At 43.2% G+C, this 288,358-nt stretch overlaps 10 protein-coding genes across 17 annotated transcripts; 5 read left to right on the forward strand and 5 right to left on the reverse strand.

Moving 5' to 3' along the window:
- Positions 1-90,395: 90,395 nt before the first annotated feature.
- LOC117600331 (irregular chiasm C-roughest protein) lies at positions 90,396-232,625 on the forward strand. Of its 2 annotated transcripts, XM_034315636.2 has the most exons (14): positions 90,396-90,535; positions 117,567-117,699; positions 195,180-195,523; positions 212,006-212,238; positions 221,316-221,516; positions 221,958-222,085; positions 223,596-223,747; positions 224,335-224,645; positions 225,281-225,521; positions 226,463-226,621; positions 227,478-227,725; positions 228,900-229,135; positions 229,877-230,006; positions 230,310-232,625. In XM_034315636.2, exons 2-14 carry the CDS (start codon positions 117,572-117,574, stop codon positions 230,406-230,408), a joined length of 2,610 nt encoding a protein of 869 aa, XP_034171527.1. In that variant the 5' UTR covers positions 90,396-90,535; positions 117,567-117,571; the 3' UTR covers positions 230,409-232,625. The 2 variants fall into 2 exon arrangements, with proteins under 2 accessions (XP_034171527.1, XP_034171529.1); XM_034315638.2 differs by lacking the exon at positions 90,396-90,535 and having other exon boundaries at positions 116,759-117,699; positions 226,475-226,621.
- Positions 232,626-240,013: 7,388 nt separating this feature from the next.
- Positions 240,014-241,528, reverse strand: LOC117600332 (Phosphatidylinositol glycan anchor biosynthesis class M). Its single transcript, XM_034315639.2, has one exon. It carries the CDS (start codon positions 241,375-241,377, stop codon positions 240,229-240,231), a length of 1,149 nt encoding a protein of 382 aa, XP_034171530.2. The 5' UTR covers positions 241,378-241,528; the 3' UTR covers positions 240,014-240,228.
- A 123-nt stretch (positions 241,529-241,651) lies between these two features.
- LOC117600333 (cx9C motif-containing protein 4) lies at positions 241,652-242,586 on the reverse strand. 3 transcript variants are annotated; one of them, XM_034315641.2, is made up of 4 exons: positions 242,517-242,586; positions 242,213-242,299; positions 241,980-242,116; positions 241,652-241,900 (listed from the first exon to the last, which is right to left on the reverse strand). In XM_034315641.2, exons 1-4 carry the CDS (start codon positions 242,569-242,571, stop codon positions 241,883-241,885), a joined length of 297 nt encoding a protein of 98 aa, XP_034171532.1. In that variant the 5' UTR covers positions 242,572-242,586; the 3' UTR covers positions 241,652-241,882. The 3 variants fall into 3 exon arrangements, with proteins under 3 accessions (XP_034171532.1, XP_034171534.1, XP_034171533.1); XM_034315643.2 differs by having other exon boundaries at positions 242,436-242,531; XM_034315642.2 differs by having other exon boundaries at positions 242,213-242,365; positions 242,436-242,526.
- Positions 242,587-244,808: 2,222 nt separating this feature from the next.
- EMC6 (ER membrane protein complex subunit 6) lies at positions 244,809-246,044 on the forward strand. The gene is made up of 5 exons (XM_034314959.1): positions 244,809-244,956; positions 245,297-245,457; positions 245,534-245,626; positions 245,719-245,738; positions 245,825-246,044. The coding sequence occupies exons 1-5, from the start codon at positions 244,920-244,922 to the stop codon at positions 245,853-245,855; spliced, it is 342 nt and encodes a 113-aa protein (XP_034170850.1). The 5' UTR covers positions 244,809-244,919; the 3' UTR covers positions 245,856-246,044.
- Positions 246,045-246,535: 491 nt separating this feature from the next.
- Positions 246,536-255,310, reverse strand: Eaat-2 (excitatory amino acid transporter 2). 3 transcript variants are annotated; one of them, XM_076692466.1, is made up of 11 exons: positions 254,667-255,310; positions 254,429-254,510; positions 248,841-249,103; positions 248,693-248,780; positions 248,420-248,618; positions 248,147-248,357; positions 247,809-248,090; positions 247,466-247,699; positions 247,187-247,381; positions 246,980-247,114; positions 246,536-246,897 (listed from the first exon to the last, which is right to left on the reverse strand). In XM_076692466.1, the coding sequence occupies exons 3-11, from the start codon at positions 248,909-248,911 to the stop codon at positions 246,690-246,692; spliced, it is 1,623 nt and encodes a 540-aa protein (XP_076548581.1). In that variant the 5' UTR covers positions 248,912-249,103; positions 254,429-254,510; positions 254,667-255,310; the 3' UTR covers positions 246,536-246,689. The 3 variants fall into 3 exon arrangements, with proteins under 3 accessions (XP_076548581.1, XP_076548580.1, XP_034170849.1); XM_076692465.1 differs by having other exon boundaries at positions 254,429-254,712; XM_034314958.2 differs by lacking the exons at positions 254,429-254,510; positions 254,667-255,310 and adding an exon at positions 249,290-249,464.
- On the forward strand, positions 250,264-254,096 carry LOC117600034 (transforming growth factor-beta-induced protein ig-h3). The gene is made up of 13 exons (XM_076692464.1): positions 250,264-251,251; positions 251,324-251,422; positions 251,495-251,559; positions 251,637-251,782; positions 251,841-252,020; positions 252,091-252,391; positions 252,461-252,670; positions 252,734-252,871; positions 252,936-253,051; positions 253,120-253,310; positions 253,498-253,669; positions 253,737-253,859; positions 253,921-254,096. Exons 1-13 carry the CDS (start codon positions 250,983-250,985, stop codon positions 254,059-254,061), a joined length of 2,151 nt encoding a protein of 716 aa, XP_076548579.1. The 5' UTR covers positions 250,264-250,982; the 3' UTR covers positions 254,062-254,096.
- A 7,254-nt stretch (positions 255,311-262,564) lies between the features above and the next one.
- LOC117600016 (uncharacterized) lies at positions 262,565-265,541 on the forward strand. 3 transcript variants are annotated; one of them, XM_076692416.1, is made up of 8 exons: positions 262,565-262,730; positions 262,910-262,986; positions 263,264-263,342; positions 263,399-263,879; positions 263,943-264,930; positions 264,988-265,116; positions 265,185-265,346; positions 265,411-265,541. In XM_076692416.1, exons 1-8 carry the CDS (start codon positions 262,725-262,727, stop codon positions 265,436-265,438), a joined length of 1,950 nt encoding a protein of 649 aa, XP_076548531.1. In that variant the 5' UTR covers positions 262,565-262,724; the 3' UTR covers positions 265,439-265,541. The 3 variants fall into 3 exon arrangements, with proteins under 3 accessions (XP_076548531.1, XP_034170827.2, XP_076548532.1); XM_034314936.2 differs by having other exon boundaries at positions 263,735-263,879; XM_076692417.1 differs by lacking the exon at positions 262,565-262,730 and adding an exon at positions 262,803-262,820.
- Positions 265,542-265,594: 53 nt separating this feature from the next.
- On the reverse strand, positions 265,595-266,350 carry lsn (vacuolar-sorting protein SNF8). Its single transcript, XM_034314937.2, has one exon. The coding sequence runs from the start codon at positions 266,348-266,350 to the stop codon at positions 265,595-265,597; it is 756 nt and encodes a 251-aa protein (XP_034170828.1).
- Positions 266,351-266,677: 327 nt separating this feature from the next.
- On the forward strand, positions 266,678-267,995 carry Roc1a (Regulator of cullins 1a). The gene is made up of 5 exons (XM_034314938.2): positions 266,678-266,820; positions 266,990-267,017; positions 267,130-267,251; positions 267,362-267,447; positions 267,612-267,995. The coding sequence occupies exons 1-5, from the start codon at positions 266,728-266,730 to the stop codon at positions 267,622-267,624; spliced, it is 342 nt and encodes a 113-aa protein (XP_034170829.1). The 5' UTR covers positions 266,678-266,727; the 3' UTR covers positions 267,625-267,995.
- Positions 267,996-271,894: 3,899 nt separating this feature from the next.
- Positions 271,895-277,044, reverse strand: LOC117600186 (proton channel OtopLc). Its single transcript, XM_034315254.2, has 11 exons — positions 276,739-277,044; positions 275,465-275,532; positions 275,192-275,350; positions 274,561-274,787; positions 274,325-274,494; positions 274,068-274,229; positions 273,569-273,835; positions 272,862-273,112; positions 272,648-272,781; positions 272,350-272,582; positions 271,895-272,274 (listed from the first exon to the last, which is right to left on the reverse strand). Exons 2-11 carry the CDS (start codon positions 275,491-275,493, stop codon positions 271,984-271,986), a joined length of 1,923 nt encoding a protein of 640 aa, XP_034171145.2. The 5' UTR covers positions 275,494-275,532; positions 276,739-277,044; the 3' UTR covers positions 271,895-271,983.
- Between the last annotated feature and the right edge of the window lie 11,314 nt (positions 277,045-288,358).

Here is a 288,358-nt window from a genome sequence, read left to right on the forward strand (position 1 = left end):
CTGTTAGTCGTGAACGAAGTGACAAGCTATAACAACAACTCAATGATTACACGTCTTTAGAGACTAAATTGTCGATACGAAACACCATTGTCCTGAAGCAATGGCCATTAAGGTTGCATCACCAGTTGCATCATTGGTGTTGGTAAGTTGCAATGCAGCTGCAGCTCATGATTCGGGCAACAGCGTCACGATGAAGTTTCTCAGAAGATCTCGAGGATCGGAATGTCGATCGGTCTTCCATCTTGGACGACGATTTTCTTTCTTGCGCGTCGCTGGACCGATATTACTGGCAGCTGTCGCGAGCGTCACGATCCATCGCGTACTCACGGCCGACCGGTCATTTTAATTATTACTCGATCGCTGGATCGCGCTACGTGCCGCGGCACACTTTCTGTTCTACAGCCGAAACTTTATTTAGACAAGCGTTCGTGTAATTTTCAACCCGTGCGTGTTATTATCGAGGAGGTGTACCACAAATCTGTATAACAAATACAAATCCAATGATATAAACGTGATGATGTATAACAACTAGAAGCGTTACGGAACATCCTTTCCATAGGTAAAATGAAACCGCAAAATGCAGATTGTCGAGTATCAGGAGCATCATTGAAGGGTGCATCGTGTCCGACACGTTCCGAATGATTCTCAAAGTCCAACCGTGTAATCCTGTCACGAACATGATCACGATCTCAACTCTTTAACACGCGATAGTAACAATGTGGAGGTAATGGGACAGTATTTCGATGAGAATATTTTTTACAGCACCTTGCAATCTCATGCAATACATCAAGCAAGGGATCGTCTTTGAAATAAAACATCGTCCGTGAAGGTAACGAGAATGTAATCAGCTTCTTTGAGCGTTACGAATTCTCTTGGTGGTGACTCATCGAAAACCATAAGGTTGGTTAATAACGAACCCATAAGAGTCCTCTATTTCATAAAGCTTTTACCGTAGCGGCTGCTAGAAATAAAGCAAGGGAATAAAATGAAAAGTAGTCTCTTGAACTCGCATCACCGACGACGGACAGTTAGCGCGGAAAAAATTGACAAAAGTCGTCGAACGATCGTTGCTCGTTATAACAGAGTTGTTTGGTTGACGCGTATCTATCAGTGTGTACTTTAGTTTATAGGTCGACGATACGATTTATAGGTGACGCGTCCCAACACTCGTATACAGGACAGTTTTGGACGGTAACTTCTCCAATTACGATGTCACGAGTTGTCGCGAATAATGGCGAGAAAACGTCTCGTTCAACTTTTCCAAAGGGCTAACGTTCTACCGTAGCGATGTCTCTCCTGAGTCACGAAACTTTGTGACACTGGTCGAAATATAACTTTTCCTTGGCGAACAGTACGTGTCATTCGTGCGAATGCATGCTTGACAGAGTGCACCGGGCCCCGTTGTGTATGCAGCATATAACGTGCAGCTTCGAGCAGAGAGTGCTCTCCCGTGAATATGAAAGTTTAATGCCTGAAAGATAGGATCAACTTGGAAATTTAATGACGTTTTATCCGTGCCGCTATGGCCGGTGTCTGGAATTTTTGTACCGCGAGTGGAAACAGTCGCGTGGAAAGAGTCGATATAATGCACTTTTCTTTTTTTCAGAAAAAAAAAGCTTCTATATAAATCTCTTTTCCTCGTATCGTTCCGATACATCGATATCGTTGAAATCTACCGAATCATTCCACTCTGACGATATTTAATCGTATTTGTCACCATAACGCTGTCCTGGAAAAACTTCTGTTTCAAATAAATGAAATAAAAACGAAAGATAGTACGTTGAAAAAATTTACTGATTTATATGTTTGAAACGAATTTCAAGTGTATTCGAAAGTATTAAAGATACAGATGTTCACGCGATGCGATTAAATATTTATTTTTTTTTTGTTTCAAAATTTTTACAGAAATTTCATTATGTACATATATTGTTAAATGCCCTGGATTTGAGTGATACTTTCAAACGAATCGAAAATCCCATCTGAGGGATTAATAACGATAATAGCGGCAACGAGCGAATATGGAGATCGCTCCGAAACTTTATTGCATATTGCCGTCTCCATTTTTCCCCTTGTAACTATCGCAATTTCGGCGTGTAAGTTTGAAGATAAACAAGCAACGTACAAGTAATGAGATGCTCGCAGGCATGTTACATCGAGCAGTGACACGTTAACGTTTTCCGTCCGCCAACCTGGAACATTAACTTTTCCGTCGGTTTCGAAGCGGTACGCTCCACTTGCGGCTCTTTCGGTGACAAGAGAGACAGACACGACAGAGACAATACACCGAGATTTGTGGTCGTTGCGATACTTCTATAGAGGAATTTTCAAAGTTTCATACCCCATATAGTCCGTAATTTGGAGCAGGTATTTTCAGGTATCTCGTTCGTGTAATTAAATTTAAACCCCGCGATAATGTCATCGACCCTTTTCATTCGCTGAAAATTCTGTGATATTATTGGCTTTGAAAAAGAAAGAAAATGTTAACCCAGGAATTTAAGCGCCATCGCCATCCGTAACTGTCGAGAATCGTGTATACGTTTTAATTTGCCTCGTAACAGTTTGATATTCCGCAATTAAATCCTTCGTGTTGATATGGTCGAGCTCGATGGCACAATTTTCCGCGAAAAAGCTCTCCTCTCTCGTAGGAATAATTGGATCAACGTATGTAAGTAGGTTTACTGTAAATGTTCGTGGTTTGTACGCGTAAAAGGTTTGATTGCAACGAGATGGCAAATTGGCCCGCAAATAACGAGATAACACAAACTGGGAGACGACTTCTCTGAAATCTCATTTCCGTTAGACACGTAATTATTTTTCGATCCGTAATAAATGCACTGTCTTGGTGATCGATTACCTTCACGTTTACCAGAACGCTATTAAAAACAAGTAATCAATTTTAGACGGTAAAACTTTAACGAAATTTGATAATTTATATTCACGTTAAAGAATTTTTGTGTAAATGTAAAATAAAACCGACGCTTAATTTGCACCAGCTACATTTTCAAACCTCTCTCGCGCACATTATTGAATGTACCTACTTAACCGTGAGGTGCAATTAATTTCAATATTGTTCAGCTCGTTCACTGTTCAAATTAAACTTTTTTCTTGATAATGCATACTCTGTAAAAGTATACTGTGACCGAGTTAAAAATATTATCTAACTTTCAATCGCTTATACATATATTTAGAATGTAACTCGAAAAGTGTAGATTTCTTGAGGTATAATAAATTCAAAAATTTAATTTGGTTATTCTATATCCGTCAATTCCAACGAAGAACATTTCTATGTCATCGAATGGTGTCAGACATTCCATGTTTCGAAATCAATATACAGTAACCTAATTTAAGCGACTCACTCGTTCGTTTCTTCAAAAAACTCCGTCAATGAATTCGAAAAAATGTCACGTTGTTGTTCGATCACAATACACGACATGTTCAATTTGGATAATAACGAGCGGTCAGTACAGAGAGCGAGAAAATTGTTGCGATGAATTATCTTCGCACGCAAAGCTATTTCACACTTGACTTTTTTCGAACATACACGCGAAATTTTCACGCGTTCTACTCCATCCTGTGATATCTGTTTTCAATAGCGTTTCAACCTCGCATCCTCCGGTGTCCTAAACCGACACCCCCGCCGTAAAATCGGTCGTTGCTGATGCTTGTATGTACACAGGAGAAACGTAAATTTGATTAAAGCCGCGAGCACAAACGTAGCTCTGATCCGATCGGCGTCAACGAAACACAAACTGAAACCGCCAACAATCTAATTTTTCTTTTTTATTGCGTGTACACACATTGATTATAAACCTGTCTGACTCATAGTTAAGCCAACTGTGTTACACCGAATTGATTCCAGTGGCAGCAATTATTATCGCGCCAGTTGCAGCTTCGATTTTCGGTTCGCAGCTCGTTCGGCCGAGAAGAAGGCGGGAAAAAGAATAATAATCGTTGAGGAAGCGGGCGTGGAACGGATGCGGTGGCAGGGCAATCTAGCCCGTTTACATAAGCAAACTAATTTCAATGAAATTTTACGTCGCGCACGGACATTTGAATTTTAATTACTTCATAGAACGAACGAACGAACGGGCGGGCGTGTGTTAGATTTAACCGAGGCACGTGAGCCGCACCTTTCGCAATCTTGCTTCCGTTATTAACGGTGGGATGTCTTTGAAAATGGACTCACGATTCGCGGCTCTTGAAACGGTCTCGAGGAGGGATTTAAACGTGCCTGGAGTAAATGAAATCGCGCTAGATGTAGTTAAACGGTATTATGCCTTGATATACACCGAATAGAATGGAGAGAGCTGCAGACATTACGGATCTAACAATGTTCTCTTAATTTCCCCGGCAAGCTTAATCGTTCGTAGTTACGCGTCAGAGGGCTTGGCCAACACATGCGTTTATGCTAGTGCACGCGACGATGTTTTAGGAAGTATTACGGTCAGGTAAAACAATTGCGAAAGGAAATGCTCGCTCGGTTTCATCGATCATCTCATGGACTCTTAGTTAGTAATTAAAAGCGTCGGGACTTCGCGTTGCTTTTAAGCAGGCGAACTTACGATTTTCGCCTGTGCTTACTTTCGGCGATAAAGAATTTGTCAACGTTCGTATTTTATTTCGTCTCGGTTTTTTGTTCTGCTCAAGCAACCGATTAATTGCCTGGAAATTGTGGCTGGTTGTACAGTGATGAAGAAATCGATACGAAAGAAAGTTTTTTGGTACTTTAGAAGTTTTTATAATAATTTAAAGTGAACTTTTGAAACATGAAAAATTCATACTTCAATATTTATTCAATTAATAACGTGCTTTTTTTTTGTGAAAACGCAAAGATGTTTCGTAGAAATGTATCTACATAAACAAAGATATTACCACGTTTCTTTCGGTTACCATTAGGCTAATTAAGAAGATGCCATCTACCTGGTATAGTGCACTAATTTGGATTACCAAGTAATCCTCAGGCAACATTAGACCTGTAAATATCTCGTGCAATAGCCGTCAGTTTCATTTTACGTGTAAGTCTCTTGATCGCCTGTGGCAACGAACGTTCTTCGTATAGCGTAGCAGCTACTAAGGTTATTAGGTATGCTTTCAAGGATACCGAGCCTTTTCTACATCAAGTGGCTGTAGATTTAAAATCTATTTCCTTAGAAACTTCCCTCTTTTCCCTGTTCTCTCGAAAGTTACCTCAATAGTGAATAAATTAACAACGAAACATACCTTATGAAATACCGCTGCGAGAAACTACGAGAAACTTTCTGCCTGCTTAATCTATGCAAATGTACTATGAATAAATTCGAGAATAGATATTAACGTGTCGAACTTGTCAATTTTCATTTCAGTAAACGATGAAATTACCAACGCAATCAATAACGATAACGAGATTCGTTCGTTTTTATTTACCATATTATCGTCAATCAAATATTACAAATCGAGTAATTGATCCCCTTTCAACGAATATAATGCAATTTATTTTATCGTATCATATGGGCGTTTACTCTGAACTTATATTATTATATCACAGAGTGAAAATTTCATTTTCCAAACAACATTCACACCGTAATGATATTGCTATTAATTCGCAGTTAAGCGATTAAAGCCAGGAACAAAAAGCGTTCGTATGTTTAATTAGCTAAGCCTCGAGGACAAGTGCTCGGCAAAGAAGATAAGGATCGTCAAGTTGAACCGCTAGGCAACTTGCTCCCGGCACTATCGTTCGCAATCCTGAAGCGATCCGTAAGGATATCCAATGTCCTTCGTGCATCAATTGTTCGAGTTCCTTTCTTTTCCAACCTCCCCCATTGACGTTTATTCTTCGCCGCTTTTATTTATCCCTTATTTAAAAAAAAAAATTTTTTTTTTAAGGTCCATTACATGTAATAGTGCAATTTGTGTAATAGCCAGACTCGGCACTTTCCGTTGCCGGTCGGTTAGACTCGGCCACGCGAGCAACACGCGATCGCCAACCTGCCTGGACCAGTTCGAGATCTTCCAGGTAGGTCTGGTGGGGAAAATAACCAGCCTGATCCCCGTTGTGCGTGTGACTCCACGCTTACGGGTGTACGTGTCCGCTACTTTTTTACCAGCGTGCTGCCGGAGAACCCGAAGAAGAACGGGGTCCAGGATAAGGACGAGGATGGTAGCAAAGAGGATGGAGAGCCGTTCTCGAAGATGCCGGGAGGCTTGACCCCGGCAAGAATCTTGCATCTGCTCCGTCTTTCTCTCTTCCTCTTCTCGTTCGCTTGTTTTCCCTCCTCGGCCGCTGTATCTTTCTCTTCTGTCTCTATCCAGCGGCTTAATCCGCTCCGATCTTTCCCTTTCCCCTCTCCTTTCGCAACCTGGTGCTGCTCAGGGACTAATTTACCGACTCGAAGTCGGTTCTACCTGCCAGCTTCGCAGCATCTACGGATACGGGAACAGCATGGTACTTGCACGCCGATGTGTCGGGTTTTAAAGGGGAGGAGCTTGGATTTATGTCTCAGAGAAGTTGTAAGGTCGAAGGTGGGAGTTTCATGATGCTGTTTGGTAAGATTTGTTGTCGTTTTGAGTGCGAAACACGCAATCCGTTTCTCCCGGTTAATAACTGTTGCCTTTGCAAAAGGATCCCGAAACGGATGGTTGCTTTTCTTTTTTTCAGCTACTTAACGCGAAACAAACGAACATCCATTCATCTTGTTACCGAGCGTCAGGTTAATTAGACTAATACAACCGTCGACATGTTAATATCATTCGTTCGTTCGACGAAACTTTGCGCTCATCCGCGGCACGCTGGTCCCGCTCAAAGAAACTGACGTCCTCTCTTTTCCGGCTTTTCTATCCGTTGTTCCTTTACTCTTTTCCCTCGAGTTCTTTGGCGAGATCGCAAACGAGTGCAAAGAGAAGGCACGACGAAGCGAAAAGAAAAGGAGGAAACCGCGTACCATTCAGGTGGTTGTACGCGTCTCTGAGCTCTGAACTGAATAAGCACGGGCGACGACGGATGGGAGCTTCTCTTTAATTCATTAAAACTTTACGCATGACGTTTTAGATATTTATCTCGGCAACCCCTTTTATCCGCCATAACTCTCAACACTTTGAGTCTGCCACAGAGGCTTGACTACACTTTTATTCCTGTGCTGCAGTTCCTTTTTTTCGCTACCCTTCCTATATGGCTCTCTTATTTCACTTTTCTTTATCTTCCTTTCTTCTCCTCTGAGTTTTACTCCTGTATTTCCTTTCACTTGTTCCCGTTCACCTTTCATTCCGTGTTTTTTCGTCTTTCTGTCTCGTCATTCTTCCGTTTCGGTTGTCTAATTGTATTTCAAATTCTTCCGTGCTTCCGCGCTTATTTTCCATATGCGCAGTTGCCACTGCGCAGCAAACTTCAGAAGCGTTTGCGATCGCTAGTCGGTGGTGTGGTCGCGTCGATTTTTCCAAAAAATCTGTGTTTTAATCGTTCCCAAGCACCTCAATGTAACAAAAGAAGGTAAAACAATCACTTTAATTATTGGTTAATGAACATATAACAAACAATTGAAGATTCATGATCAATAATACAATTTTCTGAAACGACGCCATTGAGGTTAGATTTTGCTAATTTGTTGCTTCGAATTCGCATGCAGGTGCCAGACAAGATGTTCGTGTACGTTCACTAGATGCTGTACAATCGAAAATTCCTGCTTGAACATCGCGAATTGAGACGTTACGACGGATTTCTGGCATTGTATCTTCTTGCATGGGTAAGTGAAATGAAATTTCAATGCTCTGAAATGGTAGACGGGAGAAGGCGTGGTTCCGATCTCACGATTTCTATTCAGATTTTCAATCGGTGTTATTGCCAAAGAAAACGAGTTTGTCTCGTGATTTTATGTTTCTTTTTGCGCCTTGTTGTTTCCCTTTGGCCCGTAAACGATATTTACAGTTCTCTCGCTGAGAAGGGTACATCTGAAACCACTTCTCGAGCGTACCTACAATCGACGATTCGTTCGTCGCTATTGAGAATTGTTGTATTGGTGTACCGCGAGAAAACGGGAGAGACAAAATGGCGTCTCTTCCGTATAAACCACTAACCCAATGTATCTTTGCAATCGTTAAACACAGAAACGTGATTTTCGATTTGAAACATTTATTTATAAATGGAAATTAAGCTTACAATAATACGAGTACATTACGAATAAAACATCAATAAACAGAGCTTGTTGTGTACAGTGTATACACAATAAAGCATTATTTGATACAGGATGTATATTGCATGCATATCTTTGACAACAATGATGTATTAATTTATATGTATTATCATGTGGGTTTACAGTTATATAATATAGGTATGTAAATAAATACCTAAACGTCTTTCTATACGTGCATTTCTGACTTCTCTGCTGGTTAGAATTTAACACCTTTTTTATTGAAACTTTTATAACCAACGTTAGATTCTTTTTATTCACGGAAACGAGTGTCACTGCGGCTAATACGTTTTACACAGTCTATTATAATCGAGCATAGGAGACATGAAACTTTTACGGAGCCTTTCAACTCCTCTGCTCTTTCTCGTGAATTATGATAGTAATTTCAAAGCTTTTTCATGCGATGTGTTTCTTTACGAGCTCAAATTTAGGTGCCATTCACACGTTTAAAAGAATAAAAAAATACCGAAAAGATCATTGTAGATGGGAAACGAATTACAGCGAGATTCAAAGAAACGTTAAGTAACGCTTTGAATCGTTTTTGAATTGAGGGGCCCGATGGAAAAAAGGTACATTACATTTCCATCAACTTTTTCATATTTTCGTACCATCTTTTAAATTCCACGATTCAACAGTTTTTTTTCGTAAATAAATGCGTAGGCATTGCAAGCATGAAAATATTTTTATCTAATTACCATTTAACGGTGAATTTAATTTTATCCAAAAATGGTAAAAAATCGTGTCGTCTGGAGGAACTTGGCTTAATTTCTTTTTACCTTGTCTAAATGCGACTTGGTAGATTTAAACGCGAGGCATACGATGTTCGATTCGTTGAAGCAAAGCCTCTAAACGAAGGACGAACGAGTTTCTTGGCAGTAACCTGCTGTTATGATCCCGTCGAGGGTTTAGCCGGTTTTGCAGGTTGAAATTGGCTAGTCGTTCGTATTATGGTGTGTCATTACGTTGCTCCTTTTGCGGCAATCCGGTTGCTGACTCGAAATTCGAGCTAAGGATAATACAACATTGCCTAGAGACGAAAAGCCCAACGATCTGAATAATTATATCTTTGCACCTTCGCGAACGTTTCATCTTGCGTCGAGGACCCGTTAATTCCCTCGAAAAATGATAAACGTTCACATCCATCGTGTGTGCCGTGATTCCTTTTGAGATATCCTCGATCGTTACCTCGATGCCGGATCGAATTCAATTTCGACTTGTTTCGCAACGTAAAAGCCGTTTTATTAGTCAGCCTAATGATCGTGCCAGCTCTGTCATTAACACGATCCTTTTTTTATTTTCGCTCGAGTCAATTTTCCGATGTTGGAAACGGTCCCCGCGATTGGTAGACGTTCGATGATTAAACGGCAAATGTCGGCCCGTGTAAAATATTCTATGTTAATATCCGGGATTTGATTGGAATTACGACGTGAAATCAGCGCTAATCAATTAATGAATGGTACACTCATCCTTTGGAAATAGTATGCACGCGTGCGTACCCGAACCGTGTTTGATAATATTACAATTACGCGTCCAATTATTTTCGAGCCGTTTTACCGCACCAATTAATCGGTATCTGTGGATAATATTATGGCTCATAATATAATGGGGTATCATTTTATTGGGTATTTCATTTCCATCTTGGTGTTTTGGAATGTTTCTATTTAATATAACAGAGTAGAATATTCCAAACGATTAGATTCGTCTATTCAATGGTATTTGCTTTTCAACGTTCAATCGAATTCGTGGCTGGTATCTCGAGGAGTTTTCACGTATCGGGAAGGCAACAGGCTACGGGTTCGCGTGGTGTTTAAAGGCGCGGAACGTGCTTATACGAGCAGACGGTTATACCAAGCATTCAGCGTCGCGGCGCGGTTTTCCTCGTCTGCCATGAAACGGCACGTATTCAGACTAATCGGCCTAAAAGCATTTCAAGAGTGACTCATCGTCATTGCGACTTTCGCGAGCGCTCGCGAAAGAAGGGTTGGAACGAAAGGAAAATAAACAGGAAGGTACGCGTACAAAGTTCGAATACGCTAGCTTTTCCGAGCGTGTTCCACGCGGCTGGAGAACTGTTTGAAAATCAGCCCCTTACGACAGAGATTTTTCTCGCTGCCTAGTATAAATCGACCATTCATTGATCCACTCGGTTACCTTTCCTATTTACTTAATCGCGAATCCTTTTTTCTTTGTTCACTTTCGGAAAGGCAAGTGTTCCTCTCGCTTTTTTCCTTTATCATACGAGCAAAGACAAAGCTGGTTTCTTTTTAAGTTGCTTATGTGGTACATACAGTAAGGATCCTTTTCCCTTCAAACGATTCAGAGCTAAATCGAAGACTTGTTTATGTATCCAGTCTAGCTATGTGTAACGTGTATTCGAACTCATCCAACTATACATCTTCCTTTAGAAACTCGTTGATGAACATTATTCGCTTAATGAGTCCTTTCGTGCGGCAATTTAGTTCGTTTTATTACGCATAATTCAGGAGGAAGGACGCTTGTAAAGGGAACAAGGCAGGCACGTGCAAATAATAATCAGAGGGGCCGTGGATCCTTTTCTAGGTTTCGTTCGGAAACATTTTACGATATTTCGTTGAAAATAAAGAGCTCCCCAGAGGAACAAAATGAAACCGGTCAGGCCTATAATTTCCCTCGATCGACCCGCTTTCTTCGAAACAATTAAGGTTACGCGTTCACCTTCACGAACCACGTCACATCTCGCAATCAGCTCGTTTCCCCTCCAAAGGTGATAAATTTAACCATTTAAGTATTGTCAATTTGTATAGTTTAAAATGAAAATTTAATTTTGTTAAATCGTCGAAATATCGCAATATGTAAGGGTGAAAACTAAACATATTTCGAGAAGAAATTTGTATTTTTTCCGATACTCGTTGCTAACTTCTCGTCGAGTATATGTCGCATATCGAATCGCAGTACTTTCCACGAATGTAACGACCCTAGTAGAGCAAGTGCACGTACAGTTATGGCCGTTCGCCTATCGGTTCTCAGTAAAACAGAACAGAACATAGGCACCGTTACGCGGTGAAAACGGACTTTTCCCGTTCCCTTAAACGTGCTTATCTCTCAGAAATTCAGTCTGCCTCCTTCTGTCGTGGACCTATTAAAGCTATAGAGATCGATAGACTCTCCATGTGGTCTGTTTACATCGTTTTCAATTCCGTTCACCGTTGTAGATCGATCTCATTCTTTCCCACGCACCATCGACGCGTAATTTCCGGCCTGAATAAACATTTATCGTCGTTCGAAAGTTAAGAGAACAAGTAGTTTAGCGAAGAGAACCGTCGATTCGTTGCTATTCAACGCGACGATATTCGCGCACGAGTAAATTTTCTATGAAAAGGTCTATCTAGATCCGCGGGGTTCTTGCGAATTGTAACGTGAAAATTTCTCGCTGCTCTCTCTGATACGTGGATCGCTTCCGTAAGTACAGTAAATACCGGTTGGAAAATTTGCATTAAGATTTACATAATCAACGTACGTACATTTGCCGGGATATTCAATTCGCGCCAGACAATTTCGACAATATTCACATAGAATGGGGGATCGCGGCGAATCGTGGTGGAAAGAAGGGTCGCTAGATAGGTAATCGAGGGGTTGGTCGTACGGAGGTAAGCAGAATTAATTCTTTGTGGTCTGACACATTTTCCGCGCGGAATTTGGCTGGATTACCAAAACTTTCCGTCGCTGGTAAACGAATCCACCGCGTCGCGCCGAGTGGACTGATCTACCGGAGATCCGTATGCACGTGGCGTTGCATTTCATTAAAACGCAAGGATGGGTCGCGAACGAATCCCGGAAAAAGAAAGTCGCGGTCCGAGGAGGAAGGAGCCGTGTGTCCACGTTGCTCCAATTACTACCCTACCATCCTCATGAAATTCACCGACCATCCTCGTTAACAAAGCCCCGCGCCCGTCGCGGGGGAATATAATACATTTTTATACCTTCTTTTTTCCACACAATTATAATTTGAACCCTCTGAATTAACATTCGCGCGGCGTCAAAATAGTATTACGAACCTCTGTTTCTGGCTCTCTTTAAATTCACGTTTCACGATTGTAACGATATTAATTAGTTGTCCAGCTTCCGATTCATCATCAAAAATTTTTTAATTTTTTAATAAAATAAAAATTATTTCCATGCAAAATAATGTTATGTACACACACGGTTTATTTATTCAGAAATATTCACCACTGAAGGGGTTAATGTCATGAGCTTTGTTCCCGCCTTTTTTCTAGCTCGTTACTACGTCCACGTAACGCACACAGTTGATGATTTTATATTTTGTAAAGGAGAGGATAATAACATAACATCCGTGGGTAACTTTCGACGTGCAAAGCTTAGCGAAACAACGCGGCAATTTTCTTTTCCCCTCCAAAGGGTCATTCGGTCGTTTTACCGGCTTACTTTTACGTGTTCGCATTTTCCCCACGAAGAAACGAAAGGAAAATAAATTTTTTTCTTTACAACGGTCGAGTTCGCGGCGGTGGAAACTCCTCGTATCGACTTTTCCTAGGAAATATCGAATAGCATACGTGGTTAAGCGCGTGCTTTTTCCCTTTTTTCTTCTCTTTGCTACAATTACAACCGTAATGTATACGAGAAAGAAGGTGGTCTAGGATTATTCGTGCGTCGAGAAAACTAACTTGCATTTAGTTCCGTCCTTTATTTCGACGGTATTTATTTGAAAACTTAATTATTCTCACAGTTACTTGGGAACTTGAACGCACAGGGTGAACGTGTTTGTACCGCGTATATTTACGTTGTGATGCCGTTCCAAAAGTTCTTCTTGGCATTCGATGATGACACGAACTTTGTTACTTCTCCGAGGAAACGCTACGCGAAGAATTATCGTATCTGCAGTCGTATTTGTAAATAATCGTATCAAAGTCGTAAGTTTGAATATTAAAATTATTTTCACTCCAAACGATTATTCAAATGAAATTCCTTGTTCAACGTAGTTTGCATTTTGAATATAAATTCTTTTTTCCCCATTTCCTAACTGTCGAGAAATAATGTCTAGTCAGAAGAGAGCGGGGTATCGATTTTTCAGTTGGTATCTTACGTAGTAACACGCGAGTCCACTTGCCTGGAGAAGATATCGTGCTGCCACCAGAAATGCGCCGAGATACAGATTTAAATATTCATACACCGTGAAAAATGGAGGAATAGTATTTATTACGAGCCCTATTTACCATGTACAACGGCCGTCTGTATGCATGCTTTACACCGGTTCTTTTCGTATTAACCGACCGTCTGAAAGCGTCGAGACGCCTTGCCGGTTGCTCTTGTTTCAACGAGAATCTCGTAGAAAAGGGGCTCGGAACTATTCCCTGAGTTTAAGGAATTTACTTTGAAATCCTTTTGTTCTTGTCGTGTGTTACATTCCACGCGCGTGTGTGTGTGTGAACTGTGTACAGACGGACAGCGGTTACCTTTGAAAAATGGATTCGTCTCTGCTTTTCCTACCTAACGTGGACGCGTTTAAAGCTCGCGAAACAAAACGTTGCGAGGCAACAACAATAACAGGCCCGCCACTTAGAGTGAAATTCCAAGTGATTAAGTAACGCGTTAACACAACGCTCGTGTCTCGAGTAGAAAACAAAGCGGTAAATGTTACTCACGGCGCGAGCAAACGAAGACCGATGAGAACGAACGCGTCTTTTCTTTTTCCCTCGGTCGTCCTCGAAAAGGTAAGACCGGATACGCTCGGTCGAGTGCGTCGTTACAGAAGCTCAGGTGAGGCGAAAGCTCGGCTTGCCCGCCGCCGGTGCTAACGGTAGAAACGGCCAGCAACAGATAATGCTCGCGTGAACGCTAATGCATTACTACGGAAGGTGGAAAAAAAAAATTTTAACATCCTGTTTTCGACGATAGTTTGAGACATCCTGGGTACCGAGATCTATGGTACACGGTGCTTCCCAACTCACGCGATGTTTTAGGTCAATTGATCACCAATGTCGTTGAAACACACATCCTAACATGGAACAGTTTATTTTCTTTACCACATCCTTCTTAGCTTCTAGAGTCTTGCAGTATCGTGAAATAAAATAACGTAATCGTGGCGACTCGATCTTAGAAGGTGCATTTTACAGAAGTAAAAAAACTTTCGTAAGGACACGGTTTGGATCGTTCGCCGTTCTCCTGATTCTCGATAATGTCCCTGGCGGAAAGGAAATTCGTATTATGGCAAGTTAATTGTCCATGGTGCGATTCTGGGCTCGACGCAGCGCGCGGAATTCGCACGGCCATCGAGACAATGTCGCTGATACGGCGAACGAAATCGGCGGAAGCTGTAGCAACGTTTACAAGCGGCTAACAATAAAATTCTCATGAAACCAGAAGGTCTCTTCTCTCGAAAAATCTTCTCTTTCTTCCCGGCTTTGGCATTGTTTCGCCTTATCATTTCGCTTCTTCCTTCGTTTCTCCCTCACGATTTCTTGTTAAGAAGCTTACTTTCAATACAAGAAACTGAAAAGTTGTACGGTTGAAAGATTCTACGATCGTAACCGCTCTTTCTCGTTTCATTTCTGATCGTTCGACTTGTTCCCTTCGTTTCTCATCTTCCACCATCGCATTCGATCTTTTGTCGTTTCTTTGCGACCCTCCCTCATCAGTTCCGCGAACCAGCCTACTTTTCTACTGTTCCCTTACCCTTTTGTCGATCTCACTTATTTCAACCTGTTACCGTCTCTACTCGTCGAAACTTTCGACGGCTCTGTTTTTACCCCGTTATCGCATTCCCAGCCGGAGTCTTCGTGATAAATCGTTCACCTTGAATTCAGAATGATGCCTGGATATCTCTTTTACTCGTCAGCTTTTATTTGTCCACTCCTTCTTCCTCATCGACTTCGACCGCTGTCTGTCATACAACGTACAGCCTACCATCTATGGCGAGTTCTCAATTACGATCGTTGTGTATTATCGCGTTAAACTTTCGCCGCAGCTAAACGCAATTAACGAGCGTTTTCCTTGGGTTTCTTCGGTTACGTGACCATCGGTAGGTAGCAGTTGGTTCGAATCGCGTTTAGAATCCATGTGTCTCTTACTTGTTGCATGCTCGCTGGGCACGTAGAGAACCAACGATTCCCAGCAGCAAAGTGTGGCAGAATACTACTACTGACATTCCTATTTACTTCGATTGTCCTATTTCTGATACCACCACACGTACTTCTATCGATCCGTCCAACTTCTTATTTTCCTCGGTGAATTTCATAACATTCCTCATAGTTGGCCGAATAATCCTTACTTCGTACTGTTTGCCCGCAACTCGAAGACAAATTGTTCTATTACATATTTGAAGCCCCCCGTGGCTTTGCTGCATATTTCCAAGTTCAGCGGAGTCCTTTATCCGACGTATAATTTGAAGTTACGTTCGATTGGGCATAACTTCTTTGGCAAAGAACAGTGAACTGTTAACGGGAACAAGAAGCATTCTCGTTCGCTTAGGTAGAAAACAGGAATATGTATCTACAATCTCTTGTCCACGACTAACCTCGGATGTTCGCGTCGTTAATCATAACGATCGTTTGGAATTACAAGTATAATGACTAGAATTTGTTGGCAGGAAGAAAATGGTGGCCGATAATTAGCAAGTGTTTTTAGTGTAATCGAGTACGAACATTCTTTATACTTCCAGTAGTGAGAAGGTATTAGAAAGTTTCCTAACGAGGCTCGACAGTAACCCAAGTACTATCTAAACATTAGAGCCAACATACCCGAGAAAATTACAATTTTATTATCTAGAGATATTTTAATAGATTGATAAATTTGGTATTTCCCTTAATCACACTGCCAAGGTAAAATTAATATGCCGAGACACGTAAATGGAAACGGTAGAGAGATGGTAATGAATTAGGTATATCTTAGTTTACTGAAATCCATAAGACAAGTTGTTAGAATTAATGTCGATTATAAGGTTCGTGCGTTGCCGACCAGGCTGTTTCTCCGTACTATTAGGGGAGCAAGATATCTTCCCTTGTCTCTGGACAAATTCTTGGTATTTTGAGGGGAGAACGGTGCGTGAGTCCATAGCAAAGGAAACATTTCTATTTTAGAAAATTGTTTACGAGGTTCACGCAATCGTGTTATCGTCATCTGACGCGTGTCTATATTCACAGAACTTTGTATTTAATGCGACGCCCGGTTCGTTGTTCACGCGATCATTAGAGTTCCGCCACGCTGATGTCTTATTACCCCAAGCTCTTTCTACCGTTTCCATTTACGTGTCTCGGCATATTAATTACCTTGGCAGTGTGATTAAGGGAAATGAGGGTAAAGAATTCAAAGGTTCTCCTCTGGTTTAACTCGATGTTCCGTAAACTCGTTCATTTCATCTTATCCGTAGAATATTTAATATCGCACAGACTCCGAGTATTTCAAACATTTTCGTGTTAAAGAAAATCCAGTCAAGGATGATTGCAGATTTCGTTGAAGCAGCCGCATTAAAGCTCACGATGGCTGGTGTTCTGAACGCGCGAACGAGGAACTTTAATGAAAGTGTTTAAACGTTTCGTCGATCCGTGGAAGTAAGACAAGCAATTATACGATATTACACGGTGTTCTCTAGTGTACAATCACAAGGAGATGCTGCGTTGAACACGAGGAAAAACCATAAACGCGATTTGTAGCTGGAATGGCAATATATTCCCAGCGTTACACGATGCGAGGACGAGTGGATGATATTTTTTAATCTTTCCAACGATGCCGTTTTCCATTTAATGACTCCGTGGATGAATCACACCGACGATTATTAATAACCGTTATATATTCTCGTTACGGAGCGAACAGCACTAATAATTCAATAACGTTGTAACGATGCGACGTGACAAATGAAAATCTCCTCCCTTATCGTGTTCGATACTTCCGGTACTAAAACAATGTCTATTTTGTTTTTCGAACAATCAGGCAGTCGATTCGTTTAGTTGGCAAACAACGAATTTTCATGCCTCCGGAAAGTCATGTTTTTAATGTTCATACAGATGTACAGCCATACATACTCATTGTGCCGACATTTCGAGGCTATGTTATTCGATACAAGCTGCATTGGATATTCTGGAATTTTGCTCGACCGTGCGATATGCACGAGGAACACGATATCCTTGTAATAATATTTGCTCGAGTGAATCACCGATGACAGTGAGAAAATGAGCAACGACAACGAACAACCCCGTAGTGTCTACATCGTTCGACGTACGCGAGCTTTATCACTTCTAATTTGTCTTTCGAACCATCCATTGAAATGACGTTGCACCTTCCAAATAACACTTATTTTATTAACAATCGTGTATGGCGCGTCTCGAAAACTACACAAAGTAAAATGGGGAAAATAATTGTTATTTTGTATTCGTTCTTGCGAATTAAATTTGGCTTTAATTCGTAAAACTGGCGAACCGCAAAAAAACGATGCAATCGCGTGAAAATTAATGCTTCAAGTATCGTGTAATAATTTTCTCGAAATTGCAGTCAGACTGCAAGCCATCGTAATACAATTTTCTATTCATTTTTGTTTTCGCTCATCTTTCTCGTGATTTCTCTTTGTTTATGGGTCGTTGTTGAGTTAAAAACTAATTTCAGCAGAAATTCATGCGTTGTTCAGGCCGGTAAATTACGATGTTACGATGAACACGAAGTTGCGATGGATATTGAAACAAAAAATACAGGTCGACCAAGTGCATTTTCGTATACGTCAACTCGTTATGACGGAATATGTTAAAACGTTCGTATTTGTTGGCAATCAGTTTGTTTACAGGAATTTCACACAATAGCGACTCGTCGTTTTGCAAACACACGATACTGTCCATCAAATGATACCGGCTCTTTCGGGGAGAATTATTGGCTATCTGGGAAAGTAATGTTCTCATTTTCTCCTTTTTCCTTTACCGTGTAGTAAATAAATTCAAAATTCCACCTTTATTCGATCGGCTCTGTATTTTTCGCTGTTTATTTACAAAATTGCTTTGTCGATTCTGTTATATGTATTATTTTCGTAACATAAATATCGCAAATTTAAATTTTTCTCGGACAGTTTTTAAATCTGCCAACATTCATTACCTTTTGTTATTCATATAGAGTATTGAGATGTGCGGAAATTTTATAATAGAATTTAACAGAAAATAAAAAAAAGTGTGGTAGCTCAAAGAGTGAAAATTTACACATTTATGAGTCTCTTTTACCAAATTTCCTGGCTACCGCGGACCGTCCAGACAATTTCACTGGTGACTTGGTCGGAACACCTTAAACCCTTTTTCAGCCTTTGGATTCCTGCGCGGTTACTCTAAAAATGCAGCATCTTGTAAATACAAATTCAAATAGAATGAAAGAATCGTACTCCCATTTTGCAACGATGCGAGACTCAACAAGGCACGCGCCATAAAATATTCATCAGGACACGAGCGGACATAAAATCTCAAATTCGTCGCGATTATTGTGTTAATGAAGCTATTTTATTCGAACGTCGAGCGGGCGATAAACAGTCGTCGACGATGAAATTGCGATCCTCCATACCGATACGATGCTTTTTATCGCATCGAAACGCTCGATCGCGCGGAACATTTCCTCGTGGATCTTCCTGAAAATCCTCTTCAGGAACGGACCATCGAAAGCAACCGCGCGTAAACTCGCCAGGAACGCGTCCAGAGGAAAATGTTTTTAATGGAAATACCTCGCGAAGGGAAAACGAAGCTGGCGAAGTTAGCAACGGGAAAAATTGGAGCGACAAAGCTTTATAGAAGTGGTCAATACAAGACGGATGTCAAAATCACAGTCGACGGTGTTCCGGAGCGAGTTCAAAAATGTATGGGGGTCGATAAGCGGCAGACGAGTTCCGACGAGTTTCTCGAGCTTTCTCTTTGCTGTCGTTATACCGGTGAAACATGCTTCACATAAGATCACTGGCACGAGAGGAAAACTTCTTGGAGGAAATGTTCCCTCTTGCCACGGTGTGTCTCTTGCTCTCGATCGTCAGACTGCAATTTTTATCGGTCCCATGGCTCGGTATGTAGCCTACAGAGCTACACCAATTTGCATTCCAATGTCTCGCATCGACATTTCGGATTGCTTAACATCCTGCTCCGTATTCTTGTTTCATCGCTGTTTTCCATGTGTCACGACGTCTCGACAAGGAGAATAATATCGAGATCTTGAGACTGTTAAAACGCTCCCAACCCTTCTTATACAAGAAACTTACATGACTTTACCATTTTTATCCGCGTCACGAATCAGCATCAGACTAATTGACTAATGAGATGCGCGACGGTTTGAAACGTCGCTGCCAGACGTTTCGATTCCTGATTACCGACTAATTATGTATTAACGGGTAACGTGAAAATCGCGAGCAGACACGCGTTAACGATCGATCGGAATTGTTCGTCGAAACTTTCGTCCAAGTTACCTGCCTTCTTCGTTCAGCTCGATTATCTTTGATTCGTTTACAGGGTGCTTGTTCCCCTTTTTCGTCGCTCGTCGTACAAAGCCACCGTGATTAAGTTTCCCCGTTGTAAATTACACGCGAACGAACAACGCTGCTTTGATTAAGGAATTCGCCAGGGGGGATCGAGCGAGTCGTATAGAAACAGAATAAGTAGACGAGAGGAGATGGTGTAGGAGACTGGGCACGAGAGAACGAGGAGAGAGAGAGAGAGAGAGAGAATTAATGTAGCCGGGTGAAATCACGAAGAAATAAATTAGGATAGCAGGAATATTGGACAGGGCCAACGCGAACTTGTGATTTTACGAATAATAAATTCCGATATCTTTACGAGTGTACATAAATTTAATAGATAACAGTACCGTCTCGAGTCTAGCCCACCCGGTTCCTCTCTCCACCGATCTTCCTATAGATGGTGTCTATTGGTCGTTGGCGAAACTACGGTAACTTTAATTCAGAAGGTCGCTTGATATCGTAACTTTCGTGGTTACACGGCCTCGCAGCACGTGTCCCGATGATGTTCTTTGAAATCTCGCGCGATATACGCTTGTTAATAGACCTATTAACGATCCCGATTCGAAGCCGGTTTCTCGAATTATTCCCTTTCAAATTACTCGATCGTATCGTACCTTGAATCTTTTCTTAATGCTCCAATCCGACCGAGTAATTAGTACCTGTTCGGCAATTTAACCCTCTTAGAACGTTGGAATTTTTGTTGAATAATTTCCCTACATTCCAATGAAGAATATTGTGTCCATTTTATATCATTACAGATTCTTATTTTCGTTATCGCCATCATTTATTGGCAATTATTCGATTTTTCCACGCGAGTTCCAAGTCGTCGGGTCGGAGAAAAACTAAGCCGTTGGAAAGAAGAAGCTCGTGTTTTATGACGGTCGTTCACGAAACGAGCAGAAATTTTGTAGAAAGGTCGTTTCGAAGATCGTTAAGGGATCTTGGAAATGACATTGGTACGTCTAGCTGGATCGCAGGATCGCGAGCTGTATTTAAAGGTCCCCGGAGGCGTGTCCTTGGCGATGTTGCCCTTGAAGAAGTCCTTTCGTGATACAGACTGATCATTACACAAACACGTGGTTCGTTCGAATTCCTCTTCGCTAGGACGATACAATACCTTCATTTGTGGTTGATGGAAATTGTTATCAATCTAAACGACGATTCTCCACGGGAGTACGCTTCGCCAATTTACAAGTATCAAATTATTACCAGTCTGCTGTCGTATCTCAGTACGGAAAATCCGCCTGAAATTAACCAAAGTATGCTCGCCATTAAACGGCAATAATTGCAGAACACCTGCGCTACCGCGTAAATCAGTTTCCCTGGATGCACCGCGCAGAAGTGCAATTCGCTCGTGCATTAAAATTTCTATTTATAACCTTCGCGGTTACTCCACTTTACAATGCATAATGTGCAAGATGGTTCGGTTCAGTAATATTTCATTGGCCTTTCGTTCCGTGAATTCCAAAAAAAATATTATAATCAAAGGCAACGAGCGGAAACTATGGAAAATATGAAGGAAAAAAAAAGTCGGGATTCGAAGCCGGATCTTCCGCTCGTTATCCTATTGCTTTATCAATTTAAGGCTGTAGGCAAATATTTAATACGCGACTGTTGAGATTGAAACGACTGCCGCCTACGATACAATAACCGATGGACCTTGCTACGCTCCGCTTACCACAAATTTCAAAGCCGTACAACGCCCGTGAGTATCGTATCTCGTATCGCGAGGACGAGCGACTAGAAATTACCCTGGCGAACGAAATTACGAAGAGTCCTAAGGTACGCATTAACAGAGCCGGTTATTTTCCCTGTGCGCGACCACAATTTACATTCTTCTCTATCCCTCTTCTCGTCTCGTCTACCGATCGCTTCGTGTACACACATTGCGTTGCGTAAAACACATCGAAAGATGGAGCAGCAGGTAAAACGATGTGTATAGGATACGTTGGGTGAGAGTAGAAGAAGAGTCGCGATCAAGAGAGGGAGCACTGGTGATAAAGTAGAAGAGAAAGTACGCGAGAGTCGATGAAGGGAAAGAGAAAGATAAAGAGAAGGAAGAGCGCAGAAGGGGCGATAGGTTGTTGCGCACCTGCTTACCTCGAGGCAGCACAGAGTACTTCTTGTCTAAGCTGCTCTTCCTTCTTCAGCAAGTATACTCGACTCTCCTCCCGATCGAAGAGCAGAAATCCTCGTTCCTTTGTCGCGATCTGGTTACGCGGGATACAGGATAGAACGTACATTGATCCATAGATGCGTTCCCGGTGATGTTGTCTCAGCCATTAGCACGGCGTAATACAAAGTGTAGCAGCACATTCGACGCGTTTCTATGGAAGATTAAAAAGCATGCGTGGAGGAATCGGTCGACGGTGGCCACGTTCAATGCCTGATGATAGGTTGCACGGGTTCGAATGGGCTTCAGCGAACGTGAGGACATTCTCGATGCCGGACTCGAGACACCCTGCTCTCGGCTAATTTTCGATTAAGCGGATGGTACGTTCTTTCGCTGCAGGGTTCTGTTCGAATCGAAACGGTACTCGTCTAAGGGTGAAAAGATCGGGACTGTGATGATTAAAGACACTGCTTATGTCTTGTTATTATGTAGCTCGGATAAAGAAAATTCCACTTCCACGATTGAAAAAATCTTCACGTCAGCACATTTTCATTTTCTCCTCCTCGAAGGGATAGAAATTGCAAGTACAGATATTGTAATTTTATAACGCATATTTCGAAGAAACAGGAACGTATAATTAACTGAAGTAAAGCGTAATCGATGTATGCAGAAACATGAATATCGATACACTCGATGCTTACAGATTCAAAGCAGTGAAAAATATTTCCTTCCGACGTTAATGGTAAATCAGGATGAGTGCATTTCCATTCCAGCTTTTTCCTTCCGGCGTTTTACAAGGTTGCTGTTATGCAAACATTCACGCATCCAAAATCGAGAGAATAAAGGGTAAAAAATAATAGAACTGGTGCGTGTATGAAGAAGGTAGACGGAAAAGGAAAAGCTCGGTTCGAAAATAAAGCAAGTACGACGCGGATGTTGGCAATCAGTTGGTTGATTACTCCAGTGCGTCGTACCGCTTTCAGATGAGCTAATAAGCAGTATTAGACACCGTTCGCTCGCTGGATAAATCATTGAATTGCGGTTAAATCACAGGTTCCAATAGTGGAGCTTGGTAATTTCTCTGGCGTACAGACCGAAAGAATTAATCGATCGACGCAATCGCGGATTTTACATGTTTCGCAGGAAAAGCTGTGTTTATAAACTAGTTCTCGCGCAGATGTTCCAGTGTTTCTTCAATATTTCAACCGATTCCCGAGTCGTTTTTGCTACCTAACACTGTTAACAGCACCGTATTAAATTTTATTGAAATCGTATTCCCGTTATCCGCGATTACGTTGGTACGCGAGAAAAAGCGCGCGGAAGATCCGCGAGCGGAATTTCCGATCTCTTTTCCATTTTGTGATTAATTTAACGCTATTAACTTGCTTCGAGCTAGCGTTTTAATTGACGTAGAAACGAGTTCTTTCGATAATACTGAGAGAAATTTGATTAAATAACTTTACGAGAAAAGAAAGCTTCTTTTTTTCTTTTGCAAATTGATTAAGACAAAGAGACATTCTTCATCTTGTATTCGTGGAAAGTTCTACGCGCGAAATTGAATGACTCTTCCTACTTATACGTAAGTTTCTTCTCGCGAATCTTTGTAACAATTAAGTCGACGATCAACCCTGTGAATTATCGCCCGAAACGTGCTCGAATCCGAAATCTTCCCTGCGAAACAGCAGAATTTAATTAAAGCCAGACTTAACTGCTTCTCACCTACACGTTAAGGTAATGTAATATCGTAGATTCGTGTGCAGGGCGTGATCAAAGGCACCTATAGAACGTAAGAAAAGTAAAATTAAAAAATTTTAAATTCTAAATTCAAAAATTAGCTAACCTCGATAATTAGAATTTCGCTCGTGTTGACCGCACGCGTCACAGATCTCTCCGTTATTTGTTTCGAGGAATTTATTCAATCGTAATTGATTTGTCTCTTATTCAAATAAGTTATTACGAAATTTAAATACTTGTCACGTTGCTTCTCTTCTTCCCTCGTTTTGGGTCCAGTAGCTACGTAAGAATACAATTTCTAAATAACTCGTTTCCCTACCGCTTATTCATTTAGACTCTAATCACGTAATCATGTTTTCGCGAAGACCAGAAACAGCGGGACATTATTCCTGGATATATTTCTTATTTTCCACGACGGTGTTGTGTCTTCTAGAAAAATGAGAATGGAAGATCTCCGCGATTCGATCAGTTATCCGTTCTGTTCGGTGCAAATTAGCCGTTACGTTTTTATTGTGTCACCGTGGTGGCTCAGCATTAAGATTTACGATTTTATCTACTCGCCGGTATACTCTCCGAGCGTTTTCTACGTAATTAACCGAGAATCAATGGGAAGCGTTCATCGTCGGTTCTTCTGCAATCCGAAGGTCGCCAGCTATACAGACGCGACCGCACCTTGATTCTAAACGAGCTGTTTTTTCGCCCGTGATTGACAGGATAATCGTATCAGGGTGAAATTATGCGTTACGTTTTGTTGGATTTCGAGAAATGAGTGAAAAAACGAGCAACGTGGAGCCGAGATCAAAGAAACTGACGCAAGGTATGATCGATGTTCTTGGAATTCAATATTTGAAATTTAAAGTTTTTCAAATGTTAATTATTAATTAATTATCGTTCGTGAATCGTGACATTTATAGAGAAAAATAAATACAAAGGTAGGAAGTATGGTGTTTGTTTTCTCGCTCGTCAAGGGGTTTAACATTCCAGCACGAATTCAAGTTTGGCAGATTAGCAACCATCTCACGCGTTCACGGTGGCAATTTCGTTGCTAAAGGCGGACTTCTCGGACGGTGGCAATGAATTTTTATCGGCTTAACGCCAGTCATTTGTTCCGGCTTGAAGGTGGAACGGTAATACTTAATCTCGCTGGAAATTCAACCGCAGTCGGTTCACGTAGATCCCTTTCTCGAAAGGATATTTAAATGTATTACCACGGAAGCTGGCGGGCCCGTGAGAAAATTTCCGAAAAAATTCTTCTTGCTATCCTGACGAAGCCCAGACAGAATTGTTCCTTCCTCCGGTTGTCTACGCCAAAAGCTTCTTCTTACGCTATCGTTTCCAGAGCAACATGCCGAATATTCTCTTTGTCCTGCAACAGAATCCTTCGAACGAATTTGAAATAAGATTAGCATCCTTCTTCTCTTTCCTCTGGGATTTCCTTGTCGTCGAAATTCCTCTGCATTTCGCTCTGCAACGTTTCTCCATCGACGTTATTCAGTTCCTTGTCATTTTCTTTTGCTCGGATGATCGATATCAGACTTTTACCTTTCCACGGCAATAAAATCACTCGATTCGTAAGGTCAACGATGGTGGAGATCCTGAAGAGGAAAAGCTAAGGGAAGAGAATCGCGAAGAAGCGCTTCAAGATGAAAGTTTCAGAAGTCAAAGTAAACGGCTGGCTTCCAGGATGTTTAATTGGGTTCACCGAGGAACTCGGCAGCGTACGTGGTTGCGACGTTCCATCGCGTAGCAGAGAAGGGTGGAGAAAAAAAAAATGAGGAAAAGGTTCGTCAGATTTTTCAGCGACGGATATTGATTTCCGGAATGCCGGCTCTGGTATTCCTGGCACAAGGATGAAATTTGTACCAGTCACCGTGTACCTGCCAGGATTTTCACTTTACGGCCTGCTACGACTCTTCAACGGCTCCCACTTTTCCCTCTGTTTTTCTTTTCCCGGTTGCGCTGTTCATTCGCGCGTTTGCCCGGCCATTATCTCGGCTCGGCCCGTTCTGTTCTCCTCTTATTGCCTCGACGAAACGCGGCCGTAAAGTGAAACAAACGATTCCCTGGTTTTTACATGGCTTCGAGTCCTTCGCGGACGAGGTCGTGTTAAGACGAAGAGAAGGGACCATTGAGGGCAGAAGTAGCCGGTGAACTCGTAAGTCACTCTGCTAATTTCGTTTGCCAGCGAAGATTCCAACCTGCCATTCGGAGGGATGAAGATTTATCGACTGCTCCGAGCGTAGGTCCGTCACCCCTTCGGGTGTCTTCGCGAGACCGCTTTAGCGTCGAAAATCTTGAACACCCTATGTATCTACAGCATCCCTGTGATCGATTTTCCTCAGGCGTCAGCGCGATGAAAATTTCGTCCAACTTCCAAAAGCGAGGCTGCTTATCGTTCGTTAACGAGCACCGGGACCTTTAAATCGCCCTCGTAGTTGGGCTCGTTTAAGCGTGCAGGTTAATGGAATTAGTTGGAAGCGCGGCTGACTTTTATACCGCAATAATTGGCCAGATTAATTATGTTTAGCTTATCGAACCCACCCACCCTTCCCTCGATCGTGATCCATAGAATCCCGTATTCAAGATGCGACAGGCCAAATCCTGAAGACTTTAACCGCAACTTCGCTCGAGAGAGGCTCCGTTTCGAGCGTGTCATTAAACATTCTCTGTTTCATATCGAGCTTCGATTGAATATTTTATCAGGCTTTCTCAGAATGAATCGAAGAATCCTTGATGAAGCTTGAAAAAGTTTCTTGCTCCTTTTTCGAACCTCGTTACCCCTTCTTTTTACGCGTACCCTGGCTGAGGATCTGTGCTTTGTACCGGAGACGAGGAGAACACTGTATTGTCCTCTAAGACACGGACAATCTATTATGTGTTAATTTTAATTAGAATTACATAGCGGCTGCGTTGAATAGACGAGTGAAAAATTGAGTTTGTCAAGCGAAGATACGTAGTACACGAAGGAAAGGATTTTTTTTCAAAGCTATTTTATTCATACATTTCTATTAACGCAAGCAATGATAATTATTGAATAGCAGCTGTATAAACAAGCCATATTCACGCAACAATCCATGCATATATATGTCCACATTTATTGGAATTTGAATACCTTGCTGGTGATAATGCACATACGGGTTTGATTATGAGTTTACCGCCGCGACTGCGTACATCATGGAGCTGCATTAATTAACGCGAAAATGGATACAAAACGTGAGTTGTTCCGTTCGATTTGAAGTGAAGGGAATGGAACCGGAGGATGGAGAAAGGGACGGGAAATGTCGTTTGAAAATGTGGGGCGCACAAAGAGGAGGGTTTCGTTTACGTTGAAATTAATTACGATGCCAGCATTTATTTCAATATCGAATTCTTTTTTTCAATAGAAAGGATACTTGGCTTCGTTACGATCGTGAAGGACACGTGTTACCTGATAAATGTTATCGACTCACAATCAGTTGCAAACGGTGTACGTGCTCGGTTGTCAACGCAAATTTTTTCCTGATAATATTAAAATACGCACCGACCGAATTATGTATCCAATTTTATAGATCGTTAGCTCTGCGTGAAAGATTAAAAAATCAAATAGCAAGTGCGTGACCGAAGGCCGTTTCTTATCACGAGCGTCACGTCTCGAAACAAATTAGACGATTCCTCTCCCTGAAATTAATCCGGCGTTTGAGCGATTTAATTGAGTTACATGCAGATTTACAGCTTGTTATTTTGTCCCGACTTCTTTATATTTATTCCCGAGTTTACCCAGGCGAAATGCTTGATGAAACTGGTTTTCCAGGTGTTAAGTTTGCACAGGTATCGCGCACCGCAATCACGTGCATTATTGTCCTTTCGTTTCTGTCCCTTCTATCTAATCAATGGAGGAATATCGACGGAAATATCACGCAATAACACGATTGTAAGCAGAAAAACACGGTTTGCCAAGATTTCTATCTGCGCAAGTGAGGCTAAACTATTCGAATAGGTAATAATAATTCGTCATTTTCAAACAAATTACCAGGTTTGACGATTACCGGAAACTCGCATCGATTCGCTCGTTACCGAAAGAAATGGCAAGACGCGATTAAAGGTGGAAAGGAGAGTCAGTTTATGCAAAATGCAGAAACATTCGATTCATTCGTTAATGATTTGTAGCGATACCTGAAAGATTTATGTTACGATATCGGGTGATTAATTTGCTATTCATTTGCACGTTACATTCGTAAATCACAGTTATGTAAATTTTATGAGCCACTGGAAGAATATTTTCAATTATCTAAATAGTTTAACTCTTTGGCACCAAGAATAAACGTTCAAGTACGTAGAGCATACAGGTAGAGACGATCAACAATATGTCAAAATAAGTTATGTTACTTTCAAGAAGTAATTCTAATTACTGTAATAAACTTCATCGCAAAATTCATTAGAATAAATATCGCGTTTATTCGTCGCGTGCACTGCATATGTCGGTGACATATTCGGTCCATAACGAATACATTTTGTCCGTACAGCAGTCCGATCGAATATTTTTCTTTCTACCTATTCATCAAAAAATATTTCTTAGGAATATTAAATTAGATAGTACCGTCTGTTGGAGATATGAGTCGCTTAATCATTTTTCAAATTCGCGACACCGTGACAAGTAGTTAATAAGTTTCTTTATAAAAGTATATCAATGAAATTGGTTCACTTGATGTTTGGAAAGAAAGGTTCGTATTATATGGATATTTCTGTCTTCTATCACTGCATGATTGAACCTTGCTTCGGATAATTGCAGTTTATCACATCAGTTAATTAGATTGAATATTCATGATTTCAATGTCGTCTCGCGATGGCGATGTATGATACAGAACTTACCAATATCGGTTAGCGATCAGTAAGCGATTTTTATTTGGGGTGTTTTAATTAAGAACGCGTGCAAGTAAAAACGAATATTTATTGCCTGTTTATCGTAGTATGTTATAAAAAAGCTCGATCGAATTTCCATTTAAGTTTATCGTCAAATTGTTAGAAAATTTTTAAGTAGAAGAAAATTGAAAAGAGAATTAGCTCGTGAAGAGGCAATCGACAGTCATTGAAAGTCTTTTAATTGTCTACGTAAAACGTATCGATTCTGTCAAGTTTATTTCCATTCGATCTGCATAAATCCATAAACTGTTTCTAGACGTCGAATAGGAAACTACAGAGAAATGCAGAAGCGATATGTATCTGTGTTGGTCGAAGTAGCAACGTTTCACAGTGTCCCGTGTGTAGAACACGAGTAAAAGAAAAGACTTCCAAGAGTTCTCTGCTCGGATAGAAAATGGATTTTTCGTGACGGAGGAAATAACACAAGAATCGAGCGATGTTTCGATCGGACGTTTGTATTGTACGTATATACGATGACCTAAAAACTTGGGAGCAAAAGTATTAACTTCAAAATTATACTTCCATTAACTTCAATATTTTAAAGCTTAAGTGCGTACTAAAAAGATTAGATAAGAAGGAACTAAATTTTTTCAAAATTGCACAGTTTTGATAAGTATTACATCCTTTTTGACCCTGATTTTTGCCAACACCCTATATAAAGCGTTCTCCACTTAAAACGTACTGGAGCCGCGTGAAAGAGAGAGTGAAAAGAGCATGATCGGGACCAGGAAAGAGAGATAATGAGAGACGGAGGTTGCGTGGTTTGCTCGAACCGCAAAGGATCTCTCGCCATTATCGTAGAAGCCACCACCTGTCGCGATAGTGAAAGACAAGCCGATCGAAAGGAAAGGGAATAACGAGGAAGGGAGAAGGGGGAAACGGAGGAAACTGTGAGCACCGTATAAATGAAATTTCAACGAAGCACAGAGCAAGGTGAGCCACATTGTTACCACTGCTTTCTCTTTTCTCGATTTTACCTGGGTTCGCGCCAACGGAATGGGACATTTCGAGTTCGTGTTTTCGAATTTTTGTTTCTTCGAAAGAAGTGAGACCAACTAGGATCGACTTTGATCGGGAATGTAACATTCGTGTAAATAGTTAAGGGCACCGAGAATTGGGAACGAAACAAAAGTGCAAAAAATCTTGGACTAGTTCGGTAATCGTGATACAGAGGGACAAGTTAACGACTGCTCGCGATAACGATTATTGTAATGATAATAGGAACGGCATGGTATTGGCTGTGTCAGTTGCATTTAGCAGAAAAAGAAAAAGAAAGTAAAAAGGTGTGCTCGGTTCGTATGGGTTAACCATGAGCGCTAAAGTTTAATCCAGCCTACACCCGTTCCATGGAAACTAGAACGAATGTTACGGTAGCAAGAAACCGTGTTGTTTTAACTCGTCGATAAACGAACGATTGTAGGGGACAACTATTTAACTATCCGAACAACCATAGAATAGCGTCGAGGTCCTTTCGGCAACCGAAATTTTAAACAGAGAAAAGGTTTAAGTAGACGCTTATTCGATAAGTAGCGATAAATGACATTTTGGATGTGCACCGCGAAACTTTTCAAGTTAAATCAGACATCTTTTCAATTAAAACCACTTCCGTGATTCTTCCTTTTCGCATTCCCTTTTCCAAGTGGCCGTTCACCGAGGGAAGAAAGTTGACGGCAAAGTGGAAATTGCGTTGTATTCTCACTTCGGTACCGGAATCCGGCTACGAGGGAAATTGCGGCGCGTAGCGTGCATCCTAAATATTTACCTAGCTCTCGCCGTTACAACGTGCAAATATTCCGTTTGCCACCGAGAAAACACGCACGTCCAACCGTTTCATGAGTTGTCCCCGTAACCGTTCATGCGGCCTTCTATGGCTCCTCCAATGGCTTGCTTAAATACTAAAAGGTGCAAACAACTTGCCTGCCTTTCGGCTATTGACTCGTGATCACTTGTTTTCCTTTGATTAAGACTAATGAGAACTGTTCGTGTTTTTGTCAACGATACCTTTTAACACGGCTAAACGAGAGTTTCACTCGAACCGTTTTGTCGTTGTTGAATCTACAGAGTGGCAATAGAAAAAGGATTTATTTTTGTATTCCTGTTTCTTCGACTATTATCCACGTGTTTACTGTTTTCATTAATTTTGATGTTACAAACGAAAGGAGAATATGCCTTCGATGCTAGACACGAACGGATATTTTATGAACTATGGTAAAGAGACGAAATTTCACGGGATATTTCATGGCTGATTATCCTATCGTTCACCAAGTAACATGGACATCGTTGATATCAGACACACTCGGCTCCGCGAATGGCAAGCCGATTATGTAATTATCAATCAATTTTAATGGGTTTATCACAAATTCGAACTGCGAGTAAATATAACAGCTCGATCGTTATTCTAACGAGGCTGATTCGATCCAGTTATCGGACCAAAACTTCGACCGTTCTACCTCGAATGTAGGTCGACCTCCCTCGATATCTTTTTCCGATAAATTATTTCCATTAGAGCAATAACCTCACGATTTATAATCTCTCGGAGCGAACTATAACCCGATAGACTATTCTTTTATTTTCGCGGTATGTAATGGGTAGCAAAGTTCGTTCCGATAACATTTAGAAAATTAATAGACGAATAATATCGAGTATGGGCAATTTTAGACTACCGTAGCTCGGCGCTGTTGTTGGAGTTCATAGAACTCTTCTTTGTATTTAACTCGAATCTATGCATCTTAAAGGGAGGAAGTTTTACGTCAGGCAAAGCGTTCACCCTCCATATCGAGCAATCGAGCTAGACGATCCTTTAACGTCAGCCAGCATCGTTTCCCGGACATAATGATCCGAGCCATGATGGTTCGAGATTATTTCGAAAACCGCCAGGTCACCGAAATCCAGCCAGTTCGGTCTATGCGTTTTCTTCGCCGTCGGCAGAACTTCGGTTAAAGTGCTTGCGTAATGAAAGCCTTTTACTAGCCGCCGTGACACTACCAACTTCTCGACAGGAAATTCGAACGGTTACTTTGAGGGATATCTCGAAGCAGAGCAACTTCCAGGGAGCTTAGGTCAACGGCCGAATTAATGTGCAAACTTCAACATAATAGTTGCTCCTCTTAAAGGTCTTAACTATCAGTTGCTTCTCTAAACTCCTTTAGACAAGTTCATTAACTGTCGGGATACGTTATGCTCTTCTTTCTTCCTCGATTCTATAATAATATATACATTTATTCTTTGCAATTTTCCCGATTAACGGAACGTCGATAATCTTCTTATCGGGGAGGATCGTGAATGTTTCATTCGACGAATTAATGTTTCAACGGCGAACGATTGATTCATGTGTATTTCATGGATGCAGTTGTTCGCCGTTGGAATTATTGCGAGCATCGATTAATTAGGTTTTTAATAATTTCATTAACCATAAGTACGGATTATTAAAGATACAAATAGATCATTTTCAAATTTAAGCTTTCACTTTATTTACCACTTTGCATTATTAATATTTATTTAACAATTATTAACGGTTCGGTACTCTTTACATTATACGATGGTAGTACATAGATCTTGGACTGTTGAGACGTGCATTTCAGAAAGTTAATATGATATTAACGTTGATTAAATTCTATCCTCTCTTTTTTTTTTACTAATTATCCGATTATACAACGTTTGAAACACCGGTCACCGGCGATTTTTCCTATTCAAAGATTAAAAACGCAAACGTTCTCTAGAGAGGTACAATGTATTTAGTTAGTTCTTGTATGTCGGCAGTTATGAGTATGTTAACGAAGATCAGAAGTAGCAGAAATTGTGCGCGTAATTTTCACGGCAATTATGTAAAACACAGGAAGTTTCGTGAATGGGATTCCGTAAACGTTTCTAGCCGAGGTGAAATCAATTATGTCCGAACAATGATCGCCGATGCGTGGCGAACATCGTCACGTGTTCGAAAATTGTTTATTATGTATAAATTCGAATTAACGGCCGATCGATGCATCCCGTTAACCATCGAAGCTGACGAGCTAGGAACCCTTTTCATCCGGTTCTGAACGCGTCTCTGAGTGGCCTGAAACGTGAAGCTCTATCGAGAGATACCAATAGCTGCAATTTATCGGCGATAATTTCATCCACCTAGCTTATCGCTGCCGCGAACTCTTCGACAACTTTAATAGCCGGATGCATCGGTACTCTTCGGTCCTTCATTTCAATTTCACTCGTCAGAGAGCATTCCACAAATAAGTAGCCACACTTCAGTTAATTTGGATACTCGTTTCATGACGATCTCAATGTCACAACGTTCTTCCATCATTTTTTTATACAATTCGCATAATAATGCGAGGTGTACAAAAATCATTGTATAATTTTAATGAACTTTTTTGCAATTAGCAATGTGAGAATGATAAACGAAATAATTTTGAAGTTTGCTGTGAGTCCATAACGTGGATAGGAAAAAAATTTCATTGATGAAATTAAATTCAGCGAGCGCGTTGAAATAATAGCGTTACTAGGACGAAGCAATTGTGCGCGTCAATTTTTTCCATCGCTGAAATATTTTCCCTCTATTCCGTTTCATATGTCAAATATGAACAAATATTTCCGCGCGCTCATGCGCGAGCTACAGAGCACATTTTAAAAAATCAGATTTATATTCGATGTTTAATACCACTGTGCGCTCGTCACGGCATCGCCATTTCGAATATCGTTTTTTCCCGATACTCTCGTGAAATACTAACGCGACTAGCCAGCCATTTACGTACGCAACGGCGAAATTTAAAGCGCTCCGCGCTGTCAAGATCCCGCGTTTATTCGATATCGTATCGAGCGATAAAAACGTAACGGATGAAAATAATTTATCAACGGATACAACTCAGTCTCTTTATGCGCTTGAAACGATTAACGCGACGGTAACAAGCGACGAAATACTTTAACCGAACAAAACGACCTCTTTCAACGATATTTCGTGTTCCTGACGTGTCCGGTCATGATAAACATTTATGGATCAACGACGCTTATTAAACCGTGCATTTCGCTTTCAATCGGGACTCGCCAATCAACAAAGTTACGGAGATCTTAATGAAGCTCCGTCTCATCGAATTATACGGTTAATCTCGAGCGTTCAACGGAATTGTAATTTTCACGCGATTCGATACCTTTCGTTTGTAAATTTCCCCTGGAATTACAATCTCTCTTTCTGTTTTTTTATTCTTTTGTTCACGCTCGTTTCGAATCGAATACACTCTCCGTGGCTAATTGTTTAATTCCCGTTTCGGTTACGGATATACGAGTCGTTGCCGCGAAACGCAATCTACCCGTCGGTTGTTCGTCCCCCGTTGCTTTTCTATTTCTGTTTTTTTTATCTTTTTGTTTTATATTTTGCGTTTTCGAAACGAACCATATACGCGACCGTGCTGGTAGTACAGAAGGGGAGATATATAAAAAACAAAAACGTAAAAAAAAAAAAATGAAAATCAGTATTCCAATGGCAAACGTACGCTCTCGAGCGTAAGAGACACGCAGGGTGTCAGCATCGACGCATTCGGCGCGTCGACACGTTTTGTTTTCTGGCCCCGTGTCAGCCCAGTCAATTAACGTACGCCGTCTTTCTATTTCATTTCCGTTGGTTTTGTTTTGCACCCAGCGCCCCGTATCCATCCCAGCATCCCTTGTTGTCACGGGACCGCACTTTGTTTTGATCACGTCACACCGGCAGCACGCGGATTGTAGGCTTCCCCCGGGGATACATGGCGTAGCTTTTAATTGCGCCCCCAATTAGTGCACGCGCCCGATCAAGAAGTACTTCACCTGCGGCTGTGTTTCAACGAAACACGTGTCCAATTATCAGCTCCCACGATCCCTCAATCACCCGATAGTCTTTAGTTCTGAACCTTTTAATCCTAGTTTCCTTCTAGTGTTTCACCAGCAAGGATATTGCTTGCTATCGTCTATCGCTTTCATTTGTTCCTCTCGCTTTGTTCTGTAATATTACTGTACTCAATCCTGATTCGAAACGATTATTTCTTTAAAATCATTTTACAGGGTTTACGTAAGAAATTGATGCAATCCAAGAAAAGTGAGTTTGTTTTCAGTTGAACGTTAATTTCTTGAATCACTCTTGTTCAAAGAATCGGACTGCAGTTTTCGTTTTCTTCAACCGAAACATTTATCTTTTAATATCGCTTATTGAAGTTACCAAGGAGCAGGCCTTAATTCCTTCAAGAAGAGGTAGAAACGTTGTTTACAGAGATATTGTTGCAAATATTAAAAGAGATTTTTCTTCTTCACCCGTATCGCTGGTCTGCCACAACTTTCTTAAGAAACTTTTCCCTTCTTCGCTGCCCCGCGGTGTGTTTACGGCTGTTACGGATCCTCGGTAGGATTAAATGGATCAGCCCGGATGCCTGGGGAACGGTAATATTAAATTTTATTCCAGAAACATTCTCTCAGGTTTGTAAATTTCCCTCAGAGACCCTGTCGTGCACCTTGCGCGCCCTCCTTCTCGCGTAAGCAGCTGCATAACTCCGGCAACCTCTCGCCGAGAGTATTCCCTTCCGATGCAATAAGCAATCGATGGGTTCGCGAGGATCCTGGTATCTTGTAAATTTCAACTAACCAGGGCTTTTCGACGTTTTAACCGTACCGACATGATAACTGATCGGTCGGTAGCCACTTTTCTCACGCGAACGCGCGAGTTTTATTTCCCCTCGTTACGGTATTCCCAGGTGATTCAACGAATTCCTTCTATGGCTCGCGTCATCTGCTATCCAACGAATACCTCCCGCAAAGTATAAGGCACCTGTAATCGAATAACTCGATGCGCTTAATGCGCAGGGTTACCCCACTTGCATTTTCCAACGATGCGTGTCGCGATATTCTCGATCCTACTGTATGGAATCCGATACACACCACGTGGAAATATTTTATGAAATTACAGACATGGTGTTCGAGAATATTACACCGTTCCTTCCGATCGACCATCCAAACCGTATCTTGTCCAGCTCTGCTCTGTAGTGCTTGTATAATGCTACTTCAGGTCATCGAATGCAACATGGATACTGCATTGAGCGTAGTTATCTCTGATAAGTCGGCATTAAGTGATTTATCTCGATCGAAGCACCTTCTTCCGAAGCAAAAAAGCGTAAAGACTTGTGAAATAAAAGAGATCATTAGATCTTTGGCACGAACGTTCTGCGGCTAACTAGCCCGCTTATTATCGCGTACGAGACGGATAAGGGCGGCCCGGCCGTAGGACAGTGTTAGCCTCGCAATGGCGGATAGTGGAAAGGCAGCAAGGAGCATGGAGGGTTAGAGGGGTTAGGATGACATTAACAAATGACTGCATGGTTGAGCTTCTGCCACCGTTTCCCCTTCCGCTACCCTCCGTTACCTACAGAACCCGACAACCCCTCCAGCTCGTCTCTCCGTTGAACCAACCCTGCACAACCGAGCCTCCACAGCTTAACCGAACCGGGACCGCGCATTCGCGAAATCTGGGCAAACTTTCGTCATAAATAAAGGGTAAACAACGCCGCCTACCCCTCTGACGTCGTGGCTTCAGCCTCGTAAGTCACTTGGCTCCGCTCCTCGCGTCCTCCGCCTTTCGGGCTTCTTCTTTTAAACCGCGATACCGCTCCACGAACTTCCCCGACTCTCGAAAGACTCGAGGCTGGATGTTGGAGGTCGCGATGCGTCGAGACATTCCTTAACCTGTTAACCGACGTGACGCGGGAATGACGACTTTCTTTGTCGATGGAAAATTCTGTTAAAGGTTGCATTTCTATCCCGCCTCTACAAATTTGCAACGTACAACGGTTAACAGGTTAATTGATACGATTCTTTTCCCAGTCTAGTCGGTGGTCTCCCTTTACTCGCGTTTATTGTTCTTTCGCGGAATTCGATCCATGGATCGGTGAATTTATAGTCGACGAGAGTGCAGTTACTTTTCTAAAGGATAATCATACGGTGGCGTGCGGTTGCATTATCCTCCAGGATCATTGTTTGCACGAGATAGATTTTTTTTCCCCGGTAGTTGGCTCAAAGAACGAAAACAAGGGTCGTTGTTGATGAGTATGACAGATGAGTAGGGACTAATGAGGATAGGGCTGCGTATAGGAATAGCCGGAGGAAATCGTCGCGAGTCAGAGAATAACAAGCTGATCATCGACTCGTAAGAGAATAACAAGTGAGGCAAGTTTCTTTATTAAAAGCAACTGAATCGTTGTACGAGCGGGAATATTCAGAACATGGCCGGCAATCTTTGACCCGGGAATCGTTGCGACGTAAACGGGATGCTGTAGCCGGTAGCCGAATGAAAAGTCACGGGAAACCGTCTTACAACGTTGCCACTCGGAAAAGGTAGACTTTCGTGTCTGTCGCCGTTGTGTCGCGTCACTTTGGCGGATTAATTCCTGGCCGAGAGACAAATAAACTTGCTCTGAATGCGCCGCGATCTTCCATCCGCATTGAGCGGTCTATGCAGATTAATTGAAGCGTAGCAGTCGAGGCAGCCCCGTAATCACGCCGAGCGAAAGGGATGACGAGGATGAATTCGAAGAGAGATAGAGTGAGAAAGAGAGCAGACACAAAAAAAGAGAAAGAAATGAAAGAGGAGCTAGCCGGAGATTAATTGAAACGCTCTTGCCGGGACGGTGGCGCAACTATCGTGAAAACGGTGTTACTCGTCTTACCAGACCAGCATTGAGATCTCGTTTTAAAACGTTCGTTCGTTTTCGATCGATCGAACGAGTCGTACAGAAATACACGTTTCGCGAATCAAGAGTACTAGGAGTAAAAGGGGAAAGCATTTCGTGTCTCGTTAATTTTGTTTTCACTGAGCAAGCCTCTCTCGGTCGATTCGTTGTACCGTCAATTATCGTTTTTTTTTTTAGATTCGGGAGGAAAGTAAACCGTGACCACTTATAGAACGACCGATTTCATAGGTCGACGGCCAGGAAATACATCTGCGTTTGGTTTCGACGCTGGTCAGAGCTTTCCTCTCTTACGAGAAATGTAGTTACAGAATGGATACTCGGTGGAAAGTATGCACTCGAATGAAGTTACGAAAATGGGTGGAAATTCGAGTGGTACAATTAAGATTGATCGTTGCATCGTTGAACCCTCCGAAACGATACAATCGTAACTTTATTTCGATTGTTCTCTACTCTCCTTTCTCATCGATGGTCGATCGCGTTCATTTTCTTAAGTGCTCCTATTCGAATGCTCGAATTGGCTGAAATCTCGTCCCACTCACGTTATTCCGCGGAACAAGTGCCCGGGCACGATAGAGTGGAACGTAATTTTGATAATGGAAGCCACCGAAATATAATAAATATCGTGACGGTGGCATGTCGCGATCATTTCACAGCGATGGAACGCGAAATTAAGCTTTATTCAATTGGTGTATTACGCTCGGTCTTTTCTTCGCTTCAGATCGTTCCACTGTGATTCTCTTGCCATCTTAATTACCGCGCAAACCTATCTTTAAATCTGTCGACGATGTTTAACCGGCTAATTTATATTTTAATCTCCGCTATTACGGTATTTCGCATCGTTTTCAGCTTTTCTATTCATACCCTCTCGAGTAGACGCTTTACCGTCCCGTAAATGACCTGAGTTACGTTTTATCTGGTACCTTACAATCGCTATAAAATGCTTCATAGGATGATGGCTATCGAAATTCACCCAAGTCTGCCGTCTGAGAATAAACACTCACGGATATGGCGCAGAAATCGAAGCGTCGAATAATCTCTGAAGCTGATAACAAACGTGTGAATTGTCCGAGCGTTTGTTCGACGAGAAGAATCAATTCCTGGCGTCTTTTCGAGAGTGGTCGCACCTGCGATCCGACACAAGTTTTCCTTGCCCCGGATAATGCTTTTATCGTGTCGCAAGACGAAAGGTCTGGAAAAACAGGTTGCCCGAATGACACGGGTAGAGTTACACGTGCGTCTATCCTATCGGAACCGTAAAGGGAAAGTTGCTTCTTCCTGCGGGCGCGCAATTTTTTCCCTATTAATTTTCATCGTTCTGCCTTGGTATGTGGTTAAGGGTACACGAACACGGAATCAAAGGTAGACGAAGCAGAAGGGAACGGGATCGTCCCGTTTTGTGGTCCGTGTTGGCATTGTGCGGCCGACCAGTACTTCTGACAGCAGCCCTTTCAAATTCATAACGCTTTTCCAATATTCGTCGAATGACGTGCCGTCACCATTACTCCGGGTTCCCGTCCCATAGCCTGCTTCCTTTCTCCCGTTCCCGCGCTGCTTTCGAAGGGGACGACAAATTAGACGGCAATTTGCACCTTCGACGCGCCGCGCCGCCTCGTTCTACTTGTGGCTGAATACCGAAAGAACCGGAGGGTTTTCAAATGAATATAGCATCGGACGTTTGGTCGATTGTACGATTCGAAAATTGCACTGTAAGACCGGAATCCTGGAATTAATCCGTTCGCTACCTACGACCTCTGTCGTCGTAATTGTTTAAAGCTAATTTATCTTATAGTCAGATTCTAAGTGGGAAAAATGTGTAAAAAGGGTTTTGAGGATGATATTGGGTTGGCAGTGACTTAGCAGGCAACACGGAATTTCCGATGACCTTAGTCCCTTTTCTCCAGTATCCCATGGTGTTTCGAAGAATGTTTGACGACCAGGGTATAGCCCTTGGAGCGATACGGGTATTTATATTAAAATGCCAGAAGTTCCTTTGTTACCCTCCGATATCGAAGTTTAGATTTATTAATTCGTGGTCCCACGCGTGTTGAATAAAAATTCGTCGAGATTTATGAAGGCCGGGTAGGCACGAATTGCCCCCGGGGATCAAGAAATGTTATTCCGATAGGAGAGATTCCTCGTTTCGGGGGGACTCTCTGTTTGCGCGGGTCGAAGGTCGAAGCCCTAAGAATATGACGATCCTTGCGGTGAAAAATGAGGCTTCGCGTGGCTGGTTCGGCATGATCCAACACACCACAATTCTTCTTTTATTCCCGGTCATTACGATCTTCTTTTACTGCGCGATATCGTGACGATCATCGATGAAAAATACGTTGTTACCGGTGAAGAAATACTTGACAACGATATTTATTCCACGTCCACGACAAATAGTATGTATAATTGATCATTTGGTGGTGACCCGATAGATTTTGCCGTTGAGTCGTCTGCCGCGTATAAAATTTTATTCTAACGAGTGTTCGTCCATTTCCACACTGGCTAAGCTTCTTATCCTCTGACGAGTCCGTTCCGCCAATTAAACTTTCCATCTCGTCGACGAATCTCGACTAACTATCGCGTACCATCGACGTTCCGTTTCCCTTTTCTTCCTTTTCGTTTACTGTGACTTCGATTTATCAACCCGATTAATTAGCAGCGACAGCTGCAAACGATCAACCTAAGAAACAATCGATTCGATCGGCGAAAGTTTACCCTTTCAGAAAATCCATTTTCTCGGATGTGGGCTCGATTTCGAGACTTCTTAAGCCCTCTCCGCGAACGAGAGAGAAATACTGGGGAAACTCGAAGCGAGAATAGTTGGACGTCTAGGTCGGTCGAGGAAAATAGTTGCCGGGATTAATTTACGGCGAGTAGATGGGTTTGTAGCGATATCACCGACGATCAATTAGTGGAATGGAGCTGGTCTTGGCTCGCGAGGGAAGACCATGTTCGATTTTCTTTTTTTCCCCCCCCCTTTTTCTCTTTGGCTTCGGCTCGCCAGCTGTCGCGAATCAACGCCGGATCGGCCAGGTTACTCTTCAGCTTTTTTTTTTTTCCTACGACATCGCAATCGATGACACTCTGAAAGGAAAAACCAGGCCAAAGGGCACGGACAGAGGGGGTTGGCGAGGAGAGTCGAGCTTTTACGGTGAGAACAGAAGAGAAATAGGGAGCAGAGAAGTAACCAAGTGAATCCAACGTACCGTGTGATATCCGATCATACTGATTCAGTGTTTCCATCAAGACGGAACTGCAGGAAAGGTTATCGCGATGATAAAGTTCCGGGGCGAGGAAGAATATTTTGCCGCTTGTTCTTAAACTTGTGCTTCAAGAAAGATCGTAGTCGAAGAAAAATAGGTACTCGAAAAACGACGCTGGATGCGTTCGATTTGTAAGGGAGAATCTTCCGCGAGTATTTTTTGGCAAACTAACCTTTAACCCTCGAGAAGTTCGCTAAATGTAAAAAGTTTAGGCACATATTTTACTTGTAAAGTTTTACCGAATCGACGAATGTTTCTTCAGGTCGAGAGTTTAAGTTTACGCTGTTTCAACTTTCGATCAAGCTCTGTTCGTGTTTGTCTTCCAATATCAATCCGATGGGCTAATCACCCGTTCAATGAAAACGAGCTAAAACGTTCGTTGCTATATCGTAATACGTTTCCGCTCCAATTTTCGGTAGCATCATCGCTTTAATGCACGGAAAATCGTTCAACGATCGCCGCTGATATTTCGCACGAATTACTTTCCCCTGCATCGATAAACGCGGCGCGTTTGAAACAATCGAGAACGCTATTGTATAGATTCTCGACCCGTTTCGCGGCACGGGTAAGCAATCCAAGTTGTCACGGTCAAACAACGAAGAATAGTAGAGCATAGGTGTGCTTGTTTGCCGCTCATTCAAGTGGCCGCAACGAAGTTTCGAAGCGGAAACACGATTAACTGACCCCTAAAAGAGAACGCGAGGATCTCGAGGGTGGTTGACAGTTACTACGTTCGGATAGGCGGACGTCGCATCGCGTCGGTTGGCTACGTTCTGCTTAAAACCGATTTCAATTAGAAAGCCCGAGACCGGAGCGTTTTAGTTCGTTTTTGCCTTCCATTTTAAACCGGTTGGCCGGAAAATGCATTTCGCCGCGTCATTAAATGCGCAGCATCGTTGCTGTCGCTTTCGCTTTTAGCGAAGGCTGCACGGGATAGAAGCAGAAAGCGTTTCGTTCCTGCTATCATCTAGCCAAAGCATGTGTGCTTTCTCATTTTTACATTATCGTCGGCCACCCTGGCGTTATTCCTTTCCTTTCTTTTCTTTTCTTTTCTTTTTACCCCTCCTTTTTTCCTCCCCTCGACCAAGTCAAACTGGAGGGAAAATACAAGCTCGTTGTGGCTCCGTAAATTCACCCGTTCGTTTCATTATCCCTCTTTTTATTTCCCGCAAACGAAACTGTCGAACACACGCTACGTTAACGAGCTGAAATTGTTTACAGTTTGCGCGGAGAAAAATTGTTTCAAGCCATTGTAGAATCGCAAGGAATTGTTCCACTCGGTCATTAACGTTTCTTGAGTCCCGAAGGCGGAACGTGTTAACACATTGATCACCGTCGGGGTTACCGATGATTTACAAAACAAATTTTACATAACTGAATAAACGAAAGAAAAAAGCTAAAGGTAATGCTAAGTAGCATTAATATTACATTAATTTCTTAAGGTAATAAGTGAAAAGTTTAAATTGGAAAATGGAACGTTCGTATTCTGAATAATTACAACTTCGTTGCGGCATGTAAACTGGCTACTTGAATATCCATTAAAGCTTTAATATTTAAAACTTTCTATAAATTGACGTAAATCGACGTAAAAGTTCGCCAAGAATTCAGAGTGGTTCTCCAATATTTTCACAGGAACGTAAGAAATTTCTAAAAGAAATACAGAAATACTTCTCTCGAAACTTTCTGATCTCCTTAACTATCTTCCGCCTACATTTGTTTGATTATCCGTAGGAAACGAACGCATCGTATGTAGATACATTACGGTCGCGTTACTTTAGCGTTTTCGAAATCGCAGCTGTTCGATTTTTACTAGTGAACGAACCGAAAGGTATAGATTTACCTTGATGGGGATCGACCGATGCGTCGAGTAACTCGTCCCGTTGAAAGCTCGTAAAACGAAGGGGTTACATAAGCTCGACGAAAGCACCTATACACCCTCGATGTCACCGTAAACTCGTTTGCCATCGATGCAGCCTGCATCGGAGTTACGGGCTAACGTATCGGAATCAAGGTATTACGATACGCGCAGCCTGTCCTTTCACTCTTCTGTCCCTCGAGTTCTCGTCGTTTTTCTTCTCTGGCTTTTCACCTGGTTGCGAAAGGAATTCGTAATAACCTATCAAACGGTTCGATGAAAACTGGGTCAACCCTTATGCGGGACATTTATGGGTTTCGTACAATAGGCGAGCGTAAAACTTTCGAACTAACGTTTCTCTTCGGCGACGGAGAAAGAATTTAATTTCCGTTCGAAGAGTTCGAATATGACGTTTGATTCACGATTACCTTGTGAAATCACGAAATCGAGGTATTAGCATGAATGTTATAGCAGGAAACGAGACCGTAATCAAGGAGAAACGATTGCGTGAAAGAGTTTCGAGTAATTCTTTGTATACTCCCGATGAAAAGCGATTCTTTTTCTTTTTTTCCTCGGAGGAAGGTAACGAGGCTATCAAGGATGATCTACGATCGGTAATCTGGGTCAGTAAACAGCGGTTGATCCGTGAAATATCGTTATAACGAAACCGTTATGGGTTTCGTGTATCAGCGTCGCTCGATCGAAGGGATATCGTGATACTTGAGGCTGTTTCGGCTCGTAAAATCGTGTACGCGTAATTTCAGGGGGCATGTTTCGCTCGTTTGAGGTCAAGCCCTTAAGCTTGCGGCGGCTTAAATCGTTTTGCGCCCAGGTTACGTTAAGAAGAGATTGCGACCGACAAGCAAGGCCTCCTCTCTACTGACTGCCGTTTGTTTTGCGCCCGTAATTTTCAAAGGTTTATCGTTGTTGTCCGTGAAGCGGCATTGACGTAACGACGAAAGACCTTCGCGGGGACAAAGGGGTAATTTTCGGTCCGAGAGACGGCACGTTTGTTTCTGCGATTAAATCGTGACCCGTGCTTTTTACGCAAACGTTACGAGATGGTGGAAAAAAAAAAAAAAAAAAAGGGCTTCAACCGACACTCGCCGTGAAATTTCTCCACTTCTCTTGACCCGTTCCACCATTCAAGATGGCACGATTTATGCCAAATGAACGTCCACTGCCGTTCTTAAGAGCGCTCTTTGTTTTTTTAGAAAACAGGGGGACAAAAATAGGCTAGCTGTTGGCTAAACATCAAAGTAGTCGTTCATTTTGCTTTTATAGCAATTTATTTTAATAGAAATCCTCGCAGCGGTCTTTCATAATTATTTCCTAGAAAATGAGTCCACGATTGTCATGGACGGTGGTTGCAAGTGAATCGAGTTGAGAGTCAAAGCAAGTAAAAACGTGAAAAAATTGCCATTCGCGCGACGCAATGCAACGCAACGGTTCGAATTTGAATTCACAGTACTGTGCCGCTCGAACAGGATTTGTCAATGATATTTGCAGCTGACCGTCGTACAAAGCCAACCGGAAATAGGCTAGCAGTCGGATTCATTGTGCACGCGAAAGGCGGTCGAACAATGAAATAAATAAAGGTAGGGGAGGGAAGGGAATAGTCAGTCGTTCGGGGAATGTTAAAATTGCTTTTGCAAGAATACGCAAGACCGAGCTCGCGATACCGTGTTTTCGAGACACGTGACTGAAAATCAATTATGACGGACTACAAAAGCGTCAAGTCATTCCATCTGCAACATCGCTCGAGACTGTGTCGTATGGGCGTGTATCGGTGCTCCTAAATGATTAGAAACTATGAATAGAACACTTTTCAGTCTCTAACTAAAGATTTGCTTAATAATTGTTTCGTCATCGTTCCCTCTTTCAATTACATCCTAAAATAATTCAGTTGTTGTTACGTAGAACAGTATTGTTTGGGAGGAAACGATACAACGAAATCGAGGTCCCCTTTGGCGACGTCTGTGCACACGAAGACACCTCACACCCTCGAGTTGTCGGACCATTCTCGCGGCCATAATACGATTCGTATTTACCTATTCGCTGTCGTAGCAGTCAGCATCTTAGACCCGCCAAGTCGTCGGCCGGAGGTCTCGGCAATAATAAGAAATTGATAGTGAAGGGGGCATAATTCCGAGTATACCGTCTCCACTCGCCCCCCCTCTATGAATTTTTCATGAATTCCCGGGGCTGTATGTATGCAAATCGGGCTATTTTCACGATTCCGAATGCCTTAAACGGTTTAAATATACGGCCGGGAATAGACGCGGATATAACGTAACACGGTTTGCCTCTCGGGGCCATTAAGGTTTCACTTAACCCTGCCTTTCTTCCATTACCTCGTGTCACAATGCTCTCGAAACTACCCTGGCCACTTAACAAGCTTCGATCAGAGAAACTATTTCTTTCGTTCGACCAACATCTTTATCCGCTGAATTCCTCGTTTTCCTTTCGTTAACTCGCTTCTTGCGAAAGCTCGCTTTGCGTTTCTCCAAGTACGTAGGAGTTCATATTTTCCCAGAGAAGTTGAGAAATCAAGGCAGTTGGCGAGCGTTCGACTACTTGCAAGAATTATCCCGTTCGAAATTCGTATCGGATTTCGGCCTCGAGCCTGGAAGCTCTTGGGGATTCTGTTAAGATACCAGCAGTCAAGGCAACAGGATATCCTTCTTATTAATACATTAGGAACAGGTTTACTTATCGCTGACAGAAGCAGACAGCTACGGAATGCTTTTTCGCGCGTAACTGTACGACGTTAATGGCTCGGTTAGGGTACAGGTAAACCATCAAACGCGTTTCTGACTGAGGTGTATACGCGTTAAACGACTTCGTAAGGATGTACGAGAGACGCGGGGAAGAGGCAGTGTTTTATTGTCAATAAACTCGGCCACTTTGGAAGACAGAAAAGGAACTTTTAATAACTAGATGGTAGGTCGCGAATGGCCGATAAGGAGATTCTCCACGGGATTCGAATATCAGTTGCAAGAACTCCGCTTATAGTATTTAATCATCCGATATATTAGATTCCGAACCTTGCACAAATACCGAAAGAAATTTAAATCTGCTGGACACAATTGCTGATGTAATTTTTTTAAACGCATCACTTTCACGACAGTGTTTCGACGACTGTTTTGCCGGATCGAATCCGGGGATAAAAAAGTCCCGACGGATAAATAAAACGGGGACACCCGGTAACTTTTAAATAGTCTCGGAGAAGCCGATCATCGAACCTTCCAGCACCGAGTGGAAGTTTAGCCCGAGGCACACTTTTCGATACTAACCAGGAAGATCTATAAACGCGGCGATCTTCTTAAGGCGTTGTGCAAACCCAGAATCCTTCAGCGACTAGGGTGGAGGATTATCGAAGGAGAAGGGCTGGTTGGATCGAGGTTAAAAGCGGTAGCGATTAGGGTAAACGATCCCGAAGGGTTTTCAATCCCCCCTCCATTCAATGTTCGTCCCAATGTTGTTCGGAACCTGGTATTAAAGCTTCCTCGAAGACTAAACTCGCTCGTTTCCGAGACATTTTCACGCTGACTCCCCTCGATTCTAATTTTGTGTATCTATCTCGATCAACCCGTCCTCTGTATCTTCTCTTCCCGGAAACTCCATGCTCCTCCTTTTCTTCGCGTTGTCACGTTGTTCAGCTTCTTTTGGTTGTTCACCACTTTCCACGAGAAACTTTTCACCACCGCAGGCCCGACGGTCTAACCACCAAGTAGGAAATTTATCGAGCCGTTCCTGTTTCAAACATCGCTACGATCATGCTTGCATCGCTACCAAGTGGCGGATTACTTTGTAGCCGGATAGGCAACGTGGATTAAAGAAGGATAGATGGATTTCGTTGAGTATTTTAGAGTACCGGTTCAAATATTCGCAAAGGGAAGCTGGTGAATAAAAATTCTATGCTCCCACCGAGGCAGGCGACTTCGAAATGCAAATCTTCAGACTGCGATATTAACGTTACGCTTCCTTGATTCAATAAACTTTCGTTTCGGTTTTATGATGTTCATTGTTAAATATATATTTTGTTTCTTTAACAACGATGAAAGTCGCTATTATGAAGTTCAGTGGTTGCAAGTTAAGGGGATAAAGTTTTTGTGATTGTTGCAAAATTCATCTTGCGCATATGAAAAGATGCAAACGCGACTCCAGAGGCTTTTTTTCTCTTTTTCTCTTTGCTAGCGAAACGTAATTTCTCTCGTTAGAATAGAGATATCTTTGCATAAACTACTTTAGAAATTAAACCTGTGGTCATTGCATTCAATTCGTAACTCGGTTGATTGATCGTACGCGTAATTAAACCTCAAATATCTTTCAACTTTAGTCCTTTGAAGGGGCGAACGCGCTGGGAAAAGGAAGGAATTTCATTCTTCCAAATTCAATTTTCCCAATGTATTTCCGTAGCTACGGCACTGAGCCATTGTGCAAAAGATTCTTTTCTCTCGTACAATCAAGCCCTCGTACGTGTGCACAAGGCCGAGCTCGTAAGTTTTGTGGACCATTTCTTTCTTCCCCCGTTTCCCTTTCTTTTCTTCCTTCATCCCTTCTCGTTTTCTTCTTCGTTTTTGTGTGTCTTTCTTTTACTTTTGAACGCGATATGCATTGCTTCCCTGGGAAAAAACAGTGAAACCGCTTTTGTGCGAACGAACGACGTTGGCGGGCGAGAGAGTCAGCCACGGTGTCTCGTCTCCGGCTGCAGCCAGCCTTCTGAAAGTAAAACAAACGTTTTCGCAATCACAGCCTTTGTGACGGAGCAAGCTCTCCTTTTTTTTTCTTTTCTAGTAGAAAAACTGGGCTGTGTCGAGAGAATTCGTTTACCTGACGGAAAGGAACGCGGCGAGAAACCGAGAAGAGAAGAAGAAAACACGCGGCTGCGTCTTCACCGCGACCAAGGAAATATCATTCACGAAGAGTTTATGAATGGAAACAGCGGCGAGCCGCTCTAATAGGATTCCATATCGGATCTGCTTGGTAAGTCTTGAATATTTCTTTTCGCGAGAAAGAGAGAGAAGCAACGAGCGAAGTTGAGAATGGCTTTTGTACTCGGAAAGCTCGCCACCACCGAAAGAATAGCGATATTTATGACTCGATGATAATATTTCACGCGACCGGGACCGTCGTTAATAACAAATATTTTCTGATTATTTCGCAATATTATAGCCGAACAGAATCGTATAAATAATACATTCAGCGGGAGTTCCGTACTGTAATACAAAAGGGAGCCAGAGTCGAGACAGCTAATTTATGAAACGAAATTTCACGGAATTTCGAGACGAAAAGAATCACGGACGATTTTCACGCGGATATCTTATTAACGCGCGCTACTAGATATCGTCTACCGTGATTTATCGCACGCTCGGTTCGCACGATTCAATTAATTAAACGAAATCGCTCGTGTGCATTTAATTACAATCGTGGTCGTATGTAAAATACCATCCTGAATATACGATGTAACGTTTCATCGAATAAATCAATATACCGATATGGTTCTCACACAAAGAAAGTGGACAATGAGGGGTTTTCGATAGCCATTGTCTCTGTCGTTTGGTAAACGGTGAATAGGACAATATTATACATCTGGCTCGTTTATTATTTCAACCGATTCGCGGATAGCAAAATGTAATATGAATACACTCGGTGTCGGTTATCATATTCCCACTCGATGACGCTCGATCCGAGTAATTTTCAGTTTATTAGTAAATTAAGCGTGATCGCGATTGTAATTTCACGACTGAAAACATCTTGAAACGTTTGCTCGCAAAAGCGATGTATGTATGTTCGTATACACTGATGCGATGTTCTTAAGCTTTCGACCCAGTTTTTTTTTCTCATAACACAATTAACTTGAGAGCACACGCGTTGTAGTGAAAATTACCTCGGAGGTTTTTACAACAAATATGGATAGGTGCAAAGTTTTGCTTTTCACCTACTTTTATAACAGAAATAATTTTCTAATTAGATAAAATATTTCATAGCGTTACTTCAGTTAGGATAAAAACTACAATATTTTTCGAGTTTGTCTCGTACACGGTTACGATCAATATTGCAGCTATTCGATCGTGCAAGGGCTTTCGAGTGGTCCACACGATTCTCCTTTTATTTTCAATTCGATTGAAGAAAGTCAATTTCGCGATCAATTTATACGCGTAGAAGGTTTGAAATGTTGCCAGTTAAAATGTGAACGTTTCCGTATAATAAATAGCAAATCAATTTCGGTGTAGTGAATGGGAGATTCTTCGTTCGATCGTCGTTGCAACCCCGTTTCAATCCTTCCAGTCATACGGTACTTTGCAAATCGTCCATTCGCTTTGACGTTAACATTTTTAACGTGGCCGCTCCTTTGCAACATGACGAAAAAGAAACTCATTAACCATAGAGCGTCTAATTTGCGACGAATCGCAACGAAACGGCAGTCGTTCGGTACATGCATTCGTGAAAACAAGAGTGAGAAGTCGAGGCAAGAGAACGAAAGGAATTAAAGATAATTGCTGAAAGAGCAAAACGCAGGTCTTAATTAGTCGTCGCTTTTGCCAGACGATAATTACGATTCATTTGCTAGACGAGAAATTATAATCGGAGCTTCGAATCTTTTCTTTTCCTTTTTTCAATTTACTTGTATGACTTACAGATTCTATACTGTTACGCCCTTCTGCGTATTTATTACCTGATATGGAATTGAAAATGAAAATACGAGAAGTGATAATTTTAAGGTGACTAGGTAATATTAGTATATAATGATCCGTAGTAATCAGTGCGTTGAAATTTAACTCCCAAGAATACGTAACATGACAAGTGAAACTTATCTCGTTGATTATAAAAATCTAAGTTTATTCGATACTTTCAGTTACGATTTTCTCCGATAATAAAATAGATATCATTTTCCCTATTTTCCTTGTGCGAAAAAAAATAGCACAGAGAAGGATATTAAAAGGAAAAAAGTTGGGATGGTCGTTACGAAAGGAAATAAGAGGTCGAGTAGGAAAGCGTGTTCTCGACGCTCGAAACGAAATTTTCCAGACGGAAAACGACGTCGCGTTTGAAACAAAAATTGTGTTAGGTTTACACATAACAAGGATACTTAGCCTTTGGAATTGATATTAAGTCTCCGAGGTAACGTGGACCGCTATCAGCGATCGCAAACTGAAATTAAATGTCCACCGACAATTTCATTTAATTTCCCAAAGTGAACCCGATGAAAGGTACACAGCGACGAGTAAAAGGATTTGATGTTGCGAGTCGATGGCATTGACGGTACGCGAAGAAATGAAACGTCCCTCGACTTTCCACGAGATACAATCTTATTCGATGACATCGAGGCGGATATCGTTCATTGTACGATGCGCTCCAATTGTACTGCTTGATAATGATATCGATTCAGGAACGCGTACATCTTATATCCTGTGTGTATCGTATAAATTTGAAAAATGCCTTCGTCTGTACGTCGTTTGCCTCGTTAAAGTGTCAACGGGTTTCCCATAAATTTCACGGTTAATTTAACGCATTCAGAAATGCGAATGCTCACGAACTCGGACTCGATAGTTACTTTTTATTAACCGATTTCAACTCACGTTCAGCCGAAGAATTAACTTCAGAATTTAAAAAGGTGCCGAGCATCCGTTGAGTTTATTAATTCCTCCGAAGCTCGAACCAATTAAAATTCGATTGAACGTTATAAACAAGGAACGGTGAAGAGTTAACGCGACCTAACGTTGTCATCAGACCTTACTGTACCTCGTTTAAATCGACTTTCATAACCAAGAGGTGCATCGAGTGTCGGGTTCGAAGAAGCATCGGGTAAAAGGACACCTTTCGCAGGAAACACGGTTAAGGGGACGCTAACTATTTACTCGAGCCAGGGCTTTCTCGCGTCAGTTTCCATCTACTCGACCGCTGTTCCTTCTTGTTCTCGCCTCTAAACAGTCCCGATTATGAAAACGGACGTAGCAGAAAGCCGAATGAGGATAGAAATCATTGGTAAAAGCGAACAGAAGGTGGAAGGAAAGGGAACGCGAGTAGCGGGCTCTTCGTGGTTATCCGAACAGGCTTTATAATTAATTCCATTGTTCGAGCGAACTGGGATATAGCTTGCGTGTGCTGTACACATAGACCGAGGCGCACGGGTGTAGAGTAGTGCCAATAATTACGAAGGACGATCGTGGGCCGCCTTGGCGTTTCCTTTACGTGCCGTAATACCGTTAATCACGTAACACCGCGATTGGCTGAATCGAGCTTCGCTGGTCGCCCCGTACCGCGTACCGCCGACCCTCCTGATCGCCATTTCACGTTCAGGAAACATTTTCATTCGAGCCACGCCGGAAATGATCGCGTCCCGGTTCGCTATTACGGAACGAAGGGCGCGAAGTAGGGAAACGCGATATCGAGAGGATAAACACCACTTGGTCAATGAGGTCTTGAAAAATGCGGGAAATTGCCTCGTTATAGTCACGCAATACTTAAAAATATCGTTTTAGTTTTGTAAAAAATGCAAGGAACAAAGAACCACGTTGCTTCGCGACAAAATTTTCGTCCGATTTTGATGATATCCTTAAATCTCCTTGGAAATCTTGTTCAAAGCGTGTTTTATCCAATCTAGCAGAGCGCATCCACCAAAACCCCTCGCTTATACAGTCGGCTGGCATAGAACCGTCTCTGGTTCACCCTTTGCCAATCCGTTCAGTGCTTGTTGGCTCGATCCAAACGTGGTCGAGCTGCAAGCAAGCTTCTTAACACAGTTTTCGTAAGAATCTCGTAAACAGTGGTCTTGCCAGCGAGCCAGCGAGCCAGCGAGCAACGAGAAAGCACGCACGTTCGAAAAGTAAGATGGGGTTAAGTTGAAGAATCGCGTGTTACGAAGAAGGGTGGAAAGGGTAAATGGAGGGCGTTGGAAGCTGAACGAAGCAGCAGCATGGGATACTAAAGGGAGGCTGAGGCTGGGTGATGGAGGAAAGGCAGAGAGAGGGTTACAGGGAAGAGGATATGGAGGCTTCGTTCGCAAAGGAATGATGTATGATCTATCCGTGCCACGCTCTGTGGTGGTGAGATTTTCAACCCCTTCATCTTCGCAACCGGCCGTATGCCGTGGCCAGCTATCGTCCGAATTGATGGTGACGCTTTTCGTAAAAATGGCCCTAATGTATTTCTGTCCGAGAACTTATCCCTGCTCCCTCGATACATCCGTTCCATCCGTTTCTTCGATCAATTCGAACGTGAATCGATAATAGGTTAAATTTGAAAATTTACAACGAGTTCGTTAAAATTCTTCGTAGATCATCGAGAAACAGAAAGGTAATGGCGTGACAATAATTCCACGTGCCGCGTAAAATCTCTCGTTTCCCATAAAATAATCGCTGTCAAGCGGATGTTCTCTCGGTGCGGTGGCGACATTCACCGGGAACGTTTAACGCGGTTCGCTTACTTATATTTTCCATGCCGCTTAATTTGATGACTAACAGTGGCGCGGTTCGATAAATCGTGCTCTCGCGGACGTCCGTTTGCACCCAGAGAATTTTATCGGTTCGCTTGGCCCGCCGTTGTCAGCTGGATACACCATTAAAACCGTGTAATTGAACCGGTTATTCTAGATGCATTGCAAACTTCTAACAAACCGTGTTGCATAAACTTATTGGTGTACCACTGTGTTTCCCCAGTGTATTTCGCGGTTCAGCTGCTTTCAATCGGAACAAATTCGCCGTTTCAAATTGGCCTGGTTCAATTTCTCACTTCTTTGAAAGGCAAACCACGTTCTCTGTCACGAATTAGATGTTTTCCGCTCGATGAATTGACGATACATAACATCGCATCGGTTGTATCTGATTCCGGTGTTGTTTCGCGTTTGCCGTTGAACGCGCGAGCAATTTACTATTCCACCCGACGAGCTTTAATTTCATATTTCTTTGAAAGCGATCACGAACGTTGCCGCGTTACCCGGACAACGGACGTGTTACAGATTTCGAATCGCGACAAATCCGTTGTTCCGGCGGGCGAGTTTTAATTTCGTATCAGCTGGGAAACGAATCGCAGACGAGTTAGCGCGAATTAGACTGCTCTTCGACGACGCGTCGTTGATTTTATCGTCAAAAAGCAGTGAAAAAGGCGAGGATTTTCAATTGTTTCGAACCGTACGAATCCCAGAGCCGTCATAAAATCTGGCTGCCAGTTAATCACAGTTGATTAGTCCGTTTGTTCTCCAGATATCCGTCAATCGATAGCGTGCAAATCCTGTTCCCTGTCCTCCATAAATTCCAATGGGAATAAACGCGTCAGCATATTATATTGGCGTTCCGCTGGCATAGAGTCGTTTTTAACATCCGCCCCGTGAAATTGACAATTCTTCTTCCCGATTTAATGGACAAATAACGGGGGCGTAATGAAGTTTCCGCGTACAGGACGCCCGAACAATAATGGCGTCCCTGGCGAGAAGCTATCGTTGCGAGCTTCCAGCCGATGCGACAATTGTTTTATCGTATTTCAAAAGTAAAAGTTCCAACCGCGTTGCTTGAACGTGGCCCGAATAAATATCGTAGCCCCCTCGATTTATACGTTCTGTCGGCTATCGCATTATCGAAGCGACCGCCTGTCGGCCGCTTCGAAACTTTGCCAAACTCGTCGACGATACGAGAAACTCGTTCCCGTCATTTATACCGAAACATATTTAAGTGAAAACAATGTTAACATCGGTAATAATATTAACCGAGTAAAGCGCGAAACTTTGAGGAATCAAGGCGGAAAGGCGAGATTTGAAAATTCTATATTTCGTGAACGGGCGATTAACGAGAACGAAAGAAAGAGGAAACAGGAAAGAGAGGTTTAGCAGATATACGGATGCACACAGCGTAGAGAGGACACTCCCGCACAAAGAGGCGAATCTTCAGGCCACCGTGAATGAGTCTTTGGAGGGACGAGAAAATGGAATATAACCCTTTGTGCAACGCGACATCAGTGTGTCTCCATTCGCATGGGATTTGCGCGCCGCGTACAGCTAACATAATACAGGAAGATTGTAGATACAAGGTACCTGTAGGTCGCTAGGACGTGTAGCGTATACCGGTGTGGCCTGGCGTGACGCGGCGGAAGGGGTGGTCGTCGAAATGTCGGTGGGGCGAAAGGGTGGTTGTGCAAGAGGATAGAGCAAGGGGTTGGAGTGGTCGCCAGGTATAGGACGAGCAGGAATGGCATAGAGGTAATGGAATCAGGTGCCGCGTGCCGTGAATCGTACATGTTCTAGGGGTTCTCATTTGCAGACGAACCCTTTGCCTCTTAACCAATCGAAGGATACCGTCTAATTATCCGAGCAACTAACACGGCCGATTAAGAAGGAAGAAATTTTACAAATACGATTCTGTTTCCTTGATTAGGAGACTCCGTTCGCTTTGATCCGTTGCTCACGAGTTCTTCGTTCGAAATTTAATTAGTGAACGTGTGAATCGTGTAATTTTAAGTTTGCAATCTGTATTGGAGTAATATAATTAATTGCACAATGGATTTTACATATTCACGAAAACTCACTGACAGTATCCGTACGTAAAGGAAGTTAAAAAATTCAACCCTCGAATGGTAAACCTGCAACTCACTCTAGCTCCAAGATTACCATCGTTCGTGTCAAACGAAACCCCGAACAGTATATTTAATTAAAAAAACCACTCATGATTGATAATCTCTTATGATTTCGAGCAGACAGGTCACTCGTAGCGGTGTTTATCAGTGCCTTTGTACGTGAATAGTTTTCAGGGTTCTTCCGAGCGTTCCAATTTTCCTCGGTGGTTCGTTTGAAAATCGCGCAATGTTGTTTCACGATACGAAGATACGGATCGTGCAATAGAGGAATTCTTTAAAAACGAGAGCGAATTGACTCGCGGATGCGGTGTTCGGTTTAATCGCACCCTCGAAGCGACGATAACCTACATTCGCGGAACGACAACGGGTGCGCGACGTTCTTCAACGACAAAGCACCGAGTCTGATTCGATGACATATCGAAGTTTTGACTAGAGAAAAGCTCTTTCGGTGCAACTAGAACGCGAAGCCTAGCGTGAAACGCGATCGTGCGTTCGCTAAGTGCACTCGTTTACGACGTCGCTATTTCAATGACGGACCGATCGCGTGGAAGCGTTTCGTGACGTGCCAGTCATCCGCTTCGAATACGCTCGCTGTGAATCGCACGTTCTGGTTTTTCGACCCTTTTTTTTTTCGACTGTTACTTATCCGTGGACGGCAATCCTCGACGCGTCGAGCTTCAATCTCGCCCACGTTTACAATATCGTCCCCGCTGGAAAGTTTATTCGTTTACCGTTTGCGATTGATTTTTTCTTGTAGTTTACGCTTGATTGACGTATCGATAGGGGTTTAATTAAAGCGTCAGTGTGATTTGGCACGAGGTTTTCAAGCGGTTATCAAATCGTTAAATTTATGGTTCCTTCGACATAGGAAAATTTGACCTGGAAATCATTCGTCGCATCTCACATCATAACTGTATAACTATTTATCAAAAAATTGACTATTAAACTTGTGAACTCTACTTTGCGACAAACTTTTCGGGAAATTCTTCGAGAAACTGTTCACTGCGCGAAACAGCGACGAACGAAACGTTTGTTAGCAAAGCGTATCGCGGTGTGCCTAAGGTGAGGCACGAAAGGGGTAGGTATATCTAAAACGCGTTACCGCAAAGCGCACTGTTTGTTTCTCGAAGGGTTGTCGTGCCCGTCTACGGAACCGCAGAAAGGGCCTCGCGTGAAACGCGGAAATGGAACTTTACGAGATATACGGATGCCGTTTAAACTTTAACCTACGATTTCGTCCGGACATCCTTTGGGCACGAACTTTCTCGCGTACCTTAGATCGCAACACAGAAGTGGATGTACAGAGTGCACCAATAAAATGTATACACACTTTGAATGTTACCAGCAAACATGAAAATAGTCTGTTTTCGACGGCGCTCCGTACACATACGTGTTTCATAATAACAGAATTAATGCAGTTATATAATTTCACCCTCGCGTTCATCTGAAAAATTTTGTGGTGGTTGAAAGCAAACAAACTGAAAAAAAGGGAGCGCGAAATGAGAGGGTAGGTGGACGGAAGCGCGCAGCCGGCGTGCAAATAAAACCCGGCGCCGCTAATAAAACTATTATTTTATATTATAAAGTTTCACAGCTGTAAACTTCACCTCGTGGAGCGTTGGTATAAAAGGGGGCAGGAAGGGAACATGAAAACTGCAAATCCGAAACATTCGGTCTGGCCCGGAATGGCTAGCTGAAATTTAAAGCCAGAAACTTTCGGGTTTCCGACAGGAAACCGTCCAACAAAACCCATCTGGGTATCTGTAGCTCTCCGCTTTCCGTATATCCTTTGCCCGGCAAATGATAAATTTTCTTCTACTAAATGGGTGTCGCGTTAAACGATGAATTTCCATTCGCTCTACATTTCTTTTTTTCTATCACCATTTCATTGAACATTTTACGACAAATGTGCCTCGACGCGGATACGTTCAGATAAATCCTTGTTACATTTTTACGACGTAATAAATAGCGAAATGTTTGCTTGTCCCGATGGTGTGACGCAAGCTCATAATACAAATCTTCCAGTAAATATATTTTAATATTTGAAATGCCTAAACCGTGTCACGGTATAACCGTGTGTAAAATAGACGTGTAATCAAGCAAACGCGACTAGTCAAGCATCATTTCGCTTTGCTTCGCTTCGCAGCGTCGCGATTCGCAATGGGCTGGCGGTGTCCACAATTTCCGTGTCATTGACATTATTCCCAGCGAAGACTATAAATAGAGGGAATCGATACTCGAGCTATTCATACAGGCCATGAAGCGCAATTCACCAAAACTGTCATGCCAATCTGTACGTGTACGCTCGTTTCTCGACTGGCATTCTTCATCCCCGTACGGTTTTTCGAGATTACACGGTGATCTAACGTTAGTCGAGTTACGTAAGATCTCGTCGAGGAAACGTTGTCTTCTTTGATCCTCGGTTACGCGGGGTATTTCGTGGCTCTGTCCGTCCCGGTCTCTGTCTGGCAAAAGCCTCTTCTGCTTTTCCTTGCCTCTTTAGTATTCCCGGGCCTTCGTCGCAACTGGAGCGAAAACCGAAACGCGACCCATAATTCCTCTGTGACCGCTTACCCTTCGTGTTCCACGAACTTGCTCTTTTTCCTCTTCGACACGACTTTCCTCTTTCAAGCGTTTCCTGTTACGCGATCGCTCACCACCGTGAGAGACCGGTCTCGTAAAAAGTGCCAGTTTTTCTTCTATGCGCTTCTACGCGTTTCGGTTGCGATTTTTCTACAAGCGCAAACGAGATGATTTCTTGTACAATGGCGAATCGAAAAGGTGGGACATCGAAAATGATTCTATATATATAGGTATTTGCAGCGAGGCTACGAATGTAGTTGCAATTTCTAACGTTTCTAAAGACGGCACACAATCCGGAACACTTTCTTACGGTTCTTATGAAACTGTCTTTCATCGAAGTCCCGATAGAAAAGTGTTTCCCTCGGAGCACGTATATCCGGCTGAATTGCAGTCACTCGAGAAGAACGGAGCGCCATAATAACGCTGGGATTATTATCCCATCGGATTGTTGACGGAGGTCGTGTTCGCGTCGACGACGTCCGAACACCAGCTGCTCCGACCAAGTAACGCCGCGTCGCGTCGTTTCATTTAGCCCTTATAATCTGTCTGCTTCCTTCCCAGCTCACCACTCTCTGATACTTCGAATTTCCCTTCTTCTCAGCCTCTCTTCTTTTTGTCTTTTCTTTCTTTTGTTTTTTTTTGTTTTTTTTTTCCTGTCCGCGCATTCACGTTGAATCTTTCCTCTATTCGCGAACAATGTTTCATCCGATGAATGCGTTTCACGCCAGACGACGCGAGTCCTCGCGAAACTGGTACCATTTCATATTCGATAATCTCGGATAATCCCAAACTGGAGCAACTATTCTCGATTAAGAGATTTTCCGTTCTAGCCGGAGGAACGCGTTATTGTTCGCGCCCGCCGCGACGTCTGCTCGTTTTCGCGCGTAAACTTTCAAGTTGCTTGGCAGGAAAGGAGAGAAACGGACGGTAAAATCGATAGGAAGCGGGAGGAAAAAACACGGAGCATGGTCAGGATTTTTCACGCAACTTCGGGGAAAAAATATTCGTTTCTGATTGTTCAGGAACGCCGACGTAGCTTTTCAAGCTCGCCGTCTCTCTTTCTCACGTTCTGTATCTCTCTGATCGTGCGGCACATCCGCTGCTCAGTTTTTCATCCCGCGTCAGGGTAATCTGCCCCGAGGTACCGCCAGCCAGAGAATTCCCGGTCCTCTCTTTTTCTTAACGTTTTCTCCGCCACGCCTTAGCGTTCTCTTTTCCCCGTATAATGTACGCGGAGTTAATTGGATGAGGCAGCCTCCTTGTGACTGTTCAGGCCACTTCTGCGACTACCGCGTAGGCTAAGCCCGTGAAACCCGCGATTCTTAAACGCGTTACCATCTTTTATCGATGTTAAGCCGCGACTCGATGAAACGACCTTCAAAGCGACGTTTCGAGTAGTCAAATTGAACATTTTTTTTTCTTTTCAACAAATAATTTGTTAGCAAGTAAAAAGAACGACATTAGATTTAGAAGAATCTAAACGATAATAATACTTGATGTTAGTTTAATGACTCAATGTTTTGTTAATCGGGTCTGATTGAATTTCACTGCCAGTACGTAAACTCGCGCGGATTTCCGTTCCGTCTCGACGATCACTGGAATCAACGAAACTTTTATCAGTTGGTAAAACGCAGCGAAGATAAATTCCCTTTTAATGCGTTGTAATCGCTTGATACGAAATTACCTCGCAGCTCGAGCTCATCGTCATCGGAGTAAATCCATTTTAGAGAATCCGTTTATTTCTGATTCAAGCGGCGCTTACTTGGCGCACGGATTTCTTCCTTTAACGAGCTGCCCAGACAAAAACCGACGTTTCTCCTTTGGATCGTTTCTCATCGATCTACTGTACGATCACTCGATCCCGGAAAGTGTTATTCTCTTGGTTCTCACGATCACACGATACGAACTGCCTTTTTATGACATTGAAGGTGATTAAAACATTTGCTTTCATACATCTCAGAGCTTTCTGTTAACGAATTTCAATCTTTCGCATCTGTCATTTTATAAATCACTATTTGTTAGCATTTTGAAAAGTTCGAGCACCCCGCGAAATAGCAATATGTAGTCGCGCCAAAACGACAACCAATCAATTTTTCAATACCCATTCAAAGTGGTTTCGCTCGTTCCTGTTAAACTTCACGTCTATATAAAAGACGAGCTCGAATTTTGTTTGACATATTGTCGTTTATCAAGCATTCGCATCGATATAGACACGGTACAAATCGCTTTAGCTCTCGTTCCTTTCTTTCTTAGGAAAATCGTATTATGTAACTATGGGGTTGACCCAATAACGGGCGACGCGAGTGTGAAATTTCATTCAATCTCTTTTTTTCTGTTTCAGCTTCGTCCCGGTAGCTGGACCGCTTTGCCACAGACAAACTGACCTGCTGATTCCTGACGCAAGTTTGTCAGCGTGACAATGCTCACCGTTGTTACACCGCTAAAGTATTGGGCGGACGTGTTTACATAGGCAGATCTCGTAAGCGTTCGATATCAGCCGTCAGGCGTCCGCGTTCAAAATTGCTTCGTGACGTGTTTACTGTTTCGTTCGTTCGTTCGTGTGTGTGTGTGTGTACCGCGACGAAATCACGACCAGTTGGTGGATGGGGTGCGAACCGGAGTCAGGACAAGGGACCGCGTGTTCCGAGGTGGAACGCGGCATGGAAAACGACTGGCTCTGCTCGTCGATCTGGAGGCGCCGACGTCCACAAAGGATTATCGTCGCTTATCATCGGGACGAGCTGCTTACTCGGTGAGTCTTATGCTTTGATTTTATTTTCGAAAATAATTCCAACTGACGCGTTCCACAACGGCCATACTTTGCACCAAGCACGCCGGAAGGAAAAAAGGAACTGCTATTTCTCTTATATACAACTTATTATTAATCCTTTCGCTACGACGAGCGACTATAATCGCTGTCCATACGTTGCCTTTGATATTACACACTCCGTATCTCTCTCTGAATTTGTAGTTTCGATCTTAACGTCTTTTCTCGGATATCATTTGTTAAGAAATCATAAGTCCCTCTTTTATGGAAAGCTTTTTCCCCCGAAAATCGTCTAAACAACTTTAATTGCGGTAAGGTTTAAATTCAATCATTGACAACTAGCCTAATGTATACACTTTTGGAGCTGTGCGCCGCGGCGTCTCGTTTAGAAGAAGCTTTACGGCGACGAAGCCGCTCGTAGCGAAAGGGTTAAACAATGCTTTCAACTCGATTGCATCGGCGCTCGCGATGAAGCGGTAAAACTGTTTGCCGGTAGATCGTTCGAGTACTCGATGGTCCGCGAAACGTTGTCGTTTATTTCTTCTCGCGATGTGTGTTACCTACCTATGTACTTGTCTCCGAGTCTAGAAAGAAAAATCGGAAATATCGGCAAACTTACGGAAACACACACGCTGGATCGAGTGAAAATCGCGTGTTTCTACGGTGAAAAGGTTTCTCGTCAATCATCCAGACGCAATAGTAGTCGAGGGATTATATTATCGATGAAATCTCACGGCGGTTAAGACAGATGTACGAGAAGAAGATGCGCATCGATTTATCTGCAGATTGAAATCTTCATCGACGAAAATTGCCGCGCGGTACAAGCCTGGGATCCGCTTTATTGAAACGTTCGCGTGTTTGGAGACTCGACCTTGATAATCCACGTACGGATTACCATCGATTAAGCTGTTAACCGATATACGTATTTATTAGGTATCGACGACGTTCTTTTGCCGTTGTTAGAACCCTGTTTACGATCCATCGATAGGAGCAAGATTGTCGATCGCTATCGAGCAGGGAAATCATAAGTAGATTCTAGCACAGGTGTATACGGATACAGAGGGCTGGTTGTTTGTGATCTTGAAACGGGAAACAAGGTCGTTGACTGTGCTTGTTACGTGGCATTTGCGAGTGGGCTCTTCAATCTATGTAGCTTGTTACATCAATGTCGATGCGTGTATTAATTTATGGTGCAGAGCGTGCAATGGCCGTTCACAGCTCGTCCATTGATACATTATGTTTAGACGATTACGACACTTCGCTTAAATGCGAATGTTCGGCGTTGAACAATACCACCCTCAATCCTAAATTCTTATTTGCACGGTTTAGGTTGCATTTTCAAAGTGATTTCGTCCTTCTTTTTAATACATTCTCTACTTGTTATATCTTAAACAAACAAGAATTTATATATTAATCAGCAAAGAATTCGTTGCTGCAAATTTGATTTCAGCGGTACACACGTTTTACGCTAAAATTTGTTGCAGCAAAAGTTAACGAAGTGATATATTCAGTACAGTAATTAAACATAGACATGCATATTCGCATTAACATACCAGCCAATCGTATATAACCTTTGCAACTCCGGCAACTCGAGTACTTTCATACTTTTCAGGATAATTAACCGGTTGGCTGTAATTTTTTTTATCCTACTTTATGACGCAAACAGTGGTCCTCTTTCGCAGTTTTACGCTTTGTGGAAAACTTTACGCCCCAGAAAACAATTTTTTCTTTAAACGATATTTAAATGGATACTGAATTTCATGGAATATTGTTTTCGTCTCGTCGATAAAAAAGTGGAAGCGAAAAGCATGACAGAAGCAATGATGCGTTACAACAACGTAATAAAGAGCAACACGGTGTTACAGGGTGACGCGTCGATTAATCGAATTAGTTAGGACAGCATGTTGTCAAAGTACACCGCAAATCGTGGCTCGATCACCGTAAACGCGCTCGCCAATCGCGTTTATTTTCGAGTTACAATTCGTATCGATGTTTCTGCCTCAATCAACGCTTCGGATGTTCGATTCTCGCGCGGCTGACCGTGGCGTTGTTTCGCGAAAGGGTGGCACTCGCCCGAAATCACGGCAAAGGGGTTGAAACAAGGTCGTAGGGTCAACAACGATGATGAAAAGTATTTTAACCTTTTTGTCGCGACGAATGGCCATTGTAACGACTATCCGTGAAACTACCGTCGTTTACAAACCGCAACTATAGTGGTCACTTACAAAACTGTGAAAAGAAAAGAAACAAAAGAAAGAACTTTTGTGGACACGTGACTATTTTTCCTGCAATTTTATAATTCATTTGGTACCACCTGTTCAGTTGTAAGATAGAGGAATCTGATGGTTAAGTGAAATGATTGGTAATCCAATAACTGGATGTCCCGTGGAAAAGAGGCGAGATTATCAGCGCGGTGCGGTTATCGGGCGGTCGGTGCTGTTGATTTACATCTTCGAGCGTATCGACTGGAAATACGGTAATAAATCCGCAGCTCTCCCTTTCCCTGCCATGCATATTAATTTACGGGATTGTTGTTTTAACCGAGTTCACTGAAACTTTGCGTAATAACCTGGCGCGGCCGTGGCAAGCTTAAGCGCCTTGGTGTTGCGTCGAGGTGATTAGAGTCGCCATTGCGCCATTATCGCTTCCCGTCGAACCTATACATAATCTGATCGATGGGTTGTTCTCTATGCGTCGGGCCATGGAACAAACGAAAGAGGTGATCGTAATCGTCGCGATAACCAGCAGAAGTGAAACGATCGATCGACTTAAAGGGATTTTCCATTCCCCCAAGAGGATTTTAAAGACGATCCTTTCGTCACCATCGGATCACAATAATTCTGTGTACTTTACCTTTGATTCGTTGTCGATAAACCATCCAGACGATTCAATCGCTTTAGTATTCATTTCCTCGACGTCTCCAATCCCCACGATCAATTTCCGCCACCCTGGAAAGGGATCGATATCTATTCCAATTGACAATACTCGAATTGATCAACTGTGTCTTGATTATTTATAATTGGGAAATAGGAAATAAATTAATCCATCGTATGTGGTATCGTTTAGCTCGTTCGATTGATTATTTTCAGTTTCGTTATGTCTATAACTCATCGATCTTCATTTACGCTCGTCACACATAATTTTCCAGAGTTCACAGTTAATAGCATCTAAAGTTAGCCAGCCGTGCAATTAATTACATCGGTAATCGAGCACGACCGATGGTCTTTTTCAAATACGCACAGATACACACGGTTGGTCAGCTGATCAATCAAAAAACCGGAAGAGGTCGCTTTGTCAACAAAGGCGGTACCATTGAAATGCTATCTCCAATGTTTGAGTGTTCAGCTGGTTAATTAAAAAGTGTGCTCAGTGTAATCGGTGGCTTTCATATCCTCAATGAAGTTTAATTGTTGACTCATTTTGCGGTTCAACTACCTCTTCGGCAAGTACTCATGCTTATAAGTACTTATAAAATTACAAAATTATTAACATTTCGAGGGGATTGTTATTTTAAATTACAAAATTATACAGCTTTTTTTATCTTTCGTACTAGGATCCAAGCTATGAATACATAATTTTAGTAAACTCGATTGCGTACAGAATCGTAGAGCATCGGGCTAAGAGCGCAGCGTTGAAGCTGGCCAAAGCATCGCGTCGCGTTGGTTCAGTGTTAATTTCAAAGAATAATTAAGTCGTGCGTGGGAAAAGCACGTGTTTTTCTCAGTGGCGAGTTAGCTGGCCGTAAAAACGAAGCTCTTTTCTGTTGTGTCGGCCGTAACGAGGCGCAACGAGATGCAACCGCACAAAGTAACGAGAAAGAGCAACACGTCTTGGACCGCGTGAACGTCCCTCGTAGCCCGGACACAAAGGTGGCCCACGATTTGTCGCGTGATCGTGCGCGAGTTTCACAGGCGACACACGTTTGCCACAGGGATTCAGTAAATGCAACACGGATAATTTCCGCGACACCGGTGACCGGACAGTTTGCTCGTGATTCCCGTTGTTTTGTTCCCCACGATGAAATATCGTGAGATTTTCAGCAACCTTTCCTTCTCCTCTACTATTCTACTACCCTCTTAATCCTATAAACAACGAATTTATAAAAGTCAGTTCGTTTCATTTTAGAAGCGCGTTCTTTACGCAGGTTTTCTGTGTTGTTAATGAAGTTATATGATACTTTTGGATAGGGTTCAGAAAATTCAGAGACTTGAATTCCAGACTCAGTAATTTGATTCGTTCTGTTTTTAATTAATAATATCATCTTGTCAAATATTTAAGCCTGAAAGCATATTTAAAGTATAATTCCAATATACGATAGTTAAGAAATTTATTGTGTAGAAGAAAGTGTTCTTTTTAAAGTAGAACGATTTTCTTCTGAATTATTTGGATCGCTAATTTTAAAGCTTATACTTTACTGTAGACGTCTGTGTACGTAAGTACGCAAGAGAGTGTTGGAGCAAACAACTCGTTATGATCGCTAAAATTTATCGGAATTTAAAAAGTTTAATCTTTTCCAAATGATCCCGTTCGACGTGCTTCCGCGGCAAACGTGTTTCCTTGTCGGCCAAGAGTTGCTGTTCCACAGGGAATTATCCGACAAGTATTTTCGAACGAGCGAGGAATGTTTCGTAATAAAACAAGGTTTCTTTGAAAAACTTTGCTACGAAAACAACGTTCGGGTGTATCGACGCGTTTGCTGGGTGAATGGACATAAAGAATGGACTTTATCTTCAGAATTGATTTGTCTTCGTTCTGTCAACTTTTTATTCTGCTTTTACTTAAAATAAAAAAAAAATTACAGATTATAAAATACAACGAAATTAATTTTCGGACACTTTTTATTAAATATTTAAAAAGAACCCCTTTTCACGTCTTTATATAAAAAAGTTATCGAAGAATTTTCATAGAGTATTCAGTGGAACGTAAAAAATGATTCGCGCCGTATCATCAAACTGCACCTTCGAGCATTGTCGTCGTTTCAGTGGAAAGTTGGCCGAAAGTGTCGCGAAAGGAAGGAAGGATTTGAATGTTAAGGATGCTTAGCGAGAGATTAGCGAAATCTCAGGGCCAAAACTGTACAACGATTTTCGGCTCTTAGCAGGCGCCGGTAATCTACAGACAAGTCCGTGGAAGAGAGCGGAAGGGAAAGACTCTTTGCGCTCGGGAAAGTCCAAGTAAGTTTCAAACTAAGTTAGTAACGTAGATCCTATTAACTAGTAGGGTAACACAGGCCAAGAGTCTTATCATTGAAATTATCATCGCTTTATACGATTCTTTTTTAAACTCTCTCTCTCTCTCTCTCTCTCGCTCTGTCCGTTTTCTTCGAGAAAGTAATGCAAGATTCTTAGAGTCAATGCTGGGACACATTTCCCTTTGAGCACTCTTCAGCGCGTAAATTGAATAGACGCGATTTATCGTACGCCCGCGCGACCCGTAATTGCGAACAAAGAGGAAAGACGTAATCTCTTGGTTCGAAAACCCCTTTGGAGACGAAGAACAGAGCTAGAAAGGGTAGCAGAGGTAAACAAAAGTTGAAAGGGAACGGGGTAATTTAATTTTAGGTCGAGCTGTGTAGTCAAAATTATTCCCGACTTGCACGACGCGATCTTCTTTTTCTCTATCCGACACTCGGCTAGGCTTTTCAGAAAGTGAGAGAACATTATTCCCTCGGCTGCAGCCAAGAATACTACTCTGCATCAAATTCGCTTCTCCTGCTAGAATTGAATAAGCAATTTGTCGTAACAGCACGACCGACACTTCTCCGACTGATTTTTACCTTGTATTTAAATGCACGGGCTAACTTTCCTTCCTATCCGCGTCAACTGATTAATCTCGCTTGTACAGGTGATTAGTTAAAATTTATTTTTACCATTTGAATGCTATTTTTGTTATTCGGTAAAAAAGAAAAACCTCCACTCGCGATCGTACAATATCAGGGACAGGATTTTCCAATCTTCGCTCAATTAAGAACTCGATTGCCTCGCGGTTTAACTTTCAAAGAGATGTTGGCCGCCAATGTACGATAATAGAATATTCCATAAACGGTGAGGCCGGTCACCGGATAAACCAGAGTTTCTCTATTAATTTACCTGGAGACCGCTTCCGTACCGCGGCCGATCGAACGAAAAGGCAAGTTTTTCCGAATGGTCGGCGACCGATGATAAATTCCGATCTTCCTCGGTCCCCGTAGTACTTTTGCACGCGTTAGCTGTCCCAACCTCGGGCACGATCCCGACTGTCGGGTAGGATTCATGGTGACGCAGGTGGCGAAGGAAAAAAGTGAATTTTCGGCGTGACATCGGTTATTCCGGCCGTAGCTACGGCGACATAAATCGTAAGCCACCGACTGCCGAGCAATCAATACCAAGTGTGTACTGTGCGTGTGTGTTTGTTATATCGTAGGTGCGTGTCTGTACCGTGTCCGTGTGCGGATCCCCGGAGATACGAGCGGGCAAAATGTAACCGGGGAGAGTCGATCATCTTCGATCTGCTCGCGTTGGATTGTTCCAAGTGCATCCATATACGATCCGCTGACGCAAGCCTCTCTGATATATTGACGTTTCGATCGCAAACAAGAGGAGACATTAATGCATAATGCTGAAATCAATGCTCCACGTTATTGAAAGAAACTTGTTTCTTTTTTCTATCCTTATGAATCGTTGTTTGAAAAGTTGTCGTGTGCTCGATATCGTTCGTGAAACGAAACACGTAACCAGAGATCAGATCCAAGTGGGTTGCAAGTAGATTTAGGAATATGGGTCCTCATAAATGAAGCTTTCGTATTAAAATCGACTGGGATTTGCGAGTACACGTATTGAACTTGATTCCATCCCTCCAACGCAACAGTCGCACGAATCGAAGAGAGTCGAGGTAATTATTGAAGCGGGTGGACGAGGGTGAGCATCATCGAAGTCGAGACGTCTCGTAAGCTCGTTTCGAAGTCATCGTTCCCCTTTTCATTAGTCTCCTCGAAGCATTTCAAGGAAATCGTCAGAAGTCTCCACTTCTGCGCGCTTTCTTTCTCTTCTCACGTCCCCGTCACCCCGCCGCCCCATCCCCGTGCCCGTCGTCTTCGTTTCCCCGACACTCGAGCAGAAACGCTGCCGCGGCACTCGCCACCCTTGCTCGCCACTCTCTCCAGCCCTTCACCACCCTATGCCAGCCTCCGAGACCCTTAACATCCACAACCGCGCCACCGCCTTACCAACATCGTCGTGTTAACCCAGACTAGTGTCAGTCAGCGTCGTCGACGCCGTTACCAGGGCTAACACCCTCTCTCGACGTTTCGAGCCCTCGTTCCAGTCACCACTAGTCATTTCAGCAGCGGCCACTCGCGCTATCGAGCACGGCTCAGGCGCGTCTGAAACCTCGCCGACCGACCGTCTGCGAGCTTTTTTTTGCGATTGCATCGAAAAAGTAGAAACCCCTTGCGCCCTCGTTGCACTCTCAGCGCCCTTTTCTTTTTACCTCGTTCGTTTCGAGCTCGCTGCTAAACGCGCCCTGCTAAACGTCGAGGGCGAGCCACCGGGTCGAGGTTGTTTCGTAATTGGGAGATTATTAAGCTGCCACGCTGGTCCGTTACAATGCGCTCGTTTCTTTTCCTGCGTTCTTACCTCTACCTTTTTACAAAAAGTCCTTGCCTAGACGAACCACCGGGCATTTTCTTAATTGAAACGTACGAAGCACGGCTATCAATTCGAGTAGGCACGCTTAAAACGTTGATCCCTGACTACAAGGAAGTCCGCTTCATCCGCGTTAATTGAGACGAAATGGTGCTATCTACCCGTTGCCCATCACCCCCTTTTAACTATTCTTACGACCGTGTAATTTCATTCTCCAAGTTACGTTTGATACGCCGCCGAAACGAGCAAACTTTTTTCATTCGTATTCAACTTTGGACACCGTTGCTTCCTAAACGTTTATTCTCGTTAAAAGCGTAGCTAGTTAATCCTTCCCGCCTCCTCCACTTTTAAGCTCTCTCGAACGAGAACTCTTCGACCTTTCAGCGCGGCTTATTTATTTTACAGCGAATTTGACGGTCACGAGAACGCGTTTCCGCTGAGATATCCGTTTAAAATAGCCGTTTCGGGCACACTCTGATCGGTGATTGCTCTAAAGCGGCCAGATTAAATGCGTTATCTATTTAAACGCTCTTCGATTTAACCTATTGCCGCTAATCGAACGATGGAAAATCTGTCGAGAGTGTGTTTTTCCAATGGACGAGTAAAAAGGAAGTACCGTAAGTAGTTCGAGATCCTTTTTCTTCCAACCTCGTAAGTACTCGTAGTAGTCTTTGCTAGTCCTTTTGAAAATTCATTAAGCTTAACAATTTTTGGAAACGAAAACAGACATCGAAAATATAAGGATGTCGGTCTGAAAGAAATGCAGGTTCGAAAGTTCACGGACGTAATCCTTCGAGTGTTCATTGAATGGCGTAATCGGGTCTCGTTTGAATTTAAAATGCACTCTCCCGGGGAGTGTTTTTCCCGCTATGTGGTACGCGCGCCAAAAAGGATCCTACGACCTATTTACCGGTCGTACAGGTGTGCAGGACAAGGAGAGCGAAAAAGGAAGGGGCGGAAAGTAGTGTCTGGATCGTAGAAACCTCACGAAGCTTCCGACGTTTCTCTTTCGTGCAACTCTAGCCGGGCTCGCTATCTCTCCTCGTCGCTATTAAAGTAACCACCGGTTACAGCGCAGCGGCGCGATTTGAATACTAGGATACATTTAAAAGTTTACGTTCCGAAAGTAGACCTCTCTCCTGGACCGTATAGGCCCTGAAGCAACAAAAAAATGTTCCCGAGATGAAAACAAGGTCCGTCGATCGGTTTCACAGAGGGTCTACCAGGTCCAGATCGAAAAGTCGATATGATTGCAATTTGCATCTAAATTGAGACGCTTTTTTTTCACGTTGCTTTTTCGGAGGCCACGCAACGAAATTTTTTTTCCGTGAGTAACTATCGGGTTGCTACGATAATTTGGCCCCGCTAGCAAACCTGAGACGGAAATGAATTTTCAAACGCTTCTTCCTTTCAGAACTGAACCTAAGTTGATTTATTGATGATACCAGGAATTTTGTCAAAATTAAAAAGTTACTTCTAAACTTAATAATTGATTATGTAGACAGACACCTGCCTTTTCCGTTAGTGATTTTAACAAGAACTACCAATTGAACTTTCCCTTGTCAAGAGGATCTTGAGTCATCTCACGGTTGTTAATAACCGTGAGTTGACCAAATCTGAACGCCTGGATCGTAGAAGCCTATGTTGTACAATTAGGCGACCAGTTTTTTCATTCACGCTCCTCATCAGCTGTCTACCTTAGTATAAAAGCAACAACTTTGATTGCTTAACTGATTTATCAAAACATGAGATCGCAACAATATATCTTGATGCTTCTTATTACTTCTACACTACTAGTGCTATCTTTTTCATACCTCGTTAACCCTTTTTCGGTTATCAAGCAGGGAAAGATTATCGCTCGACTTCGTCCGTCCAACGGACGCATCGTCGCGTGTCTATATTCCGCTTATTTATGACGGAAGTGCTCGTAAATAGAAGGAAGTCGCTCATAAAACGTCGAGTTGTACGCGATTTCGATGACAGGATACTCTCTTCGAATCGATTTCGCGGTCGGACATAGAAAATCCACGCTGCTTCTGTGGCACGAACACGCGATCGAACCCCGCTAAAACGCCACGGCTGTCGAACGTTGTTCGAGTTTTATCGTGGTAACATCAGGTGCACCTGTTCTTTAAGTCGCCGTTATTCGATTTCTGACAAACAATACTCGTTTCCTTTAAAATAGCTGCGAAGCAGACGTCGCGATGAAATTAGAGTTTGTTTACTTCAACCACCACCATCTCGACACGTGCGAAACGTGCGAATGGTATTGTTGCCTTCTTATTCTGAACTAACTTGAAGTTATTGTCGTTATTTAATTTTTACGCTCTGACAGTCGTATATTTTATTAAGTTTCATTTTAAGTACGCTGCAATATCGATCATTTTTCGGTCCCTGAATTGTTTCCAGGGGCAGTGCTGTAGATAATCGTCATTCGAGATAAGTTATCGGAATTTTGATAGAAAATTTTATATAGTGAGATGTATTATAGGACATCAGCATTAAGCAATCCTACGAAGCTTCGCTGGAAAGTATTCAACATAAATCTGAATGGCTCGTTTTTCATAGAGGAAGCGTATGGATAGGGAGTCACCTGAATAGGATGGCACTCTGAAAGGACTTAATATATTCACTTTGACAAATCGCAGACACCTTATGTTACCATCTTTCTTCGCAGAAAAATCGGTAATTCTGATGAATATCTATCATGTTTAAATTACATATTTTCCTTCTGCACGACAATTGAAGACGAACGATCGAAATGGTGTTGGAAGCAGGTGCTCGTTCGGTGAAAACGAGATATGTTTGGATATAGTTGAAATCTAGCCGACGTAGAAAGTGTCAACTCATTCACGCGTTGATTCCCTCGTTCCAAGAAACAGGAGGGTGATGATCGAGGCAAAGGATGGTCAACCCGTCGAGGTCAGCCCCCTTTTTTTCCTATGAAAGAGAGGACAAGATCCCTCGATAAATCCTTCGCGAAAGACCTTTGACTCAGCCAATGGTTGTACAGTCATTGCGAAAATCCAACCCCTGTGGCCCTGTAAAGACGCTCGCCCCTCTATTATTGATCCTGCCGCGGCAATGGGATGAAAATCCCATTGACGTAAAACGTCGAATTTGCGGGAATTCCCGACGTGACGGACATGTCACGCACGCCGCAGAATTCCACCGGTTCCATGCTCTGATAAACAACATCGCTATACCAAGATTTATTTATTTTCAACACTCGAAACACTCGTCGGTCGAGGAATTCGCGAATGAAATCATAGTAACACCGTTTAACCGAGAAGAATTTTAGTTTTAGTAGGTATAATCTGACGCAAGAATTTCTATGAGTTTCACGTTTTTCTGAAAGCGAATATCATGATCCATGGGGCTGACCAATTTAAACACGTTTCGCTGTATCATCCAATAAATTTGAAGGGAGTGACATTACACGAAACCGTAGCCTCTAGTCACGAAGGTTAACTTCGGAAAGAAGCTCAAGAAAGTTTCGGAAGCACGCTCTCACCAGGGAACCTAGTGAATTTGATTCAAACTCGCAACTTGCTCGGCGTTTTAACGATGGACTTCTCGCGTTGGCGAAATTTCGGCGTATCGTTCTCGTATTAAATCTGCTGCCAAGCCTCCGGCGACAAATTCAAGTTTGTATCTCCCAGGAACAAATGAGCGTTGATCTTTCGTCATTGTTCCATTTAAAATTCAATAGCAAGGCAATTAGATATTAACTTGGCATGCAACAATTAGAAGCCCTTCATTGTTACACTCGAGAAAGTAGAAGTGCTCATTTAACTTTGCAATTCATTTTTGCAACTTTAACACTTTGAGGGGCAGTGGTACGTATTTGTACCACCTCTTTGTTTTTAGTTTTTTTCTTTAATTCGGAATTAATTTGCAGATATTTTTCAACATGTGAATACTTTTTAGATTCTTGGGCTTCCAAGTTATATAATTTACATGGAAAGCTGTATAAATGTGTTTTCTTATAATTAGTTGCAAACAATTAAAACACAAAAAGCTCGGGGTTTTTCAGAATAAATTCGGTTATTCTTGAAGAAATTGGTGTACAAGAGTTCGCAGTGTTTCCTTGTTAATTTTCAAAATTCATCTGGGAATGGCGTAGTTGACTTAAAACTTTGTGGATCCTCGGCCGTTGGTACCGAAAGTTACCGAGCGAAATCGCGCGTACAAGGGAGAGAAGATTTGTTTCGAAAGCGCGGCTGACACGGCCACCACCCCGCTGGGAAATGGGATCTCGATTGAATGGAAATGACGTTCGACCCAGACACGTGTATCCCGCACAGAATGCACGGGAATAGCGCTAATCGGTGTCTATGGCAAACGGTCGTGACTGCGTGTCCCCTTCGTGGAGTGTTAATTTCGGAAACAACATTCAGCATGCCCTTACACCTTGTCGTACAGCCACTAAAGCCTGCTCAATAACGATAATGCCGTTGCTTTTCCACGGCTTCACTGATAATGCACAGAACATTGTATGTATCCATTTGTAGACCTGTACACGGTTACGTTTCGACATTGTTGAATAGTACGATTGTTCTTCGTTGTTTCGTTATTGAAAGCTATTTCTTGCACGAAAAACTGTCTGAGTCTCTAGTTACGATTTCATTCTCCTTCAATTTTACCTCATTGTTGCTTACTGATCTCACTGATTTGGGAATGTTAACTGTAAAAGTGTTTTCTTATTATCTTAATGTACTAATTACGTCATGGATAATAGGATTATGCGATTAATTATGCAAATTAGTGTCTGAACAAAATGAACTTTCCTCGTCTTAAATTATTTAAGACAGTTTTTGATATTGAGGAGTTATTTCAATCCTTAAATTAAAGATTTAAGCACATTAAGTACCCTTTTAAGAAGATTAAAATCGATACTTGTTAATTAAAAATCCGATATTTAATATGTGATCTTCATGGATGAAATTGAGCGTACAAATTCACATCTGGTCGTTTCCTCCTGTTCGTTCACTGTACGTGTCAACCTCTCGAATGACATTTTCGAGGAAGGATCACGGGTCTCCATGTGTTTCCCCATAAATCAAGTCGATAAGTCTTTTAACGCCACCTACTGTTGTCGACCATCACGATCAATTTTCCCGAACGGCTAGCCATTGTAATTGAAAGATTTCAAACGATACGAAACAAAAGTTTCAACGAGATTTGCGATTTTCGAGCATCGGAAGACGGAAGGATGAAAATCGATCGGGATTCAAGGAAGGTGCAAAGTTTCCAATCGGTGCACGATCAATTTCTATAGCTTCCCGAAGCCAAGGAATCGCCGATTAAAAAGTGCATCGCGCTGTACGCGATAAATATGGTAATTCTATGGATTCAAAGCAATGATTCGTGAACAATTTTAACACTCAATCTACAAATCAACAATCCCTTTTTTTTCTATCAGATCCATCGAATCATCAGTTCAAGAGATACATATTTCAGTAATAGTCTCTCGAGACGGAAGTAATATTCGTTCGTAGGAGAAGCCTAATTAAACCATCGAAGAAGCTTCATCCAGTCGTGGTTAACACGCACAGACAATGTAACACAGTTAGCAACGTCAATATTAATTTGTGCCGATGTGCAATTTGATTAAGTTCCTGGGTGCTCCTGTTAACACGCTATAATAGCAATATGCATTAACATCCTTGTCGTGAGATCTTGTCGTAGTCGAATGACGTGGATGGATGCAAAATGATTTTTAAAAACATTCCATTTGTAATTTTGAGATCCTTTAAGGTGAACGTTTCCACATAGCGAGCGTGGATGTTTCTATTTGCATAATTTTTCTTACTTATCTATTCTCAACTTGCGTGTACGATTCTCCGCATTAGAGAGCAAAAAAGTTGATTGGTAAAAACTTTCCTCAGATCTCGATGCAAGGCTTTTTCTCGTCGTTACGAGTTGGACTACTCGTTAAAAGTTTCTTTTCTATGTGGATACTAGACGACGCGACGCGACGCGCGTTCCTCCGCTCTCGTTCGCTTTGATTTCGTTCCGCGTCCTGCTCGAGATCTTCTCTAATGCTCGCGTCTTGCTTTTTGCAATCCATCTAGGTACCACCTACGATAAAATTCACTTAGTCACGAGTCGCGTTACATAATTCGCACGATTTCGTCAGACTTTCCTTTCGCCTCTCTTCTTCTTCATCCTCGTTAACCATTCTTCACGCGAAACCCGGCTCACGTATTTCTTCCTATCTTTCTCGACTCCGTGGAACATTTTCGAACGAGATTCCTCGTAAAACATACAGACCTGTGACTCGTCCCGAAATGTCGTTTCTCTTTTTTCTCGTCGCACTTGAACGTGTTTAAATGGATCACGCCCCGTTTTCGCCGAACTCCTTGCAGAACGAACAACTTGTAAGTAGGATGATAAACAAATTGTAATTGTTTTAGAGTTATAGTTGAACTTCGTAAGGAATGAATTTAAATGATTGTTCGAATACGATGAGTGTGTTTAGTAAAAGAGATATATTTTTCTCCCTTGATCTAATTACAGTCCAAATCCGTACTATTTGAATGTTAAATCCTCCATTTCCTCGTTACAGATTTATAGTTTAATTTTAGACGATCTACGTAGATTATAATTATACACAGACAGCAACCGTTTCCCCCAAACATTAAGATTCTATAGAAAGCAGCCAGGAAGAAAAGACTAAAATAAAAGTGTGCTTTCTCTCCAATTTTCCTGTCCTCTTTCGAGCCTTTCTAGTGATATTTTTTCGAGGGCCGCGTGTCAGGATAAACACCGCGTAAGGGAGAGAAGGGCTTCTACGTGCGTGCACGTCCAGGACACAGCTGCTATGGTGTCATGTTACTCGAAAAATCTTTCTGGGCCTCCTGCCCTCTCCTCTTCGACCCTTCGTCCACGGCCCGATAGCTCGAGGTTCGGAAATCAGTCAGCGGAAAAAGAAAGCATTTTTCCCCCCGCGAGATTTCCACCCTTGCACCGTGGTCGGCTCGTTTAATGCTCTTATCTAAATGCTAACTACTTTTAATCTTGGCCGATTTCCACGAAGGGCGAAACCACGGCCGGATATTGGCTCTGTACCGGTAACCAATGGTTCTCACGCAACTGCGGTTTCACACGATATTGGAAACGCGCATAAGCCCGTAAAGGAGCCGTCGGTATCGAGGAGCTCGTTGTTCAACAATGCAAACGTACTGCTTCCAATTGAACGGAAGCTGGCGGGAAAAATTAATTTATTCTGGCTGAAGGATTTATCGGCCACGAACAACTCGTACAACGGAATTACGCTGTTTGTTTGGTCCGTTTAATGCGTGAATTTCTGTAAATGCTGTACCATTCCTCGTCTTTTCACGAGAGTTATCAACCAACTCTTTGTTTCTATTCAATGCCTGCTCCATTCTTCATCCTTTCTTTCATTCAATTGCAATTTATCCTCATTTGCTCGATTACCCTTCTTACGTTTACGTCAAAGATTAAGAAGGTTAAGAAATATATCAGATGCACAATAGACAAGTTTAACTTCTGAAGCAATTTACATCAGTCAAAATTTTGCACTTCCTACAACCATTACTTAATTACACTCCATTGAACTCTAAATTAAAACACATAGCGTATAGACAATCTTCATGGAAAGCATCCTTTGTATCGGGTGTTTGTACCTATAAGGCAAATTAGGGAGGCGTTCTTTTTGACGTCATAAAAATTAAAGAATCAAGTTTGGGGCGGAGGAATTTGGTAAGTCGCCAAGACTAATTATCGAGAAACATTATCGTCGAGGCGGAAAGAATTCGTAGACATTTAGCTGGGCGAACGACGAGCGGAATATTGCACGGGCCGTTTAATGGTGAAATAATGCAACCTTTTGTTTGGCCCGGTTATTATCATGATTGAGGAAGCGACGCGTTAGCTACTTTACTCTCGCCGCTTTTTAATTACAAGCCGTAATGAAGCGGTGGGTGTGGCGCAACGAAAGGTAATAGTCGTCGTGTGGCCTTTAGAAGGCAAGAGAAGCAGCTATCGTTTTATAAATCAGATATAAACAACGATCGTTTATATATATTTTCAATTGTTTATCTTGAAAGGAATCGGCCCTTCCTCAATTGTACCACGATTATCTACTAGGACAGCTTCTATTTACATCCCTTCCGGCGAAAGGGTTATTACGCTCCGTCTCTCTGATCGTAATTTATTTCGACCGTTTCGTTGATAAGGTCGAACTAATTAGGAGGTTTATCGTTGACCCAAGATAATCAGATCAAGTAAGAAAAATGAAGACGCTTTATCTTATCGTGGAAGATTTGTCGCAAACTTGTCCTTCGTATCACGTCCACCCTCTTTCTCTTTCTCTCTTTCTGTTTTCCAGCGTTCATTGAGTTTCCATTAAAGGCGTCCAATTACGAGCGTCTTCCTGGTATCGTAACAGAAATGAATGACCGTGTCCCGTCTATTTCACGCAGGCCATTCGCGTTCGCGTTGATTAATGCCTACTTTTTCACTCGTGCTCCGTACGCCGCTTTAATTACCGCATTAATAGACGACGATGATTAAACATCTCGCGATTAAACGACGACCGAAATCATCGTATTCCTTCGAAGGATACAGGTTGATCGTTCGTTATCCTGACGAGCGGAACATTACTGTTTCACGCGTAATAAAATTACGAGCATCATGCACCGGCCAGACTGTATCAGCATCAGTGTCATCTCAAGCCGAGTCGACCCGCTCGCATTAATCTTCCAAGTTGAAGAACGTTCTCGTTAACACTTTGACGTCCGCACGATTTATGAGATCAACTGCTCGAGTTATTTCAAAAAGAACCTATCGGAAGAATTATGTTTGCTGGAAAAGTACTGATTTCTAAATTAGTATGTATCGTAGCGAATGCAATTAGGACTAATATGTGACGGCAGCTGTCCGAGTTCACGCCAGAGAAAGTGGGTACGTGGTCTAATCTGATCGATACTGTCTGCACCAGTCATTCGACTCATTGCGATTTCCTGATGGCAATTGGGAAATGTGGCGTGGATAAGTGATTATTCGCGGTGCAAATAGGAAATAAAGAGTCTACCCGAGAAAGACGAATAGTGGAATTACTATTTCACGGTGAAATCCTATTTTACTCTTGCCCAATCGAAACGGATTCACGAGTACATAAGCAGACCCGATCTCGTTTGTACTTTCGATCACCGCTCCAAATGATTCTGTGAACCCCCATGGGTACGAGCAAAGTAACTCAAATACATAGAAGCGTGTAACTTGGCTCGTTAGCCAGAACGAAGCGTCGTCGAAAAGGACAAGTTCGACTGGTGGCTGATCTAAAGCGCGTTCGTGCCCATAATTCTCTGCCGTCTCTTTCAAGAGTTTCACGTCCGTACTTACGTAGAAATAGCTGCGTCGACTAAGTTCACGGTCAACACGACTACGCCCAGACCTATCCCTATGCAAAGTCTATGCGCTAGAGCAGCCGTCGAGCTTTCAGCCTCCGAGTCGAGGCTGTTCCCTTGCTCCCTTTTAACTTTCAAGCGTACATACTCACACATCCTGCCATCTAACCCGGACACGTGTGTGCAAGAGATAGTCGAACGTATATAGTCTGTCTTCTGTCGGGGAACATCGTCACATCCGTCGCATCTGTGCATCACCATTCAAGTCTTTTTTTTGTGGGGTCTTCCCTCTTCCCTTGTCTCGTATACCCCACCCACTTACCGCCACATGACGCCCTTTCCTCCTCCTACGCGTTCGACCTCGAATAGATGGGGTCGAAATATACATACACATAGTATGGTAGGTACTTGAGAAGGTCCGGCGTTAAAGAACGCGTACTCGGCTACTGTTTAACCGGTTATAAACTTTCAGAATTTAGATTCCAAGTTTTATTGGAGACCGAGGAACCAGAATCGAAGTTCTATGCATTAAGTTTTAGATTTTTGCCCTTCAATGACATCGGATGGATAAAGTACGGACTTGGAAACTTTTTTCCTCGGTCTCGGTACCTTCAGTGTTAACCCTAAATGTTCCATCGGCTCAGAGTGTGCAGGCCCGTACAAAAGGGACGCTAGCACTCGAGTTTTCAAAGAAACTTCCAATAAAGAAGAAAGCAGTCCTTTCTGCGAGCCCTTATTCGCACCCTCGCGACGGTGCTAATGCTTTTTGTCGACCACGATGATAGTAAGCTCACGTTGCACCTGTAATAATGCTGGTTGAATGGCTGGATTCAAGGTCCCTCTCTCTTCTTTCTTTATTATTTTAAAAAGCAACGAAGCAGAATTGCTTCTGTCAGGTCCCTTGCATACGTTTCTTTTTTTTTTCATGAATATTTACGCACGGTTTTTTGCCATCACTTTTAGCCCTTCATAGGTGCATACCCCACGAGATAATTACCGACGAATGCGCATTGAATTCATACCCTTTTCCCTGCTGAAAGATTTATCTCGTATTCGATAGTATTAATCGTTGCCTCTGCAATCTTTATTTCACGATAATGGAAATTGCAATTGAGTCTTTTTTGATGGGAAACGTTAATGCGATTTATCGATAATAAATTCAACTCTTCGCTCGTGTATACTTTATAATAACCAGGAAATGAATACTGTTAGAACACGAATCGAAATATGATTCAACCACCGTGATCAGGAATTTCAAAGTCGCCTGTCTTGTTCATTTAGCAATTACTCTTTGTTACGGAAACGAATATTTTACAGAGGGGGAAGTTTCAAGCAGCCACGATAAATAGGCTGGGCCGAAATGAAAAAGCGCGAAAGTTGGATGACAAGGGTTTGCTGGGTTACTTGTGAAAGTAAGTTAGCACGAACACCGGCGACGGGTGGAAAAAGAAGGCAAGGGAGAAATTTAAACGGGCCAGCGGGTAGTCGGTAGACATTCGCTTTCATGGAAATGAATACGGCGACGTTCGTATTCGCCGGCGTGCCACGAACTTTCGGCTGCATTCGATTTATCTGCATTAAAGCTACGGGGTTCCCTGTACACAGAAATTCGTTCGTTTTTTTCCCGTTCGTTCGTTCGTTCGTTCTCGTCGTACGAGTATGTATATACACACGAGATACAAGCACGATATTATTTCCCCTTCGATGGGTTGGGTCAGTTTAATATTTCAACGATGCAACTAGTAGGCGGCACGGTTCCGTGCAAACGAATCCGTCGGCCACTCCGCCGCGATCCAGAGCATCGCTTTAAATTTCCATTTTCCCCCGAAGCACTCGCGTATTATTTCGTTTCGGCCGTCGAGCAGCATTGAGTTTGGGGAAAAAAATGTCGAACAAATGAGCGAAAAAAGGGGAATCGGTTCGCCTTTGATAGCGATTTTTCGCTTCGATGGCCTTTCGCGTAGAGAGAGGCTTGCTTGCTTTTTTTTTTTGCCCTTATATTCTCTGCGTTCTTGCCACCAGTGTCGTGATATTTTAACGTACAACCCCTCCCCGATTGATATTCGGCGGGATTATTTTTGAGCTCGTTCTCCGGTGAAAGACTGCGGAAGAAGCTAGTGAAAATAGAGGAAAAGTTGGTCGGATGAGGTAGCGGAAAAATGTCAGGGAAATATTGCATCTCTGCAGATGCAACGACGCGATATTGTGGCAGGTTACTGCTTAATATTTTAACGAAACACTCGGTAGATGCACTGCTCTACTATCATGAACGTGGTATCCCTACGAAGGGCAAACTGTTTCGTATCTGTTCATGGCTTTTTGCAGCGTGCATTGCCTTCTTTCAAGGCACTGTAGGACCGTTTAAGACTTGGTTATTACCGAATTGCCTTCATGTTTAGGATACACGTGCCCCCCAGTTGCTATACTTACATTTTTTATTATTGTTCTTGTTGCGAACAAAATTCTCTTGGTTTTTAATTTTCCAAGCATTTGGAAGAGAAAAATGTTTCAAAGTTAAGTACACTTTGACCCGATTTTCAAGGGAAACAAATGGTAATCCGATAGAATAATTCTTTCCGCGTACATTTGCTGTCACGCGAAGTTCAGTATTAGCTCGATGATAAATTGCTTCTTCTTAGTTGACTAATCCTGATTCTATGTAATGAAACGTTTTAATTTAACCGGTTGAATAGCAATACCGACGAGAGTTAATGGTTTTCTTCAAATAGTATTTTCTTTGTCTTGATTCGCAACGCAAATATTTTATCATGAATATTTTTTGTTTCGAGGTTTAATAGTTTGAACGTAACTTTCCAATTAACAACAATCGTAAAGTTTCCATTACAAAGATTAAACCCATCAAAAATCTCGCTTCCTCGCTTTTGTTAGATTAAACCCTTTGAATACTTTAGCCTGTATTTCTGTTCCTCTTAACGCTCGGTTACCGTCAGTAGCAGTTAGTTCACGTCAGTAGCTCGTCAAGTCGACTTAACCTTCGAACTCCATTATCGCCCTCGTTATCGTTGGAAACTGTTGCTGAAATATATTTCACTGTTACAAGGAACTTGGAATCTTATATTCCCTTCTCAACAAGTCTCTTCTCGGTGCAATTGTTATCCTTCCAGGAGCATTATTTTAATTTTACACTTAGCACTCTGATCTTGAGTAGATGAAGATTACCATTAATCCTTAGAGGATCTCGTTGCGTAAAGGATGTCAACGTAAACGTTGACACGAATTATTTTTGTTATAATGCATTCGATCGGTAGGATAAAATCAGAAGCGAAAATTGAGAAAACTGGAAGGAATTTGAAAAATCGCAGCGTCGACGTTTCTCTGTGACAGGCTGGTAGAAAAATTTGCCGAGGGAAGTTCGTTACTTTCGTTTCCGGGTACTTCCCTTTGCCTTGTTTCCTTCGCGTTCTTGAATAACCGTGCCCGAAAATAATTCCTCGGTTCCTGGGAGGTCGACGACCATCTATAGTCGTTTCTCGCGAGACGTCGAACGACAACTGCAGGAAATGAATCCTCCAGAGCACGCTAGTTTCGTGAAGGAACCCTTCAGGAACTCTTTTCTATGGTCGCTAGCCTTGCACCGGCTTACTGTGACTTTTTTTTCTTCTTCTTCTTCCTTTTAAAGAAAAGAATTTCCCTTCGTGAAATTATTGGAGTTACCTTCTCCTCTCGACCCGTTTTCTCTCGAGATCGTAATGCATGAAAGAACGTTATCGACGAGATTGCTCCAATCAAAAGGTCTCTGTATTCTATGTATTGTCGTTGAACGGCGCACGAAAGAGTAGCAATAATTTGTTCGTTTCGATGAAGTGGAAAAAAAGGGGGGAACAAAGGAATAAAGGAAAATACTATTACCAGGGTAATAACGAAACCGTCAACTGGTACGTATCAAATGTGGTTGAGCGGTAAATGGAAACGAGGAACTGCCGCGTGAAAATAAAGCAGTAGAAAGGGTCGGCGAGGGAACGACTTTATCCAGCGTGCGCGACCTGGCCGGCTGTTTATTACATTTTGAATACAAAGTGAAACAAATTGCCGCGGCGCACTCGACGAGGCTATCGATCTTGGCGAGCTGTTGGCTCATTCGCATGGAACGGGATAAAAAAAACTTTTCGGCTACTCGTTGCGTTATATTTTTCACGCGTTCTTTCGTCAGCGTTTCAACGGGAAACAAACAGAACGAAAGCCGTCCGTTCGAGCAAAGAATCGATTTCATCGTCGCGTTGTGTGCAGGCGTCTTCGAGGCTTCGCTCGGCAAACAAGCGAATCAACGAAGGCTTGCCACGGTCTTAAACGGCGCGCGATTAAATCCGTCTGAGTGCAAACATTTGCCTCGATCCTTGACAAGCTCTTTCTTCCGAGCCACAGATTTTTAAACGGCACCCTTCCCTTTAAAGCTTTCCCTAGCTACCTTTCATAAATAGGTAAAACCGACGCGTTCATCCGGTGGTCGATGGATGAACATTGACGTAACTAGAATTTTTTGGGCGAATATTAGGTAGTTTTACTTGTTTCAGTAATTTTAAATAAGGGGGATGGTAGACTCAACCTGCTCCCTATTTAGTTACGCCAATTAGGATGAACGCGATGAACCATTGATAAAGCCCAACTGCGTCTTCCTGTCATTCCTTGTTCAAAACGGTGAGGGATTTTCAACCGGAACACTCTACTTCTAACCCTTTTATTCTTCCTTATCCACCCAAGCCGAGTCCCGACTTCACTCTTCACTCTGTAACTCGTCATTCGTGAATTTTCTCAAGGACCTTCCTCGAATTGAGGAAGGTATCTTAAAAGAAGGACATTTTAAAAGAAAGAAAGAAATCGAGGGAAATAGGATGATAAAGGGAATGGCTGCGAGGAATGGCGAAGAACGAACAGGGTGAAATAAAGGAAGAAGGGAGAGAGGACGCAATTAATCTCGAGGCTGAAATTTTCTGGTACAAGTCGGTCAGCTAACCGGGCTGAGTGAAAGGGTTCCCCTTTGTTTTAGCTAGAAAATAATAAAAAGGGGGTAATGGTCCAATAGGGAGAGTTGAGCTCCATACCGAGTGTCGGCCCTGTCAGTTGTACGCCATCCACCCTCCCCCCATTCCTATCTCGCTTCTCCATCTTCCACCTTCTTTTTTTTTCTTCTTCCTTTCTTTTAATGCTCTCCTATGCTTGGATATTACCAAGCCGGCCTATTTTATACTCTGTATATTTATCCGGCCGTTCCGTTTCCCTCGAAGATGCTCGCCGCTGTAGTTTCACTGTTTTATTGTCCTACGTTCCGCGTTGCAACGCCTTGAAAGACGCCGGTGAATCGCTTCGCCGGAAAAGGAAGACGTATGCCTCGCCGTTCCGTTGAATACACCCTCCAAGAACAATCGACGAATACAGCTCTGTCCCTGTTAGGAAAAAAAGAAGCTGAGAATTCCTCGCTCGAACGTTTCTAGGCTTTGTGTTATCTATGCTTCTGGATCGAACGGTTTCATCAAGCACCGATGATCCTTTCATAATTAGATATTTAACGAGAGAATTAACTCTTCCGCTTCGAGGAGCGTATATGTATACATATATCGAAGAGTGGATCCGCGTAATTATCGACATGGAGTATTTAGTTGGCTTCGTCATTTATCGATTACGAAATCGTACGTCCTGGCCGGCTTGTTTCTGCTTCGGCCAAGTTTCGCGTAGCTCGCGTTCGAAACTAACCGACGCTCGGGGTTGCAATATAATTTGCTTAATTCTCGCGGCGCACCGGCAACGAGCTAACTTACGTCTCAGGTGTAACGACCTAACGATAACTCGGTTTCCACAGGGAGCACGTCGCGTCGCGACCGGTCAGCTCCACTGAGCTCCGCTATCCGATAAGGCTGTCCGTGCCCGCGATGAAACCGACCGACCGTTTTCACGTCCCCCAGATAATTCACTAATAATTAATGGTCAACTCCCTCGGCTTCTTTGAATCAGAGACTGATAAATCTGACTAATCGCGAGATAGTTTCTACTCGTGAGATTCAAAGCTATCAAAACCTGTAAAAGTGTTATTCCTGTTTTTAACCGGCTACCTTGCTACCTTATCACTCTGTTCACATCGAAAAGTTTCAATATGTTTCTATACTTCTTGTGAATATAGCGCATCGCGTGATCTCCACGCGCATCGATGGATTTTTGGGCTATCGGAATGCAGCGTTGCGCTAACAGGTTGTTTGGGAAAACAGTGAACTCTGCGTGGTTCCTTCTTTACGATGTGTCTGCTCCTTTTACGATAATATCATTGGGATTAGTTCGGCCTGGGTCGAGTTGTTGCGTTGCTGTTCGACTCGGAGTTGCTTAACAGGATTCTGTGGGAAGAAATAGGATCTTATCATACCGCTGGGAGTGGGAACCTCGGTTTAACCAATAGCGGTTTCGACTAAGTTATCGGGACTGTCAACGAATTCTTAATCTTTAAATTCAACCTATGAATGTACAAGATTTCCCTGTAAACTGTTTCGTGTTCGAGTCGGAGTTCGCTTATGAAAGCGGATAAGATAATTACTTTTATGGAATTTTTATCTTCACCTTTCAACGTTTCTATTTTGTTATATTCGCCCGCGTACCATTAATTTATACGTGGACATTTTCACTGTCCCCTTTCGTTCGTCTACTACATTTCATGCGGGAAAATTTCTAGATTTATAAATTAGATTTAGTGCAAGTTCTTATTTAGTTAGAAATCGATATCGACCAAGTAAATTGCATCAAATATCATTCAATTTTCCTACTAAGATTTCCGTAAATATTACCGTCCTTGGCTCCGCTTTAATTATTTTAAGACAATTAAAGTCATGCCTTACCGTTTATAACTTTCTCGTAATCATTAATTTTCGATGAAATTCAAACGCGCCACGTTCTGATACTCACAGGAAGGAACGTAATTTCGATGTAGCTTTAAAAAGCACCGATCAAGGCGGAAGAGGAAAATTGAATTCGCGACGAGGAGGTAGACGAGCGTCTGCGAATCTATCGCTTGAAATTTACCAAGTTCTTTCGCCATTCTAAGAAGATTTGTTTAAGTAGTATCGTTTAATCCAACGGGTTCGCCTCGATGGAGGGAAGGCAAGAAAGAAAGAAAGTGGGACGGATACAAATATCGTTTCGCGAAAACGGAGCAGCTTCGTTGATGGCAACGAAAATTCCTCGGGTTAAATCGACTACCGTGGACTGGCTTTATGCTCGAACTTTGATACAATGCATTTATATTTAACGTCTACGCGGCACGTCAATTACCAAGTTAAATTGCTTCGTTCCTGCTCCTCGTCGGTGTCTTTTTCTTTTTTTTACCTTAAGATGGATTAATTACCAAAGACGCTGCATAATGAGTCTCCGAGCAGAGAAAGAAGAAGGGCGAAGGGCAGCGAAAAAATGAAGGATCACGGTCGTTGAAAAGAAAAAAAAAGTAACAGAAGAACAAGAATCGGAGAGTTGATGGGAAGAAAAGTGGGGCGAAACGAGGGAAGAGAAGGGATCGTTGGAAAATGAAAAGTCCAGACTTGGTTCTTCATATTCACGGAGCATCAGAATCTTCGTAGTCCGTCTGAGGAAACGACAGCAGACGCTGGGCCCGGTTAAATTCGTTTAATTACCCTCATTATCCATTTCAGCTTTGTCCGATTGAAACGTAGGCCACGCTTCGTCCCTGGAACATCCTTCCAACCCGTCGTAATTATACGTCGGCTTTATGGCGTGCTACCGAATCGGGTGCAACGTTGCACGTACAAAAGGCTTTTTGAAATTGAAACTGCTAGCGCGACGATAGAGCAACTCGCTCGATCGTGTCGAGGGAAGACGGGGCGGATTGTGAAGCCGACTAAAAGAAAAGGGACTAATTCCATTTCTTTTTCCTTCTTTTTTTATTTAATAGGAAAGATGAACGTGTGATGTAGAAATTTTTTTGGCGAATTTGATACAGAGAGACATCGTCGTAAAAATAAAATTATGTAGGTACCCTCAAGAAGAAAAATCACGGAACCGTCATCTGAAATATGAAATTCTGCATTTCGAGAATGTAAACGGGGACAAAACTTGTTTTAAAAAGGTATTTTTATAAAAGTATGTTTACCAGAAATTAAAACAATAGCTTCGAGCATTTCACTTTGTGTATTCACGTTATTTCGACATCAAATGTGTCAGCCTATGCGTCACATGTTATTATCATATAAATAAAGCAGGAAAGTGTAGGTACTCTTTTATTAACGGAAAATAAAATACGAAGTAATAACGCTGATCGATACATGGTAACCCCGCGGGTAAAATAATTGAAAATGCAGCTGGAAAATCAACAGTTTGTAATTTCAACAAAAATTAACGTATGAAATTACTGGTCGGTGAAAGTTTATTAACGAACGTTCAACAGGAACATGGAGATCAATAAAGGGTACCGGAATATTGCGGTAAATACCGTATAACTTGCGAAACGTTTATTTCACTGGAAACGTTCCTAGGAAAACATTTGCATAAAAAGCGAAGGAAAAACTAAACGAAGCTACACAATTTGTAGAGCTAAGCAAAGTGAAATGTCCGTTATTTTAAATAATCAAGATTTTACCGTGACCTTTAAAAAAGAAAAACATTTATGATTTTCAACTATTCGCTCCAGTTTCTACATATTTTTACGAAGTCGAATCGAGTTCAAGCTTTTTTCAATTCAGCAACGAACGCATTGTTTCCCCGTTTCTCTCTTCGTTTTCAGACTGCCGATAAATGATGGCTTGCCGAAAAAAAAGAATGGCCAAATTGTCGCTGAATGAGTCAACGACGGGTAGAATATCGTCATAACCGGCGTGGCCTGTAAAAATACGGCGTTGAATGAGGAACGTTCACCCTAGGCATGACTCACGATTTTCGTAGCACCCGCACACGTTAATCCGTCGAGAGGTCCGTACGAAGTTCCGGCAAAAAGACCGACGAAATAATTACGTTACCGTCGACGGTTTGGCAAAGAAAAAAGAAAACGAACCATCAGAAAGTCCCTGGAGGTTCGTTCGTTCTTTCGACGTTAATTTACTTCTGTTAATTTTCACATCGATCGTATCTACCAGTAGCTAATTAATCAGAACTTCATCAAAGACCAGTTCTAGTCTGGCGCACGATTGACGTTACGTTAAATTTTCCATGATCTGACATTTTAAATCCAAAGTGACGTTAAAAATCAAAGCTACGAAGAAATCCAGCCCCTCGATTGCAGGCCAAAGATCTCGATTTCGTACCACCACCCCCAAAGAGAATTCACGTTTCCAATAGGTACCGCCTACAGCGATGAATCGACCCATCGCTACCCTCCTCGGATTAGAACAAAGACGTCTCCTCCCGCTTCCTTTCCTTCTTTCAATTGTAAACTACAAGCTATCCCTGGTAAACGCAAACGGCGACGATTAATCTCGTGAAATCACGACAGCTCCAGAATTTTTATTCCTTTGCAGTTGCAACGTTTTTTCCTCGGAATTTTCGTTCGTGTCGCATTTTTCAAGGGAGTCGTCTCCCTTGGAACGCGTTAACTCGAAAATGATCATACGGTGCATTATCTCAATTCCCTTGGAACAATCCAACATCAGTATTCGCGAACAGTGTCCGAACAACACGCGTTCCCCGTTATGACTCATTATTACGTCCCGTATATACATAATACGCTGCTAATGGGCCGACAGAAGGAGGCGAGCTACGGACAGCAAACCGCCTGTAATCACTTACCACCTCCGTTGGACGATAGGGGTTGCGTTCGAGACGGAAGCTAACGGGGGTGAATCGTTCGCGGAGGGCTGAGTCAGAGCTGTTCTTGTTGTCACGCGCGTGACGTGTTGTACGATTATCATAGAGAAACCCGGTGGACATCACGGTTAAGTGACACGCGACACGTTCTCGAAGGTTGAACACCGTGTCGTAGAGGGGTGAAACTCAAAGACAGCCGATACGGGGATGATTTGTTAATCAGGTTTCTTCTTAAAGTTAAGTTTTGACCATGCAAAGTTGCTAATAATGTCCCACGATATGTAATTGTTAGTTAGTTTCTTCTCCTTCCTTCTCCTCCCCCGTGGTATCGACGAAATTTAACCTGATTTTTCGTGTCCTCGTTCCCAACGGTGCAACGCGTTAAGCGATCGCAAACACAAGAAGAAGTATTACACGAGGTAAATCCGGCGATAATATCGAAATTAAATATTTGAAGAGAAGCAGCAGCAGCTCGCGGCACAGTTTACCCACGATATTTCAATCGGATTCAAATTGTCCCGTGATAGAAAAGCGAGGAAAGACGCTTCTCCTTGTTCGAGTATCCGGCTTCGTTTTCCACCCTCGTGGCTTCTTTGTGCACTCTAATCCCGATCGGCACGTTGATGCAGTGCCTCCTCTCCCTCTTCCCCCTTTCTCTTTCTCTATCGGGCCTCGTTGTGTAAATATTAATAACGCACAGAGGCGGCTAAACTTCGGAACAGTTAGCGAAGCGGAATGGCGCGCGCGTACACGCGAAAGTATATTTAGTAGCGGTTATATTCGAGTTAACACGATAAAGGTGGTCAGGCGAGGCTGGTAGCCGAACGCCTCGTAACTGCTGGATCTAGAGGCGGATTGTTGCTACGAGGGGACATCATCGATTGATTCAACAGAATCGATAACCCGTTGGTAGGTAGCCTGCTGCTCTCGAGAGTTTCTTCGGTCGTTCGTTCGAAACGATACCCCGAGCCGTGTTCCTTAGAGATCAATTCCGCGATCCCAACAGCGAACCAGAGGATTTATTAACACTGTAAACGATCCAGGTCCTTCCGTTTACGTAAGATTTAATGGCAACCCGTTCGATCGGCGAATAAAAGGTTTTCATCGATCGATAACCAACAGAGAGGGACATGGACTTATTTCTCTTTCTCTCCATTTGTACAACACGATTGGACGGCACGCGATGTATCCTGCGGAGATTTTTTTTTTTCTGGTTCACCGTTCACCGTTCCGTTCCGATTCGCTTCGTTTTCATACCGCTGATCGAATCAATTTACTCGTGTCTCATGTATATTCGCGTATTTATTAATTGGCCGAGTCCAACATATTTGCATGGAAAGGTTAAAAAAATCCAAATTGGTCGAATTATCTGGCGGCACGATCGCGTAGCTCACGGGTCATAATTACTTTACACGGTAAATGTATTTTCTTTGGCCGTGCCCGCGTAAAAACCGACGTTCAGATGAGAAAGTGAAGATACAGAGGACGAGGAAAAAAGGCTATTAAAGAGAAAACGAGGGAAACGAGTTGCGTTAAAGGAAGAAAAGCAGCGGCCGTTTTAATGGTGCGCACGTTCCGTCGCGCATATTGTTTTTCGTTTTTCTTCGAAGACTGTCGGCATTGCGGCTGTCAATCGACGCGTTTCAATCAATATTCAGGAAGGGACGTGCCGTTCGTAAATCAGTATCCAATTCGGTACACAGAATTGCGTTCGATCTTGGAAATTGGTTAATCACTCGTCCTGGAAATCTAGTCGCTGATAAGTCACGAACACGTTCCATTGCCAATTGAAATTTTATCCAATGAATTTCGTATCGTTCGGAAACGAACAACAATATACGCGTACCTGCTCCAAAGTAAGTAGAAGGTAAAAGAAATGATAGAAAATCGTTCGCTGACGAAATTTTGAAACGTCGCGGCGTCGATGTCGTGGGGCAATCGGAGAAGAAGGCGATAATAACATCTCCTCCGACGGTATTTCGATCTGCACTGGCAATATCGCAAAGTGGCGAAAGAATTTCGCGCGGATTTTCGAGGATTTGTCGGGGTAAGGCGAGGACTTCAATCTCTTCGTTTGGTGGGCTGGAACAACGTATTCCAGGCGCGTGTATGTATTCGTGTTCCTCGACGGCATATTCCAGGGAAATGAAAACGCGCGCGACATCGGCTACGCCCTGACGCGACGTGTTCCCTCGCATCGAGAAATATTCTCGCGAGCCTTCTATTTCTTCCCCTCTTTCCCTGGCATCTTCTAGTTTCGTTTGCGCCAGAGGTGCAAATTATTCGCGCCACCAGCTGCAACGGGACCCTACCGCGAAATCCGTCGAAAGTCGAGTGTCTAACTCGAAGGTTATACTCTTACGAAGCATACGCGTGACGTGTTCGCGACGAGACGTCGGAGAAAAACATCGCACGTCAAGGAATTTTCTTGCGACGCGACGGGGAAACGCTTTCCACTAACAGCTGCCTGAAACACGAATCTACGGATAGACGATGCTCGATCTTTCCTTTTTGATTCAAAAAGTTTCAAACGTTCTCGTGATTGATTGATTTTCGGTAAAGAATGCCTGAAATGTTGTAAAAATTTTCACTGGGATTCGTGTATTTACGCGTTTTCAGTGGCTTTTCCTACATACAAGAAAATTGTCCGAGTTGTTTGTCGCGCAACAGGGAAAGGTGAAAAAAATTGAATCGAAACTGCGAACAATCGGCGGAATTTCAGCGAGGGAAAAAAAAGCCCATCGTTGTTTCACGTTCGTTTGATGAGTTTATCGGTGACGGGTTTTCGTACGTTTCGATACCAATAGATCCGAAAGTGGTGCACTTCGTCATTTCCCTGATTAAGCCATCGTGCCGTCGGCGATGTTTCGTGACGATGCAGCTTCGAACAAGATTCATCGCGAAACAGACGTGTAATTGCGACGGGCAGAACGCTCTTGCGTTTCGTCTCGTTATCGCGGCATGGCAGTTGCATCGTGAACACGCTCGGAGAATTCTGCTATTACGCGGGTATCTGCTCGCGACCATCGCCGAATTGACAGTTTCTCGGGAACGGAGGAAATCGAGCTGTTTCGTTCCTCGCTCGTTTCTCATCCGGTGTTCTTCGAGCGAATGGAAAGCTGCGTTGTATCGTTTTCCACGATAACGATGCTGCAGGGACCGAAAAGGAACGCATCGAAGGAACCGTCGAATGCATCGCGAACGTATCTCTTTGCAAATTGTACGAATCGATTATCGAGTGCATCAGGATTCGTTTCCAAGACGGTTTTAACGAAAGTTAAAACGTTTGAAAGCTTAAACAATTCACAGGCTACAACACTGATGAGCCACCTGACACTTTTATCGAGTCGAGAAAGTTTTACGGATAAAACATTTATTTTTTTCCCAAGGTTAAATTCATTAAAACGTTTATTAAAGAAGGGAAAAAGAATCTTCGATTTTTCACTGACGCTAACATTCCTGCCACGTTTCGGTGATTTACTAAGACGTCAAAGCGATCTTGCTCGCAAGTGAAATGACGTTTACGTGAAAATGAATGATTTATTGATAACACGCGTTCAGTGTGGATAGGTTCTCTGCTTGGAATGAAATCGGATCGGATCGCGATGGAGAACTAGCCATTGGTTTGCTCCATAGATGATTTTGAACGATGTTCGTTGCCACGAGTGGAATGGCAAATATCCCGCGTACAGGCTCGTTGCTCTCTCAACTTAGCCGATTGTTTTTTCTGCCCATTGTTTCGCCATTAGCATCGAACCGTTCTGCTGGGAAAGTTTCGTTTTCGGTAGACGAGCCTGCGAGCTTCAAAACAAATGGTCCGTGCGCTGCTTTAACTTGCTCCGATATTTTCCGATCGGATTTTTTTCCCCTGCGACAACAGCCGACAGCTAGAAAAATCGACCGACAGACGTTGATTGTCCTCGCGCTAGCCAGAATTCGATTTTGTTTCCTCCCCTGTCGACCTGCTTAATTGATCCATTTACGACCTGACGCCTAGGGAAAGTTGATTTCTATTCGTTCTCTTGCCACTGTAAATGTTTTCTCTTTCATTAGCATCACGGTGCATTTTGCACCGGATTTTGCATCGACCGTTCGATCGTCTGAGCGGTATGTTACTTTTTATCCGTTGGCTATCCCAGGTTCCCTAGCCGGGAGCCAATCGGCGCGCGGCAACCGATCCGGTGCCCTGAAGTTGGTTGTGTGTTGCATCGCCATTTACCGCCATTATTGCGTCATTACTTCTTTTGTCTTCACGCGTTACGTGCACATATAAGTTAAATAAAGGTGTTAAAATATCTACAAACAGTTCTTTTTCTATACTAAAAAGCGATTCAAATATCGCAAACTTACCAGGCCCCTCGAAATACAAGAAAGTCGCTGCAAACATCATCGGAGGTAATTTCTAACCTCCAAAGATTTACTATATACATTCATTTGTCGTTCATCAAGATAGATTAATAACGTATTTCACCATTTTGTTTCAGAATGACCTATTCTGGAAAACTTATTCGATCAATTGCTGAGACACCCTGTATGTCAACGATCAGTCTGGAGAGTCGGCGATGCATGGACTGTACTTCCATTACCTCTGACAACTTGACACTGAAAGATGCCACGATAAGGATCGTAAAAGACTCTACCATGTTCCTATCATCGGTGCAGAAGTGTTTCAACGTTCCCTTCCTGCCTGCTGTGAGGTAAGTCATATAGAATTTCATATTTCATCATTGTATGCACGTCGTTCAGCTGTTAAACGTTAAAATGTTGCTCACCGATCGTCGATATAAATGAAAAGCTTTCGATTCAGCAACGCAAGAAACCTCTCGGTCAGTTACGCGCAAGCACTCGGAGTTAGCTCGATGCCAGAAATTATTGCTCGTGCTCGACCGGGTTTCGAGTATTCGGTATTTCGAGTGGCCGAGCATGCGTGCTATTCGCGGTGGCTGGCGTGCGAATGAAATCCATCGAACGCAATTTACCGTAATATCGATACCTCGATACGATGGACCATGATATTCTCCCTAGCAAGCTGTGTACACGCAAATACGTCCTCTGAATACATTTATTAACGCATTATGTACACGTTTACGGCCGGTTGTTCGCTACGCGACGTCTCGTCGTATATTTCACATGAGTTTTTGATGGCCTACCTCGTCGCGGCTGCTTCTTCGCTCGAGATACACCGTCGCGGAAGTTGTTTACCCGCTTTCTTCGTGCTCCTTGTCGTCGACTGTTTCCCTATTCACGCTCTTCACCGGCTTTTCTATTCCGCGTGGAAATTCATGGCGCGTTCGTTTTACCGTCTCGCTGCGTCGCTCGTCCGAGAGGATTTTACTTTCGACACGACGCAATGGCGCCTATTACTCTTCGCCTTAATAGCGCGTAACGAGATTTCTCCCCTTTCCCTCTGGACCCGATAATTGAATCCTTGGCCGTTAACTACCCGACAAACGCAAACACACAGATACAGACATCGCAATAGCATCCATCCGGCGAAGCAGTCCGAGGAATCGCGTAAATCCCTGTCGCTTTATCCGTCGAGGTGAAGCAGCAGGAACGAACCACTCGATGTCCGACGCGTCGCGTCTCGACGGTTCGAAATCTCGTCTAAATATTTCACCCTTTTACGACGAGCGACGTCGAAACTCGGTGGCCCGTGGAGCGCCACGGGATTAGGTAGACGGGGCTCCATAAATGTTTTCCGGGCTACTTAACGGGGCTAAATCCTCGCTCGTACTGTATTTAAGCTCGATGCTACTCGCTTCGGTATAACGCTAATTACGAACCACCGTGTCCGTAGTAATTAGAATTTACGTTCTTCCTGAAGCTCGTTCGCGTTACATGCTTGTCTTCACCGAGACGTCGTTGCGATGGGATACAGGGCTGCCGTCACATTTCCTCTCTTCGTGAAAACGCGACGTTATTGAGAGATGCAACACTCTGAATTCACCTTTGTGAATTTTCAAGATGGTATTTAGGGTGAAAAGCGGCCCAAATTGGGAGGGATCAATAATTGTACTCGAAATAATTCGAATCGTATTCGATTGTCTCCTTTTTCAATGAAAAATTCATTGTTTCCACGACGAAAGCAGTCGCCTCGATTGGTGAAATTTCCATCGCGAAGAGTCCGGGAGATGGAAATTGAAATTCAGAAACGGAATATCCGGTGCAAACGAACGCGATTGAAAAATATTAAATAACTCGTGCACAGTACTGATTCGTGTCTGATCTCGCGGGCGGACGATAAACGTTTGCCCTTTGTAATGGAACGAGAATGAAGAACGGGCACGGTTCCAAGCCCTTGATTTTCCTAGAATGTAGAATTTCCAGGCTTAGCGTGTCGTTCGATGTTCGTTTCTTCTCGACGAGACAAAGTTATCGAATCTGGAGTAATCTTTCGAGAGTTCTCAACCATTCGCCAATCGCATTGAAATCGCTGAATTTCCTACGAGACGGAGTTACAAAGTCTTCCTCTGATCGCTTTTTAAATATTTTCGAAGAGAATAGGAAAATTCCTCCGGGGATGTTGAATTAAAAAAAAAAAAAAAATGAAGACGAGACAAGAGAACGGAAGGTTTGCTTTATCAACAAACAGAATTTCAACAACTTGCTCCGGATGCTTTCGTGCATCGTCGAAAGCAAGTAAGATATTTTGGACGCTCACGTCAGATCCCTTGCTTTAAAGCTGAGTGCGATTCGTTCTCCCGATCAAGCTTTTCATTCCTCGATCCTACATTCCGCTTCTCTTATTTTTAAACAACTCTTCGTCGGCTCCCAAACGATCGAAGCAACGGATAAGTAAAGGCACAGTTTGGTTATCAAGCTTTCCCTTCGTTTAACCACAGGATGGTGTATCCAAGGTTTACGTTAACCTTCTTCTTGTACAAAATTTTCATTGCACGCTTGCCATGCTGAAATATAACATAGAGTTAAGTCTGAATCTGGAACGGGCCAGCATCCGCCATTGGAGGTGGGTTAACGCATTCGTCGGAACGTTAAGGCTTGAAAGGGAGCGAAGGGTTAAGCGACCTCGAGGAACGGATTCCGTGGAAGCAGCTGATCGGTTTAAACTCGTAGGGGTCGTAACGTCTGGCCCGGTTATTTTCGGAGCTCTCCGCGCGAAGAGCGCGAGGAAAGGAAGCCGAAATCGTAGACGAAGCGGGAGAAAGAGGAGACCGCAAGACGGACGCAAGCCGAATGTCTCACGGATTTCCGGACAGCGAAACGTTCGTTTCTAACTCGCGACGGAAATAAAACCGACGAGAAGGGATGTACGTGATGTCCTCTACGCGAGTCACCCTTCTTGCCAGCTTTACTTCTGCTTCGTGATTCGAACGCATTCATTATCTTTTGAACTCTCGTAGATTTTGATATTCTTCAGAATATAAAGATTCAATGAATTATAAATTTTTATGAAAATTTAATTAGTTTCGAGCTAAATGTTATTTTAATCCATTTATCCCGCATGTTAACATATTAAAAGGTATTTAAAATATAGTTAAAAATTCATATATTTCGCGAATAATTGAATTTATAATGAACGAAAGAAATTCCATGCATTACTAGTTTAACCCGTCATTCGGACGGAACGGTTTCGGTTTTCGCATTCATCGTTCGATCGATCAATCGATCACGACTATGAAAGTACCAACAGAAACCTGAAACGTTCCACGTTCAATTGATTTCGATCGGTAAAATTGAAATGATTCCTTCGATCGGTTACATACGCCCTCGTATCTTGTTCCCTCGATTTTGCCTGCGTTCCCGTATCCATATCCACAACCAGCCTACGTTATTATCCTCGATACTATCCCTCGTATGTATTATTATATTACGTATTACCGTGCAGAATGTCAGAGAGATTCGATTTACCGCATCAACGCCTATTTAACGAGACTTTGACAACATTTAGCTAACTAGACCGGTATAATCGTTGCCCGTTCGCAACCGTCGATCGTCATTTAGCGTTGCTCGACAAATCGAACAATGCCGATTGACGACAAACTTACTCATTACCGAGTAGTTTACTATTTTCAACCAATTATGAATATAATTTAAATAATTCATTATCCCGTATTCGTGGTAATTGAACGCTTCAATGTGAAAATTAACTATTATTATCCTTAATAATTAGACACACGTTTATTTTCACTGGAAATCGACTGGCTCACCATTAGCCTTTTGAAATCTCAATTACCGTTTAACGTAATCAACGAATTGCAGTTGTCACGATAACGTATCGTATAGCCTGTAATATCGGTGGGCGTTCTCCTCGTCAACTCAACGCGTCTACTCTTCAGCACTCCTCCCTCTGTTTGTTTATCTCCGTTCATCTGAATCGGCACGGGACCGTGCCTCGTCTCGATTCGAAATTCTGCCAGTGACAGCTCGTCCCGATCGCTTGACTCGTAATTAAATGACACGCGTGCATCGCCGGTTTATTCTGTACATTCGATGCGACCCGCTCCGAAATCCATTTAACGGGAAACTTTGTAACGCGATCGCGAGGCATACAGCAACACCGTTTTCACCATTCTCTAATCAAACCTTTCGCAATACCGTTTGTTGCCCAATAATTACGAGTCCATTACTAAAACTTAATCAGTAGCAATATGTAATGACATCAATATCCGACTGTGCAACCAGCAGTTTGAAAGTAATTTAAGATAGTCCTGTGTATCGATGATGATTCTCAGGAAGTGTATATATTGCTGATTACAGCGTTTCTTCACGCGAACCTGGCCCAGTTTCAGGAAACTGCTTTATTTTAAACTTTAGTAATGATATTTATCGAGAGAACAGGAAAGCGAAATCCCCATTATTCGAAAAATGTATCGTGATTGTCGGAGAGTATCGATGCGCGATTACAATTTGAGAAATTGGTTGCAAGAAGGAAAGGAAAGGGAAGATTATATTACCGAAACGTGACAAATCCCACGGTAGGTCGCCTTAACTTTGTTGAACTCGTAAAACCGGTGAAATGATTTTATAGTTCCAAGTTATCGCGGCTTACGCCCGCTCGGTCGGTCTTTGCGAAAACAACCCCTTTCGATTCTCCATTATAAACGTATCAGCCATCTTTCAAATAGTAATCGCACCATCGTTTAATATCCATCTTCGTACTGCCACAAGCGTTTTCACAAATTGTCAATTTGCCTGTCGATCAAGCGACCCGTTGAAAAATTCAACTCCATTATCCAGTTGGAAAACAATGCAATCGATTAACCTATTTTTCTCGCACGGGAGTCGAGCTCACGGATGAGAAAAAAAAAATACATCATAACGTGCTCGGTTTTAAGAGAGAACTTTGTTCAACCCTCCATCCTCGTTTGGAGGAATGGAAAACCATTTTGTTTTGCGAAATAATTGAAACTAAATAATAGTTATTGGGTTGTTGCATAACAAATAGCCAATTTCGATGTGCAAAGTCTAACTCGATTTGATGACATAAAAGTTTTAAAGTTTAACAAAAATAATTACATAAACCTTCCATTAATACGATCATTCTAACGATTTACACGAATAAGTAATGGCAACTGAAATTCTAAAGCTACATGTGTTGAAAATTCCTAAGTAAACCAATAACTGAAACCTGAACTGCAACCATCAAGTATTTAGAATAAATCGATTCCTAACATTGCTTGAGATTTTCATGTATAAATCATGTTTAAAAGAAACCTATTTCCAACGTTTCAAATTTACATAGGAAATTTAACGACGCGGTAAGAATATATTCGGTAGCCCTATTAAAGATGTACAAGTTCATCTCACCCTAATCTTAATTTCGTTGAGTCAACAGCGAATGTCAGAGAGAGAGAGAGAAAGAGAGTTCACCAAATGTGAAGAGTTCATCGAATCTTTCAAACAGAAACGTGGAATTGGAAATTAGCAGTCGCGTTGGAATTTTCATAAAACCCCATACGGATCCGTCAGGTTCGTCGTCGACGGAAAAAGCTGGAAGAATCTCCCTTAGATTTACTCCACCGACTCTCCGCTCAATTATTCCAATCTTCTTCGTTCTAATCGCGATTCGTCCTAGCCGTCTGGTCCGCTGGAAGCCTGAAATCTCTTGGCCACGCGTTAAAACGCCTATCCATTTGCGAGGGTGTCGCATGGAGGCGGAATACCAAGTGCAGCAGCTCGCTGAACGAAAAGAAGAGAAGGAAGCAACCGGGAAAAGATGGTGCTGGAGCAGGAGGGACAAAGTTTATCGTCCGACAAACGACACGGACTTCGCACCGACGAAAATATCCCGGAGCAGAGGAATTCGTTACCACGACTCCCTGCTCTCTCTCTTTCTTTCTCGGTGTGTGGCGGACGTTGGTTTCGCGCAATTTTAAGTCGTGACCCTCATCGAGGCTGGCTCTTTGATGAACGCTTTCCGTCATTTTTTTATGAGCCGGTTAATTGCGAGCGTTCGATAAAAATACGCGAAAGGATACCAGATTAATCACCGGGTTCGACATTTATCGAGTTAACCCCTGGTGTTGCAATACCAAGTAGGGATGATTATAGTTTACTCCTGGCTCCGGCTGGAACCCCTTTGCACGGTTGTTCGAAACGTTGCAACAGAGAGACTCGTTGAAAGAAGCCCGGGCCGGATGTGGATCGGAAAAAAGAAGCCGAAGGGGAAACAGAGCGAGGAAGGGTGGCCTAAAATTACTTAGTCGTCGCCGGGATTCACGCGCAATCCCCGGAATATCTTCGTTCCTCGACAAACTATGTTTCTAGCCAAAGGATCCATTTTTTTCCCTCTTCGACGTTCTTCCAATCTTTATCTTTATTTGCGTTTCGTTTGGAAGATTGCCAATAATGCGCGAAAGAACGAGTTAGGCGTTCGATAGCAGGGAATTCCTGTCGCTCCTTAGCGAGTTACTCCAGAATTCCTTCGATCGGAGGAATTCCCTGGTTGCCCACTACGGGCCAAACCAAGAATTTTACGAAGTGGAGTCTCATGACCATGCGGTGAACGCAAATATCCGTTTTGACGAATGATTTTCCGTGGTCCCCTCGAACCCTCGTGAAATCTGAGTTTTAAAGTTTCTTCAAGTTTCTCAAGCGAAAAAGGATACTCTCGTCGATTCTCCATTCGAGATTCCAGCAAAAATGTTGCGATTCGAAAACGATCACACAAGAATAGTCGGCGTCTTGTAAATACCAGCGTGACGTCCGTTCGTTACGCAGCTCTCGTCGCCTTTTAAGGAGAGTTCTCTCGTCACTGGAATCTGTCTTTTGTCGTCGTACGCCGCGTCTTCGCACGATGCGAGAATAGAAACAAGCCTGCGGAAACGTGAAATAAAAGCCGAGGACTCGATGACGTTTCCGGAGAGACGGAAGGTTTGAACGAGCGGCAATGCAACGCGAATTCCGCTCGATACATTTGAAAAGTGCGCCAGACAAAGATCCCCCGAGCTACGAGTGCAATCAAACTTTGACTGCGTTCAAGTTTTTAGTCAATCTTCCGAGCCGTTGCGCGGATAAAACTTGCGAGTAGCTTTGAACCGACGCCACTGTAAAGATAGCGTTATTGGTCTAACTTTTTACAGCTTTTTAGAGAGAAATTCTGATGTTTGGGACAACGAATCGCTAGTTTCTTCTTTATATTCTACGGTATACTTTCTATTAGCAGACATCTGTTTTATTACGAATTTAACCTTTGGGAAGTTACGGAAAGTTATTTAATTGCCCATAAAAATAAAGAAAAGAGTGAACGTGAAGTGTTTAGCTTCTATTATTATATCAGTTTAATGTCTCGACGACGATTATTTTTGCTTACTGCTTGTCGTGCACGTAAAAGGACGACGTTAGAGAATGCAGTTTATTCAAAAGTAAGCTGGATTATGACTCCACGCAATCATTTATGACCGCGCAACGCGCGTGAATCCGCCTGTGTTTCTGTAGTTGCTAACTGTGCAAGGTATTCGGTTTAAGCAGAAGGAATTTACAAAAACAACGACGGGTTAAAGTTTCGCTCTCGGTTCAGCAAACTTCCCCGTGAAAATTTAAAATAGTCCTTGTCTAGACATCTAACCATCACTTGGAACGTACAGAGTGTCGTCTTCTCTGATACGTTCTGTATCTGAAGTACCGATCTAACGTTTAAACCCATCAAATGTCTTTTTTTTCCTTTTTAACGAACAATTAAGAATAGGAAGTAGCACCAGGTTGCCAGGTAGCTAATCATTTTATCTTCTATCTATCGCTCTACGATATTTTCTTATCTACGGCTCTCTCTCTCTTTTCAAGATGCACTACCATAAACTTAAGACGGAGGATCGCTATAATGGAGATTTATAAATACGATTCTTCACACATACGATTCTTCACACATATCACGATCAGAACAATTTGGAAACGATCGATCGAGACCCTTGATTCCATCGCGGCGTAATTTCAGCCGGCTGATCTACGAGCATGGTGCAGGTAGCTCTCGATAATTAGGATCCCATAGGTAGCCGTAACTTCTCTGCCTCGGTTCGTTCTATCATTGCCAAGATCTAGCCGTTGGTCCAGCGAACCGTGTTCTCGCTGCAGGGTGAGGATGATCGCACAATGCGTTACCGAACCGCGCGTCGTCCACGTTGAACGCTCTCGATTCTCCGAAGCAATTACTCGTAGATGAAAAACCGAGTACAGAGCGCTCCGCTCGACGATGAATTTCACGCTTTTCAACAGGTTGCTTTCAACGACAAAAACCCGATTCCTTGATAATCCATGCGGCGATGTCCCCTATGGACTAGAAATTTTTAGCTCGAAGAATAATCACCGAGCGGATAGTATAGATCTTAAGGAATCGCGCAAAAAACGTGGCTAATTAACGCGAACGGTTACTATAGCTACCGCTTTCGTCCTCTCTTGCTTGGAAACCGATTCAGCCTACCTGGAGGAGTGTATGGTCGATAACGTCTAAGAAGTCCCGCAAATGCTTCCGCCGCGCACCGGCGAGAACATCGTCGGTCGACCGCTTGATAAACGGTTAACCTCCAGTCAAAGAGGTTCCTGTGCTCGCCCAGTGGCCGCTCGCGAACGGAAGACGAACGTGGCACGGATGAGTGCCACTGATCCGGTCGACCGGTTGATTAACGATCCGGCTGCACTCTCAGCGCCGCTTCCGCGATCTGAAACGGAGAAACGGATTAGGATCGCTAATCGGTTTTGATGCACGATAAATTGCTGCACACCTTGGCCCGAACGATACGTTCGTTTCTTCCTCGATCGACGGTTTGTTTTCTCGCGACCACCGATCGACGCCATTCTCCCTTTCGTTCTGATTCATCTCGATTCGCGAAAGACTTTGTTCAACGCATCGATGATCGAGAAAGTAATCAATTTTCATTTCCTTGAAGAACGCGTTAGGTTAGTTAGTTTCTTTCTGCTCGTATCCCGGTCGCGTAATTGAAATGTTTCTCGGCTTCTTCTCGTAATCGTATTGCGCTATTTCAAGAAATTTGCTTCTTAATACATAATGAGGATTTTCTGTTCGAAGAACAGTTTCAGTTTATTTTCAGTCTGGGTTACAATAATGAGATTATTCACGAAATTGTATCTTGTTTCAGACTTCATTTCGAGAAATTTCATTTTTAAAAGAAGAATATAAATGTTCAATTTAAACGTTTTAACGGTCTACATTTCAATGGCTATTGTTACATTATAATTTCTCTTTATATCGAAAAAGAGAGTACTGTTCTACTGAATTATCAGTTCTCAAAGCGGAATTAGTACGTAATACTTAAGTAAAAAGTTACATGTCAAAGTTATGAATACGTAACATCACCTGTCGAATAAGTTCTGTGCTTTAATAGTATTAATTTGTACAACTGTCTTTTCTGCGAAATTATTCTATGGACTCCCACGAATATTGAACATCGAACGGCCACGTATACGTTGAATAGTATAACTCTAAAGTAACCCGTCGTGTAAATATATTCTTCTTTTACGTTTGAGGGATTATTTTAAACTTTTCCTTTTATCTTTGCTATAGTGATCTTATTATAGTGAGCATTCATTTCATAACGAAGCGGTTGTTTATGTTGTCTCTTTTGGTTTACCAATAAATATTTCATTTATTCACAAATATTATTTCACGATTTGCATGCAATATTTTCAACAGAGAGAAAAATCATTGTTTTTAACAGCGGACAGTGCGTTTTATCGTTAAACGTTTTATTTGCTCACAATCAACAATGATCGGGCTCGTTTGCAAGCGTGGAAAAGTGGAGACATTTATCCAAAGAAATTCACGGTAGTCTGTAAATCAGGAAGAGTTGATTGGCAGCATTCGGAACGGTGTGCGGTGGTTGGTTGACGGACTCGGTTCTACCGATCGTAAAATACCGTCGTTCCCTCGGGGGTTCTAGCGAGGATCGATACCGCGATGGCTAATTAAAGAAGAAAGTCGACGGTACCCGGTTCAATATTTATACTTGTTTGCCGCCCTTAAAAAGGCTGAAACGAGAAGTGAAAAAGTAAAGAAAAGAAAAGATGAAAAATCATAGGCAAAGGGAAAGATAAAGATCGTAATTAATGATTATCAAAACGACGAAGCATCGTGTGACGTTGGAACAATATTGTACGTATAGGTAGATGTTTGATATGACATGTACTGTTACCGCGTTCTGACGAAGCTAATAACTCTATTTAACCAGCACTTGAAGTTATTTCAATACACACACCGCGGCTCGGGCAATCAGGCTGTCGCGCGTTTTATACCACGGAAAACTCATTTCGCTTGGCACGCTCTGCGTTCACCCTCGTAACATTGTTTCGTTTATTAGCGGGATCAATGCCACACGCAATATCACTAGATTTTCCGCGACAGTCCCGTCACTACTACAAAATGCAATTAATTTATTTATTTCGCTCTTTCACGTATTGTGTCCACATTGTTACTGCCCGGAATCTCTCTATTTGCCTATCAATTCTCCTTTTCTGCTCTTATTTCTATTTCGTTACCAATTTTAACGAAACAAGGAAACGATCGTAAAATTTCATTCAATCGTCACGGAATCGATGATGTTTCAAGTTATGCTTATTATTAGTCCGATTTTAGTGATATTTAAAATTATCCTACTGCTTTTATTTTTGAATTATTTATTCATTCAGCAAACAGATTAGCCATCGCCACAATTATTTCATCCGAAATTTAAATCAGCCCTTTGAAAACACCGTGTATTTCGACATTTTTAATCCGCTTTTTCTCGTTGTACGGCAACAGACTGTGTTCTGTGGATATTATTATTGTACACCTGCCGCTGGCATTTAGAGAGGACGGAGACTCGCTCGGGGCACGGTCCGCTTTGAATCACAAATAGCGATTATTTATTTAAAATATTTGAGTTGCGGAATTTAATTGTTGCGAGTTTAAATAACTCGTACGCTTTCTGATAGGAACACTTTTTCAATGAACCAAACGAGTTTGGTATCCTTGATTGCCGTGTTTCAAATTGTCCTCTAATCGCTAATTAACTGGCTCGATTGCTGCAGCGTGTTAATAATTCGTATTATATAGAGTACCGTGTTAAACACAGCTGTTTGCATTCCATCATCGTGAACAGGACGCGTCAAATTAAATTTATGGATACCGATCACACGAATTTGCGCATTAAGTATCGATACCCGTTCGATTACCTTCACGGTCTATCCAGGTGTTGCAAAGAATACGCATTGTAGCTGAACAAACGAAGAAAACTAATAATTCCGGCCTCGAAACGTCGCGGTAAATCTTCGTTGGACGATTTTTGCAATTACCTCCGGCCTTCCTCTTCTTCGTTAGTTGGTGTGAAGTACGACGGGACTTCCGGTGAATTACGTCTCTCCAGCGTCCGGGCCGCGATCTTTAACCGAGAGTCTTTCGAGGCGCGAGAAAAGACGCCAGCTAATTCGCTCCACAAATTAAACCTACTTGTCCCGGTAAATTCGTAATTAGAGCGAAGCGATGCGACGAATGGAAACGAGCCAGATGAGAGAGCGAAAGGGTTACCGAGATTGCGCCGCTGAGAACACTTTGAAGATCTCGAAACATTCGTTATCGCGATCGATAAATCTTTGTACCACGTTTCTTGTTGGAAAAAAAAAATCTGAGCATAAAAAGAGAGTACGGGGTGTAACGAAGAAATTACGAGAACGTTGGGCGCCGTTTTAACGCGCTGAATTTCCATTAAAACCTCCGATTAATTTTCATCGCTCGCACGACCAGCTAGGAATATTTATTGGACAGGATCGAGCGAAAAGTGGGTGGTTCTGGAGGAAAGGGTTTCCGTTGCGCGTAAATAATATTCGTCGTGCGATATTACCTCGTAAACGATGCGGTTACCTAACGGTTAGCATTTTTACGAATCGTAGAAACCATTCGCCGTTTGTTTAGCGTGAAATAACTTGACGGTGAATTATGTGGAAGGTGAGAAGGAAAAGTGAACTAATAATACAGGGTAGCTAATATATGCCGAAACTCCGATAGAATGTCTCAGGCCGTAGGCAAGGAAACGAAAACAAATAATCCAACAACGATGCGCTTGGAACTCGCCATGAATATTCAAGCTGATTATTTTGCAGTTATTCATCGGTTAAGTTCGGTAAAGACGAGACTGTTGGCAAGTTAGTTACAGTGGTGTAGTTAAGAAGTTTTCGCCTGTCGATGGCAACCAGTGGTAGTGTCTGGTTCATTGTTCGGCATACCGAGGTCAGATTTAGCTGGGCCAGCGAAACCGCTTAATTTATCTTGATCTAATATCGCAACGACGCGATGGACGGACAAGTTTTCGATCCTCCTTCGACACCGGCATGCGGCATGGCAGCGTGATCGTGATCGTGACCGCGAGAGGAGGATGTTGGACTTTTATCGTCGACTAGATATCGTGATGCGAGAGGGAAGTATCGACACAGTTTCGATGTTAAATTCAGAGGCCAGAGGGACGAGATGCACTCGAGACGTCTCCGAAGTGGAGACTAAAGTTTCTCTTGGCTCCGACGAGACCCTTCTTCCCTTTGAACTCGGCTCGCCGGGAAGTAAATCATGGATTTAGCGCAAAGGCGTAGGAGCCGTCGTCGACCGGCTAACCTGTTCTAACGATGAAATAGTGCGTCTTTCCTCTCCGCCTCCTTTTTCGACCCGATTAACGGGCAAACTCCTGCTCCTACTCGTATCTAGAGGGAACAGCCGAGAATCCTGGCACGACGATAATTTCGCGCATTTTTTTCCTTTCCTTTTTCTCACGCTCCACGGAAATTTCATTCCGCTGCGTTTCGAGCAAATTCGTAACGCAGCCTTCACCTGGTTCCAAGCGAACTTTCAAGCGGCGAGAATTGAAAAAGTTGCGTCCCGTCTCCGTGGTCGCGACTGCGGGGGATTTTAATAATTCGCCAACGGGGTTAGAGAGAGAGAGAGAGAGAGAGAGAGAGAGAGAGAGAGAGAGAGAGAGAGAGGAAACGGGTTCCACGTTAGACGGAAGGTGAACGAAAAACCGTTCTGGAATAAAAAAGTTAGCGTCTCTCTTCTCCCCATTTCTTCGGTCGAGCGTGAATGATGTGCGTGAAACAAGCAGCAAATCGATGCTCCACTTCGAAAAGTACGTCGCGATGAGAGAATTTACCTGGTGACGTGTTCGTGTTCCCGAAGGTACAGATTGTAAAAGAGAAAACGACGAAATTGAAGTGTAAACGCGATGAACAAATTTCAATGGGTCATCGATGAATTCGTTCGCATAGCTATCTCTTCAAAGTGAAGTTCGCCATCGTTCATTGCTGACCACTGTATCAGAGAAATTTGATTGCCCCACTGCATTCTCGAGTCGCTGTCCTCTGTGTTTATTGAAATAAAATTAAAAGAAAAAGATAAAGAGGTACTGTTGTTCGGTTCTCCGTGAAACCAAAACTTTCAGAACTTTTTCCAACTCATGCACGCGTATTTGGCTCGCGTGTACCTAACTAGCGGATCAAAGGGAACGCTTGCGGCCGGATTCCGAGGCAGACGCACCGAGCATCGACGTTATCCACGAAGAGGCAAATCGATTCGATTCGAATACAGAAAAGTCGAGCGTATCCGGTCGACTGTGAAAGCTTCCGTTCGCTTTCGATTGCCGTTCTTTTTTGTTTGAAACTTCAGCCCCCTTCCTGTTCTTGAAACCACCCCTGCCCACCGCTTCGACCATCTCTTCCATCTTTCTCTTTATCCAAGAATAGCTCGGCTACCATAATAACCGCGTGGAAAGAATAGATGAGAGAAGAGTAATTCTTGCTCTGTGAAGAGTCGCATCACGATGTATAGGGTGTCGTATAACTGGTGGATGCAACCGGAAGAATTAAGATTCTACACGACGAAACAAGAGCAAATTGTACGATGCTGTTTGATAAATGAAATTACGTATGCAAAATTTTTAGTCTTATTTTTTACGTGGAATCAGAATTTTGGCGGTTACAAGGACCATTAGATATCACCCTGTATATTCATCCCCGACTCTGTCGCTTCTCTTCGTCGTGTTTTGTCTCTCCGTTCCTCTCTCTAACTGCAGTCCACTGTTTGTCACCGCAGTTTCTCCGCTTAGCATTGTGCTCGCTTTTCTCCCCTTCTTCGTCTTTCCCTCTTCCGCCCCGCCAGCCCCCTTTTCTAACCCATTCTCTCCGATTCTTCGTTCCCTTGTCGTCTGCGTTACGTTTCTCGTTACGACTCTGTCGTTTCTCCCCGGTTACCATGTATTTTTGGACGTGGACCTGAAGAAACGGTTCAACGACCTCATTCGTCCCTGTACCGGAACGTATATGCATGCGCCGACTGACGAGGACCGGGGAAAATCGTGATTGATCGTCGTTTCGACGAACCACGTTTTCCTTGCCCTCTTTCTAACGAGGGTTTGATACGATTTCTTCGTTCCCGCCCCCATCGTCGTCATAGTTAGGCGAAAAATTATGCTGGATCCTGCCCTTATAATTAGACGGAAATCGTTACCGCAGTAACGGATCCGTCGACTTGTGCTCTTTGATGATCGATGACGATCGATTTCTTTTGGTAAACGGTGCTACGTTATATGCCTTATGAACAATATTTTTTCTCAAGTTACTTGCACAGTAAATCTTATATCCTTCAGTTGATTCGAAATGCTCGTTGAACTTGCTGTCCTATGAACTTCTTGGTCGAAAGTTTTACTCCTCTGCGTCTTAATTCGAAGTTCCATAAATTTCACAATCCGGCGCACCTGAGTTCACGGATGGAGGAAAAATAAAATTTTGCCACGTAACTAAGTTTCTTGAAATGTTGCGTCGTTTTACGCGTTGATAAGAGCTTTCATCATGGGCGTCCAAATGGCATACAAAGCAGAATCAAAAAAATGGTGCAGAGAAACTTTAAAATCATCCTGGCCACAAAACCGTCAGAAGTTAGACGGCCGTCAGGGATCGCGGAATTACATCCAACTTGGTGAAAACCGGAAAATGTGTTCCTGACACTTTTCTGTGCGCATCCTTTCGTGAGTTACCGCGGTCGGACAGGTAACATTTTTAAAGAATTTTTTTTGCATCCCTGCTGTTACGCGACAATAGGATTTCTATAAATATTTTCCACTCCTAGAATAATAGAGATTCGATGTTACTTGCTTCGTCGAAATGGTTGCAATTTGCATATCGTAAGTGTCTCACTGGTGGAAATTACTATTCGACAATGACGTTACTTCTCTGAAACGTTTCGCTTTCCAATTCCACGTTGTTTTCGAGTGTCCACGTCTATCATTATCATCCAATGGCTACTCAAATATTTGACAGCGACTCGGCTCGAATACATTTTCCAGTTAAATGTGAATAACAAAACTTACGACAGAAGTTTAGTTAAATTCGCGATGAAATAGGAAGCTGCCAGATGTTGGATCAAAGTTGGGCGTAAATTTTTTAATGAGAAAATAAAACAAAACAGGGTATAAAGTTAAATTCTTGTTGCTTCGATGGACCAAGGATTAATACCGAATGGTTTCCGCGATATTGGAATAATACAGGAGCAACATTCGCTGTTTCTTTCCTTGTGGCAGGTTAACACTGGGAAGCCAGTACCGGCTAGATTATCGATCTCGCGTCAAATTAATGGGGAACAAGTGTAATCTCGTGTATGAAACCTGTGCCCCTCGCTCCTCCTCCTCCTGCTGTTGGCCCCTTCAGCCAAGCCCAGTGGACGTAATTCCGGGGCTGTACGCGTTCCGGACAAATTGACCCCATAGTTTAATGGTGCGCCGAGTTTCGAGTAGTTGGGCCGCGGCAGATAATGGAGCCGAATGGTGGATGGGCGAGAAGCGAGGGGGGCTTGGGATGGGGTGAGGGCTATATTCGAATGATAATATTCGAAAGGCGGCCTCCTATTTCGAACGAGTGGAAATGGGTCGTGCCGGAACCGCTTCGTTGCCGGGCATCGTCGATGGCGAAACGGACCGTAAATGACTCGTATAATCGGATCCGCCGTTAATTCGCGGTCCTGAAAGCAAGGATAACAAGGTGGTTGTGGCGAGGTTGCTCGCGTCGACCTTTTCCACCTCTTCGGGCCCTGCTCTCTAACTCTCTACCCATCTCTCGCGCCAACCAATTTACCGATCGTTAGATTACAAGGAAAAATCGATCCAGGTATATCACTTTACTATAATATTCTATATATTTGCAAGTTTAATCAATGGTATAACGTATCGAAACAAAACGAATGAGAATGGACGGAACGCAAACGATTTTTACGAGTACGTTCACGATCAACAGCTATTCGCGTGTCGGTTTTTATTCGTTTAGCAGCGTGCGAGATAAAACGGTTAAAAGTGGTGTTTATGGATTCGAATCGAGCGATAATTCGTTGCGCATCGGTGCGCAAGGGATCGTCCAGCGTATCTGAACGAAGGAGAATGTTAACGTCGTATTCGAGTGAGAAAACAGGGTAAAATGGTGGAAAAGTATAGGTGGATTCGCCAAAGGTTACTCGGATCCTGGTACAAATATTCTGTCTCTTGTTCGTTCCATAAAAAAGAAAAAAATAACAGGGTAGCGAGAAGATCTTGCTTAATATAAGCTGTGCACAATGAAAGCAACAAAGGTGAGCAGCTATACTTGATAAGAAATACTTTCGCAGAAGGACGTAATAGAATGGAATCACGAAGGAACCCGACGAAGGAACAAGCTGTGTAATCAAAACGTCTACTAAATTCAGCTACTTAACATTCGATGGACGTCTCTGAACTTCTGTTACTAATTACTTCCGTTAAGTTTCATTATCCTTTTGAATAATTTCATTAAAACTCCATAACGTCAACCTTTTATATTTATACGGAAACAAATTGCAGCAGTACCTAATTGAAGAGTCAAAATAGTAAAGATAAATAATTATTATTTTGCTGAAAGATCGAGAGATCAAGCAAAGTTGTAAAATCGGTCGGGCTGAAGTTTGTCTCTTCGTTTTAACGAGAGATGTTTGAAGCAAATTATTTTTCAAAGAGCGTACGGTACGTTCTCGCATCTTGCCAAAAGCGTTTCTTGGAATTTTGGTAATGGTGGAGGATCACGCGATCACCGAACATGCACGCAACAAGGGTGGCGAGAGCGTCGGACAAACTATCTCCTTGCCAGCCTCTTCTTCTTCATCCTCTCGTTGAAGAATAACGGCGATTCTCGACGAAACATCAGACACTTCTCATTTGTTACCCATCTCTAATTTCTGGCATTACGGTATCGAATTGTATATCCTCTATCCGGCTTTTGATCCAACGTGACCTTTTTTTCTCGTTTCTGTTTTATTATTGCAAAAGAGAATGCAGCGATAGCAGGTAGCGGAACTCTTATTAATAGGCGAATATCGAGACAAAGAGACGGGCGAAACACGACGAAAAAGGGGTCACCGTTGTGCCCCGCTAAAAGAATTCATTAACGCGGAAACCGTGTGGTGGTCTCGATCAAAGAACCCACCGTTCCTTTCAAATTTCGCGGTTTAACTCGTTACCGCGTTGCTGTTGCATTCTACCAGCCCCGGGAAATTATTTTTCTCTCGTTGCTTTGACACTGGCGATCAGCTAACCATGATTACTATTAGATTATCCCGATAATACCGAAAAGTCGGAATATGTAATATAGTTGATTTATCGAGATTTATAACTATCAGCTTACAAATCGCGAAGATACCAGGAGCAGAGAAACGGTTTGATTCGGCGGACATTGATAGAAAGGGGGCGAGGTTAGAGCGGGGTAAGGTAAAAGAGCAAGGGAACTGCAAATAGAGTGTAGCAGGGATAATTGCTCTCGTGATGTCATGGCATTTATCAAACCCACTCCCCGAGTCTCGTTCCGGACCCTAACCGAGAATCAACTCCGAGCTTCCCTTTACCTTCACCTTAGCTTACCCTATCTTACTCCTTAACGATAAGGCCAATTCTCCTCGACGTCGAACGATCGTTCATCCCTTTCCATTTTTCTTATCCGTCGAACTTTCGCGTTCGTCGCTTGTTTCGCGATTAACCCCACCGCTTGCTATCGGAAGTCGAGGGTGACGAGAAAAGCCAGCGCCAGCTCAACCGCGCACTTCCGCAAGATTTGCTCGAGATTTAGAGAGACACGAGGCTACACCACTCCACGCCGTATTGTGACTTACGTTAGTGGCCGCCTCGACTACGACCTAAGTGCTTGGAAACGATTTCAGATTTTCCTGCTGAAACAAAAACGCGAGGACGCGAGAGAACCGTCTTTCTTACATCCTTCGGTCGATGTATAACGCGGTGTTTATCCTTGCATATGGGAAGTGAAATTGGAAGGGTCAGGAGAATAGTTTGGATGGTTGGGAAATTCAACGAGTCTGGAAAGTGTCGTTCGAAGAGGAATATTCGGCCGGTAATCAGACTCGTTTTAACAAGTAGTCGTGGTCGATTATTAACGCTCCTCTTCTACGGAGCCACTTTGCTCGAGCCGCTTCACTCGCAATCATGCCACGTGTCGCTTTCAATTAAGCTCTACCAGCAAACACGTGTTCTTGATATTCAAATTGATCGATGAAATTTTATACAATTATGTTTTTTTGTAATTAAACTTTCGATGGGTTTTTTAACCCGACAGCGACGTTGTAGGATCATTTAAAAACGATGTTCCCCGTCGGAGTTTTTTGTCCGCTCATTAGGATCAAAATCGAGGACAAAGTTGATTTCGGACGTTTAATTGAACTGAACGTAATCGGATGGAGCGAGAAAAGGAGTTTCGGAACAATGGAGGTCCGTTCAAATGCGGTTGCATTACCTGACATTATCTGATAAGTTGCGAATCTAGCAGTGATTTTGCGACATCGATCCAACGGGGACGTCGTTGCCTTATTACCTCGGAATTATGCGGATCTCGTACGCATCCGATCCCTTCGATAAATCTCTTGACTCGCACAATAGAGTTTCATTGAAAATACACGAGCGTGCTTTAGGATCAGTCGGCGGACAAATTATGTCCCATATGCACAATCGATTCCGGTCGCGAGGAACGCATTCATGAAACCGGATCCATCTTTCCTCTCGTTACCAATTCATAGCAACGTTTCTTGCCATTTCAACGTGTGCCATGAAATAATTTTTTCTAAGAACAATCGTGAGATAAAATGATTCTTATATTTGTATTTTCCTTTTTGTTGTATTTTTAAATGTATTTTTAATTAAAGCCTTTCCATGATTCTCTTTTCAAGTTTTCTTTTTCTCTAAGAAAGACAATTGAGTGCAATTCTAAATTAAATTCTTTTCTTCCTTGTTGCAACAAGTAGCTTCGTATTTTATTTTTTCTTATTTTCCTCAATAAAAAAGTCCTGTACTTTATTTTGTATTTCTTTCTTTGTCGTATACCTCTTCTCAATAAAAATCCTTTTGTGACTTTCTTTTAATACTTTGCCTAAGTAGTATTTGTCATTTTATATAATGTCTGGATATTACATACAACGTTTAGGAAAAGTTTATATAATATTAAAATAATTCAGATATTTCATACTTTGTCCAAAAACGCGAGGCATTCATACATTACCGATAACGTATCAATCACTCTGTGACCACCGTTTGCCGAAAGATTATATCCGCCGAGATTCAATCAATTTAAACACACGTAGAGTACTATTTTAATATTGAACAATCCAACCGCCATAAAGGAAAGTGTTTACAAGTGATCCATGAGAAGTTTAAGTACCTTTGAAAGGCTGAAAAGCTCGAGTAATATTCACGACAGAATCCGTAGGCACAATAGCGACAAGGATCACTCGAGGCACCGCATAAACTCGTTAAAAGAAAACTCGTGAAGAAGCAATAAGCAGTTTTATCGTCAGCACCGTATGGCACTTGAGCCTTATCGAGACTACTTTCCAGTCGTAATATTAATTTCGACTTATCCGAGGTCGAGGAACGTTTGCATCGACGGCCTGGTGCCGCGAGCGGAGAGAAGCAGAAGGGCGCGAGAGGGTGGGACTGTCTCTCGCATAAAAGTCGAGAGCAGACTGAGCGACCCTTTTGAACGCAATAATTCGACAAATTGGTATTTCTGTGAAAGTTCTGCTTCGCCGTTGAAAAAGAGGAAAATAAAAGAACGAGCGCCAAAGAAAAAGGAGCGTCTCGCGGTAGACGGAAGGAGGAAAAACTTGAAACACATCCATGCCACTCGACACACTTTGACATACCGGTCGATGGCTTTGGTGCGTCTTTACGTCGCCGCGAGAGATCGTCTTGGAAACGAAACGGATAAATCGTCTGCAAAGTATCGCGCCAGGAATCGTTTTCTCCGCCGTCGATAATAGAACTTTCAATAAAAAGCCAGCCTGTTGTTCCAGTTTGCGGCCCATAGAAAAGAATATATACTTACAAAAAAATATCAGGACGAAAAGAACATCACTATTGTTTCTTGCAAAAGATGCTAGAAATCTTGAAGCTTCCTACTCTTGATGTTAAAGCATCCAGCCAAAATTTGCTGTTGGAATATGTGCTTTTTTTTTAAGAAAGAAAATAATGGTTCTTCTTTGACAAAATAAAAAGTATTCTCTCTTGAAATTATTTCTACACGATATTTGCTGTTGGCAATGGCGGAGGAAAATCGTATTCTGAAATCTCTTTAGAGGAAAATTCGGTTTAATTTCCCTTCGAATTAACTTGTAGCCTGTACTCTCTAGAAAGTGAATTGCATTAATGAAGCTTGTATCAATAGGCGAACGTAACGAAAGATCCGACTCGAAATATGCGTTTGAGTACGTTACGTACATATGTACTTACATACATATGGTTTGAACGCGATGAAATATTGACTCGGAGAAATTGTAAAACTGATCGATTAACGATTCATTCGTTCCGTACGGATGGAACGGCCGGGAAAAAGAAGAAAACGGGACAATGCGAAATGTCGAGAGGAGAAAGAATTGTTATTACAATTGCCAGACAGAGAAGTAGTCTTAGAAATTATTCAACGTCGAAGTGGCGAGTGAAATTCGCATCGTTTCTGGGAATAGGCAGGCAAAGAAGGTCGCAGGATAAAATATAGTTAGGAAATAGCGCGCATGGTAGTGAGTGACGACAAAATAGCTCGATTAAGAGGTTATAACCCGGCAGGGAAAAATATATTTTCTTCGTAGCCGGCGTTATTGGCAATCATCCCCGTACGAGCTGGCAAGCCTTGAAAATGTGAAACGTCGGCGTATCCGGCATACGAAATCAAAGGTATCGTAAAATAAAAATAGCCGTTCTATGCTCGACCGTCCGAGAAAAGGATCGATGAATTTCGGGAACTCGAGATCGTGCTGGAGTTTCGATGACGCGAAAAATCGCGAAGGGAAAGAGGTATCCGCGACAATTTCCGAAGACAAGGTCGTGTTCCAATTGTCTGAGAATTTTATTCTGCAAGCTATGAAAGAGTTGGCTACAGGATCGAATATCCAGGTCGGATAGATAGCCGCGTAATCGATTTGTTCAGCGATATTACGAGGCGTCCACAACGGAGATTTCGAATTATCAGGTTAAAATTTATAATATTATCGGAAAACACTCCGACTCTCACGGAAATCCTTACGACCCTTATCGCGTTGCTACGTTTGCCGGTCGGACGTGGTGCTTATCCGCGCGGGAACATCGAAACACGCCTACACTGGTGGATAAAATTATGAAGCTCCCCTTCAAGGGACACACAAATGTAGTACTGTTTAACGTAAACACAACATTAAGTTCTTCTTCTAACAAGCTAATTTTCATGGTATTATATATTTCTGTCGAATAATCTGCAAGTAACGAGTAGACAGAGAGGTTGAAATTAGATGCGAATAAAAGGCGATGGAGTTGGCATCGGACGAGTCATAAACATACTTTCGTAGCTTATCCTCGAGACAGTCCTCTCGATTCAATTTACGTCCGGACGCCTCGCGGAAATTCCGGCTGGCATTATGCCACCATGGCAATATGTCCGACCTCTTTTTTCCGCCAGCTCCTCCAGCCTTTCGCCCTCGTTCGTTTCTTGCTGGAGCCAAGTCGTAGGCAAATATGGGCGAAGTTTATCTCGCGTGGCGCGTGCTGCAGAAATTCGGTCCGAACAGGGCGACAGCAGCCTGACCGCGCTCGTCGTTCTTCCTCGCGATAGAACCCTGCTGGTGCGTCGCGTCTCCTCTCGAGTAAAGCGATTCCAAAGGTGTGACCTGGAATTTGTCCGACTTTTGGAATTTACTCTCGTCCCCGGAAAGACCGGGAAGATCCGGGCCGGATAAGTAGTTTTAAATCTGGCTTACAAGCCTTGCTCCGTAACATACTGTTCCTGATATAAATTTGCCTTTTAATAGGCGTCCAACGATATTTCACCGGTGTCCCGGGGCCACCCGGAATACTCCGTGAACATTATAAATAACGCTTTCCGTTGTGACGCGATGCAACGATTAATTTATGAGCCAGACGAACGCTTCCCGTTAAGGAAGCTGAATAAAAGATGAGGGAGGAGAACGACGGAGATGACGCGACGCGAGCAGAAAGTTGTATTTTTCGCGGGCAAGATGAAGAAGCGAAGTCAATTGTTTTCCTCGATTAATTCTTCGTCAAAAAGGAACTTTGGAAAAATGCTCAACCCAGCCTCCAACCTGTAACCATTAATTACAGGAATGAAGTGAAGTGAAGTGAAGTTCGTCTATCGAGTCGCTTTTGCTTCTATTAAGTTATCGAGTTGGGTACGGGTCGCGATCGTTCTTCAGCGGTTGCATCGTCAGGTTCGAACACGGTGCTCATCAATCACGATGCTTCTTGGATACGAGATATCGACGTGAACGCTCGATGTGGGATACGTTTCAGACGCGATTTTTTTTTTCACGATAATCGCGATCCGATCTTAAACTCTCTTGCTGCGGCATCTGTTGTACAACAATAGCAAATCAATCGCTGGATATTGAAGTTTTTCCTTAGTTGTTTTGTTGCTGTCAAGGAACGTCTTTATTCTATCGTGGACATTAATTCAACGTCTCAATCGCAAGATATTGCCAATCTATTCAACTTTATAATAATTGAGATTACAAAATAATTGAGATAACAGATCTTTTGACACGTTTATCAACCGAGCTTACGGTTTATAAAAAAAAAAAAAAACAAATTATTCACTTGCAAATATTTCTTGAAGAATCGGTTTTAATGGAACTACACGGGACCATTTATCCGGTTCGGTTATCAGCTGCAACGGAACAGAGATAAATAGGAAAGAAAAGTAAATTAAGAAGGAAACTGAAAGTGAAGGAAGAGAGGGACAATTGTTTTCAAAGAAAACGCCAAGAACGAGAAGAAGTCGCGACGGGGACAATAAGCAGTTTGAAAATTTAAACTGTACGAAACGTTCGAGCGTCGCGAAGCTAGCATTAAGCCGTGGAAACGTTGTCTCTCGAAGTTTCTGTAATATTTAAAGAGTAAGCCGGGCTGAACTGAATCTGTGATATTTTTTCGCCAGAACTACATGATTTCACGATGGAAACGGAAGTTCTTGAAGAGGATTCTTGGAGCAGGGCGTGCATTTTCCGTGAATTCAACGTGCGAATAAATCCTTCTCGACAGTTGCGATAGAAAATTGTCCAGAAGAGGCTAAAGTTGTATGCGTTTTAAAGTCGCTCGAGTAATGCAAGATTGAAAAATGTACGGACCATTTGATTGTGAAGATCCGGTGGAAATGGGTTAAGCGGAGAGTCGCTATTAAGACAACAGTGATCGTAGCTCTGGGTCGTTCTTCGATGACATTACTTTCGGGTAATTACTCGTCGTTTCACACGGTTCATCGACTTTTCGTCGCTGAGAGCGATAGCTAGCTGGTCGGATGATTTCTAGTGAGGATGGGCCACGGTCGTTGGTCGATCGCGCGACAATAGCAAACTTCGAGGTCGTCGCTTCGGATCAATCTATTAATACCGCACATTAGAAAATCAATTAAGCCGCAGTCCCGTTTAATCTCGTGTCCGAGGATTTGCCATCAAGCAAGCTTCCAGCAGGAGAGACTCTCGTCGCCCAAGAGCTGACGGTTCTCACCGATAGGACAAAAAAGGACCGGGACTTAACCTATCCCTTCTTCCTTTATCCCATACATTTTTTCTATCCCTCAGGAGCGAGCACGTGCAAGCGTTGTTGGGATCTAATGAAAATAGAAGGAGAAAATCCCTTCGCCGTTTGAATTTTTCGAGAAAATGTTTGTACTACGGCATTAAGGGAAGAAGGAAATATGGTTAATAAGCGTATAACTTAATTACGATTATATCGAGGTGCATTCTGCAGGGTGTACTATTTTAACCACTTCGCGCTATTTCTGGTTAAATGGATTTATTAGTTTTGTTTTCGTGACGATGCATCTTGTATAGCAGTGTATTGCTGATAGTTTATTTTGTCAGACACAAGGCGTGTACACAATATTTATCGGTTGATTGATACAGGGACAAGTTTTTAATCGAAAACTTTAATCGATAAAGTATAGGAGCATCGATCGAATACATTGACAGTATTCATGAGGATGAATTTCAATGAAACTGGTTGCTGCCACGGGCGGCAGAGTCGCAAGTTCAGTTCCCTTGTCGCTGTACGTGGTGCTCCTTACTTCCGATATCTCTCTGTCTACATCGTAGTACGCAAACTTGGAAGATCCAACGGACTGAGTGCATCATTACGGATTAATATCCTCTCGAGGAAGCACGTAACCTTCCGCTACCGTTCCTCGTTATCACCGTTGGTTACGTCAAACGAAATGTCACTCAAAGCTTTGCTCAGCCGTCTTCTAATTTCTCCATCTCCGGGGGTTGGTCACTTCTCCTCCAGGCCGAATTAGATGAAATCGATCTTGATTACATCCTTCTATCTTATTCAACAGTAGCTTTAGTCCTAGTTTTCAAACTTGATCCACGATTTTTAAATATTCACCACGAATATTCGGCAAGATCCACAAGGTATCTGAAATTTTTCGATTAAGTTTCCCGATGAACGATGTTCCTTCCGGAAACTTTGACCAGTTCTTCCCGGTCCTCTCTTTATCTTTGTCGTCATAAATTGCGGAGTTTCGTCGTAGGGAAATTTAAATTACAAAGAAATATAAAGCGTACAACGCGCGGCTATTTGTACGAGAGATCCGTTTCCGAGCTGCGATTCCAGCCTCATCCCTTTCGCGCGTTTCAAACCCTCCCCTTTCAGCGGCGTTGTCCGTCCTTAGTGTCGCGCACGAATGTAAAATATTCAACGGCGCCGAGTATCCCGGTTGCGAGACGGGGTATTCCCTCCAGACAGCGTGTAACGTCGGCGTAACTCTCGTTATCATCGTCGTCGCTGTCGTTGAAGAGCTTCCTACTGGCGGATGACGGTCCTCCTCGTCATCCTCGGCGTTCTCGCGCTCGTTCCCCTACATACGCGTTTACCTACATTTCTTCTGGAGGACGCATGCAGTAGGATCAGGTGGCGCACGCGCCTCTCGTTCATCGTTCGCGCACCGCCGACAAACGAGTTCAAATGTATTCAAAATTTAATGACGAGGTCTCCGCAAGTCGGACATGTACCGGGCCGAAGGAAGCGGACGAGTATCTCCGCCGCGAACTAGCTCAAATATTTGTCGATGGCAAACGTTTACCCTTCGGTAGAGCGAAACCTAAGCTCTAAAGACATATCGCGCTCAAGGCTGCGCTATTATACGAGCAAACTTCTACCCGGCCTGTTTGACGTTCCTCGACATTCCGCCTCGCGATTCTCTACTTCCTCTCGACCGGTTCGCTGTCTCGAACCTCATTAATCGCCCTTCTGGAACGACATCCACCGAACGACCGAACGTTCCTCGTTTGGCTGCATCTCAAGGCGGGTCGCTTGAATATTGAACCAGGGGATGATGATCGTCGACTTTTTCATAATCCTTGGCTGTCGTGTAACTGATGCTACAACTGGAAGAAATGGGATTATTTATTTGGAACAGGCTGTACAGTACAGTAACCACTCGATAATTGCCCCCTTTTTTTTTAGACGGTCCACATTTAGAATAGAATTAAACTCTTTCCGGTTGTTTCATCAATTACAAGACACCCAGTGTATAGCTGGCCAGCACAGTCAGCGTCTGTGCGTCGTTGGAAGCATAACAGCAGAGGTCTCTGCACCCGCGGCCTTCGTTATCCCGTACGTACTTACCGTGCATTTCACGAGGATGCATTCCCGCAGGAGGGAAAGGCGCCTGCGCGAACGCACCGAGTATCATTTCTTCTCTGTCTCTCCGGTTCCGTGTCGTTCCCCTTTCGTTTGGATCGCATACCCCTTTGCCCTCTCATCCCCCACCGCGAGGGTAGCCCGCCACGCGACCGTAGCCCCCACCAGAAGCGTGAGCGTGTGTCACGCTCCGGGTAGCTCGGTGCGTGCCCATTAGAAGGAGGGGGTAAGGGGCGCGTGTGCCTTACGCGAGTCGAGCGGTGGGGGAACGGTACGCGGACGGTGGTGGGGATGCAAGTACAGTCGACCGAGAACTCGCCACTAGTTTCGTACCAACTCTCGCGCGAGTCGGATGTCGGTTAATATCCCGTGTAAGTTCACCCCCGTTGCCGTTGGCTGGTTGAAAAACAATAAGTACGAAGGACCTTATTCGCGATCGGTCACGTTTCGCGCTCCTTTCCGGCTTGCGTTTATTCGTGTCCCCCTCGATATTTGCTCCTCTCCGTCCGTCCGTTCTCGGAACGTATCCCCGACTCATCGTTTCCACTGTGCTCCACTTGATCCCTGGAAAAACACGCGAGTGTGTGCTGCGTAACGCTACGCGAATGCCGTGATGCTGTACGGTGACGGACAACGATCGTCGGGGCATCTCGACACCGTCTCGATCGCATCCTCCTGACAGTATGAGCCTCGTGCATCGTCCTCGCCGATAAGATAGTGGTGGTCCGCTCTAAGGACGATGTCGTTGCAGTGATACCATTTACCATTATACCGAGAAGATCCTTGTTTGTAGCCGCGAATGGATCGAGATTACTCAACCAAGTGGTACTCGGTGAGACGCGAACAGTGTGCCCGCGATTTGAAGAGTGTGTGATCGATAACATGTATCGCGTGTGAGTCGTGGTACTCTGTAACACGTGTGACAGTTTTGAGAGAAAGAGGGAATATCTACTGGGGAGGTTTGTTAACGGAGACGGTGTTTCTGAACGTGACCGCATCGTGTCCTGTATCGTTTGTCGCGGTATTAGATTCGAGTGACCGGTTAGTCACATTGTGATCCGTTCGAATAGAACGTGCAGCTCGTCGAGCAATGTTGTTCTAGTGTATCGTTAATTTCCAGTGACAATGGTCGGATTTCACGCCGCGGACACCATGGATTTCTCTACTTCGAACGCGGTGTCGGCGCGACGCACTTCCGGCAAGAACGAGGAGGATCTTGCGAGCAGTGGATCGAGACATCGAACAACGAATGGGTAAGTGAAAAATGTTTTATCGTAGATATTGGTGTTGGGGTAGGCTCTGTATAGTAGGGGGTTGCTTTCCAACTAAGCAACTTCATTGATAATTCTCCGCCACTGTTTCGCGTGTGCCTTCCGTGAGCGCATGTGTGACTATGTAGAAAACTCGGTGCAACGAACCTCCTCGTGTTTATGTACCTACACGTGTTATCGCAGCCGTGGCTGTGAAAAACGGAACGAATTCTTTCGGACGGCTAGACGCGACGCGACACGACACGCCAGGATGATCCGATGTTCGTGATCGCGATTGTAAATGAAAAAGAGCGACGAACGAGCCATTTTTTCAGCGACGATTCCTCCTGTGTGCGACGCGTATACGTGGCGCGAGTCTTGAAATATTCACAGAGGATCGATATTCCACGGTTGTCGCGATACGTGACTCGTTGCGGACGACGCAACGCGTTCAGATTGGGCTTTCGGTGATTCCGGAACGGAGCACGGAGGACAGCAGAGAGATAAATGTAAGGCACGCGTCGTTAAAGTATCGATCTCCCTGGAATTAGGCTGCCATTGCATACAGAGGCGGGAATTAAATCGTGCGAGAGGGAATTTAACGGCATTACTCTGCGAAGAAATTTACGCGGTCGATATGAATACGCGTAACGCGTTAGATACGAAGTTAAGACGTGCTCCAGATTGGCCGATGATTAATGGCCGCCTTAATGTCCGGTAGGTAATTAACGAGGAAAAAGCATTTGTCGAAAACGATTTCACTGATTTTCTGTGCAAATGATTATTATCGAATTATCAGAGGAATACGAGAGAAACGAAGTTTAATTATTTTGCTCTTTGATCAAAATTGTAGAGGAATAACTGACGTTCTTTCTCCTTTTGCGCAATTTGTACTCCATTGTTAGAGGAATGGTTATTAAATGTTCACTTGCAAAACTTTAGAGAAACAAAATTTAATATAAAAGTTGGTATATATGAAAGTAATTACTACACACTCGATTTTCAAAACTTTTTAATGATTTCAAACTTGCCCTTGCAAAGTTCTTCCTTCTTCAATTACCAACTTAAATGGAACGTACCATTAATACCATGAAAAGTTTTATTTATTTATTTTTTTAAACTAATAAACCGCTATTTGTTTACATGTATTACACAAGTTCAATACTCTAAAGGTCAAAGATGAAGTTGGTCGAATTTTAACTGCAAGTTCTGGCAATATTAAACGTACACCTGAACGCAAGAAACTCTCTGTAATCTCGCCTTAAAGATACAGGATTAGAGCGCGTTGAAAAAGCAGCGGGGAGCTTTGAATAATTTCGAAACAAAAGCAACACGAGAGTCCCGGTGTTCTCGGTTGTTCGTAGCTGGTACCCTTTTTTGCTTCGGGTCACGAATGTCAATGCGTCCTCTGCGTGCCGCATTTGCCTAATGCTTGAAATCCTCCTGACCTGGTGTCTCGTAATCTGAGCGTGTATTTTAATTAGCTCACCGAGGTTACATTTTCCATGACGCGACGTGAAATAACGTCGGAGAAGTTGTAATCGCGGTTTCAGCTCCTTCGTTAAGCGACCCCCAATTTGATATAATTACTCAAATGACAGACCTCGTATCGCAGTTGAAATTAAAATTTCGTGTGTCTCTGAAACTGAAACTGACCGAATCAGGTCGTTGATCTTCATAACGTACATCGAGTATAATTAAATATCTAAACTGCTTTATTGAACTAAATAACGAATGCGAGTAGCCTTTCGAGTGCAAGGGATAAATTGCACTATTTCGGAAACTCTATACGTGAAAAGGAACAATGATAACCCAATTTTCCCAACCGACAATGTTATCGATGCGTTGTAGCATAACAGGTATCCTTTCTTCCCCTGGGTCGCGTATTGTTTCGACTCGATGCGATAGCGATAACAAACAAAACAAGAAATAGGTTCTTCTGCAGGCTTCCAGTGGGAACTACTGGCTTCAATTTCATTTCCCGTAAGCTTAACTACGTGACTTTTTTCCTCTATTTTTCTCGTGCGATTACGATATTTTAACATTCTCCCAAATAAACTGGCGTTTCATCCCTTAACGAGCGCACTAACAAATATCAATAGGTATTATCCATTGAATGCCTTTTCGAACACAATCAAATTTTCGATGTCGTATAGTAATCGAACGCCAGGATTATTACTTTCTTTTGTTTGGAAATAATAAATTGAAATAAACGCGTGCTACGTGAAAATGAACACAATGCGACGATGCCGGTCGTGTAGTCTCGCGAACATCAATATTTTCGTTTTCAATCGACTCGATTCGACAGGCCGCAGCGAGATGTTGCCTATTTCGAATGGAATTACATTGAACGGAGAAAAAAAAGAATCTGTAAAATAAAATAAAACGAGGGAAACAGGGGTTGAGAGTGGAACGAAACTAACGGCACGCGAAGGGGACGGGATATTACCAGGACATTTTAACCGGCAACAAAGACTGGTTCCTGTTGAAAATTCGAACTTGGATAGGATCCTCTCGTTTCGCGAAAGCTTTTCCTATCGCGCGATACGATATCGCGAGAAACGATACGGCGCGGCTGAATTACTATATCGAAACTCTGCTTTCGACGAACCGTAGCAATTTCAAATCGAAAATAATCCTTTTATTTCCACGGCCTGTGAATTCGTTCGGGCTCTTTGTCTCTTCTCTCGTTGCAACGAATTTCCTCGTCGTGGTGTCGTCTCATCTCGATGAGGAAAACAAAAAAGGAGAAACAAAAAAAAAAAAGAAACCAGGCCAGGCATTTAGAAGAGATCGGTAAAGGGGAATACGAACGACGAAACGGAGTTTGTCGTAATAAAACGAGGGTAAAAAAGGAAAACGCGTCGCGGCGTGTCGGATCCCGTTGAAAGTTTGACCCGGTTTCGCGAAATTATCCTTCCATTTGGCAACGATGCTGCCAGACTCCCGTTGCGCCATAAAATCCGCGAAAAGAAGGGTGGTAGGGTGAATTTTCTTTCTCTCGCTGTGTGTGTGGGTTGTGTGTAGGTGTAAAGAAACGACATTCCATTCGTGGAAAGGAAGAAATCGTAAAGAAACATACGTTGTCGTAAAGCTAACGTAATACGGTGCCGGTAGCAATTTTTGCTGGGAGACCGATAGCATCTTCGGTGTCTTGTTGTTTCGTGGCCGGGTTTTTACTACGCTCGAGGCGCGTCGTGCTGGCGACGCGCGGTGAAAACCTACGAAACGATAGAACGAATCGAGGAAAATAAGTTTGCTCTGGGCAGGAAACGGGATATCCTCGGATAGTGGCTACGAAAGCGAGCCGGTGCAACGCGCTGGAACGTTATTAACGCGGCTTTAATTCGCCTTAACGCGTTGCGTTTCAGACTACGTGCGTGGGTTCTCTCTGTTGCAAATGGAATCGCGAATACCATGAGGTTAGAGCATAGTTGCGAAACATTTCATCGGGTCCGTTAGAGATAGAAACGCCTGCTATCGTGGCATCTAAAGCGCGAATTATGCGCGAATTCAAGCGATACCGATGCAAACCCGCCGAGCAGAAGTAGTCGAAAGTTAGGAACCGCGCTCGCGAATTGCCCCTTTATCCAGCTTCGTCGCTCCGATCGAGCGTACGAAAGTGTTCACCGCGTTATTTTCAGTCAACGAATTTCTGGAGCGGTTTTCAATGAACTATGCGAACATTTGCTAAAACAATTGTTGAATTTACAGTACGATCTGATAATTTCGTTTGAAACTATTTCGTATGAAACAACGAATACCTACTGCACGTATCTAGTCCTAGTCTGTTTGATTTCTCATCTGGTGCACCCTTAACGAACTTGTCTTGTCGAAAGGGGTTGGTTTCGATCCAGAAACACGGGGTAGCAGCTTTCAGGTAGAGAGTTTCCCTGTTCTCGTGTCACGATCCCGTTCTTGGATATTTCGAGATCGCGAAGACGAAGCGGGGGAAAGTGACAGGAAAAGAGATCGAATGTTCCAGTGAACATTATATTACGGTAATTCGGGTGTGCGACGAAGAGAGGCGGAGAGGCGGCAAACCGTGAAACACGGAACGCGTAGTGAGAGATGGAATTGGTGGGAAACGGTGTTCAGACCGATATGTCGACGTAAATTCACGACCTTCGAAGGAAGTAGACGATGATATAACGAGGAAGGAACGAAAGGCCGGGCCGGGTAGCGAGGCCACGTAACTCTTCGGTTCGCTGTGCCAGGATTGCTGGCGACCCAGCTTCTCCTTTCCCGGCTCTCCTCCATCTCTCACCTTCACCTGCCGTGGTCGATCGATTCGCTAAAAGTAAATAAAATTCGCCCCTCGGCTGGCAGCGAGAAGAGGCAGAACCCTGGCGCTAGTGTAAGTGTCAGTGTTGGGTGTAATGCAATAAATCAAGGCGTCGATGGAGAGCCGAAAGTCATCGAACAAAGTCGGCCCACATAATTCTCCGTCTCGCTTCGTGCTTCGGCAACCCGGCAAACGAACGTCTTTACGTTTCTGGTGACCTGGATGGCTTCGGCCGATCGCTGGAAAACCGGTAAAAGCATGGAAATTGATCGTACCGTTTCTCTTGACCATCCACCTTAAACGGAACCTTTCGAAGCTCCTCCATTTTCCGCGACCTCTATACGCTTTGACCCATTTATTTTTTCTTTCAACGGAAAACGAGATGTCTTTATTGCGTGATATGCTTCGAGTTAATTTGTAGCCCCGTTTCGACGATTGCAATTTCGAATTCATCGGTTCGGTTCAATTGGTCGAAGCAATCGTCTGGTAAACGAAGAAACCAGCCTTCCAATCGAGCTATACTACGATTCGATCCCGCAATTGCCTCTTCAAACCAACACTGTTTTTGCTGGCACACCATGTTCCTTCCTATTCGAGGAGAAACTTTTCTTACGAATCCCTGCTTTAGGTTATATTCCAGTGCAACTCAATTTACTCGGGGGTTTCCAAGTTGTTTAGCTGGGAATGGCAATCGGGGGAACGAAGATCCCGGCTATGAAGCAAATTAATTTCACACGCATTGTTGCGTTTGAAAAATAAGCGACACTCGTTCTTGGTAATGATAAAAAAGCAATAACCTGTTTGTTTGCGTCACCTTGCCGTTTTCCTGAACGGCTCCTTACGCGTTCACTGCCACAGTGGAAATAACCGTGTATAGTAAGACGCGCAATTGTTTTTCTTACCGCAGGAAACTTAATGATTGAGCTATACTACTTAAAACTAATAACGTCGTTCATCGCCGAGAGTCAGCTCGTTCTTATTCGTGTTTTTAAATATTTCTCGCGCTTTTCGAGCATGTTGACACGTCGCGTCAAGGAAACGGAAATCGGGCAATCTTGAAGCAAGATGCATCTCGCGCCCCAGGCGAGAGGAGTACGCTTGTTTCTTCCAATTCTTTTGGTTCTTATTTTTCCGTGGCGACAAGCGCCGAGTCGCCGTAGCTTCGCGGAATTCTCTTCGATAAATCAGCGTGTCAGCGAGAAGTCGAGAGTCACCGTGGGTGGTAAACGGATACACTGGTACACGTAGGTCGAAGGTAGGAAAATCGTGAATGGTGGTCGCGAGCACGAAGAGGCGAAACGTTGGAGCGGACAAGGAAAAAAAGGGTATCGCTGGAACGAGGCGTGCTCGGACACGAAACAGAAGGGTGAACGGGCAACTCGTTCGTTTTTTAGCCCGTCCACAGCTGCTTGATGGCGATTTGATCGCGCCTTCGACGCGACGCGACGTTCCAACGAAATTGAATCGACGTTTGACGAGGGACGAGAGGTTGCGCGTTAATTTAGATGTTTTGCCGCGTTCGACGATCGAAACGAGTTATTTCACGCGTACGTACGAAACGATTCGCACGTCAGACGGCGGTCATGTAACAGGTGGTTCCTCGCGGAATGAAATAAAATTAATTTTTGGTCCCGTCCAATCGGTGCCGGCGAACACATCCGTAGTTCATCACTGTCGGTGTTAATGGAATTACGGCGCGGAATGCAGCCGTTCGGGGGAGTTCGATTTCTTTTCAAGAACGAGGACAAGCCCGATCGGTGAGTCGTGGACCAGTAGAAATTAGTTTCCCACAATACGATAAATTGCAATAAAAGATTGATGATGGTCTGCGGAAAAACCGTCGCACCGGAAGCTATTGAAACCGATAGCTTGACAGATGTTCCCTCGAGAAAGCGATCGTCCCGAAATCAATTTGTTTCTGCTTTGTGAATAATCTGACGTTAATTCGATAAAAATGTAAATTACTGTTAAAAAGTCAGGGGAGGGTTAGGTTTTTTACACATCCATCAATACGTTAACTGTCACAATAAAACTGTTGAAATTTATTTGAATCATTAATAAGTTGAGTGTTTATAAAATACTGTATCGAGTTCAACGAACGTCGATAAGCTCTATCATTACTCGGTCATAAACGGAAACATCGTCTTCGAGAAAGTGGCATTTTGCTTTCTTTCCTCACGCAATCCTCTAGGACGGATTTGCATAAATCGGGGGAGATTCCGCAGCGAGGTCTGCCTTTTTCGCCCTGGTACGAGATGGAAATATCCTTCCCTCGTCCCAACTTATAAATCGGGATCTCGAGAGGTAAAAGTCAACGAACGCGCGACGCCTGACGGGTTAACTCGATTCCGGTTCGAGGGGAAAAGTCGGTCGCGCGGACGGACAGTTTGATTTTCAATCGAAATGCGTCCCACGTCGCGTCGCCTCGGTCACGATGCCCGAGGAAACCCGGAAACCCACTAACGTTACCGGATGTGTAACTATAAACGCGTTAAAGGGTAAGGCCACCCTAAACGATTGAAAATCATAAGTCGCTTAAAGAGGGCTTTTCGTGAAAAGTATAAAAGGCTCGCCTCGAACTCTTCAAAGAGACGACTATCACGACTAGTCGACTTGTTTCAAACGAACGGCTCGAATGAGAGAAATTTTTGCCAACGGTGATTCGACGAGGAAAAGAAACGGCGGTAATAGAGACAGCCGGCCAACCGGATGAAATTAACATTCATTAATTTAATAGTTAAGCTTCGTAGCAGTTCTAATTAAGCGGCACGAGAGGTTGCTTTTCTCTTGAATATCGTTTTAATATACTCGTGTTGATGTTCATTACTCTGATCTTGTGCGTAAGCGGGTTTTTCTGCGGATTAGGCAAGGAACATTGTCAACTAGGATGCGATGAAACTTCTTTCAACAAGCGTTAGAAAACGAGCCGGTTCGACAGCGTGGCGCCGCTTTCGACGTTTCAACGCTAACAGACAATTGATTGTAATCGATTAATTTGCGAATAGCAAATATTCTCGTGGTTCCGGTTATACTCTCATTCCCGGTTGCGTTCACGCCGCCCCAACAACGCGGCGCATGCCTCGTCCATCACTTTGCCCGGCCACAAATTAATTATCTCGTAAGCATTATTTTAATTAACGCGACCAACTTGAAAGCCCGTTGGTTCATTCCGTTCCCTTTTTTTTTCTCTCCGCGTTTTCCATTTTTCCATCCCGTTTTTTTTTTCTCTCTCTCTTTGTTTCCTCACGTTTTTCCTCAACGACTTTTTACACACGTTAATAAGAACGAACGATTCCGTTGACGTTGGTCCTTGATTCACGAAACAGGATACTTGTAGAAAACGAAGTTGTTGTTAGGGAATTTTCCTCTCGCCACTGCGGGAATAACAATAATCAAATGAAATCAAATAAAGCGACTCGTACGTGTAAAGTGGTCGTTTGTTTGTTTCTTTTCTTTTTCTACTTTTTCCTCTTAACTGTGTCTTGTTTCACGGTCGAGAGAACGTCAGAGAATACGGCGGCCCTTCTCTGTGACTCGTCGTCATTAGAAAACGCTAATTGCGAGTTAGGCACGAGGATGCTCCACCTCTGAGAACAACGTCGCTTTAACGTTAGAAAAGAAAACAAAGAGAAGCTTATATGAACTTGCTAGCTAAGTTTAGCTGGAGGATGACTTTGCGACAATTTACTCGGGAAAATGAAACGAAAGGAAAGGAAAGGAAAGGAATGGGAGGGAAAATAAATGAAAGGAAAGGTGCGACGAATTATTCGCTGTAATTATGCTGTTGGATGCAGGAACGATCTCAAGACGTTCAGAGTCCGAAGTCAGATTCAGATTCTAAATTTCATTACCGTATCTTGAAAAAGTGACGTAGTTACGGTAAATTCTGTGATTAATTAAATTAATTCAAATGAAATCTTGAAGCAGTTATCACGAGTGGATCGAATTGCTCTTAATGGCAGCTACACTGAATCGCTGCTAGACGTATTTCATACCGGAATGAATGAAAATTTCCTACTATTACTTCATTTCTACGGTCATTACTCTAATTACATCGATGTTTAATGTATCAAGAATTATCGAGACCGATAATGCTTTCGCGCAATCAATTACTCGTGTTAAACGAACGCTTAATTGAGAACAATGAGAATGCCAGTACGGGACGGAAGTCTCTTTCAAGCACGATCGTTAGAAGAATAATTCCTTTTAACTCTGCTCCTAGGTGGAGAACAAGACGGCTAAATGTTAAGGCTGCCCACGAAACATAAATAAATGTTTAGAGGTGTCTTGTATTTGCATAAACGTACATTTTCTCATCGTACTTTCCGGCGGTTTGCATAAATAATGAACAGAGAAATAGGGAAATGTAAAATAGCCCCGATAAAGTTTCCTGTTGCGGTGATTTCCAGCAGCGAGAACGCGACAATGAATTTATCTTAAACGTCAAAGAAGCAACAGATTTCGCTTTAGTTTCTTCTTCGTGCTCTACTCGCAATACAATAGAATGGCAAACGGTTATTGAAATCGCGTGTAACAGGTATTGAAGACTGGCTGCAGCTGTTAACGTTGTAATCACGCCAACAGGAAGGCCTGTTCGCAATTAGTGATCGCCAGTGAATTAGATTATCGACTCGCTGTCGATTATTGCCCCTACGTGGCGCCTAGCTTCTCAATATTGAATTGGAAATTGTGCCTGTAACGAAACCTCTCTACGATTAATTCAGGCTCGGTTCTTATCGAATTTTCAATGAATTTCACTCTGGAAACCGTATGAAAATTGAAGTTTCTTTTGCGGAAGACACGCATGCCAAGCAAGGGATGTTTCTCTGTGTGGATGAAGGGCTTCTCTTTTGAACGGTTGCTTTTTCTTGCTCATGAGTCTTCTTGACGTTTCTTGTTCGCGAATGATTCTAATCTTTATTGGAAGTAACAAGATAATAAATCATTGACCAATCACTATTTTCAGTCTGCTCGTCCGAAGCTAGAATTCATATTTCAACGCTGAAAGGAATTTATTATTTTTCATATTTTAATAACACCGAGCAGCGGGCGAGAAATTTAAATAGACTGGTTCTTTTTGGGGGGTCCATTTCAAAGTCCAGCAACCATAATAATTGCATATCGTACTCGCCTTTGTGCCATTGTCACATGCTTTAATATACACAAAGGATTTCTTTCTCTCGCATGAATAAATAAGTCGTCTTGAAGTTGGTCAAAGGTGGCAGCCAGGGTGCCGTGAGTCGATGGTATCCGTCGATAAGGGTCATGAACCGAGATCGATCGAATCGTTCGAGGAAAAATAACGATGTGTCGCGGGAAAGTTGGTTGCTCAGGGGGCTGACTGGTAATTAGCGGAAAGTCGGCCAGAAAGGAAAAAAAAAAAAGAAAAATGCTGTGGCAGCACAGGGGGCGGGTTCGCGGATTGTTGAAAGCGTGCCGGGATGAAAAGCAACTATTCCGGTTGCGCCGCGATAAATGGCAACCGTTTAAAGCGTCCACTTTTTACTTCCTTCCGGCCGCCACGATAAATGGTGCGCCGCTTAAGGCGTCTTACCATCGGTTTGCATTTCCGACCCGGCCAACTTTAAGATCCAGAAATTCGAACGTCGAGAGTGTCTGCTGCTCGCGGGGCTTTTCTACTGCCGAACCTTTCGCGAGAAACGCTGCGAAATCCCCGGGTTAATCCCTCACCTCTTTCCTTTTCCACTGCTTCCGGTCTGATCGATCGCCGGGACGTTTGGTGAATATTCGACCAACAGCCGTGGGCGAAAAAATTCGCGACAGTCTTCATTTCTTTGCTTTCCCTTTCGTTGTTTCATTTCTCATCTTCCCCCCTTTCGCACTTTCCATTTCAAAGGAATTTGCTATGTTGGTCACGGGGACAGTTACGCAGGCATTGATTTTTTTCAGAAATTTTACTTTATCTCCATTAACTCTGCCCTCCCCGGTTAAGCGTTTTAACAACGATCTAATAACTTAGAATCGCTAGTTACGAAAACGACGTATCACCTGTGCGCCATCTTATAAACTCGTGAGCATGTCGTGACTCGCGTGCCCAGACACGTTCCAGCGAATCGATCAATTGCCATGAATTGGCCCCTTCGTTATAATATCGTAGAAAGGTCGTTAATCAAGTGGCAACCACCATCCACGCGTTGCACCCGTTAATTTGAAACAGCCAATCGACGCCTGCCGCGACTAACATTCACTTGTGCGAGAATCGTTAGATTTCCTGTCAATTTTCATTTCATTTTCTTCCACGTGAAACAATCGAGAGTAATTGAGAAATTGGAATGGTAAACGTATGTCTGTTCGTGTTGACATTTGCATCGTTTATCCTTGAATGCTATAGACTATCCATTACTAAAAAATAGTTCCTTATTTTCTGCCACTTTCCATTTTAACTCGACGATTCCCGATCGTTCGACAAAGCCTGCTATTACGTTCGTTTCTCTCGCTTGTTACGTCGTTTGGGGCCGTTTGATCGTGATGTGACTCATTTCCAACGGATGCATTGCCTTCGATAATTCATTGGCCACCAATATTGTATAATAGGTAGCGTGCAGCGGTCACAACAGATCAATAAGCTTTTACAATCGGTACATGGAACGATAATTATTGCAACTCGAGCGATAATTCACGACGCGACGATGACTCTCGGTAGCTTTTCCATCTGTGCGAAGCGAAAGAGGCACAAGAGAGAAGGCAAATTACAGGGTCGCCAGATATACACAGCTTCGAACACTCTATTTTATTAACGTCGACGTATTAATGCTGCCTCGATGGTTATCGTTGCCAGTGACGCTCCGGATTTTGCGGTGTAATCTCCAGACGAAGTTCACGTTGTTTCCTGTTACGATTATCGAGCACGGAGAGAGAGAGAGAGAGAGAGAGTCACGAATTTTCCGAATAGTGGCCTGATTCTCTAACGAAATTTTAATGTCGCTAATCCTGCGTATCACCGGCGAATTTCGACGGATTTGCTCGGTTCGTAATCGAGTTCCCTAGAATCCCCGGCCAGCTCGTGGAAAATTTTGATTAAAAGTTTGGACCGACAGCGGGCGTGTTCTCATCGAAATCAGGCCATCGGATTTTAGCATCCATCCAGAAAGAATCGGGAATGGGTGCGGCTCCTTGGTTTACGTTACTCCCTTCCCCCTTCCTCGTCAATAATCGAATCGTCGTCGTTCGCGGATGATAATCATCGTCACGTTCTTTCCTCTCGACGAAAGGTGAACGAGTCGTTACTTCTTCTTGGGGGTGATTTATCTGGGTATACGACACCTGCGTGTTCACGCTTGGTTTTCTTATCCTTTCTCTCTGTGACACCAGTTTCACGTAATCGAAGAACGATTTTGGACCAAGAATTATTCTCCCTCGACAAATCGAAAGCTTGCTTCGAAAGCAAGTTAAGAGTTTCATGTTAAATAGTAATTTTACTTTAATGACGAAGACGTTCGTGTTAGTAGCTGACCATGGAAGAACCGTAGGCCTCCCTTTCTATTGATTTAGCCTTTGCGAACCCACTTTCTGGCCAACTTGTTTTTTTTTGCGATAAGCTGCATAGATATGTCGCGTAATGGCGCGGCTAGACCGCTTAAGCGACTGCTAAGGAATCGATCGGACGACAGTAGTGGTCTCCAAGAGGCTATTGGCGAGTTGGTACGCGTCCAGGTCTTCCAAGCAGAACCAAGTAATTCGATTACCACGCTAAAATCCCGTTTCCCGCGAGCTTGTTAATTATACGTTCAACGCGATATGCATATTGCCTGTGTAAGAGCGCATGCAACGCTGCAATACTTTCTACCGATCCGCGTTATAAATACAGAGAACCACGTCGGATGCAATCTGGCTGGAATAGTGGCCCGTTATATTTTCCTCGAACGTTAAAAAGGAAAAAGGAGATTTAACGATTTCCAGTCGGAAAACTGGTTATCTGATAATTGTAAAATGAACGACAAGCAACGAATTTCCATCGTGATGAAATCAAAGAAATCTGGAGTTACGATGACGTTTACAATCGTCGAAAATTATTATTGATACGATCTTCGATCGACTCCTACTAATCTCGTCGATCAATCGCGATCCGATTGCTGCACGCCAATGAAATGCTTTGAAAAAAATCGATCAATCGGCATGTATCAGCTTAAAATGTCCTTAATGATTCGGAATTGTTCGCTTACCGAGGCGTTTTCGCGCCACTGGAGTTATATTGATTTCGAAGAATTCCGAGGTAAAAACGTCTGTCTAGAAACCAACCCGGCTGTCAGTCAGTCTCGCGCGTAAATCCGTTTCGTCTCGTTCGATTTTCAACGAGCAGAGAGTAACGTCGATAGGACGAACGAGAAAAGAAGAGAAAATAGAGGAGCAACAAACAACACGATTAGTCTAAATTGATCATTAAGTAGAATGGTTCTGCAATTGATTGGTTTAGCGAAGCTCGAAACGATCGAGACGGAGGAACTGTTCGTAGCTCGAAATCTCTAGGGACACGGTAGGATGATCGCAGGACCAGCCAATTAATCACGGATCGCGCGAATCAAAATTAACAGCAACATCAATTTCAGCACACTACAAGGGCCTGGCGTTGTTAATTACGTGACGTTAATTGCGCAGATATCCGCGATGCAACGAGAATCCCGCTCCTTGCGGAGAAGGCGCACGTTCGTGCTCGCAGCAGCGTGCACTTAAATGCTTCGCACTCGTTATTTCTCGTTGCAGGATTATCTACGTACCTCGAGCGTAAAGGTGTAACCGGTTGAAGCTTGCCGCATGTCGCTCGTACGCGATCCTCCCCGAGGAAACGTTGTATGTTTTAGATTGTTTGATCTGCCTACAAGATGTAGCTCGCGACGCCGGGAATGTAACTTACGATTATGGGTTTCCATTCTCATCTCGACGGTATTAAGCCCGAGGATCTCGAGGACACGCTCGTACCACGGTTGAACGGTGCCGAGCAAGTATCTGTTCTCGAGATAGAACCACCTTACGGAATGATTTCCTTAATCAAGCCCCGCGGTGGGGAAGGGGTTAGAATTTTATTAAGCGAACGGAGCTACAACTACCTTGCGTTTAACGTTCGATATCAAGAACGGTGTTTATTGTTCGTCTCGATATCAGTTTCAAGTAGATCGTAATTGCGAGGCAATTGAATCGAAACGTTTTAATATACATCGTCCGAGCAATTGGAAAATCATCATAACTTTGATGCTTCCATTAAACGTTTTTAACGAGCACTCTATCAACTCGACAATTATTTAATCGACTCGATCGCTTCCTTCGTTCATCTCTGTTTTCGTTTACATTAACAAACCGATCTTTCCCTACTCTGTTCAACAAGGTACAGGTTTAAATTAAATAAACGCACTTAAATGCTGCTGCGAGCACGAACGTATTTTCGAGGCTCGACAAACTTTGGGGTACGAAGGATTTCGTCCGACGCCGACGCCGGCGCCGCCGCAATTTTTCCTCGCGACCGTACGAAATTGCCCGCGACGCGATAAAAATGCGTCTGTGCTAGCAGCGGCTGGCAAAGGAACGAACGTCGTCGCGTTGCCATCGCGAGAGGTTATATAAAGCAGCCTGGTAGCGGCATGGCGCGGCGTCGCGACGCCGTTCGCCGATAAATTTCCTGGCTGGTCAGCCAACCCGGTGCAGCCTGGCGTACGAAAAACTGTACAATGTTTTCCGTTTAAAAATGTTTTATGACGGAGGATCCACGCCGCGGACCAAACGCGGATATATCCACTGGAACGTAGTGGAGGCTGCGTTTTTATGCTTGCTTTCGTCTTCTTCCCCGCTCGGCCGCCGCGCCGCGTGGGACTTTTCACTTTTGCTAGTCGGGAAGCTGGCTAGTGGCTCGCTTCCCACGGGATTACAGGAGAAAATCAGGATCCCGAGCATCGTGGAAGAAGGATTGTACGCATAACGAATACAAGAATATCTTATCGATATCGAACGGATAGATTTTCTCATTAGAGGATCCGAGGCCGACAAGCATGGTCGCGAGAGAAAAACTGGTTTCATCCATCGCAGAGGAGAAGAATGCGCGTGGCATAACTAAATATGGCTACACGATCGAAGATACACTCTTTCACGCTAATAAACGTCCTCGTTCGTTACACTAATTACCTGGTTTCTTTCGTTCCACTTTGTCTCTTTTTCTTCCATTTCAGTGGTAAGCGTTTCGCGTGGGATCCTCCAGAGTGTTCGATCGATACCATCGAGGAAATTATCGGCACGCGAAACTTTTACCTTTTTTGTCTTTTATCGACTATCAGATAGTCTGCTGGTACGTCTCGTGAACGTTCATTTAGCTTCGATGAGTTGTCCTTCGTTTCTATGCGAGACTGATCCAGTTTCCAACGATAACAAAATTCCGAGCAACATAGATACTTGAATCCTACCTCTAATAGTTTCTCAGAAATCCAACGAGATGTATAGAAAAGAAGATCCAGGTGAATCGATTTTTTCCTCTTTCGTTGATCCATTTTCGCCCTTTTGTCGAGGGTTGTCCGATAAAATCTCGCCGAAGGAAATCCGTCGACGCGTTTCCTTTGATCCACTCGAAAGTCTTTTACGGTAACTCGCTGGAAAATGGGATGCGTTTCCGGTACAGCCGCTGTGTCAAGGCTCTTCGTCACACGCATTTTTATCCTACCTACGGCGTTACTCTGCTGTATCGCTTTGTCACCGGACTTTCACAGACCGGTCAAACGAGGGAACGTGAACGTTGTCTGTTGAGTGCATCCTCATTACGGTCACGCCATAATAATATTCGAGGGAATCGCCCACTATGCGAAATTTTCACATCACAATTCATCCATGTTGTGTTTCCTACGTTCATTCAGAACTTTATTCGCTACGTTCATTTATTGGTTCCTTCTTTTATGGAATAATGTTGCGACAGCGAGAAGCTGTCGCTTTGTCATTACATTTGAAACTGCTCCGCGAGAAACTGTACAAACTACAATTTGTTTACGATAACTACGGAATGCGTCTAATCCCCTGATCTTTGCTTCCCGTTACGAGTAACTGAAGCTGTAACGCGATCGAACGGATTCAAACGCATTCTTATTATTCATAGCGGTGCACTAGAAGCAGTCACCCAATGTACGAGCCAACGCGTGAAATTTTCACAGCCCGTTTTCATCTTTCCCATTCCCTCACCTTTCCTTATCCCATATCCGATTCTATTCCGCGGCGCCGGATGTTCCTGGGTCTAGCAACGCCGGATATCATTCGCCTTATTTTAGTTCATACCTAGACTACTACCTGCCATGAATTTCCACGCGAACGATGCCACGCCTCGTCGTCTGTCCATTCTCCTGTCGTCCTTTTCATGATATTCGAAACGCGATGGTCAGACTCCCCGCCTAACTCGGGGGGTTCGGTCAAAGGGAGCGGCGAACTTCCGATCGATTCGCAACCTTCGTTATCCCAGTTGAAATATGAATTCTAGTTTGATCCTCTAAATTATTAATTCCTTTGATCTCTCTATATCAAGAAACGAAGACGGTAAGAAATAGCAAATTGAAGCGTTCTATAAATAAAAAAATGTAGCGTTCAATATTTGCCGTAGTAGAAATATCGATACATAGTCAGAGGCAAAATTTAATTTAACTAGACTTCAACTTCTAGCAGTCTCCGTTCTACAATTTCACTTTTCATCCCCGCTAGCTCGTCTACGATCGATAGCTTGAAATTAGAATTTAAATTTGGACTCGACGGTCGATTCGCCAGCACGAACGAGCACGCCGATTTGCGTGAAATTTTCCTCGTTGCTCTCTCCTCTGTGTCCGGCTCGTATCGTCGCGTCGATTCTGTGCGCTAGTACGCTTCGACGAATCGGCTAACCCGCGTCGCTGCATCGCAACACGAGCGAATTCTCTTGCCAACGGCGTGCATTTACCGTCTGCAACTCTATCTGCATAATGCCGATGCATCGGACGCGAACGCTCGCCACGTGCCTCACGGCTCTTCGCCTCTTCGACGCTTCGTCGTTTCCTTCCATTTTCGAATACGTACGTACGCTCGCGAGGTAAGAGAGACTATCGTTCGTTAACAGGTGCCATCCATTTGCACGCACCGTGCTCGAAGACGAGAGAAGCCTTCCTTGCACGTTGCAATCACGATCCTGTCGTTAGGTCGCATACGTTGCACAGGCTTCAGGGAAGAATTTTCACTTAGCTATGGAAACGATCGTCGAAGTAGGTTTCCTCTACATTGTTATAGAGGAAATATGATTCGTAGCATCCCCCCCCCCCCCCCCCCCCCCCCCCCCGGTTACGCGTTAATTATTTCCTGAATGGTACTCATGTCAGAAGCCACAATCCGAATAATTGTATTGTTATAATTAACGTAGCACGAGTGAAATCGAATATAGAATTGTTTGTTCGAGTTACGGTGTCTATCATTCTCAGTCAGTCATTCTCTTCCGGAAGCTCATGTAAACTATCATGTATCATGTATTTTGCTCGTTAAATATCGGTTTAACAATCCCTTGTCGGGATACTCGATCGATTCTCTCGAATGGTCCTGAAACGCGATCCTTCCAATTGTTCACGAACTCGGCTCGGCGTGCCACGGCGTACAGAAAGCTCTACACCAATCACCGGTGACAGGCAACGCGTTAGGAGACTCTCGAAAAATGTTCACGCGCGACCAACGAACAAACGACAAGCCAAGCCAAACCAAGTAGGATCGATTAATCGAAGCGTGTCGTCACGTCAAGACGACCAACTCGTAACAATGGAGTAAAAACAATTATCGAGTGGTAGGAGCGCGGGAACGAGACGAGACGAGACGAGACGACAGAACCGAACGATCGTAATTGTCTGTCGCGGCAATTAATAGTGAGGCCGGGGCAGTTATGGGGGATACGAGCAAACGGGCCAAAGGTAAATATATAATTACAATCGCATTATTCGTGGAAAATCGAGCCAACCCACCAGTACTATTAACAGAGACAGAATAGAAGAGAAGGAAGGAACGGGTCGTCGAAAATTATGAGCCCGCGCGTTTCCCGTAACCACCTTTCCACCCCGTCACTTCTCACCCCAGGGCGCTGTTCTTCATTCGGCTTGCGCTAGGGGTGCATTCATGCGTCTCGTTCGTGCAACTGCAACGCACGATCCAGCGTATGGAGCCCACTCGTGTTATCCGTGCACCATTGTATGGTCTCTCCCTCAAAATTTTCGTGTACCCCCTTCTTCTTTAGCGTACACTCTGTTCTCGTCACACCGGGGACGTTCTGTACGCTTAACCTAGCACGAGTTAGATGTGTAAAGTACTTTGAGCGAACGAAAGATATCGAGCATCGTTTTGATTAGAAAGGTTTCTCGCGAAGCTTTGCAAATTGTAGGTACTTGGCTTTTCGTTAATGAAACTTTCTTTGAAGGGTTGATATGGTTTCTAGTTTCACGATAGAAGCTGTTGTAGGATTTGAAACGCAACCTCGAATATGTCGGCGATTCGAAAAGCGAAACGGAACGGATGGCGTGTTAAAGGAGTTTACAACGTAGCACGGTATCGTTATCGCGACTCGTTACAAGGGAATTAAAACCACGAGATAAACGAGTCGCCAGCACGTTACGCTCGACGACCTATCCACTCGGTTCTTTCCCTCGCGTCTCGCCGGGCAGACTGTAATTTCGCATAATTAAAGCTTTCGATTTCGCACGGTGTCCTCGATTCAACGAGGCTCGTTGACGCTCGAGAAACGACAGACACGTAGACAGATCAATCGCGACCTTTCATCTCGTTTCACCGTCGTTCGTCGAGATTCAACTTGGCGCACCGGTGAATGACAAACGTTTCAAACGCTGCTGTCGCTCTCATTATTGTATCGCGAAACTTTTCTCTTTCCTGGTGGTCCTCGTTCTATCTGGTTTCGCGAGCGGAGCGCGGAACGCGGTTATCGAGAACGAGGGAAAGTTAAGCTCGGTTTGCAACCAGCACGCACGCCGCGCCGTCAGAATTGCCGAGTCAGCGGTACGCTGTCGATCGCAGATAGAACCGTAATCGAGGATCTTGAAAAGCAGCAAAACGGCAGTAGCGAGGAACGAATCCCCCTTCTATACCTCGGAAAAAGAAAAATTTTGTTAGCTCGATTTACCGTGTCAGCCGATTCGATTTTGTATTACCTTCCCCGAAGACAGGATCATTTTAAAACGGTACATTCATGTGTTACAAGCGTCATTCTGCGATTCTTTTATGTTGTGAAATCACATCAGAATTGACCTTTTGATATGCAACAATCTAGTACTTTTTCGTTAGAACGTTTCTTTTCAAGGTTGTTACTTTGCAAACGATTATCACCGTGACAGAACTATTGGCTGGTAAAAAGCCCGTCACGCGATATGCTCGCAAAAAGTTACCGAATCGAACGCGTATCAATAATAATTCTCGAATGGTATCGAGTCGTAAGTTCCGAACAGAGGCTCGAACGAGATCGTTTCACGTGAAAGTATCGCGAAAGTTCGTCTCCTCGGAATTTATACTCCTTTTTTGCTCTCTCTCTATTACGGGCCGTTCGCTCGAAGATGGGACATTATTGCCAGCGGCAAGACGAAAGACGTCCACTTCACAACCAGCGCAACGGGATTTCTCCGTCCAGACTAACTGTCTCGATTTTTCACCTTATTCTCTCCGTGACCCTTCCTAATGGCCGCGTCGCGGTCGTATCAATGAAATAGCCGGACGATTTCGCTGATTAACGGGACGCGATACGTCTCCGAACTTGAAACCGCGAAAACTTACTTTTCAAAGACGTACTTTGCTCTTTTTCAGCATCCTCGTGGAAAGGTACGTCTCTTTTGCTCTCTCTCTCTCTCTCTCTCTTATTTCTTCCGGTCGGAACGTGACTTTTCACGTCCGCAACAATGGTGCAAGCTGTGTTTCCGCAGCGGCACGTGATCCGAAAGCGTAATCGCCCCTTCAACTTCCGGCCACCGTTCAGTCCGGCAACCACTAATTCGCGCGTAAAACTTTTGCGAACGAAAGTTGCGAATGTTAGCATCGTATGTATTGTATACCTTGCCTCTCTCTTTCTCGTTCTGGCAAACCGCTTCCTTCCGTGACGCCGGATGTTGGCACTTGTTGCAGAAAATGACGAGTTAATCCGGTAATTAGTCGCGCAGGACCTTGCACTTCCGCTCTTTCTCATACTCTTCTTACGTGTCACCTGCCTGCTTACATTTTGCTCTCTTGATTATATTATGCTTAAAAGTCTCTTCGTTTTATGTAGACGAGAATTTAATGGGAGATATTGAGTTTCTAGTTTGGCGGTGATAATGTTACGTTATGGAGGTCACCAAGTTTTGTCCCTTACCTAGAATGCCACCACTTTCTGTCCCAGTTTGTTGGCTGAGGTATAGGCTGACCTAGGAATGTACAACTAGTCCAAGAACAAAACGCTTCAAAATTCTTTAATAATTCTCTACTGTTTCTTCGTAATGAAGACATATAACTCTCATCTATCGGGATATACCTTTTTTCTCTCAGAGCATACTAGTGTGTACAAAATCCAACTATGTTACGATTATGATTTGCATACGGTGCACGTGTTTCGTTTACACTATTTCACCCTGGACTATAATCGTCACGAAAGCAAGCAGAGAAACGTTGTTCGCTACATGGAATCGTAGAACGCGAATCAGATTCATGTACGTTTGAAGATTCGATTCGTTACCATCTATCCTAACGAACAATCGACGGAATTTAGCCGTTAGCGATCTGATCGAAAAGCCGAGCGAATAGTAGTAACAGGAGCGCTTTACGTTAATCAAGAACCGTGATTGCCTATTATCGTACAAAGAGCGGCCGATATTATTGACATTATCTGGCAGAAATTGTGACGCGACGCGATACGACTAGAGAGGACGCCTGAGGCTTTCTCGGCGTTACTAACGCGACTCTGAATTTCCAGATCTCGCGATCCTGCGGTTATCGACGCTCCTTTCGGCATAATTGGATCGTTTCGTTGCAGTCGGAAGCGCGACAGAGCGGTCGGGGATGAACCAGGAAGCTCGTTCGAACGAAGCACCAAGGCTTTCCCCGGGGCTGTGCCGTTTTTTAATTACGAACCCAACCCGTTCCTTAAGCAGCCAGCTAATTTCAGGACGATCGATTGAATTTTTCGGTAAACGATACGGTAAGGAAAATTACAGCGGACGAGTGGCTCGAACTAAATAATTGATTTCAACCCCGTGCTAATAGGACTTCCCTCGAAATTTAACCCCTTCGACTTTTATCATTTTTATGTTCCATTAGGACTATGAAAATTTGAAGCTGAAAACTTCAAAAATCAGTTTTTTAAATTATTTATTTACATATGAAAGGGTGCAAAGTATTGTTCACACAAAGCCTTGTTGCACTTGACATGTTTCAATTGACAGGTGTCTATTAATTTTTGTCGTGGTTAAGTGAAACGATAAAAATGACTTGAAAATACTTACGGTATCATACTAACGTGATCGAATGGATTAGGATCGCGACGGATGTCGACAATCGGTTTTACACGTTCGCAGTGGCTGAAAACGGGTTTAAGATTACCTAACAATCTTGTTTCGCGGGCGAGAGTTACGATTTTCTGAAATCTACTTAGTTAGCTCGATTTAACTCGAATGTAAAATAACGTGCTTGAGCTTAGTTGAATTTAAGCGAGAAGACGGTGCTTTGTTAAGTCAAAGCGCGCATTTAAATTGCAACAAAGGTTCAGTTTGACTAGATTGAAGGAAACTGCTAGACTAGCTGCTATCTTGGAAAATTGGTCGCCGGTAATGCAAGCGAGGCGTGGCTAAAATATTAAAAGCACGAGAGAGATACTTTGCAGCTGCTTTGATGATACTAAGAATCTCAATCTTCTAGATTGAAACAGAAGTTCTTGCTTTCAAATGACATAATTTTTTGATTTTATCAAATCACTTTCTGAAAATTCCTTCTGCAGAAATTTCAAATTTCTTTTACAAAACTTTTTTATACCCAGAATTATTCTTCATCAAGATTGATATACATATAGTACACGTCAAGTGTACCTACTTCGCGTTGAAGTTGACCCAGCATCATTGACATTAGATTAAAAACTGCAAGGAGTAATCAACAAGAGGGAAGAGTAGAGTCGAGCGAAGCAAACAACTATTAAAAGATGGTTATCGCTGGCAACGCGTCCCTCGTAGCGTTAATGAAGCCAATTTGTCATGGAGGGTGAAACACTTCGCGGTCGGAAGCCGCGAACAGCTCAACGGCCGTTAATTCCATAACAAAGGAAAACAGATGAGAGTTTGAAGCAGGGATATTCAGTATTATCGAGCACGATGCGAATTTGTTCTAGTGGAACTGGCGAAGCGTTTTCAAGGATCATCTGGTATCTTTATCGCGGTCGAGCGTCAGTTCTAACCGTGTTAATCGTATTTCGATCGCATCGCGTGGCAAGAACCCGGTGGCCACCGTCAAGATACGCGATGACTGCTAGCCGAGGGCCAATTAAAATTACAAAGAGAAGCTAACGAGCAAGCGTGGTCGTGGGCATTAATCGAACGAAGAGGAAATCTAATTCAGCAGGCCGAAAGCTGCGAAGCGCGAGTTCCATTCGATTAAGCGTATCCTCGTTTTCAGCTTGTTGAACCCGGCGAAATCTGGCTGACTGGCTGGCAAACGCGCCCTTCCGATATCAAGTATATTCGATCGTCGTCGAAATCCACGATTCTCTTCATTTCTCGCGTTACCAAAGCGAACATTTCCTTTAATTACCCTGATTATTCGTGTGCGACTCCTCGTTAATCCCATCTACGTTCATAAAATCTATTTAAAATGAACTTAAACATTGTGAATCATTCAAGACCTGAAATTTCCTGCTTGTCAAACATAGGGAAGTTCAATTTTCCTCACGGTTGGAATGATTTCAACAGCGTGTCCAGATCGTGTGCGGTATCAGTCGATGCATGATTAATCAAATCCGCCCCTCGGTTATCGGGCATTCTTGCGAGCGTATTTCGCAGGAAGCCGTATCGAGTAATTTATTTTTATCCTTGGCTCGCAGAAGCGGCTAGGTCACGAGAGAAATAAAATCACGATAGGGAAGAGGCTTTGGAAGGATTGGGAGGCTTGTAACTTCGAACTAATTTTTAATGCCCTCCCGAGAGATGCCGGGGAAAGAGGATGCAACCGTCTTGGCGGCGTGGCGCGGTGGTTGCGCGACTTTCTGCAAACTGCAGCCGTGTCTGGCATGATTTATTCAGACTGCCAACGGTACACACGAATAAATAGTCGGCTGGTAAGTTCGCGGCAACGACCCGACTAGACTGCCGCGAATAAAAGGCATCGGAATTTCATAAACAACAAGGCCCAGTTTAGCTGGCCGAGTAAGAATCTTTCGCTCGTTCCAACCGTCTTCCATTTGCATACACCTCCGTATCGATTGCACGACCGGTGAAACTCATAGCCCATTGAACGTCGTATCGGTTCGAGGAGATACACTAAATTCAATTACGTGTTTATCGGAAAAAAGTCTCTGACCCCGACGCTGGGAGAGCAGCATCATTCGTCAAATCTACGAATCTATATTCGCCTTCGTTGTCTTCGTTCCTCCTCTACGCAGTCCACGATGCGATGGTATTATCAACGCAATTTTCAGCAGGGACTGCTGATTCGGGGAAAAATAAGAAAGATTGCGGGAATCGCGGACGGAGAGAAATAGAGGAAGAAATGTATGGCAAAAAGCGAACTCTACGAGTAAAAGCTTCGTCGGATATTTTCGAAGCGTTTATCAGGAATAATTATTTCGGAATGAATTTCATTTATGGCAGATGTTTCGGATGTTTCGAAATATTCGGATAATTGAGCTAAATAGAGTAGTATTACACTTAACCGTGTAATAATATGAAGTTTCAATGATGTATCGTTATAGGTAATGAACGAAATTCGGGGCTGTAAAAGGTAATTATCTCACGAGAGGATAGATAATCGCAATAAACGACAACAAATTTATTGGACGATAGCGCGTTTACGTAAGATAACAGAATTGCACGATTCGTTACCGGAACGGCTAATTTTAATGAACTCGGTACAGGGCGAGCGTGCTGCTCGAAAATAAAAAGCGTCGATTGATCGTGAACCCAATAAGCGAGAGAAAAATTTGCTCGCAAATCTACTTGCGCCGCTCAATGACGACGCATCACGGAAGCACTTAAAAGAAGGATCGATGATTTGGACGCACTTTCTCGCGCGGACTGAAAAAGGATTTATTTATTTTTCGGGATTTTTGCACCGGAGTTTAACTACAGCCAACAAATCGCCGTGATTTTTTTCAGTCTCGCTACCATGGGACCTGCGATATCGGCTCGTTGGTTTTGATAATAAAAATTTAGTGCAGTTACCGCGAACTCTCGATCCAGCCCCCATTGTTGGCTGTGCACGGACGTCCACGTAAAAATTGCGTTCGATTCGGTCGAACTCGATACATTCGACTAACTCGAAAACTGTGGCACGCGATGTTCGTTGCTGTAATTTTTTTTTTTCTTTCCTTGTGACGTTGCAACATTTTGTCAACCCCCTTGCCTTGTTATTAAAACGTTAACTGATCCGATGGTCATCAGTGACTGACGTCACGAATATAATTTAATGAAATTTTGTGACTAATAAGAGTCGCCAGGATCAGAAGCGTTGACCTTTACTACTTAACCCTAAAAGCTTCTACAAGTTCCTTAACGATTACTCCTTATAAAATTATATAGTAAGACCAGATCGGCGATTAACAACATGCGCTCTTAATTTACTGATCGATCATAAGTAGGTAACTAATGGGGTTTGTTAAACGTCATTCCAGCATAAAGAGTTATACATATTAGAAACATTATCGTTATTTTATTTTTAAATCGTAAAATTATACACTTGGATCAAAATGACAGAACCATTCTTCTGTTGTTATAAACTAAATACTTTCGTGTAGACAGCGTGTGGTCAAATTTCAAATTGTTATCAAGTTTCTATATGTTCAACAAGAAAGTTGGTTGAAGTAATCATCCGACGAGTAAACGATTCAGCTCCGACTAATCGCTCGGCTCATATGTACGAGGTTTCTCGTCGTCCATTAAACAGTCAGTTAACTGGCAGCCAGTGTGCACGGCAGATATTGTTGCTCGACTTTCCATCAGTTGCAGCAAACTTCAACCAGGGAACAGGCTTCCGCAACGAACGAAGTTTTCCGCGTAACTTCAACGCGGACGCGTTTAAACGATAGAGGATAGAAACTGACAGCGATACGACGCAACCGCGATAAATACGGTAATAGACAATGTCGGCGAGGCGAAGCTACGCTTGCTTTCCACCTATAAATTTCGCCAAGTTACCAGCGGTTAAGAATTTATACACGATCGTCCGCTGGATACCTGCTTGTCTGTCGGCTTACTTATCGTTTCCCGAACCTGAAACGACCAATCACGGAAACTACGAATCGGGGAAAAAAAAAAATTAAAAAAATATACGGCAGTACTCGTAGTTGCATGTTTTACGCGAACGACTAGTTTCCGGATGATACGATCTCTGTGGCTGTTTTTTCAAACAATGTTCGTATTACGAACGATATTATCTAAACATGGATTTTCTAGTGGAAACATAAATCTGTAGGATGAAATGATTTTTCTAACAATAAGTTTGATTAGAGTGTCGTGTATGTTGTATTTGGTGCGAATGAACATTCTAATTTGAATATTTTATTTACAATTGATTGACAAGTAAATATCGAAAGTAGAAGTGACGGTGTTTCTTGAAACGACGTATCACGGTTTCCGCCCACTGAACGAGGAACCGGAACTAATTGTAAGGTGGATTGCGTGGAAGGTAGTAGCTCGAGCGGCTTCCGATGTAGCAGGAGGATGAAAGGGGAATGGTGTTTGACAGCGGGCTGCTTGCAAATCAGCGAGTGAATCGGGTTAAATGCATGCACGAGACCCAGTAAACTCGTATCAGCTGCCTTAATATACCTGGTCGTGGTTGTAAAATACGCGTGTCTGTTGGCAAGTCGCGTGTGGCTTCGATTAACCCTTGGACGACGAACGCTCTGTGATTATGGGGTCTGCATATTTTGATCCACCAAAGAAATTTCATCCTTTGATATCCTGTAATTCTGATTATTGCTGACATAAAAGCCTCCTCTAGACAAGGGTTAAAAGGGGCGTCAACCTTGATCCGTAATCGTAGGCAAAGAATTTCGAACGCTTGCCGGAAGTAGCGGCTCTCTCGATCGAGGTACATGCGTTGCATCGTTGAACCACGGTCAAAGCGTTGACGTGCTTTGTCGAGGCTTTTGTGGGGCTTTTTGCGAGCCAGCCTTTTAATTAAGGCGAAGTATCGAGCTTTTTCTTTTTTCCACCCCCTTGGCTAACCAGGCTCTGTTTCGGTGTCCGATCAATCGAGCACGGTCCTCTCGTTTCGCTTCAAGAATTTGTTCCTCCGAAGACACCGATAAACTTTAACGATACCAACGAAAATGTTTCATAATGCAAACTCGAGCTTTATAAGAAGACACGCTGCTTTGAAAGGGTTCGACCAAGAGTGTCGGCATTGTTTCTTGCAAAATTGTGTCAAAGAAGCGCGGTACTTTTAATGATAGTTGATAGGTAGTTTCAATTCCGTTCTCATTTGTTCCTTGAACGATTCTTAAAGAGCGTACCCTATTGGCTACAGATTCATCGGGATTATCTATCAGTCGATGAGTGTACACCATTTTCTCTTTTTTCCCCTTTTCACTCTTTCTCCTCTCACCCCCATTCATGGAATCGTTTCGCGGTGAAATTAGCAATGTACTATCTTCGTTTTTTTTTCAGCTCCTCTTTATTCCGTGTCCATCTTTTCAACGAGCTATTCTTTCTCGCTTCGGTGGTTCCTTTTTTCTTCTTTTGCCTTTGTCCGAGTCGAGGACAAAAGGAGAATGTAATTTCTCCAGCTTGCGTTATTTCTACGATCCTCTGGGCGCTCGCGTCGATTCCGTTTCCCTTTTCCATCATCCTCCTGCTACCTTTCGTATCCGGTCGTTTTCTTCGTTTCTTTTTTCTTCCGGCTTCCTTTTACGGAAGGTTGTTGTACTCGTGGTCGTTGTCGATGACAAAATTCCTGAAATCACCGGCGCCAAGGGTTTTGTGAACGACTTTTTGTTTTGCCTTACCGTTGTCCGAAAGAAAGCACCCCTTGCAATGTTAACTCTTCTTGGGATTTTCAAATTTAGTTTCCATAAAAGATTTCTTAGCATCTCGTCGCTCTATAATCGTATCCCGTACGACGGAAGAGAAAAAATAGCACGGAGATACGCTTAGGAACATGAAAGAGGGTGGAAAACGTGAAGGGAAATCAAGCAAGAATAATGTATCCTGTCTATATTCGAGGAGCACGAAGACGGGTCAAACAGACGTGTACAAATCGTCTCGCGAATGGGCGCGATACGTTCACCGTTTCGCTTCGTTGAGTTTGTCTGCTTCTTCGGTGTTCGGTATCCGGTGACGAATGCAGCTCGATGATTCTGTCACTCGACACGCAGTTTCCTTCCGTGTCGGAAATTTGTCGATCGCGTGTCCTCGTAGTTGTCGTTTCGATCAAATGCACCCATGCATCGGTACACCTACTTTTGGCGACGTTTTAATTTCAAACGTTTGTGCCTGCTCTATCGTAATACCTTACCTCGTAATATTTGATCAATTATCGACGAGAATTTCCATCTAAGGCTCTCAGCTTCTCTAACAGATACAATTACTTTCACTAGCGAATGGTATTACATTAACAGGCATGTGTCGAAACAGTTACGAAATTCTATATTCAAGCTTGATCAATCAAGCATAAAATGAACACTTAATAGCATCGATCGCAGCAACACGATCGTTGTAAATGTAATTGAGATAGTTAAGACACTTCAACGACCTGACCATTTCTGTATTCTCCTTTAAGAAAGCGTAACCCCTTGAAAAATGGCAGGAATAAAATTTGATGCCAGCTATTTCGATCTTGCCACGGCGGTGCTCAGCCTCTATTTTATACCCCGCTCGGGCTCGTTTTATTTCTTCCTCCCCGTGTCATCGATCACGACCCTTTTTCCGCATTCGTCGCACGAGGAAAATAGCGACGCGTCGGAAGGTGTAACACACGACACTAAAGGACAATCGAGAAGCAGTTTCGAGAAGAAAAATCCTGTCAATTTGATTATTACGATCGACGAAATCTACCTCTACTCTATTCAAAGAAACAATTACATTTTTTATCCGAATTTTTGCCTTTGAAGCAATTCCTCAGTCAACGTTCCATGTTTCCTCGGTTCTTTATCAGAATCGTTGTTCGTCCCGGTGGAAATCTCTCTTCCGATTCAGCTTCTTCTGTGACCAGCTAGCCGTGATCTCGGCCAGGAGTCTAATCGTTCGCCCCTGGCTAGAATCTCGTTTCTAACGAAGGAAATCGATCGAGAGCATCGTGTCTCGTTAGCCCGTCGCTTCCTGTCTGGGACAACTCGCGTCTGCTCTTGTCGCTTATAAAAATGCAGCATCTGTTAGCGAGGAAATGCTTTTCGCGCAGCTGCACGCTTTTCCGTGTTTAATGGGTGTCGTAAAACATTTTACAACGGCCACCATGGGATCCGATTTTCTTTCCAGGGTCGTCGAGCTCAACGAGTTGCTCGTTCTTTTCCTTCTTTTTTTCTTCTTATTTTTTTTTTTTTTGTAGACGATCAACAGAATACGACGAGAATTATGTCGCTTCGTCGATGGAAATATCGTTATCAGACGGGAGTAGTCCTTTGAAGCTTTCAGCAGCCGCGTTTCCGTAGTTAAAAGGGTTATGTAGCGGGTATTGGCGAGCCACGTAGATGCAACGTCTCGAACGTCTGCGGCTGACGTTGAGTAAGTGTGACGTTGAAGAAACGTTGGATACATTTTCCTCGAGATGCATCGGTTTGCGGTTGCTGCCGTCGCTGGCTTTGAACGCTTTTAATCGTATCAGATGGAATTTAAACTTCTGTTTCGCGACGGGGTCGATTGAATTGCGTAATGCTGGATTAACCCCTTCGATGGTGCACTCGTGTATATACGTCCGTTCCGAAAAGCTTTGCTTTTATCACGCTCCTGTACAGAGCATCAGATTTTTAAATTTGACAAGCCAGTGATTTTCTAAAGGATATAGCTACCCCTCTTTCTACTGTTTCCACGATCTCCCATTGAGTATGAGAGTTCTCATTTGTCAGCAACAAACACAAATGAAGCTTTTTTTTCTTCGAATGTATAGAAACAGCCGTGCTCATTAACATTCCAAGTACCACTCGACACTTCACCCTGTTTCCTCGCGATTACCGATTGTCGGTGGTAAACGAACAAGTTACAGTCCGTTCATTCTTTCATCGCGAACGAACGCGTGCCTTCCCTTCCGGGGAAAATAAACGTGCCGGTCTGAAGGCTCCCCTTCGTCTGCGAATAATACGATTACACGGAAAGTTCCGCTTAATTCGACCTAGACCGCTGTTGCTAATCAAACCGGGCAACAGTTTTAATTCGCCCGTATTCTCGTGGAACACGATGAACGCGGGGCTCGTACAGCTCGCGGATAAAATCGAGTTAGTCGGGATAATGAACGCGGAATTATGCCAATCCCGTGTCGGCGGCTATTGAACGCGAGTCATCGGGCCGCTCTGAAGCGTGTACGCGAGAAAAAGCGTCCTGTAATTGACGCATCGAATCTGCTCGCTCGAAACGAACCGATTCGACTTCTCATCGAGACGACAAAGTCCCTCGATCAGGTGCGATTTTCAAGAACGATTCAGCGAGTTAGTCTTCCCGAGCGTTTTTGATGTCACGACAGGATGTTACTTATCGTCGCGTGTCAAAACGCGTTTGAAACAGCAATGACCAATGAATTCGTCGCGTCAGTCGTAGCTGAAAAAAGCAGCAGCTGTCGAAAAAAATTAACCCTTGGGACGTGGAATGTGCAAGCGCAGTGAGTTGAGTTTAAAATGTACGAGTCATGAATTCAGGCACCTTTTCGTAGAACCCGACATCCCAATCTATTTTCTACCAACCTCTCTACACGTACAGGTACAACGAAATTGCTACAGTATCTAGAATCTACGATGCAACCAACAAATTTAATTACCGAACTTCTTATCAGTGTTATTAGATAACTTCGAAACTTCTATGAAAGATTGTACGTTTTGTCAGGGGATGCTATTGTTAAATTTGCGTGTAAGAAGGCTCTTTCACGGTTATTTAATTAAATTATATATCTTCATGATAGTAGAGACAGTAGGTCCAGAATTAACTGAACTGTAATTCACAGTTCTAATTTTTACCGAGCGGATACGCGCGTTTGCAGCACTTAAGGACGAAGACCACCCTCGGGAAGCGTAACTGAGCTAAGATGGCGTGTCGGGTATTCATTGAACATAGCTGAACGAGTCGAGCAACGCGTTAGATTCGTAGACTATGCGGTAGACAGCTATTCGAAACGTTCGTTGAAGGAACAAAAGAATGAATCGATCGGATTGCTGGTCAAAAATTCCAAGGCTCGACCTTTCGATCCGAAATCGAGCTATCCGGGTCATCGAGAGAGATTCCTTCCGGTTGTTGTTGAAATTCGGGAACGAGAGGTGTTTGTGGAAGAACGATACCTCGGTCGATTAAAAATCAGTTTTGAATTCCGGTTAGGTAGACTGGGAAATCGGTATTTCGTTTTTTCTCGTTGAGCCTATAAATTTTGTTGCTATCGAACGAAACCTGACAAGCGATTGGATAAAATACACGTTTGCTCGGGAATAAAATAACGCGAACGACCATAGGTTACAGGATGAAGCAGGAATTACGCGCGGATCCGCGAGAGTTACACGCAGGATATCGACGAGGTTCCATGAAAAATTAACACGTGGTCGAAATTGAATTTTCACAGACTGAGGCTATGCTTGCAATAGTAGCAATTTTCTCTGCAAATATCTCTGAAATATTGCAATTAAACCACTTTTATTAAAATTTATTTATGTATTTAATTATTGTGACTGGTTCGCTAGAAAGCACTATAATTATAATCACACCAAACTGGTCGTTAATTTCTGCGAACGTTCGGTTATTTCTTCTTGGTTTCGATTTCGCCGGAGGCTGTAAGTAGAATGAGAAGCTGCCGGGTCAGACAGCGGCGCCAGCCTTCCTCTCGCTAATAAAGCCTCGTATCGCGACGTTGAAACGCTGAGAAATATTAAACGCCTGTGGACCACCGAGGTAGCGGCGCTTCTGCAAGTACTTTGCCTCTCAAAATAACTCGAACCGCCTCTAAACTTCCTCTCAAATGCATCTTCGTCGGCTCCTTGAAATTCATCGTCTATTTTATGAAAAGTATATTCAAAGAACTTTCGCGCGGTTACGAACCAACTACCTACGCAATGACGCGTATTAATAGAAGAGAAATGGATAAAAATGAACGAGTTGATGCGTTATGGAAGCAGTGTGAAGGCACAGCCAGAGGCGTCAGGTGGAATCGAGTTAGAAGTGGTAACAGAGTTACAATTATGTCGATCTGACGATAATTCATTGGATCTAGCGGAGCTGATGCGGCGCGTTTACTAGAGTGTCGAATATCGAGAACAGGCCCGAAAACAGCCGGCTGTCATGAATGGTGCGGTAATGACGATAATTCATCGCGATCTACGTCAAGCTTATGAAAAGCTCGAATATTGAGAGGCTGTTCGCGATTGTGTGCAACGCGTTAATCGAGATGCATCGAGGGTGAAAGATGAACAGAGATAGAATGGGGAAAGTGTAAATCTTACGGATTCCTCGCTGTAGAGTTAGAAGGTATATTTTTTAAATAGAAACTTGAAGAGGAGCCGAAAAGAGTTAACGTCACTTTATAGTGGAATTTAGATCTTAAATTTGCTTCTCCATAGACCATTAGAAATCCTTAGACTTAAAAAAGGTAAAGTCGGTCCGCTGCAGCGAAATATCCCAGGTCCCAAGGGCGAAATAAAAGCAGGATCGTTTCCTCGATGGAGCACGATCGAAGGAGGGTACGCAAACGGAAAAGCCGGTATTTGGGAATCGATACTTTCGACGTCGTTTTAAGAAGCGATGGCTTCGAATCGTCTTATTCCCTCGGTCGGTTCTCGCCATAAAAATTCCCCTCCATTGTTCGTTTTCGTAATTGACTGCTGTCTGGTGGTCACGCAAAAGTTTGCCGTAGATTTCCTTACCTTCGTTTTTCGTGTCCTCGTCTTATTTCATCGCTACCCAACAGGCTTTCTCCGCGCGGATTTTCTCGAACCTTGATGCACATCCTCGTCGCGTCCTTTTATTCTACTAGCTAGATTCTGAGTCGGTTTTTCGAGCGAAACGGTATCAGTTTCTTTCGAGGTTGCATTCAAAAGTGGCGCGAGGGTGCTGAGGCAGATTACCGGCTGACTGGCTGCCTTTTATGCGCATTTGCTTTCGCGTTTCACGCTCGAACGCCCACGGCTAGAAGCGAGAGAAGCTTAGCTCCAAGAAAAAGGTTGGCCCTAAATGGACGTGGCGAAACGCGGTTTATACACTGGGCTCGTGTACACTTGGGGATAGGATGGAATTCAAGCTGTTGGTTTCGGGGATTCTTGGAAGCATTGCTTTTGCTTCTGTGAGCTTTAAGGGCAGCGTAAGGAATTGACATTTTGGTTTAACGGTATTTCCTACGATAGATTCCAGGAGAAACTCGATTATACTAAAATCAAGAGTAGAAGTTCTTTATACCCTTATTCGGAAAGGTATTGGGGGTAGATCAAAATGTACGTACTTTGGTTTCGTGCCTGTGCTGTAATACAGGCGATCTCGAGACATTGATGGACGCGTAAACTTTCGACCTTCGAATTGTTGACAAGGGGAACTCTCAAGGTCTGTTTGTTCCACGTTTATGACCTTGATCATCCTCGTCTAACGAAGTTGTCCAACTGGTTTCCGAAACTTTCTGAGTTTATCACAAACCTTATCCTTTCTCGAACGTATCACCTTTTTACAGTAATGCTTCGCTTCGCATCGATTGACACAGCTATCTTTCCATTGCTATCTACTAATAATTCAAGATTCTTTTATTTCACTTGGTTAACCTTTTCTTACCAACTTCCAAGAAAATATACCGTTAGTATCATTAAAAGGGTATAAGATGTCGACTTAGATACTAGTCGAGCGATCGATACGATCGATACTGACGCCAGGCGTCTTTTAATAATACACGTGCTCCGATTTCTACAATGTTCACGGAGCGTAGATACGTCGGTCGATAAGATCGTCGGTGAATATCTAATTCGGGCCAGGTTGTCGCTGTTTCGTTCGTTTCCAGTTCCCATTGCGTCGGTGGTCCATTAGCGAGGTAGTAGCTCGACAGGGCGGAAACAACGGGTAGCCGCGATAAGAATTGCATACTACTGGTTAATTGTTCGGCTGTCGTTCGTTTCAGCGTTGATCGCGTCCCAACGTTTTACCGGCAAGTTTTCGCGAGGAAAGTTGATGCGGTCTACGGTGCTCGTCGAGGCTCGAGCGGTTCGACCTCTCGAGCTGATTTAATGAGCGAGTGGCTGGAGACAAGAGGTGGTTTTCGGTCACGCTACTCTTTTCTCGAACGAGGCGGAACTTGGAGGAGCTGTCGGGGTAAAATCAAGAAATCGAGGGAACACGGTTGACTGGGTGGGTAATTTTTTTCCAGAGAGAAATTGGTTATAGCAAGGAAATGTAGGCCGCTGGAAGAGGAAGCTGACTGGTATCGCGCGATAATCTCGACGAATCGAGCCTTCCATCTCGAACGATTCACGCGCGCTAACTAGGCTAACGGAATAATCGGCCGTACTTGACAGGTTAATCCGACGGATAATGAGGACAAAAGTTGTGAGAGTCTTTTCGTGTCCGTTCAGGCCGACGTTATGCGAATAATTCAGCGTGGCGGTTGTCGGATTTCGTTATCAGCTTGGCAGTAACGCCCTAATGGATTCTTACTTAATAACGAATCTGACCCGGTCGGTTTACTTTCGGTATCTGGATATCAATTCCTACAGTCAACTTGCTCGCCTTAGCGTTCTGACTTATCCTCAATGGAAAAAGAGTTGCACGATTCGAAAGACAGAAGAGCTTTTCTTACGCTCGCAGAAGCTAAAGACCTTTTCCCTGTTCCTCGTAAAAAACAGAATGAGGCCGGGTCGCGTTTTACTATCGGGAACGGTGCGTACCGGTGCAGCGTAATCCGGTCTGATAAAATTTATCGTTCGACAGAATTGTCCGGAAACAAATCGAGAGGAGCGCGACAGGAAGACCGACTAAAAGTTTCTTTGCCGTCAAGCAAATCCCGAACTCGAGTCTGCTCTTTGATATTCGTCAGCTCGAAAGACGGTAACGAGCGTCGAACAACTACCTCGGCAGGATCTCAACCGAAAGAGAATAATTCTGGCGACGGTTTTTGCCCTCGCGCTGGCAAGAAACTGCTCGTTCCCACGCCTCGCAGAGACACATGGGATCTCTATTTAGATCGAGACGGGTGTTCGTCGTCGAGCGGTCTTTGAACAGCAGCGTGGTCGTCGCTTCTCCTCGAAGAGACAGCGCGTCGCGTCGCGCGAACCGCAGGCTCGTTTTCAGTTTATTTGTCCGCGGCGTCGAGTCAAGAGGCCGAAAAATCGCGGGAACAAGAAATCCGCGCGATACAAATTTGCTTTCAAGAAATGAATAGAGGTGTGCCAGTGTCTTTACGAAAATGCTTTTAGTTTACCACCATCCGCGAAACGTTCGTCGCAGTTTCCATATGTTATTTCACGCGTCGAATAAGGTTTTTTCTGCGACGGGCTTTTGAAAGAACATTTTCCCTTCAACTCTTCTGCCAGACGAAACAGTCGTTCGCTTCTGAAACCGTCGCGTATCCTTGGCGTAATTTCTGCTCGTCGCGTAATTAAAAATATTTCCGACGAAAGAACCCGTCAAAAGCTCGCGCACTACGGGGAGGCTCGTAGTTTGGCGCGATTCTACGCTTATGCTCGAGCGTCTGACCAAAAATACGCCACGCAGGGTTGTTGATCCTACAGCCAGACGCGAAGACAGAGATGCAAGCACGTGTGCGTAGAATACACGAATAAGGTTTCAGTTACTTGGAGTGGCGGGACCGGCGAACAAAAACAGGGCGAGATTCGAGATTTTCTAAAGTCCTCCAGCGAAATTACGTTTGAGGACCAGCGCTTCATGTACGCGCGCGATAATTAGAGAAGTCTGCGCCGGCTGGAACGGCGAGTATTTAGCTTTATCGTCGAATTCACTGGCCCGATTCTTTTCGACCATCGTCGGATCGTGCGGAGAATTCTGACGAATGGTTCTCGTTTTTATTGAACCGAAATTAACCCTTTGATTGAGAAAGATCTGTATGGAGGATATGTCGACGAAACGCGGAGATTTATTATGAAATAAGAAGAAAAGAAAAACGCCGTATAAGTATTCTGGTGCAAAGTTAGGAGCAATTCCACGGAACCAGTCTTTTGACCCCCGAGATCATCTGATTTTATATCTCGATTTTTATGCACCAGAAACTGTAAAACAAAAATTTTATGGCACAGAAGTAAATTCGTTTTAAGAATCAATGCAATTACTGAAACTGTAGAATTTTTTCAAAACTGCTGTAATGAAATATGTAGTATATGAATGTTAAGCTTGTAATCCCCGACAAAACGACATGTAACTTTATTAACTTCTATAGTATTAATTCGTAGCAATAAAAGAAGGAATGTATTTTTATTCAAACGCGAATATGATCTCAAGAATTGATATTTAAAAAGATTTTCTTTATGCACATTTTTCGTTCGCTATTACTTGCACGGTAGTTAAAATTTTCTCTGTACCGAATGAGAACTAATCGTATCTAATATATTCTTTTGTGGATAGCTTTTATGTAGATTTCGTAAAAACAATTTGTACAGGGTAGCTGGTTCATGGCGCTGTAATATTCAAGTTGCTTTCTTCTGTCTCTGCTCCGGTCTCGTAAACGAACTTGGTAACTTTATTTCGCCAGGCCATTCGTCGAATTATTCAAACGAACTGCGGGGAAAAGGAAGTTTAAAAGACAAGGAGAAACGGAGATTCGTAGTAACAGAAGGGTTGCTTTCCTGTCCTCGGTATTATTCAGTGTTGTCTCAGCTAGTCTCGCGATCAGAATGTAAGCGTTTTCCAGGAGAAGGTACAAAGCTGGCGTTCGTGGAATTTCGTGGAGGACGCGCGTGGCAACTCGATTTGTCGAGGTAACGAGCCGGTCCCGTAGCCTTTTTATCGAGAGACGAAGCTCGGCGTACAGGCTCCCTCCTCGGTCTTCGCGTTTCATTTTTCGTTCCGGGAACGACGGATCTTGAATCAGGATTAAATTGGCCCGAATTGGCTGTGGTGGCCGCGTCTGTCGCGCGTTGCGATCGACCGATTCTTTCTGGCGCGCGCTCCAAGTAGCTGTTCTGGAAGAAGGTAAAGGGCTCCGGGGCAAAGCCCCTATAATCCGTTTACGAGGGGGTGGCCAGGTCGGAGCAGCAACGAGAAAGCTAATAATCGTGCACTTTTCATCCGGCGACTCGCTGCGCTTGCAAAACGCGATCTTTATTACCTCTTTCTTTTTTTCCCTCTTCTCCCCTCGCTTTACTTTATACAGAATGTTTCACACAATTGATAGGAACTATATCTTGAAAACGATTAGAAATAAGATGGCATCCATTTTAAAGATACACTGCTCCGTTCAGTTGTTTGAAACGACCTGTAGTTAAAACGATGACTCGACGCCTCGTGACGAACCTTTCGTCCGTCCCTTTTAACGCGGAATAATAGGCGAGAATTGGCGGGAATTATTAGATGTAAACTGATTACTCGAGTGAAGGGGGAAAAGGAACGGGTTATGAGAAGATTGAGGGGCCGTAGAAGCGAAGCTAACGAAGATCCGCCCGAACCTGATTCCGTGTTACGGGAACAGCTAAGTCGATGGATTGAAAAGGAAGGGAAACGTGGGAAAAGGTGGAAAATCCAGGGACCTTACAGGTCGCATGGAACTTGTTAGCAACGACAACAGTCTTGATTGACGTGATTCGCGTTACGTCCGGGACGATTCTTAAATCGGAGTACGCTTTCGCAAGGGGAGAAGAGATTTTTAGAACTCAGTAGTCGTTGTAGAAGGCAGTAATGTTATTAGCGGACGTCTTTAATCCGACAGTAAATGAAAACCGGCTTGTCAGGCTTATCGACGATGACGTTTCTTTTTACGAGCGATCGATCGTAAATTTTATAAATTCGCGTCGAGGGCCTGGCAAACAAGCCAGCTAGTATCGAGTGTCGTCCATTAGAACGGATGGTTACGATTTTGACGATCACTCTTTCATTCGAGAGCAAATACATGTTCCTGCTAATAACGGAACGAAATGGAAAAGTTTCCACACTGGACAGGATTTTTATATTCATAGAGAACGTTTTTATTCCTTCTAACTTTGATACTGCAATGACCATTCGACGGACATAAAATCTTCGATTCGTGACAATGTTTTTCCGAGAATTTTCAACTTTTCATAGTTTACATAATTTTTGAAACGATCTGTACGATGACCGAGTTGGAAGAACAAAAGCAAGCGCGCGCGAGGTTGACCGATTTTCCGCGCGTCTTACGTGCTTTATTCGCGTAAAAGCCGCGAAAAATCAATGACGGAGGGTAGAACCGGAAGTCCTGGACGAGACAATGCCCGGTCGGGTTCACTACGGCAGTGACGTTCATTCATTTGTCGCCTGGAACGAGGTAGCTCCGCTAACGGTATATTCTCTCTTCGTTTCGCACCGTCTGACCCAGAGCGATTCTCGCTTTTTCACTCGTACCCTCGCGAACTGGAACGGGAACGTTCTCGTCCGGGACTTCCAGAAACGCGAACAAACCCGCTGAACAAATGTTTCAGAGAACTTCTGAGACTTTCATTAATCTTTCACGCAACCGCTCGTTGCGGCCGTATTGACATTCCGGCCATTTTTGTACGGCCACCTTGCGGTCTGTATTCGAAATTTCGGATGAAAAGCTACGGTAAACGCAGCTGAACAATCTCTGTTAATTGCCTTTCAACCGCTCAAACCGAATTCAAGGCACCACCGAAAGGTACGATCAATTATTTATCACTGCTTGATTAGGATTTCTATACCTTTCGCTACCAACGACGTATACATTCGCTTTCTGCGAACGCACTGTTGATTTTGAAGACTCCAATATATTCCTCTTTTGTTGCAACAAACATTTTTTTTTAAATATCAGCAAATATTTTGGATGAAAAATAAACAGGCAACTGCAGGTAATCCCGCTAGTAGGACAATATAATATCAATTACAATTCTGCTTTAGTTTGTCCTGTTTCTTAACTTGCTTTTCCAGCTCATTATCGATGCAACAGGGGCGTATCTGCCAGTTGGTCGTTTTACTTTTCCAGCATCACGAGGACGAAACGATCCAGCGGGATAACGATTTCGTACGTGCGATTTTCAATGCTAATTTCAAACATAACCAGCCGTTGCCTCGGCGCGGCGCTGCGACCGAACCGTGTTCGCAAATACCGTCCAATTTCATGGGTCTCCGTTGTCTCTCGATTAAGAGCGGGAACAATGGCAGCTACGTGTTTCGTCTGCGCGATTAAAAGCGTTATTGCACGGCGGTCGAAGTCGTCACGTTTTTATTCCGCTCGTTTTCGAGGAGAGAAAAAATAAGCCGCGTACGTCCACGGAATAACAGTTGACGGACGAAGAAATATTCTATTTTACTTGTATTAGCAAATTTTTACGAAGCCGGTCGACTTTCGAGTGAAAAAAGAGGACGAGTTAAGAGGATTACCACGACTCGTTTGCTCTACGTTCTTTATTTCCTTTTCTCCCCTTCTGGCCGTAGCTGTTCCCACGGCGAAACTTCTTTTTTTAATTTGTACGTCAGTATAATATTGAGGCTCGCGCGCAACCAGCCCGGCGTAAAACCAAGTTCCTCGTGGCAGAAAATCTTTTAAGGAAACTCGAGGCGCGACGGCTAAAATCACCGGAGGAAAAGCGTTAAATTAAAGCTCCCGGTGCACTCGAGCCACCGCAACGTCCGACTTAGACGTAGTTTGCTCTCTTTTCTAATAACGAATTTCTCTTGGACGCCTTTTCTTTCTCTTGTTTCAACCGTGTTTCCCGACCCGTTCACCGATAACTCGTTACGAAGGTGAGCAACACAAAGAGTGTTGTTACGAGTGCCGTTTAAATTCGACTCCTTCAGGCATTGTATCGTAAATGAAGAAACGCGAAACTCGGCCTAAAATAAATTCCGACCAGCAGCTAATGGTTCCGCTTAAATTGTTGTTAAAACGCGATTCAGTTGAAACTGGTAACAAACAATCAGTCTCTTTTTCTTTCGCAATTCGCAGCGCGATGGAATCGCAATGATCCGATTACCCAGCGGAACAAAAATTTCTTGTCGACAGAGACCGTTTTTCCTCGGCGCTCATTTCCTCTCCACTACGGTGAGAAACGTTCAGCATGAAAAATATTTTCCCTAATGCTACGTGGAATTAAATCGACTGCAAATAATTACGATAGCCGTCGTCGTCGGCCGGAAACGGTGCACGCAAACGGAAGGAACGACGGGGTGCTTAAGGAGAAAGTGAAGGAAGCAGAGAAACAGAAAGAAAGATACATATTATTCCAACGATAAGAGCATTTTATTCGAACAGTCGTTGCTCTATTTTTTCCTTTTCTTTTCCTTTATTTACTCTCCGTCTCGTTCCAAAGAATAATTTCCTACGCGGAAACTACACGTTCTCGTCGTTTTCTCCTTCCTCTCAGTGCGGACCAACGATCGATATATTCGAAAGGAAGTGGATTCACAAAGCTACCCGCTATCAGCTTGACCGGTAAAAATCCATTATCGTTCCATAAAGAACTTGTTTTTATAATTGCACCTTCCGGTTTGATAAAAAAAAAACCTTGTTAACCCGTTCGAATGTCCGAGCAAACGTCTCGACCATAATCAACGAATGCCTCGAAACGAGGTGCTCAATTAAATTGTATTTCCTTTTTCAACCTTAATATCGTGTCGTTGCTCTGCGACAACGAGGAAACAAGCTTTTCTCTCGTCGAGGTTAACCTGAAAGAGGTGTTCCATTATTTTACGAGGTGTGCTACCAGCAGTTCTTAATTTTGTATGATTAAATGTCTTATTACGCGTCTACCGTGGCGGTCGAGGAGTTAATAACGCATTCGCGTGGCAATTTCGACAGACTGGAAAGTATGGGAGCAGGAAGAGCGTATATTTTTCGAGGTTATAAATCCGCGAGATAACGGAGGTTTGCACAAATACGGGGAAACTGATAGGTAGGACGTGGCAGCGATTTGTATCGAGGCACGAGGCTCAGATGGTGTCGCTCGTCGTTACCGGCAAACACAACGTTTTCCATCGGATGTCTGCACGCTACGCGCTGTCACGATTAATGTCGCGATGTGGGCGTGACTGGCTGGTGTACACCCAGCTGAAACCGCGAATCTTCCTTGACGAAAGAAAAACATCGGGATAATGGAATATCAAAAATTGGCCGGGAGCGGAATTCGAGCGGATACGAGCTCGTGATTAAACGCCGCGACTCGATTCCGTCGTGTAACGATAATTGTTTGGCCCCCTTCCAACGCATAACTCTACGAGAGAATTGAAAGCAGCGGGAGTTCATTAATGTTACCGGAAAAAGGAACCAGCATGGAATAAAAAGGAGACACGAGGAACGAGCGTAGAGAGTGCACTCGATGAGAATAATCGATAATGCTCGTGAACTGTTAACTGACCAATGTGTACAAGCGTGAATTTTCATGTTTTTAAGATTATATATTCGAGTATTTTAACGATTATGGAATTAGAACTTTCTGTTACTTAACTTTGAACCAGAGAGTTTTTAAATTTTTCTCTAGTAGCCAAAAGCTGCGGTACACTCCTGTTTTAGCGACATATATATAAACATTGTTGGGTATATTTGTGGACTATGTCTTGGACCGAGCTGCACGTTTTCTTTATACAAAAGAAAGAAAGCTTCCCTGTGTATAGCTCTGTACACCGAGAAAATATTTTTCCAGCGTTTGGTGGGTCAGTATGATCCTCCGTAGAGCTAGCTAGTAACAGGGTTACACTGTAGCAAAATTTCTATGGAAACATTGGAAAGTTTGCTGGTATCTTAGTTCTAATTTGGTCTTAATAATGAAGCTCGAGGCGGGACCTTAAGGTTCGTTGTCAGATTTATAAGAGAAAGGGGATCCCGTCGGCTGATGACAAGAGACAGGAAAACTTAACGTCCAAGAGAGGTGGTCTTTGCGCTTACACGATCGGAAGCTTGTCGACACACTTAATCCGGCATGCTCTCGACGTCGTTATCCCTTGGGCCGGCGGTGCGCGGTGTATACGAGCCAGACACATCCGCGTGTACATATCTATGATGTTGGCGTATAATCGTCTTACTATATATCAAGAGGGTAGAGATGGGGATGGCCGATGGGTTCAAAGGAACTAGCCGATGCGTTTTCGCAAACGGCACTCAAAGCTCCGATGTGGAGAACGTTCGTGTACATGATCTCGACATTCCTGGCGCCGTACAGCTGGCTAAATGAAGTGGCGTTAGCGCTAGTACTGCCACGTGGTGCAGGTTACTGATCTAGGAGGAGGGTCGAAAGGGAGAGAGAGAGAGAGAGATTCTACGCTAAAGTAAACGAGGCTAGAGAAGACACAAGCCGGAACGAGAAGGGAACCGAACGGATGAAGCTGCCTGGAGAAAGTGAGAAACGGACGAGGGTGGAGCAAGAGGAAGACAGAGGAGTTGGTCTGGTTCGAGTGAACATAGCAGCGAGTAGAGCGCTATAACACTCCCTGGAGGAGGTTCAGTAGTGTGGGTGGATGATGTAGACAGGGTGGGTCGAGCACAGAAGGGGCTGAAGGGGTTGGTTGGACCGAAAGGTGGGGTTGCCGCTCGATACCACTGCGGCACAGCCAAAGTTGAAGCTATACCGCTGCCTCTCTCTCTCATTCTCACCCTACTTTTCTATCTTCCTCTCTCACCATATCCCTCCCTTCTTCCGACCGTATCGCTTTCTCTTTCTCACCCCTTGCGCTGCTCCGTCTCTACCTCTCTGTGTATATTTACCTTTTTGTTTCTCTTTCTCGTTTCATCTGCGTCGCTCGTTCTAGCTGGCCGTTTCTCTCTCGCCTTTCCTCTTGTACACACCAGGCGGGCGCTATAGTAAACGGCCTACAGCCTTTGCCCGGTATCTACCCCCGAAATCTACCCTCCGCTCTCCGTTTCCTCTGTCTCTCGTCTCGCGTTCGCTCGTCCCATCCCTCGGGATCCCTCGAGGGGATCTACCGACTGCGCTCTTTAAACAACGAGACACCTTTCCCTCGACTACGTCTCAATTCTCGCCCGGAAGAGGCCTGATCTGCCTCGTCTTCCGGGTAACTTGCACAGTCCCCTCTCCATCCTCAGCCAAGCCTGTCTTTCGAACCCCTTTCCTTTTCTCTTCCTATCTCTTTCCCATTTCCCCCTCTATCCTTTATTCCTTTGCGATCTCGATGACCTGACCTTTCCATAGTCTACCTTCAGGATCGATCTTTATGATTCTGAAAAAGACCATCGTTACTGCAATTCAAACGTCGTCCCTCTTTAGTCGGTTGTTTATCAAATGCTGCAACAACGGCTTTTTCCGGATAAGATTCGCGGCACACGGTAATTGCCCGAACGAAGAAAACGAACCAGCGCGTTGAACTCGCACGGAAACGTACTTCGTGCTCGTAACACCGATGGTAATTACAAGAACGTCGAACGAACCCGTTGCTAGAAGTGGAACGCAACGTTTCTCGTCACGACGTCGCAAGGTCGTTAACCGTGCACCGGGTTACGTTTGATACCGTACGCGCGAATATGCTCTTCTAAAACGATTCGCGGCCACGCTGAATCACCGCGAACCAACGGCGATTCCGCTATTTACGAGGACTCGTTTGTTTGTCCAAGCAAACTGTTTATCCGATGACGATCAATAATTTCATTGGCCGCCGTATTTTCGTATAAATTAAACATATTTACAAGAGCCGGCGACACTATGAAATCGAACGTATTAATCATTGGCCCGCGGCCGAGCCGAACGTCTGTCCCCTCGCCAAATCCTCTAGTGCGAATTTATCGGAAATTTATATTTGCCGAACGTGAATTATACCTGGCGTCAGGTGTTCGATTCTTCTTTCCATCGAAGAGCTCGTACAATTTTTCACACGCGTTTTATATTCTTTCGAAATTTTCCTTCGACGTTTGTCGACTCTTCTCCAACCTTTGAATTTCTCTGGTTTTATCCTTCCTGTGTTTTTTTTTTTTTTTTTTTTTTTTTTTTTTTTTTTTCCATCTATGTTCACTACTGTTTTTCTCTCTCCCGGCAGCAAAGAAGTTCCTCTTTTCCGTTCGTACAGCGAGCAAAAACGGACGAGTGGATTTTCGCGACGTACTTTGCTGTGGTTCGACTTGCAAACGCTGAAACAGGACGGTATTTGGAGAGTTTCCGTTTGTACGAGTGTTCCAATTAAATTCTCTCGCGGTTGGGCCGCATTAACTGGAAATCCCTTCATTGATATAAATTCGGCGTATCTGATATGACGGTTTAACAAACGCGTTTAACGCGGCCCCAACGAATTCCCCGCGGAATTTGGCGTGCGATATTTACGCGGGACATATAACAAACAAATCTTTTATTTCTATGCTCTTTGTCCCCCGCTATTGTACCGCGCGCTTGCAAATTTCGCACACAATCGACCTTACTTTTGCTTATGTTGCTTTATCACGAATTCCGTTTTGCTCATCCTCTGTCCACCTTTCACCCTTTTTCGACTGTATTCCCTTCGCAATCCCGTTACTTCTGATAGTAGCCCCGAAAAGGTTCGAACCTTTACGTTTCACAGCCATAAACCGTTTCTCATATCCTTTGTTCCAACGATTTCTCGACCCTGTGATTTTCCTTCCCCGACGAACCGAGGAAAGAAGCATTCGAATCGAACGCCCCTCGACACATGCTTACAAATTATACAACGATTGCCAGGTAGCGGCTAATTTGATTCGCAAGTGAAGCAGCACGGAGCAGTGTGCACGCAATGAAGCGGGTAGCGAGCTCAAATAGCCCGAGGCAACCGTGTGACCCGACCTTAAGTTCGAGCAACGTGCACGATGTGCTTTTAAGTGCGGCCTCGTTGAAAACGTTGCCTCGAAATCGCTGCTGAACCATTCTCGTTTCTCTTCAAACACCTTCCTACGTGTCGTAGACGAAGAAACTCAGGAACCACCAAGCTTTTGTATAAAAAGCAGTTGCGAAACTCCGTGAACTTACGTACGCGTTTCCGGTTAATTATAATCTGAGTTGTAACCGTTCGTGGTCTAAAGTTACATCGACTTCTGTACATGTTCGCGAACGTGCCTCTCTTGTGTAATCCCTTTTTGCCGGCAGTCGGTACGGGTCATGGGTGTCACGATTTAGAGATTTTCTTTCCACAACGTCGTGTGAGGTCAACCAAAGTTACCTGTTCGTGATTTTGGTGATTCATACCTGCACGGCTTTTCGCCTCGTCATTCTTTATTCCGTTAAAGCGCTTATCGATTGCAGTTTGAAATTCTTGTTAGAAAAGAAATTGATAATGTCATTGAACAAGTTAATCGAAGTAGCCAGATCTCGAATCGAGTTGATCGGATCGAATCTCGATGAACACATTCGAACAACTTCCATTCAACTGCCTATTATAGGATTTATTTCGCGCCGCAACAGAATCGTCGGACACACACTGCTATCCAGCGTTGCTGCTCCGCTTTTTTTTTTTTTTTTTCGACGTCGTTGTTTCACTTGCCAGAACAAAGCGGGCGAAACAAAAGCGACTAGCATTTTGCCGGCAAAGGTAAAGGGGTGAAACTCGGTGGGCAGCGTTGTTTTCTTGCTCGTTATATTTCTAGCCGCTTTATGCGGTGGCTAGCGCTCGCTTCGACCCAGAGTTTTCTCGTCGTTCTACGAGAGAGCTCGATGGCGATTAATAATTTTTTCATCGCGCTTCACCCGTGCCAGCCGACGAGCAGATCTCAAAGGACGATAGCGTCGAGTCGGAGGCAACGTCGTTGCGAAAGCGACGGAGCAAAGGAGATCAGTTTGCGGAGAATCTTGCAGAGCATTTTCTCGTTGAAACAACCGGCTGCTCGATAGCTTCGTCTAAAATATTCCTCTACGCTCGATAAACGATGAACGACGCGCGTCTCGAGCAGCTTCCATAGTCACGAGCTGTTCGAACTCTCCGTGAATTACTTTATTCGTCCAAGTTTGAACGTTTTTACCATCTCTGCTTGATTTTATAACAGCACTTTAGAGTATTATAAACGTTTTATTGCTTAATAATTGAATTTCCTTAATTTACATCTGAATAGTTCCAAAAACGCTATTACTTATATATTTTCTATACAATTGTATAATCTTTGTTCGAATGGCTAGCGAATTATGAGAAGAAAGAAGAAGAAGAAGCCGTTGATCCTGAGCAAGCTTTACTTCAAGTGCTTCCGGAAATTCTCTCCTTTTTTCTCAGAATACCGTATATTTTCCTTCGGTCGGTTCGTTGAGGCTGAAGATGATGGAACGATCACGGCGCGGAGTAAATCACGGTTTTCAACGTATTCGGCGGGCAAGTTAGACCGGTTCTGAGCGAATGAGATCGATCACAGTTTGGCCAGGGAACGCTTTGAAGTATGCAAGCCGACAAATATGAAGTCGTCGCGAAATCGATGCGGTGGCACGCTCATCACGGCAGCCTGCTTTGCCACGTAACCAAGCCTAGCCTTGTTAGCAACATTCGTTGAAGCGTTTGTACGGGATTTCGGCGTAAAGCCCGCGGTGTCACGCGCACCCACGACCCAAACGTGTTCCATTACGGTGACAGTGGGTTGACGGTGATCGCGTTGTCGCTCGTCCGGCAACTTTGTATCGCCGCGCGAGTTCCCGTCAATCTGCGTCACGAACATTCTCGCCGAACGCTGGCGAATACAAGAAAGAAAAGTCAAATAATTTGCTGGACGTTGCGTCGCGTTTCCCTTTCGTTCGCGGACGTTTCATCCAGAGACGGAGTCACGGGACACTCGAGTCCGCGTAAACACCGGAGGGGTTGAAGACGGAGTGGATGTTACAGTCTGGGAAACGCAAGGGAGCGACGAAATATCGGCAAATATTTAAATAAGCCGGCGAAGATGGATTCTATTTTGCTGTCTGTCGAGGCAACACGCTCTCGACTGTCTGTTACCTAATCCCACGACATGTGTTCACGTGAAATAAGAACGGGCCGCTTGAAATTGTCCCTAGCTGTGGATGCTCTGGCTAAAACAAACTGTGAACTTTTTCTTTCCGCGCGTATTTATGTACGCAGGACTGGTCTTGAATCCTTTTCCCATGCTCTGTATTTCCAGATATCCATGGAATTTTCTGAAGCAACATGTTAGGTTTTGCTTCGTCGTTTTCGTGATATTCGGTAATTTCAAGCTTGCTTGTATACAATAGGTGTATTAATTACAAGCTTAATAGGAGACTTAAGAAAACAATTATAGCGTATATGTAGGATTTTAGTTCACTTTGCGAAGTTATCAGAAACTGTAACTATTTGTCAAAATACCCTAGTTATTTGTTCAATCACGCGTGTAACTTTAGCTGAAATCGTGGTTTAACTTTCCCTTTTACCCGTTCCTCTACCGAAACAACGAAGTTTGTGCTTCGGACAGGACGATAGCTGTGGAGCGATCGGTTTATTGGGTCGAAATTTCTGGACGGCTCTTCTGAATTTATCGAAACTGACCTGTTCTAATCAATTGACTGATCCAGACCATCAGATTCTAGCAACTGTCCGCCACTATATGTAGGTATCGAGGACATTTCGTTTATCGTCAGTCAGCGAACAGTCTATAAGAGATAGAATCGTTCGATGCAACGGCCGTGATGCTTCTCTTTTTTCCCCGTTGCAAAGTGTCGATTGTTTCGCAGAATGTCCATTTCTGGGACAACGAGGGCGGTTACGGAAGTCCGCTCGTTTTTCAACGGAGAAACGAGCATTCGTGATTCCACGTCGAGCCGATGGAAAACATCGATCGTAAATGTCGCCGGGCTCGTTCCTCTCTATCTTTTCACCGTTTTACGATCTTGCCATCGTCGTCGTATTATGCGAACTGGATCGACGTTACCGGCAAGCTTTTTCATCGCGTCGTTCGTCGAAGGGTTTTAATAATGGGAAAATTAACGACCGGTCCACGTGGCGTTCGGACAATTAATCGTTTCCCCTCGTTACGAGTTCTCGTTACCGTCGATCCTCGATGAACGCGGCCCGCGAAAACTATTCGGCCAATTAACATCGATTCTTCCGTCTGCTGACAATCTTGATCGATATCGAAAGATATTCCGTTCGATTTAATAACGTGAAACTCTCGCCGATGTTGAGGGAAGACTGGAGCCGAAGCGTACCGAGGGAAAAAAGTGAAAAAATCGTAGGGAAAGGAGGAGAACGGGACGAAATAGGAAATTCTTCGATTTCTCGGTTGAAAGGGCAGATTTCTCCGGTTCCCCAAACTTTCTGTTCTATTTTTACACGGTACCCACCCCGATAGAACTTCCGACGCACCGTGCATTGTTCAGAAAGTTCGCCGCGGCTCATTTCGACGAAGTTTCAACGGCTTATTGGATTCGCAGGCCGCGCAACGCGTCTTCCATCCTTGATCCCCGTCCTTCTCTGAAGGAAGAAAATTCATTCGACACGGACGTTTCCAGTAATTTCCGAAAATGCTCGTCCAGTAATTTGACGATCGACCGATCGAAAAGATGTGGTGACTTGCGGATCGATCGATCGCCTGTCTAGCAGCTAACGCGTTAATTAGACTAACTAATTTCTGTAACCGTGGCGTGAAATTTTCTTTGCTAATCGTTCCGAGTTGTCTGGAGATGAACTCTTGTCTTTAGGGCGTAAAGAGGACGAAAGGAAAGAGAGAAACTGTAGAGAGAGTGTAGCGAATGGAGTAAGGAGAAAGAAGGGCGATAAGTTTCAGGACGATGAAAGTTCTTGGGTGAAAGTCGACCAGGAGGAAAAAAAAACAGGAAACATGTTGTTTCTTTAGTCGAGTGCAGGCATTTTTATCGACGGAAAGCTGCATCGCTTTCTTCGTGGTTCAGATTCTTCTCGTTGCTCCCGTGTTCTCTACTTATTTTTCTTTGTGATCGTTCAGCAAAGTGACGTTGTTTCATCGGAGTAATTGAAATTTCAAAAATTCCTTCATTTTTCTGACAATTTAAATGAACGGTTCAACGTGCAATGGATCGACTGAAAATAGGTAACCTCATAAAATAGCATGGTTGACGAAGAGAAGGAGAGAACGTAGGTCATAGGCCACGAAGATTGCCACGATTTGCATAATTTATCGGGCACCGGGGTTCGGATTACCCGACGGCTATACATTTTGCGAGAAAAACTAGCGCAACAGCGTTGTTGGCCGAGGGGGAAAAAGCTCCTCGCCGCGTCGGGAACAATACTTCCTCTTTCTCCTTTGCAAGGACTCGGGTCCGGGTACAAAAAAAATGGAGCGAGCGCGGTCTACCTCTTCCTGCTGCTCCGGCAGCTTTTTCAAATATTATGAAGTCCGTAACTTATGAAACATTCAAAATCCAACCGAGTTTTCCACCATTGTCCTCGACCTTTTCTCTCTCTCTCTCTCTCTCTACCTATTTCCCGCGCATCGTCGTCGTTGCTTTTCCACCGCAGTTAGGAGGAAACATTTCAGTCAAATTTTCGAGTTTCGATCCGACGCGACGCACACCAGCTGCTGCAAGTGTCGCGTGTGACCCGACGTCTTGTAACCGGAATCCTGAATCCGGGTTAAAAGCTGTGTACACCTCTCGCGCTCGTGCAGCTTTCAGTTTTAGAATGAAAGAAGAAAAAAAAATCTTGAGTTGGAAAGAGAGGTAGCGGGACAAAGAATTGGAAGGAAAAAGAAGAATTTCTCGAAAGACAGAAAAAACGAGGGAGAATGGAAAATTCGTGAAAGTAGAGGACCGATGTTGGATCGAAAAACGAAGCGAGAAAAGAAGGTCGGAGATTTTTTTTTGTTGAGAAATCTAGAGAAGGAAAGGGGGAAGATTAAAAGGGGCAACGAGGAGAAACGAAGCGGGAGAGTAGAGCAGAGATTAATAGAAGGAGAGAGGCGGAAACGCGGAATACAGCATCTGGGGCACTCGAGTTTTCCTGGCGAACGTTTCGGGACTGGCGGGGAAAATGTTTACCGGCAAAGGAGGCCTCGCACGAGTACTCGGCCGCTCTGGCGGTTTAATACCGAGACGCGAAACGAGAAAAGTGCGGAATAGAAAGTGCAAAACTGTGCGACCGATCCGACTGAGCTTGCCTCCGCCGGAAGTGTGTTGATATTCTCTGGTAATGAGCTCGTCGAACTTCTGTGCTCGTAGTATGTGGGTTAGAAGCTAGGCGTAGGTGGATTTACGTGTTCCACAAGGAGATGGGGTGAAAGGGTGAGAGGGCGAGTGGGTGTGTGTAGCAGCCACTTGGTCGAAATCCACGGGGTATGAGCCCGCGACGACCGAAGCGTTTCCGTGGTTGCGCGAACCGCCACTGTGAAATTAACAGAATTTCGCTCGCCATCCTTCCGTCGCCTCTCCACGCCCGCCCCCCTTTCTTCATTAACCCTCCACTGTGTTTCCCTAATTCGTTTTATGGGGTAATGAAAACTACGGCCGAAATTGCGGGACGTGACGCCTTTGTCTTAAACTCGAAAACCAAGCCCCCAATCCATGCTTACGACCGTGAGAATATCTCCTCCTTTCCAACAAATTTCAATATTTCTTTTTTTTTTTTCTTTTTTCACGTGTTCCTACATTTGTGCAATGAACTCTTTCGTGTGTTTATTTCACCTGCACAATTTTTTTCGGTCGTTTGCACCAACGAAAGTATCCCAGCGACCAGTGTCTTAGCGTGGAAGTTATTAGGGTCGAGGAGCATCCATACCCTCGGTTGGTTTTAGTTACGAGGGGTCGATTTGTTTGCGTGGGAAGACGCGTTTGTCGGAACTAGCAAGAGTGTAGATTTCGGGGAAAAGTCGGCAAAAAGCGGTCCAGCGTGGAAGAAAATGTCGGGAAATTGAGAACCGTGAGAATTTTCAGAGCAGAGATATTTGGGACGATCTCTTATTACGTTCACTTTGTTTTCGGTTTTCTGCTTTTTCCTTATTTTTTTAAGGACTTCTGAAAACTAAGATTCTACGAGGAACTGGGTAAAATGGGATGTTTAAGTAACCATGTTCTAGCCTGGCCTCGTAAAGTGCATGTCACACAAGACAACATGCATTTCTGTTCTTTAATGGAAAATGTATATGTCGAAGGTAAATGAAATTATAATATAAGAAAACGATGTCCTATATCGTTAACATACTTTATTATTCTGTTCATATAAATGGAATGTTTAGACAATTATTCTTACGGGTGTTTCTCAGAGATCAACTGCTTTATCCAGACCATTCTCGTTTGTTCGTTTTTCTCCAACCCCCCTTGTTCGCGTTCCACGTGCCACCCTTAATTTCTTCCTTTTCTGCAGCAAATGAAATCGCGTGCCATGACACTCGACTCAGCGAACGCGTTGTTTTTGTCTTGTAGCTCGGTTGGAATTTTTACGAGTTAAATTCCGAACACTAGCTGCCGATGCTTCTCTTCGAAAGGCCGTCCTTTTGTTTTCGACCTCGGTAATTATAGCCTGGCCATAGAGGGAACATTCTACTGCGTCCGAGTACCAGACGAGCATACAAGCACATTTTTGCTTGCTCTTTTCGTTCAGACTTTGTGGAATTTTAGCTAATTTTTAAATTAATCGCATCGACGATCAATTCACCAAAATTAGTCACGACATTACGAGGTTCGCGAACTGAATGAACTGGAAAAAAAAATGGGCGGGAAAGTCAATAATCAATCGAAGCAGACGGAATATCTTCGCTCACATTCCACTACACACTATCCTCTTCAATTCCGGCAGATATCGTTGGCAGCTTTGGCTCGGGGAACTTTCGATTCGAGCGTTCGCGCGACTGGCTCAATGTGTCGATATTGGTCGGCACCTTTTCAATTAAATCGACACCGGCAGCAGGTATAAAAGTACACCTTTCGCCGGTATCGGAACTTTCCTAAATCCCCGAAGAGGGACAAAGTGCGAACGAGAAAAAAAGGAAAGCTTTTATATATATATACGTACCTATACACAATCGAAGCGAAGGAAATAAATCGTTTACCGGTGGAGACACCCGTCGCGACCGAATCTTCACGGATCGGAAAGGGAATCGCTCGCCTTTCCGCTCCGCTTCTTCCCTTTTCTCTTCGATAAAATATACTTAAAACCGTACATTTTGTCGAGCTCCATGCAGACCTGTTTACTTTTTCCTCGTGTGTTTGTTTTATCATGGAAAATATGCAGGAGTTATACTTAAAATTTTTTGTGATTTGACGTTTCGCTTTTATAATGTACGTGACTAAAGATGAATTCATTTATTTTGAGACAGCGCGTGTACGTCGGTTTTGGAGCAACGAACGTAGATAGAAGAATGGGAGATGACAGAAAGAGAGGAGGGTATGCGTTGGCGCGGAATTTCTTAGTCGACAGAAAATTCAGGGCTCGGCGAGTGGGCGCGCGTTTCCACGTTATATCTCGTTGCGTCGCGTCGGAGCGGCGCAATAAATATCCATCGGACGGGGCCAGGTGCTAAGAAAATGGATCAACTTAGCGTCGCGGATAAAATTGAGTGCAGCCGGTGAGTGCGTTTGATTTATAGCCCGATCCGCGGGATATTACTCACTCGACGCTGACGCGCATCTTTTGCCTGACCTTACGACGCTAACAGTCGACTCGATGCCGCTCCACTCCTCTTTGCTCTCGTTTTTCCTCTCAGCCCCAGCGCTGCGTTATTATCGCCGTCAGCTCACGGAAAGGAAATAACGCGGTTTTCTTTCGCTCGTTTCGCCCCGAGCGGAAACGTCGACCCGATAATTTATCGCGACGAATTTTCACGAAGAGATTGCGAAACGTTATTGCTTCATCTCGACGAGCCTGTGAACGGATTAATTCGATCGCGATTCCAGTTGATCGTTCAAGCAAAATGCTGAACAGATAAAAGTGGGTGAAATGACCTGGAAATTAGTAGAAAAATGAAGAGTACTTTAACCGTCCCAGTTATTATTTCAAGAACAGAATCAGCGACGTTTAAAGTGAAGCAAAACGATATCCATTAAAAAGAGAAACGGGAAGATTAACCATGTTCGATGACATTTTTCCACACGATGGCTGTTCGAAAAAATGAACGTAGTTCACAAAGTGCAAGCAAATTAAATCGCATGAAATTGATTTTCATTGGTGGATACGCTGTCGGGGTGTGCATAGATCGTTTGACAGTGTAAACCTGCAAGTGGGTTACACGAAATCCAACGTTGTTAAACAGGCGCGTTCGAACAATTTGTCGGTGTCTAGGTTGTTGAACGTTGTCGTTGCCACGGGAAAACGTCGGGAGGAAATCTGGCGGGTGGTTGGCGACGCTTGCAAATACAGCTTGCAAATTCAGCTTGCAACGGTGTCAAAGACGCGTCGGCCCGTGCCCGTCGACGACGAACGAGTGGCGATTAAACGCGCGGATCGTGCCAAAGCTGGCGAGATTTCCGCTCGTAGGAATCGTCGCGCAAACGCCGCGACCAGATTACGAATTAAGAAGATCTGTAATCCTCGCCTCGCGTTCATGGCTCCGTGGAGAGCTTTTAAGTGGACAAAGAGAAAACTTGGACGTAAATCTTCGTTGATATTTTAAAAGCATGCAATTCCCTCATGGCAGATCGTGCTTTGATGTTTTCAAGAAACAGCTATTCGAGTGGATCTGTTCTTACAAAGATGGACGGAAGTAAGGAAAGATTTTCGTAGAAAATTCGAAATTTTTCGTTTTACCACTAATCTGTTGATGCATACGTTGCGAGAAAAAAATTAATAAAGATAACGTGCAGTGTATGCGTTTTAACTTGCATATGAATTTTTTGGTCTAGCAGCAATGTAGCGTAACGACGTTGAACTCCGCTCTTTACGTAGATACGAATGATAATTTCGTTTCTGGTTCTATAACATGATAAAATGTAATACAAAAAAAATGTGCCTTCTTGAATTTCATGGGCGATGCACTGCGTGCAACAATGGAACGCATTTAAGCAAAAGATTTCATTTGTTATTATGAAACCTAGCCCAAAACAAGTATATAAATACAATGAGGAAACAGTATAAAAGCTGTTGGCAAACAGTCGTTTAAAAACATTTATTCAAATACCTCTGCAATATTTTTCTTATGGATGGTGGAAGAAATATGTTTTTAACAAAACCAAACAATTGTAAGCACATTTCGTAAATATTATATCAGCAATTATATGTACGTTTGTATTAGACCCAGGATACATTGCTGAAGACGAAAAAGTGTTGTGGGACAACATTTTTGAAGTTGTTTTTCACATTACAAATTCTCCACACAGCGAAAGAAAATTTCTATCGATCGTGCTTTAGCGAAGTGGCTCGAGTACCCTCTTGCAGGGGGTGTCGAGTCGCCTGGGTCGTTCCTGGGTGTCGTGTAAAAGCATCTCTGGACAAACACGTGTGTTTTTACTCGGTCTGACATGTCCTGATGGTTACAAGCTCGTCACGTTGAACGTGACGCTGTAACAATCGCCGCAATCACCCCTTGCTTGCGGTGTCGTTCCTCGATAGGGAAACCAGAGATGTCCCTCGCCGGAAACGCGACGTCCTCTTTTTTCCCCCCTTCTCTAATCCCCTAAGCGCGTCTCGCCGAGTAGTCCTCCTCGTTGCCCATTCATTTCGACGCTTTCATGAGACGAGCGTCTGAAATTTTGCAACCAATTTTATCATACACGCTCGTTTGCTTTCTTCACTTTCAATCTTCTTTCCAAGAGACGTCGAAAGAAAAAGGTGAATCAAGCTATTGAATTAGTACACCGTTTTTACGGCCACTGGAAATCGGCTTTTAAACCTGGAATCGTATTCGTCGACTAAGTAGTTGGAGCTTGCTTTGGTCAGACCTGGAATTATCAATAGTTTCCTCGAACGTTCGATAGTTGGAGTGTATCGTTATCTGTTCGGGCACGATAGTTGGAGAAATGCTAATTCAAAGCAACTTTCCCTTGGCTCCTATTCGATAACGACGAGGATCAAACGTTGTCGAAACATCGACTTACAGAGACTGTAAGAACTGGGTGAGAAGGAGGAATGATCGATCATGGGTCTTTCGGATCTTAGTCTCGTCTTACAGGTGAACAATCGAGAAAAATCTTCTCTCGTCTCCGAGTTTTATCCACTCTTGCCGGCGCAAGAATGGCTCGCTCAAAGGGGTGTCATTAGAAAAAAACATTAGTCGTTGGCGGTGGTGAGAGGGCCGCACGCTTTCAGCTCAAAGGATACCCTGTGACCGTTAGAGGGTCGTTCCGCGAGACGTGACGTTCCAACAATCGTCAGACTGTGGCCCCATACCCTCGACCAACGTCCTTTTTCGAAGAGGAAAATTGCGACGTGTCCTGGCGAAAACGTGACGCGCCAACTCGGCTGCGCTTCCACCCAAACCCCTGACCCTTTCTTCCTTCTTACAACTTCAGGGCACGATCCTCGCTGCGTAGCCCTATCGTTTCTTTATTCCGGCTGCGTTGTCTCTCCCGAGGACCGGTTACACTAAATGTTTCTCTCGATATCGGCTGTCTCGATAACGACGGACGAATGTCGTTTGTTCGCGACTCGTCTGGAATTCACTTTCGTTTCAACGATAGTAGATCAACCGTTCTGATGACGATATCCTCGCGAGACTGCTAGTAACGAATTGTCGTTGATAAATCTAATCAGAAATGAAGCGAGTCCTGGAAAAAATGAAATGGACTACTGGGCATCGAAGAGGAGACTGTTGGGTCTACTATCATACATAGTTGATTGTCATTTCTTTTTCAACCTTTTCTTTTATTAGGGTTCGGGGATTTCAATTTCGTAGAATTATGTGTTAGAAGGAGTCGGTACTATGGTAGTTACAAGTTGGAGCCACGAAAGTGGAGCACATAAAGAAAAAGCCGAACGTAACCAAATTCAAGTAGTACGAACTCGCTTTAGTCAGACCTCGAATTGTCGAGAACTTAGGACACGACTAACCGCAATGTGGAGCCTTAGTTACATTTATATACTCACTTTTATCGAACTTCAAGCTTTAAATTGACACACTACAAGTGCAATTTAATGATACTTTTATGTCACGAAGTCGTGTCGGACTGTCCTGAATCCTTTTCGAAGACAACGATCAGCTTTGAACTGTCACGTCGACCAACGTGGACCTGGCCAAAAGTCTCTGGAGGTTAGTTTCCGAGTACGTGTTGACGAAGGTTCACCCCTTTGGCCCCGGGACGGTCGGCTAAAACGCGAGGAATATATTTAATAATGCAGCTAAAGGAGATTTACGAGGTTCGTGCCGGTCCACTGTGCGAGGAATACACGTTCGTTGCGAAACGTTAGGTCGCGTCGCTGCGTCGTCCTGGATCGTCGCGAATAACATCGGCCGAGCCACGTTTAATTACTCAAATCCAAGAGACGTTTGGCTGGTGGCTAAGTTAGATCGTGCCTTAAATGTTGAACGCGGGTCGCGTGTCCCTGGCGGCTCGGCACACGCCGCTCGTCCCACGGATTCTCATTTTCTCGGGTTAGCTAGGTAGCGGCAGGGATCGGGAACGTGCGAGCGGAAACACGAGGGACGCGTTACGTCCGTGTCTGGGACCAGTGGCAATTTTCCCTTTTAAATAGACCTACCTGTCTAAGTAAAGCAAACGTTAAAACGTGCCTGGAAATCGCTATAATTTCCAATCCGAACTTGCGCACAATTCAGAAGTGAATTGAAAATGTAAGGTAAAATATTTCAAGTGGTAACTTTCTGCCGAATCGAAGTGAAAGTTACGTCTGAGAAACTTCGTATCGCGAACTCAAAGGATAAATACTCTTTCAAGTACACGTACCTCAGGATTCTGTCTTTTGAAAGGATCTTGTGAGTTTAGAGCATGCTTCTTCCTTTGACGATGTTTCTCCATTATTGACACTATTTTCTGGGATTGTGTACGTACTCGGAGCAACCGAAATCTCAGACCAGAACCGAATCTCTGTAGATCTTGCTACGATCTGTACATGTTGTCCAATCAAAGTTACAACCAGTAGGGAAATACAGTTACAATAGCTGCGAGCTACAGTTCCGTGTGTTCCTTAACCGAGCCGGTCCTGAAACAGTCGGCAGGGACAGTTAATTGCTCGTTTTCTAGTCTCGCTTTGTAACGCGAACGTGCGATCACGCCGTTACCGAGTCGGTGATTTCCTTCAGGCGAAATGCTCCTTTCCGTTTTCCGTTTACATCGTGTTTATCTTTGATTTCGAACGAGTTTACATTTCAAACATGGAAACCATTTTCAACATTTTTTAATCATCCATTTATTTATTTAAATGGATGATTGATGTAGAAGCTGTTGCATTAGTGATAGTACATAGATAGGGCATGGAAATCCGTAGTAGATTTACAGTAGTTGAAATTGAAGCGTGATCGAAACGTTTCCCGTTCGATCTGTGTAATTAAATGCTGGTCTCGCGTGAAAGTCGAGAGTGCGCGTAATTCTTGCACGTTTGCCCGCTGTGAAACGCTGTAAAAAATAAAACCACGACGCGTGTCGACCGCGTAACGTCGATACGCGATCCGTAAAAAGTCACACTCGTCACCAGATAGTTTTACGGTTTGCATTCAGCCGCGAACTTTCCTCGTACCTTTACGATCCCCGCGAACGACGCTGTTCGTTCTCGCCGTCGAGACGTCTCGTCGCGGTGGTTTCGACGTGACGCGCGACGAATAGGATCACGTATCAGCTTCTCGTCTTCGCGGACAGCCGCTGGCTCAGCAGACGATTCTTTCTGCACCAGTTTGCTGCTGTCTTAACGATCTACGTAAACCGCACCGCGCACTTGTTGGCTCAATCTCGTTGGATCGTAGTATTTCAGATTTCAGAATACTTCTCCTAACGGAAAACAAATTTTCCTTCGAAATAGAATTATAACTTTCACATATAGGAAGACAAAGCGGATACAAGATAGCTTGTTAATCAAAGATCAGAATCTCAGTGACGACAAGGTGCTGAAACTCGATCACGCCTCATTATTATGCGCTCAGGGTGGAATTTATGTTTTGCAATTCCGCGTGAGTATTCCACGAAGCTCGTAACCAGGTATGAGTACCGTGAAGCTTTTAATAACCGCGATTATCGAGCACGGTAGTGCAGGTGTTGTTTGAAGAAATTTTTAACGAGCCACGAAAGAGTGAGCCGGAAATTTATAGCGCGTTCGTTTATTAACACGTAGCAAGATTTCCCCAGGCTGCGATCATTGTTTATGCAAAAGACGGCCGCAGAATGTGCGCGATAGCTGGGGCTGTTTCGTTGTGCAGAGGCTGCAGGCGGTTCGAGGCCCAATTAACGGCGTGTCGTGCGGTCGGCAAACGAGTTTTCGTCGGCGGAGAGGCGTCAAAAGGTGGCCAAGCTTGTCCGTTCAGTCCTGTAACGTAGTTACGCGTTAATTGCGAAAACCGCTCGAAACGGGTTAAGAATTAGCAGGCACTCGTAGCGCGGCGCATTCGAATCGTACCTGTCGATCCTGCAAACAGTTAAAAAGAAGAATGAAAAATCTATTCTTCTCTGTTCGTCGATGCAAACGAGAAAATGTGAAACGAATATTTTTCGTTCGTTGTATTTTCTTTGAACATATTTCGGGACAATCGACGTCCCGTTTTCACGTAACGAAACAAAACGAATTGAAGTTGCGCTGCAACGAAATTCGCCGCGGACATATTGTTAATTACAGAAAACCGCGTCGACGATGTTTGCTCGCGCGCGAACCCGCAAGCAGGAAAAGCTGCTGGTTGAAAAGTCGAATAAATTAGCTGGATCCGCGAGAGAGCGAGTGATATCAACGAGTTTCATGCCGCTTTCAATCCGCCTAGCAGCGCCGATGGTAAATACGAAGGAACGAACGAAAGAGAACGAAGAGAACGAGTTCAGTTGGTGCTGTAAAGGCAGCTGTCTTAATCGAGACTCGTGAGGTACCCGTTAAAAATTAATAACTTTGCCCCTCGTCTGCTGTTAATTTTAGCCGGACGCGAGGGGCCAACGAACCCGCCGGAAACGAAGGGTAGAAACCGCACCAGCAGGGGTTAAAACGAATTTATTGATGGCATTTGCCCGACGTTTAACCTTAAAACGGGTAATTGCCAGTCATTGAGAGACGAAGCCCGGCACCGCGACAGAATAGACACTCGTTATTCCCGTGAATTATCTTTCGGCGACGTGCCCGGCTGGATGACGTTCCGCGAGCTGGCTGAAGCATATTGGCAGCGGAACAATCTCTCGCCTCGGGGTCGTTAACCAACCCCCTCCGTCATGGTTTCCACGACGAGGACGACGACGATGGGGACGGGGAAAGGAGGGTCGATCCGAAAGTACGCGCCTCGCTGAAAGATTCATCGTCGAGGGAGAAATGGCGCGAAAAGAGAGGCTAGACGAGAGAGTAAAAGAAAGAAAGAAAGTAGAGAGGTCTCGCTAGTGGATTCAAACGCGTTTTCAACGACTGTAGTCGAGGGAGGAATGTGGAAAGGTCGATCGGTCAGTCTGGAGGCAATCGTATTCTCTAGTAGTCGAATGTAAATTCTATCGGACTTCACTGTTTCCTCTTCTTCAGCTGTAAATAAAGTTCGCCGCACGGACCATTATCGTTACTTTAAAATGTCAATTTTCATCGACTTACCTCTTCTTTGTTTACTTTCTCCTATACTCGTAAGAATAAATTAACGATTTTATCACTAAATAATGCAGTTGACAGATTAACGTCGTATCAATATTCTCGAAGGTAGTTGACCAAGGGAAAACGAATATAAACCGTGGTTGTAACGAGCTGGCTAGTTTAGCCAGCGCTGCGATAACGAATATAACGCTCGATAATAAAACTGCGAGGGTTGCAGGCTGTGTGTCACGGCATAATAACGATTGCCGGCCGGTCGAAGAAGTCGTAGCTTAGCCGCGGGAACAAGCCGGCTGAATTTTACGAACCCTTAATTCTACGGCAGACGTCTCGACGCTTGGCGAGGGTGCGCTGTTTGTTCGCGTTACGTAGCTCGTTCGTATCGGGCCTCGAACGACGGTAATGGGGTTCGAGACACGGTGCGGTGCGGTGTGGTGCGAATGCGGCAATCCGGAATTCCCTTTTCCACCCTTTACCGACGGCCAACCCCTGCGGGACTCGCCAGCCGCCAGACGTCGGTGCTGCTTTCCAAGCTGGTTAGTTTGCTCGCGATAGATTGGGAAAAAGGAAAGCTCTCTCTACTACGGTCTGAGGGATTACCACCCACAAAACTTGAGATCTTCCCTGAACCGGCTAGTTTGCGGGATTCTGCGATCGTCGAACAATCTGTGTCGAACGGTACCGGGGAAGATGTTCTTGCCGAAACATCTACCATTAAGCATTCTCGGTGCCATGAATTTTGAAAGCTGTTCGATTGGAATTCCTGGTGAGACAGTATCTCCATTCTTGAAGTGTTTCAATGGAGTGACGTATAAATCTTAAAGCTCAACTTAGAAAGGATTCTCAAAAATTCAAATTTACAAATGAATCTCTAGTCATATTCAATTTCGAAGCCTCGACAACTCCCACGCATTCATATTGTCCATTGATGGATCAGTTAATTAGTCGGTGTAATCGTAGTGTGCCCGGAATGTCGTCACAATTCTCTCCGCCAAAGCTTCCAGTCCGACTGTTCGTAACTGGGAACCTTCCTGGATACGCTACTGTACGAATAAAATTCGTGAAACACGCGAATAAACGCGATAGTTGTCGCGTCTGGTTGTCACACGTGCCTTGAACGAGTTTCAAATAACCAATTCGAAATTGTGCAAGCTACTAAGATTCTTCGATACAGTCCTCGCTACGATCCAGTGAAATGAAAAATTTCGATCCTCAGAAGAAAATTTAGTACAAATCAAGAAAGGTCGAAGGATGCAGCATGGTGACGTGGCGAAAGGATGGAGTGGAGAAGAGCAGAGTAGAATTTCATCCCGAAAAAAGTGTAGGCAGCCGCAATGCGTCGAATAATGCACCGATGGGGGTGGGAGGAGAAAAAAAAAAGGTAGGAAAGGGAAGAAGAGCGAATGTCACGCTCCGCGAACTGCCAACTCTTTTTACCCGTTGCACGCGAATGCATTCCTGTCAAGCATACCGCGCGCGTGTGTGTTATGTGTTCGAATAAATTTGAATGCGAATGAGCGCGATGAAAAAGAACGGAGCACGAGAGGGACAGGTAGAAAGGGAAAAATGGACGAGGAGTAGGTGGAGGAGGTGGTCGGAAGAGAGAGAGGAGGGATGATAAAGTGGGCGGTGAAGAAAAAGAATGGCGGAGAAAATTGTGAGACATCAAGTGGTTGTTTCCAGAGCGGGCTTTCTATCCCTTGGACCTGGGGAAAATTAAAATAAATCGTGGACCAGTTGGAAAATCGGCAGTCGATATCCGGCAGCTGCCAATTAACCGATTGAACAGTATCCCTTTTCGTTCGATACCGTGGCTTCTATCTTTTAATTGGAAGGACACCGTCCGGCCAGATTAGCCGTTCTCTAGCCTTTCGAGGATCGATAAAAGCCCGCTGCTTGTGGCACGCTCGAAACCGTACTATCCCTAACCGAAGTATAAATTCCTAGTTTCACCCTATAAATAAAGTCTCGGTCATCCGACGCGTTAATGCGTGTATTCGAAATCAGAGACATCTGAAAATTAATTACGCTCGATTACAAGCATCGAAAAGAAGCGTGAAAGGGATAAACTTGAAAAGAAGTAATTGCTTGCGATTAAAACGAAAACTGGCTCGTTTAAATGGCAAAACGAAGAGCGATAAATTAATCGGCTCCAGGCAGCGAAGTTAATTGTTCCCCTCGACGGAAAACAAATGGTAACGGGTTTGGGTATTATCATTAGACCAGGGAAAAATATCGCCATGGATAAAACCGTGCAGTTGGATTATAGAGATATATATTTAATTAGCAGCCTGGTGCTCTCTATCTGCCCGCAGACAGGGGCGAATTTCTTTCTTACTGCAGACCCTTTTGTTTCTGGCTGTTCCGTATAACACACGAGCGCGATAGGGGGTATCGTAGCCGGAGGGTGAACCTCCATATTGTGGACGTGCGTGAAGGGTGCTACCTGAACGCACGCTTGTCTCCATTTCGTTCGACAAAATAGCTTGTCCCCCTCGCTAACGCGACAATGTACTAGCGATTCGAAATGCTTCACCCTTCGTTTTTCCTCTTGCATAAACTGTGCGTAGAAAAACATGTAAGGGATAATCGATGGCTTATAAAGAAGAAAAGAATCAGACGCTTCTAAAGAACAAGATCCACCTCACTGGGTCGGAAAATTTCGTATCGTTAGAGTTACAGCGTTTAAGACTCTTTCTTGTCTCGCATCGCACGTTTTCCAAACGAGCCCTAATTTCGTATGCACACGAGGCAACTAATTAGAGCAGCGGCATGCGTTAGATCGTCGTCAGTTGGTCTGACTCCTCGTGGCTCGTCGATTCGCGTCGAAGATCAACGCGATTGATAAACGATTTGCAGGATGCATCGATCGTTAATTAAACCACGCTACCCGTTTCTAATTTGCATACACGCACGAGAAGACGCGCGTGTTAGTGCTACGTTATCTCGAAGTTCGAAAGATTCTCCTTGACGCGTCTTACGAAGATTTCCATTACACGTGCGCATTAATTGCTCAGCATCTGATGAGTATAGTTGTTGATCACTGGAAGATAATTAGTTTCTGACGAGTTCCAATTTGTCAAAGAGGATGGTCAGACTGATATACTCGGGTTAGACGCAATTAGTTTATTGTTTCAACAATGAGCGACAGAGAATTGATTTATCTGATTGAAACGCCCTGGCAAACATGATTAACATTTATGTTTCTACTCGCTTGGCTACATATTTACTTCTATTTTATCTAGCCTGCGCAGCTGCAGATGTGGTAACACCGATACGTTATCTGTAATCTGTAATGTAACTAACGGTTTTAGTCACTCGCTGAATTGATATCTAATTTGACTTTTAAATTCGAAAGCAACCAACGAGTACAAAACGTTATAGCAGTTTCTTCTAATTTTTCGCGTACCAAATCAACCCACGCATTCGATCATATCGGATAAGAGATTTAAAGCACCGTATCGCGACGCAGTCGACAAGGACGAGCCGTTCAAGCTGAAAGCAAGGATCCTTGAGATCAATGCGAAACATCGAATACATAGCGGGAGGCTGGTACGGGTCACCGAGGCCTCGTGAAGCCAGTGAACGATCGTCGAACGAAATCGCGACGCGTTCAGTGGTGCAGAAAACTCCGGTCTCGTCCGAACCAGCGAGACGTATCGTGACTTTGTTCCCTGCCCCTCGAGGAAGATCCATTCGACCAGGTCGTGCGTTATAACGTCACGACAGGAGGAGACGCTCGGTCCGATCAGGCATCCCTGGCCGATATTTTGCGACTCGTGGCGGTCGTTCAACGGACTCGGGAACCGGGATACGTCGAATTAATCGAAGGTACGGTCTAGAAATCGTGTCCGACTGGCCGGAGGAACTTGCACGTTCCTGGAAGATAAATTATTTGATCGCGCGACAGGTTTAATGGATCGTCGAAATTTTTCGTCTCGATAAGCTTGGAACGATTTCCGCTTGTAATTCCGCCGGAAGGAGGCCAATCGAAATTTTCGAACGGTGTAATTCAACGGGACAACGATTCGAACGATCGATGATTATATTCTCGTTCAGAAGTCGTAAGAATTACTGGTAAACGCGAAGAAGTGTTTTTTTGTAATTTACGAAACGAAATTGTACTTATTGTACACGTTGCATTCGAGGAGATACGATATCGCATGGAAAAGTATGCTCGGTCAAGCAAAGCTTTTCAAGTCGAGAGATTGGCAGGACGGAAATCATTATGTATTCCGCGTTCGTCGCGACGAGGGAACGCTGAAACATAAGTATCGAGGAGGAAGATAAAAATGTATTAGAGACGTATATCTGGGAAAGAAAAGAGGCATGTTTCGCGAACAGAGAACAGAGCGCGTGTTAGTAGAAAAAGCCAGAAAACGAGGACGCACGAAGAGATTTCTCAAAAGAATCCATATACCCGGTTTTATTCGCGAAAGCCACGATGAGCTCATGTCCCATTGGTTTCTATGACAAAGGATTCTCTTCTGTTTGTACAGTTCTTCGCAAAACTATCAGATTTCTCAAAAAATTCTCTAGTTTCTTGCGTCAGTGAAAGAAAAGACAGTGTCTTGATTGCAAAATAACTTTCGGTGGTACATACCTCTCGAGTATCGACGAGAGTACCCGAGTTCCCACGTCACCTTTTTTCCTCTAAGGAAGATTCGTTTCCTTGGTAACGTATTTGCTGCAAGACAACTGGACCGATTTCGACCAACCGATGACCAAAATTGGAAAATAGTTGCACGTCTCGAACGGAAGCAATTATTTCGCGCGAAAGTCTCATGAAGTACGTGCGACGACTGGGAAAGAAGATCCGCGTGGACGTAACCGTGGTTGGTATTGTGTTTCTCTTCGAGTATTCTTTATTCCCGTTAGACTGGTGTACTTCAAAGGGCAACACCGGAGCTCTGAAATATTTACAAATTCCTTGGCTGAAACTTCTCCATGTTCCAAAACAAAGGAACGATACAGTCTAACTTTGTACACCGTTCGTTTCTTCCGTCTACCAACTTGCCCCTCGTCTATCTGTATATATAACAGGGACAAAGAGTTTGCGAATTTCTCGGGACGATCGACCACCGGGACTTGGTCGAACGAGTTTAGTTTGGTCGACGCTGGATGCGCATTCTTTGTCCTCCGTTCGCGACTAGTCGAGTCAATATTGAACGGTCCGGTATTCGTAGATATTCTAGAAATACATAGAAGAAAACGCAGGATTTCAATAAACGTCTCCGCGAACACGTGACGTGGTTTCGTGTAAATACACCAGCCGATTAAATATAAACGAGAGAGTGTTTGATAAAATACTTGCAAACTAGCTCTTGCCATGTCTTTCTGCATGTTGCATTAGCTTATTTCGTACTTCTGGCATTTGTTTGCTCTTCCTTTAACCATCCGGACATGATTTCAGTTACATATAAAACGGTACTCGGCCGGCAATTAAAGTTACTAGATTCTTACCGTAAAAGAATTTTTAATCTAGTACATTTCGGTAGGAGACGATGTATCAGTTGTCGGAGAAATCTCAGACTTGTTCTACTGATTTCTATCAGCTCTGAATGTTGAATTATGCATAGAATTTTTTTCACGTAGTTACGCTACGAAGACTTGGCATAAACCATTGGGTTTATTTTAATAGAAGCACACCGAGTTGAAACATTCACCGATAACATTGCCTATTCCACCGGATGGTTATAAAGTAGTTAAGCCCGTTGGTGTGATTTATGGTCGACACAGCAAATCTCATTTCGCTGCAGCTTTTTCCTTTTCCATCTCTCTCTTTTTTCCTCCGTTTGTTTTATTCTATTCTCATTGCGCCGATACGAGCGATGCACGAGCCAAGTTGGCGAGCAACGGCTACCACCGAGGGAGCTTAATTTGGTAGCCCGGATAGATTATCAATCATTAAACAATTTTCCCAAGCGAGCTCGCGAAATCGTAGGCGAATACCTCGGTGAAACGTGGCCATTAATCTTTCGGGCGGTCGCGCGCGAAATAAAAACGTTTCTTCTCGCATCGCTGGGACACGCGAGCTTTCATGAATCCGTGTTTCACGCTGGCAAATCTAGCCGAGATCTAACACTTTTCGAATGATCCAAAAATTTATACGAATTTAGTTTTATAAAATCTTAGGATCGAACACTGCCGTCCAAGGCTACCAGGGCCGTATTTAATTCAATTTTTAATAACCTTTAGCAAGCTCGCAACTAAATTATCACGAACCAACCAATCCATTAGATTGGAGCTTTTACGAATGCAAACGTTCAGAATAGCTCGTTTCGAAGTTAATGCTGAATTATACCGTCGTTTGTCGTCAGTCATGGTACGCCATGAACCCGGTCTGACCCGTTATTTCTGATCGCGAATAATGGAGAGGCTGTCTGTCTTCGTTACGGCTCGAATTAGCTCAAAGTGGAGAAAGAACGAATGGTCGGGCAATGGACGCAGTAGAAACGGTCGACGCGTTGTCAGACGCACGAACCTCGTCATCGTTCACGTGCACGGTGACACGAACAGCTTCATTCGTCCTTTGTTCAATCTCGTTCGACGCAATTAACAACGATGAAGGACGAACGGAATACGTTTCGATGGGATTTCTAAGAGATCGCTGACGTAACTCCGTTTTATACGACGAATATTCCTTAAGACGCATGCGCGTTTCGTTTCAATCAATGAGAAAAATTGCGTTTTAGTAAGTGTCTGCGTTTCACTGAATTGTTTCGTTGAAACGATAAAAGAAAGAGGGTAAAAAGATACGAATACCAAGAATACAGGACTTCGTGGCTTCGAACTCGGTGAAAACAAAGAGGCTCGGAATAATATTTGATCGAGCTCTTTTCGAGCTTTCTATCCACGTTTTCTTCTTTCCTGTTCGTTAAGAGAAGCTTTCTCTGATCGATGTCGGCTTTCGATTCTCACTGTGTCGCTTATGATTTATTCATAACAACCCCGAGCATCTCCGGAGGTTACGCGATACGTTAAATATTTGTAAATATTCATCGTAAACTATCCGCTCTCTTTTTTTTTTGCTTTAGCTCTTCACTGCTTTTTTTTTTTTTTTTTTTAATTTTTTGTTACGTGTTTCCCAGGTATTCGTATCGCGTTTGTTACCCGGCCATTGAGGCGAGGAAATTATTCGCGAACATTAAAACCGCCCCGGGGAGCACGGGCGGAGGACGCGACTACAAGGATCAATTAAATATTCAACAACGTCGTACTTCAGTTCTCGTGACCCAGAAACGTGCAATCGACGTGCCCGATTACGAGCAGACAACTTGTACCTTTTTCCCCTTTTTTTACCCTTTGTACTCGAACTTGTTTTTCATAAATCTTTCAACAACTCGAAGTTTTTCTTTTTCGATGTATTACAGGGTGTTTAAAAAAAAAAAAAACAAAATTAATTGTTTCATTTTTTCATTTGGCAGAAGTTAGAAATTAGAAATTATACACGACAGCCACGTTTCGCGTACGATACACACAAGGGATGGTTCGAGAGCAAAGGGTTAAATCGAGTCGCCGGTGGCAAAATATAGTCGTTTGTTCTCTCCGTAGGTTTTTTCCGGCGAAAATCGACGCCCGTAGGCGAAACCAGGCTTATTTTTAATTACCCTCACGACGAAACAAGACAACGAGGACGAAAAGAAAAATTAGCGGAACGGTATGAGAAACGTGTGGCCAGTTGTAATCTTGCAAAAGTCCGCAAATTACGTTTTTTAATTCCCACAGCCTCCCCGATTATGTCATGAGATACCGTCTCGTATCTGCTTTAATTTTTATTTGCGTTTCCTGAGAGACTTTCTTGCTACGCTGCTGCTCGTACTCCGAAAACAAGCATTATTCATAGCCCGTACATCCTCATCCTTTGCTCGTTTTTAAGAATTTCTTTGCATCCGTTGGAAACGGAATGCAAAAAGAAAAATAAACGACAACCGAGGGCGAGCAGCGATTCTAATTATCAAATAGCTATGATTATTTCCTAATACTATTAGAATTTTTTGTGGAAAACAATTGTTACACTTTTGCACCGTAGTCATTTTACAAAAGTGTATAATGTTTATATGAAATATTTTAAAAATGATTCGTGATACCTAGTTCACTCTGTAAAGGATCTGAATCGAAATTTTATGAAAATCCGAAACAGAGGAAGTCTAACATCGTTCATCCCCGTTGAAAGATTGTAAACAGTATAATAATGACTGTTCTTATTACCATCCGGCACAAGGGGAGTTTCACGAAAACTTGGCAGTGTTAGCTGGTAGTTCAGCGAGTAGTCTAATTAGCAATGCTAACGAAAGTTGGCGAAATAATGAAGGCCGAAATCCGTATCGAATTAAGTGCTGTCGGATGCGCGAACGCGTTATGAGTGTCAGCAGGATGGTCGAGAATTTCGTTTGAATCCCCAGAATATACGATCGACCGTCTCTATCTCTCAGCCTTTTTCACCCATTTTTTTCTCTCTTTCTCCTTCCGTCTCTGTCACTCTTTTTCTCGTCGTTTCGACGAACACGACGTCAGCCAGCGGAAGGAACAAGAAATTAATACTAGTGGCCACTAAGCAAAATTGTGCGCGGTATTACCCTCTTTAAAAGGTACGCTGATTAAGAGCACCCTCAACCTACTTAACTCTTTTTAGCCCCGAAGGGAATAAAATAATCGTGAAATTAAACTCGCGATGACTGGGGCTCATTGAAAGTTAAATCTATGCTGCGACGAGTTAGAGAGAAGGGCAATCGTGTAACATGGCAGAACGTTCTTCTCTTTTATCTTTTTTTCTTCTTCTTTTTCGCGGTCCTTTCGATGCTTTTCTTCCTCTTTTCGAGCCGCGAGTTTCATTGACGCCGCTCGCTTTTTACGCTTCTCGGCTCCTACGATCTCGTAGCAGAACCTACGATGAAAACAAAGTTTCTCGCGAGGCCGTTGAGTGCTCGCCGTGCACCGCGTTATTGTTCGCATAAATAAATATCGTATGGATAATAGAAGTGCCTAGACATCGTCTATAATGGAACCTATTTATCTCGCGTTTCTTTCGAGCCCCTTGTCATCGAACGGTTCTTTCACTCTGCCGCCGGTACGGCTTTTTGTTCTTTCGGCTTTTTTGCACCGATCACCAACCCTGACTGGATGTGTTAATCTATTACGCGACGACAGGATTAGGTGCGGCATCCTGTTATCCCTTCTTTTTCGATCAAAAGGGGTGAAAAAAGCGCAAATTAAGATCGAATTCCGATTTGTCGTTCCTGAAACCACTGGGACTGATCGATTTTTTTAATTTTCTACACGTTCTTCCAAATCTTTCTTCGATCACTTTGAGAAACAAAAGGAAATTTACAGTGTAAATGACGTTCGTTGTTGTCCTTTGCTCGTCCCGCCAAAGAAGATTATCGATAGTCTGATTATTCCACTGGCAAACGTAACGACGTTATTGTCTAATCCATCGTTGTTTGGATACAACCTGGACGAAATTCCTTCGTCCTTCATCCACTTTGTTCAGTGTGCTCAGTTGGTTGTCAAGCTCGTTAAATATCTTGAAAACCGCTGAAACCGCGGATCGATTGGGCCACGAACGTTAATGATGCTCGAGGGGCTACGAGGGGCAGGGAAATCGAATCGATTCGTTCATTCGGAAAAAAAGATGAAAAACGAAGTTAATTGAATGATGTGCTTATTTAGGCAACGTGCCTGTAGTTGAATAAATAGAGGTAATTTTGGCTGAGAAAAATAATATGCAACGATAAAATATAGTAAATAATGGATGCTCGTTTATTGAACGTGTATAGAAATTGGATCTGAAAATTCAGCTGCCTGAAAATTTGAAAATGAACTATTCGTGAGGTCAGTTATTAAAAGCGTAACAGTTAACGTGTTAAACAGACGAGGAAGATGAAGTGGTGAATTTCTTAGGGATGATTGGTAACACGTGTCGATTGTCATCAATAAGGAGTTTGACGTAAGGAATTTGTCGCCCTAATCCGGTTGGAAATCGTTAACGGGACATGCGACATAGCGCAGGATATGGGCACCGTATGGCGTCCCCTTCAGCCGTGGCTGGTAATTAATTGAAGATTAATCGAATTAGCGCGAATTACCAGGGCCTTAGTGGGCCGAGTTGGCGTTGCGATCGAAACGTCAATCGTAGAAAGGACATCGAGCCACTTTGATGGTCGTTAATCCATTCGGCTCGCGCCTCGCTAGCCTCGATACTCCTCGATTATGTCGCAACGACCGGCAACGATGCTAGACGTTGCTGTTCAAACGAGATAACCGATTCATTCGTCCAGCCGTTTTCAACGATAAAGTAATTTACGAGGCAAATGGTAGGCGTGGATCGTAATGGAATAACGATGGCCCGGTTACGATAATGGAGTTTAGTGTAATACAAATGGTCGGGCAGACGTTGTAACAAGCGAGCACGCGGCCGTTTAAACGGCCAGACGAGGAATAATGCTGGACGCGCGATAATTTTATATATCGCGGAAGTATTTCATATTTCCGGCTCTGAATAAGGAAACGCCACCACGAAGAACGTCCGTTCTTTCTGTTTCGTTTCACAGGGCGTCGCGTTAAATTTTCATCCCGCTAAAAGAATTACTCCTGACGAGACGTAGCTCTGTTTCTATTCAGCCTCGCGTTTATTAAAATCACAGAAAGACGGTGTAATTATCCCGAGACAGTTTCCTCGGGCTATACAAAAAAAAAGAAAAAAAAAAACATGGAAGAAGCGGGAACGTATCTTTCGTGTTTTTCTTTTCTTTTTCTTTTTTTTTTTACGTTTTTGCGTTTCATTTTCTTTTTCCATTTGTCCTATACATACCCACTAGTGCACGTATCGTACGGTAATCTCGCATGAATCATTTCCCTCGCGGATGAGGCAGAACGGTAATAGACAATCTCCATTTTTTGTCGCACTCCCATTTTTCCCCGAATCCTCGGACACAGCTAACCGGGAAACGCGTTCGACTGTTATTTTTTTCGGCGAGAAAATTTATACGGCCGCGAGTCGAGATGGCAGTTCGCGAGCGTAATGAGGAAATATCGTTTCACGATATCGATCCGCGCGGCGAAAGGTCAACCCTAGAAGGGGTTGCCGGCTGACAAACCCTCCACAGGCACACCGTGTGTGGGCGAACACACGAGCGCGCGCCCCTCTTCGCACAGCGTCGCTGCCGTACGCCGATACGACCGCCTCTGTCACGGATATTTTGATTCTCGTAATGAGACAGCCTTGGTGATTAACGCGAAAGCTCCGTTGACAAGTACTCGTTCGGAGACCGTACGCTCCACGTTACTCGTTCCCCTCTTTCCCGCCCGATTCTCTCGCTAGACGCCGTCGTCGTTTAAATATGAATTAACCGATCGATCGGTCGTTCTGTTCGGTCTGCGGCTTCCAGGAAAAAATTCACCAATTCGTGGGGCTAACCGTGTTGTATGAAAATTCAACACAATTCCAGATCCAATATTTAAAACAAGCGACCAGGACTATTTCTGGATGGACTCGATGCTTTCTATTCTCATTTTCATAAATTTCAACACGAGCCACATATTAAGACGTATTCTGAATTACCTGCCAGTATTAGTCCCTGTAGTATCAAGAAATTTCTCCAGACACATCACCCCAACGAAATAATCCATAACGCTCTACTGGACATCTTCGTGCAGCAGCTCTAAGTGTCTAACCTATCCCGGCTCTCCTCAGAACGATCACTCTATCGTGGCACAAATATTGAATTTACATGGTCGTCTCGTTTCTGCATTGCAGATATATACGCTCTAGGGATGCGAACCGTGACCGTGTACATATTGTACATACGTATGTACGTGCGTTGGTATGGGGAGCGCGTACGTAGAGACAGGGACGCATACAGAGACAGAATCAGCAGGGTTGAGTACAACGTTTACTGCCTCTTTGCGACGAGCTCTCGCCATCTCGTTGCATCAACTCGTGTCTGATGAAATCTGATTCCCGGAACGAATTCCCGGCCATTGGTACGATTTAATTCCATCGTAAAGCGTCCTCGACCAGCCGACGACCCTTCCTTGTGTGACCACAGCTGTAATATTACGCTGCGTCGATACTTTTCCGATAACGACACCGTTCGTTTAACAATGCGAGTTTTCCACGAATCCGTACGGTCGCTGTGTTAATTCGTACAACACCAGATGGAAAAATCGATGGGTTGGATTGTTAGATTAGAGTTGAAAGTTTACCTAACGACCTCTCTACGAATTGAACAATCTAACCTTCCTTTATCTTCGCTCGCCATTCGAACACACTGCGATTGTCTACGGTAATTTGGAATATTAAACTTGGCGAGGAGAAATCTACCAATGGTTCCGATCTTTCTTCAATAGATCCGTACTTTGACGGCAAACAATGAACATCCTAGATCGAACATGGAAATTTTTCGATGGATACCCGGTCCACGAGTTCACGATCTTAAATCACAACGTGTAACCGGACAACCGAGTGTTCCCTTATTGTAAAGCGACCAACCTACTGTCACGTTGCACTAGTCCGACATTTTATGTGTCCAGTGTATTCCCGTTTTCCTGGGTCGCTTTCGAACGTGGCTACGGAAAAGGAGAGCCGGAACCAGCGGATGGGATGTTTTCTCGTGCATAAAAGGGGACACGTAACGCGCTTAAGCTCTCGACACGCTCACGAAATTCCGGCCAGGCATTGTCCAGCGTCTTTCGAGACGTCCTGTCAAGTGTCTCGCTTCGATGGAAACGACCCTTCGGATAAACCATGGGATTTGACTGTTGCGTCGTGATTTAGTTGTACGAACGCGAAGATAAATTGTAGCTAGTCGGTGTAGATGAATTGTAGGAAATTTCGAAGTGTTATGATTGTTTGTTAACAAGGCGAGCTTTAGCGGCAGCTTCTCAAACCATTTAACATTTCCTCGAGTTCTCCCCACAAGCTTTACCCTATGCTAATTTCTATGTAAGGGCCCCAGGGTAATTCTTGAAAGGGCAAACTAAAGCTGTCCCATCCACAAACACAACGCAGTCAATACAGCGGTGTGTCCTCCAATGAAACACGAAGCAACCCTTAACCCTTGTCGTTTTCTGTAAAATCAGCAGCAGCAAAAGGGAAGGTATCATTAAGAAAGGAATTCGAGCGTGAATCGGAACACGGTCGATCGTCGACGAGAACAGTGCGAACAGAGGGAAAGAGAGACGGAAAGATAGCAGAGCGAGAAAAGTCAATAAAAGGAACGCGGTCGCGGCGCCATGTTTCGGAACGCACGAAACTCTCCGGCTAAACATCGTTTTCTCGACACGGGTTCTTTTTATGGTACTAATTTGTAGCATGAGGTTACGTCGCGAGGGAGAAAATTGAGACCGAGCCTTTCAACTCCCGACCACGTTACCCCCGTCCCGTATCATTGGTTCTAACGGAAACAAAGTTCGTTCACGGTCTAGGACGAGGCTGGGTTTCGGGGTTCTTGCGATGTTTACGGATTCCATAAAAATAGTTCGCAGCCGGTGAAACTGGTGCCGAGTCTCACGCCCAGTTTGTACAACAGTCGCTGCTTAAATAAACAACGGACGGGCTGGTGGATGTGAAACATAAAGCGGCGGATGGCGTAAGGTATCGCGCCACTTCCGGTGCAGTTGCAACGCGCCAGCCTCTGAAGTAGTGACATGATGTTCACACGTGTGGAGATTACCTATGGACCGGGAACGTTGTAGTTCATTTTATTAAACCCCGCTGGTCACACGTGTATTTAATAAATATTTCAAGCGTGAAATGTAACGGTTGAAACGAACGTCTTTCGAGTGAAACGAAAAGTCCGAATTTTGACGGATCATTGTCTCGTTCCGCGTCTCGAGGTACCCGCTTCGCTGTTCGTATTTCTCGTGCAGGCACACGCGTCAGTTTAGCATTGTTGCTCGCGTATGCAACGATGGTCCACACACGGCAGTGTTCATTGTTGTGTGAGCACACAATGCGTCCCTGTTGCAACAGCTAGCTGCGTTTAGCCAAGCCAGGTTAGCCAGGGCCAGAGGCTTAACAATTTTCGTGACCTCGTGAATACTGATACGAACAAACACGCTCCGGGAAAACGGTTACGCGATAATAAATCAATTTCCCGGCTGCGCCTGCACCTTGGGGATGCGAATCGAAAGAAAACGACATCCTCTCTTAGGGAAATTCATAGAAAAAATGGTGTATTTGTGACAAGAATTTTGGATTGCCGGATTACTGATTTCCGAGCTGGAAATAAACGAAGATTTTAAGTACAAGCTTGCTGTAGAACGAAAGAAGAAATCGATAAAGTAGCGTACCATTTACGTGTTGAAAGGCTGACACTAATACGTCAAGATTTGTAATAAAAATTCTTCGGAAATCCGGATAAAACACCGGCAGCAAGATCCAACCTACTTTCTTTTCGCTTTTTTTACAGGTCCGTTCAAAAAGCTCGCCAGCTAATAGATATTTAATCGAAATCCGTCGAAGCGATTATAGATTATCCGTTGGAGGAGGTGGAGCTGTTGGCTCGATAAAAATGATATGTTCGAGTCGGTTCAACCCACTCGAAAGGTTTTTTCGCGCGTCAGCTGGTCGACGTTGATCGCATCTCGCGCAAACCTGCAACCGGATGCCCAGGAGAAGTTAAGAAAATACTAATGGCTTCGTTAATGCCGACCAATCTGTCCGGGAATAGAGCTAGAATTTTCAGTTTCATCGTGGTAACTTGATCTCTCTGCTGGTCTATTCTAGGCACGGTTTAAGTCCGACACGTTTTCTCGAAGCCAATCAAAAATTAGACGATGCAACTGGAATGTGGCGGTCGAGGGAGACTGGTCGGAAGAAGAGATAAACGGGCTGTTGCGATTGCACGGGCTGTATGCTTTGGCAAATTTATTCATCGGATTATTCAAATTGAAAGGCGTATAGGGGAGGGATATTGCGGTTTCGTAGTTATCGGCGCTCGACGTACCGAGGGCGTAGCAAAACAACGACCATCGGAGAGAAGGGAGTATTCCCATCGTGTCTCTTTCGAAGGGACCATTTATCCTGATTAACACGTTACCTTCCATAGCGGCTACCATTGTTCAGTGCTACAATTCAATTCAATTAATTTTCTAAAAGCTTTTAAATCCTTTTCACCCAACTTGCGAACAATCATGCGTTGTACTCGTAATTGGGTCAAGCTATAGCTCTGAAACGGTGGAAGATATACAGGACACATTTTAGTCAATAAATTTGTCCGATAGGCGATATCTTCGGTTTCAACATTATACGGCAATCGAAGTGGGAGGAATCGAGTGCCAGGATCGGTTGAATATCGCTCGGTGCGCGTACTCGCGCGAGCAGTATCCCCGCGTATGTACACGCAGGCTAATCGTTTCCAGAAACCCCGTCCTCTCGGGACTCGTATCTTTGGTTACAGGCCGAGCAATGACAAATTGATCAGAGGCTGAATGTCTCGGCTTGACTCTCCGACCACGCAGACCGTGTTTCAAACGACTTTGGCTCCGATCATAACCCTGGTAGATTCGATTTTCACCCGTCAGACCCAGCTTCGCTTGAATTTTTCCAGCCGTAATACACGTGGACGTTGTTCGAGCCACGGGCTTACATAATTTCCGCGACGAGAGTGGCATTCTCTGACGGTAGAACGTGCCGGGAACTCGATTAAGCTCCCTCTCGACGAGCCTTTTTATCCGGTTCTCTCGTCAACATTTCGATGACGCGCGTAAGCAGCCGCGCGACAAACGTGTGCGTTTGTTCGACGCCGTCCCTGCGTCGCGCCTGATAATTGCCGCGGTATTCAGGTGTAATTGTTCGGATGAGCAGCTACCAATTAATTATCGCGAGTCTCCTCTGTGTAGCACCGTTTTATCGGCGGAACATGATCTACGGCCGTACAGTTACGCGATAGCTCAATTGGTGGTTGTGCAACGACAGTGAGAGGAAAAGGGAGAAAAGAGAATAGAGCGCATTGATAAAGTATACTACTTTATCATTGTGAAATGCTGTGATAGAAAAATAGTATATTTGGATAAACGATCGGCATAGTAATAACGAAAGAAACAAGCATAATCACGCGGGATTTATACAGTTGACGATAGATTGCATTTGAACGAAATTAAAATTCAGCCTTGAGTTTTTGCAAACCCGACCACTGAAGCGTACCATTATCCTCGTTGCGTGTAGCATCGAAACTTTTAATTGCCTTTCAGCCATTCGTTGCATAAAGGCTAACGAATATTTTCCTCCGTACCTTTTTTTTCCAGCAGTATACGGGATTTTTTAACGACCCGTCGATCCATTCGTTTCGATCGAGCCGCGATTATGCCGGTATTCGTGAACATAACGAACGACTGTATCGGGACAACGAAATCGCAGAGCGACCGGTAATGGTTAAAAATCATTGATTTGCGAGGCATCGTTCCATAGATTGGACCGTCGATGGCACGGCCGTTCGTACCAGGAAAAATACCGGCGAGCGGGCGATAAATTTCCGAAATTTTTGCTGCCGATGATTATTTATCGCGGCATACCAGGGGCTACAATGTAATTCCTGAATTATAATGTCAGTCTGGTTAAATAACAAACAAAGCCCCCGTTGACATTCGCGTCTGATCGAAAATAATTAAACGTATCAATCGCGAGATGAACTGGTTACACAGAGAGCTGGCTGTCGTTCGAAAAATTGAAATTTCTCTCGTATCTCGTTAACAGACTATTTCACAGCCTGCAAGCTGAATCGCTCGGTATGAGCTACGTGCTTATTTCCGCGCGAAAATTGGAGCTTGGCAGAAAAATATCGCGCGCAATTTAACGGAATCCAACTTCGCCCGCATCTTCTCCCCTCTTTGTTGTCTTCGAACGCGATCGCTTGCTCCTCCTTATCCTACCTGTTCTCGCCGTATTCGCATGCAACTCGGAGAATCCTTCTCTCGTGGAAGAAGCGTTGCCGTTCGGTATTTTCATTTCCCACGGAAACGAGGGAAGAGCCCGGAGAACGGCGTTAAAGTGGCGCCTATCGATTCGAGCCGCAAAGCCGCAAAGCCGCAGCCGATCCAGGCATTTGTCAACGACGATAGGAAACGTGGCCCACATAGGATGCGTTACCCGGACGCGTTTCGAAGCTCTCTGTTGTGCAGAGCACGACGAGGTGGGCGCAACCAAATCGGGCACAAGCGCAATTATTATTACGTCCCATTACGCGGTAGGCTGGTATTGAAACGATTCGGTCGCCAGTCCGACCAGCCGAGGTTATTATCCTATTGAGCTCGTAAGACGCAGCAGGCCACGCGATGTCGTACGACCGTCTTACGACATCCCACCCTTATGCCGCCAGCGATGCAACGGACCACCGACTCGTCCAACTTTCCGTCGCTAAGAAACACGAGCGAGACGTGTAACGAGCGGAATGCTTTTCAAACGGTGCGTGCGTGCCGCGTTTTCGCGCGCACAGGGAACAAAAGGGGGCAAATTACGGACAAGTTGATGCACGGTGTGCGAGGATGAAATGCTCGACTATCTTCTGCACGTTCAACGAGCAATTTATGCCGATTTAAGCGTAGCAGAGCGAGAAATCGAGAGAAGGAGAACGAGTGGAGCGGTGTGTTTCGTTTAGAGTTAGAAATGAAATTTTTCTCTTTCCAATTTATTCAAATGATACGTATTAAACTCGATCCCATCTCTATTTTTTTTCTACCGAAGTCTATCGATAAGTCTACTTAAGAGACATTAGACTTACACATGGCAACTGTTGGAATCTGATCGAAGGTCTATATGAACTCTGATGACTAGCGAGCGGTATGGCCATAAATCTTTTCATCGAGACAAGCGGACAGGCGGTACAGACGCGACGTGGAACGATTCGAACGTCAGCCAGACGAATGAAAGTTAATTGAGAGGTCGATGGAACGATTAAGCGGACCACTCGTCGCCAGACTGTTGCGTTTCTCGTTCGAACGCGAACTCGTTTGAAAATGCGGAACAGGGAGAAGAGAATCGAGGAGTTTTCTACGTTACGGCAATCTCGTTGACCGATCCGTTCGATTACGCGAACCAGATATCGTTCGCTATGAAGAATTTCAATATCGATCACGTCGCCCCGGGCCACAGACATAATTGTCGCAGCAACGAACGAAGTTGATCGAGTTTTATTAAAGTATTTCTCGATCGTTTAGCGTGGACCCTCCTCTTCGTCGTTCCCTCGCAAGATCGTCCGCTCTTTGTCCTCGTAAAACGTCTCCGACGTAATAATTGCCGGCAGCGGGCTGTATTTTTTCGCTGCAACGACGAAACAGTATTACTCTCGTAAAAAAAAGGGAGGAGAAAACAAACAGGATGGAAAAAAGAGAGAAAAGCAAGACCCTTGCACCGCTCTGTTCATAATGGTGGCATCACGTGCGCTAGCAGCTGTAACGTCGCTCTACAACGCAATAATAAATTACTAGTACACCGGCTATAGTTTTATCGTCCCATTTACGGCGACGACTTCTCTCGGGCCTAGGTTCTCGTTTCCGAATCCGATGGGACTATAAAGATAAATAAGTACGGCTCGAAGGTAAAACGGTGTGTACAACCGTCTGCGAGATCGTTAAACAAGCTTCAAACGTTCGGGCCGGTGGTTGGTGGAAAAAGGAGAGGAAGAAAGCGGGGGTGAAGAAAGTTAAATAACGAACTCAACGGGCTTTTAACGACAACTGACCGAGAGAATGTTATTGCCACGCTATAAGTGCGTTACGAGCGTCGGCGTTATTAGTGCCGCCTTTATATCGCCTTTGGATCCGTAAATCGATTGTTCACCTCCTCTCGATCCGATTCGAGTGATAATTTATGAACACCTAGTCTTTCGCGAGCTACGCGCAAATATTGTCAAGTTTTAAAGGGACGAGTGATTCCCGACAACGAGAGTTAAATTTACGACACGAAACATATTACGCGGGTTACGAAGTTGCCGACTTTTAATCGTTCATTCGCGGCCGTTAACCGCTTCGTTATGGGCTGCTCTATTTTCCTTTCCTACCACAACTGACTACCCCTATTTGTTCTACTTAACCATTTGACTGCTGCTGGTTGAAGCTGCGATTCGTTTGACGTTCAAGCTTTATCCCTAGAACGAGAGGAATCGTTCTTTGATCCATCGCATTACGATGGATGTTTCCTACTACGGTAGAGAAACATGGAGTTTTACAGTCCATGTTTTATTAATGAATGTACGCGAACGCAAATGGAAATTCATACGTTTCAATGTTAAAATACAGGATTTAATAGTTTTCACTAACCGGCTGGACGATTTGATTTTCAGCAGGAGAACAAGGGACACGACACGATTGACGACGCCGTTTATAATCTGGCTGTCGTTGCTACTGACACTGGGAACCAGGACAACCTCGTCGGCCGCGAACATGACGAACGTGTCACCGGTAGCATCCACAGTGAAGCCAATCACCACCACCGAAGTAGTTTATCAACGATTCGCGATCGAGCCAATGGATCAGACGGCGGTGATTGGCAGCCGAGTGACGCTTCCTTGCCGGGTCCTCGACCAGAAGGGGCCTATACAATGGACAAAGGACGACTTCGGTCTGGGCGCTGTGAGGAATCTCACAGGATACGAACGTTACGCAATGATCGGCAGCGACGAGGAAGGTGAGTAGAATCGAGAAAATTTTTCTTTTGGACTTGACCCGAATTTTCCGACTACACGTACCTACCTTACCTACCTAGATATTGAACTTGATCCGAAGTCTAATCACAATTCGTGCCACATGGTACACTCTAGAAGTTTCCTTTGATAGATGACGCGTTCGTGTCGTTTTTTCCTCGAACCTTTTCACCGGGTCGCTGCTTTTAATCTGAACGCCTCGGTCGACCTCGCGAATTCATTTTCGCGAGCTGTCTGGGAAGAAGAACGGAATAGCGTTCGTGTTTTCCGAGATTCCGTCGCGATGTCTTCGCCGTGTTTAAATTACACCGTGTCCTCGAGGAGAGACACGCTTCTCCGTAGGCATTCGCGAGATTGCTTTCCTCTTTACGCGGTACACCTAACACGGCGAACAAGACGGAAATATTGGGAAATACTTAAATACGTCAACGAACAGGAGATGGCAAACAAATTGGAAAAGGAAATGGCCGAGTATTTTCTGTAACTTCCTTTTCTTCTTTTTTCCAAGCAAGCTTATTATTATTGCTTTCAATTAAAGCTTATTTCCGTGAAATGCAACGTTGAAAATTTTTGTCTTCGTTTCCCGAGATCTTATAAGAAAATATATTCCTCTTCAATTTTAATAAAATATCGGACTTCGCTAGTTGGATCCTGAATTATATTGATATTTCAACCCTTCGAGCCTCGAGCAATGAATTCACCTCGGAATCTCGACAGAAATAACGACGGCTAACAAACTAACCCTGTGAATCGACTACGAATGAAATAGACAGAAGAGACTTGGGTATAATCGATCGGCAGGGGCGCGTTTAGGGGTGCAAAAGTTAAAAAGAGAAACCACCTGCACCCTCCATCAATCGCGTTCAGTGTCAGACGGGAATAGATATCCAACTCGATGACCGGGAACAGACGTACCGGGGCTAAAGGGTTGAACATATTTTCAGACTAGAAATCGAATGAATCTCGATGGAGGCTCGGTCGCGTTTCACCGACAGCGCTATTTCCTTCACGCTCGTTCTTCCTTTTTTATTTGCAGTAGCCATTGGCGGCACGCAGCTGCGATACAGGTTGGCCAGTTTACGCGGGTCGAATTCAATTTCCTGCGACCACCTATTGATTTCCTTCGCTTTTTTCCCCTTTTCTTGTTGCGTCGTCGAACAGAAAAATAGAGGAACAACAGCGGAAACAGCGACGCGACGAAATATTTTATGTCGCTATGCGATACGTTGCAATTCCCCGCGTCGCGTCAACGGAACAGTTACGAAAAAGAAAAAAAAAAAACAGAAAAAAAGAAAAATGGAGGGGTAAAAATTCAAATGGCACCCCTTCAAGCGTTGTTTAGGAGAACGGTGCGTTCGCGAGCTGAAAGTTCGAGGCGGGAAAAGTCGCGGAAAGCCGATAACGTGGTCGTATTAACGTGGGACGCGAGCAGGCAAGTTAAATTGCCTTTCTAACGAGTTCCGAAAAATGTGTGCCTCGCTTACGTAACATTTGCTCGTCCATGTCCGACCGTTTACCTCTCTCCCTTCCTCCTCGGACGTTTGCTTCTTCGTCGAAGAGCAGGGAGAACTCCGACGGAATTAACGACGATTCACCGAGGAAACTTTTCTCTTTTATCGAGGGGGTTGGAGGTCGGTCAAATCGAGGCAAGATAGCCCCACTGGGGAATGTTTTCCGGGGGCCGATACCGCTGGAATTCGCACGCCGCGCCGTTCGCCAACAAGGATGAACCGGTTGGCCATTTATTCGATTACCTGCCAATTAACCGACGCGCGTACCGCAAAGAATTCCTTTGGCAACGCGGAACAGGCAATCTAATCGATTCGCAGCCGCAGGTTATTTTCGGTCGCACGCCCCGTTGCGGCTGCCAGATTTACCAATTTCTCCGTGACCAACGCGCGCCCACCATACTGCGCTATCACCATCACGATAATAATATCATAATAGGTGGAATCCAATTCGAAACGTTAGCCGAACGAACGGTGCTCTAAAACACATCGAATCGACGTATTTCCTCGAAAACTCGGCAACAAAATGCTGCTGGCCGTTTCCGTGGTTTATCCGTTGAAAAATTTTCTCGCGCCACCGCTGTAATAAACCCTTGCGGACCATACGGTTTTTGGTACACACGTATCAGCAGCTTTGGCTGGCTTGTACCGGCTGCACGCGGCTCGGCTTTTCCTTTTATTTGCTCCGGCCGGGCAAACGACGCGAACCCGAGCGTTTCGCGCGATGAGGATTAAGCCGACAGCCGATTCTGCGATACACCGTGTACCAAATCGACTATCGATATTATATGGATACCCTCGTGCGACCTCTCACGTACTCGCACACGATCCCGCCGTCGCGAAATACGAACGAAAGCCGTATCCAGCACGCCATGCAACGGACCGAGCACTCCTAACAATCACGACGCCCCGGGGCGATAAGATTCGAGCGGGCATGAGGCAATTTAAGCCAACGGCCCCTTCATACATACAGGGTGTACCAGCTAACTCTATTACCCATACCTATTCCGTTTACTTTTCGAGAACGTTTGCTCGGCGAAACTTGCGTGCCTCCTACTAGCTTGCCTACCTTCAGCTTCGAGAACACTTTCCTCTTTAAACGCTGTCGATGCTTCAAGTATTCAGGTCGACCTTTTCGTCGAATCTAGCGTACTACCAGTTTCGAGATTTCACTTCTCCGAGATCGTTCAGTCCCAAGGACTTGAGGGAATTTGGTCACCGTGTGCGATTGTGTGCTGGTTCGTGTGTGGCGAACGCGAGTAGAGCCTGATGATTATCGCCTACGTATTAGCATAAGAATTTAAACGATCGATGTTGAATTTAAAACCGCTTGATATCGTCGGCCGTTGAACTCTTTAAAATAGAAAAAAAGAAACGGAGGTGATGTCTGTATTTTTAAAGTGATTTCGTCCGCAAAAGAGAATCGTTTTAGAATTAAATGGATTATCTTTCTTCTCAGTCAGTGCTCAGGGGCACCGTGTTACTCTATTTCTGTGAAATTATAACAATCTCGATGCGTTTGTAGCTCGCAAAAGGGGCGCGTAACAAACGAAACAGACACGAGTGTTAGTAGTTGGCGAACTCTCGACGACAACCTTTAACTCCATTGAGGTGCATTGCTCGAAGCTGACGTCCACTTTCGGACCAGCATAGTTTCTACCGTTTAATTCCCCTTAATTCCGCCGGGATTAATTAATTTAGAAGCGTTTCGTTGCAATGCCGGAAGAATCGTCGAGTTTCGCTACTCCGAATTCCCGATGGAAACAGCCGAGAGCCCGAAATCAACCGTAAATTGTGGCGTGTATCGTTTGTTTTCTGAAACTAACAACCCACGAGTTCGACGCACGATTCCGTTTCCGGGAATGTTCAAGTCCCAGGGACGCTTTGACCGTGGCACGGGGTCGAAACTACATAAAACAGCCGTAAATCAACCGGACAGGGAGTAGAAAATAAGAAAAATAGAAAAATTCGTGATCGAACTTTACAAGAATAAGGTTCTCCGATGGGAGTCGATTCTTTCGCAAATCGTTCGGTACATCGATTGGATTGTCTTCGTTGCCGGTTTTCGCGAGTTTTCATCAAACTCGATACGCGGAAACAAATATTTTCCCGGGGTTTCGGCGTGTTTGCGATTTACTCCCGGCAAACAAATCTTCCGCGCCAAAGTATCGAGAGGACCTAGCTGCCGAGGAGGATACAAACGATTCGAAGAAGACGAAAACTTGGAAAAGTCGGAGGAAAGCGAGATCTCCCGAACGCGATCTTGTCTCGAGCGAAATGATCTCAATCAGGAACACTTAAATACGCAAACATCGTCTGGAAACCGATGGCGGAGCTGCAGTTCCCGTTTCCGTCAGCTGGGTCATCTTGCTCGCGGCACCGGTACGCGAACAATGGAGTTTGAACCGTCCTTACGCTCGAGTTACTCTCAATTTGCGCGGTCGTGCAGATTGGTAAACAGGTGCAGTCGTACGCGAAGCAAAGCGAAACGACGACCAGAACAGAAACTTGAACTGGAAGTTGAACGAGCCTGTCGACGCGATCGCAACGTATCGATGTAAATCGAATCGCGGCGAGGCGAGGCCAGGGTGAGACGAAGCAAAAGAGAGACAGAGAGGAGAGAGCAAAAGGATGGGTGGTGTAGCCTCGGATCTCAGCTTCATTCGGCTGCTCGCAGCCGGTGTCATGTACGTGTCTCTGCTTTTAATCGACGGATTCGCACGTATCCGTCGCGCCGACCGACATTGCCTGCAAAGTCTTTAAAAGGACGCCGTATGTAGCACGGCCGCCACGGAGCCGCGACTAACTTTAAATTAGTTCCGAAACATTTGCCACACACACGTACATACACACGCTCGTTTCTCGGTTAATGCGTTCCAAAAGCACATCAATGGAAGATCCTTCGAGAGGTTCGCGTTTATACGAGACTGGAGAGAGGCTTTAATCGATTACCTGTCGCGTCGATACGCGACCGATTACCTGACCAAAGGTTCCTAAACCAGCATTTACGGTAGATAACTTTTCGGTTTAGCACACGTCTACCCGAGTTGAAATGTTAGCAAATACTCGTTATCTCGGACGAACAAGACATTGCTTCGATTATACCGTTTAATCTTATACGGTCATTAATTACCCATCTCATCTCTGGTACACGCCTCAATTTCGCGATCGTTTTCTAAACTCGTTTCAGATCGTCGATTCCAACCGACCACTCAAGTTCGCCAGGTTTACCCGTAAAATGGATTCTCGCCGAGACCCGTAACAGGATGCGAAACCTGTACGACCGGATTCGTCGAAGATTGACGAGAAATAATCGAAAAATCGCGACCTGGTTAGCCTCGTAGAAACGAAAGCTTCTCGAGAAGCAAAAATCAACCGTATCAGCCATCTGCTCCGAAAGGGAGAATCGTAATTTACTCGAACGTTTAACATCGTGTTAGTCGATTTATCAACGGAGGCCCGCAGTGATCCGAACCACGAAACGCTGTAATTTCTTATAAATAATCCTCGTTAGTGGTCGTTAATTTCCTCGAGAGCCGCCGGCTCCCAGCGTTCCTTTTATTCGTACGGCTGTGTATCGATCCGCCCTAATAAATACATTTAATTAACACGATCTTTACGTCAGCTAGTTAAGAGTGAATTTGTGATGGAAACGAGTAGTCGATGACGGGATCCCTCCGACGCATTAATTTTCTATCCGCATATTAATTAGGCTCCGCCTGTAGCGTTGCCTGAGCCGATAATCCAAGCTGTTTTTCGACCGGTCGATCGCGATATCAATTATCCGTGTCCTGCGAGGTTAGAAGACGGTGGCAGAACATCGCAAACGGCAGCAGAAACAGCAGCAACGTCGTCAGCAAGATCGGTAGGAGCAGAATCGAGCAACCTGTATGACCGGCTCCGCCCGCTTCTGCTGCTGCAACCAATTCGATTAATCGACCTTACCGGTTTTCAGCGCGCATTCTTCTCTCTCTCTATATATGTATTTCTCTTACCCGTTGCCAGAGGCTCTCGCGGCAGGGATCGCATCTGCACGATGCGTCTCGTTTAAATTACAATCCTCTCTCTCCTCCTCTTTTCGCTACGAAACAGGCTGCAGGAAACGGTGTCCGGACTCTGAACTATTACCACCAAGAGAAAAATGTGTTCGGGAGATGGAAATCCTGCCGAGAGGTTTCGACCCCTTTTATGACCACCGTCGCGAAATGAAAAACCCCCCTCCTGAATAGCGAATTAGCTTTTTTCCCGCTCGACAATTTTCGCGGGTTCGTTTAAACGAAGTCGGGCTTGTTGGATCGTTCCGCATTCGCATTCCATAGGAATGTTGCGCTTTAAGCTTTTTCAAGGTTAAACCATCGTACAGCAGCGATATTATTTATTATTTCAATATAAATACCAGAAATACCTTTCACTTTGAAAAGTGAATGTCAAGTTGAGCGTGAAATTTGTCTTAATGACAGTAGCGTGATACACAGCGACTAATTACCGTGGTACGAATCTGACCGGTTATAATGGTGAAATTATATGGTAAATGAGCGAGTGGAACGCAACATTGTTCGATCGTTCAGCTTTCTCCCAATATCGTTCAATATTGAAACTGACGGTAAATAAGCCGTGCTCGTTGCTAATTTTGAATTCCCTCTGCGGAATGGAGAGCGTGCGGTTAAACGAGCCCAGACGCGTTTGCGTTTCACGCGTTCCGCGTCAAGAGGTTCAGTCACGTTCCCCTCGTAATCACGCGCGACCGTTTCGTTTTTCCGACTTTCATCCTCGAAAAAAGGAAAGATAAAACGCTGGCAATCAGCAGCACCCTATACCGCGTTTGCCTAGTTAATTTTGTTTAAACTCGAGCCGGCTAATCCAAGAAAAAGAATTTTATTCGGTCTCTCGAACGGTCGAAGAAGTACGTCTCGCGAAATGCAACGCCCCATTTAACGGTGACGCGCTTTAGAAAAGAAGAATAGGTAGCGAAACTAAGTTGGAAAAGCGACGAATAAAAGTGTAGCTTTCGAGATTTCAACGGTAGCGGCTAGAGCATCGAGGGAATTGCTTGCGACCGTAGACTGTGGCTCGATTAATCGCGAAATCTCCGACGGGAGGGTGGGAAGTAGGTGACGAAGGGGGAGCCGAAAAACAAGAAATTGCGAGAGCGAACAATTGGCTCCGGCAATAATGGGTCCGCGGCTCCGTTGTCGCAGATTTGCCGCGATAAAGCGACGCCGCGCCGCGCCGGATGTCGTGCGGTTATCGTCCTTTCCATCGTTTCGCCGTTAAACTCCGCAGCCCCGTTTGTCCCGCTTTTCGCAAATGATTCTAACGTTTTCACTCACATTTGCCTTTCTTATATACATAGGTACATAATACCGATGGGTGAACATTACACCATGGGAATATCCCAGATCTCTCCTAAGAGTAAGAACAGCTAATGCAACTCCACAATTACTCCATAGTGGCCTAATTAAAAATGTCGATGCACCAACAGGTTTCGGTTGTTATTTTTTCGGTAATAAATTCATTACGATAAGCGTGGCCAATGATCGGTATCGCGGCTAGCTACGATTCGAGTCTAATTATCCGTTATCGCGGCAACCATAAATCCTCGGACAATGTGCAACAACGACGAGGTTGCTCGATCTTCAGAAGGCATCCGTTATTAGATAGACCAAGCGAACCGATGCGATGGTAGCGGCTGTATTCCAGCAGTGTAGCGCGCTTCCGTGCGATATCTGATTAATATCTCGCTCCCGAATGTGGCACGTGTTTGCTAGTGGCAACAATATTTGGACACCCGATACGTATCGGGATACAGGCGGCCAGTATAATTGCCGCCAGCCGACGCGTGTCATGCTCGCGATCCAACCGTCGCATGGGGGCTATTTCATGGTGAACCCCTAACCGCCGGGAGTAAGAACGAACCAACCGTAAGGATGTTGACCGATCAGCATGTTCGAGCATTGAGAGAAGACTGGCTGGCTTTTTCAAACTAGGACACGACGCGGCGCGATGCCTTTTGTGTAACGAGATAAACGGTACGGGGTGGAATAAGATGAATGATCTAATGGGATTTGGATTTCCGCGATATGAGGAGGGAAATTTGTCGGTAGACTGCTGGCGGGAAGGGTTTCAGAAAGGATGACGGGGATTATTAGGCGTTTCGAGCTCCTAATTGTTTCTGTTGTTTCCTTTGACATGAATGATTCGTGTAATGCAGATTAAAGCAGGTAGATAATTAATTTAATTAATTAGTAGCACAGAGAGAAAAAAATTAATACTTTATATATTACTAGCATAAGGGCTTTTGAGATGCTAATTGCAGAGGAAAGGAAACAAATGCTTTATGCAGTTGTAATGCCACGAGTTGTAATACTCCCGGAATTATTTGACATAATTACTAATGGCCATAAACCTCAACGTCAAACCGAGCGAAATGCAAAGTCAGCCACGATATAGAACTGCGCCGATATAACAAATCGATTGCACGTTCGGTTGGTGTGAAGGTAATTTCTAGAATGACAATGCAGATCTTTGTTTAGCAAAAAGTACCGGAAATGTGATTTCGACGCAAGACATTAATCTTGCTCATTGAAATTTCCTTTCAATTCTTTGAACAATCGATATTTCTGCCACAAATCGATAATAAATGATATTACCTTGTAAATTAACGTACATTTCGACAAAATTACATTAAACAAAAAAAAACTCGAAATCCATCGTTTCGACGGATGTAGTTTTTGTGGCGTTAAAAGACCATCGCCATGAATCAAGGTTTCACGAAATGGTAAAAGGTAAGAAAGAACAGATATCTTTTTCCATGAAGTAACCGGAAGAAGGGTAGGAGAAGTGGACAAGCCACTAATCGGCGACCGGCACCGAATCACGCCGTTTCCAATTCTCGATTTTCAAGCTCCGATGGTTGACGATGATCGGATCGACAGCGCGTTACGAGGAGCCATGTTGTCCTCGTCGCGTCGTGTCGTCGAGCAATGGCCATCCTCCCACTACGTTTACGTTCCAGGCACACGGGAGCTACGCCAAACCGTGCTTTCCTGAAATTTACAGACCAGATTAATGTCACGGCTACCTCGTCGGACGTCCACTCTCTCTCTCTCTCTCTTCCTCTCTCTGCTGCCACCAGTTTCTACGCCTAACCGATACTAATTTCACCGTCAAGTTATGGCGGTCGTTGTTGCCAGCCTACCTACCTGTACAGAGGTCCGTTTCATTGGCTGCGTGACGAGTTTTTTTACGAGCCTCAACGATCAGTTTCTTACGGCCACCTCGGGTCATTTGGGTCACGACATTTAGGGACAGGAGATTTTGTCGACGACTCAGGGACGGCTTAATTGATGGAGCGGTCTGACGAGATGAAGGTTGGAACACGGATGCTGTTTCTTTGGATACCTATTAGAAGACAGGTTTCATGCTTTTTATCTCGTGTTTGGGTTTTTTTTTTTTCTGTCATTAGGTATTCGAAGTTCATGGCAGCCGATGATCTTTTATATGAATTACTCGGTTTATCTTATGTATATTCATGTATCTTGTTTAATCCGTTTGCAAATCGTAAAATCTAAGTTGGAATTTTATCGCAGTTATGAGCTCGATCGTTTTTCGCTATTTTTCTTTGGAACGTTTCCTCGTACACGGAGATACTTTGCATCGTGCAGAAAGTTTCCAAGTAGAATTGCTGGTACGTTTTTGCGTCTCTTTCCTGCTTGTATCGATGCGAGCATTGAAAATAATGCATCCATCAGAAGTTACACAAATGTAGGATGTATGATCGACGGTTGGAGGGTGGGTTGCGAAAGAAAGAAAGTAGAGACGGATCGCCTATTGTCAGATACATTTCACTGGCAAGATAAGAAAGACCATATCCGAATGATTCTAATGCATATAGTTTTTACAGTAGATACTAGTAATGTACGCGGTATCGTCGCGAATATTTCTTGCCGCAACGTGCAACGATTGCGTATCATGTGAAACAATATATTTGAAATAAAATTATTGATTTTACAGCATTTTTATTGAAACTCATTAGCAGATTGATGTTAATTTGGTCAAGTAATTAGAAAACTGCAAATCTGAGAGTTAACGAACTAAGATATATTCTTTGCTTGATAATGGTACAACATTTTCCCTATCCCCAGCAATATTTTCTTCCCATAGTTTTCTTGTCATAGTTCACAAAAGTTATTAACACAAAATTGACTTAAAATGATTTTAAAAATTAATTCAGAGGTGCGAAAGCAAAGAAAAACGTATGATAAAAGACGTGTAAAGGTAAAATAGATTGCCCATAACCAGAGGGCGTTTTCCACTGAAAATGAAGATTACAAGGGTTATATCTCTAAAACTTCTGACGCGTACTCGAGTAAAACTCAGCCGGATTAATAATTCATTAATTTTAAATTCCATTTAAAGTTCGCAAGTAACTCTTCACTTTTGCCCCTTCCAGTTGCGCAAGGGCCCGAGAAATTGCTCTCTATCGTGTCTAGGAAAGTTCAAAGAAAAATCCTAATGGCATCGCGATTAGTACGCTGGAAAATCTGTTCGGGATGGTTGCCGGTTGAAACACACGGTGCCCAGGACCACGTGTATTAACACGCAACCTGTTCCGTTGAATCTCGACCGGACGCGTTATCAACGTCTCGCTGATTTGTTCTTGCTATAAACGCCAACCATGATGCGTCGACCCAGCGTGTGTTGTAATTATTGTTCGCTGCAGCTTCGGAACTCTCGATGGTGGCGATAACGTCGTCGATGAAATGGTTACCGAGCCTGGTCAGCCTTTTAATCTGTCGATTAAAGCGCGCCAGATCGTCGGACAGAAAATTAATGAAAATTAATTTCGTGCTTACCCAACGTTGGAATATTTCCTTTTCCATCGTGAATAAAAGCTAACGATGAGTAAGAGTTTCAACGAGCGAATCGATCTTAAGATACATGGTACGTTTCGAAATTTACAGCATAAACCTGCCCCTTATAGGTAAGGTCAACTATATATTATCGAGATCCATTTGATTTACCGTAGCAATAAAGGCTGTGCGTAGCCTGTGCTCCCGTTAGTACAGACGTTGTTTGCTCAGTTGCGGTACCAAACGGTCGACGATTGTGCCAGACCAGCCAGAACTACGTTCCTGATTATAGGATTAGTGGGTTTGCGCCAAGAGATTCCCGATTACACACCCCGTGATATCGGTAATTCGCTGATACCGAAGGAACACGGCCATGACGCTTGCGAGATGATTCCTATCTCGAGCTGACTTGCTCCTTCTTCTTTCAAAAGAATGTTAAAGAATTAGAATATTCCCTTTTCAATGTTCAATATCTCTCAGAATAGCGAACTAAGGAGATTAGAGGTACAAGCTTTAAACCCAGATTAAACAGTGCATTAACAAATCAGAAATCCTATCGATCCACGGTATCTTTTTGCAATAATAATACTAATCTCATTGACTGTTGCTATTTTCACTCTGATTCCCTAAGAATTTAATGGCAAACGAAAACAGATAACTGATCATCAAATTCTGAAAGGGCTATTCATGGAACATCGATATCAGTTAATGGATATCGTTGCTTCGATCAGCTCGTAAAGCGATATCACGATACAGTGGCGGTAGAGAATATTAGCATTTCATAACCGCTAATTGTCGATCGAGGAAGTAGCGGCGAAGAAACGAGCCACTTAAACGGAGCGTTAAGTAAACGCTGGATGTTGTTGTAACGTTTAAGAGCAATAGAAGTTCTATGATCGTTCGCGGGCTAACGAGCCCCGGGTATTCGTCGTTTCGTTCAGGGTAGCGGATAGAGAATGAGAATTGTCCCTTCGAGCGATTTACCAATGCATTCGTCGTTTCAGTTACGCGTTATTTTTTTCCCCTCTCTTTTTCTTTTTCTCTTAATGGAACGCTCATCCGTCGAGTTGTAACTAAATTGCGAAGGAAAAAGTCGAAATGCGTGGAAAGAATGAAAAAAAGGGATGAGAAAGAGGTGAAAAATGGGAGTTGGGGTAAAAACGAATGCGCGGTGGCCACGATGCGACAGAATGCGGTTTCTCTCGACGTGGCGAGATTCAAAACGATAATGCCATATAATTCCCGGTGTACGCGAATGTAACGGGAAATTGTGATCCAATTAACCGAAATAATAATGGCAGTAATAGCCTCGCTGATTGACATACCGCCGCGGTTAAATCTGGATTATTAGTATTCGTACGTATAAAACGAGTACGTGGAAAACGGGGTAATCCGTATGTATTGTATTCGACGGAGAAAATAGCCTCTCTACGGTATACGAGCTGGCCATTTTCCTCGTTTATTCAAATTTTTCGTTTTCCGATTATTGCTCGACGCCACCGAAATCTGGCCGGAAGGTTGGCCTGATTTCGAATTCGAAATTTCCGGATATTGCACGCGGACCCGCGTACGCTGTGTTCGTTTCCGTTCTCTGACAAAAGGCGGCTCTGTGTTGCCCTTTGATGACAAAACCACGATTAGAATACTCATCGTATCCGTTTTTGGATACAGATTTATATGGATCCAAATTTAGCTGATTTCCTTGGAGCTACGACGTGTACGCCTCAAATAGATCATAATTATAATTCAATTACGTCGAGATTCCTTCGAGCCAGAGAAATCGTCGATCTAACGCTGTTATTTGTCGCTCCACCCGTCTATCAAGTAAGTTACTCCGTAATTCAATCCTTTATTTATTTTTAACTCCAGTCATTAGGTAGTATTTACAATTTAACAACTCCTCTTATAATTTTCTTATCAACTTTGTCTGACAGGGAAATTCAGTATTACAAGTTGAAATTTGAAACTTGAGATCTTTTAAAATAATATTGTACAACTCTGCCTGATTTGAAAATTATAAATTGTCTCGACTCGATGTTATATGGTAAAGGGTTAAAGAGAAGATGTCGTCTATAAATTAGAGAATGAGCTATGAAACGGCGTTGACAGCAAGACGAGTGAACTATTAAGACGCATAGGGTAAACTCGAACGCGTATCATCGCCGCTGAACGTTGTCCGGATCCATCAACGATCTATGCCTTCAAGCCTGACGAAGCGTAATTAATCATAGTTGCCCGTAGTGGAGTGCTCGTTACCTGTACCGTGTAATTAAAATTAATTATGGCCGTTTGTAATATCACCGACTGAGCCCGGACTAACTAATTGTTCGTGATGCATTGTTTCGCTGCATCCAGTTATAGTCGTTAAAGCTCTTCTCGGCTGTCTCCTACCGTAAAGAGTTGTATATCGTCTCGTCCTTGCTCTTTCTATCTCTTTGTCCAAATAGTTAGTCGAAAATTTCTGAAACCGTGTCTCGAGAAGTAAGATTTCTCTTGGCGCACTTGCCGAGTCCAGATCGCGATAGCGAACACTCGAAAATACTATTATAGTCGGAACAGTTACTTATTACACCTCGATACTTAAGTTCCGTGCAATAAGCTTTCAAACAATTTTCTAACTGAAAGTTTAAGTACCGTAGGAAAGTTTGTGCGTCAGGTCGGAAAGGATTAAACACAGTTACAGTTGCAGTTAGTTCGGAAGTTCTATATGGAAAAATCCATGAGGAATAGGTACTAGGGCACTTTTCCAGGATTTTCTAGGCTGCCTAGTAGACTCGTAAGTACCTTAAATACGAGGACACTTGAAGTTTGTTCAGAACTCCTGTGTGGAGAAATCCATGAAAAGTAGGTACTAACAAATCGGTATCTTAAACGCTGAGATACTTGAAGTTGGCTCAGAAATGTTACCATGAAAAATAGGGATTAGGATAGCAGAAATGTAACTTCTTTAACTACTGTGCTTGCACGGTTGCTTTTACACGGTCTGAGAGTCTCGATCCCACGATCATGTACACGAAATTTTCGGACGATTCGCAGGAAATACCGCCACAATCTCGTTATTTCATAAACTTGAAAGCATTATCCCGTGTTACGCGAACTGTCACCATGAATTCGACGTATCTCGTCATACTCAACGACGCTGATCGTCAGAGAAAATTAATGTCGGTCCTCGAGCAAGTTAGGGCGAGTTCTTCGTGTCGTTGGCCTTGCAGGTATGATCCGCGAGCGAGCACCGTGCGCAAATAATCGCAAATGCGAAGAGGAAACTCGCCTCGAGCTGGTGTGAGCCGCGGTTTTCCTGAACACCGGAGTTGCCGAAAGTTCGCTGAATGGACTCCGGAGGAGCGTTAATTATTGTCCTTCATAATGCACGAGAATCCTGGCAAGTTATATTTGCGCATGAACGTGAATTATTTTTGTTTTTCTCTAGGGAGAAAGGAACGTAAAAAAAAAAATGGAAGGACTCCCGACGGTGCTGTGTTCACCGTGTTCCTTTGTATTATGGATCGCGAAATTGAGATCACGGTATAAATATTTTCAATTTCGAAACATTTGTCAGTGAAAATAACTCACGAATAAACGGTGGGAAAACGAAGAAAAATGTTCCCCGTTTCAACTTCCACTCGTTTCTTGCCGCGTCTCGTCTGCGCCGCGATAACGCGCCGACAATACTTTTCGATCCAATTTTCCGCGATATTGCAACCCGCCCCAGCGGAAAAACGGGGAAACCACAGTAGTGAAATCCTTTTTGTTTTCACGATACGTTAATACGTATCCCGTGCGGCTTTTAGCTAGCTCGGGGCACGTAAAAGGAACGAAACACGACGTTTATTGCCTTCTTGGATGTTGCTGTTTGCGGCACACAAAAACGACAGAAAGCTCGTAAACCGTGTAACCCCCTTGAATATTTGCGTTTCCACGAAACGAGGTACACGCCAAATGATCCACTTTCCACGGGCCCTGTACGCTGATACAACGAAACCATAGAGTTTTGTGAGCGGAATACTACTGGCCGAATTAACTCTTGGACGAGCACCGAACAACCTCGTGGACGGTCGACACCGGACCACTTTTCACTTGTACTTAAATTTGTTATGAAACCAACATTAAAATCAACGTTCAGTGTATTACAGGTATCTAACATATTTAGTATGTAGCTCAGAGTTAATATCATAAAAGCAGTGAACAAATAAGTTGCCAAACACGGCAATTACCTATAAAGTAAGAAGAAGAGCAGGGAAACTTGAGTTCTCGTTTTAAAAGAACATTTGAGTTATAGTCGAAGGTGGAAAAGATGAGAAAGATGAATCATCCTTTATACGGGGGAGGGCTTTGAAAAATTTGCTGGAAGTTTTCGTACGTCTTCAATAATTCCGACGATGACACCAGGGGGTGAAACTTCAGGGGTTGCTCCAGCCCTGACGCTCAAACTCCCGCGGTTGGAAAAATACGAGTCCCTCAAGATTGTCTGCTCCACGAACACGCAGAGTTTCGGCGTTATATCTTAGCGAATACTGGTTGCCGCTGTTTTACCATCTGATTTTACACCGCTTCCATCTCGTACTTTTCTTTTGCTAATCGATCACGAAGACGATTTTGACAACCAAATAGACAAACTTTCGTGCGTGTATGGATTTTGCTACATCCTGTAGGAAAGAGAAGGAGAGTTTAGTCGCGGGGATGATCAACGGGTGTGTACTAGCGAGACGATTTCATTTTTCCATTTGCCGCTTCCGCTGTCCACCCCCTTGGTATCTCTCGAAACGACAACCCCATCTCCGTTTCCGGATCGACGTCCGTCGGGATCGTCCGGTTGTTCGTTCGTTTCGGTTTCATCCGTTCGTTGAAGCCGAAGCACAATTGCTTCGTCGTGCATGCCGCGGAGAGAAGCGGCTCGTGAAAGTTGCATGAATGGAATGAAAGAAACGCGAAGAGGGTGGTAGAGGGAATTGGGCAGATAGATGGGGGACAGAATGATAGATGTCTAGATGGATAGATGGATGGATGGATGGATGGATGGATGGGTGGATGGAGAGGAGGACGGGATGTGGAGTTGAGAACGGAAGGGTGCAAATAAATCACGCGACAGGACGAATTTACTTGAACACGATTGGTCGTTGCCGCTGGCGATAATCGTCGCTACTAGATACTCTTCGCGAGCTTCGAGTACTGACTCGAGACTGTATCATCGTGATAATGGAATTTCTATTCTAGGATTGAATAACGATTAAAAGAATCTCTATTTTTCCATTGGGGAAAGGAAAAGAGGAATTTACTGACGTGACCAACAACGGGCCAGGTTCTAATTCGCGCTGATTCGCGCTGTAACGGTCGACGCGCGTTGTTCTTGACAGCTAACACGTACATGTGGAGATTCCAAAATAAAACCGTCAGTCGGAGAAATTCTCTACGTACAGGGTCCGACGCGATACGATCGAGCAGACGCTCGTAAACCGTTAGTTTCAATCAACGGGGGTAAATGGTTTTCTATCCCGACCCCTGCTCCATTTCTCGTTCCTCCTCTCATTGGCGATACCCGGCCTCGTATAAAGTGAAAATCTCCGGCCCGTCCCGGCCGGTTCAATTTGCCCGCGGACCGCCTCTCCAAACCTGCGGAATTCTACTCGCACCCCGACGCCTGACTCGCTAAAAATTCATCGCGCCAGCCAGACCGTTCGATTACAACGCGAACCCGAAGACGTTAGCGGCGTTTCACTAACGCGATTCCCTTCCCAGCTGACCCCCTTTTTTCCGGCGAAATAGAACCTAATGATAAATAATTCTTTAGCACGTTAATTGTCATTGTGAAAATGAACAAGGGTAGATAGTACGACATATTAAAACTAATTATTAACGCTGTCACGTATGATACGGGTAACTGACACCGTGAATTTAATATTAGCGAATAAAAGAAGAGGAAATAAAGAAAAAATCTGATAAAGCATATTAATATAATTTTCAGGATATTCTATGAAGTAAGATATTTTATAATATAAATTTATTGCATAATTTCCTTTGTGAACGCGAACCTTTCCGAATTAAAGTCCAGCTGCATAGAAACTAAGTAAATACCTTAAAGTTAAATTATGTTTTTCCGTTGTTCCAGGTGACTTCTCGCTGCACATATACCCCGTGGAACTGGAGGACGATGGCACTTACCAATGCCAAGCCTCGCCTACGAACGATGGGCAGCCGGCATTGCGCTCGAGATTCGCCAAGCTGAGCGTGCTGGTTCCGCCTCAGAAGCCGAAGATCCTTCAGGGCGACTTCCTTATCACGACCGAGGACCGAGAATTGGTGATCGAGTGCGTCAGCGTGGCTGGCAAGCCGCCTGCGGAGGTAAGCTTCCCTCCCTCTCTCTAGTTTGCTTTCGAATATCGATTCGACCGGATGTTAAGAACTGCGAGATTGCTCGAGGATTTACCAACTGGTAACATGAACAAGGTTTACCGGCAAAATGCGTTACGGGATTGAAGGCTCTTTGATGTTTCTCGACCCCGTAGACATTTGATCGATATAAACCATGTTTGAAAGGATATTCAAAAGAATGTTAACATCTTACCAAAGGATCTCTCAATTTCGTGTCAAATTGAACATTATCGTGTGTCAACGACAGTCGAGTTATTGCAACGCCTCGCGAAAAAGAATTTTTGACATTATTTTTAACTTACCCTCCCACGAGTAAGGAACTTAATTAGATGAAAAAGTTAGCAACTTGATGTAGAAAATTCGCAGTGATTTAAATCGCGTTCTCGAAAGGAGCGGAGACGGTACCTTCCATAAAACAGGAACTAATTTAAAAGCGGAAAGAAAACGCTTGGCCGCGTAAACGCGAGAGCCTGGAGACCGCAATAACGCGTTAAACCGCATTACGTCGGACACATAATTACCGCGCAAAAGCTTTGTCTTTTCTTATCCGTGTGACGTTCGCTAAAGGGAAGCCTCGCGTGTCCTCTCTGCATCCGAGGGATGAAAAATCTTGTTCGAACGCCCCGGGAAATGTACACGGTCCACGTGTGCTTTTTCCCAAACTTTTGGAGGCTCGAAAACGATAACGGGCCGCTTTCAAACCGGGCACAACCAGAAGCGACTCGACGAAATGGCAGCTTGACCGAGTTCGGTTCCGCTTCGAGGTTGAAACAGCTGCGGTGCCGTTGTTGGATATCGTGAAAGCGGGAAACGGATCTTTGAACGTGCTGCAACGTAGCCTGGTGCATCGTGGTAAAAAAAAGGGGGAAAAAAAATGGCGCAAGTTAAAAGAGTTCGCGAGCGGGCAAAAGCGGACCGCAACAGCACCCCTATTCTCTCCGCTCTTTGTACGTTTGCTTTGGCAGCGGTGTTTTCGCGCGTCGTGTGCGTGCACCTCTGTGTGTTTGAAATAGCAAAATGGCGGGGCAACTCCCTTTCAATTCCGCGTAGACGCGATGATGTTCGAATAATGGTATCATTAATCCTGCGAAAAGCCATTGCTGCACGTACACTGTGCGTTGGAACTGGCGGCGATCGAATTATCGAGCCGGGATGCGATCTCGTGGCGAGGAAGGTGGAGTTAATGCTGTTTCAGGTTCACCAGTCTTTTACCAAGAGAATCGAATTATCGGGTTGATCGATTAAAAAGCTACGGTGGTGCCGTAATCCGTGAACTAAATCAATTTACGCGGTAGGTAATCAGGAAATACAGTCTCGACGTCTCGTCGTATTCTTAGATAGCAATCGAAAGTAAGGGGAAATGTCAAGATGGTTCCTCAGGGGGTTCATTTCATTTGGATACTTTAAATTGTATCGACAACATGGGATTGCATTACTACTTTTTGATTAAGGGTATTGACCATTAATTTTTCTCCTTTCAAATAATCTGTTATATTAAATTTATGCTACCATTTCTCTCTGGTCATCCGTAATTAAAAAGCGCAAGGATTTTCATTGTCAGCGTATGGAAACAGAAACGGGCTTGCGATGAAAACTCGTTGGACTTTGATTTCATCCAAAAGCTTATCGAATCGATGACGTAATAAAGATGGGGCTGGCCGGTGGATATCGATGATGCGGCGTTAATGCGCCGGTTGATTCGCGACACCGCGAACAATTTTGCGGCAAAACCTGGCTTCGCCGCTAATTCACCGTTCGTTCAGCGACCGCGATTGTGTTCGTTAATACAGAAATTCGCTTTCGATCGGTGCCGCGATGCCGTCCGCGTAGGACGCGTTTTAGCCTAGATATGCAAATAACGAGCCGCGGGAATTCGTCCTCGAGACGGATCGATGGCATGCTGAAAATGTCGTGTGCTGGTGAAAAATTAATTAAATTTGTCTCACGAGTGTTCGCAGGCTACGCGGTTTTTAATTAAAGTTACGCGAATCCCACTGATTAATGCCGTTACACGGAGCGCAGGGATTCGCGATGGGCCCGATGGAAAGTGCACGCCGCTCGAAATGCATCAGTAAACATTTCTGACCCGCTCCGACGTGTAAGCGTGATTCCCCCGATTTAGCGAAAGTTCCTTTCGTCGATCGTGTACGCTCGTATGCGGCCTCAGCAGCCTCACGGATATCTCGATGCGAGAACAATCATTCTCGTGAACGAGATTCAATTATCACCGCCCACTGCCCATTAGGTTATCGTTTGCTCGACCATCCGATCGACACGCCGTTTCTCCGGTATCCGAAACATTATCGTTCCGCGGACGAGGAAAACAATCCTACATGCTTCCACGACCCTTGTTTCGTATCCCTGGAATCACCTCGCGGTGCGAACGGTTGTAGAAACTATCAAGGATAAGAGCACGACGAGCCCCTGGGTACTATATTGTCTGTTAGGTAAATCGAGGGACCAGACCGAACTTAGCTTTCAAAGATTCGTTACCAATAAAAAATCATTTATTCAGTTACATGCGGGAAATTAAAACGCGACACTACAAAATACCGAACCGAAACTGTTTCGAGTAGAGAACAAAAACTCAAACGTGGCCGGTTCGTTCAATTCCTTTCCATCCTGTGACGAGGACCTCGATTCGTAACAAAACTGGAACTTATTTAACCGTGTCGAAAAAACGAGGAAAACGCGTCGCGTAGTAGAGATCGAAATAGTGTTTCGGGTGGTCATTGCAGAGCAACGCGTGTGACTTCCTGAAATCCGTGACCTGCCAACGATTTTATTCACCCCCGAAATCCCACTTGTTTGCCGTGAGAAGAACGAAATATCATTGGCTAGCGTATATCGTGTGGACAGATAGTTATTCTCTAGTTTATGTGGCGTGAAAAAAAAAAAAAAAGGTACAACTACTGTTGATCCCGACCCTTTTCCAAATTCCGCCCAACATTCGGTCCCTTTCAAAACGGATAACAAAAAATGTGGGAGGGTGCTCGAAAACAAAGCAAGAATAAAGAACGAAGCGAGAGAGCGTAATCAGCCAGCAAACCGCTTCTCGATCCGTTGTAATTCGTCGATGACGCGAGTTCCCGGTCCTTCACTGTGTACGAGGAGGGAAATAATCGCAAAAAACCCCCGCAAAATTCCGGCTATTGTTCGACCGTTGAAAGCTTCGCGGTGGCGCACAAACGTTCCTGGATTGATCCGAGCAACCACGCTAGCCAACATAGGCTGCACTTTAATTTTTTTTTTTTATTTTTTTTTCTAAATGCTATTCCACTCGAGTACGTCACCATAATTTGACTCGAACTGTACAATTCTACTGTATAACAGGGGAATTTACCGAGGAACAAAACGTACAAGTGACTCGTAAAGGGGGAACAAAAGCATGGTAAAATCGGATAATTCTTTTGCATTCAAATTATCGTCATAACTGAAACAGGTGCTTTTACAACATAAAATTTTGTTACTCTTTCAAATAGGAATATCCTCCTAAATCATGTGTTCGCTATAAATTTACGTGCAGTTAACGAGACGTGGGTTCAATCGAAAACCCTCATTTGTTGGTTACTCGCGAATGCGCGACCATTTGTGAAAAGAGATCGTCATGCAAAGTTTCTATTTCAGTTTGAAGCTTTTCAAACTTCCCCTCTACACGACCGACATCGTTTTTCCATATCAAATGATTCGTTTACGAGAACTTCCCACGAGTTCATGGTTTACGTTACAACGTAACGAGTACGGTTCGTATTTTGGAACTCGAAAGTCCGTCGATAAACGTTTCATCGCGTTAGTTTAGAGGAAGACTCGAGTGAAACGGATCGTTAGAAGTTTCGCGAATTTTACCGCCGGTTACGTCGACCCTCGACATTTTTTTCGTCCTCGTTGAACTCGTTGAAAACTCGTTGCAACGACGGAAATTCGTCCTCTGCCATGCGAAGAACGAGGCTACCATCTTTCTAGCGCTTCTCGTAATCTCGTGGGAAACTAGGTAAGAGTCAAAGGTGATAAATATTTCTAATAAAGACAAGGAACCTGGAGCCTCGGACAAAAATCCTACGTACGATAATGCATGGCACATTAATTAACCATTCGCGGGTAAAAGGCGCGACTAGAATGCAACCGTGGCTAGCATAGCGTATTCGGCAGCCTGTATCCTTTGTATAATTCATGAGTTTTCCGTGGATGAATAAAACAGCTGGATCTCGCGGTGAGTCCTCATCTTCGTCGTATAATTTGAAAATTAATATTAAGCAGAGACCGTAACTCGTACTTTAACCGTCGTATCGAGTCCATCCATGGTACCGGTGCAATTTCAATTATTACCGAGTATTCCACCCCTCGATTGTCTGTTTTCGTGTCTCCTACCACTGTAGGGGCTGTTCTATTTCATTTCCTCGTAACTTCTTAGATGCAGTAAAGTTTCTTTCAAATTGTTGCGGCAAGTTGGCCACGAAACATCGTCGTCTTTCCCTGGCAAGAAAATTTTAATACCCCTGTCACGGTCTTAATTCTATTACGGTCGAGCCGGGGATCAAAAGAAACGTTTTTCACCCTAGCCACTAGAGAGGATGCAAATACACGCTGCGAATTTAGGGAAAGGAAAACATCGCGGAAACCCGCTGCATAGATTCATAAGGGAGAACGGCAACGATGGTTTCATTAAAACCGATATCTCTCGCAGAGCGAGGGAGAGCCGATAAAAATTAGACGAGCTCGCGATACCGGGGTTAAACGAATCGCGTTCGTTCGATCCCTGGACACCGGCCAATTGCGGCTACTGAAATTAACGGGATATTTGTTCGGCAGTGTTCGAAACGGGCGCATTATGCGTATCGTTGTAGGGAGAATACGATGATCAAATAGAAAGCCTATCATTTTCCCAATGTCTATGGAATTCTATAAAGCATGATCGCCGACGGACGGGTTACCGATAATCCAGCACGATGGATTTTCATAAAAATTTCGTAACGAAGCTGGTGAAACGGCTGGCACCAGGGACAAGACCGAAAACAAGCCGGTTAGCCGAAAGTTCTAACTCGTCGGTCGTTGGAGTAGAAAGCTGCTCGTTAGGAAGCGTCGCGCGGCCAATTTATTCGATCGAATTACTTGGTTGGGGTGCAATTAAACGCGAAGCCGTGTGGAAGGGAGGAGGCGGATGATCATCTCTTCGATTTCTCTATTTCTCGTTGGTAATTCGTCGACGGCGTATTTTCCGTTTCAAATGTGTCCTCCCTTCGATTCTGTTTATTAACGTATAAACGCAATGAATCGCGATGGGGGTGGATATTATAATTTCTCACAAATATCCTTGGAACGATCGGAGAAGAGACAAGTTGAAGCTTGGGGTTGAGCGCGTAAACAGCCGAAGTGAAAAGCAGACGAAGAAGATGGGATGGAGGTGCACCATGACTAGGAGACTCTGAATTGCTCTGGGTTCTCGTGCATCCTCCTTTGCTTTTCCAATTAACGTCGATAAGACTAGCATGCGACGTGGCCTCATACGAAAACACGTGACACTTAAACGCTTTTAATTCAACGTCGCTGTATCAAGTAAGTAATTGATTGAAGCGCTTTGTACGTTTCATTAATTTCCGCGAATAAAACGTAGCCGAACAGCCGGACTTCGTGGAATCGAAGATATAGAATTTTTTATCTTCTTTCTTCTCTTTAATTGAAACATATGAGGGAAGGTTTGTGACCTATACATATACGCCAAAAATTGCCAAGACGCAATTATTCAGAAATAAGGGAAAAACAGCCGATTTCACCGAGCAGTCTCTACTTTTATCTTTTCATCTCTTTCCTCTTTCCCGCTTCTTAATTAATTTCATAAAGGAGTATAAAGCACCCTTTAACGAACCGGCGCGGAAACATTAGAAGAGATTACCCGCTTACATGGAATTATAAAAATACAGGAGCGTTAGGGGAGGCTGGGCTGGAAATAAACGGCTGGTGCCAAGGTTATGGAGACACGGTGTCGCAGAAAAGGGAGGACGATCGGCTGACGTTCATCATCGCGATATTTAGGTCGTAAAAAATCGCTCGACGGAAGAATCGGTGAACGCCGCCACGAACGTTTACGGTGCATTTATTTAGGGTTGGATAAATCGATCGAACGTCTCTTTCTGACGCTTATAATCACGATCGATCGTGTACTCTTCAACAACAAAGTAAAATCTTCTTCGATCCTGGCGATAGGCAAAACATTGATGTCAATTTTGCCTCGTATCTACCTTCGAATGCAATATCTCTTGGCGAACGGTCTTTTACCATTTTTCTCGAATCGTTTCGTATTGTCCACGCGAAGATGGGCTATCCATCGACGAATGGTCACTTTCACGATCGCCGACCAAGCTGAAATTAAGTCGGTGACCGTTCTTTAGCAACTTCCAGCACGTAAGGCCGCGTAGTAGAGTACGTATATTTTCCTGAACGAAGACGCAAGAAGAAAAGTTCCCTTGCCAAGGGAGGAGGCGCTCATCGAATATTCATCGAGCGAGGAAAGAAATTTCAAAGACCGTCCATCCAGACCCGAAGATCTCGCGTCATTATTTTTTCCTCCTTTTCTTTTCTCTTCCCTCTACTTTGCCTCCTTTGTTCGCTCCTCGTCTTGCACTCCCACCGCGTAATTGCAGCGCGTTTATTAAAATTACAACGTGTCTGACGCGTATGTACATCGCCGTTCAAAAGTCAAGCGTTGGGATATACATATTCTTACACGAATTTCTTATCATACGTGTAGCTAATTAAGATATATCGCGTTCTTTAAAATATTTTAACGATTCCAATTATTTTCTTTTACACCGTGAGATTTTAGCAGGTGTCGTGCGAGTTTTAAACGAGAATGTATGCATGTAAGTACGTTCGCTGGTAAGTGTCGTAAACAGTGCTCGAGCTGAGCGAACTCGGAACTCGAAGCGATACGAGAGTGCAGCAGCACTGATGCAGCATGCCTAATTATAGACGATACGATCGATTCGCGTTGGTGCAGCCACGGTAGAGCAACTCTCGCACGTACACAGGTAGACGTACACAGTAGACTCTGCTCGGTTCTCCCTATACAAATAATAGAGAAGGTTCCCAGAAAAGTGCGCGTCGATACTCGTCAAATGCAGCAGGTAGAGGAGATTTTTTTCGGCGTTACACTCTGCAATGAGCGCACACTTTCATTATCCGGATAGTCGGACGAGTACTCGATCGCGAGGCTTCGTGTGAAGCTGTTCGATTTTCCTCTGGAAACGTTTCAACGTCTGATGTTCCTTTCGCAACCTGTACTAATTTAGTCGCGCGCTTGCCTAATTAACGAGCGCGACGAACGACGGAAAGTTCACCTTCGTACGATAATTTTATTCGTCGTTTTTTTTTTTTCTTTTTTTTTCAACAGACGAGCTGCCGTACAAATAGAACGACACTTTGGGTAAGTTCGGCAAATTATACTTGGCGCAACGTTTCTTATTTTGAATTTCATTGGATCGCTTTTGCACTGCGACCAAATATCGATTTCTTAATTTTGTCTTGATTGATTGACAGGTACAACGAGCAGCCCTGATTTAAACAATTCCAGATATACTGTTGACTTTATTCAAAATTGTAGACTTTATTCGTCAACGGCTAAATCGAGAATGATCTGTTTTACATCTTTTGTTAATAACATTTGTTGCCATAGAAAGTTCTGGGATTGCAGGGACAGTCATATTAATATAGTGGCCCCACCACTCTTACACTCTCGATTTAGCCGTTGACGAATAAAGTCTACAATACCAATGGAAAAGTGCTCGTGCTATCGAATAAATTTTGAATGATAATAATACATCGCAAATAAGTACATAATGTTATTAGCAATTTCAAGTTTTAAATGTTTCTCAGTGCGCTTTTGCATAATTATAAATTGAATTAAATATACTACAGTTGCGTGTATTGATTTTCTTACAGGTAATAGAAATTTCATAAAGCTTTACCTTTCATTAGAGTATCGTTACAAATGTACATGAAGTTATATGGCACAAACAGATCCAATCATATGCTGATTAATGTAATATCCAATCATACTGGACATTGAAGCTTGCTAGAATAAAATCGATGTTCAATTATGTTGAATGTACCACCGCAAAGGGTTAATTATCCATGACACACGATTTCTGTACTTGTCATATTATTTCACGTCCTCTCATTAATTATTATTATTATCATCCTTGTTGCAATAGAAAGAAATATGCTAATTAAATCAACAAAATAATAGCACAAAGATAAAATGAGCTATTATAAAATTTATAGAGAAAGCTACTGTAAAAAGCATCGTTTCCCCCCTTTTTTTTTTTTTTTAAATAAAATTGTATTGATTCGCGCTTGTTTTCAAAACGACCTCGATTCACCTAACCGAAGAAAAAAGAAGACAGAATACATTCTGTTGATCAAGAAAAGTGGCGAGGTAGAAGAGATTTTCAATCAGCCCGCTACAAGCTGAATTAATTTCAAGGAAAATTTGAAAGTTTGGAAAGCTCGTAGCTCGCGATGAAGCCTTGTGGTTGTCGGAAGCTGGCTGCAGCAGGTACTTTCGATAGCGTTTCTAGCTCGATCGCGAGGATCGATGGTAGCCGAATTATTGAATAAAATATCGCGACGTCCGTTATAATGAAATAACTTCCGATACGAGAGGCCGGGCCTCCCTTCCTGCTACCTCATTCACCTCAACTTCTAATGCACTCGCCGATCCCCGTTACTTCGAAAATCCGATGGACTTTTTTGACGAAATGAAGCAGCTTTATTGAATTAATGATTAACGATGGAGCAGATATAGTAACCATTCGTCTGCTTTAATGACAAACTTAATTGTCGATTACATTTTTACAAAGGCGATCAACTTTATTAATATCGTTTAGGTAAAGCACATGCAATACTATCGGTTACGGTCTTTAAAGTGTTAGCGTAATTAAGTAATTCGATCTTCAATTAAGTGATTTCGCTTTAAACTACACCTGCTCGATCTTCATCGTGGAATGTAATCGTTTCAATGTCTAATTGTGTCTATCTTGGTTTTATTGCAGATTACGTGGATCGACGGGCTGGGAAACGTGCTGCACAGAGGCATCAAGACAACGAAGGAACTGTTCGACGACGGACCGTTGTACACGGTGAAATCCGTGCTGAGGGTGATGCCTCGCAAGGATCACGACAACACGACGTTCACGTGCCAAAGTCAGAACGCGGCCGACCGCACGCCGCAAAACGCGAAGTTACGTGTCGAGGTGAGTAGCGAAATGGTGGAAAATTAAAATAGACTCAACTCTTGCACCGATTACCGAACGGTGGGATCTTCTTCTTTTACATTTCCCTTTTCCTCGACGGTGTATAACCCCGATGTCAATGATTCGCGATGACTAGGGGGCCCGTAATTCTCTCGAGACTCTGCCGCGATTCGTCCGAGTATGATTAAACAACGAGTCGAGTACATCGTTTACTTAACGGCTTGTTAACGCGCGATATTAATTGTCGAGAAATTACGTTCGACGGAAAATAAAGTGCGTGGAGGTGTTGCGGGTGTCACGCGAGCGCCGTGGTTGTTCGACGATCGATCGTACGCGACGACGATGGTCATGAAAGTTTAAGCATCGGCTCGCGTGACACTCGGAGAATCTCGTGTTTACCGCTCATCTATAGGTATCGAATGGTCGTATGTTGGATTGCAGGTCCGTTACGCGCCGAAGGTCTCTTTGAGGATCCGCTCGGGTCTGGGCAAGAACGGACGTATAGTGGAGGGCAGCGAGCTCCGGTTCAAATGTCGTGCCGAGGCCAATCCACCGAACGTCGAGTACAGGTGAGTGGTAGTGTAACGCGAATGCCTCGTTCTGTTTCCTCCTACGCCCCTGGCGAGGCACAAACTGGGTGGCTGATGATCGATACCCAAGGCAAGAACGCCCCTCGAATTTGGAACGTTGTTGTTACGTGTGGCTGCATATCGATGTCGATGCTGTTCGTATTCCTGCACATCTGAAACGTGTTTTTAACTCTTCGCGCTACCAACTTATTTCAAAGAGTCACGATAGCATACAATTTTTCAAGGTAAACGATTTTTCACAGTTGACCTAGTTAACTTGATTGTCCATTCAAAATAATGTTGCTTTTAATCAGAACTACGGGAGGCAGAGAAAAGGAAGGTCTTTCAAGTTGGACCAACTTTTACCTGCGGTGGTTTCCCTAATAATTAATTATATTAATAATTTTCACACATATGTTTCGCAATGTGACATTTTCAGATGAAATACATACGATTATTAACATTGAATTTTAGGTTAATTAAGATGCAATCATATGTGACAAATTTCGTTATAAATTGCAATCATTCTATGCCACCTTCGGTAAATCTGAACTCCAGTTATTTTGGTCAAACGTCATGGTTAAAAATATTGGTTCGATGGTCGTAATATGTTTTTTCATCCACCGGTATTTCATCACGCGAAAAGAACAACCACAATCCCTTCGATTGCTTCGCTCGTTTTTTTGGTTTTTTTTTTTTTTCAATTCACCGTACGTTTAATCCGGCGCGTTTTACACGGTGCGGTGCACAGAATGGGTTGTCTATTGGCCATGATCAGATAGACAAAACGATGAACACACGCGGTAACAAACCTAGCCGCTCAGAGAATGCTTAAATTGCTCGTTTTTAGCGGCGAAACGGAGAAACGCTTGCTTTATCGTACCGACAACAGAGCGGTTCGACAGGCACGCAGGACAAAAGGAGAATTAGCAAGCAATCGATCGTACCACATAGCGAGGGAATAATTGATGCTCGTTTCAAACAGAGGACAATGCAAAGTTTAGGACAATGTTAGCCGGTCGTGTGTGTCGCATTACCTACGTGTTGTCTTGTTGCTTGCTCCGATGGTTTCGCGATTTCGTTCGTGTACACGTTACACGTGTGTTTCGATGAGACTGATAAAAGAGAAGTCGAGAAAGGAAAACGGAAAAGAATCAAATAGAAGAATATAATGAAGTTTTAAAGGAAAGTTTTATCGATCTATTAATTCGCAAAAAGTTATCGTTCCCACGTTTTCTTTTACGCTAAAAAAACTCGTCTTGATCGCTACATAAGAAAAGTAGCCAGAGAACAGGCTACCGTAGAAAGATGTCGAATAAGAAATAAAGTGCAGAGAAGTAGTGTTAATTCGGAAAAAAATATAAAATAAAGAATTATAATTATCCCCGAGTTTTTGTTGCGATGCAACGAGTCGATCGATGGGTGGTAACCGTTTTTAAAAGAAAATCCGTGCACAGGTTATTCAGCACATTACATGGCCATCGTCACGGTTCTTTTTCTAATTTCACAGGTGGTTTATCAACGAGAAGAAGGTAATCGGCGACTACACGACGGATATGATCATCCACAACGCGACCCGCGATCTTCACGACGCGATCGTAAAGTGCGAGGTCCACAACGACGTCGGCAAGAGCGAGGAGACCGAGACCCTGGATATCACATGTGAGTGACCCAACCAGGTCAAACTCGTTAAGCGGCAACTTTTAGTTTGACTTGGAGGGGAATCGAAACAACCTCGTCCGTCGGAATTACGTATCAACATGGATGCTTGGACAGGAAAGCTTTACGAGGTCGCGAATCGAGCGTAGCACATTATTATTCGCTGACTCTTATTTTTTTGTTCTTTTTTTTTTTTCATACTTTCGCCACTCGCGAAGATATAAAGGCGCATATTCAGTGACAAACATTTTGTAACACTACGCGATTTTCTCAGGACCGTTTGGGAATTGCTTGCGAACGCTGATGAAAAAGTCGAGGGAGAGGATAAATTGAACTTCTTACGAAGATATTTGCCGGCATATTTTTTGAAGGGGCTTTATAGTCGATTTATGAGTTCCCCTTTGGTAGCAAAAAGAAAAGAAAAAGGATGAACATGATCCCGCGTAAATGGTCTCGAAAACAGGCTGGATAGAACGATTTCCAGGCGCTTACAATCCTACGCTCTCACTTTTTTCCCCTTCGTCCCTTATTCTCGTCCCACGTAGTATCAATCTCGAGGGATTGGCCGAGGTCAAAATTGAATTTCGCAGACGGGCCGCAATTCCGACACCCACCAGTCTCCGTGGAGACGCAGTACGGCGCTACGGAAATCTTGCAATGCGACGTCGACGGGAATCCGACGCCGGAGATACGCTGGTACCACGAGGACACCGAGCGACAGGTCGCCACCACGCCGAACATAAGCGTGGTGGTAAATCACGAAACGGCCGGAAGATACGTTTGTAAAGCTCGCGTACCCGGTTTTCCGGAATTGACGGGCCACGCCAACATCTACATCCGGGCGCCACCCCGCATCGAGTCGCAGAAGGTCCAGTACGTGCCCGACGAAGGAGTCGTCAAGGTAATTCTTCGTATTTATTGCTCTTCCGTTTCTCTCCAGTATCTGCGTATTTCAATGATTTCTATTACTTCGATAATCAATCATATTTCGAATTGCCCATTAATGAAAGATAGTTGTTTTGCGTTTGGTTTTCGATATCCCGTATAAAATCGACGAACCGCTCGCGATCATGATTTATACCTGCCATAACTTGACCCGCGGGATTCGAAACGAGGCATTTATGGAAAATATAGGAGAACCGAGCGATCGCCAGACGCACCGTCTCGAACTCTATGTAACGAATGGTGGTCAAGCGTGCAGAACGCAAAGCGTGCGCGGATATTTTTCGATGAAATGTAGGCCAGTCCGACTGGCGGGATTGGAGGGGACGCGGGTGCAACCGTACATTCAACGAGCATCGACGATCCACGTTTTCGTGTTTCCTTTTTTCCCCTCTTCCATTCTTCATTTTTCTCGTCGATATACGATGCGCAGCAATTCAAAAGGGAAGTCACGCAGAGCGAGAGAGAAACGGAGGATAAAAGAGAAGAGTATCGGTCGATTCGTCGAAGAGGGCAAGCGACGAACCGGATACCTTTTTCCTCGTTTTTCTCCTATCTTTCTTTTTATTCGACTGTTCCTCTACGATTTCGCAGGTGAAGTGTACCGCGATATCTGTGCCAAAAGCGGACTCGGTGGTATGGAGCTTCGCCGGTAGCGAGCTCAATTTCTCCTCGAACAATACGCCGTTCTACGTGCAGGAGGAATACACCGGCGAGAGGGTCGTCAGCACTGTCACGTTGCTCGATCCCATATCCACGTACTTCGGGGATTACAACTGCACGGTCACGAATAGCTTCGGCACGGATTCCGTCATAATCAAGCTGACGGCACACAGTAAGTTCATATCCATTATAAACGACAGCCCTTTCTCTTCTGTTCATATTTTTCTCCGCGATTCGATGCGCTTTTCCCCGCGAAATTGCCAGATTTCCGCTCGACGCCGACCTTCCGAACGTTCCAGAAATTCGATACAATATTCGGCGGAAAAACATCGCGGTTTTGAAAAAAGTATCGATCACGAAATTACGTGTTTTCCAGCGCATACTTCCGTCCTTTCGACGATCGGTTATCGTGCCCGGAATTCGCATCAACCGTTTCTGAAATCCGTCAATCTTGCTCCGCTAGAATGAAAACTCGAAATCTCGATCGATCTCGCTTCCTGATTTTGCATTTTTCAAAAATGTCGCTATCGGATCTGTTCGATCAATTTGTTAGCTCGGATGAAATACGGTGAATCATGGACGAATTTTTTAATGCGTCGAGGTTAAAACTGAACCGACAGGAAGCAGCGCAATTAGAAATCTGTGTTTCCCGTAATATATCTCACGGTAGCTGTCACGGTGGCTTGTCAGAACATTTTGTCGTTTCCAAAAATACGCGAACAGATATTCGTTAAGGTTAATTTATCTTGGCGGGTACATATTATTAAATTTCTTTTCCTTGAGTTTGTGCGAGTACGTGTTTTCAGTCTTTATAAATATCACGCGTTGCTAGCTATTCGACGGTGCTTTATAATAGCTAGTCGAATTTATACAAATTTTACCGGTACGAGGTTGGTCGACTCGTAAATTCAACGGGATTCAATTAACGGACACGTTCGCAAGCCCCGCGAATTTTATGTGCACTTTACAAAATTTAACCCGCATCGTTAAGCAGTCGTTTGCACTTGCGACTCCGCGAATTTTGTTCCTGACGGTGCAGCGTTAATAGAAAAAGATAATTGCTACAATCACCGAGCGTTAGAGGCCGAGATTTTAATCAGCCGTGACGCTTAGCGTTGATTCCAGTCGATTGGCAACTGATTTTGATCATCGGCGGACTGGTGGTCGTCTGCGTGATCCTCATTGGCGTGATCGTTGTACTCTTTCTGCAATGCCGGGACCGCATCAAACAGCCGCGGCCGAGGACAGCCCAGACCCAGGAGACTGATATGCGTGAGTGGAATATCATGTTCGAATGAATTATAAGGCCATTAGTCATGTCGCGTTACCCATTGTTTTCCCATTCGTGATTCGTAATTTCGTCGTTTCTATTCGTTCAATTCTTTGCTTTCTCTGCGGACACAACAGTCGCTATCGTTCCGCTATCTGTCGTTAACGACCCGCGAGATGAAGGATGTGTCATTGAATGCAAACGAACCTGATAGTTGGTCCTTAAACAGGGTGGAGTCAAGGTGGTCTTTCGAATCCTTTCTAAACCGTTTCTTTATGGTTTATTAGTCATTTCTTTCGTCGTGATTATAGTAGACAGGATTTACAGTTTCATAACAAGCTTACGATAAGTAGTGTTACGCGCTCGTTTGCATAAAACATTCGCATTCCCCTTGACTCCACCCATGTAACAACTGTTTGGCGCGTTACTCAGGGATTAAACATTTGCAGCTTATAATTTTGAAGTACATAAAATGTAACATTATACGCTACGCGGGCCTACTCGTTACGTAGCTCATTTTTTTGATATGCAGACAGAAAATTGAATTCAAGTGGTACGAACTAGCTTTAATCAGTCGTTGAATTGTCGAGAGCTCGGGACACGACTAATCGCGATGTTAAGCTTTGGTAATGTAATAACGTATCGTTATATTTATGTAGTTATTTTCCTGAAACTTTAACCTTTCAATTTATATGCTGTAAGTGCAATTTGGTAGGACTTTTATGTCGTGAAATCGTGTCGAACTCGTTTAATACTTGATAAAGAATAACTTAATAGTTTCGTAACAAGCTTGTAAGAAAAGTGCGCAACAAGATCGTCGCCTTTAGCCGGCTGATTTTCTTGTTTGTCGTCCGACAGAAGAAACAGATTCGAACGCTGATCGATATCGAGAGAGCGACAGAAGCAGCAACCTCTCGGATGTCAAAGCGGATATACGAGCGGGATCGAGTGTCAGTAACGCAGAAAGTGTGACAGCACTTGACAGCGAGGGCGAAGGAAGCACGAGAGGTGTCAATGCTTTGGCGTTGGCCGGCCCTGTTCCAAATCCTTTGGGTTATCGTTACAGCGCCGATTACACGGAACCTTCGTTTCCACCCAAGAATAACGTAAGTACAATCTGCAACGTTTATCTGACAGGTATAATCTAGTTTATTGCTTGTTAGATATAATTTTTACGAGGCGTGTTCGATCACGTTTCTGGGATAAGTGCCATGCCGACTGTCATGGTCCTCTTACCGGAAGATGCAAGATCTTCCCCACTCCGTGGTCAGATCCTTCTAGAACACCCTTATCTTTTTATACGTGCCATGCAGCAGCATGATTTCGGGTCATCGGCCACACGCGCGTTCCTTCGGAGATCCGCAAACGAACTCTCTATCGCCGTTCCATAAACAAAACGTCCGCAACTTTTAGAATTCGTCGCACCTCAAGTATCAACTACCGCCGGCCTAAGTCCGATAACAGACGTATGGCTCCAAATGCAATGACCCTGCCACGTGTCAACCCTTGCACACGTGCTGACGCTAACATGCTAATAAAAGTACCGAGCTTCCGGAGTGCATAGTAAAAACCTGAAATAGCCGAAAATTTAATCTTCTAAATTTAATTAACGGTTCTTCAAAATTCCATCAAATACAGTAACCTCTGACTCGTGAAACGTCCAAGGTTCGACCGTGTTTCGACCAGTTCCATTAAAATAATTAATAGCAGTCCCAATTTTTGTACGAACACCTTGTACGAATTATAACGTTGAGACTCATTAGAGTAATAGGAAATTTCGTAAGTCGTTGAACCACGTTAATGTCGAGCAAGCACGAAAGCCTGTGGAACAATGTAATAACCTTTTGTCGTGTCGGAAGAATAAATACACACACACACACACACACACACGTATATATATAGTATATATGTGTAGGCGAAATTTATATTTTCCCTCCTTTCCCCTGCCATGATCACCCAAGATGGCAGTATATACATACGAATGACTGCTAAGCAGTTCGGACAAGAGCGAGTATTCAGTATTGCGGGTGAGGTCGTCGAGAATAAACAAATATAGACATGAGAGTACAGATTTCTTTTCCTCGACCACGCCTAAACGGTCTCCCATTATAATTATATACGTTTCCTCCCGATTCCTACATATGGAAAAATATTCCCAAGAAAATAAAACAGTTGCACTTGTTTGGAACCTCGAGTTTTCTATGAGAGAAAGCAAAGCACGACACAATGGTGTGATAGACGCGTTTCGTTAACAATTTTTCCTTCCGTTTCACGTTGCAGGACGGTAGTAACAACAATGGTTACGTGCCGTACGTAGACTACACCCGCGACTACATGCCACCCACGACACAAGGAGTGGGTGCGTCGCGAGAATCCTTAAGCAGGATACCATCGGGCGGCATTCTCGCCTCAAAGAAGATCGGTCTGAGTTCTGCGAATTTGGGCACGCCGAGCCCGCAAACGACTCCCGCGATCGACCCTCGTTTCTCCGCAACCTATGGAAATCCCTACCTCAGGTAAAGTTTCTCCGGCACTTGGCAGAGTATCAATGGAACTCGCCTTGTCGCCTGTGTCACCAGGGTTCGCAATCTAGTTCGACGTGTCGGATAATAGAAGAACCTTTGACCAACTGTAATTGCGTTTTAGCGCGATAATTCTACAGAGGCGCGCGCGGATTGCAGCAAAGACGATTAGATTATATAGCCAGGCCGGAACGTGATATTCCGTGAATCGATGCAAGCGAGATCCGTGGCGAAGAACGCGTCTGGAATATAACTAATAAGAACGACGATGCAGTGATAAATTCAATTTTAATTCTTTGACTTCGAACACATACTGCGTTTATTCGGCTTGGACCAAGAATTCTCGCCTAGAGGCGCATTCGATGCTAATCGTTTATAATGTTCAAACAGTCGATGATGGAGTTGTAAATACAATGCGCGTGCTAACGTTACAATATTTACGAGCTATTGATCAACGGATTTGCTGCAACGCGCCCAATTGTTTCTACCGATTAATTATATTCCGCATAAATTATGAATCGTTCGTTCTGAATATTTATAACCATCGGTTCGATCAGCTCGACGAGTTTAATATTAATTTTGAACGAGCCCGGGTACAGCCGCGTTTCCAACCGCTTCGACCATTATCGCGATCATTTGTAATAACCAAGCCGGTGCGCACCGCGAACGTACACGCCAGCAGCCCACCGTGCGAGAAATTATTCTGATCGTTTTTTTTCCTCTTCGAAACAATAGAATGTCAGCGGCGGAACAACTGAGACACGCGCCGCATACAGCGGTGCCGGGAGTAACGCCAGCACCACCACCCTATACTCAAGCAATGAGAATGAATAGCTTGAATACCTTGAACGGAGCTGGACCGCAGGTTAGTACAATGACAGCGGTGAATGTGTGTCAAATTCCAAGACACGGTTACAACATCTTAGCTGCATTCCTGCGTTCACCTGAACTAGTTCGAACAGAGCGAGTCTTGCTAGAGGCGAATGTGTAAGGGGATCGATCTAATCGAGCCGATTAAATCGGCTGGTCAATTTTTCATTCGTTATTATCCCATCCATTTGCTAATGATCCACGAGTGAAAGGAAAAATAAATACACACGTATGAACGTTGCAGTTCGGTTGAAACGATCGTTAATCGAACGGTGTCTCCTCTGCTGATTTTTTCCAGGCTCCACTTTCGGCGCACTACATCACAGGTGGGCCAAACGGTGGCGTCGCGACGGTAAAACGCACCTCGGCGGTCGGGACGCTAGCGACGCATGTATGAGGCCAGGGGGTCTATCCGAACTAGAACCATCGACGTTCGGGCCTAACTAGCACCGCCTTCCAGCATCGTCGAGCTGTCGAAGAAACTAGTTCGCGCTTCAAGTCGCGCGAAAACTTGTTCGCGGATCGCCTAGCTAGAACCTGTCGTTATCAGAACGTTGCTCGACGAACTTCCACAGTCGCGCGAGCGTCGGAGGTCGAACGATTGCTCGGTGAATCGAGGTTGGGGGACGAGATGTGCGCGAAGAAGATTCGGGTCAAAGGACGGACACAACGAATGGCGGAGAACGGCGAGGCGCTCAAGTACATCGAATCGGTGCTACGACAATTGCGAAGGGCCAGTCGTGATCATCGGCAACTCGTCGAACAACGTCATCGTGTCGACGTCTCGCGACCGATTCGTGTCTCCTCGACGAGTTACGAACATCCGGAGAAGATAGACCCGCGGAGTTTCATGATTCCAATCGAGCACGAACTGTGCGAGGAAGACCAGCTCGTCCGTGACTCTTGGGAGACGCCTCGAAGAGAGTACAGGTGGCGAGAAGTTGAACGCATCGAAGAATCGCGAGAACTGACCGAGTATTCCGTTTTGGATATCGCGACGAAGCTGTTGGCGAGACGAAAATCGTACGCGAGAGCCATGGACACGTTGGAAACGACGCCTAAAAGGATTCACGAGAGGACCAGTCTGACCAGCCGACACGAGTTGCGATACGTTCCTGCGTACCAAGGAATTGATACTACGATTATAGAATGAACGACCGCGTACTTACGAGCTGTTGCAAAGAAACTTGGATCGTGAAGGTCTCTGGAAAAAAGAACTGTCTATCGCAGCTGTTGGCAATTCGACCGATATGGAAGCGGAGAATCGGCCGGTAAATTGAAAGAGACTCCTATCTCACCGTTGTTGGTCGAACATCGTCGAGATTACGTTTCGCAACGTGCGGTATTCCATTTAAGAAGACTGAAGTCGCGGTAGCAAAAAGATTCCTTCGTCGAATCGAGAGCACGAGAGGGTATTTTTCTCCCTTCATCTAAAATATCGACTTTGTAGCTCGAGGAGACTGGACGAAAATCAGTATACGTTCGCCATGGAAATGAATCGACGAGAAGAAGAAAGAAGAAACGGCGATTGAGGCGATTGAGGCTCGTGTTCTACGAGGGTTCGCGAGAATGAAGGACGGTGGTTAGGTTCGTAGATCGAAGGAACTCTTCGGAACAAGAACAGACCACTCGGTATCGACAATCTTTTATTCGCATACTTTAGATCTCGATAAGAATTTAATGTTCATTCGAAACGTAACGAAAATGGGAATTGAATCTCATCGCTGATCGTAGTAGCAGTCACTTTAAAGGGAAAACGTGAAGTGAACATCGGTAGCTTCGACGGATGTATTTCGCTTTTCGAATATGTGATATGCAGACGGGGATGTCCAGCCGAACTGGCTGATCGGACAAGAACGCGTCTCGGCTGCTACTTCGACGTTACTGTGTCGTGCTGCCTTTTTTTTTTATTTGTAGGACAAATGTTAGATCTCGCGCAGTATTCGCAAGCAAGCGCACTAAAACGAGAGCATGCAATAATCTCGAGGTTCGCGCGCGGCTTGTTTGACAAGATCGGTCGCGATCTCGAGCCTTCTTCCGGCCTGAGGATTCGCTTACGAATGAACAAGCGTTTAGAATCGACGCGTTCCGCAGGCCGACATCTGTAAAATAGATAGCTAAAATGATTAGGTATATATATATATATATATATATACACCTGTTGTCAATATGAACATAGGGCCTATAGTTTGGTGGCGCTACCAGAGCAAAATTGTATTGAAATAAGCTCGTTCGTAAGTGGACAGCTTTATGTAAATAGAACAATCTATACGATATTAAGGAAGATGGGTAAATAGGGAAGGAAAGAAAGAAACGCGTTAGATGAAACTGGTCGTGCATCTTGTTTCAAAGGAGTGAAATCTAGCACGACTTAAAAAAAAAAGAAAGAAAAAACGGATCGAGAATTCTTTATTCAATTACGCTCATTATTGAATTATTCTCGTTTCTCTAGAAATTATATTGGTTCGTTTTTTCTGCTTGTTTGCAATGTCTGTAGTTCATGGACGAGGATAAGAAATAAATCTATTGGCAATGCTTCCTCGACGATGATCTACGGAACGGCCTCAAATTAGAGTCTTTAAATTTATTAAAAAAAAAAAAAAAATGAATTGATTCGCGTCACGGTGTACGACGAAGATGATACCATTGATTACGATAACGAAACAGGGTAGCCTATCAATTATTGAAACGATTCTGAAAACAGAAGGCTGCACACTGAAAAAAAAAGAAGAAGAGAAGTGAGAACGAAAGGAATTCGAACGAACGACGACGGTGATCGTCGCGCGTTCAGAACTAGATGAACGAATATACATTTGTATCGTGAGAAAATATCTTTATATTATGACGTCTGTAACATAATTTCTGTACATAACTGGAATTATTGCTCACCGTATCTCGTAAGATTTAGTTAGTTTTGTAACTGTGAAAAGGAGGAAGAAGAAAAGGAAAACACTATGTGCATATCTGATTCTGCGCGAGCTACTTTACGGCAGACGGTTCCTCTCGAAAAACCCTCGATTCTGTCGTCGGAAATCGAAAAAAAAAGAATCAGTATTCGTGACGATACTTCCTTCCTATCGAGGATATGTTCTCACATTCCACGATCGATCGTGCCTCGCGCGATCGTCGTCGTTAAGAAACGATCAGTTCCTTTGTTCGCGCTTAAAACGTCTCGTCGAGGAGAACGCGATCGTCTTCAGCGAGATTATACAGTGTAGTATTATCTTAATCGTAAGCATTTTCGATTCTCTCGTTCGGACCGTGCGTTTTCCTCGTCGCAACGTCGAGCAGCCTCGACGTCGACGGTGTTTCCTTTTTCTCGGGCTACGGAACCATCTGCCGTAAGTTCGGCTTTATTGTACGTCAATCACTCTGTACAATGTTCATCCTGATGTTACTGTTAACTATTTAAATGAGCGAGTGAGAGAGCGCGTGCGAGAGTGCGAGTGAACGAGAAAGTTTCGAAAGTTTCATCCGAAACGTGCAAAACAAAGTTCTCTGTGCGCATGCGCGTGTGGTAATTGCGCAAGCGTAGTTTCGCGTTGCGCACGCACGCATGCGCACTCGTCTGTTACACGAGTAACGCGTCTATGTATAAATGCTTGGTGGAATTCCAAACTGTACAGATTCAACGGGATGAAAGAGAAACAAAAGACATAAAAAACATACACGTACACACAGCCATCAGGAAACTTCTGTTCACCAGGAATATGTCCAAGGATACGAATACGCGTATGTACACGACAGAATTTAGTAACGGCACGTGGCCATATTTGTGAGAGAGCGAGAGCGAGAGCGAGAGCGAGAGCGAGAGCGAGAGAGATCTATTACATACAGACACATGATTTCTATTATAAAAATGTAGGTTAACAAAGTATACTGCGGGAAGTAATTACAATCAATGTACTGGATGGTCCGAGGCGATGTTAAAATTAGAAAAGTTTATGTCGTTTGAACCTTAGAAATTTACGCCTTCTTGCCGCTGGGCCATCCTATACGTATTAATTGGTTATCTGTCAATTATTAATTAAATTAATATCGATTTCTTCGCCTTTAGTCAAGGAAAGGAACGAGAGCCGACGAGATCCAAGCTTTTCCTTCTGGTCGCGCGAGTTTGCGTTCGCGTTACACGCTCCTCTTCCACTCGCCACGAAGAGGTCGTATCACCCACGAATAGCTTATTTTTCTATAGTGCAATCGTTTCGTTTCGTGCAATTCCCCAACGTCGTTGTTTTTCATTGAAAGTTTATTCGCGTAACGCGTCGAGAAAAGAAGAACTGCTTGCTCGTGCGATTCGACGAGAAAACTTGGCGCTTCGGCTCGGTCACGCTGTGTTGCAAAGCGCGAAATTCTTAGGCAATTTAACGAGTCCTCTGACGAACGATCATGCGTTCTCTAACTATCACGCGATACGAGAGTAGATGATGTAGAGAGAGAGAGATAAGGAGAAATGAAGAAGACATTGCCTAACTGGGTGAAAGAGGGAAGTTTTTTCAAATTTGTTGATACATTTCATACTTTACGGTTAGGAATTATGGCCTATTACTACTATTTCGCAAAGTTTATCCGACGAGCCGATCGTTTCTTATTCCTTCACGTGTCACGTTTGAACGGGTTCGATGATTTCCTTTTTTTTTTCTTTTTAACGAAAAGAAAACAGGGAAGAGTGTTAAAACGTTTCGATTCAGTAGCATGTGCCATACTATTATTCATCGTGTAAATAAGCTTTGTGGAATCCAATAATAAAATCCAAGTAAACAGAGAAGGTGGAATAAAAAGTAATCGATTCGCAGAAGAGGAACGCGAATCGTATCGCGAAACCCGATCACGTGCGACGTATCTTGGAAACGATCGGATCGTCCGCGCACATTTGTGAAACGGAAAGTGACTTTTTAGGAAATGAACACTTTTTCGCGTGCTATCAAGAAAGCTGCGTAAAACACGAGCATTAAAAAGAAAAAGGAAAAAAAAAAATAACTATTTCGAATTCGACTGAGCGACATATAATAGGAGATACGATATATACCCCCATATTTTTCTCGATGTTAAGCTTTTTTCTTCGAACGCGTTGCGCGGCGTGTGAAGAAGAAGAATTAGGCTGCGTGAAGGAATTTCAAGCGAATCGTTGCGAATCTTTCGAATAATCGGCGTACCATTTGTACAGTAGCGGGAAGGGCACGAGAACTGCGATCGTTCTCGCACGAGTAACACAAGGGCGAGCAAGAAAAACAAAGAATATCGAAGGATAGTTGTTCTGAAATAACGCGAGCACTTCTGATTCAGATCAACCATCCATCCACGATCGAATTACACTCCGAGTTTCGAGGAAACCACGTTTTTCTATCGATCCTGATAACCCTTTTCTCCACCTTTTTGTACGAAACCGAAAGGAGAAACACGATTAGTATCTGGGAAAATCTGTTGCGTTTTTACCGAAACTCTTCAACGTACACTGTGTGTAGTAATCTCGACCAATAATCGCGATCACGATTTCATTCAAATTTCCTCGGTCTAGAGCAAACGTGCATGGGAACAATTAACTAAAAATCAACGCACTTTTTTTTTCTAACGATCGTCTCGATATGAAATTCATCCAGCGAAACGTTTCGATCCTGATGTATTTTACAGGTACAGTAGACTGTTTGACAAAAACTAAAAAGACTGTAACCGCGTGAAATCTGAATGACAAATCCGCGAATAGGAAAGGGGTCGATGCACGAGTCGCGTGACTTGTCTCGGAACGATCTCTCGTTCGAAATGAGAAATAGCAAAGGAAAAAAAAAGGACACAACGGAATAGCCGCGGTAATAATTAGGAACTGCATTCGTGATATCTGTGAAAAGATCGTTTCGCGACAAACGCGTTTGTTACCGCGGTTTTTCTCTGTCGCGTGTCCGCTTTCCACGATGTCGCGCCATTCGCGGACCCCTTCGAAATCCCGAAGAATCGCAACGCGGTTAAATCGCGGACAATAGAATTTCAATTACGTGGCACAAGGTGCAACAACGAGGTTCTTACAACGCTCACCAACCGGCTAACGATGCCCGCCGTTGAAAAAAATGCGCGAAACGTCTCGAGGAAACGCGTTTCGAGGCGAGGACTCGCCACAATGGGCAATTAGCGTGATACTGCGTGCGCTAATTGCGGGAACAATCGTGGAACGGGCGGGAGGGAGATGAAACAAAGAAATAAATGTAACGACGGAAACGTAACCACCGGGGAATAAGAAGGCGTGTTGGGTCGTATGACGCGAACACAGGACGGAAAAGTAAATTAACCGAATGAAACGTAACTCGATACGAAAGAAATACAACGGGAAACTCGAAGGAAACTCTCGTAACCCGATCGATGCGAGAACTTTTCTGTTGCGAACCCGCTACGTTATCGCGCATCGAATTGGCAAAGTTCGCCAGTCGAAACGCGTGTCGGATGAAGTTCGCCGAAATGCTATTCCGTCGATTCCCTCCCTTCCGGTTTGATAACGAGTTTTTATCGACCCGTTTACGCGCGTTCACCAACCCTCGCCGTTGATCAACCCTTTTCTATTCGGTCGATTCTTTTATTCTCGTGCAGAGACTGTTTTAGAAAAATCGAAGATCAGTCAACCTCTTCAGGAATAGAATGAATCAGTTTTCGCATACATTTCATTACTTTTCTTTTTTCATCCAAAGATATGTAACAATGTCACAGAGTATTATTGTAAATAAATGCAACAGATATCACGGTAAAAGGATTAAGTAGAATCATATTGAGATCATTTTTTTTCATGACTTTAATAAATGTGTCCTGAAAGAGGTTGATTAATTAGAGATCGTTAAAGATACTGGTAGTCGATCATTGATTTCGTCAATGTTGTCGATTGTCCTTCGAAGTGCGCCAAGTGAAAATATTTCAAGGGTGATAAAAATAAGGGGAAGAATAGAGGAGCACGTGTACATATTTGAACACTAGACATTTGACTATGAACAGCGAATCATCACCGTTTTTAGTGTAAATTACTTTGTAACATAGCCTACGTACATTTAACTAGACAACTTTTTTGAGGTCTTACAAAGAAAGAATGAAGCAAAGAAGAGTTGCAGTTTCTAGGATTTTTCGTTGACGATCGATGATCAGAAATCTTTGTTATTAATATCAAACGAACAAAAATAATGCACAAAGGGAACGTCTACACCCTTTTCTACATTTCAACGAGAACAGAGTTAATTGATCAGGAACGATGCTCTTTTTTAATACCCTTCAATCAGTGTATTCTAATCAAGATTCTTGCGTTTCCCTGTCTTCTCGTGGCATTCGACGATCGTCCACCTGTGTAGATTAAATCGCTCGTTTCCGTGTTTGTTCGATCGCAATTCAATTTCGAATTCCTCGCACGTACCTGTAGCGTTTAAAGGATCAGGTCCGAAAGCGACGCCTACGTGAAAGACGCATCATTCGCACAAAATCTTCCGTTAGTGAAATAAATTTAGCGAAAACAGGAAGATAGAGAGTGAATGAGAGTGAATGAATGAATGAAACGGAGATTTTTTCCTTGTGAATCGAACGTAACGCAAAATCCACCAGTCTACTCTTCGATAACGACAGTGTGTGCCAACAAAACCCTTTTATTCCAAGTGTAGCTAACGTCTGACGCGTTTTTAATTCTCATCAAAGCCTCGAACCGCTCGGGGCATCGCGATAAATATACCAGTAAGAATATGTAAGTACAAACGAACGACGAAAGAAAACTGAATGAAGCTAAAAGTATCGCGACGTGTTGCTTTCCGATTTTCGATGTTTCCCGCGTCGCGGCAGTCGACAGGTGTTACAAACGCGTGCCCTTAACGTTTATGCGCTTTTCATTCCTCCCCGTTCCCGCAAGAACCACCCTTTTATTGAATTTCGCGCCTTTTGCTACTTCTCTTTTCTTCTTTTCTTTTCGAACGCAGAGGACCTATGTTTCACGACACGAAACACGTTCCTTTTCTTTCTTTCTTACTTGAAACGCGATCGAAAAAAGGAAAATGAACGACGAGACCAAAGAGATGTTTATTTTAATGTTGTGTATATTAATATGAGTTTATGTCGTATAAATCGATGCATTTATCCATGTGTTACAACGAGTGTTTTAATTATAATTTCTCTTTATTTCATCTTTTTCTTTCTAATTATTACTATTATTATCATTGTACGTTTGATATAGATCGGCATAAGTTTGTTTAGATAAGCTTTCCGTTGTATATCATAATCACCGCGATCGATCGGCGCCAATCTTTTATACTTAAGGTGTACATTTTCGTTAATCTGATTAATCGTTCATCAAACATCATTACAAACGGTAACGATTATTATTATTATCATCATTATTATTATTATTACAATTAATTATTATTATTTATAGTTAATTGATTTATGTGGTAATTATTAAGCAGCCAGTGCCGTTTATACTTCTCGTAGAGTGTAATATGTATCAGCGCTGTTATCGTATTTTATTAAATCTTTGCCATATAATAAGTTCCGATAGTCTCACGTTTTCACCCATCCGTTCATGCGACACGATCCCCTTTCGTATCACCATTACATCACCTATTCACTTTGTATCCTATGCGTTACGACAAAAGTTAATCTTTGGGAACGCGTTTCCCGTCGCTTGCTTACGTTCTACCGCATTTCCTTGAATTTTTAAGCGAACGACTTTCTGCAAACAGAAAGAAAAGGAACTGGGAAGCGAAAGTATAGATACAAAAGATAATACCGGAAGAATAAAAGCCTTTTGAGACGTGAAAGGAAAAAAGGAAGGAACAAGTGGTCCGGATGCACTTGAACGTTGCATCTCTCTGAGAAATGTGCACGGAAACCGTCGCACGCGTGCAATATCGAGCGATTTCGCGTCTCGAAACGTATTGTTGCTTTGCAACCACGTAAATGCACTTGAGCACGCATGCCATTTCGACGTAGCAGTCTTTCGTAGCCGATGCGAAAACGCAACTCCTTTGTTGATCAATCCTCTCTGGTTAACAAGGACTCTTTTCCTTATCACGCAAGCATTTCAGCCTGCGTTCTCTTCGTTTTTATATATCTCTCGAACACGTAAATTCTTTCTGCCTAACAAACAACTTCTGGACTTTGCAACTGGTAAACGAAGTTTAGAATTCTCGACTATTAGGGGACGAGGAATTTGTTGCAAGGCCCAGAATTATCCGCTCCGATACTTCCGTGTGTTACTTCCTAATTGGGTCGGTTAAAAGTAAAAAATTCTCTGTTCACCTCGATGGGAAATAAAACCGAGGATTTTCACACAGCACGCAGTTAAATGAACTGCAAACAAAAGCAGAAATGAAAGAAAATAACGCTATTTTTATATGTTGCATCGTCTGCCGTGGTGACCTATAGTTATACGGAACTGTACTTTGAGTTCTCTCCCCTTTGTATTCGTGTTATCGATTGGGCCAATTTCGTGTCACATCTCGCCTCATTTCGATCCACCCCCTTCCTCTGTAAAAAATAAAAAAATAAAAGACACTGAAAATGTTTCAACGCGATGGTGATATTGCAGGGTTCACCGGAAGTTCACCGAAGAACCGCTGTTTCTTTGAGTCTGACCGTGGTTTCATGATTTGACGAACGATATCGATGGTATTTTTTTATACTTTGTAAAACTACTCGGGTTAATATCGTTTTAAACGGTGTCGTTAGAAATTGTGAGAAGCATTCTCGTATGATTTGACGATGAATGTCACGTTTATATTTAATATCATCAACAATTAGCAGCTTAGAAATAAACGACAGAGATATTTCTGATGATGATCCAAAGGATGCTCTTGCTCACAATTGATCTAGATTACTACATTAAGATTTACTATTATTGTATTATTATTACTATATCTACATTCCTTTTAAGAATCTACCACTATTACTTTACGAAACCATCTGTAAATAAGTATTTTGTATTCCTGCAAGAATAAAATAACGAATAATTATCGTTTTATCTAATATTTCCACCACTACCGTTAGACTCAAGAAAGTACAGATAGGTCGTAGGCTTTACCATTAATCTTTAATTTTATTCTCTCTTACATAGATTTTAAATACATATCTGTATGCCTTTTACAAACTTTATTCGTGTTTATTTTCGACAATAATGATAACGATTAAATAATACGCTTTCAATTCGAGTACATACATGTAAATAATATATAAAATGTTAATAATAATCAATTTATTTCTATAAGTTTTATTTAATATTTGTAATATACGATAATATCGTTTAAAATTTTAACGTTAACAACGAAAAATAATAAACTAGCAATCCAGATGTACGTAAAAGTATTCAATCCTCGGAATTCTAACAAATAAGCGGCCAGTAACCATAGACTTTGGCTTAAGATCCAAAGGAAGCATAAACATAATGATCTACGAATGCTTAATCCGAAACGCGGGAGACACAAAGGTAAGAAGGATAAATACCAGAAAAAGTATTGTGATGTTAATACCGGATTATACGTTACCACTACCATGGCTTGTGTAAACATTGCAAATGGTAATAGAGACTTGTCTGAGTATTTATATGACAACAATAACAGTAATAATAACTGTGGCAGAAATGTGAGTACTTTTTGAATTATGCTAGATGGCTCCTTGGCAGATAAGTACATCATGTAAAAATAAACCGAAAAGTTATGTTTCGTGTCTTTACGCATTAAATGATACAGAAAGCTCTCGTAAAGATACTTGTAACCGTAGAAATAATAATTTATAAGAGTTAACAAAACTGTTAGACTTACACAACTAAGTACCAACTTCATTTGATTTTTGTTTGGTATCAAATAATTTCGACCGCGAAGAGAGAAATACATAGGTATACTAAAAATTAAAGGATATAATCGAAAATGAATTGATATAGCATGCAAGAAACCTGCTTGAACATATTTATCTTGTAGAAATAGGTACAAAGTTAACATAACTAAAATAACTGCCACAGAATCTGCATTTCCTCTGGTTGAAATTATAATCGTGAAAGGATTATACAACCATATAAAAGTACAAGTATTTTTTAATTTTTCGCTGACATGCTGTAATGATAAAATTTTGTTTATTAAAATTCCTACCAAAATATCAACAAAAGAAAATAAGATTTTTCCGAAATTTTCATGCAAAAAGATGTTAGGTGTTAAAAGCAAAGCCAACAGTGGTGTGTATCGATAAGTATCACGATCGAAGGGCGACGATCCCTCTACCATGTGTCTCGCTGCATCGCTAAATACCGTATAATCCACATCAGTATACGGAACACTAAACGTTTTATCGTGATAATCCGAGTAAATAACTAAAGCTACTCTAATCAAGAAGGCTAAAGTACAGTGTTCTTTAAATGATAGCCTAGCCATGTTGAAAAAATGAAATATATTTTCTACAAAATATATATCAGCTAAACATAAAGCTTCATTTCATTTTATAGAACTGTTACAACCTTGTTTTATTTTTTGCAGCAGCATTCATCAAACATGTCTTAAATTCCTTAAATTCACTGTCACAGTCATGTTTGTTCAAATTAGGTTTTGCCAATACACATGCAGCATATTTGGCCCCAGATTCGTGACACTGTGCTACTAGAATTGGATATTTTCTAAATCTTTCTTTTGCCCTTTTTACTGCTTCCATCTTTTATTAACACATTGTATTATTTATTATATTTGATATATATATTTACTATCGGTTAGTACATTACTGGTTATAGTAAAACATTATCTTCTTTATGTATGGGCAGGCTTTTTGTTTTTACGTGGAGGATCATTATATGCAAGTTGATACACTGTCCACATAGCATAGCATGATAATGCTATAGTACCAATCCAATTAATTACTCTTAATCGATCTGAATACATGATGAACTTATTTCTGAGCTTTTTTCTAAAATAAAAATTACAAAACAAATGATTACTAAATATTCTTAATAACAGAATAATTAGAAAAAATCTGTTATACTTACATAATCTACTGTGTTGTGTTCGTATGGTTTTGAAGTATCTATACCATCACAAACTACTGATACAGCTGAATGATGTATGCAACACTGCCTTATTTCTTCTATAACTGACTCGCAACGTGATGGTTGGTAAACGTTGTCTAAAATTAAATAATAACTATTGGTGTTAATGTTTAATGTAGGTTAAAAATATTAAACAAGATTACAGTAGGTAAAAATGGTCCTAAAACACAAACCTTTTAAACACTGTTGCAATTTACATGCAAATTTTTTACAGGGATCAACTGTTGTCATGCGATAAATGTTAAATATCCGTTTTTGATCTTAAAAAGTAATGAAATAGAGGTTACATAATCTTATGAAACAACAGAATCAGATGGATCTTCTAACTAAAATCAATAAAAAGTTAACTCTATAGTTTAGAAAAAAAATATGTTAGTCATTTAACAATTAACCGACCAGTCGTTAATAAAAAAGTTGTTAAATTGTTATTTTTCAGATATTACATCTACACAGTGTACGAATTTAACATAACCTCACCTGACAAAAGTTTAGTACTTATTAGAAAGCGTTTCCGGGGTCCCTGACACCCCATATGATATTAGCTCGGTATACAGAAAGAGCCACCGGGGTCCCTGATGCCCCAAGATGATAATAGGTCAATGCGCAGAGGTAGTCATCGGGGTCCCTGACACCCCAAGATGATATTAAGCCAGTACGCAAAAAGAGCACCCGGGGTCCCTAACACCCCAAGATGATTTTATGTCGATGCGTAGGAAGAGTCACCGGGGTCCCAGACACCCCGAATGCCATAATGTCAGTATACAGGGAGAGTTAACGGTGCTTCGGGGTCCAACACACCCCAGGATCGAATCAGGTCGTACCCATTACTATTCCGAACAAGTGTGTTTCACGATTTGTTCGTTTTTAGGTCTTATATTTCGCTAGATCCGGTCGTACCCATCGCTATCCCAAACAAGTTAGTTTTACGATTTGTTCGTTTTTAGGTCTTATATTTCGCTATTTGCTTCGGGGTCCCTGACACCCCGATGAAATATTATCGGTATCCAGCGTCACCGGTACCTTGGGGTCTCAGATACCCCGAATGCCGTAATGTCGGTAAGCAAAGAGTGTCATCGGTACATCGGGGTCCCTGATACCCCGGAAGCCAAAATGTCAGTATGCAAACAGTGTCACCGGTGCTTAGGGGTTCCTGATACCCCAAGATGATACCATGTCGGTATGCAGAAATAGTCACTCGTGCTTCGGGGTCCCCGGCACCCCGGATGCTATATTATTGGTATGCAAAGATAATCACCGGCGTTACGGGTTCCTTAATACCACAATATGATATCAGATCGGTACGAAGACGGCGTCATTGGCGCAGAGGGGTCCCTAACACCCCTGGATAATATCAGGTCCGTATGAAGAGGGCACAACCAGTATAATTTTTTTTCAGAGTTTATTTAATTTACCTCATTTATTTTTTTTTGCTTATTAAATAAGCTCATCGAAGGGGAATAACATTTATGATTATATTCCTCTTCTGGGTCTCAGCCAAGGACCCCATTTATTTAACTTTTTCCAGTTATTTATATAATTTTATCCCTCATTATAGGCCAAGAACATCTCCGTATACCTTACATCCCTGCATTCCTCCCATCCCAGCATTCCTTACATTCCTTCATCCCTTAAATCCCTACATTATTATCATCCATACATTCTTTTCATCCGTACACTCCTTTCATCCCTACATTCCTTACATCTCTTCATCCCTTATAATAAATATATTATAAAGACTGGTTCGAGTAAAGGTAAGTAAAGGTAAGTGAGTTCCTGTTTTCGCCACCAGAGGGCGCTGATTCGACATCGAAATATTAGTTCACATTTTTGCCGTCAGAGGGCCAGAAATCGAGCAAGATTTAGTTCCTCTTTTCGCCATCAGGGGGTGCTGAGTCGGCTTCGAAATTTTAATTCACATTTTTGCCGTCAGAGGGCCAGAAATCGAGCAAGATTTAGTTCCTTTTTCGCCACCAGGGGGCGCTGATTCGACATCGAAATTTTAGTTCACATTTTTGCCGCTAGGGGGCGCTATTTTTTCAAAAATTTCTACTCAATTTGAGGGATATACAGGGATGTATGGAATGCAGAAATATAAGTGATACAAGGATGTAAAGGATACAGGCATGTAAGGGTTGCACGGATGTAAGGGATGTTGGGATATAAAGAAGGCAGGAATGTGAAGAATGCAGAGTTGTAAGGGAAGTAGATATGTGAGGAGTGCAGGAATGTAAGGGATGTAGAGATGTGAGGAGTGCAGGGATGTAAGGGATGAAGAGATGTAAGGGATGTAGAGATGTGAGGAGTGCAGGGATGTAAGAGATGAAGAGATGTAAGGGATGTAGAGATGTGAGGAGTGCAGGGATGTAAGGGATGCAGAGATGTAAGGGATGAAGCGATGTAAGTAATTTAGGGATGAAAGGAATGTAGGGATGAAAAGAATATAGGGATGAAAAAAATGAAGGGATGAAAAGAATGTAGGGATGAAAAAAATGCAGGGATGACGAGAATGTAGGGATGAAAAGAATGTAGGGCTGAAGAGAAACAGGGAATTCAGGATAGCGATATTAGGTCGGAAAAAAACTCCGGAAAGAAAATAGAGGGCGATTATCATACTGGTTGTGGCTTTTTCATACGGACATTGACATTCAGGGGTGTCAAGGACCACGTTGTGCCAATGGCGCCCTCTGGATGCCGACCTTATATCATGTGGGGTGTCTAGAACCCCCTAAATTATGAACCCTCGAAAACAAAAGCATGTCTAAACTTCTAACTCTGTAGTCATTGCTCGCAGCAACCGACAGAAGAGTTTTTATATAGTCATCAACGAATGTCTTCGTAGGTTAAATTATACAAATTGTGTATCAGTATTATAACAGTACAATGTTGGGAAAAATTAAAACAAAACAAGAAAAAGGAGGTATGTAATAAAATATCAGTTAATTTATTATTTTTTATATTTTTAACAGTTTATGTTTTTGTATATTTGTAGTTTTTAATGTAGGTTATGTTTTGTTTAACAATACTGTATATAAATATAAAAAATGTATACAATTTTGTTGAAATAACAAAATTTTTTACGATTTGTTGTTGAGATAAACTGTAAGTGTGTTTTATAAGTTTTGTTTCATTTGCTTGAAGCAATCACAAGCAGTTTACTTCTTCACTTGAAAATGTTGTATCATTCAAACAACAATGTTACTGCTATATTAAAATATATAGTAACATTCCTATAATTTGATATACATTTTTGTTTTCAGAGATTATTGCATATAGTGAAGCAGCTGTTGTAAACAATGCTGCTGTAGTAGAATATTGTAGGATATCAATGGCAGCTTTATCAGGTGGTACAGCTGGTTTATTAGGCTTAACAGGTTTATATGGTTTTGGCTTTTATATTTTTGCTGTATTTGGACTATGGGCAAGTATAAAGTATTTCTTTTGGGAAAATTATTGTAACATGTTTAATAAACTTTAAGGTTCAAATGTGTTTTTAGGCAATGTTATTATTAAAAGCAGGAGGTCAGTGGAAAAAATATTTTATAAGCAGACGAAATCTTTTAACAAGTGGATTTTTTGGAGGTCTCTTTGTATCCTTTACATATATACAATAAAGTGCAATCAAATATTTATCACACAAATATTTTCCTTAACAGAAATTATTTAAAAAATAATATAATAGACATATGTGCTATTTTGGACGTATCCTTTCAAAACTTAAATACTTTTATTTCAGTGAAATTGATGTTTATCATGTATATTGAACATTTTCCTCAATTTGAAATTAGATTTTTGTATGGTATGGTACATGTGTACTGATTAAAAGGATCTGTAGGTTTAAGGGTTTATATTTTTTAAATAAATAGGTATGTCGTTAATTAATTGAATATATCACAAACAATTGCCAGTTGCTAAACAGAGTAATAACATTGTTGAAAAAGCACTATGTGATTTATTGTATATGTATGTACATAGGACACTTTCAAAAATATATTTATTCCATCGTTCCATCTGTTTAATCGTGTTCATTATTGTACCTTTCTCAAAGCACAAATTGTTGTACTAAATATATTTAGATCTATGTTTATTTCTTCGTGTATGTAACATTTATGTAATGAATTATATAATATACAAATAATGTAAACAAAAGAAAGCAGTGAATAAATTTGTTAATTGGTTAAAGCATTGTTCTAACGAAACGCTTTAATCCCTTCTTTATTTAACTATGAACGTAAATAAACGATAACATATTTATTTCGCATCGAGTTAAACATTTCAATTCAAAAATAAAATTTCTTACGTTTAATCCTTTGTACAATATCGTTTTCAAATCAGTACATAAAATAATGTATTTCTTGTTATAACTCGAAGGAACGATCGATAATCATATATTGCTTTGTACTTGACATGCTCACATGTTTTTGCAATTTTTGTACTATTTTACCAGTTATTTAAAAAGAAAATTCATCAAATTCCAATACATCAAATAAATATACAAATCGCGACTCCAAAAAAACTATATTGGCAGTGAAGAGATAAATTTTGTTAAGCGCCGTCGCGTCGTAACAATTGAATCTGGTCACCGCTGAAGTGAGCATAATTTTCTATTATATCGTTATTCGAGAAATTGAAGGGGGTTAACATTCCAACGAATTAAATCTTTGTTTCAGAACTTTGCTCAGGGACAGGTGTACTTTCGCACTGACAATTATCCGAGATATCCTGCAGAGGTGTCCCAGTTTCAAGGCCTTCTAGCTTCCTTTCTTGATCCATTTTATCCAGTTCCTTTTTGCTCAAATGATAAACTATTCCAGCTCCGTATCCATCGCCCAAGACGTTTATCGAAGTCCTGATTCGATCCCTTCAAATGAGAATTAAAATATGCAACAATAACAATCACTAGATGGGATTCGACCTGAGCTTAAAATAATTATTGTGCTTACAACAACCAATCGACTGCAAACAATAAAGAAACATCGTCAGTGGGCAAACCCAGTGCAGTAAGGACGATCAACATGGTAATCAGGGCGGCACTGGGAATACTCGCTGCCCCTATACTCGCCAAGGTGGCCGTAAGACTATATACATGAAGGAGGATTTAAATAAATAATGAAACTTGCATATTTGCGTGTAGCATTGATTCTACAGACCTGACTGTTATAACTTCGCCTATTCCCAACGAGATTCCATTCATTTGAGCAATGAAAATCGCAGCAACGGCTTCGTAGAGAGCCGTTCCATCCATGTTCACCGTAGCTCCTACAGCTACTACAAATCGTGTCACTCTTGGATCGATTTTATTATTTTCTTCCAGGCAACGGAAAGTTATTGGCAAAGTTGCAGCACTACAAACATGAAATGTGCACGATAAACCATATCCACGAGTTAAACGGTATATTGGTATAAAAAATAAAAGAGCTGATTGCTACCTCGACGCTGTTCCCAAGGCTGTAACCCAAGCCTGCATCATACCTTTGAAGAAGACGGCTGGATTTTGTCGAGTCAAAAACCAAAATATCGCCGGCAGAGTGATTACAGCGTGAATTAATAATCCCAGGATAACTGTCACCATATACAGACCCAACATTTGTGCAGTCGCTGCCAGATTAGCGATCGACATTATCTTTCCAGCTATCAGACACATGATTCCGAACGGAGAGTACCTGTACGACATTAAAACTCGAACCGACGCTCTTCTCGGCCTGATCACGATTCGGGCGAGTAGCAAGGGAACTACCAAGCGTGAAATTAAGTTGAGTCTCGATCGCTCACCACATCACAATGATACCGACGAGCTGCATGATTATTTCGTTCAGTACCACGAAGAAGTCGACCATCAGTTTTCCTCGAGAACCAATTTGTCCCGCTAGAAGACCGAAAGTGATACAGAACACTATCATGCCCATCACATTCGTCCCGTCCTTGTAGATCAACGTTGGTTCCAGGATGAAATCGCTTTGATTCGCGCTACCTACGATTATCACCTTCTTCTTCACGTAAGCGGTCTGTGCCTGCTGGAAGCACGCCTGTACCAAGTTTTCCGGCACCATGTTTCTAGAAATAACATTCATCATTGATGCCCAATATCATTCGTATTGTGTCTCGCGTACCTAACTATGTCAAGAATAGCATCCAAGGTAGAAACTTTAGTGTCCTCCGCCTTGGGTGCATTTATAGTGATCTTGATCCTAGGATCACCAGGATGGATCATTATCACCATCAGGATACCGACTATAGCAGCTAGAATGGTGGTCACTGTGTAATATGCTAATGCCCTGAACCCCATTCTTCCTGAACTTCTAGCGTCCAATTGTGCCATCCCTACGAACGAAAGAACTTAGCAAGCAATTCAACGAATGATTGCCGGAATTTTGCATAATCACCGGCGATAAGCGAAGAAACAATAAGCGGTAATATGAACATCTTCAATAATCGCATCAGAAGTTCCCCGGGAAAACTGACAAGAGTAATGGTCTGCGGTGATGGATTGATTAACCGACCAAGGAATCCAAGGATGAGACCCACCAAGACGCTGGCAATCGTAAGGATTAGAAGCATGTTCTCCCCCATCCAGTCAACCACCTGTTCAACGGTATCGTGCAAATAACGTTAGTAAAGCGTAATGGAAAATTTTAACAAGCCATATAATTACTAACTGCCTGCAGTCTGTCGAGTGGCGACGCCTGTTGACGAACTTTCTCCTCGTCCACGGTAGTTATCTTCTCGATCTCGTCGGAAGTTGATCTGGAAATTGGTCCCGGTTAGAAGACAGTTTAAAAAGATATAGAAATTAATAGGTCTTACGTGGTAGCTTTAACTTCCGAAGTGCCCCTGAGGACCGCGACGGCCCCAGATATACGTTGCCCCAACGTCATTATTCGTTGATCTGGTGCAACACGTCGCTTTAAGAATTCCTGTAGAGCCTTCCTCTGGGCACGAGGAAGATCGTGGAAGATTTCTTCTCTATCATCCCGCGACCTTCATCCCTACGACAGCTACTTCTCCACGTATCATCACCGTATAAATTATCATTGATCATCAAACTCCGATTCGATCAGGATTTTAAGCTGCAATTAGAAACTTGATTTTCATACTTTCGTTCTATCGTAATGCTAGCTGATACTTGAACGTTATAGTTGTCTCATCAAATCGTTTCTTAATAAATCAAGTAAAAAGCTGCTCTTAACGAACGTTGAACAAATCAACACCTAAACCGAAAGGCGAAAGATTCGTTTTCCCGTATATGGTCGCACCTGAATCCCTGGGTAACCGATGCACCGTTTCAGGATCACTGAACTGATACGATAGAATCGTATAACGAGCTAAGTGACATCCGTAACCGTGGATCTTGGCAGGTCTTTTACGCGCAATGGACCACTGCCGAGCGACTACTACCGTATGATCGAATCCCCGGGACTTGGCTAGGTATCGCGTCGTTACGATCTGCCATCACGTAGATAATGTGCCCCATCCAGGAAGCTGATTAGAGCTCGCGAGGAGACGGAGGGTGAACACTGACGGGGGAATGGGAGACATGTCAGTGAGCGAAAGAGACAGCCGGCTACAGGAAGAGGGCACTCATCACAACGGGTCGCACGGCACTGAATAAGCAGAAGGGAGAAAAATGTGTACCACGCGAGTCTGTTTCATAGAAATAGATCCGTCTTTATTGGGTCCACGGCATCGGATAAATTGCTCTAAATGGAGAACCAGAACGGTTCATCCCTTGACGTGCAACCCCCCACGGAGTGTGATTGAAATACGTGTTACATATGTCACGCATTGCGAAACGATGTCACCTTCCAATCGTTCTTTAGTTTCTTTGTCTTATAAAAGCCAAAAGTCATATTTTATATAGTACATGGGAATATTTGATTTGAGTAGATAAATGATGATTTTGACACTCTCGGAGACCGGCGTATTGCTTTCAACGTACATGGGCAATTATTTGCTGATACCCATTTGTAGAGCAGATTTTAATCGAGTTTGTAACAACTTAATACGTCGTCACGTATTTGCAAGCTAACGAGTCGGAGAATTAAAGTACACTCGATAGAAAGATTGTAGGCGTACCTATTGTATGCACGTGCTGTTTGGAAGACCTGCTTCCATCGAATCAAAAGCAACACGTTAATTTGCTCTCCATTGCCAGGCTGAAGAGTAAATCGCGATTGTGACCAGTGAAGAGAATGATGCGTATCGTTTTCTCTTGTCCGAGATGATCGTTAAGATCTCTTCAGCCTTGACCAACATACAGAATCACGGAAAGTGATTCTGCATCAACGAAAATGTATGCAAAATCAGTTGTCACGTTAACATGGAGATTCTGTTTATCGAATTAACAGAGTGAACTGTACGCGATCGCGATGGGGTCCGTCGTTAAATGTACCACAATGGAGAATGATCTCGTCCGTTTTGTTCTCGTTGCTTTCGGCAGAAATGCGGATCGGAATTGAAACGTTCATGGTGGATTATTTTGAAAGCATGTAGGATATGGACCAATTTGTAGGGCCCCTTTATATATCCGTTGGGAGGTAACCTAATTTCTTCAGCAACGATGGCTACGTACGACTATATGTAGACTAATATCGGGCTCACTATGGATCGTGCAGATGTTCAATGCGAGAATAAGTCAGCTCTCATCTTGGGCGAACGTTCTAACTTAAATGCGGGGTACGAAAGAGAAAAATCAAAGATTAAAAAATTGCTTCATAAATGATATTAAAAAAATTGTTCAGTGAAGCTGTCAAGGTCATCTCAACGTCAATAAAGTCTTGCTAAATTTGTATTTCAATAGAACAATGTGGATACGAATTTGCATCATCTACTATGTTACACAGATGTCAAAACCATTTACTCGATGGAAATGATCCACGAAAAGTAGGAAACGTGACATGACACGTGTTCTAAACGCCTTAGATTGCATCATTATCTGTTTCATCAAACATGGAAATATTTTCCAGATGGGGTGGAAGGGTGAAACCCTTAAATAGGAACTGTCGTAGTACGAACCATCTTAGAATCATTTGTGGGAGCGAACAGGTTTCATTTGAGTCTTTTGATTATCGTATTTTTGCGAATATCTTCTCAAATTATAGTGAAAATATGTACGATTCAATTACAATTAAAATATTAATTTTATGCCTGGTACTTGATACGATTTATGCTTATCAAAAAGGACCACGGTGGAACGTTGAAGATGCACAAAGACAAGGGTGAGACTTTAATGCTGTAATTGAAATCATACTCTGTTTCAAATTAACAAGTGATTTATGTTCTTTTTTCAGACCCAACGTGTGTGCCGTAGAAGTGAACGACGATATAAATTACAGTTATTACACCGAGAGCAAACAGTGGAATCCGCGAAAAATCTGCGGCAAGGAAACGTAAGCATAATTTCACGTTGGTTTTAAAGCAACCCTTATTTGTATACTTCAGTGCTTTCATTTGCTTTGCAGATTTGTCAGATACGAATGCTGCGCAGGATATTACAGGGTCACCGGTCGTTCTGGCTGTACAGGGGGTAGTGCATTCAATTTATTTAAAATCCTACGCGTAGTACCAAGCTTTTATCCTGTACTTTATTATGTCTTTTTACAGTGAAGCCATTAATTGACCTCATAGAAACAGCGCGACATGCAGGATCTATAAAATTCGCAAAATTAATAGAAAGATCGGAGTTTGCGAAAGAATTAAGAAGCGGCTCACCTCTAACATTGTTCGTTCCATCTGACGAAGCTTTTGATGTAAGTTCGATATGGATTAACATGATTAAATAAGCTTATTATTTTCTATCGCTTTTAGAATTATCTAAGAATAAAGGGTATTCGAGCAGAATGGTTGCACGATGGCAATAGATACATCGATCTAATCGCGAATCACATTACGAATAGACGAGTGCTATCAAATCAATGGCAAGAAAATCTATTAGTTCCATCGAGATTACAGGGAAATGTTTTGAGGATAAATAAATTTTCCAGTGGCGTAAGCAGTAGCTATTCAACGTTGCACATTAACGATATAAATTATTCATCAAACGTTCTGATTCGCACAGATGGAAACAGTAAATTGTCATCGGATTATTCGCAAGGATCAAATTGCCTCTAATGGAGTTGTACACATAATTGACGGGGTTTTGGACCTCGCTCTGGCACAGAATTCAGATATCATTCATCTTGTTGCAAAGGACGGTAGATTCCAGATATTTACAAAAGCTCTCGAAAACAGTGAGACCGCAAAGAGGATTAGATACAATGAAATACCGTGTACCATTTTTGCACCCACCGACGATGCTTTTCATAACATTCCCCAAAGGCAATTGAACGACATGCTTTCAAACCGTGATGCGTTAAACGGTAACAAAATTATGTTCAAAATGTACATTTACATTCCTACCGGTTGTTTGATCTGACATTTTCCCGTAGCTCTAATTGCTCATCATGTTGTTACTCATCCCGTGTGTATGCCAAACATCATTTCGGAATACCATGCCACCACCATGCAGCAACAGAAACTCACGTTAAATTGTGGTCCACGCGGGCCAATTGTAAATCATGCGAATCTAAAAAATGAGATGTACCATGGACAAAATGGGCTGTTGTACGTTCTTGATCGTGTATTACTTCCAGATCGAGGTGAATAATATTTGTACATGAATAGATACTCTATAGTTTTACTACGAACTGAACGTGTTTCAGCAAAATCAATTACGGATCTAATGAAGGAAGAAGGAGTATATACGTTCTTGAAAATAATCAGAACAGCCGAGCTGGAAGAAACTTTGAGGCATTTGAAACACTTTACGGTATTCGCTCCATCCGAAACAGCGATATATGGTACGTATTTAAAATTCATTGAAAATGTATTTCGTTAATTGCAAAATAATATATTTATTTACAGCTATGTCAAATCAACAGCTTGTAGAATTGCAAAGAAATAAGGAAAGTGCTAGGAAATTCGTTTTCAGTCATACAGTTAAGGGAGTGTATTTTACTTATGAAATTGGCAATAATCAGGTAATTTTTGGGACATTAAGTTTCAGTTTATTCATGAACAGACAATTTTAATGCGCGATTTATTCCAGGTAGTTAAAACCCTTGAAGCAGGAGATCCTTTACGATTTCAAGTATATCCAGGTAACTTTGGAATAGAGAATGCATTGATTGTAAAAGCTGATAGAGAATGTACCAACGGTGTTTTACACGTTATAAACCACGTTTTACATCCTGCTAAGGAATCTTTGGATAATATTTTGAGGAGAAAAGGCAATTTTAGGTATTCTAAACAATTCGAAGAGATATTATTGCGCGCTCTTAAAATAGTACTGGTGGTGCAATCTCGCGCTGAGCGGTAAAGTCTTTTCAATTTTAAGAGCGCGCAATTCTCGAAACATACAAATGATTAATGCTCTGATAGAATTGCCCTTTTCTATTCCTTTGAAAATCTTTTGAAACCCTTACAGCATTTGGTTGGATGCAATGGAAAGAATCAAAGCTATCCAACCGGAAATATACGATCAATTTAAACATCCGAATTCTTCATGTACATACTTCGTTCCTTCGGATGAGGCATTTAAGCGGCTGGGAAGTGTTAAACTTAAAAAATTATTGCAAGATAAAAATTATTTATCGAAGGTACTATTATGCTTAACAAAACATTAAGATTATTAATCGAAAGCAAGATTTTTCTGTTTATGTGTAGGTGATGAAAAACCACATTATGGACAACATGATGATTTCTGAAAGTTTCAGACCAGACCTGCAATATACTTTAAAGACGAAGGGAGATATGGTAAACGTAGTAAGAAAGAACAATAAAGTATTGGTAAGTAATGACTCGTTTATTTATTACGAATATTTCCGTTTTAAAAATTCTTTTCTTTCAGGTGGATGATGCAACGCTGGTAAAATGTGACATTATGAATAAAGCTGGAGTAGCTCATGAAATAAACTCAGTAATACTACCTGAACATTGCTCTCGTGGTTATAGAAAAACACCTAATGGAACCACAAAAAGAATATGTTAATTAAACAAGTACTTATATGTATGTAAAAATGTATATGTGCAAACTAACGAATAGTCTTGTATGTGTCTACAAACATAAATATATATGCTATACTATTTAAATTTAATAATTTAAATCTAATTGTAAGAAACTTTAAGGCGATGCGAGCGTCGAGGCCGAACTTCGAATTCCGCGTCGGTAAAACAGTCAACGTTTCATCGAAAATTAGGCCGAACAGAAACTGATTTAAGCGCCACCTCAATTATCGCATGCTATCAACCCTATCAACTAACGGCATGCTATACTACGTCACCTTTTGCATACACCTAAATGACATGTGTATGCTACGATAGCTATATGTATAAGTACATAATTAAACAATACTGACCATACATTCATTATTATTAATTTTCGTTCCGTAAAATTGTAGTTGCAATGTGATACACTTCAGAATCTGAAAGGCATAGTTCCTGAAAAATATATAACAGAGATTAAATAGAAAAGAAAGCATAAATTTCGCAGCCAATTCGCTCGTATTATTTGCTGTATAATTAATAAATGTACCATAGAAATAATGATACAGTTATTAATTAGTCATCAAATAATAACGATTGCCCAGTTCTCACCACGAGGAGGTTGCTGTGGTTTGAAGACCCGCCCTACCTCATCCCATCCACCCTCCATTTATGCAAATTTTTACTTTCATTCAATAATGAATTCCTCTTGAAAATTGTTATAAGAAAAATATTTGTTAGTCAACGTAGCGAATTTCTATCAAATGAAAAGCAGAAATTATGTGTTCTGTGGACAAGAGCGAGATCTGGCGTCTAACCAGAGTCATGGATAAAGTCATGGCCTTTCCAATGTACAACGTCTCTGCTTGAAATATCTTCGTCAGGGTTGATTTCTTTCTACCATTGCGTATCAAACAACTTCGTTCTTTCTAAATTCCATATTTTGTGATTTTCTTTTTATTTTATTTTTAACCGACTTCGAAAAGAAGGAGGTAATTAGTCATTTGTAATTAGTCAAAAATCATCCAAGTTCCTTTTTCAGGAACTATAAAATTACTATAGTTATACGTTCTATATGGTAATATTGCAATCCCGAAAATACTTTTCTGAATTTAAACTATTGTTTCCCAATTAAAAGATATATAAATCTTTTTATAGTAGCTCTTAGCTTGATATCGCTTTCTAAAAGTTATCTTTAGAAAACGATATCAATTACCAGGTCACACCACGTGGAGGTGGCTACGTTAGTGACCCACCCTAAAATCATAAGAACGTGAAACCATTCAAAACAGACAACATAAAATAAAAATTGAAGCAATATAATCTTGAAACAGAAAATAAAATTAACATCCTAATATCAGAAACAATTGAGAAAATAATAATAATTTAACAATAAAATGCTGTAACGGAAAACATAATTATTAGGATTAGATATACAATAACGTGAAACCATTCAAAACAGACAACATATGTAAAATAAAACTTTAAACAATACAATCTTGAAATAAAAAATAAAATTAACATCCTAACATCAGAAACAATTGAGAAAATAATAATAATTTAACAATAAAATGCTGTAACGGAAAACATAATTATTAGGATTAGATATACTATAACGTGAAACCATTCAAAACAGACAACATAAAATAAAAATTTAAACAATACAATCTTGAAATAGAAAATAGAATTAACATCCTAATATCAAAAACAATTGAGAAAATAACAATTCAACAATAAAATGCTGAAACAGAAAATATAATTAACATCATAATTTCAGTAACAATTAAAAAATAATTCAACAATAAAATGCTGAAATAGAAAATATAATTAACATCATAATTTCAGTAACAATTAAAAAATAATTCAACAATAAAATGCTGAAATAGAAAATATAATTAACATCATAATTTCGATTACAACTGAAATGAAAAATGCTGAAACAGAATATATAATTACCATTACAATCTCAGGGTAGGTTTTAAATAAATAGAACATAATTAAAATAAGAACATGAAATATAATTGATGTGCAAATCAATAAGAAAAGAATAATTTATTTCAATAAAGCAATAAACGAAAAAGAAATAGGGGAAATAAAATCGCGAGTTGACCATTCAACGAGCTGGGTATTGAACTCGTAAAATGTCGAGTTCAATACGTCCTGGACGGTATTATTCATACCGTTCAAGGAAAAACACAAAAAATGAAAAAACAAATTAGCGAGCATAGTGACAGAATGACTGTCCATCCGAAGATGGAGAGCCATTAGTAGTTCCCCTCTTCTGGGCAAATTTTGCCGGGGCTCTTCAGCATATAGCCTCTTCTTTCTTCGGCAATAGCCTCACAAAAATCACTCGCGAAAATTTTACGTTTGCTCAGACATTTGTAAAAACGTAACACGTAAACGAGCAACGATCCCTTGAATCGCTACTCGCATACCTGCACAATTTTTGCAAATGTCCAAGTACAAAACACTTTTTAATTTCACTTCACTTCACTTCACTTCACTTCACTGCACTTTCACTTTAATACTTCATTTTTGTAATCGGGTCTAGTACCACGACTACGACTTACAAACTAATAAGGCTTGGCCTTGAAAAAAGGGCATCAAGAGAGAATGTTAAATTAATTAATTGATAAATTAATTAAATTGCATTTTCATCTTTTCTCTTGATTTTTGGTTTCCCAACCCCAGATACAAGCTTCTCACGTATTAGAGGAGAATACGAAGAGAAACATGAAAGCTTGCTCTGGCCCTGCCTACTTATAAACTAAACTCAATCACACCAGAAGTAAACTACCTGCCTGCCTATCGCTATATTTAAAAAAGTGCAAAAATCATTCTCACAAAAATTCACTCCACGGTTCTCATACAACCACCCGGGTGCAAAAATGCCTACACCTAGAGAGAACGTCCCGGGACGCCTCCGACACCCGAGTTCAATTCAACTTTCACACTCTAATAAAATCATACCTTTTTGCTGAAATCGACTGACAAATAATAGTGACCATTATGCTAAAGTAATACATTTCATTTTCGTATTCTATTAAATTATCTAATGTAAAAATTTCTCAATTTATTCTTGATAAGTATTTTGTAATGTTATAGGAAGTTAAGATTGTTAATAAACGATACAAATCCCACATCCTAACCACACACACACATGTGGAACTTCTATCGTGGTTCACTATTGGTTCACTACTTTTGTCAGTCGCCAAAATGTATTACACTTAAAACTAAACCTTGCTCACCGCCCTCCACCCACGCGAGTACATCTAAGTACTCGAATGAGCTTTGGGCATAAAAATGAACAAGGCCAAAGGTATTTTCACCTACCAGTTTTCTTCATGTGTGCTGAAATGCCTAAGCTAAAACGTATGATTAGCAAAAACTAAAGATGATATTCTCACTTTATTAAAAGTAAGAATATCGGCGAAATTTCACGGCTCCGATTTAGTATATGGGCTGCCCCCCCCCCCCCCCCCCCCCAGGGGGTTTTATTTTTAATAAAAGTGACTCGACTTTGCAAATATAAAGCTTGAAGAGCAAATACAGAAAAGCAAAATTGAGCAACTATGACATAAAACATGGTGCACTGCTAATATCAGCTGGCAACGGAGGTTCTTAGGCCCTCTGGACTTGCGCCCGACGCTACATACCACCCACCCCGCCTGGACGTCGTAACGCCAGGACAGGATGCACCCCTTCGCTAAGAGCGCTACCCGCCCGTCCAACACGTTGCATCCAACGGTGTCAGATTGACGGACGCCCATAGTATAGACAAAAGGACTACAGTTTAGAATATGGTAACATATTTTCATATGTTCCGTATTCTAAAGCTGCGCCTGCAAAGGCCTAGTAATGCATGGGTTTATCTCCCATGAGATGGTGTTTCACGGTCTTATGCCGCGGAATCCTTGTAACTAATTTGATTAAATAAATAAAATATTGGATTGAGTTTAAAAACCAAAAGGATTCCCACCAAATACTAGTCAGTGCATTGTCATATTTACTCTCGCGTTGGAAATTTTTCGCAACACTAATTAAAATAGAAAATCCTGCTCTAAAAACATGACTAGTACATAAACATCTAACGGGCTAATATTTCACTATACTGATGAATGATGAGTGTTTAGGGTCGAGAACCGTGAACGTGACAGAATGAATTTCAAGTATGAACGAAGAGCTTTCTACAATGCTTGAAGAGCAAATACTGAAAAGCAAAATAGAGCAACTATGACGCAAAAACGGTGCACTTCTAATATCAGCTGGCAACGGAGGTTTTCGGGCCCCCTGGACTTAAGCCCGACGCTACATACCACCCACCCCGCCTAGGAAAGGATGCACCCCTTCGCTAAGAGCGCTACCCGCCCGTCCAACACGTTGCATCCAACGGTGTCAGATTGACGGACGCCCATAGTATAGGCAAAAGGACTGCAGTTTATTAAATGGAACATATGGATGTGCGCCACATTCTAAACTGCGCCTTGAAAGGCCTAGTAATGCATGGTTTTATCTCCCATGAGATGGTGTTCACGGTCTTATGCCGCGGAATCCTTGTAACTAATTTGATTAATTAAACAAAGCATTGAGTTTAAAAACCAAAAGGATTCCCACCGAATACTAGTAAGTGCATCGTCATATTTACTCTCGCGTTATTTATCGCAACACTAATTAAAATAGAAAATCCTGATCTAGCAACATGACTAAAGGGGAGCTTTAAATTATGCTCGAAGAGCAAACACTGAAAAGCAAAATTGAGCAAATATGACTCAAACATCCGTCCACTGCTAATATCAGCTGGCAACGGAGGTTCTTAGGCCCCCTGGACTTACGCCCGACGCTACATACCACCCACCCCGCCTGTTTAAGGCTCTAGGCCCAGGCAGGGTGCACCCCTTCGCTAAGAGCGCTACCCACCCATCGAACACGTTGCATCCAACGTGTCCGAGTGGTGGACGCCCATAGTATAGGCAAAAGGACTTTAAGACAGCTTAGCGTATGGGATGCAACATACTTAAATGTTCCGTACTCTATGGCTGTGCCTGCAAAGGCCTAGTAATGCATGGTTTTATCTCCCATGAAGTGGTGTTCACGGTCTTATGCCGCGGATTCCTTGTAACTAATTTTATCAAATAAAAACCAAAAGGATTCCCACCGAATACTAGTCAGTGTATAGTCATATTTACTCTCGCGCCGGAAATTTTTCGCAACACTACTTAAACTTGAAAATTCTAACGGGGTAATATTTACTCTCGCGTTGAAAATTTTTCGCAACACTACTTAAACTTGAAAATCTTAACGGGGTAATATTTATTCTCGTGTTGAAAATTTTTCGCAACACTACTTTAACTTGAAAATCCTTACGGGGTAATATTTACTCTCGCGTTGAAAATTTTTCGCAACACTACTTTAACTTCAAAATCCTAACGGGGTAATATTTCACTACAAAAGGGTATGCGGGTGGATAAATGATTACGTGATAGAGTTCGTGAGGCTGAAGTGCGAATGATGAGTGTTTAGGGTCGAGAACCGTGAACGTGACAGAATGAATTTGAAGTATGATCGAAGAGCTTTCTATAATGCTTGAAGAGCAAATACTGAAAAGCAAAATAGAGCAACTATGACGCAAAAATGGTGCACTTCTAATATCAGCTGGCAACGGAGGTTTTCGGGCCCCCTGGACTTACGCCCGACGCTACATACCACCCACCCCGCCTAGAACAGGGTGCACCCCTTCGCTAAGAGCGCTACCCGCCCGTCCAACACGTTGCATCCAACGTGTCAGATTGACGGACGCCCCTAGTATAGGCAAAAGGACTGCAGTTTATTAAATGGAACATATGGATGTGCGCCACATTCTAAACTGCGCCTTGAAAGGCCTAGTAATGCATGGGTATATCTCCCAGAGATGGTGTTCACGGTCTTATGCCGCGGAATCCTTGTAACTAATTTGATTAATTAAATAAAACATTGAGTTTAAAAACCAAAAGGATTCCCACCGAATACTAGTAAGTGCATCGTCATATTTACTGTCGCGTTATTTATCGCAACACTAATTAAAATAGAAAATCCTGATCTAGCAACATGACTAAAGGGGAGCTTTAAATTATGCTCGAAGAGCAAACACTGAAAAGCAAAATTGAGCAAATATGACTCAAACATCCGTCCACTGCTAATATCAGCTGGCAACGGAGGTTCTTAGGCCCCCTGGACTTACGCCCGACGCTACATACCACCCACCCCGCCTGTTTAAGGCTCTAGGCCCAGGCAGGGTGCACCCCTTCGCTAAGAGCGCTACCCACCCATCGAACACGTTGCATCCAACGTGTCCGAGTGGTGGACGCCCATAGTATAGGCAAAAGGACTTTAAGACAGCTTAGCGTATGGGATGCAACATACTTAAATGTTCCGTACTCTATGGCTGTGCCTGCAAAGGCCTAGTAATGCATGGTTTTATCTCCCATGAAGTGGTGTTCACGGTCTTATGCCGCGGATTCCTTGTAACTAATTTTATCAAATAAAAACCAAAAGGATTCCCACCGAATACTAGTCAGTGTATAGTCATATTTACTCTCGCGCCGGAAATTTTTCGCAACACTACTTAAACTTGAAAATTCTAACGGGGTAATATTTACTCTCGCGTTGAAAATTTTTCGCAACACTACTTAAACTTGAAAATCTTAACGGGGTAATATTTATTCTCGTGTTGAAAATTTTTCGCAACACTACTTTAACTTGAAAATCCTAACGGGGTAATATTTCACTACACAAGGGTGTGCGGATGGATAAATGATTATGTGATAGAATTCGTGAGGCTGAAGTGTGAATGATGAGTGTTTAGGGTCGAGAACCGTGAACGTGACAGAATGAATTTCAAGTACGAAAGGGGATCTTTATACAATGCTTGAAGAGCAAATACTGACCCCCCTGGGGGGCCAGCCCATATACTAAACTGATGCCAATTTCACGAGTAAAATCGGAAAAACGTTTCAATTTCAAGAGCGATTTCGTTATCAAAGTAAGTAGTTATAATAATTAATAGTATTCATGCTTATTATTTTGATATTGAAATCCACTCATCGCGAAATAAATTCTTGTACATATAAAAAAGAAAATGTATTGTGAAGTCGGAGGGTCATCCGACTTCTCTACATTTTTAAACTCGAAATCTATACATGTAAGTATGTACAAGAAACCCCTATCCTGAGCTAAGGCATAAAATACACAAAAAAGCAATTTGCACGATTATCATTGTATAAAATGATACAATGATATTCGTGGGTCACTATGCTCGCTCAAAAAATAAAAATTACAACCAATTCCCGTGTCGCTACGGACCATTCGTCCTACGACATGATGGGAACCGGAGGAACTTTAAAGCATGCGACTCACCGATCGTTGACTTGCACTACTGCACTCGCCACGCATCTTATTGTTAAGATTAAGATGGCTCGTCAAAGAAACGGTATCCCTACTGGCCAAAGCATCTGAAAGCATAAAAATCACGATTCTTGAACGATATATGTTTTCTCTCAATTTGTTGTAGTTAATATGCTAATACATAGGATAATTCAAAAATATGCATGCAAAACTATATGGGAATAACTACACCATAAAACACGGTAAAACACATGCAAATACATCCCAAAATACTCGAAGATCAAAACCATAGAACACTATAAAATATTTGCAAAATTATAGTAAAACACATAGGGTACCAATCCATAAAACCTACTAATAAATCCGTATAAATATGTCAAAACACAAAGGGTACTACTCCATAAAACCCACTAATAAATCCGTATAAATATGCCAAAACGCATAGGGTACCACTCCATAAAACACAATAAAGCACATGCAGGTACATGGGGTACCACACCACACAGCACACTAATGCACTTGTATAAAAATGTCAAAACACATGGGTGACCACACCATAAGACGCACTAATATATCCGTATAAATATTCCAAAACACAAGGGAAACACTATAGGAAACACCATAGGCACACACAGTAACACTTGTGGTAACACACTGATAAATCCATGCACGAATATCCATAGTGTCAACCCGTACCGGAATATGTTGGGCAGCTCCATCCGTATCCTTCGGCGGTTGTGATAAGACTGACTAGATTTGACCTTTCTTCAGGTCGCGCTTGTACCGACGCGCGGCGCGCGCAATCAAGTATGGCGTTCCGCTTCACCGGTTCCGCAGATTTAACTATTTCTATCTGATATTTGTTAATATTTGTTTAATTATTATTTTATGTTTTACAATTGCATATTAATCAAATTATTGTTATATCTATTTAAATTGTTTATTTCTTTACATTTCCGCCTGGGTATATTGCAAAATTTTGTTTAATTATTTTATTAAAAATTATTTAATTATTATTTTTAATTATACAATTGTTTATTAATCAAACGAACAAACTGCGCCCTACAGAATGAACGAGAAACTAAATTTCTGGTCTGTTTTACCTTGTTGACGTCTTTCGCGAGTGAACCATCTACTAAATCGTAGTTTTCAAATTACTTCTACCTGGAGACTTGTACTTACATCATCCCTTGGGTGCTCGTTTTATTCTATCCGACCCAAAGAATATTAATCTAGTCCCTATTTGGACATACGATTCACAGAAATGTTTATATTACGAATAAATCAATGCAGGTGTGTTCTACGTTCTAGGGATTTTTCTAGGGACTGTCGGTAAAGTTTTCAACACTACCATCACCGTGTTTATTTACGTGTCAGAAATAAGTAATGTTACTAATGTACTGCTTGAAACACAGCATAAAACGTTGTAAATATAAATTAAACGTATAATGTATTTTCATAATGTTTCTTAGCTCAACGCAGTATTACGAAATAAATTATTTAGCGTTAAAATGCTCGACGCAGAGCAAGGGGATAATCAAAAAGAGGGGTTAGTTTTGTGGTTATACATTCTGCTATACCGCAGTTCACCAGAGTCCATAACTGCGAAAAGACCAGTTTTCGTTCTTCGCGCTTCTCCAGTGCGCATCTTTGCCCTGATTGGCGATACTCCCAAACGAAGTGGAAAGCGATTAGCAGAGAGCTCGCTGCGTTCCCCCACCATCTTCCAACCTGCGCGTCGCAGGTATGGACTCTGGTGAACTGCGGTATACATTGCTGTTTTTCCTATTTACCATAAACATATTTGAATAATTTGTTTTCATTAGAGTTGATGAACGAGATATAATACTTGAAGAATACTATGGAATCGTGGAAGGCCTCAAACAGGATTTGCATCTATGCAAGGTTTGCATTATGCTCATGATTTATTGTACCTGTATTGTTGATTTTGTTGTTTTCAGGTAGAACAAAATAATATACGAACTGAATTAGAAATTTTAAGAAATGAGAGCCAACAGGCTGATGATATTAGAGAATCTATTAATAATATTCATTTAGAAGAATGTAGTGATCAAGATTTACATAAGCTAGAAATAGCAAATTTACAAGAGCGTATTGAACTTTTAGAAACAGAAAAGAATTCAGCATTGCAATTATGGCATATTTCATTAAATACCATAAGTGTTTTAGAAGAAGAATTAAAAAAATTTCGTGCAGATGGAAAAGGAACAAAATTTTATCAGGAACAAGCAAATGTTATGAAGGAAAGTTATTCAGAAGCTATTAAAATGTTGCAGGAGAAACTTTCACAGACTAAACAGAATTTTATGAAACATCAAACACTGTATCACACCAGTAAAGAAAAAATTGAGCATTTAACTAAAGAGAAACATGAACTTTTGGAAAAATTGAACAGTTTACAAAAGGATGCTCAAGATAAAGGTCAGTATTACATGGTTATAATTTTCTGCAACAAATGGAGACATTATTTTTATGTTTTAAAAGACAGGAATAATCAGGTGGCAATAGAGACATTAAAACAGGAATTGGCTTATGCTAAAACAGAGGCTAACAAAATGGTGCAAGTAAAAATGGAACTGGAGAGAAAGTTACATGAAATTAAGAGATACGCGGAAAATATAATGGAAAAAGATAAAGAAACAAAGACTAAAATGGGAGAAGCTATTGAACTGATAGAATCTGCAGTGAGGGAGAAAGATATGGTAGTTCACCGCGAATCGCTTATTTTGGAAGAAAAAGCCCGATTAGAACATCGATTAAATATAATAGCAAGTGAATATGATACAAAAATACAAGAATTAAATATGAAGACCAAAGATGAGATTGAATTACATACGAAACGATATTTAACAGAAATTAAAGAACTTAAAGCAGAATTGAAGGAGAAAACAATGGTAGTAGAAAAAGTTCAGAGAGATTTAAAATTTACTGAAGAAGAATTAATTAAAGTTCAAAGAGACGTGAATGCAAAGATATTAGATTATGAGCAAAAAATTAAATGTTTGGAACTTCAGTTGCAAGTATACGATGAAACAATATGTAAAAATAAATATGACATAGAAATGAAACAATTGAAAGAAAAAATTACTGCTCTTGAAAATAAACTAGCGACTTCGAATGATAAATTACAAAAATTAGAACAACAACAAACTAATACTATAGAAGATCAAGCGAAAAGAGCTGATCGCGAAAATAAAGACATAATGAAACAATATTCAGACTTGGAGAGTCAGTTAGCTAAAACGCTAGGCGACAAAGAAGATGTTGTGTTACAATTAAAATCATTGAAGTATGATTTTGATTATGAAATGCAAAAAAGAGATAATGAAAGACATTCTCTCGAAAATAAAATTCGAGAATTAGAAATTAATCATCACAAGGCGAGTTGTATGAAGGACAATAAGTTACGAGATGATGTGGCCGATGAAGTGAACGTTTCTGATGTAAAAAATAAACGCACATTCGATATAATGTAAGTACATAAAATTTTCTAATATTTCAAGTGGTATTGTATACGATTCTATTTCAGGGTGGAAAATAAATGTAACTGTTGTCAATCAGTATTATCAGATCATATGAATAAATTGCAGGAAAAGTTTGATAGAAAGACAAAAGAATTAGTTTATCATGTTCAAGTTCATCAGAAATTAAGTAAAAGGTATGAAAATTTTATACATGTAGGTATATATATGAACAATTAAAATAATTTACACTACTCTACTTTAGATGGAGAGACGAGGCAAAATCTCTAACAGTTAAATTTCAAAGAAGGACTAAGGAACTAAGAAGCAAAATAAATGCATTACAAAAAGAAAATACTGAATTACAAACTGAATTATTAACTTGCAAGCAACAATTAGCACAAGATGCAATACATAGCATACAAAGGTATGTATTTACTATATGTATGTATATAGTAACTGATATAATGACTGTTAAATATTCTTTTCAGATTTAATGAAGCAAATGAAATTAGGTGACAATATTTTCTTTTATTTACAAAAACCTTACAGTGTATGTTTCTTAATGTAAATATTATAACATCTCTAAGTTTATTCACATTAAAAATACATTTCATACCACATATATACTTTTTGTTTTTTAAATACCTATCTATCTATAATAAAATTAAGTGCTTACTCTGTGGATACAATACAAGCTGTGAACAAACTAGGAAACCAACACAATGTTTCATTTTCTCCTTGTTCATCTAACCATGCTAGTCCTTCTTTTACCATATGGTCCAAGGCTTTTTGTGCACGATCTGGTTCCCACTTTAACTCTTTGCAAAGTATCGACTTTGAAATATGTGCATTTCCAGATAAACTAGCTTGCTGTAACACAGCAGTATGTTCCATACTTAGTTCACCAGGAACAGATTGTACCAGGTGTTTGCCTCTTCCAATTGGAACAATAGAAAATCCATTTCCAAAAATTTTTAGTTTTTTTGCTGCAGCCAATAAGTCTTCATTTGTTATTTCTTGATGTTCTTTTCTACGACCTCTTGCTTGTATTAATCTTGTTCTAAGTTCATCTAATGAGATCAATCCACCATTTTTATAATTTGTTGCCATGCATACTTCTACAATTTGTACAGCTAGCTCATAATAAAAGTCTCCTATGCCAAGGACAGACCAAAACCCTTTTCCTGAGGCTAAAGGGTCCACACCAATTGAGGCACACATTTCAGTGAATTGCCGTCGAAAACGTGCATTCTTTTTAATTTCATTTTTATGCTTTGTTGCAAACTCTTCTAAATTAACGCGAAAAGTTTCCATGTGTTTTGTCATTTGCTCAAACTGGTTCTCTTGAATCTCTGTCCCCTTATCTTTATATTTTTCTTTCTCCAGCTTTTGTTTTTGAATTGCACCAACGCCTGCCTTTCGTCTCATTGTGTAATATATTTTATAACGTTTAAGAGAATACCGAACAATAATTGAAAACTATATACGCACAAAATTAAGGTAATTTGCTCCAACTTTTAAATGATCGAAGTAACTGTCATATTAAGTCGAACAAGAGTTCTAATAACATAGCCTAGTACTGATACACTAACATAATAGTAAATTTTTCATACAATTTACACTTTGATTTACAAGCATTTTTCCAACACCCAATTACAACAGCACCTCTGTTGTAGTATAACAATGCATAATATACTTAAAATAATTAATAATTAGAAAAATATGTACTTTACATGCTAGCTGTTCGTTGTATTTCGAGTCTCTGACACGAGGTGTCAGTTGGCTTTAAACATCAAAATTTAAATATGGCGTCGGCAATGGAAATTGATGATGAAGAAAACGATTTACCAACTTCGAGTAGTAGTAAAGGAGAGAAAAAACGTTTTGAAGTAAAAAAGGTGAAATGAAGAGCTAAGAGAAGTGTTTTGCCGAATATATACAAGTTCTTCTAATTTTAATACTTTGATTTTCAAACTCTAACCTCATTTTTTGCATTGTCATTTTTACTGTACTCGCATGGTTTATATTTACGCTGTAATCAATAACTTGAATTTTGTATCATTTCAGTGGAATGCTGTGGCTCTTTGGGCATGGGGTATGTATTACAAGTCTTATTGCAATAATGTATTTCCACCAAATTCACCAAAGTTATTATAGTATTATATTTACAGGATTATTCATTAATTATGGAATTTATTATTTTACAGATATTGTAGTAGATAATTGCGCAATCTGTCGTAATCATATAATGGACTTATGTATTGAATGTCAAGCAAATCAAGCATCAGCCACCAGTGAGGAATGTACTGTAGCTTGGGGTGTATGCAATGTATGCATCTTCTTCTTATGGTTTATGTTACATACACATTTAGTATCGATTGCATAACTGATATACTTTAACTTTTTTATTTAAAATTTTTGACATTTGTTTTCGCATAGCATGCATTCCATTTCCATTGCATCTCGCGTTGGTTGAAGACTCGACAAGTTTGTCCACTAGACAATCGAGAGTGGGAGTTCCAGAAGTGAGTACAATCTACATCATACAACAATACACTACTGGCTTCTTAGAGCTTTTGAAAATTGTTTGTGTGTTGGTAGAAAAAGCACAAAACATTTTCATATAGTTGATTCAAGTTCTTCTGTATGTACAATATTTTCTAAGTAAAATTTAATTTGTTTGTTTTAGATACGGTCATTAGCGGAATGCGTCCAGCTGCCGCAGATATCAGAACCATCCAGAATGTCAAAGCCGACGCAAGTTTAACTATGTGTGAATAAAAGACAAAAAAAAACCAATTTGTTCTTACATGGATACAAACACATCAGTATCATGTTTGTAAGTGTTGTAGCAGCCATTCGGGAATGAAGAATAAAAAAATCGGCTTCAGAACACAAAGTGTTAAGGATATTATTGCCCGAGCATTATCGCGTTTATGTTGCTACATGTATTGAGTTGGAAGAACAGGTACTAAACCCAACTTACTCAAAGTTTCTTATTCTGTCGGTTATGCATTATATGACAATGTAACTTTTAGTCTTAAGGGCTCAAATAAACAAAGATTATAAAATATGTATCAGTTTCTTCATCCAACTTTACCATTTTCTTTTAGATCTTTCTGATCGAATGTTACTTTTTCTCTTACTTTGGTTTAATAATAAAAATTGTAAACCTATTTTGAGCATGATCATTTTGCAACATTATTTGAAATTGGATATTACAGCCAGTATTTTACATCGGTACATTTTTCCGCGAGATTTTTTTTTACCGAAACTTCCAATGATCCGCTTACCTGATTTTAAGAAATACCATCTAGCAAAAGTTTTGTCCTTCCCGTCTCGAAGAACGGCGAACTCACGTAATCCACTCTTTCCATCAGCAATTTTATATTTTAAATAGATATCGGGTTTCACTGTAGTACGTAATGCGATGTTGAGTAATGTTTTAACATTTATAAAACTAAAGGTTTAGCATAAAACTGGTTCCTCAGGATTTATGTCTTCGTGAAAGCTGTTAAAGATTTTTTATTTCAAGGTGCAAAGCAATATCAATCTCGTTGAAAAAGCAACTGCAGGTATTGTAATAATAGCTTTTACGTTCCAGCAAGCTACACGGCTGTCCTACCCTTACGCTCTTATCATTAATCCGCGCTATTATGGTACGTGGATTCTTAACGAGACACAACAGCCGCCTATCGCCGTGACCCGTGACGTCACGTCGAGGCCAATCGATCGCTTTGAGATCATCTCAAATCCCTTTTCCAGTTCTAGTGTATTCAAGAGGCATGAGGCAATACTTATCAAGCGGTATAACGTGGAGCCCGACGAGCTGGCTTCTAATCCGGGCATACAGCGAAAATTACATCCTCGGAGACCAAGCGACATTCACTAGAGTTGCGAGGGAGGCATTAGTAAGCCCTTCCACCTTTTTGATTTTTCCTCCTCTACATTTCTTTACCCCTACATTTTTGTTCTATTTTTTATTATTAAATTTCCTCTCTCTTCTGATGAGAGAAAACACGATATCATAGAAATAGATTTCGTTTAAATATTAATTTCCCGGCACACGATTTCTGTTTCAATAAATCGCAATAAACGTGCGACGATGATAATATCGCTCACGAAGTTCTTCTGCTATTTTCAATCGTGCGTACAGTTCGAACTGCAGTTTCGCAGTATCGGTAAATATTTATAATTTAAATATTTGAAAAGAGGTAGTCGGGTACAGAACGAGCCGTGGATGGTCGGCAGCGAGTAGTGAAACGAGGGGATGAGAGTATATAATCTGACAGGTGGATTTCAATGATTTTCAGAAAACGAGTTTCGAGCGATACACGTACGTACCCGGGATCGTTTGAAATATTTACCTGGCCGTACGAGATGAAAATATAAGTACGATTTGCATTCGAGTATTCGAGATAGAGGGCGATGGAGGGTTCGGTTAGGGTAGCGACTACAAGAGGGTGGACGTTAAGGAGGCTCGGGAGGGCATTTAGGAGGAAGCAAAAGGGGTAGAGGACGGGGGTATGAGTCGCGAAGGTCTCATTTCCGGCGGAAACAGAGGTTCCCTCACCCTTGCAACAAGAGTCGCCCATTCGACCTCTCTTTTCCTCCTTGTTTCGTCCAGATGGCGGGAGAGTCCAATCGAATTAAATACATTCCCGCGGATCGTCCAATCGCCTATCTGCACTGCTGGTTTTTGTCTGCTGGTTGCTCTGTCAATGCTTCCTGTCATTTCTTTCGACCCCTTGTTACTATCGAATAATTTACTTGTATGCACTGGATTTTTTTTTATCGATACACGCCGTGGTATAGCGGAGCCAGCATATCGAAAATTCATTAAAGCCCCGTGTAATTGGGTCGGGAAAGAGAACCGCCGTTGACCCTTCGCATGGCTCCTTTACGCTACGTTCTCGACGAGATAATTTTGTTTCGAACGCTACACGATTTCACGTATCGATACGTTTTCATCCTCGTCGTCCTCGTGATCGACGAGAAGAAACCGACTATTACCGCTTCTTTCGATGGACGATTATTTTCCCGTTGTATTTACAGGGAGGGCAAAGAGAGGGAGAAGCTTTCCTTCCAGCTGGTATAAGCGTATTTCGAATCGCCGTGGAATCGAGGCGCTTCCGCTAGTTGCACGTTATATTATTTAAAAAAGTTTCCATGCGGGGAAGACCATCCATTATCCGCCAGCACCGATAAATCCGCCCAGACGTTCTAGCTCCTTGTGTTTGGCGGATATATCAACGTTTCCTCGTCCCGTCGCCGTCGCGTCGCGTTTTCCTCCTTTTCTACTACTTCCCTTACCCATCGCGGACTTTAGAATCATACACGGCTACCGAAGCTCGGTGTGTAGGTAAACCCGATAAATTGCGAGATTTTCCTGTGGCCGGCCATAAGTACAAGTATAACCGTCTTGTCCGTTCTTTTTTGTCAACGAGAAAACGCGTGTTCAACGTTTAACGCGAATTTATTCAGTCCTCGATTATTTCGCTTTCAAGGCACTGTCGCTATAAATAATTTCATCATCGATAATAATCAATATCTTCATTGCGTCGTTGATTCAAGCTGATAATAACTATTATCGTCAATAGATGACTCGTTGTTCATTGTTCAGTCATTTATACAATTATACAGTAGCTTCAAGTTTGATAATGAATCCGCTTAGGTATCATGGAATGCAACGTACGTGTTCGACGAGTATGTGAATTTCATTGGACGAGAACACGCAGCGATCGTATCGAATAAATTCTTGGAAACTACCCTGGACTCGTGTTACCGTCTCGGAGATATCCAGTCAACATAGAAAATCTAAGATTTCTTCTCCTCTTCGACATCGAGAGATCTCTTCTAGGCGTGTATCGTAGATTGCAGTTGTAGTGGTAGTTCGCCTAGCCAGGGAGTAAGAACGGTAAATCCTCGTTAAATCCGTTAAAAAAACAAAACGTTGTGATACGCTGCCAACACGTTCCATTTTTCATTTGTTTTGTCAATGATTCATGTGTGACTTTTTTTAAATCCTTCCAAACGACTATCTCGTACTTTCTGCGTGTTTTTTCGATCATTATCAGATATCAACGAAGAGAAATAGAAGATAAAAAGGAAAAATAACGTATAAAAACAGTCGGTTTCATGGCGTGCCAATTTTCCTCGTGTAGAGAAACTTATTTACACGATGTCCCGCAATGAAACTTCGAGATCTCTACGTGGTAGGTGAACGGACAGTAAGTGGAGCATTAAGTTGGAAATTTCGGAACACAACGTGTACGATCGAGCCGCGTGCACGGTATTCTTGGTGGACGAGTCCGAGAGCACTCGATAGGCTAAGTAAATCAGAGGCCTTTGGTCAAGAGTACAGCCTCCACTCCGTTTAGGGTGGCAGCGGAGTGAGTGAGGGGAGCAATAGCGGTGGCAGGAGCAACAAAGGGTTGGCTAAGAGCTCTTCACCGACCGCTCTGCTAGCTTGCTCGCTTTCTCCAACCATCGAAGCATCACCTACTTCTCGTTGCAGCGAGGCTTGCTTGCCCGGTGATGTGATTGCAACCGAAATGTGTTTACCGTAAACCGTATCAAACTGTCGACGCCCGCCATCGTCGTTACCCCTCTTCTATCTTTTCCGTGTACATCGATAAAAGTACGCACCTTTATCGATTCGACGACGGCCACGGCACGGCACGGCACGGTATGGCATCGCGTCGCCGTCCACCACGACGCTTTGAAGCGTCCCTTTTACCCTTTGTCTCCGCCGCCAGCTTAGAAGTTTCCATGTTGCGGCTAGCTAGCAGACACTGTGACCAAGTTCGCCTTACACGACAACGTTAACATTGTTATTTGCCAAGGATCGCTTGCTTTTTCCTGTTCTTTCACATTCTTTTTCCTTCGCTGTTAAAATAGATTGGTAATTGAAAGGAAGGTCGAAGGGTAACGCAATTTCCCTTTGCTTCGTTCTAGCCTTTGACTTATTTTGTTTGACGATAAAGGGTCAGGTAAAGTGTGTTTATTCGTATCGTTGAATTATTATACAATTTACAAGAACGAAATTTAGTCATGACGGATCAGTAGGGGCTCTGGACGGTGCTGTTTGATCGGCACTTGTAACACGTTTTCCATATTTCGAATAAACAGATGGCCGAGTGAAATCGATAGAATATAGCCAGTGGCATGGAGACGTGGGTAATGATCGTCCAAGCCCAGACACCAAAGAATCTCAGGTGGTCCGGGCGAACGCCTGCACGAGATTTCTCCAGCGTATTCACCGTCCACAGGGCGATATTGACAACTATCAGGAAGGTGATTAATTCCTTTCCCGGTTTGTCGTTTCTGGAGCAACGTCTTCCCCAGGCGATCTGGGCATTCGTATAATTAATAAACATTCGATATCACGGTTCGCTTTAAAACAGATGAGTCATTCTTTTTCTTACTTTAATGAGCAAAGTTTGGCTGGTGCTCTGTATCAGGGCTAACAGGTCTGTGATTAACGACAGCATCCAAGTTGGACCCATCGTTAGAACATCACCAACAACTCCGAATAGACAATGCAGATAGACTCCAGCCTGAGCCGCAGCTAATAAAGTCGTATCCAAATCCGATGGTTTGATAATTTTCTGGTGCAACGCCTGCAACTTCAATGTTCCAGCCACCGAAGCCATCATTCCTAGGATTTCAATAGTTGTTTCAGTAATTTTCAAGCGCATAACGCGAAACAGCGATATCTTTTACCTAACATCAGTATAGTCGCGTCCAACGCAGTCACCTGGACGATCGCTATTTGGTTCTTAGCCTCTTTCAACACGAAGAACATGATCAGGCTAAGTATCGTCGCTGCGACGACGAGGATTCCACCGAAGAGACCTCTGAGAAAGTTTCGGACATAAAACCGAAGGTCGCATTAACAAATTAACGACGATTCTATCGATTTAATCAAATTTCGGACCTGTGAGAGCTGCTGCAATCGATGCTAAGATGATACGAAGATCTCGTTGGGCTCTCGTTCTTTGAATCGATCGTCTCGTCCACCCTCTTCCACATCTCGAACAGTATCACGGCGCAAATTAAACTGAATTCAATTGTACAAGGAAAAAGGAAGGGGCTAGCGTCTCTGAGAAGAGACGCTAGAATCCCGTCCTCGTCGTCGTGGGTATGGCCCAACTGGTCGATCTCGTGTTGCGTCTCCTCGACGAGCGCCTTGGAAAACAAACGGAATGCCTGAGAGCGAGTGTGAAAGATTCAAGACGACACACGCAGAATCCAGAACGCGACAGTAAAAGCTGGAATTGTCGTTAAATGTTCGTCGCGTTCCTGCATCGACGGATCAAAAGCTTCGCGTCGACCTGGAACGGTCTCCCCGATAAGCGGCTACTTCGATTTTCCCGGGAAACAGGATACGAGTCTCTGTCGAACGGGATACGTTTCCACGGATATGGATATTAAATATCTCGTTTGACTTTGATAAATGTTGGTCGCGGTTAATCGACACCGCGTTTGAATTATAAAGATCGTTAAAATTGCCGCGATGATATTCGATATCCTATTTTTGTTTAATTTACTATTTTCATCGCTGAGAAGCTAATTTATATTCTGAAATTTATATACTTTCATGCGAATCCTTTTCTGTTTGCGATGAAAGCTTTTACGAGTTACCTGCAACCATTCGCAGAGATTGGTCGCGATCATATGCATCAGGCCTAATTTCGCGAGAGCGTTGTGCTTGGATAGACTGAGACTTTCACTGTTGAGAAATATGAAGTGCATCTGGGCCGTGACCAACAGCAGCCTGGCGCCCGGTGTAATCGCTCTGAACGGGCCGGAAGCTATTTCCGCCCCAATTTGCAATCCTGTAAATACCAGCGAGCCGGCGCCAAATCCCACAGCGCCGAGTCTCAGACAAAAGCTGCCGTACTGTTGCATCTGAGGGACAAAGATTGCATTGTACGTGTCGCGTAGCTGAATTCACCGTGCTAATTAAAAAACCTCGAATCAGCACGTTCGATGGAAACTGTTTTGTTTAAATTATTTCGCGACAAGTAATTGGCTTCTGATTCGACGAGCCGGTTGCATAAGTCGGCAAGGTCTTTACACGAGAATCTTGACAAAGATAAAGCTTTTATAACTCTGTTACGTAAAATAAATATTGTTTTACCTGACTCACGTTCACCCGATCACCCTTCTCATCGAACGCATAAGTCTGTTGTTCTCTCTCGTTCTTCTGCAGCAGATTCTTCAAGGTTTTATCCCTCAACATCATGATGTACATCGCGATCACGTAAGTGACACTGATCAAATAGAGATACAAGTAAAATCCCTGCACAGAGAAACATGATTTTACACTTTGAACAACCTCGTGAAAAATTATTCACATTTGTAAGTGAATATTAACGAACGTCTTTCGTTACAGACCTGATTCAAAAAAGCCGGAACTCTTTCAGTGACGCTGGCCGTGACGGGCACAGCGATTCCAATTACTATCAGTAATTTCGCGTAAAGGGTGCTCATGATCGACACCATTTCCCGATGGCATTTTCTCCTCTCCAATGGCTTCAGTTGTTGATCGATCATCTGTTGTTTACCTAAGGATTAAACGTACGCCCTTTAACCCGACTCGATATTCACTTTCGCGACGAAGATGCACTCACTTTTTGCAGCGTCCAAAGCGTGCATAGGAACGCAAACTGCATTGACGGGTGTTAATTGCAGATAATTAGATCGATGTTTTTGAGCCTCGCGATCGTTCTTCTCTGAATGACTTTGATTATTTAGCATCACTGTTTTCGCCACGCCCATTTGTCCGGCCATGAATTCGGGGTCTTGGGGGATGCAAGAGGGCAGCGACATGTTGCTGCCAATACCTGAAATCAATGCTCTATCGACGAGAACGAGCATGTTTGATCATTCTGTGTTTAATATCTGCCTTTATTCCGAGGACTGATTAAAACATCTATGGTACGATTTCATTTGCGCGTTTAGGATGCACATCGGGAGCATTTAACCGTGTCCAGCGTATAACTCTCGCGCCGATACTCCCGTTGATATAAATTGAAATAAAACCGTTGGAGCGTCGCGTCGAAAATATTTTCACGTCGAAAACTGAATTCAATGATTGTGAAATTATACGGTTTTTGCGTTGCAACGTTTCGCGTTGACCACACGCGAGACATATATTTCGTATTTTAACTCGGCTACGTTATTAACCCGAGAAACATGGTAAATCGCGCGTATTTCGCGTTCGATGCAGGGAAAATTAGGAAACGAGAGCTGTTATATTACCCGAGAAGACCTCTTCGATGGTTCATGACGGCAGTCAATGACATGCTTTGTCTCCGCAGCTGCGAGATTCTTCCTCGAGGCGACGACAGGCATTCTTTTCCATCAGCTTCTGACGACAGGGTTATCGTTGGCTGAGCGTCACGTTGTTTCAACTCGAAACTTTCACCGAATATCGTTATTTTTTTGAAAAATATACCTCAGAGCAGGATTACATGGAAGGGTATCGCGTGAACCTCGTTCACCAAGCGCGATACTTTAATATCAGTTACTTACGTCGTTGTATTGGATTGACTATTATTCATAGTCTATCGTCGATGCCAGCACGCGACGAACAACACCAGCTGAAAGGAAAGAACGTGTTCAAAATGTAACGATACGTGCCGTTCTCTCGCGATTTTTCAATGTTAGTACATGGTGTACAACTCGATTCTATTCGATTTAGTCCTATCTATTTTAATAATATAAGTTGCTCGAGTTGCATGGGACACCTTGTAGTATGCACCGAACGCAGCCCCAGGTTCCTTACAAACTTCTTTCCTCCCTCTACCCTTTCTTTCGCGGAAACGTTGCGTAACAATCGTTTCGGTTTATTCGCCGGCAATGCGTCAAACTTTCTCGTTCGTGCAGGGGCCGGGGTTGGATAAGCCCGCCGTGGCGTATTTGCTCGGCTGTTCTCGCCCAGGGGGAAACTTGGAAATTTATTCCCGGGGAAATTCGCTCGCGTTTTGAATTTTTAGTAGGCTGCGGCCAACTTCTTTCCTCGACGCAACCCGCCTCGCTTCGTCGCGCTTAAACGACCCGCTAGAAAGCGATTCTTCGTGTCGATCGAACGTGAACAAAACCTGCTGAAAATTGTTCCCATTACCACCTCGCCTCATTCCGTTTCTACGGCTTCGAACTCGCGAGAGTTTGCGAGGTAATCGCGTGTACTTTTTCCCCGATTCGTCCTCGTCGTTTCTCGTTTCCGTGCGTTAAGCTCCCGGCTGAAAGTTATACTTTCGGATAGAAGTAGAGCGATTCACGACTTTGTGCCGGTTCGTACAGACGACACCGGTTACCGGACCAACTTTGCTAACTTTCGTTTGAATCGTATTAAACGAATCCCGGCAAACTGTGCGACGCTATCGGCGCGTCACAAGAGTGAAATGTCGTGTTTGGCCTGGTAATGTCATTGACGTGTTACGCGTACACTAGTAACCAACCCCGTGAATCGCACAAAAGCCGCTTCGAGCTCGCTTTTGCGGAAGGTGAGCGCTTTCACGCGTCCCTCGAAGACGGTGTTCCCTTTTCGTCGCGACGAAATTTCCAGCTACGAATTTTTGTCTTTCAACAACGACTAACAGATTGCCGAACACGGTGTCGCCTTGGATGGACAGAATTTGATCGAGTAAAATAATGGTGGAGCAAAAAGCGGATATCAGATGAGGGAACTTTGAAATTTCGCGAAATGTCACACGCGAAATGTCCTCTTTTCGAACGGCAATGGGCTAGCAGTCCGTCAACGGACGATCGTACGCGATGCATAATACAACAGGAAGCGTTATTACCTTTCACGTTGACAAATTAGCCGATACCGTTTCGAAGCGTTACAAATTGTCGCTTTGATTAGCGAATCGGTGAGCGGGATGCGGGTGAAACTTGAAATCCGGTACGAATGTTTCGCGGTGAATACAAAACGACAAAACAGTATAATCTATCGGATGTCGACGTTATCGATCAATTGAGTTCCACGCGCCCTTTGTCGCGATTTTGAAATCGTCCGAACACTTGATCAACCGCGACACTGATCGAAGGCGTGGACGCGAGACAGCGACGAGTTCGCTCGCGTTTCTGACCGAACGGATGCTCCGTCGAGACGGCTCGTCCAGAAAAATCTACGATAAACAATCGTTGCCATTGGAAAATTAGCGAGAGATCGCGAAAAACGTCGGGAAGCGGGTGTCACGAACGGAAGAGGGAAAAATACTGTAATCGGTTCGAAATGCATTATCGACTATAAGATCATGCATTATTAACGCGGTCGGTTCAGCGACAACGCGTTGATCGATCGATATTCTAAATGGATGTAATTCGTAGCTGTCAATTGTTTATTTATGCGGAATATTTCGAAATGCGAAACAGCCGGTAACGCGACGATTCGATGCTTCCATCCCTCTCCTCCGCGCTTGGTATTTGCATTTGTATTGCTTGATTACCTGAGAATTCAATTTCTACCGCAGTTTTAGGAATAATCGAAGCAAGAAATCGCGTACATTCGACGCGAATCGTTCGATGCATTTTCATGGATGTGGCACGCGATCGATGATTCGCGAAACGCTCGCGAAACGTGGATCATAAACCGATGGAGATATCGAGTCGAGGATCGCGAGTGGCTGCGTAAGTGAAACGAGTATCCGCGGAATTTGCATTAATTGGAAAACATGTAACATCAATATCGAGGCGGACGCTGGTACGCGTCGATACGTTCTCATAAGTGGCTCCATGGTGTCTGCATAATTTTATGAGACTTTTGCGCCAGACCTAAAGTTTATCGCTCGATTTTCTGACGCGTAATCCGTACAAACGAGCCGATTAAGTGGAATTTCAGGCGTTAATGAAGCTGAACATCGCCATCATCATCATCATCATCATCATCATCATCATCGTCCACGCGGAACGCCACGATGTGTTTGTCGAAACAGTTCGAAAATTTAGACCGAGCCTGCTAAAAGGCACTAATTGTAAGCGCAGCCGATAATAGTTAGTGCCTGGAGCCTAATTATCGTTCCGATGTGTACGTCGATCGATTCGACAAATCCTGATTTGCATCGGCTCACCGTTGTCCTTGCCGCTTTTCGCCTGTTTGTTGCTAAACATCGGCTAATAATAGCATGCTCAACAATCGAATCGTCGACGATTGTTAACTGAGACCTCGGCAGAGCGCGTCGACCCCCTTTTTTCGAATTATTTCTTGCGGCTGGACCGTGGACGAAAAGCGGACAGAGGAGAACCGCGAAGCGATGCACGCGCGAATTCGAATCCCAATTGGTTTCAGATTGACGAGAATAATTCTGCTAGGTCCGTTGGTTTGACGATGGTCTGGCGATGAATAGTAATGCCCGGATTAGATCTACATAGTTCCAGTTTAATAATCACATTTTATACTGACTCTGGGGGATGGAAGCGACTCGTCACGCGTCTTTTTACATGCATAAAGTTGGCAAAACTTCGGCGACCGACCAGACTGATCGAACATCCTCACAGTAGAACAGAATTCGTATATCATTTGATAATAATGTGCAATTCTCCATCAATTTCTCTAATTTTTATTAAGAATTAAAGGTGAATCGTTTTAACTAATCATAAGATGAGTAATATTTAACCAAAAGTTTGAGTAACAATAATACGGACTTATAGCAGGGTGGAGCACAGGTGAGAGCGCCAGGAGGACGAGCCATCAACCGGAAGCGAGCTCGTCGCTCATCCGAGTCAGAGTCCTTGTCTATCGAATCCGCGACCTCTTCGTTCCTCTATTCTCTCCCCCTCACTTTCCCCTGACGTCTCTGTTTCTCTTGCTCTTCAGGTTCCTAGTCTCTCTCTTGAACCGGGCCATTCAGCAGGGCCGCCCTTTCGCGAGACTCCTGTTCCCCGGAGGCGGAACCAGGGAGAACCGGAAGTGCCCGGATATGAGTTTCCGGCACGGACAATTTGCAGCGCAAAATTGAATGATCGACTCCGATAACCGTCGTTGCTCGCGCGCCTACCTATGTACCCTGTCGCGCTTCGAATTCCAAAGCGACGCTGTTGTCGCCCAGCGCCGACAACGACCGGCTGTCAGCCGCCATTACGACGATTCGTTATCGTCATTACCGGGTGCTCCGAGCGAGGCCCGTGGAAAGTCTGAAAGCGGTTCAATCCTAGCCTCCAGGCGGCAGGGGTTTTTCGAGCCCTGTAATTTTCCAGCGTTTCCGGAGCGGTTTCGCTCCTGAACGCGTCCCCGTTAATGCGGTTTTTCTCTCGATTAAATCGACAAAGGGGAAAGCAAGTCTATAAAGTACCGCATCATCGCCTAACATGATTTCTGTTTTTGGAAACGAGTCTCTAATTGAACAAGCTGTTTTTAGAAAGCGCTAAGTGAATTTCAAGATGGTAGAAATAACGCGTGGTAATTACTGTGTTATTTTTTCGTCGTAATAGTGTAAAAAGGTAAGATAAGAGAAGAAAACAGTACAAACGGTCAGAGTTCATTTGCCGCATTTACGGAAGCGTTGATACGACACGAACTGTTTCGAAACGTAGCCTGGCGACAAGTGGCAGAGAAGAGGGATGGGGAAATAGGGACAGAATTGATTCGAATTGCCAAAACGGTCCGCTGGCTGCGAGTCGGCATCGTCGACTGTTTTTGAACAGCAAACCTTCGCTATAAACTCGACCACAAATGGCTATTTACCTCTTCTGGCCCGTTCGTTGATGCTCGTGTCCCTGTTCCACTCAGTAGCCATCCAGTTACTCACCCTCTTTACGCTGCCTGTCCTGTTCCACGTCCCTCTTCTCCCTGCCAACCATCTGGTCGGCTCGTCTCATCCCTATCTCTTCGCGTGCGATGGTTGTACAGCACCGCTCGAGCGGCAGTTTCGCCCGACAATGTCTATTGGAAGATTTATTCCAATATTTTCAATTAAAGTTAGACAAAGCCCTGTTTGATAACGCCTGCGTGTTTCGCCGCTCTAGTTGCGGAGGTAAAAATAATATAGTACGCGCGAATGATCAGGAATGGCTTTCAGAGGCGCCGCTCAGTGTAGCCCTGCCACGAAGCTGGGACATTGGCGGGGGTGTGAGTTCGGTGTATGGAGAACAACCGGTTAAAGAGACGAGGATGACGAGATACAGACAGAGACGAAGCACGGTCCACGAAGAATACGCGGGATGTCGCGTCGAACGAGCTTAAACGGGGCTAACTTTTTACCCCATCTATCGAACGTAATTAAGCTCGTCAATGGACGAGCAAACGTGCATTAGCAACGTTCTCTTGACAAGGACGAAGGAACCTTCGATTCGAGGCTAATCGTAAAGATAGCCAGACCGAGACCGATTCGTTCTTCCGTCGCTTGAGATTATTCACAGGGATTGTTAAACGCTTCGATGACGCGGATGACGATAACGATAAAATGATCGTTATGCAAGCTAAACGGCTAAATGTCTTAATTAACGGTGTTCCTGTGTTCATACCAGTAATTGATTATATAATAGTAATTCAAGTTATTCGCAACGAGGAAGTTCCATGATAAACCCGTTCGACGTTATCTGTTCAAGAATTCATAGATAAAAAAAAGAGAGGAATCGCGTTTGTTTTTCATTTAACGATCGGAGTCCTCTAGCTGTTTTCGATTCGTGATCTTGTGCAAATTGACGAAAGAATTTCTTACAAACAGCTACGGTCGCAGTCTACGTGGCAAACGATAATTAGATGCCTAGCGGAATACCCGCAAACGTCACGTGGCTGTCACGAGAGCTGTCATTGCATTCTGTTGGCGTACACGTGCTTGTGCGAGAAAACCAGTGTGAGAGAGAGAGATAGACAGATAGATTCACGTATTGGACGGTACACTGATTCGCTCGGACAGTTCGATCACTGGTTCGTATACTTGCGACAAGATCGGAACACGTAGCCTCGGGTAGCGGTGGTCGAAGGTGGTGAAAATGGAATTTGAGTGGCATCCGGGAGATTCGCTCTGTATTTACCGTTCGATATCAACTTTTGTCTCTGGCCCCGATATTCGAACGTGCCGCAGCGTTCGCAGCTTCATGGAATTTCGGCCCGTGGAATTATAGGTTTATGGAATTAGAGATCTATCAATTAGCGGATGTTCGCGGGAGGAAATTGAACGGGTGCGGCTTAACGATTTCATATAAATGCAATTTCTCTTCTTGCCACGCGTTTGCCAGTTGATTAATATTATACCGATGGTCGACGCTTGAATATATTTCACCTTCGGATACTCGCGTAACGCGGGGGATACCACCTGTTCCCGCGCCAGTTATTCTTATGCCACAGTCTCGTCCGTATGCACTCGGGCTCGAGACGAAAATCGATGCTGGCTCGGTTGAATACAACGCAAGGGTAGCATGACCCTTAATAATGCGAGCCAAGAGAAGGAGGAGGAAGTACGGTACGATGTCTGATGTCACGATGAGCGTGATGGGGCGGGGGAGCAAGGATGATGATAAAAAGGGAATGGAAAAGTGGACGGTATCGCGTAATTGAAGAATAGAAATGGTTCGACCAGGTAATAGGGTCGCAATACTGGGCCCAGGCATTGTGCCAAGAAAGCCAGTCGGGTTTAATGAAAATGGATGAACGCCTTCGCGAAGACCAGCAACGACTTTTCATCATGAAATCATTGAAATAATTAAAATTTGTCTAATTTCAATTACATTACTAACGGCTAAACAAATTCTAGCTTTATATTTATTTTCGAAAACGCTTGTCAACAGTTTCTAGCGTGCTTCATAACGCTCTATTTGATCGGTGTACACCCGTCAAAGTGATTTTCAAAACGACCAGGCTTGATTTCACGCAACGGTTGCTCGACACTAGCGTTTCGATTTCGCTCGGACTCGAAAGTGTCAGGATTGAAAAGAAAAAAAAATGGAAATATTATACAAAAACCAACACGCGAGAAGCCGAGCGATACGTAGTAGAGAGAAAAAAAATGGAGATTTCGATAATGTTTTTGGCGTTTGCCGTAAATAACGTGACGGCACGAGCGGTCGCGTCGTCGACGCGAAAAATTCCCGTCCTCCTCTGTTCACCCTTTGATCCAACCCCCCGGCTGACAGATACAGTTCGTGACGTTTAAACGATTCTCACGCGCTCGATTCGAATTTGCTGCTGTTCAACCGCCACCGATTTTCTCTCCCTGTTCATCCATAGAGAGGTAGACAGATAGGAGAGAAACGGGGAGGGTATTGAAACGGCGTTAGTTCGAGCAAAATTTACCTAGAGAATGCACGGGGTAACGGGTACACGTGTCAGCCCGTATCAACATAGCCGTATAGGTGGACAGGAGAGCAGGAGCGAGGAACGATTCGCAGGTGATAGACAATCGGGAGCAGGCTCGTTATTATGCCGTGCACGCTGTGATTTCCAATATGTTGCGAACGACAAGCGTCACAGCGGCCTGTTAAGCCTCTCGTTTCGGGCTTCGGCATTCAAATGACCGATCGAGTCGTCGAGAGAAGAGTGCTCGTTCGATCTCTCGCCGTTAATGGCCAATACGCGACACATTTCCGATTGCTTCGACCTCATTCGCCACGGCTCCGATGGAATTTGTATCGTCCTCACGCGTCCTCAACGACCACGTCAATGTGTGTGTAAACACCGGCAAACAGTGTAACGAGGGATAACGATAACGATGTTAATGTAATCGGATATTAACCCCGGCGGATAACCAATCCCCCTCCGACGGAGCCAGCTCCTTGTTAGTCCCTAGCAAACGGCGAAAATCTTGGATCCTGGATCCGTCAAACGAACGTGAGTATTACGAAAGCAACGAAAAGGAACGTAGACGGTAAGAGGGATGAAAATAAGATTTTAGTTAACCCTGGTGCAGGATAGTATCAGGATTGTACCATGATTCATAAACGATAGTCATGTTTAGGGCTACCGAGGTTGCTCAAAAGTCAAAAACATATTATTCACCTCCATAATTAGTCATCAGGGCTAAGGTTATCTTCCCTCGCTAAATCCAAGGTATATGTATATTCTTGCACTAAACCCGAAAGGTAAGAGATAGATTCAGACTTGCGAACCAAGAACACGCGTATTTACTACAACCTCTTCTTCTGCGAAGTTCAGTTTGTCGAGCCAGCGAGTCACTGCTAATAAACCATATTAATTAGAACTTGGGTGTAACTCTTTCACCCGGATTTCAACAATATTACCAAAATAGTTTATTTTTACAAATAACTTCATTAAATATAAATAATCCATTAATTTAATAGTTAAGTTTCGTGAGGTAGAAAGAGATTGCCACATACGTTCGCAACATAACCCGGGTAAGGTGGAGATACCGACGCCATGCCAGTGGTAATACCTAATAGCAGCCCAAAGCGGTGTCGGGGCCAACTCCTTCTAAGTGAATTAACCCCGAGTTAATCTCGAGTTAAGTAAACCCCTAAGTAGACCCCGAGTGTCTTCCGTTCTTCCTTTCCTGGCAGGTCCGCTTTGCACGAAGCGTACATACGTAGCACGAGCGAGCACCGGTTTTCGTGTGATCGTTAACGATTAGGATCTTTCGAGCCCTCCGAGTAGTTACCAGTCACGCTAACTCTCTACATCTTTCTGTTTTACTTGCCTCTACTAACCGTCGGGAGAAACGAGCGCTTCGCGGAAATGAAGGTTCCCTTGGTTACTAGGTAAATTCGTGACTAGCTACGCCCGCAACGTTTCTCTCGATTTATTTTGCTCCCTGTTTCACGAGAAACGTCGCATCTTTAATCTGTCTCTCGTTCATTAATAGTAACGCAACAGCGCGGCGACCATCGGCCATCGTTACCCTCAACTTCCCTTTTTCATCGGTTACGGACGCGCATTAATCACCTCCTCTCGCATCATTTTTCCTCCGCTTCGGTTTTCCCTCTTTTTTTTCTTTTTTATTTTTTCATAGACCAACTGCGAGGTCTGGTGAAACCGTGCTGTTGTTTCCAAAGCGATTTTTCGCCCCTGTTCACCGCAATATTTTTTAACCTGATCTACCTTTGCAAGGTACTTTTGTTAGTTTCTATGTCACGATATCGAAGGACATGGAAAACGTTTATCCTTGGGATTGAAGCATCGTCGATGTGGTTGCAGATCGTGCAGGTTTCGTCGACAACGAACCAAGTTGTAAAGAACGGCTCGCCTGTCACGAAACCCAGACGTCTGCGTCCATGTTTCCGCTTCCTTTTGACGCAGCATCTCCTCTTGTTTCCTGTTCAAAGAAACGTCGCGAAACGTTGATCCGATCATTAGATTAGTCGATGCGGACTCGGCAGCGCGGTAATTGTTATTAAGTTCATTTACATCGCATTAATGCTTCGGCGAAATTGCGGCACTCGGTCGCTATCGTTAAATACAGTTCGCGTTTAATCGGCGTACGCGGCATTACGCCGGGCGTGCAACAAAATTATAATCCACCGGCCTCGTTGAATATTCCCGTGACTATTAATCGTCTACTGAATATGGTTAATAAGCACGCTCGATGTTCCGTCCATCCTCGCTCGAGCTACTCTCTTGTTAATAGACGACTCACAGAAAGGATCTACTTGTCTGTAAATGAACGATTTATGTTTGAGCATCATCACCCGTGAGTAAGTGACAGATCAAGGTGGATAACGTCGCGATTATCGAAGAAAAATGACCGACAGAAAGAAGAGCGATAGGAATCTAATGAAATTACGATGTTACTTGCTTGAAAGACACTATTCAGCCGAGGGTACACAGACGGCTAAAGCGTAACGTCTTCGTGTATGTCTGTATATGTATATACACGACAGTCGCAGACGCAGATGCACGTTACATACGAGCCATGTTAGATGTGTATAGGTGTAGTCGTACATGCACCGAGGTGTATCTGTGCACTTTCATCGTAGAAAAGCTGCTCGCAAAGCGCCAGGAAGAGAGCTTTGTGAAAAGCGCAATTGACGGGCCTTCCTATTAGTAGAGGAGGAAGTATCGGGGAGGAAAAAGCGAGACGGGGCGAGAAAGAGAGGCCATAGTGATGGCAAACCAGTTGGTACGAAGTGCTACAGATCTACTAGAAGGGATGATGAGAAAGAGAGAGAAAGGCGCAAAGCATTCGATCCACCGCTTTCCTTTTTTTTTCTTGTTTTCCTTTCTTCATCTTTTTTATCCATTAAGCAGTTAAATTTCCACGTGCCAGCTATACTGAATATTCAGCTGGGAAGCTGTCTGATCGGTTCGCGTCCTTTGATGTGCCGGTGCCATTTTGTTGTACAGCACGAAAACAGGAATCGATTTTTCACCGATTCCGCGTCGAGGTGTAGGAGTTTCGCTCATTCCCTCTTCCCATCATTCGCACCTTCCCTTCTTCCCTCTCGTCGCCCATCCGTTTCCAGATTTTCCGCAGGCCGTGGCACGGAGCAATTTGCGTCACTTATAACCGGCAGCGGCAAGGTTTCACGTTCAAGTCATAAAAACTCGACGGATTTCCCGACGTGAATGCCTTTTGCCCTTTAAGTGGCGCACACGTATTCCGCGTCGATCGAGCGTCATCGCCAACAGGTCCATTAACGAATCGCATTCTCTATTTTTCGGAAAACAAAAAGCTACAGGACTAGTATTACCATCGATCGGATACGATCGACGATTAATCAAAGCTCCGTCTTCCCATGCGCAATATTCCTGAACGCAATAACGCGAAATTCAATGATTGACCCGATTGACGTGGACTCTCCCCTCTCGGTTCCCGTGCTCGCTACCTGCTGCCATGTTTCTCGTTTACCGCATACGCGTTCATTGTTTGTCGAGTGGAAGGTAGGAGATTGAAGCGGAAATCAGTACGTGGATCGTGACCAAAGTTCGACCTTTACCACCGTTTGTCCCGAAGGCATCGTGCCACGTAACAATGCGACAGCGTCCTATAATTATGTTAAGTACGTCGCTGGAACAGGGAAACTGTATACAGCATACGGCAACAACTACCACTGCTAACCATGCACTTGGTTTACATGCAGAGTGAGAGAGAAAGATAGGCAGATGTAGATTCTCTCTAGTAGACAGGCGTAGAGGGAGTGCATATTACGAGCCAGCCTATAACCTAACGCTGTTACGGAGCTGCTCGACCGACCATCCCTGTGTGATCAGACAGTAACTAACCGCATCTCGGTGACTCGTGTGCTCGCGTGCACCGCCCATCAACAGCCAGATGCACACGCAAGTCGGTGTAGAACTTATCGTACGTAGAGCGGAAAATTTACCGCGTATCCTAGAAGGGGGGAAAAGTTTCGCCGGGCGATGGGTGAAATCGGCTGGCAACGGTATTTCGTTTCGATTACCATCGAGAGCGGAATTAAGGACCTCGAGCCGCGCTCGATGAAACGGGCGATCGCGAGCGTGTAAATAAATATTCAATTAGTTTTGCCGAGGCGTTGATACCGCGTTTCATTTCTACTGTCCTCTCGGCGATCACGAACCGGCAATACAAATGGAAGCGAGAGCAACGAAAACAATTAAATCGACCAACAGAGTTTTAATCTTTCGTATCGCGTTTTCCGAGGCACGGAGCTTCGCCGCTTGGAAAAACGAAGAATAATCACGGCAAGGTTCACGCGCCTGGCAACCGGTGCCACCAAGTTGACGGACATTTTACTTGGTAATAACGCGCGTTGTTTCACCGAGTAATTAACATCGAGTCGCAAATTGAAACTCGCCAACTTGGTGTCGCGCGTTGATGAAACCAGCGTATTGGCGTGCTTTCGACTACTTCTTCTATCATTACCAATTATCATTCTCGCTGCACCGGTTCTTCGTTTAGCTACCGTAAAGTCTTGTAAAGATGATCAAATGCGAATAGAAGGAACGCGTTGTTTGCCAGTTACATTAGAATTACGCGTTAGCGAACAATTACGATTTGCACGAGAACCGATGCGCGGTCGTGTATGGAAATATATGTAGAAGCTGGTTCGAACGAGCGGGTTGTAGCACATAGAGGGGAAACGGATGGATCCGAGTAGAAGCGGTGATGGCTGACATATCTGTATTCCACAGTGACGGCAGACAAGCACGTATATCAAATAATTAGATTTCGGCCTGAAACGTCAATAACCATGTCAAACCATTACCCGTACGAGACCCTGTCGGTCGGTTCGTTACTGATTGGTGGACCGACCGGCCGGTCGACGGGGAAGCTGCTTGCCTGTCCACCCGCCTGTCCGCCTGGCTGGACGAGTGGTCGCAAATTTAACCGTGTTAGCAAACAACTCATTTAACAAAATTAGGGCCCGGAGCGTCGCTTAAAATTGGAGAAACAAAATTACGTTATAAGGCAAAGTGATGGCCGAGTTGAAAGCAACCCGCCACGATGATGGGTTAGGTTCTTTTCACCCTGTCACCCATTCCCCACTCGCTTCTATCCGATAAGGGAGAGGAGCATCTCTGGGATATTTCTTCGGATAGAAGTCTTTCGTTGGTGATCGAGATCGATCCTCGAGAAAGATGAGTCTCGAGGGGTGAAGGTTGTCGACCTTGTGAAATTGAATCGGTCGACAGGGATGCTTCAAGATTTCTTTCGATTTACCAGCAGGGGAAGGTTACGTCCCTCGTAATCTCCGACGAGCGCAACGAAATCACGAATTTCCGTAAGAAATTTTCATTCGAAACTCGAGTTAATGGTAAAAGGAATGATCTCGAGGACAGAGGCGCGGAGATAGCGGAGCAGGGTTTGTTTAAAGCGCGAAGGAAACGTCGCCGATGTCAAACGACGGCGACGGTGGCGGCGACGGAACAATGGACGACGTTGCGCCTTCCGTTCGAGATACGATTCGTCGTAGTCGTCTCGTCTACGGTTCGCTTGTATACGCGCTCGCGGCTAGGCAATCGCGTACACAATTGTGCACCCGCATACATTGTGTGCAGCATAGACACACGCGACGCGAATGCTGAGAGTCAGCCTGACTATCACGGCCTCGCCATCTGACAGCCTACCCTCGGCTTCTCCGCCTTCTAACGTCATTGTTCCAGCGCACATCACGACACACACGCGCGAAACATCGTGCAAACTTGCACGTTGCAGCGCGATGGCGAAACTTTCGCAAACGCCACGACTTAAGTTGCCTTCTCATTTAGAAATTACGGCAAAAATATCGAGAAAATAATTGTACGATGCTAATTTCAGTTGTCTCTACATTGTCTGCGTCAAGGATAGAAGACCAAAATGCTCGATGAGATGCAAATCTTTGTTGAGTGGAAGCAATTAGAGGGTTTAAGCAAACTGCTAATATCTTAGGAAATATTGGAAATGATTAGTGGAACATTATTGTTATGTACAAGTGTTTTCACGGAAACTCGCGCGATTTGCAGGACCATTTAACGAGCTGTGAAAGATCAATACATTTAAATTTGCTTTTAGCTCCGGATAATTATTGTTTTGTGTAATAAACAGATATTTTACTGATCACGTGCATTCA

The sequence above is a fragment of the Osmia lignaria genome, chromosome 15, assembly GCF_051020975.1.
Source record: "Osmia lignaria lignaria isolate PbOS001 chromosome 15, iyOsmLign1, whole genome shotgun sequence".
Classification (NCBI taxonomy): Eukaryota; Metazoa; Arthropoda; class Insecta; order Hymenoptera; family Megachilidae; genus Osmia; species Osmia lignaria.

Bases quoted from the DNA above. Each gene is read 5' to 3' on its own strand.
- LOC117600034 (XM_076692464.1), top strand. From the start codon at position 250,983: ATGGAAATATTTTCCAGATGGGGTGGAAGGGTGAAACCCTTAAATAGG. The intron at 251,560-251,636 runs GTAGTGCATTCA...GTCTTTTTACAG, and splicing joins TCGTTCTGGCTGTACAGGGG to TGAAGCCATTAATTGACCTC. The intron at 253,052-253,119 runs GTAATTTTTGGG...GATTTATTCCAG, and splicing joins ATGAAATTGGCAATAATCAG to GTAGTTAAAACCCTTGAAGC.
- Roc1a (XM_034314938.2), top strand. From the start codon at position 266,728: ATGGCGTCGGCAATGGAAATTGATGATGAAGAAAACGATTTACCAACT. The intron at 266,821-266,989 runs GTGAAATGAAGA...GTATCATTTCAG, and splicing joins AACGTTTTGAAGTAAAAAAG to TGGAATGCTGTGGCTCTTTG. The intron at 267,018-267,129 runs GTATGTATTACA...ATTATTTTACAG, and splicing joins TGTGGCTCTTTGGGCATGGG to ATATTGTAGTAGATAATTGC.
- LOC117600331 (XM_034315636.2), top strand. From the start codon at position 117,572: ATGGTCGGATTTCACGCCGCGGACACCATGGATTTCTCTACTTCGAAC. The intron at 224,646-225,280 runs GTAATTCTTCGT...ACGATTTCGCAG, and splicing joins CCGACGAAGGAGTCGTCAAG to GTGAAGTGTACCGCGATATC. The intron at 225,522-226,462 runs GTAAGTTCATAT...CGTGACGCTTAG, and splicing joins AATCAAGCTGACGGCACACA to CGTTGATTCCAGTCGATTGG.
- LOC117600332 (XM_034315639.2), bottom strand. From the start codon at position 241,377: ATGGCTAGGCTATCATTTAAAGAACACTGTACTTTAGCCTTCTTGATT.
- LOC117600186 (XM_034315254.2), bottom strand. From the start codon at position 275,493: ATGAATAATAGTCAATCCAATACAACGAC. The intron at 274,788-275,191 runs GTAATATAACAG...TCTCGTCGATAG, and splicing joins CATCGAAGAGGTCTTCTCGG to AGCATTGATTTCAGGTATTG. The intron at 272,583-272,647 runs GTAAAAGATATC...TTGAAATCCTAG, and splicing joins CGCGACTATACTGATGTTAG to GAATGATGGCTTCGGTGGCT.
- LOC117600016 (XM_076692416.1), top strand. The intron at 263,343-263,398 runs GTTTGCATTATG...TGTTGTTTTCAG, and splicing joins AGGATTTGCATCTATGCAAG to GTAGAACAAAATAATATACG. The intron at 265,117-265,184 runs GTATGAAAATTT...ACTCTACTTTAG, and splicing joins CATCAGAAATTAAGTAAAAG to ATGGAGAGACGAGGCAAAAT.
- LOC117600333 (XM_034315641.2), bottom strand. From the start codon at position 242,571: ATGGGGTGTCAGGGACCCCGGAAACGCTTTCTAATAAGTACTAAACTT. The intron at 242,300-242,516 runs GTGAGGTTATGT...TTACTTTTTAAG, and splicing joins AAGTACTAAACTTTTGTCAG to ATCAAAAACGGATATTTAAC. The intron at 242,117-242,212 runs GTTTGTGTTTTA...ATTTAATTTTAG, and splicing joins ATTGCAACAGTGTTTAAAAG to ACAACGTTTACCAACCATCA.
- EMC6 (XM_034314959.1), top strand. From the start codon at position 244,920: ATGTTGGGAAAAATTAAAACAAAACAAGAAAAAGGAG. The intron at 244,957-245,296 runs GTATGTAATAAA...TTTTGTTTTCAG, and splicing joins AACAAAACAAGAAAAAGGAG to AGATTATTGCATATAGTGAA. The intron at 245,627-245,718 runs GTATCCTTTACA...ATAATATAATAG, and splicing joins GATTTTTTGGAGGTCTCTTT to ACATATGTGCTATTTTGGAC.
- lsn (XM_034314937.2), bottom strand. From the start codon at position 266,350: ATGAGACGAAAGGCAGGCGTTGGTGCAATTCAAAAACAAAAGCTGGAG.
- Eaat-2 (XM_076692466.1), bottom strand. From the start codon at position 248,911: ATGACGTTGGGGCAACGTATATCTGGGGCCGTCGCGGTCCTCAGGGGC. The intron at 248,781-248,840 runs GTAAGACCTATT...ACCAATTTCCAG, and splicing joins TCGGAAGTTAAAGCTACCAC to ATCAACTTCCGACGAGATCG. The intron at 248,091-248,146 runs GTACGCGAGACA...TGTTATTTCTAG, and splicing joins GCTATTCTTGACATAGTTAG to AAACATGGTGCCGGAAAACT.